This window comes from Lycium barbarum, chromosome 4 (genome assembly GCF_019175385.1).
Source record: "Lycium barbarum isolate Lr01 chromosome 4, ASM1917538v2, whole genome shotgun sequence".
NCBI classification, from domain to species: domain Eukaryota; kingdom Viridiplantae; phylum Streptophyta; class Magnoliopsida; order Solanales; family Solanaceae; genus Lycium; species Lycium barbarum.
The window spans coordinates 51639890-51928247 of record NC_083340.1 but is presented as its reverse complement, the minus strand read 5'-3'; positions in this window follow the sequence as shown (position 1 = coordinate 51928247).

Sequence of the window (288358 nt, the reverse complement as noted above, 5' to 3'; positions counted from 1 at the left end):
GGACGTAGAGCAGGTATGTAAGGCTTACCCTTTCTTTCTTTTGGCATGATCTTTATGAAACGAACAAATGACGCATATGTACGATTTCAAAGAAATTCCTATTCTTAGAGCCACTATGATGGCTAATATCCTTGATTTCCATAAGCTGTTTCATATGATTTGGATGCGTATCTATGATGTCCGAAGATCTGTTTGATATGCTTCTAGATTGGCATTCGAAAGATAAGTGGTATGACTAATGTCTTGATTTTTAAATGATAGCACATCTGATCATTCCGTTAAGTCTTTGATACATTTTGATATGTACATATGATTCCAAAAGCTCTATTTGATCTGATCCATAACGATATCCGAAAGGTACTTGACATGATTATGGCTTTGATTTTCCAAAAATAACTTCTGAAACGCTTGTAGAACGTTCTGTACTTCAAACGCTCATAACGTTCTTATACTAAGTCGGATTGACCCGAAACTTGTTTTTGAGCCTTCAGGGGTCGGTAAGTATACTTATCCATTGAGTCTTGATTTACGTGCATATGATTTCTCACTACTCTGCTCGTGCATACTACTATTATGTCGTTCGCCGAGTCCCGGGCCGGTATATATCGTGCGCATGGTTCGCCGGGTCCCTTGCTTGAGGGTCGGGTGCCATATATGTATTCCGGAGTATGATGTGTTACGGTGTTATGATGTGTTCATGGTTCGTCGAACCATATATGTGTATATGTATATTTTGATCTTATGATGTGATATTATGATGTGTGACGGAGATTACGGAGCAAATCTTCTGGAGTATGATCTGTGTGGCGCCAAAGGCAGGGTGGCGCCACGTTCCCCGGTCCCCGTAAGGGGCCGGATACCGTTCCTGGTATGCATGATTCGTGTTTCCAGTAAGTTATTTTTATTATTCTGCATATCGTGCTTATTGTCTGTACTAACCTTCTGTACGTGCCACAGCAACATAATATGTGTATATGGATCGGGCTGCACGTTCCGCAGTAAATACATTTGTGGATCGGGCCGATCGTTCCTTGGCACTAATATGATATATATATATGGATCGGGCCGTACGTTCCTCGGCACTATTATGTTACATATGAATCAGTTATGTGTGTATGTATATGATGACATACAATGTGGCACGCACGGTCTGTGTTTGGAAAATACGCATTTTGGCACACTGGATGATCTACTTATTTTCTGTACTTCTTCTGACACATGACATCGGTATACACGATTTGCATTCTGAAAAAATAAGTATTTTGGTATTCTGAAAATATACTTACGTTTGTAATGCTTGTTTCGATTATGGTTCTATTTTCTTTATTCCATGTTTTACATACTCAGTACATATTCCGTACTGACCCTCTTTTCTTCGGGGGCTGCGTTTCATGCCACGCAGGTACACCCAGATAAGTAAAGGACATTGCTAGAAGATGCTTCAGCTGGAGTGGCAACTCCATTTGCTCCTGGAGTGTTGCCGAGTCAGAGTATATGCGCTCTGATGTTTTGTTCGAAGTTAGAGACTTTGCAGACAGAGTCGTGGGTATAGGATGTCAGTTTTGTAAGCGACTCCATCAACCGATATGTTATTTTATGCTATGTTACATATTCCGTGTGATTACAGATTTGACTTGTTTCTGAAGTTTGCAAAAGCATTTATTATGTTTGTCATTTTCACTGATTAACAGAATCAAGCGATAAAAGAAAGATTTTGAAAGCCTACTATGTATTTCACTTTTATTTGATTTCAGAGTCCGAAGAGATTATGTATGTAATAAGAGTATGTGGGTTCGCTCGGCTCCGGCTATGGGGTTGGGTGCCCATCACACCCTAGGGAGAGTAGGGTGTGACAAATACAACTCTATCGCACGATCTAAGATCGAAGGAAGGGTAACATCCTAAATGTCCTGTAGCTTCCTGTTTATAGATGTGGTGCACCACACACCGATAAACAAGACTCTACTAGACACGGCCTGTAGACATTCCGAGGACGAACCGCTCTGATACCACTTTTGTCACGACCCAACCCCGTAGGCCATGACTAGTGCCCGAGATGGACACTCGTACATACTTACTAGCCAAAATCTACTTGCGTTTAACATGTTTAGGACTTTCATGCATACTAGACAATTTATCATTTAAATCATTACATATGATATCGCACACAAACCGGTTAGGCTATCGTAGAGTAGGGAAGTGCCAACGTGAACCATATTAACATAACTGAACAAATACGACCCATGACCCACATACATGTCTACAGGCCTCTAAGAGTAACAACAACATCATATGGCGGGACAGGGCCCCGCCGTACCCTGAAATAGTCATATATATATATGTATGTACCGTAGAAGGATCTGTACCAAATGTATGGGCTCCGGAACAAGGGAGCACTCCAAAGTGGCAGTTAGATGTCCTAAGCTGGCGGATCACCACAACGAGCGTCTGTACCTGCTGGCATGAAACGCAGCCCCCGAAGAAAGGGGGTCAGTACGGAATATGTACTGAGTATGTAAGGCATGAAGTACAGTATGGAGGATCATAACTAAAATAGAAACTCACCAGGACAAATATGACTGTTAAAACATCAATACGGTTGCCTTATGAAATGAAAGTCGTGCAATTCCACATCATAAATCATATACATATATAACGTATCCCGGCCCTCTAGTGAGGGACTCGGTGAATAAAATCATGCATGTCAACATCATATATCATCTATATGCATAACGTATCCCGACCCTCTAGTGAGGGACTCGGTGGAAGGAGTCATCATATGCCATCCTGGCCACCATCCCCGTATCATCATATCATCATGTCATCATATCATATGTATATATATATATATATATATATATATATATATATATATATATATATATATATATATATAACGTATCCCGACCCTCTAGTGAGGGACTCGTTGAAAAATGCAGTGGAGTGCGCACGAGAATGTATCCTGGCCCGGGACTCAGTGAACGATACATTGAGGCATGCACGAGCAGAGTAGTGAGAAACTATATACACATAAATCAATTTTTAAGACTCGATGGATAAGTACACAAAACGACACTTAAAGGATCATAAGCACGTTTCGAGGCAATCCGAGTTAATATAAGAAAGTTATGGACATTTTTGCAATGGAACCTTTACGAACGTTTCAAAACAATCCGAGTCCGTCTGCAAAAGTTAGAGACATTAATACTTATAGAACTCTTTTAAAAACAAGAACTCTTTATGCTTTGCTCGTTATTCATTCATATAATAATCTCGAATATACTAAGTATACTCATTTCAAGAAGTGAATAAGAATCGTAAACAAGCTCGGAATCAAGAATAGAGTTATCCGAAGATACGTATCATACCTTATTTAGCTCTAGGACATGCCAAAAGAAAGAAAGGGTAAGCCTTACATACCTTTCCCGCTTCCTAAGGTAATCCGAACTTAAGTCTCGGCTTTCGCAAGATCTACAACAACGTTAGTAGATACCAAACATTAGCTATAGATACTTAGAAGTCCAATCCTAAACTAACTCCTCATTTACAAAAATTTCGGCAGCATTTCCCCTGTAAATACAACTAACCCCGAGAATCCAACTCGGCCAAATCATCAATAACAAATCCGAGAATTCAACTCGGCCAAATTATCAACAACAATACCAACAGTAATTCTAACAATATCAAAAATCAATTCAAAACACATTCTAACGTTAGTAACTTCTTTCTACATTTATGTTCGATTCATAATTGCTCACATATCCAAGTACTAATCCGAAACCATTCTAACATGATTCAAGAACACTTCAAACAATTCACACAATATTCAAAACGGCCCAACCAACATACCACTTCACCCGAAACCTTCCATGTGCAACAAGAGCAATAACAACACATTCCCTTCTTTCAAATTCATGAACTACACCAACAATTCACACGCTAACAACATTATTTTCCATAAATACAAGAAGTGGTATTTTTGTCGCATTAGCTTCTAAAACAACTCTCCAACCATTACAACTTCAACTAGAATTATTAAACTTTCATTTTCATCATAGAATCTATAACAACAACAACCAAAATACTAAGTAAAAATTGGTTCGTTATTCCTACACAACACAACATATATACGGCCAAGCACCCACCTACACGGCTCAACCCCAACACACAAAATTTCATGATTTTCATTCATTTCCACACACTACAACCTGTACAAAACATTCATAACATATGAAAAAGAGGATTAAACCTTACCTTTCATCACTACACTTCTCAACTTGGCTAGGGTGGTAAAGTGCACAAATAAGTGTTTTGCTTGCTCCAACAACTACTGCACGTTACAGAGGACCTTCCAATTGGTTGATTTGCTAGGAGAAAATAATTTTTTTGATCAAGATTTTTGGACCTCAATTTTGGTCACCATGGCCGAATGGCCTTCTCCTTTCTTTTCTCCAAGGTTCTTGAATTTTCTAAGGGATGAAGATGAAAATGTGATCAATAAGTCATCTTTTATGTACATATATTATGCATCCATGTGGGCCAAGGCCCACACCACCTTGGACGGCCCACTTGGGCCTTTTTGCTTCATGACTTATAACTTTCCAAAATTAACTTTCAACCCCAAATTTTCCTTAATATTTCCATGAGCACCTTGTGAATTTCCCTTTTTACCCCTAGCCTTTCTTAATATTTCCACATCAAAAATTTTCATAAACAACTTGTGTGTTACACAAGATCAAAAATATAGCCTTTCCCTTAACTTATCGCAATTATCTTGGAATATCCGAATGTACAAAATACGGGACATAACAACCAGAAAGGAAGGAGATGGTTCGTGAGATTCACCGGCTAGCTAACATTGGAATCCGTTTGGCTGATTCTGGAGATAGTGGAGTTTCTGTTCGAGAAGTCGCTGAATCCTCTATCATAGAGGTGGTAAACTGGCACCAGTACGATGACCCTGTTCTGGCACGGTATAGAGATACAACTCTTCAAAAGGAGAAGACCCCGTTAGAAATTACACCTGACGGCATGCTACGATATGAAGGTAGACTATGTGTACCTGGGGTTGCAGGGCTACGACAACAGGTTATGGAAGAGGCACACTTTGCCCGTTATTCTGTTCCTCCAGGTCAACGAAGATGTATCATGACCTCAGATGTTTATATTTGTGGGATGGCATGAAGAAGGACATAGCAGAGTTTGTTGCTCAGTGCCCGAATTGTCAACAGGTTAAGGTCGAGCATCAGAAGCCTGGTGGATTATTACAGGAGATAGAGATCCCCACCTGGAAATGGGAATTAATTAATATGGACTTCATTACAGGTTTACCTCGCACTCCACGGAAGTATGACTCTATATGGGTTATTGTGGATAGACTGACAAAATCAGCCCATTTTCTTCCAGTCAGGACTACTTATTCAGCTGAGGACTATGCAAGGTTATATATCAGGGAGATAGTGAGGCTCCATGGGGTTCCCACATCTATTATCTCAGACAGAGGAGCTCAGATTACAACTAACTTCTGGAGATCATTCCAAAAGGGATTGGGGACACAGGTGAGTCTTAACACAGCATTTCCCCCTCAGACTGACGGATAGGCCGAGCGTACTATTCAGACGCTAGAAGATATGTTGCGAGCCTGTATTATTGACTTCAGAGGTAGCTGGGATGATAATTTGCCACTTATTGAGTTTTCTTATAACAATAGCTACCATTCTAGTATCCAGATGGCACCGTATGAGGCCTTATATGGGAGAAAGTGCAGGTCACCTATTGGTTAGTTTGATGTTGGTGAGACTAAATTGATAGGCCCAGATATGATTCAGCAAGCTGTCGATAAGGTGAAGCTTATCCAGGAATGACTATTAGCAGCCTAGAGTCGACAGAAGTCATATGCAGATAATCGACGTCGACACTTAGAATTTCAGACTGGTGATTGGGTGTTCTTGAAGGTATCTCCCATGAAGGGTGTGATGAGATTCGGCAAGAAAGGGAAGCTTAGCCCGAGGTACATTGGTCCTTATCAGATTATTCGTAGGGTAGGAAAGGTTGCCTATGAGTTGGACCTACCATCTGATTTGGAAGCAGTACTGTTATATCTCGTATTTTTATACGTCGAGTTATTCGCAAGAGAATCGACTCAAGTTATAGACGGGATCATTTTCGGACACGAAATAGAAACCTTTAATTTTCAATTTTAAATTAGAACATAAATTGTGTATAAATTTTAATTAGTGTAAAAATATTATTCGAGATTAGGGATTATTTAATTGTGATTAGATTATTAAGTAAGAATTAGTGATTAATTAAATTAATTAGCCTAATCACTATGTGTGGGCCCCACCCGAATTATTTTAAAAAAATAGATGCCACCTTAGGAGGGCACGTGTAGGGCCTAGGAAACACATATATAACTCAGCAAATATTACTCATAGTCATCACTTTCAACATTTGCAAGACAAAAAAAAAAAAAAAAGAAGCAAAGTTAGAGAGGGAGAGAGGCATTCGGCCATGGCAAATTCCAGCCGAGAGAGAGCTTGAGGAAGAGAGGAATTAAAGTGTTAATATGTTGTGAACATCCAAGTGATTAGCAAGGTTAAGGATCCAAGTTTATTAAGGTAAGATTTAATCTTTTTTATACACGTTTTGGAGACAATTTAGACTTGTATAAATTGGTAGGTGTGTGATGAATATAAGGAGTTATAAATGTTGATGTGAAGGATAAATTGAGCCGTGTAGGGGGCTGTTCTAATTAAGCATGGAGAATTAATTTTTAAGTTGCATTATGGTTGTTGTTATCGTGGACTATATGGTAAAAGAATGAAAGAATTAGATAGTTAAGATCGAAGTTGTGTTGTTATGAACATGTTGTTATCCTTTTTAAATTGAAAAGATTGAAGATATGACTATGTCTATATGTTGTTGTTGGTATTTCTGTGTTAACAGGAGGGTAATTGGAAATTCGGGTTAGGCGAATATATAGGGGAAATGCTACCCGATTTTCGTTAAGTCTTTAACTAATGGAAAACCCTAAACGAGGATGTTTAAGCTAAAGGATAAGTTCTATAAGAAATGGACTACAGATTTATGAACTAAAAAGTATAGTTACTGACGATAACGTTACTTTTATACTAAATAGGCTAAAAGAGCGACAAAGTGAACGGATTTGCGATTAATCGTTAACAGGTATGTAAATTTATCCCTTCTTTCTTTTGGCATGTCTTAGATTTAAGCGTTGAATGATATGAGCTTTGGGGAAATTCTACTCATAAGTCTTGAGTATAATTCATGAATCTTATTCGCTTCTTGATATTAGAACTCTTAAGTAAATGAGCTATTGCCCCTCAAGTCCTCTATACGTTGGATAATAGTTGAGATGTAAAAGTTCCTATTCTTAAGACTCTATGATGATTAATGTCCTTGACTTTCAATAGCTGTTTCGCATTATCTTGACACATGACATATGATTCCCGAGGCTTTATTTGATATAGTTCATATTGACATTCAAAGAGTACCTAACATGACTATTGCCTTGATATTCGAGTGTTGGTCAGTCTACTTACTCTATTGAGTCTTGGATGATGATTTAGTTGTATATGACTACTTATGATATTCTACTCGTGCTTACTGTTATTGTATCTTTCACCGAGTCCCGGGTCGGGTATGTTGTCGTGCACAGTTTCACTACATTATTCATCGAGTCCCTTACTAGAGGGTCGGGTATGTTATATGATGATATGATGATATGATGATGTGATGATACGATAGTATGATTATTTACCGAGTCCCATGATGGGCCGGGTACGGTATACGTGTACACAACTTTATTCACCGAGTCCCTTACTAGAGGGCCGGGTACGGTATATGTATATGATGATATGATGATATGATTATGGCATCGAGTCTCATAATGGGTCGGGTACGGTATATGATAATGGTATGCCTGATTATGTTTTGTAAGGCACAGGTACAGTGATTTCTTGATTATTATCCTTGTCTCCTGGAATCTCTACTTCAGTTATGATCCTTCTTATTGTATTTCATGCTTTTTATACTCAGTACATATCTCGTACTGACCCCCCTTTCTTTGGGGGGGGGGGGGGAGCTGCGGTTCATGCCCGCAAGTGCAGATACTCGCTTTTGTGATCCGCTAGCTTAGGACTTCTATTCAGCTGTCTTGGAGTGCTCCATTGTCCCGGAGCCTAGACTTTTGGTACAGACCCCTTTTATGTATATATATGTTCATCCAGGGGTACGGCGGGGCCCTGTCCCGTCATATGTTACTGTTGATACTCTTAGAGGTCTGTAGACATATGGGTGGGTTGTGTATATATGTTGTTCAGTTATGGCTATATGACTTATATTTTGGGACGTTCCCATTCGTAGTGGCAGCCTTGTCGGCTTGCGTATATACATATTTTGGGATGTTGTATGTAGTTAGTGGCAGCCTTGTCGGCTTGTGTATGTATAGTTGGGACGTTCCCACACGTTATGACAGTTTTGTCGGCTTGCGTACTATGTTATCTTTTGATGGTTGTGACTCCTCAGGAGACAAGTGTCTTTGATATATATATATATATATATATATATATATATATGTGTGTGTGACAGTTTCGAGACAACATTTCGTCTGTATAAGTTCCATATTAGGTTTAGTTGTGGATTGATTATGGACAATAGATGTGTACACGAGTGTCCAGCTCGGGCACTAGTCACGGCCTACGGGGTTGGGTCGTGACAAGTACATCCAGTCTTTCACGTATCAATGCTTCGTAAATGTATTGGTGACCCTTCTAGAGTATTCCCTGTAGACAATGTCCAGGTAACAGAGGAGTTATCTTATGAGGAGAGCCCTATAGCTATACTTGATTGCCAAGTCAAAAGGTTACGTACTAAGGACGTGGCTTCCGTTAAGGTATTGTGGCGAAACAAGAATAGAGAAGAGATGACCTGGGAAGCTGAAGACGAGATGAAGAATAAGTATCCTTACTTGTTCCCTATGCCTGCAGGTAATATTAATCCCTTACTTGACTACATTGATTAGTAGATGAGACTATATGTTATTGTAGCCCTGTGGGGCATTTGTGGGTTGCTAAATGCAGGTTGGTAGGTGTAGCGATAGGGGAGACTTTCCCGAAACTTTAATAAGACACTATGAGACTAGTTAAACATTCGAAGATGAATGTTCTAAAGGGGGGAAGGATGTTATACCCCGTATTTTTGTACGTCAGATTATTCGTAAGTTAATCGACATAAGTTCAAGGACAAGATTATTTTTGAGATTTGAGACAAGGACTTTTTAATCCTATTTTTAATAGAGTGCACGATTTGGTTGTAAATTTCAATTAGTGTAGAAATATTAGTGGAGACTAGGGATTAATTAACCATGATTAGATTATTAAGTGGGGATTTATAATTAAATTAAGTCAACTAGTGTGCTAAATGGACCCCACTACAACATGGCCAAATCTGATTGGTCCATGCCATAGTGGGACATGTGTCAACATGGCTGAGCTCATATATATTACATGTAGTGACTCATTAATCACAACTTCATCTTCACAAATTCTTGAGAGCAAATTCATAACACAGCCATGGCAGCTCACGGCCATGGCAGTCCACCTTCTTAAAAAAAAAATTAATTAAATCCCAAGGTGCTTTAAACGTTCAAGGGGGCAGCAACATAAGAATATTGAATCGAGGAAGAAGAATCCGTGCAATTGGTACAAGTGATTATAGGATCTGTCCTAGCTAAATTAAGGTAAGATTTCTTCTTCTTGTAATGTAATTGGAGTTAATGATGTTGTAATGGAGAGATTAAAGTGTATTAGACGAAATTGGAAGTAAGAAAATTACATGATTATTGTTGGCGTTGTAAGTGGGCAGAATTGGAGTTGTTCTAATTGGATTAAGTTTGATTAGTGTTGTCATTATTATGGTATTGTATTGACGGTAATTTGTTATGTTGAAGGGATGGAAATATAGTTATATATGTATGGGTGCTGTTGTTCATGGTAATATTATACTCTTTTCCGTGTGTTTGTAATTTTGCGAAGTAAAGATCGAAAATCGTATTTTTGATGTTGTAGTTTTAGTGGACTGTTTCGAACTTGTTGTTAAAATGATGTTGAAGTAGTTTTTTTGTAAATGGATAGTGGTTGATGTTGTTGTTGATATGGCTCGTAAATTTGGAAGAAAACAAGCGTATAAGATATCGTATAAGAAGCGTATGTTGGTCTGTTTGGTGTATAGTTTTAGATGTTAGTGATTTGGATTCAAAAAGGATTAAGAGAGGTTATTGGGTTTCTTAAGTTGTTTATGGGCTGGATTTTAAGGATTTGATATGATTATTTCTATTATCGTTGTTGTTGGTATTGTTGTGATAACCGGAGATTAATTGGAAGTTCGGGTTAGGCGAGTTATATAGAGGAAATGCTGCCTGATTTCCGTTAAGTTCTTAACTAGTCAAAATGCTAATCAAGGAGTATAAACTAAGAAGTGATTCCCATAAGTAATTGGTTGTAAATTTATAAGTTTAGGAAGTCGTAGTTTATTAACAATAGTGTTACTCTCATATTAATAGGCTAAAGGGACGACGAAGCAAGCTTGGTTACGGTTGATCTATAACAGGTATGTATAGCTAACCCTTCTTTCTTTTGGCATGATTTATGTGAGATAAACAAACGACGAATGTATAAACTCCAAAGAAACTCCTATTCTTAGAGACACTAGGATGACTAATGTTCTTGATATCCAGAACCTATTTCACATTGTCTTGATACGTGTCTATGATTCTTGAAGTTCTATTTGATATAATCCATAGTGACATTTGAGGGGTACTTGATAGGATTGTTATCTTTGATGTTCAAGTATTAGTTCATTCTACCTATTCTATTGAGTCTCAGATGATGATTTAGTTTGTATATGGTTGCTCACTACTCTGCTCGTGCATGCTGTTAATATATCTTTCACCGAGTCCTGGGCCGGGTATGTTTTCGTGCACAGTTTTACTGCATTGTTCACCGAGTCCCTCACTAGAGGGCCGGGTACGGTATATTTATATATGTATATGATGATGATGATGTGATTATGGCGCCGAGTATGGTATATGATGACTTTATTCACCGAGTCCCATAATGGGCCGAATATGGTATATGGTATAGACATGCATGATTCTTATCTCGTAAGGCACATGTGCATTAGTATCTTTGATTATCATACTTGCCTTCTGTAATCTTCTATTTAGTTATGATTCTCCTTATTATATTTCATGCTTTATATACTCAGTACATATCTCGTACTGACCCCCTTTCTTTAGGGGGCTGCGTTTCATGCCCGCAGGTACAGATACTCAATTTGGTGATCCTCCAGCTTAGGACTTCTGCTTAGCTGTTTGGAGAGCTCCATTGTTCCAGAGCCTAGACTATTTTGGTGCAGATATTTTGATATAGACTTATGTATATGTCCAGGGATACGGCGGGGCCCTGTCCCGTCATGTTTCACTTTTATACTCTTAGAGGTTTGTAGACATGTGTGGGTTGTATATAAGTTTTTGTCAGCTGTGTCTATATGGTTTGCTTTGGATATCCCTGTGTATAGTGGCAGCCTTGTCGGCTTGCGTATTATGTTATTGTTATGCTGTGGTTAGCTGTGACTCCAGGGGAGACAGGTTTATGATATGTAGCGTTGTGAATCCTTCGTTTGTTTTAATAAGTTTCCATATTGTCCTTAGTTTCAGTTTGACTATATTTAACAGGTCGTATACGAGTGTCCAGTTGTCACGACCCGGCTAGGGGGCCGCGACGAGCACCCGGTGCTACCCTACCCGAGCACCCCCTTATCGTACATAACATAACATCTAGGTGAACCATAAGTCAATTCCTGCTTTTCTTATCGTTAATCATATTGATCCCATTAGACGACCATCATCATTTAACATATCATAGGCATCTACGCCACATCATAAGTACAAGGCCGACGTGGCTAACAAAAGATATACAAACCATGTGCCGACATGGCCAAGCATCTCTACCCACATACACATGACTAGGAGCCTCTAAGAGTATGACATATCGTATGAGCGGGACAGGACCCCGCTATGCCCATAATTATATACACAAAAGAATAAGTACCCAAAAGCTACGGCTCCGAAGAAATGGAGCTCTGCTATGCAATCTCTGAATAAGCAGCTATGGATCAAGTCTGTCTCCCTGTGCACCTGCAGGCATGACGCAGCGTCCACAAACAAAAGGACATCAGTACGAAGAATGTACTGAGTATGTAAAGCATGATCAACATCAATATAGAAGCATAATAGATATCATATGAAAATAGCATAGGAGGGGAGACATTAATATCATCATCATGTCGCTTACTTGCATACATCGTCGTTCGTATCCCATAATAATACTCGTACCATACTTGTTCTCATATTCGTATACATGTCCTTGTTCATATTCTTATACATAGTCTTATCACATTCATATTCATATTATATACATAGTCATTTCATATACATAGCCTTTACATAGCATACCCGACCTCATAGGATCGGTGTTTCATACATACTTGGCCAACCAAGGCTCAAGGTTACTCATACCTGGCCCTACCAAGGCTTCAGGGTTATCCGTACCATCTGCAGAGGTGTGCGCGCGTTTCGTAATCGTATACATATTTTATACATAGTCATATACATATAGTCTTACCCGGCATCATAAGCTCGGGGTCTTAGCATAGCCCTTCATAGGCATACATATACATATATCATAGCTCGTAAGCATCTCTAATCTCATTTTACTCTCATCATCATTACTATCCTCATCATTATCGTTACATCTACATTATAGACTTACTCGTCATACGAGGAACATAGTATAATCATAGTACATATCAAGGGTCATGAGCTTATGAGCTCAGAATGCCAACCATGTGAAGACAACATACTCATATAGAGGAATTAGGAATTTGGCCAAGAACCATGCCTTATGAAAGAAGGGTTAGCCTTACATACCTCTTCCGTCGAACTATTCTACACTTGCACGTTCCCTTCCAATGCTAGCGTTTATACCTTCATTAATATCATAACAATGGCCATTAGTCATTCACATTATCCACATTATCTAGATTCCTCAATTTGCCTCTAATTCACCCACATTCATGGTCATAACACCCATCTTCGTCCATTCGTCTAAAGTGTTTAGTTCATGATCTTAATACCATTTATAAAACATTCATATCACAACACAACAACATTCATAACTCAATTCAAAATATTTCTCAAAATGTCACTATTCATCATTCATGACCTAGTTGACCATATTTTCTACAATCCATGTACTTTAATTCTCCAATACCTTAAACATCATGTAAAAATCATGAATCTTACCTTAGAAGTTGTAGGAACAAGCTTTGGTTGATAATACTCTTCTTTGAGCAAAACCCTAGTTTTTCTCCATTTGGATTTCTTGACTTGGATGATCCTTGATGATTCCCTTATCCTTGATTCACTTGTCTTAATGTTATTGATGGCTTATAATCCTTGAAAACTCATATAATAAATGTAGAGAGAAGTTTTTTGAGAGAAGTGGTGTAATGTTGTAATGAAATAAAATAAGTCTTGATCCTCATATTTAATGAATTGGAAAATCTGTGCTGGGTGAACAGTGGTCGTCCATGGAGGTTTACGGACCGTATTCCACTATACGGCTCGTCCTCCATGGGCGTATTTAGACATTTCCAGAACCAGAAGCTGGGCTGCCTTCATGGTGGTTTACGACCATGGCTTACGGGCCATAAATCATTTTACGGTCCGTCCACCGGGTCGTATTTAACCATTTCCTCGGCTGGCAAAAAGTTGAAGTTTGGCATGCCAGTTTACGACCTGGCAGTTTACGGACCGTATACCAGTTTACGGTCCGTATTTGCACTTTACGACCACTGGCAGAAAGCTGAAGCTTTTGCATGGCAGTTTACGACTGCCAGTTTACGGACCGTATTGCACTTTACGGTCCGTATTTTGCAATATACGACCACTGGGCAGTTTTGCCAACTTTCAATTTTTCTCATTTCTCGACTTTTCATTCTAATCATCCACATCCCTTTTCATACATTTCCCATGAAACATTATACACTCGCACTCCTCGCACACATTATTAATTCATTTACTTGCGTACCAACAGGAAATTTTTCCGAGGTGTAACACCAGTTCGGGCACTAGTCATGGCTCATGGGGTTGGGTCGTGACAGATTCGAGGACGAATCTTCTCCAAGAAGGGGAGGATGATATGAGCCCAACATGCACAAGGACTTTCACTACAAGTCAAATAAGAGAACTTCAAGAGTTGCAAGCCTTGTTCATGAAAAAAGATGCCTTGGAGGAGATTGGAGAGAAGACTTCGTGGATTTACAACGTTTGGGAGTTGGCAGCATTGGAAGAGTCGCAAAGTGGATAGAAGCGCAAAATGGCTAAAAGTGCAACTATGGGGCTAAGATTGCAATTGGAGGTCATACTTGCAAGTTATGGGGTTAGAACGGAAATTGGAGGTCATAATTGCAAGTTATGAGGCTTGGGATGCTATTGAAGACCCATGTGGGTATTTTTTCCAAAAGAGTCACTTTAGGGCCATTTGGTGTAATAGGCATTAGTATAAATAGTTCTTTTCATCCATTTGGAAGACTTAGCTTTGATATTGTGAGAACTGAAATATTGAGAGATTTTAGTTAATAGATAGATTGTTAGGTTACTACACTAAGTGTGATTTCATTGTTGCAAAGTGAATTTGCTTATCCATTGAATTCATCTAGATTGCTCATTTGTGGTTTCCAATTGAGTCTTCTACTTGATTCAAATTACTTTGATTCTTTTGGTTGAATTCACGATAGGAGGGTGTCACGACCCAGTTAGGGGCCGCAACGGGTACCCGGAGCTAGTTACCGAGCACCGCTCACTCTACTACTTGTCTTGCTCATTTAATACTCTTTTATCAATTTACATACCAGTTGTAGGAAAATCATAATTAAGCAAACATAAATACTTTATATACAATTGCCTCTCGGCCATCAAAATAATATACATGCATATGAAAACGTCTTGTGAGACCATCTAACCCACACTGCGTATCTACGAGCCTCTGCTAACATACTGTATATACATGGACGGAACAAGACTCCGTCGTGCCCAAAATATACATATATATATACCAAAAGGATAATCCTAAGCACCTCCGGACAATGGAGTGCTTTCAACCAGCTGACTGCTACTGAGGATCTGGGCCAAGCTCTCCTCTCTGTCTACCTGTGGGCATGAACACAGCGTCCGAAGAAAGGACGTCAGTACGAATGTTGTACTGAGTATGAGAAGCATAAACAATGAAAGAAAACATCAACAATATAGTGATCACATCAACATGAAATATCTGGATCTGTTTAATAATCATAAAGGAAATCATGCGTGCCATCTTACTCATACTCATCCTCATAACATATATGCATCATATGCAAGCTGCCCGTCCATGTCGGAACGGTGTGATAATCAATAATATTAGCCCGCGTCCAGGCCTCCCGCGTCCGGGGTACCATCTCATGCCGCCCACTAGTGGTGTCTGCCCGTGCCCGAAGGTCATGGTGTATCCGTATAGCTGCCCGCCTTGGCGGTGACTGCCCGGCCAACTAGGCACGGTGTGAAATGATCATGTCATGCTTATCATAAAATTCTCATAATAATAATATACTCATCATAAAATACTTATCTCATTGTAATACATGCATAAGGCTCAAGATCAACTTTATTCTATCGGGGTGACGTAAGGTCGTGATCCCCCGATTCCATTATGGAACAACTATTGATACTCTGCCTCACCTTGAAGGAACTAGTACATAAGGTGAGTGTAAGCGATAATTAACATCGTCATTATACTAGCATCATCATATCATATTCCTCATCTTATATAGACATTAAGGAGTTAGACTCTTAGCCTTTCGGACTATAAGAACTCATGAAGAGAATAGCAATTTCGTGCTACAAGATTCATGCCATCAGGAAGAAGGGACTAGCCTCACATACCTTGGTCGTTTAGCTAAGATATCGCTCACTCGTTCTCCTTCAATATCGCGTCGTTACCTTCATAAAGAATTCATATCAACATTAGCATACTAACTACAAGAACGCGTCGCTAATTCTAAGAGAAGTCGGACAGCGCTTCTCTTGTTTATACTATTTTTCCCATGTTTTATATTAACTCCCCACATTCATAGCATTACTCATAATATCGAAATCAACAATCGTCGTTTACGTACATTTAGCAAAATCCACCATTTTCCTCCAATTTCCCTCATAATTAGCCTTATGACTCGTCCTTGCATTTTCATGCGTTTAATGCTTGTTTCATGATATAAACATCATTTATAACGTATTTGTATTCACAACACTTCAACATTCATAATTCAATCCCACTATCATTCATTTATGGCACTATTCACTCAATAATGGTCCATTTCTATGTTCTTCTACATTTCAAGTGTCTAAGCTTTTCAATACTTCAAACAACATAGAATGATCATGAAACTTACCTTGGATAGTGGTTGAACAACCCTTGAGTTGAAATTCTTCACTTAAACAAAACCCTAGTTTCACCTTCTTGGGAATTACTTGACTTAGATGATCCCTTGATGTGTTCTTGCACTTGATTTCATAGGTTTTGTGTTGTTGATCTTTAGCTTTTTCCTTGATTCTCTTGGATTCTTATAGAGGAAGTGTTTGGAGAGTTCTAGAGTGTTCTTGAGTTGTATGAATGAAGAATGAAATAAAATGAGGCCTAAGTTCCTTTTAATAGCTCAAAAGCTGATGTTTAGTGATTTCTCGTCGGGTGAACAGTGGTCGTAAATTGCATTTTACGGACCGTATTGTGGTTTACGGTCCGTCTTCCATGATCGTGTTTAAGCAATTCAAGAACAGAAGGTTTGGCTGAGTGTCATGGCACTTTACGACTGAGGTTTACGGGCCGTCCTCCAAGTCGTTTTTAATCATTTTCACCATTTACAGGAAGTCTTGGCTGAGGGACATGGCAGTTTACGACCTGGTTTACGGTCCGTAAACCAGTTTACGAGCCGTAAACTGGGTCGTCTTTAACCATTTCAACACTTAACAGAATCTTGAGATTTTTGACGTAATGAAAGACGATTGCACTATACGGTCCGTAAATCACTTTACGGGCCGTATAGTGCCATATACGACCACTGGGTGAAAAACAAATTCTGCAACTTTATTATTTCCAAAAATGCAAAATTAGCCATTCTCGACTTAGTAAAACACCATACACTCAAGTCCTTCATTGTTCTACTCATCACACAAGTACGGAAAAATTTCCGAGGTGTAACATTCTTCCCCCCTTTTGGAACATTCGTCCTCGAATGTTCGACACTCGGGGATTCTAGAAATATTTTGCCAGAGTTCCCTTTGTACTTTGGCACTACCAATTTACCACATCGACCCATAATATCATCGCCTCACAGGGCTATATCACAATATCAACACATTTATGGCCACACACGACCAAAAACGTAAAATTAAAACATTCATACCTGATATCGTCGACGTCTCATCTTGAATCTCTTCTGGGGATTGGAACAAATGGGGGTACATAGATTTCATCTTTTCCTCCGATTCCCAAGTCATTTCTTCCCGATTATTGTTCCGCCATAGCACTTTGACTGAAGCAACCTTTTTATTCCAAAGCCTTCGCACTTGTCTATCCAAAATAGCAATGGGCACTTCTTCGTATATCAACTTCTCTGTCACTTGTACATCATCAATCGGAACAATCCTCGTGGGGTCTCCAATACACTTGCGGAGCATCGAAACATAGAATATTGGGTGTACAGATTCGAGCTCTGAAGGCAAGTCCAACTCATAGGCTACTCTTCCCACCTTGCGGATGATTCGATAAGGTCCAATGTATCTTGAACTCAATTTCCCCTTTTTGCCGAACCTCATTACTCCCTTCATTGGTGAAACTTTTAGGAATACCCAATCATTAGCTTGAAATTCTAAATCCCGTCGGCGGTTGTCCGCATAAGACTTTTGGCGACTTTGAGCTGTTAACAGTCGGTTTCGAATCACTTTAACCTTTTCAACTGCTTGTTGGACCAAGTCGGGGCCTATCAATTGTACTTCTCCGGTTTCAGACCATCCAATTGGAGATCTGCATTTTCTTCCATATGAGGCTTCATACGGGGCCATTTGGATACTGGAATGATAGCTGTTATTATAGGCAAATTCAATAAGAGGCAAATGCTCATCCCAACTACCACCGAAGTCTAGCACACATGCTCGTAGCATATCTTCTAAGGTCTGAATAGTGCGCTCGGCTTGCCCGTCGGTCTGTGGGTGGAACGCCGTGCTGAGCTTAACTCGAGTACCTAGACCTTCTTGAAAGGACTTCCAGAACTTGGCTGTGAACTGCGCCCCTCTATCCGTGATAATGGCCAAAGGAATACCATGAAGTCGTACAATCTCCTTGAGATACAATTTAGCATAGTCTTCCGCTGAATACGTAGTCTTGACGGGGAGAAAATGAGCTGCTTTTGTGAGCCTGTCCACGATCGCCCATATAGAATCATACTTCCCTCGCGTACGGGGTAATCCTACCACAAAATCCATATTAATTTCTTCCCATTTCCACATAGGAATTTCCATTGCTTGCAATAAACCTCCTGGCTTTTGATGTTCGGCTTTCACTTGCTGACAATTTGAACATTGGGCTACAAACCCCGCTATGTCTCGCTTCATGCCATCCCACCAATATAGCAACTTAAGGTCATGGTACATCTTGGTTGCACCTGGATGAATAGAATACCGGGAATAATGTGCTTCCTCTAAAATTCGTTGGCGTAAGTTTGCCACATCCGGTACACATAACCTGCCCCGATATCTAAGGACCCCTTCTATGGAAACTTCGAATGGAGACTTTTCTTTTTCGTGAGCTAGATCTCGATAATGGCTTAGCTGGGAATCCTCATATTGCCGTTCCTTCACTTCTAGATTCAATGATGAAACTGTGGGGTCATTGATGCTAATACTTGCATCTCCTGCATCAGTCGCACGTACGCGGAGACTTGCTAGTTGATGGAGCTCACGAACCATTTCCTGCTTTTCCGAAGGAACTCCACATAAACTACCCATCGATCGGCGGCTAAGTGCATCTGCCACTACATTCGCCTTCCCTGGATGATATAGAATGTTCACATCGTAATCCTTTAGTAATTCTAACCATCGCCTTTGCCGCAGGTTCAACTCCTTCTGTTTGAAAATATATTGGAGGCTTTTGTGATCCGTATAGATGTCAACACGTGCACCATACAAGTAGTGCCTCCATATTTTTAAGGCGTGGATAACCGCGGCCAATTCGAGATCATGAGTCGGATAATTCTGTTCATGCCTTCGCAACTGTCTCGAGGCATATGCAATGACTCTCCCATGCTGCATCAATACGCATCCTATTCCCACACCGGAGGCATCACAATATACGACATAGCCATCGGACCCTTCCGGAAGTGTTAGCACTGGCGCTGAGGTCAACCTATTTTTCAACTCTTGGAAACTACGCTCACAGGCATCATTCCACTGGAATTTAGCCAACTTCTGAGTTAACTTCGTCAATGGGGCTGAAATAGATGAGAAGCCCTCTACAAATCTCCTGTAATATCCTGCTAACCCAAGAAAACTACGAACTTCCGTAGGTGTCGTAGGCCTTGGCCAAGTCTTCACAGCTTCTATTTTCTGAGTGTCGACTCGGATACCATCATCTGAAATAACATGACCTAGAAATGCCACGGATTTTAGCCAAAACTTGCACTTCGAAAACTTTGCATACAATTCCCGATCTCGAAGAACGCCAAGAACAATTCTTAGATGATCTGCATGTTCTGACTCTGTGCGAGAATATACCAGGATATCGTCGATAAACACTATCACAAAAATATCCAAGAACGGCCTGAACACATCATTCATTAAATTCATGAACACCGCCGGGGCGTTTGTCAACCCAAACGACATCACTCGGGACTCGTAATGGCCGTACCTCGTTCTGAAGGCTGTCTTGGGAATGTCTTCTTCTCTGATCCTCACTTGATGATAACCCGATCTTAGGTCTATCTTAGAAAACCACTTAGCACCTTGTAATTGATCGAACAAGTCGTCGATCTGGGAAGGGGATATCTGTTCTTCACAGTCACCTTGTTCAACTGTCTATAATCGATACACATTCGTAGCGACCCATCTTTCTTTCGCACGAACAAGACCGGTGCTCCCCACGGTGATGAACTGGGTCTAATAAAACCCTTCTCGAGTAAGTCTTTCAACTGTGCCTTTAGCTCTTTCAACTCTGCTGGAGCCATTCGATAGGGAGGAATATAAATAGGCTCGGTGTTGGGTACTACATCAATAGCAAAATCGATTTCCCTTTCTGGAGGAAGGTCTGGTAACTCGTCGGGAAACACATCTGGGAATTCATTCACTACCGGGACAGACTGGAAAGTTGGAACTTCCGCTTCCGTGTCATGAACCCGAACTAGATGACAAATATAACCCTTGGCTATCATCTTTCTCGCCTTAAGGTAGGAAATAAACCTACCCTTTGGGGAAACTGTATTACCCTTCCACTCGAGTATGGGCTCTCCCGGAAATTTGAATCGAACTACCTTTGTCCGGAAACAAACATTAGCATAGCATGACGCCAACCAGTCCATACCCATAATTACGTCAAAATCTATCATCTCAAGTTCAATCAAATCAGCCTTTGTCTGACGATCACGTATAATGACTACATAGTTCTTATATACTTGCCTCGCTATTATAGGATCACCAACCGGAGTGAATACTTCGAAAGGTTTAATTGGCTCGGGTCTCACCCCAACACAATCAGCGATATACGGAGTAATATATGAGAAGGTAGAACCTGGATCAATCAGAGCATATACGTCACGGGAAAATATAGTCAGGGTACCTGTGACAACATCTGGGGAAGACTCGAGATCCTGTCGCCCAGCTAAAGCATACACACGGGGCTGAACAGCACCTGAAGTAAATGCTCCCCCTCTACCTCTGCCTCTACCTGCTGTAGTCCGAGGAGTCTGTGTTGTCGGGCGTGCTGAAGAAGAACCCGCTACTGAACCTGTAGGCTGAGTCCCAGCTCTATCTCTCGCTGAGGGGAAACCTCTCATCATGTGACCAACTTGCCCGCAAGCATAACAAGCATCCGAACCTTGACGACACCGTCCGGAATGTAATTTGCCACACTGGCTACACCGCGGTATTGGAGGTCTCCTCTGACAAAAATCTCCCTAATACTGAGAACTTGGGGCCCTCGAACTCTGACCCTGCCCTGACTGGAAAGAGCGATCGAACCTTCCGTCTGAGAATCTGGGAGGCGCACTAGTCGCGGACTGACCTGAGTGCCTGGGATGTGTCTGTCTCGATCCCTCTCTATACTCACTGTTCTCTCCCATAGATCTAGCCCTCTTACCTTGTCTTCTGTCACCATCACGATCAATTCTTTGCTGTCGTTGTCGTTCCTCGAGATTCTGAGCATGGGCCTGTATCCGGGAAATATCCATCGCGTCTTGCAAGGAGGCCGTCAAACAATCTCTGTACAAATGTGGCCCCAGACCACTCACAAATCTATAGATCCTGTCTCCCATATCAGCCACCATAGTCGGAGCATATCGAGCCAATGAGTTGAATTGCATGCTATACTCCCGGGCACTCATACCCCTTTGCTTTAAATTCAGGAACTTGTCCGCTCTAGCTCGGCGGACTTCGGGTGGCAAGTAGTGACGAATAAAGGCATCTACAAACTCTTGCCACACGGGAGGTGGAACATTTTCTCCTCTTGTTATCACCCAATTCTTATACCATAACACCGCCACATCGCGGAGTCTATAAGAAGCCAACTCCACGGATTTGGTCTCGGAAGCATGGATAATCTCTAAAGTCCTCAACATCTCATCAACAAAATTTTGCGGATCTTCATCTGGCTTTGACCCAAAGAATTCTGGAGGATTTAAGGCCATAAAGTCACGGGCTCTCGTGCTAGCTGAACGATCCCTTGGACCCGCATCCTGTCATTGTGCCTGAGCGGCAACCAATTGTGTCAATAAATGGATGGCCTCGGACACTTGTTGACCCGAAACACCCGGTGGAGGAATCGGAGCTGAGGCTCCTCCCTGCTCTCCTACATTGGGCGCGGCCTCACTTTGCGATTCGCTTTCCTCTACATTTGCCGGAGGCTCTCTTTCCGCCTGCCTCTTTGTCGTAGCTTTGCCCTTCTGGGCAGCTGTAGCTTTTCCCTTTGGCGGCATTTTCTGAAACCATAACGTACTTTTAGGAACAACATAATCCTAAGCATGGCTCTATCGCACGATTTCATGAGAAGAAGGATGGTCATTTTCCTAAATGCCCTGTAGCCTCTTGTTTATTAGCGTGGCGCGCAACACGCCATAAACAAGACCCTACTAGACACGGCTCGTAGACACTTCCTAGGACGAACTGATCTAATACCAGGAGGGTGTCACGACCCAGTTAGGGGCCGCGACGGGTACCCGGAGCTAGTTACCGAGCACCGCTCACTCTACTACTTATCTTGCTCATTTAATACTCTTTTATCAATTTACATACCAGTTGTAGGAAAATCATAATTAAGCAAACATAAATACTTTATATACAATTGCCTCTCGGCCATCAAAATAATATACATGCATATGAAAACGTCTTGTGAGACCATCTAACCCACACTGCGTATCTACGAGCCTTTACTAACATATTGTATATACATGGACGGAACAAGACTCCGTCGTGCCAAAAATATACATATATATATACCAAAAGGATAATCCTAAGCACCTTCGGACAATGGAGTGCTTTCAACCAGCTTACTGCTACTGAGGATCTGGGCCAAGCTCTCCTCTCTGTCTACCTGTGGGCATGAACTCAGCGTCCGAAGAAAGGACGTCAGTACGAATGTTGAACTAAGTATGAGAAGCATAAACAATGAAAGAAAACATCAACAATATAGTGATCACATCAACATGAAATATATGGATCTGTCTGATAATGATAAAGGAAATCATGTGTGCCATCTTACTCATACTCATCCTCATAACATATATGCATCATATGCAAGCTGCCCGTCCATGTCGGAACGGTGTGATAATCAATAATATTAGCCCGCGTCCAGGCCTCCCGCGTCCGGGGTACCATCTCATGCCGCTTACTAGTGGTGTCTGCCCGTGCCCGAAGGTCATGGTGTATCCGTATAGCTGCCCGCCTTGGCGGTGACTGCCCGGCCAACTAGGCACGGTGTGAAATGATCATGTCATGCTTATCATAAAATGCTCATAATAATAATATACTCATCATAAAATACTTATCTCATTGTAATACATGCATAAGGCTCAAGATCAACTTTATTCTATCGGGGTGACGTAAGGTCGTGATCCCCCGATTCCATTATGGAACAACTATTGATACTATGCCTCACCTTGAAGGAACTAGTACATAAGGTGAGTGTAAGCGATAATTAACATCGTCATTATACTAGCATCATCATACTGTATTCCTCATCTTAGATAGACATTAAGGAGTTAGACTCTTAGCCTTTCGGACTATAAGAACTCATGAAGAGAATAGGAATTTGGTGCTACAAGATTCATGCCATCAGGAAGAAGGGACTAGCCTCACATACCTTGGTCGTTTAGCTAAGATATCGCTCACTCGTTCTCCTTCAATATCGCGTCGTTACTTTCATAAAGAATTCATATCAACATTAGCATACTAACTACAAGAACGCGTCGCTAATTCTAAGAGAAGTCGGACAGCGCTTCTCTTGTTTATACTATTTTTCCCATGTTTTATATTAACTCCCAACATTCATAGCATTACTCATAATATCGAAATCAACAATCGTCGTTTACGTACATTTAGCAAAATCCACCATTTTCCTCCAATTTCCCTCATAATTAGCCTTATGACTCGTCCTTGCATTTTCATGCGTTTAACGCTTGTTTCATGATATAAACATCATTTATAACGTATTTGTATTCACAACACTTCAACATTCATAATTCAATCCCACTATCATTCATTTATGGCACTATTCACTCAATAATGGTCCATTTCTATGTTCTTCTACATTTCAAGTGTCTAAGCTTTTCAATACTTCAAACAACATAGAATGATCATGAAACTTACCTTGGATAGTGGTTGAACAACCCTTGAGTTGAAATTCTTCACTTAAACAAAACCCTAGTTTCACCTTCTTGGGAATTACTTGACTTAGATGATCCCTTGATGTGTTCTTGCACTTGATTTCATAGGTTTTGTGTTGTTGATCTTTAGCTTTTTCCTTGATTCTCTTGGATTCTTATGGAGGAAGTGTTTGGAGAGTTCTAGAGTGTTCTTGAGTTGTATGAATGAAGAATGAAATAAAATGAGGCCTAAGTTCCTTTTAATAGCTCAAAAGCTGATGTTTAATGATTTCTCGTCGGGTGAACAGTGGTCGTAAATTGCATTTTACGGACCGTATTGTGGTTTACGGTCCGTCTTCCATGATCGTGTTTAAGCAATTCAAGAACAGAAGGTTTGGCTGAGTGTCATGGCACTTTACGACTGAGGTTTACGGGCCGTCCTCCAAGTCGTTTTTAATCATTTTCACCATTTACAGGAAGTCTTGGCTGAGGGACATGGCAGTTTACGACCTGGTTTACGGTCCGTAAACCAGTTTACGAGCCGTAAACTGGGTCGTCTTTAACCATTTCAACACTTAACAGAATCTTGAGATTTTTGACGTAATGAAAGACGATTGCACTATACGGTCCGTAAATCACTTTACGGGCCGTATAGTGCCATATACGACCACTGGGTGAAAAAAAAATTCTGCAACTTTATTATTTCCAAAAATGCAAAATTAGTCATTCTCGACTTAGTAAAACACCATACACTCAAGTCCTTCATTGTTCTACTCATCACACAAGTACGGAAAAAATTTCGAGGTGTAACAGAGGGTTTAAGTTTAATATACTTAGATTTGCCTATAGGATTCATTACTAATTGGGTCAAGTATCTATCCTCCTTAATCCCCAATTCTTCACCTATCTTTTGTTTTCCTTTATTTTTGTTTACTTCTTAGAGTTTCCTTAGGTTGAATCTTATCAAGTATATACATCAATAACAAGGTACCATGTAGCAACAACAAGCCACAAACATTTCACGACAAGCGACAAACCCGGATACGATTACCAAACACACTTCTCCAATTTTTTCTTTCCTTCAAAATACATATCAATGACAACAACAACAACAATATACTTAAGTTACTCCAACAATTTCCAGCAACAACACAACCTAAAAATATACCTCAAATTATCCCACACAACAACCACAACAGCTTATCCGATTTCCCGCAATTAATTTTGTAGTTCCCATCTCATAATTTAGCTATGACCGGGATGAATTTAAATATAGCAAGGAGAGAATAGTTCTTACCTTATATGCCAAGAAATAATCTTCTTCCACCTTACTTCACTTCGAAAAAAGCCCGAATTCAACAACGCGATAAAACAAAATAACGAGATTGAAGCGGTGAATAAAACCCGTATGTTTGTTCTTCATATTTAGTTAAGGATCATTGTTGTTGCCTTTGTACCTCCTAAGAAAATTCAAGTAAGAAGAGAGGAAATCTGTACGTATAGCCTCTAAATATATTGGAATGTTGCTGCACATAAATGCTATTCATTTGAAAAGCTATTAAAAAAAGATCCCAAGTTTATTATAACCCTCTTGGTGGAGCGGGGGGTCCACATTACTTAACTAATTAATAGTTTATCATCCATGCTTATCCCCAATACGTGTCCACCATCAGATTCCTTATATGGAAATAGTCATTATAGCTTTGTGCCATGGTCCCACGTGGATGACAAATATAAGACTTATCTCATCATTCCTTTTTAATCAAATCATTTTTTCTCCAACTACAATTGGTAATTGATTCCTTGTTCCCAATTCACTTAAATATTAATCCCTTTTAGCATACTTTAAATACTCATTATTATAATCATGTGGTATAGTATTAGTCTATGGCCTCACTTGCTACACATAAAATATTATTCTCAATCATCATCATCACACTTTTTCATCGTAAATCATCTCATTACTTCATCCTTTTGTACACTGAGCTCTTAGTTTGCATGCTCGAATATGATCAAATTTTCTGCGCTCGGGTAAATTTGCTTATGTTGGATGGTTCAATTTTTCTAGTCCAAAAATACGGAATATTATAGCTCGGACCGTATTTCATTCAAATAAATTTCGAATCTCGACAAAACTTATTTTCTTCGATTGATTTTCATATTAAAGCATGAAAATCAATAACTCGGTGTATACAGGAAATGATGTCCCGAAATGATTTAAGACGAAAATGTATGACGAAGATGATGGCAAATAATATTTCATATGTAAGCAATTTGAGATGACGAATTAACTAAAGTGGAAGACAAGGGATTTAACTATTGGATAACTATAATGGGGGACTGGACTTTAATTATGAAATTAGTGGATAATGCCCATCATGAAGTCTTCCACGTGTAACTCCTATAAGAGACCAGCATAATCAACAACAATAATCTACACTTTAATAACTTCATTTTCATAATATCATAAAATCACATTAAAATGACATAATTTCCTACAACCAATTTCCATGCCAACTTAATCCATTTTACCTTCATTTACATTATAAGGGTCACAACAACACAACTAGCATACTAAACAAGATTAATTCATTTCCATTCCATCACTATGCACCACACGGCCAACACCCCATTTTTCACTTCAACCAATTTCATTCAACTTTCATCTCCAATACAAAATCCACAATAACCACAACTAGAACACTACATAAAATTCAACTCATCTCACCTATCCATTAATACATACATACGGTTACATGCATATATATACACCCAACATGCAAACTTCTATATTTTCATAACTTCTACTCATTTCTACATACTACAACATAGACAAACCTTCATAACATAATAAAAAGGAATTAATTCTTACCTTTTCTCTTCAACTTCTTCACTTGACCAAAGTGCGGAAACGATGAAACGGATGAATTATCTTCCGAAATAATTATACCACGTTGTAGAGGGTCCTTGAATTAGTAGGAATACCACAAGAAAATAATTTTTGGAACAAGATTTCAAGGGGTGAAATTCCTGCCCCCTTGGCCGAATGGCCTTTAATCTTTGCTCTTGTTCTTTTGTTTCTCTCCTTCTCTTATTTCTTGAACTTTCTAAAGATAAGGCTCCTTAATATAATTGGTCACATGGGTTTTTAAGGGGGCATGGGCTTGGGCCATGATGATGGCCGGCCACCCCTCCCTCTTTGGGCCTCAATTTTTCTTATTTTATTTGAGCCCAATTTATTATGGGTCTTATTTGTAATTCCCGAAACTAATTCCCAAAATTCCAAATTTGCCCTTGGCCTTCCTCCGTATTTTCGCATCAATATTTTCCATGAATATCACACGTATATTAATTAGAATAAGAACATAGCCTTCATTTCCTACAAAGGAAGATTATTCCAAATTTTCCAAACGCGCAAAACGCGGGATATAAAATTCTCCCCCCCTTTAGAACATTCGTCCTCGAATGTTAAATTAGCCTTCCCCTAGCTGGGTCGTGACAACTTCCCCTATATCGCTCACTCTCCTCACATCTAAGCTAACTATACAACAACCAACATAGCATCAACGAAGGCACGTCTAAGTTATCGCATCAAGAACTAGTTAAAAGAAGACCCAAGGATACCCCACACAGCCCACACCATTCCAAATCAGCCCACACATTGCAACATTCGATAATCGTCAACATAACGACTACGACATTATCAAATTATTCCTAATAATCTATAGCCACCATACTTCATCGAAATGACCTTATAATAGTCCAACAATTACAACAACGCAATGTATAATTTTACTACAGTTAGCCCTCCAATTCAACGAGAACAACAACACAACTAGAACCCGATCATTTTCGACACAATATAACCATAACTTTAAATACCAAATTTCTTTACTTTCATCATATAATCAATGACAACAATAAAAACAACACTAATTAAAATTAATTCGCCATTGTTAGATTAAAATAGCCCCTATACGGCCCAAACAAAATCTCAACATCAACATTCACAATTCTTGCATCCAATTCCACATCCACCAATTCATGCAAAGACCAAACCATCTCTAAAATATGTAGGAGAGTATTAAACCTCACCTTTGCAAGCTTAGCCTCTTAATGTTGCTAGAATTTATGGATTAAAAATCGCCAATATTCTTGCTGCCCCATGGATCAAATTCACGTTGCCAATCACTTTAGAATATATAGAACACCTTAGAAACAAAATTCTTGCTATCAAAATTTTGGACCTCTTCATGAGCAGCCATGGCCGTGAGCTGCCATGGCCATAAGCTCCTCTCTCTCTCTAATTCAATTTTGTTGAAGTTGAAAAATGAAATGTATGACTAATGAATTAGTCATCAACTAAGGTCTTATATGCTGCCCATAATTGTTACACGTGCCCCACTATAGCATGACCCAATCAGATTTGTCCATGTTGTAGTGGGGTCCATTTATCACTACTTAGTCTTAATTAATCTTAATTAATTACTAATCCCCACTTAATAATCTAATCATGGTTAATTAATCCCTAATCTCCCCTAATATTTCTACACCAATTGAATTTTACAAGAAAATTGTCCACTTATTAAAAATCGAGGATTAAAAGTCCTTGTCTCATATTCCCAAAATAATCTTATCCTTGAATTTATGTCCATTAGCTCACGAATAATCCAATGTACAAACATAAGGGATATAACATCCTTCTCCCCTTTAGAACATTCGTCCTCGAATGTTAAACTGGTCCTATAAGGTTTTATAAAAATTTCGGGGAAGTTTCGTTCATTGCTATAATATGTAATCTCATCTACCAATCAATATAATCAAGTGAGGAATTTAAATTACCTGCAGGCGTAGGGACCAAGTAAGGATACTTATTCTTCATCTCATCTTCGGCTTCCCAGGTCATCTGTTCTCTATTATTATTTCGCCATAATACTTTTACGGAAGCCACATCCTTCGTACGCAATCTTCTAACTTTCCGATCAAGTATAGCTATAGGGTTTTCCTCGTAGGAAATCTCCTCCGTCACCTGGACATCATCCACGGGGAATACTCTAGAAGGGTCACCAATACATTTGCGAAGCATTGACACATGAAAGATTGGATGTACTGCTTCCAAATCAGATTGTAGGTCCAACTCATAGGAAACCTTGCCTACCCTACGAATAATCTGATAAGGCCCAATGTACCTTGGGCTAAGTTTCCCCTTCTTGCTGAATCTCATTACACCCTTCATGGGTGACACCTTCAAGAACACCCAATCACTAACCTGAAAATCTAAGTGTCTACGTCGATTATCTGCATAACACTTCTGTCGACTCTAGGCTGCCAGTAACCTCTCCTGAATAAGCTTTACCTTATCAACAGCTTGCTGAATCATGTCTGGGCCTATTAATGTAGTCTCACCAACATCAAACCAACCAATAGGTGCCCTGCACTTCCTCCCATATAATGCCTCATACGGTGCCATCTGGATACTAGAATGGTAGCTATTGTTATAAGAAAACTCGATAAGTGGCAAATGATCGTTCCAGCTACCTCTGAAATCAGTAATACAGGCCCGCAACATATCTCCTAGCGTCTGAATAGTATGCTCGGCCTGCCCATCAGTCTGAGGGTGAAATGTTGTACTAAGACTCACCTGTGTCCCCAATCCCTCCTGGAATGATCTCTAGAAGTTAGCTATAAAATGAGCTCTTCTATCTGAGATAATAGATATGGGAACCCTATGGAGTCTCACTATATCTCTGATATATAGCTTTGCATATTCCTCAGCTGAATAAGTAGTCTTGACTGGAAGAAAATAGGCTGATTTTGTCAGCCTATCCACAATAACCCATATAGAGTCATACTTCCGTGGAGTGCGAGATAAACCTGTAATGAAGTCCATATTAATTACTTCCCATTTCTAGGTTGGGATCTCTATCTGCTGTAATAGCCCACCAGGCTTCTGATGCTCGACCTTAACCTGTTGACAATTTGGGCACTGAGCAACAAACTCCGCTATGTCCTTCTTCATGCCATCCCACCAATATAAACATCTGAGGTCATGATACATCTTCGTCGACCCTGGATGAATAGAATAACGGGCATAGTGTGCCTCTCCAATAACCTGTTGCCATAACCCTGTAACCTCAGGTACACATAGTCTGCCTTCATATCGTAACACGCCATCAGGTGTAACTTTGAGCGGGGTCTCTTCCTTTTGAAGAGCTGTATCTCTGTACCGTACGAGGACAGGGTCCTCGTACTGGTGCCTCCTTACCTCTTCCATGATAGAGGATTCAACAACTTCTCGAATAGAAACTCCATCATCTCTAGAATCAACCAAAAGAAATCCAAGGCTAGCTAGTCGGTATATTTCACGAACTATCTCCTTCTTTTCTGGTTGCACATCCGTCAAGCTACCCATAGATTTACGGCTAAGGGAATCTGCTACAACATTTGCTTTCCCTGGGTGGTATAAGATATCAACATCATAATCTTTTAATAACTCTAACCACCGTCTTTGTCGCACATTCAACTCTTTCTGCTTAAAGATATATTCGAGACTCTTATGGTCCGTATAAACATCAACATGAACACTATATAAGTAATGCCTTCATATCTTCACAGCATGAATTACCGCATCTAACTCCAGATCGTGAGTAGGAAAATTCTTTTCGTGTTTTCGGAGCTGTCGGGAAGCGTAGGCTATAACCCAGCCATGCTGCATCAATACACAACCTAGTCCAACACCTGAAGCATCACAATAAATAACATAGCCATCTGGTCCCTCTGGAAGAGTTAAGACTGGAGTCGTAGTCAGCTTGTCTTTCAACAACTGAAAGCTTTGCTCACACGCGTCAGTCCACTGGAACTTAGCTGTCTTCTGTGTTAGCCTTGTTAAAGGCACTGAAATTGAGGCAAACGTTTCTACAAATCTCCTGTAATATCCTGCTAGCCCCAGAAAACTGCATACCTCAGTAGGTATCGTAGGTCTAGGCCAAGTCTTTACAGCCTCAATCTTCTGTGTATCTACCCGAATACCATCAGCTCCAACAATATGCCCTAAGAAGGCTACTGAAGTCAACCAGAATTCGCATTTAGAGAACTTAGCATACAACTTCTGGTGTTGGAGCACCCCAAGTACCATCCTCAAATGATCTGCATTCTCCTCTTCTAAACGTGAATAAACCATAATATCATCGATAAATACAATCACGAACATATCTAGGAATGGTTTGAACACTCGGTTCATTAAATCCATAAATACCGCTGGAGCATTGGTCAACCCAAAAGACATCACTCTAAACTCATAATGGCTGTATCCAGTCCTGAATGCAGTCTTCGTAATATCTACCTCCTTCACCCGCACCTGATGATAGCCTGACCGCAAGTCTATCTTCCAAAAGCATTTAGCACCCTGCAACTGGTCAAATAAATCATCAATCCTGGGGAGGGGATATCTATTCTTTATTGTTAGTTTATTCAGCTGCCTATAATCAATACACATCCGCTGTGACCCATCCTTATTTCTCACAAACAGTACTGGTGCTCCCTAAGGCGATGTGCTGGGCCTGATGAAGCCTTTTTCTAATAAGCCCCTCAGTTGCTCTTTTAACTCCTTCAGCTCTGCAGGTGCCATTTTATAAGGAGGAATAGATATGGGTTGAATATCAGGCAATACATCTATAGTGAACTCTCCCGCTCAGGAGGAAGACTTGGAAGCTCATCTGGAAATTCATTAACTATCGGGACTGACTGAAGAGTCGGTACCTCTGCTTTCAAGTCATGCACACGAACCAGATGATAAATATAACCCTTTATAACCATCTTCCTTGCCTCGAGGTATGAAATAAACTTACCCCTCGGTGATGCTGTATTCCCCATCCAGTCTATAACCAGCTCCCCTGGGAACTGAAATCGGACTATCTTTTCTCTACAATCAACGTTAGCATAACAAGAAGCTAACTAATCCATACCCATAATAACATCAAACTCCATCATATCTAACTCTATCAGATCTGCCACGGTATGACGACTATATATAATCACCGAACAATCTCTATATACTTACTTTGCAATAACAGAATCTCCTACCGGTGTAGCTACCTCAAATTGTTCTATCAACTCTGGTTCTATGTTATATCCCGTATTTTTGTACATTGGACTATTCGCGAGCTAATGGACATAAATTCAAGGATAAGATTACTTTTGGGATATGAAACAAGGACTTTTAATCCCCGATTTTTGATAAGTGCACAATTTGCTTGTAAAATTCAATTGGTGTAGAAATATTAGTGGAGATTAGGGATTAATTAACCATGATTATATTATTAAGTAAGGATTAGTAATTAATTAATATTAATTAAGGTTAAGTATTGATACGTGTCTATGATTCCTGAAGTTCTATTTGATATATTCCATAGTGACATTCGAAGGATACTTGGCATGACCATTGTCTTTGATTTTCAGATGATAGTTCATTTTGATTATTCTATTGAGTCTCAGATATAACTTAGTTTGCATATGGTTGCTCACTACTCTGCTCGTGCATGCTGTTAATGTATCTTTCACCGAGTCCCGGGCCGGGTATGTATTCATGCACAGTTTCATTGCATTGTTCTCCGAGTCCCTCACTAGAGGGCCGGGTACAGTATATAGATATATATATGATGATATGATTATGGTACTGAGTCCCATGATGGGCCGGGTATGGTATATGATGACTTTATTCACCGAGTCCCTCACTAGAGGGCCGGGTACGGTATATATTTATATTTCACCGAGTCCCTTACTAAAGGGCCGGGTATGGCATATATTTACATTTTAGTCATTGCCTTCGGGGCTATTCATATTACAGGTGGTTTCTCATACATTAATTATGGCTTATGTCTCATTCTTTATGATTACTGTCCCTTTGCCTGGGGGCGCTGTGTTTATGCCACACAGTCCCAAATTATTTTGCAGGTAAAAGTATTCAGCTAGGATGGTTAGCTATCAGCTGGGATTGGAAAACTCCATTTTCTTCCTAGAGCAGTGCCGAGTCACTATGGTTATCATATGTGTGTATGGGTACGTCGCGGCCCTGTCCTAACTCATATGATTTAGGTGTTTACTCTTAGAGACTTTGCAGACAGTGTCCTGTGGTTAGTATGTTGAAATGTCATGTGTAGAGTAAAGCGATTATGTAGGCCGATATGTCAGTTGACTTACTCAATTTCTTATTAATTGAGTATCGTTCACAAACTTCTATGATTTGATGGAAAGTACTTTATTATATTTTCGGAATTTTTCTATATGTCCAGTTTCATTATGTGAATGCCAGAGGGTTCGCTCAGCTCTAAGTAAGAGCTGGGTGCCCATCATGCCCTATGGAATCGAGGTGTGACAAAGTGGTATTAGAGCAGTTTATCCTAGGGGTTGTCTGCAAAGTCGTGTCTAATAGAGTCTTGTTTATGGTGTGTTGCGCGCCACATTTATAAATAGGAGGCTACAGGGCATTTAGGATGGTTACTCCTTTTTTCATATCTTAGTATCGTGCGATAGAGCCAAGAGATAGGAAATGATATCCCTTATATATTGACCTTTGATTTCAGCAGGAGAGTGGTGTCGACAAGAGAAGGTAAATAATGATACTGGGAGTTACAGAGGCAAGATATTTCATTGAGGTTACGTTATCAAAACTTGTATGTACAGAATGGTGAACCGGTCATCATCAAGGTAAGTTATTGTAAGTATATTAAGAAAATGGATTGAATGTATATATATTGATGATAAGTTCATTTATAAGGTGTGAACAGAAGGAGATGAAGGAAAGGGTAAAAATATAAGTAACGGTAAGCAGGGTATACGTCAGATATGGTATGAATGTTGCAAGTATGATTGAAATCTGCAGTTAAAGATTGAAAGGGAAAGTAAATAGGAAAGTATAACAGGTACAGTTTGAGTTGGACATACGAGGTAAGTTCATCATTTTCATACTGTTGTTGATATTGGGAGCCCTGTGTGGCTATGATATGATATGATAAGATATATATGTATATATGTTGGCCCTGTGAGGCATTGTTGGTATTTCCTGCGTGCAGGTTTTGGGATAGTAAGAAATACAGAGGAAACTCTACCAAAATTTTCCTAGAAATAAAAAGGGAATGAGATATAAGTTCGTAATGTGTCTTGAAAGGTCATGTCAACAGTAATGATAGGATTTGGCGAAGTTGCAAGTCTGACTTCGAGAAATAAAGTTAACTGTTGAATTGATAGTAATAGTAATTATGAGGTCGATATCGATATGGTAAAATGAAATGCTAGGATAATTTGGAAGGGTTTTTGATACAATGAGATAATCTAGAAAAGGCTGGCAAATCTTAATAGAGTGTTACATTGAGGTATCGACTGAAATGATAAGCAGGGATAAATTACGATGAGTTTATAGTTAAAAGAAGTAATAGTATGATTGAGACAAGAGTACAGAGGAGGAAGAATTGTGACGGATATGAATGTATTGATAAGACAGCTTGTGAGGTATTAAGGATAAGATTGATCAGAAAGGGTAAAAGGTTAAGTATGCCGACCTCGCAGAGTGTAATTAAACCATAGTAAGAATCGTGAATAAGGGTAAGAAGTGTTACACTATAGGATTGATTGCGAACAGGATATTATGCGAATATAATAAGGATTGTTATGAAAATGAGTAAAGCCTTGTGAGGAAATGACTAAAAGATATGACGTGATCTATGTAACAAAAGTATAAAGGCAAATGTGAAATGGAAAGGCAAGGTATAGAACGAATAAGAAAGACTTATAAAGTTCTATAGGGAAAGTTCAGAATAAAGATTCTGTGATAACGGAAATGAAAGCAAGCACAAGAAAAGAAGGAGTTAATCGAAAGAAGGAAATAAGAAGAAAGCGAGCGAGATAACAGTGTAGTAATGGGTTATGACATGTATAGCCAAGAACACGAGTAATATAAATGATGGAATTATGAAAACCCAAACTATAGAAAGATGAGAAACGAGGTAGAATGAGTGCCAGAAAATGACTTGTATGATAAGAACAAACAGGGATGAACAGAGTACGTTTTGAAAATAAGAAAGGGGTTATGTAGAGGTAGTGTTTTCCGAAGGATACAGAGGTAGCATAAGATTCCTTGTGCACGGAATAAAAGATGGACATAGACTGGAGAAATGGTAAGGGAATTTTAAAGGAAGCACCCAAGATAGACGTAATTAATTGAGTATGGGTATAGAACGAAAGGGAAATATATGGCTACGAACTTAAAGGTGTAGTATGACGATAAGGTGATAAGATAAGACTGTCATTAAGATGAACTCGATATTATTTTGAGTAAGTAAGAAGTCGGTACTGGGTACACAACAAGGGTAAAAAAGCATAAGGCATAAAAGAGTACTGCGTGTGTATGGCTTTACCTCGAAAACAGTGAAATCCTTAAAGGACAAGGACTGTAGGTTTGAGGAACAAACGATGTATTGTAAATTTATTAGAGGAAACATATGATACAGGTTGGAATAAAGATAATGTTACAAGAGACCTTTGGACACTTATCATCAGAATATAAGTGCTACCTAATTGAGAATTTTGAACGACTACAAGTACTAATTAATTATTGATTGGAGTAAATGGAATGTGGCCTTGGATGAGTTGCTACATTGGTTGCATTACTCGAGTACAAATTATCAGATGAGACTTTGTACTATTTATAGAAAGTTTCTCGTCGCTTCATGATTTTGTTAAGGTTTCGTACGTGGATAATCAAGGTTATAAGTTATAAAGAAAAGACATGCATATGGTACAGTATACTAAGTGAATTGGAAAAAGGATTAGATTAATTTGAGATTGGAAATAGGGACATAGAGCAGAATATAAACAGATAATGGTATAAGTACACCCTGAAGGGGGGAAGCGAGTAAGGAAAATACAAGTGTAGAGATTGAAACGATGAATCCTAAGATGTGACAGATATAGACTCTAAAACAAAAAGTGAGAGTTATGCAGAAATGAGTCTAATAGCTAGTAAATAAATGAGCAAGAATCGAGCGGGTATCTGAGACTGTACTGAAAATCATTCGTGAAGACCTTGAACAACATGAAATAGAGAGTAAACAACTCAAGGAATATTGTAAAGGATAGCGACGCTATATGGAATAGGGGCAAAGGAATTGACAGTGGAGTCAATTGTTAATGATATTGCGGTTTATAAGTGATAAATAAGAAGGGACATAAGGTTTTTTATAGTAGAATATGAGATGTGATAATAAGGGACAAATAAAGGAAAGAAAAGAGTATGACGAGATAAGTTACAACAGATAGACAAAAGAGTTTTGGTATGTATGAGATACGTAAAATAGAATGAACCAAAGGGAGGGAAGTTTACGAATAAGATTAGATGTTCACACACGAATCACACAAGAATGGTTATGTAACCTGCAAGTATTTACATGTCGAGAATAAAATAAACTGGTTACTTAAAAGGTGGAGTAAGAGGTAAGCAAGAATAGTGTGTTTGTGATGCTCCAGGTCAGTTGAAGGAAAATATATGGTAAATTGAGTCGAAATGCAGTTGGAATTATCATTAAGGACAAATAGGACAATTAATCGGAATATGATATAAGTATATGTTATATGTTTCCTACAATAGCCCTGAGGTGTGTTAGATTACTTACGAATTCGATGGGATCATTGGATAAAGGGGGTTTTACAAGAAGAACATTATGCCTTGGAACTTTCATTTTGTATCATCATGATTATAGTGAAATTCCAACAGTTTACCAAGGGGTTATGAAATTCTCGAAAATCATGAAGCCTTTAATGAGGCGACGAGGGCACCTACAACATGACATCTCAGATTGAATTTGTCTAAACTCTACAGATGTGAATCAATACCATTATCATGGTCGTATGGAAGAAAGAAAGTGGGAGAGATTTACAAACCATGTGAGACTTAATACCATTATTGAGCAAGTAAAAGGATCGATGAGTTCGAGTATCAAGGAGGATCATATCAGGAAAGTGACTCACTTATATCTCTTGAAAGGATATTCCTGAGGAATTAAGGGAGTATTGCAACCGAGAGTCATTACTAAGGAGGAAACTCGTTTTTAACTATTCGAAGGGAATGTTATAGATAATGCATGTCAGAGGATTAAAATGATGACTCCGAGGAGGATGTACACTGCAGACTATGCGATATAAGTAAGAGTGGAGGTAGACCTATAAAAAAAAAAATTAAAAAAAAAAACTCAACTTAGGCTTCAAGTGTAGATGGATATAGTCAGTTGCAGTCAATGATGGAGGTAGCTAAATTATGACCACTTTCTTTGGAAATTCAATATTAACTAATGTCAGGTGGAGAATAGTATTAAGTTAAGCAAGGAAAGGCAACATGATAGAAGAGTAATTGATTCGTAATAAGATCACGATAGCCGGTATACTTATACAGGACTAGTTTAACATTCGAGGACGAATGTTCTAAAGGGGGGAAGGATGTTACATCCCGTGTTTTCATGCGTTGGAAAGCGTGCCAGTTAAATGACACTAGTAATGGAAATGAGGTTATCCCTCAAGCTTATAGGTTGTTAGAGTGACTTCGGATGTATCATAAAGATTAGAAGTTAAACAAATCAAAGAAAATAAGTTTTGTCAAGGTTCAAAATTTATTTGAATGAAATACGGTCCAAGCTATAATATCCTGCATTTTGGACAATAAAAATTTGACCGTCCAACATGAGCAAATTTATCCGATCCTTGAGGATTTGGTCATATTCAAGTATGGGAATCAAGAGATCATTGTGTAAAAGGAATGAAGTCCCGAAATGATTTCAGATTAAAATGTGATGGTGATGGTTGGAAATAATATTTTATGTGTGCCAAAAGGGGCTATGGACTACTGCTATATCTCGTGACCATGATAATGAGTATATGAAGTGTGTGAAAAATAATCCATTATTTAAGTGAATTGAGATCTTGAATTAATTAGTGAATTTATATTATTACCTTGTATAATAATTATCCGTTAATAGATAAATTATATTATATGAACAGAAGGACATATTGAATTATATACATGCATTTAAGTAGGTGGTGGCAATTTTAGTGATAAGTGTTGTATAGATATACCAAAGGGTCACGTGTAAGTAGAAAAGGAAAGTAACACTAATACCTTTAATCATTTTTGGATAAGAATTCACAAAAGCAAAAGGAAAAATGGTTTCATCACTTATTTTCACCAAAATAGCAATGTGAATTCCTCTTTTTTTCAACAGCAACGTTTTCCTTTCAATTGTAGGTTCTTGATTTTAGATCTCTACACAAAAACATACCAGAAATCACGTAAAATCCTTGTTACAAACCAGCAGCCACGTTTCTTTTATTCCAATGGGAAAAGTATAATCCTTCTCACGAGGAACATAGCGGGTTTCGGCTCACTACTTCAATATCGTTGTTCCATTTTATCGCGTTGTTGAATTCGGGCTTTCTTCAAAGTGAAGTAAGGTGGAATAAAAGTAGTTATTAGCATATAAGGTAAGAAATCCTCTCTCCTAGACATATTTGAGTTATCCAAATCGTATCTACATTGCTAGATGAAAGGAATACGAAAGTTATATCGGAAATCAAATAAATTGTTGTTATCGTATGGGCTGTTTGGTGGTTGTTATGAATTATTTTGTGGGCTGGAATATCATGGGATTGGCTGTAGTTGTTGTTGTTATGTTTGTTGTTATACTATGTATATACGGAAATAAAGAAGTGTATACAAGCATCGGTACAGGAATGTATATTGGGCTGTTTTGGAAGTGATTTAATTAAGAATGGATTTGATTCTATTTGAATATGTATTTGTTGATATTGATGTTGGTATTAGGGTTGATATTTTGGCTAAATTGGAATCAAGAAGATTATTAAGTTTATAAGGAAGATGCTACCCGAATATCGTTAGATTTCTAAGTAATTAAGGATTGGTTTGGAAGAGTATCCTAATGTGATTATTGGCATATTTGGTATTGTTTGTAGATTGGTGAAGCCCGAGACCTAAGTTATGGTTAACTTGAGAAGCGACAAAGTATGTTAAGGCTATCCCTTCTTTCTTTTTTTGGCATGGTCTATATGAGACAAACAGACGACGGACGTAAAAATTCCAAAGAAGCTCCTATTCTTAGAGATACTAGGATGGCTAATGGTCTTGATTCCCAAAACATACTTCATTATGTCTTGATACGTGTCTATGATTCCTGAAGTTCTATTTGATATATTCAAAAGTGACATTCGAAGGATACTTGGCATGACCATTGTCTTTGATTTTCAAATGATAGTTCATTTTGATAATTCTATTGAGTCTCAGATATAACTTAGTTTGCATATGGTTACTCACTACTCTGCTTGTGCATGCTGTTAATGTATCTTTTACCGAGTCCCGGGCCGGGTATGTATTCGTTTACAGTTTCACTGCATTGTTCACCAAGTCCCTCACTAGAGGGCCGGGTACGGTATATATATATATATATATATATATATATATGATATGATTATGGCACCGAGTCCCATGATGGGCCGGGTATGGTATATGATGACTTTATTCACCAAGTCCCTCACTAGAGGGCTGGGTACGGTATATATTTATATTTCACCGAGTCCCTTACTAAAGGGTCGGGTATGGCAAATATTTACATTTTAGTCATTGCCTTCGGGGCTATTCATATTACAGGTGGTTTCTCATACATTAATTATGGCTTATGTCTCTTTCTTTATGATTACTGTTACCTTACATACTCGGTACATTGTTCGTACTGACGCCCCTTTGCCTGGGGGCGCTGTGTTCATGCCACACAGTCCCAGATTGCTTTGCAGGTAAAAGTATCCAGCTAGGATGGTTGGCTATCAGCTGGGATTGGTAAACTCCATTTTCTTCCTGGAGTAGTGCCGAGTCACTATGGTTATCATATGTGTGTATGGGTACGTCGGGGCCCTGTCCCGACTCATATGATTCAGGTGTTTACTCTTAGAGACTTTGCAGACAGTGTCCTGTGGTTAGTATGTTGAGATGTCATATGTAGAGTAAAGTGACCATGTAGGCCGATATGTCAGTTGACTTACTCGGTTTTTGATTAATTGAGTATCGTTCGCAAACTTCTATGGTTTGATGGAAAGTACTTTATTATATTTTCGGAATTTTTCTATATGTCTAGTTTCATTATGTGAATGCCAGAGGGTTCACTCAGCTCTAAGTAAGAGCTGGGTGCCCATCATGCCCTATCGGAATTGGGGTGTGACAGATGTACTAGGCCTGATGAAGCCCTTTTCTAATAAGTCCCTCAATTGCTCCTTTAACTCCTTCAGCTCTGCAGGTGCCATTCTATAAGGATGAATAGATATGGGCTGAGTATCTGGCAATACATATATAGTAAACTCTATCGCCCGCTCAGGAGGAAGACCTGGAAGTTCGTCTAGAAATATATCTAGAAATTCATTAACTATCGGGACTAACTGAAGAGTCGGTACCTCTGCTTTCAGGTCATGCACACGAACCAGATGATAAATATAACCCTTTCTAACCATCTTCCTTGCCTCGAGGTATGAAATAAACTTACCCCTCGGCGATGCTGTATTCCTCATCCACTCTATAATCGGCTCCCCTGGGAACTGAAATCGGACAATCTTTTCTCTACAATCAACGTTAGCATAACAAGAAGCTAACCAATCCATACCCATAATAACATCAAACTCCGTCATATCTAACTCTATCATATCTGCCACGGTATGACGACTATATATAATCACCGAACAATTTCTATATACTTGCTTTGCTATAATAGAATCTCCTACCGGTGTAGCTACCTCAAATGGTTCTATCAACTCAGGTTATATTCCGATTCTACTGGCAACAAAGGGAGATATATATGATAAGGTGGAGCCTAAATCTATCAATGCATATACATCCCGAGAGAAAATCGATAATATACCTGTAACCACATTCGGTGACGCCTCCTCATCTTGTCTACTAGCCAAGGCATATATGCGGTTCGAACGACCGCTAAAACTAGAAGCTCCGCCACGACCTCTACCACGTCCTGCTTGTGTCTGAATACCCTGTCCCATAGGGCGCATAGCTACAGAAGAAGATGAACCAGCAACCGATCCAGTGGGCTGAGCCACACCACCTGGACCGCCTCCATACGGACACTCTCTCATAATATGGCCTTGACGGCCGTAAGAAAAACAAGCACCTATAGCAAGACGGCATTCCCCAGAATGGAGCCTACCACACCGAGAACACCGAGGCAATGATGGCCTCCACTGACTCGAACCTCTATTTATCTGCGAACCCGAAGCTTTGGAGCTCTGACCGGCTCTTGAATACCATGTGCTGTCAAATCTCCTACTTGTGAACTGTGGGGGTGCACTCTGTGCTGGCTGGAAAGAATATCTAATATACTGCTGAGGCTGCCTGCCTCGAAACTCACCAGGATAACCAGCCAATCTAGCCCTCGTATGCTGGCCTCTGTCATAATCTCTATCTGGTTGACGCCCTCTGTGTCGATCCTCTACCCCCTGTGCATATGCTTGTACCCGAGCAATATCCATACCTGGCTGAAGAGCCACTGCCATACAGCCATCAATCAAATAACGATCCAGCCCCATCACATAACGATATACTCTATCAGCCATATCAGCTACAATAGTACGCGCATACCAATCCAACGAATCAAACTCAAGGCTGTATTCTCGAACACTCCTGCCACTCTGCCTCAAATGTAAGAATCTATCAACTTTGGATCGCCTCATCTCAGGAGGCAAGAAGTGGCCAAGGAAGGCCTCCACAAACTCATCCCACACTGCTGGAGGGGCACCCTCGCCCCTAGATAACTCCCACGACTCATACCAATTAACAGCTACATCACGCAACCGATACGAAGCCAACTCAAGAGACTCAGTCTCAGAAGCCTTGATTATCCTCAATGTACGCTGCATCTGCCGGATAAACTCCTTCGGATCATCCTCGGGCTTTGACCCGAAAAACTCTGGAGGATTAAAACTTAAGAAGTCACGAGCCCTCAAACTATCAGATCTATCCGCATGGTCAACTCCTAGTCCGTGCCTGCAAGCCTGCTCTACTACTAATCTGGTCAGCAGCTGAACTGTATCTCTCATAGCCCTATCCTCCGCCCCTTGCCGAGGAGCTGGAGGCTCAGGTACTGGGGCCTCGGGAGCTGGTGGTGGAGCCGCCCCCTGATCTGGAGCTGCTGCTGCTCTAAGCTCCTCTGGAGGTGGCGGTGTAGCAGAACTCGCCGACTGAAGTACAATCTCAGGCATAGATTGGGCACAGGCCCTAGTAACTCTCCGAGTCTGGCTAGTATCTCCTGCTACCGATTTGCCCTTCTGGGCAGTTGTCGCTTTCTTTGGGGGCATAGCTGTAAACACAATAATTTGTTAGAGAGGGATTATCCTGATAATATAGCTCTATCGCACGATCTAGAGTATGAAGGAAAAGAAACATCCTAAATGTCCTTAGCTTCCTGTTTATAGATGTAGTGCACAACACACTGATAAACAAGACTCTACTAGACACGGTCTGTTGACACTCTGAGGATGAACTGTTCTGATACCACTTTTGTCATAACCCAACCCCGTGGGCCATGACCAGTGCCCGAGCTAGATACTCGTATACAAACCTGTTAAATATAGTCAAACTGAAACTAAGGACAATATGAAAACTTATTAAAACAAACGAAGGATTCACAATGCCACATATCATAAACCTGTCTCCTCTGGAGTCACGGCTAACCGCAGCATAACAATAACATAATACGCAAGCCGACAAGGCTGCCACTATACACAGGGATATCCAAAGCAAACCATATAGACACAGCTGACCAAAACTTATATACAACCTACATATGTCTACAGACCTCTAAGAGTATAAGAGTGAAATATGACGGGTCAAGGCCCCGCCGTACCCCTGGACATATATATAAGTCTATATCAGAAGATCTGTACCAAAATATCTAGGCTCCAGAACAATGGAGCTCGCCAAACAGCTGGGCAGAAGTCCTAAGCTGGAGGATCGCCAAATCGAGTATATGTACCTGCGGGCATGAAACGCAGCCCCCCCCTCCGAAGAAAGGGGGTCAGTACGAGATATGTATCGAGTATATAAAGCATGAAATACAATAAAGAGAATCATAACTAAATAGAAGATTATAGAAGGCAAGTATGATAATCAAAGATACCAATGCACCTGTGCCTTACGAGGTAAGAATCATGCATGTCTATACCATATACCATATCCGGCCCATTATGGGACTCGGTGAATAAAGTCATCATATACCATACTCAGCGCCATAATCACATCATCATATACATATATATATATATACCGTACCCGGCTCTCTAGTGACGGACTCGGTGAACAATGCAGTGAAACTGTGCACGAAAACATACCCGGCCCGGGACTCGGTGAAAGATATATTAACAGCATGCGCGAGCAGAGTAGTGAGCAACCATATACAAACTAAATCATCATCTGAGACTCAATAGAATAGTTAGAATGAACTAATACTTGAGCATCAAAGATAAGAATCATATAAAGTACCCCTCAAATGTCACTATGGATTATATCAAATAGAACTTTAAGAATCATAGACACGTATTAAGATAATGTGAAATAGGTTCTGCATACCAAGAACATTAGCCAACCTAGTGTCTCTAAGAATAGGAGCTTCTTTGGAGTTATATGCTCATCGTCTATTTGTTTCATAAAGATCATGCAAAAAAAAAGAAAGGTTAGCTTTACATACCTTTGGCGCTTAATCCGTGACTTGATATGTATACGTTTTCCAAAGTATCTCAACCTATATTAAGACGTCAAGACTATGGTTAAGCTACGGAAAGGCGTAAGACATACTTCAACGTTAGTAACTTATTTCTAGACAATTGGGTAGCACCTCCCCTATATCGCTCACTCTCCTCACATCTAAATTAACTATACAACAACCAAAATAACATCAACAATGACACGTCTAAATTACCACATCAAGAACTAGTCTAAAACAAGATCCAAGGATACCCCGAAACAGCCCGTACAGCACACACAACACCACAAATCAGTCCACACGTGGCATATTCAACAATAGTCAACATAACAACCACGACATTTCCAAGTTATTCTTAATGATCTACAGCCACAACAAATCATCAAAATGACTTCGCAATAACATGCTCCAAACAGCCCATCACTACAACACAATACATAATCCTAACTACACCTTTAGTCTTTCAACTCAACAGGAACAACCCACAACAACAACAACATTGTATAGAAATATAAGAATGAAAATCTTTCAAAACTCCAAGCAAAAACAGCCTAGAACGTTTTAATCATAACTTCCAATCTATACCTCACAAAATTACAAACACCTGGAAGGAGTATAATAGTGCCATGAACAACATCACCTATACATATTTATAACTACATTTCAAGCCCTTTCAACATAAACATATTATCTTCAAATACAATACCATAGTAATGACAACACTAATCAAAATTAATCCACCATAACGGCCCAAACAGAACCTTAACATTTACATATACAATTCCTTGCATCCAATTCCACCTAATACAAATTAATCTCTCCATTACAACATCATTAACACCAATTTCATGACAAAAAAGAAGAAATCTTACCTTAAATTGATTAGGACAGATCCTATACTCACTTGCACCAATTGCACCACTTCTTCTTCCTCAATCCAATTTAACCTTAAGGTTGCTGCCTCCTTGAACGTGTAGAACACTCTTGGGATTTAAAATAATTTTTTTTTAAGATGATGGACTGCCATGGACGTGAGCTGCCATGGCTGTTCTATGCAATTGTTTTCAAGAAATTGTGAAGATGAAGTGGTGAATAATGAGTCATTACATGCCTTATATATACAACCCACCCTTTAGACAGATGTCCCACTATGGCATGGACCAATCAGATTTGGCCATGTTGTAGTGGGGTCCATTTAGCACACTTAATTAACTTAATTAATTATAAATCCCCACTTAATAATCTAATCATTGTTAATTAATTCCTAATCTTCACTAATATTTCTACATTAATTGTTATTAACTAGCAAACCGTGCAATATTAAAAATCAGGATTAAAAGTCCTTGTCTCATATCCCAAAAATAATCTTGTCCTTGAACTTATGTCGATTAGCTTATGAATAATCCATCGTGCAAAAATACGGGGTATAACAGCTTAGACTTTGGATTCTAAGTGTACGATAGTTAATACTTGATATCAATATTGCAGTTGTAGATTGGGGAGCCCGGGATCTGATTTGTGGATAACTTGGAGCAAATAAGGTATGTTAAGGCTATCCCTTCTTCCTTTTTTCATGAATTACATAAAATGAGGGAACGATGAAAATACATGAGTCCAATGAATTCTAGTTCTCAGCGGTACTTGACATGACAATTGTCATTGATTCTCAACTGTTGGTTCATTCTAGTTATTCTATTGAGTCTCAGATGATGATTTAGTTTGTATATGGTTCCTCCTGATATTCTAATCATGCATAACGTTATTACATTATTTCACCGAGTCCTGGGCCGGGTACGTATTCGTGCACAGTTTCATTGCATTGTTCACCGAGTCCCTCACTAGAGGGCCGGGTACGGTATATATATGATTATTTCACCGAGTCCTTCACTAGGGGGTTGGGTATGGTATATATTTACATTTCTAGTCATTGCCTTTGGGGCTACTTACATGGTTATTCTCTGTCTTTGGGGTGTGACAGAAGTGAATTGTTTATCCATTGAATCCATATAGATTGCTCATTTGTGGTTTCCGACTGAGTATTCTAATTGATTCAAATTGCTTTGGTTCCTTGGTTGAATTCAAAATAGGAGGGTCTAGGTTTCATATACTTAGATTTGTCTATAGGATTCATTACTAAGTGGGTCAAGTATCTATCCTTCTATCTTCTAATCCCCCAATTTCCCATATCCCTTTTATTTCCTTTGTTTTTGTTTAAATTCTTAGAGTTTCTCTGGATTGTTTGGTATCAGAGCATAGACTAAGAGATTGTTCCTACAATTTCTAATCCTAGTCTCAAAATCTGAAAATAACAAAAATAAAAAATCAAAATTACAAAAAAATCAAAAATGGTTTTTGTGGTTTGATTTTGTTATTTTTGAAGTTATATTTGAGTTCATTGAGGTGGAAAACATCTAAATCTGAAGTTTGAAGTTGTTTGGGTGGGTTTTGAAGTTTTCACCATTGGAGCTTCATCAAAGCTTGAAGAACTCAAAGTGGGTTTAGTTTATGTTTGGTAAAATTGAGCTTCGATTGATATTGGGCTTTGTTGTCTAGGTGGAAAGGAGCTTAGATTTGAAATTTGGGACAAAAATGAGTTGATTTGGAGGGTCTATGAAAATTGGGTGTTCTAAGTGTTCTTGAGGACATTCATAGATTCATAGTGAAGAAGAAAGCAAAAAGGAAGGTTTGATCCTAAAAAATCAAGTCAAGGTTGTGAAAAGTTGTTCCAGCCTAAAAGGGTAAATACAAGGTTGAGTGGGTCCCAAGAGGTCAGCAAAATTCAAAAAATCTTGCACAAATCCCAAGGTAAATGAGGTACAAGAATATTCACTGAAGCATCTAACGAGTTCACTGTTTTGGGAAGATAACTTTAAATACGGCCCGTATTTCATTATACGGACCGTAAAGTAGATCGTAAAGTGGAACGTGAAAAGTTGTCTTCAAGTTGAGCTCACTGTCTCGAAAATAGGATCCTTAAATACGGCCCGTATTTCACTTTACGGACCGTGTATCAGCTCGTAAAAAGTGAGGTCCAAAGTTGAGTATTCTCTCTCTAGGACTGATCCTTAAATACGGTTTAGGTATACGAAACGTATTTCACTTTACGGTCTATAAACTTCAAGGGGTAAGTCGCATAACTGTGGGGGGTCCAGTCGTATTTCACAATACGGACTGTATATCAAAACACGGACCGTATTTTGGTGAAGACCAGTCGTATTTCCTAAGGTAAACACAACATCGATTCCTTTCACTTTCATCTCTTTCTCACCCGTCAAATCTTGTTCTTAATTCATTTCAATTCCAAAAAATTTCTTGGAATTGCTTGTTAGTTTGTGTCCCTAATCCTTTGGTAGGCCCATATTTCAAATTGATACCTTAGATCAATTGGGGCTTCACGGCCGTGTTTTCAATTTATCACCTACTCGGGCCCGAAGTTTTATTTATTTTCCGATTTTAGCATTCCAATTTCTTGTGTCTCTCAACTAGTAGCCATTTAGTAGTTGTTCCTACTTGTGTTTACTAGTTCTTGTGTCCGCATTTCTTTCGTGCTAATTTCATTCAAGCGTTTCTTCGTTTTATTTCGTTGAAACTTTATTGGCTCTCGTTCGTTTTTCTTTGAGTCATCCGTCATTCATCTAAACAAGAATCCATTCTACCACAAAGGATAAGCAACGTGTGTATTTGATTAGGCGAGCGATTCATCAACAACTTTGAAAGAGCACGAAGTGTGGTAAGGTTGAGAGTTCGATACAAGTTACGTGAGGCTTTTACTACTAACGTCGTTTGCTAGTTTTCCAGGTTATAATGTCTAATCAAGGAGATCGTACTCATGAGGGGGAAGAACCATCATACTTGGTGAGTTCGATGAACATGATCATTAGTCAATTGTCGACATTAACGGAGAATGTGGGTGGATTGATGGCGAGGATAGATAGTTTGGAGACGAAGGTGGTGCAAGTTGAATCCTCAAGTAGAGTGGGCACTCCCCATTCTCAAGTTGAAGGGGATTTGGGCAAAAACGCGAAAACCACTCCAACCATTACACCCGGGCAAATACAAGCATTGTGCTTCCCACCTACCACTTCCTCGCCTAACCCAAAAGCTCCACGACAACCACCTAATACCCAAAACACCAATCAACAAACCTATCCACAACTATACCGAACATCCCGAAGTGAACCCGCACCCCAAAGAACCCCACAAAATGTTCCACATGTTCCCTAACAACCACGCCAAAACTAATACCAAACCCAATTCCAAAACCCTCCTTATGATGAAGAGGCGGAGGAAGTTGCCCAAGAGAGGTGTGGGATGAACCAAGGCAAGGAGGAAGGCGTGGGGAGATGAACAACCGGGGTAGAGATTAGGCAAGGAGGTTTTGCAAGATTTCAAGGCCATGAAGCGAGATTCCAAGGTCATGAAGACAGTGGGAGATGGCAAGGAAATGAAGCACGTGGGGACAATGATCGAAACTTGAATACCATCAAGGTAACACTTCCTAGATTCAAAGGAAGTAGTGACCCGGAAGAGTTTCTTGAGAGGAAGTTGCAAAGTGAGAGGATATTCCTCACCAACAATGTGTCGGAAGCTTTGAAGGCAAGGTATGCCCTCATCCAATTTGAGGGATATGCATCAACTTGGTGGGAATCCAAGAAGCGGGATAGAGCTCAATGACAAATTTTCGACATTCCTACATAGGATGAGTTGATTGATGATGTGATTCTTTGAGTTAACAAAGAACCAATCAACCAGGATCTTGTTCTTGAAGCGGTTTGATGGGCAGATTCAAGAAACAGATGTATCTCAAGTTGTAGGCGTAGGATTAAAGTGATTCAAAAATATGTGAAAGATGAAGATTTGAACTATAAAAATAACTATTGAATGGTTTAAATCAAGTAAGTATTGAGGGAAAAACGATGGAAAGAAAATTAAGGTTTTGGGTATGAACTAGAACGAATTTTAATCAAGAAATGCGTTCGTGAATGATCAAGAACAAATAAAGTTCCTAAGTCACCACTTGAAATCAATTAACATGATAAAGAAAGACCACACACAACTGAAAACAAGGTAAAGACTATCACCACCTTGCTTGGAACCAAAAACAAGGATAAAGAACAAGAAATAGAGAGAATAACTCTATTGCAAAATTTAGGTTTATGCTAAAAACGTGAATAGTATGTTTACAAGTCATGAGAACCCTTTATATAGGCCTAGGGTATCTTCTTTTATGACTACAAATCCATATTATACTCTAGAAAGGAAATAACTAAAAACAAGGAAAGTAAAATCCCTATTCTACAAGGAAAAGAATAAAGAAAACCAAAATCCTACTAGAACTAGGATAAAAATTCTACTAATGATAGGAAATTTAATCCTGCTATAATATAAATCAAGAAATAAGAAACCTATTTAGAAAAGGATTCAAGAAACAAGAATGAGAAATAATCTTCAAACTTGAGCTTCTTGAACTTTTTTTTTCTTGAATTTCAGTCTTGTGTTTCTTGATTTTCTTAATATTCTTCATCTTTTATCAATTGAGCTCATGGAAGCGAGGTATCTACCTGCTACATACTATCAAGAGGTGCTCAAGAAGGTATACATGTTGAAGCAAGGCTCCAAGAGTGTTGAGGAGTACTTTGATGAATTCAAAAACATGAAGATGAAGTCCAAGATTGAGGAGCACTTGAATTACACTCTCATAAGATTTGTGGCCAACTTAAATCTGGAGATTTCCAAAACCATGAGGCTACAAACTTATAATAGCTTAGAGGAAGCTTTTCATGATTCTTCCAAGGTTGAAATGGATTTGAAAGACGAAAAAGCTTACAAAGCCAAGAGCACTCCATCTTCAACTTGGAACAAAGGGAAAGAGAAGTGGAAGACGTCTACTAGGGAGAAGCCCAAGATCACTACTCCAACTCCTCAAGCCAAGTTTGACTACAAAGCTAGAGGAGACGACCAAGCCAAATGAGATTACAATGCTAAACCTAACTTCCCTCGTCCTTCTACCATTCAATGTTTCAAATGCCAAGGTAGGGGGCCAATAGGAGGACAATTATGATCTTGAGAGATGGGTACCAAACCAATGAGAAAGATGAAGGCGGGGTTGGTAATGATAATGAGGGAGAAAAGAGTGAGAATGAGGGTGAATCCGAGAGTGATATGGAGGAGCGAATGGAGGAGAAGCTAAACTTTTCTATTGTAGCTAGAAGAGCCATGAGGGCATTAGCTAGGGAGGAGAGTGACCAAAGGGAGAACTTATTCCATGCGAGATGTAAGGTAGTGGACAAGGTTTTTTCATTGATAATTGATGGTGGGAGTTGCATAAACGCGGTAAGCCAATTTTTGGTATAAAAATATGAAATTACCCACAAGGAAACATCCTAGACCTTACAAACTCCAATGGTTCAATGAGTGCGGTGAAATGAGGGTGAACAAGCAAGCCGTTATTAAATTTAGCATAGGGAGGTATCAAGATGAACTTTTATGTGATGTGGTACCGATGCAAGTTTGTCACATATTACTTGGTAGGCCTTGGCAATTTGATAGGGATGTGCAACATAGTGGAAGGTCCAACAAGTATTCATTTGTACATGGGGGACAAAAGTTTGTTCTTGCTGCATTGACACCCTATCAAGTGAGTGAAGATTATAGAATCATGAAGGAACTCCGAGAAAGGGTTCAAGTGGAGGAAATGGAGAAGCGTGAGAAGGGAGCCTTAGTGGCTATTAGTGGAGAAGGGTCATCTCAAGATGGACCCAAGAGATGCATGTTGGCTAGGCCAAGCAATTGCTTGAAAGGAGTTGATGAGAGGCACTTCATGGTGTGCCTAGTGAACAAAGATCTACTTTTGCATGCTAACCAAGATACTAGCATTTTGCCTAGTATTGTGACTTCTCTTTTGCAGGAATATGATGAGCTCTTTCTGGAAGAAATGCCAAAAGGGTTGCCTCCATTGAGAGGTATTGAACATCAAATTGACTTCGTGCCGGGATCAAAAATTCCCAACAAACCGGCATATAGAAGCAATCCGGAGGAAACAAAAGAATTGCAAAAACAAGTTGAAGAGCTTCTAGAAAAGGGTCTAGTGAAGGAAAGCCTTAGTCCATGTGCCGTACCGGTAATCCTTGTTCCAAAGAAGGATGGCACTTGGAGGATGTGCATTGATTATCGAGCCGTCAACAAAATCACGATAAAGTATCGCCATCCTATTCCTAGACTTGATGATATGTTGTATGAGCTTTGTGGCTCAATTGTGTTTTCTAAAATTGACCTTAGAAGTGGCTATCACCAAATTCGAATGAATCCCAGTGATGAGTGAAAAACAGCCTTCAAGACCAAGTTTGGTCTATATGAGTGGCTTGTTATGCCATTTGGCCTAACAAATGCACCTAGCACCTTTATGTGCTTAATGAACCATGTGTTGAAACCCTCTATCAATAAATTTGTTGTTGTCTACTTTGATGATATTCTTGTGTATAGCAAATCAATGGAAGAACATGTGAACCATTTGAGGCAAGTATTTGATGTCTTGTTGCGTGAAAGATTGTTTGCTTATCTCAAGAAGTGTGCGTTTGGGGTTGATAAAGTGGTATTCTTGGGTTTTGTTGTGAGTGTGAATGGTGTAGAAGTTGATGAAGAAAAGGTGGAGTCCATTAGAACTTGGCCAACTCCCAAAAATGCAACCGATGTGAGGACTTTTCATGGGTTGGCAAGTTTCTATAGGCGTTTTGTGAAGAGGTTTAGTACCATTACCTCCCCTTTAACCGAATTGATCAAAAAGGATGTGCCTTTTGTGTGAGGGGAAGAACAAGATAAGGCGTTCCAAGAATTGAAGTCTATGTTGATTTCATCACCTTTGTTACAATTACCCAATTTTGAGAAAACCTTTGAGGTTGAGTGTGATGCTTCCGGGGTTGGCATAGGTGGGGTCTTGATGCAAGAAGGAAAACCATTGGCCTATTTTAGTGAGAAGCTTAAAGGGGCGGCATTGAACTACTCTACCTATGACAAGGAATTGTATGCACTTGTGAGGGTGTTGACCCATTGGCAAAATTATTTGTGGCACAAGGAGTTTGTGATTCGTTCGGATCATGAATCTTTGAAACATTTGAAGAGCCAATCCAAGCTTAACAAGAGACATGCCAAGTGGGTAGAACTCATTGAAGCTTTCCCTTATGTAATTCATTACAAAAAGGGTAAAGAAAATGTGGTAGCGGATGCTTTATCTAGAAGGTATGTTTTGCTAAATACCAAGACGTCTAGGATGATGGGGTTTGAAAGCCTAAAGGGGTTCTATTCTCAAGACCCTGATTTCAACGAAATTTTTGAAACGTTGACTCAAGGGAAGAGGGTTGACCGGTTCCAACTTGTTGATGGGTTCTTGTTCAAAGATGGCAAGGTTTGCGTTCCTATGAGCTCTTGGAGAGAGTTGTTTGTGAGGGAAGCCCATAGTGGAGGCATGATGTGACACTTTGGAGTGTCCAAAATACTTGACATTCTCTTTGAACAATTTTATTGGCCCAAGATGAGGCATGATGTGGAGAAGTTTTGTGGGCAATGCTTGGAGTGCAAACAAGACAAATCAAAGACTCGGCCTCAAGGTATGTATACTCCCCTTCCCACTCCTATTGGTCCTTGGATTGATATTTCTATGGATTTCATATAGGGTCTTCCAACAACCAAAGGGGTCATGATAGCATATTTGTGGTGGTTGATAGATTCTCAAAAAATGTCTCATTTTATACCATGTCATAAGTGTGATGATGCATCTCATGTAGCTTCCTTGTTTGTGAATCATGTTCTTAAGTTGCATGGAGTCCCCCGTACTATTGTTAGTGATAGAGATTCCAAATTTCATAGTCATTTTTGGAAGAGTCTTTGGGGTACACTTGGTACCAAGCTCATGTTCTCTACTTCTTGCCACCCTCAAATGGATGGTCAAACCTAAGTAGTGAATGGGACTCTAGCGAGTATGCTTAGATGTATGATTAAGGGAAAGCCCACTTCTTGGGAGGACTATTTACATTTAATTGAGTTTGCTTACAATCGGTCCCTGCATTCTTCTATTGGCATGACTCCATTTGAAGTATGTTATGGCTTTAATCCTTTGATTCCTTTAACCTTAACCCCTTTGTCTAGTGATGTTGTTGTGAGTTTAGATGCAAAACAAAGGGCGACCGAAATGATGAAAATCCATGCCAAGGTTAAGGAGAGCATTGACAAGGTCAATACTAAGGTAGCCAAGAGACAAAATCATGGGAGAAGAAAGGTGGACTTCCAACCCGATGATTGGGTTTGGGTTCATTTCCGAAAAGAAAGGTTCCCTTAAATGAGAAAAGGGAAATTGAGGCCAAGGGGAGATGGACCATTCAAAGTGCTTGAAAAGATCAATGACAATGCCTACAAGATCAACTTGCCAAGTGAGTATAATGTGAATAATATTTTCAATGTGAGTGATCTTTCCTCTTGTGTTGTAGGTATGCCTTTAGATTCGAGGACGAATCTTCTCTAAGAAGGGGAGGATGATATGAACCCAACAAGCACAAGGCCACTCACTAGGAGTCAAGCAAGAGAACTTCAAGAGTTGCAAGCCTTGTTCATGAAGAAGGAAGTCTTGGAGGAGATTGGAGAGAAGACCTCTTGAATTTACAACATTTGGGAGTTGGCATTGGACGAGTTGCAAAGTGGCTAGATGCGCAAAATGGCTAAAAGTGCAACTATGGGGCTAAGATTGCAATTTGAGGTCATACTTGCAAGTTATGAGGCTTGAATGACAATTGGAGGTCATAATTGCAAGTTTGCAAAAGAGCCACTTTAGGGCCTTTTGGTGTAATAGGCATTAGTATAAATAGTTATTTTCATCCATTTGAAACACTTAGCTTGAATATTGTGTGAACTCAAATATTGAGAGATTTTAGTTATTAGATAGTTTGTTTGGTTATTGTTCAAGTGTGATTTCCAAGTTGTGAAGTGAATTGCTTATTCATGGAATCCATATAGATTGCTCATTTGTGGTTTCCAATTGAGTATTCTAATTGATTCAAATTTCTTTGGTTCCTTGGTTGAATTCAAAATAGGAGGGTCAAGGTTTCATATACTTTGATTTGCCTATAGGATTCATTACTAAGTGGGTCAAGTATCTATCCTTCTATCTTCTAATCCCCCAATTTCCCATATCCCTTTTATTTCCTTTTTTTTTTGTTTAAATTCTTAGAGTTTCCCTAGGTTGATTGTTATCACTAACCACTTATAAGCTTGGGGGATAACCTCATTTCCATTACTAATGTCATTTAACTCGCACTCTTTCCACGCATGAAAACACGGGATGTAACATCCTTCCCTCCTTTAGAACATTCGTCCTCGAATATTAAACTAGTCCTGTATAAGTATACTGGTTATGGAGATCTTATAACGAATCAATTCTAACTAGAACTCGTCTATCAGGTTGTGCCTCTCTTTGCTTAACTTAATACCATTCTCCACTTGATATCAGTTGATATTGAATTTCTAAAGAATGTGTTCATAATTTAGCTACTTCCATAATTGACTGCAACTTACTATATCTATCTACCCTTGAAGCTTAAGTCGAGTTTTTCTTGTTTTGGAGTTATCTTTCCAGTAACACTGTAGAATAGGAGCTGTCTTTCTCTTAGGTAGTTTTACCATTGCATGTTGGTTCCTCTTGTTCTCTCTGCTAATTTTTATACGTCTACTTCCACTCTTTATTTAGGTCGCATAGTCTGCAGCGTACAACTTTCTTGGAGTCATCATTTTAATCCTCTGACATGCACTATCATCATTTTAATCCTCTGAAATGCACTATCATCATTTTAATCCTCTGACATGCACTATCTATAGCATTCCTTTTGAATAGTTGAAAACGATTTTCCTTCTTAGTAATGACTCTCGGTTGCAATACTCCCTTGATACCTCAGGAATATACTTTCAGGAGATATAAGTGAGTCACTTTCCCGATATAATCCTCCTTGATACTCGGACTCGTCGATCCTTTTTCTTGCTCAATAATGGTATTAAGTCTCACATGGTTTACAAATCTCTCCCACTTCTTATCTTCCATATGACCATGATAATGGTATTGATTCACATCTGTAGAGTCTAGATAAATTCAATCTGAGATGTCCTGTCGTAGGTGTCCCTCGTCGACTCATTAAAGGCTTCATAATTCTCAAGAATTTCATAACCCTTTGGTAGACTTTTGAAAATTCGCTATAACTACAATGATACAAAAATGAAAGTTCCAAGGCTTAATATTCTTCTGGTAAAATGTCACGACCCAACCCTATAGGCCATGACTAGTGCCCGAACTGGACACTCGTATACGAACCTGTTAAATATAGTCAAACTGAAACTAAGGACAGTATGGAAACTTATAAAAGCAACTAAAGATTCATAACATCACATATCACAAACCTGTCTCCTGAGGAGTCACAGCTAACCAAAGCATAACACAATACGCAAGCTGACAAGGCTGCCACTACATACGGGAGTATCCAAAACAAACCATATCGACACAGCTGGCCAGAACCCATATACAACCCACATATGTCTACAGACCTCTAAGAGTATAAGAGTGAAATATGACGGGACAAGGCCCCGCCGTACCCCTGGACATATATATAAGTCTATATCAGAAGATCTGTACCAAAATATCTAGGCTCCAGAACAATGGAGCTCTCCAAACAGCTGGGCAGAAGTCCTAAGTTGGAGGATTACCAAATCGAGTATCTGTACCTGCGGGCATAAAACGCAGCCCCCCCGAAGAAAGGGGGTCAGTACGAGATATGTACAGAATATATAAAGCATGAAATACAATAAAGAGAATCATAACTAAATAGAAGATTATAGAAGGCAAGTATGATAATCAAAGATACCAATGCACCTGTGCCTTACGAGGTAAGAATCATGCATGTCTATACCATATACCATATCCGGCCCATTATGGGACTCGGTGAATAAAGTCATCATATACCATACTCAGCGCCATAATCACATCATCATATACATATATATATATATACCGTACCCGGCTCTCTAGTGACGGACTCGGTGAACAATGCAGTGAAACTGTGCACGAAAACATACCCGGCCCGGGACTCGGTGAAAGATATATTAACAGCATGCGCGAGCAGAGTAGTGAGCAACCATATACAAACTAAATCATCATCTGAGACTCAATAGAATAGTTAGAATGAACTAATACTTGAGCATCAAAGATAAGAATCATATAAAGTACCCCTCAAATGTCACTATGGATTATATCAAATAGAACTTTAAGAATCATAGACACGTATTAAGATAATGTGAAATAGGTTCTGCATACCAAGAACATTAGCCAACCTAGTGTCTCTAAGAATAGGAGCTTCTTTGGAGTTATATGCTCATCGTCTATTTGTTTCATAAAGATCATGCAAAAAAAAAGAAAGGTTAGCTTTACATACCTTTGGCGCTTAATCCGTGACTTGATATGTATACGTTTTCCAAAGTATCTCAACCTATATTAAGACGTCAAGACTATGGTTAAGCTACGGAAAGGCGTAAGACATACTTCAACGTTAGTAACTTATTTCTAGACAATTGGGTAGCACCTCCCCTATATCGCTCACTCTCCTCACATCTAAATTAACTATACAACAACCAAAATAACATCAACAATGACACGTCTAAATTACCACATCAAGAACTAGTCTAAAACAAGATCCAAGGATACCCCGAAACAGCCCGTACAGCACACACAACACCACAAATCAGTCCACACGTGGCATATTCAACAATAGTCAACATAACAACCACGACATTTCCAAGTTATTCTTAATGATCTACAGCCACAACAAATCATCAAAATGACTTCGCAATAACATGCTCCAAACAGCCCATCACTACAACACAATACATAATCCTAACTACACCTTTAGTCTTTCAACTCAACAGGAACAACCCACAACAACAACAACATTGTATAGAAATATAAGAATGAAAATCTTTCAAAACTCCAAGCAAAAACAGCCTAGAACGTTTTAATCATAACTTCCAATCTATACCTCACAAAATTACAAACACCTGGAAGGAGTATAATAGTGCCATGAACAACATCACCTATACATATTTATAACTACATTTCAAGCCCTTTCAACATAAACATATTATCTTCAAATACAATACCATAGTAATGACAACACTAATCAAAATTAATCCACCATAACGGCCCAAACAGAACCTTAACATTTACATATACAATTCCTTGCATCCAATTCCACCTAATACAAATTAATCTCTCCATTACAACATCATTAACACCAATTTCATGACAAAAAAGAAGAAATCTTACTAAACCGACATACCATACCTACGACTCTGTCTGCAAAGTCTCTAACATTAACCAGATGGAGCCGCTTACTAAACCGACATACCATACCTACGACTCTGTCTGCAAAGTCTCTAACATTAACCAGAAACCATATCACATATACTTCTGATTCGGCAGTCCTCCAGGAGCAAATGGAGTTTGCCATCTTCGCTGGAACATCTTCTATAATGTCTTCAACTCATCTGGGAGTACCTGCGCGGCATGAAACGCTGCCCCCGAAGAAAGGGGGTCAGTACGGAACGTGTACTGAGTATGTAAGGCAGACTACAGTAAGCAAAGTCATAGTCGGAATCAGAAGTACAGAAGTATAACAGACAAAATCACAATCGGAATTTACAGTACAAAGAGAGTGTACACTAGTCAAAATACCGGGGTGCTTATTGCTCAGACTGCCAATCATGTATACTGATGTCATCTGTCAGAAGGAGTACAGAAAGTACAAAGTACCAAACTGGTTACTTTCCAAACACAGATAACGTCATATGTCAAGGGATACAGAACGTACAGATTGTCCAAAGGCTGACTTTCCAACCACAGATCATGCATGTCGAAATCATGTATCACATATGCGTATAACGTGCCCCGGCCCTCCCGTGAGGGACGCGGTGAATCATATATCATAAATGCATATAACGTGCCCCGACCCTTAGTAAGGGACGCGGTAAATCATATGTCATGTATGCATATAACGTGCCCCGGCCCTCAGTGAGGGATGCGGTAAATGGAATCATGTATGCCAATATCATGTGTCATGTATGCCAATGTCATGTATCATGTATGCATGTAACGTGCCCCGGCCCTCTTTTGCGGGACGCGGTGATTGTGCCATCCTGGCCACCACCCCGTCATCATATCATAATGTCATCATATCATACATAACATGCCCCGGCCCGCAAGTGAGAGGGACGCGGTGAATAATGCAGAGAAATACGCACGAGAACATGTCCTGGCCCGGGCTCAGTGAAGTCTAAATCAAAGCTTGCACGAACAGAGTAGTGCGAAACCACATGCACACAATCAAGACCCGAGATACAAACATACTTATATGCAAACACATTATCGGCATCTGGAGGTCCAGAAACAAGCTTTGGATCAATCGGAACTAGCATACGAAAGTTACGAGCGTTCGAAGTACGGAACGCTCCATAAATGTTTCGGAAGTCAATCTTTGCAAAACCGAAGTACTAGTCGTATCAGCTATCTTTCGGATGACGTATAGAGCAACTCAAGTACAACTTAGATTCATACGCACACACCACTACATATCAAGGTATTAATTATATCACTTATTTGCTTTATTAACAACTAAGGAACATATCAAATAGGTCTTTAGGTATCGTGCTAACCTCATATGGATGGAATTAAATAAACTTTCGAAATCATGTGTACGTATCGTAATATATCAAGCTTCGGTGAAACCATCATTCATGTTATCATACTTACAAAATTTTCTGTAAACATGCTTCACGAAAGTTGGGGGCAATATGACTCATAATATTCGTTCCGACACAAATTCTTTATACTTATTTCGTTACTCGATCATGTCGTAAAATGGGTCATGTCAAACATACTTCTACCCATATAAGTCAGAATCATAGGCAGACTCGGAACATATTACATAGCACTTTAGAAGCGAATTCCTTCCGGATATCTTACGGATCAGACCAAATATAACTTATAAGATCGCGTGCACATATCAAAATATAGATTAAGGACTCAATGGGATAATGAAGAAACCAAGAGTTTCCTTTAATTATTGTACGAAATTAAGCCAGATAGAACAATAGGGGAAGATTCGGGAGTAGTGGGTCCACCTCGTATCAAGTCGAGACGACGGACATGAATCATGGACATTAGGGTCTATAGAGTCATCCAAGGAAGTTTCGAGTCGACTTGATTACATTTAAAAAAAGTTTCGGGCGTTTGATTTCCTTTCGACCAAAACATGAGATTTATAGTTCAATCAGATTGAATGAATAGTGCTCAAATTCACTTTCGGATTTCTATGAACAGAATTGCCCCCGAGGCTCAAGTATCGACCTAGTATACCTAGGACATGCCAAAAGAAGGAATAGGGTAGCCTTACATACCTTTCTCGCGGCTTATGCTCGCGCAAAATCAAACCCCGTTTCGCCCAAAATCTGCAATTGGTCATAAGTGCCAAATATGAGTTGTAAACTCTTAAGAATTCAACTTAGATTCATATTTGTCTACCGAAATTCCGGCAGCATTTCCCCTGTAAATACACCATCCTCGAGGGTACAACTCGGCTAATTCAACAACAACAAACCCGAGAATGGAACTCGGCCACATTATCAACAAATAATACCAACAATTATGGCAACAACATCATCAATCATTTCAAGAATATTTCAAACAATTCACATAGTATACCAAACAACCCAAACGACCTACTTCTTTACGCAAGACCTTCCAAATTTCACAAGGACATTAATAATCTATACTTGAACAATATCCTTCATTCTTATAATCGCAAGAAACCATACTAATATCGCATTAAATTCTTTCATAATCCACCAACAAATTACAACTTCATTTCAAGTCATTTATTCTTCATTTAACATCATAGAAACCGCAACATAACAACCAAAATACTTAGATAAAAATTGATTCATTCACTTCTATACCACATAGCAACTCACGGCCATATCACTACATCTATGGTTCCATATATTCCATCCATTTCTTCATCCTACAATATATACAAATCACCCATAACATCAACAACAATCAAAATACTAACTCAAAATTTATTCATCACATTCTATACCACACCACCATTTGCGGCCACCCTTCACCCATACATATTTAATGAATTTCACTTATTTCCACATACTACAACATAGACCAAGCCTTCAGAACACATAAAAGGGTATGAATTCTTACCTTTGCTCTTCAACTTCTTCACTTGACTAGAACGCGGAAACGACGAAACGAATGACTTATCTTCCGAAACAATTGTACCACGTTGTAGAGGACCCTTGAATTAGTGGGAATACCACAAGAAAATAATTTTTGGGACAAGATTTCTATGGCTTGAATTCTTATGGGGTTGGCCGAAATCCCCTTAAGTCTTGCTCTCCATTTTTGGGTTCTTGAAGTTTCTTGATAAATGAAGAATTTTGACTCCCTTTGTCCTTATTTATCACATGGACAAAATTTTAATTCCATGGGCTTGGGCTTATGGCCACTATGGCCGGCCACCCCTATCACTTGGGGCCTTTTTATTTACTTTGATTTTTCTAGCCCAACTAGTTATGGCCATATTTTGTAATTCACGAAACTAATTTCCAAAATTCCAAGTTTTGCCCTTTAACCTTCCTCGATATTTCCGCGTCAATGTTTTTCATGAACACCTTATATATAGAACAAGATCAAAATATGGCCTTGTCTCTAACTTGTCACAATTATTTCAAATTTTCCGAATGTACGGAATACGGGATATAACATCCTCCCCCCCTTTAGAACATTCGTCCTCAAATGTTCAACTGATCTCATGGGGTGTTACAATACTCTAGGAGGGTCCCGCTTTAATCTTTCATTCCAAATACTCACCCAAAACATACGTACACAATGTGTCTTTATCGCTCCTTATCCTTCACGGTCCCGTTACCCTTATGGGAACTCGTGATTCGAGTTTACTCAACTTGTTAGTTCGCAACATCTTTAAGTTCTTACCACAGCTTTTCTTTATTTCCTTTTCCCACATTTCTCGACAAAGTATACTTGTCTTTGATTTCTTGTATTGACGCTCGTTTCGTCCATCGTTATTCCTTGTTGACTTCCCGATGTAGATTAGTTACAAATATGATCGAGCGTCGCTTCACATCGATAATTCATATAATTTCCTAACATATATTCTCATATTCCATACAATTAACGGTGGCCCATGAACTATCTTCTAGTATCCGGTGGCTTCTCTTATTTCATCCACAAACGCAGTTCTTCCTTTCTTTCAAAGATTTCCCGACTACCAGTTGTCGCGCTTCCCTTTTTTTTTAATATAATATGCTCCTCCCCTTTTTAAGGGGTTCCTTATACGTCACGATCTTTGAATACACTTATCTTTAATTGTTCTTCATCCCTTGTCTCTCTTTCTAACTTTATGCATAACGTATCGAAGCTTCTCAGTTCAAGTTTTTCCCTTTTACTTCTTACTTATATCATCATTTTATCCACCTTTTCACTTCCTTTCAGTATTTGACCTTTTTGCTTTCCCTTTACTTGCTCTCTTTCCTTTCCAAGTATCAATGTACTGGAACTTTCCAATATTAACAGATAGAGAAAATAACAACAGCCTACCTTATAATCTTGGCACCATTTACCTTCGTTATTGTTACTTGGAGTTCGGTACCCCTATTCACTTGGTGCCTTCCACATTATAGCACCAGTCGCGGGGACACACGTGTTCGCCAATACAGTCCAGGTAAGGCATCATACGCATTCATGTGCGTATACATAATTATTTCCAGCTAGGCCACACATTACCTCCAAACGTCATTCAAGTTTATTCTAATTCCAGAGCTGTAGCGTTCCTTCTGTCTATTCTCTAATCTAACCGATTGCGTGCTGTGTGGCCTTTTATGGTCTCCAACCATCTCGTATATTCTAATTTCACTCAGGCTACTTTAACTTTCCTTTCGTCTCTTATACCGGAATATATGTAAAATTCTTGCATACTTCCCAGGGGGGTCACCCATCCTGAGATTGCTCCCACCTGAGCACGCTTAACCTCGAAACCTTGGTGCGTTTCGGTGCCTTAACGCTGATATAATCACGTCCACTTCCTCGTATGTCCTTTACTACATAATCTGGAGCAAGTCAAAGTTTTATAGATTCCGAGACATATTTGTAACACGTTCTTTCTCGTGCAATTACTATTTTACCCTTTTTGATCTTCCGTACCACCTTTATAAATTCTTACCATTCGAAATCTGTACGCAGAACATACCAACAGTACCTTACAGAGCATACGGCTATATGTCACATCCTAGCCGCCCAGGACTTTCGGTTTCAGGTAACAGGATGAACATTTCCAGACTTGCCCTTCTGACCTTTCCATATCGTCATTTGCCTCTTACCGTCGTAGGTAAGGCTTACAGATGGAATTTCATTTGCCTATGACTTGGCTCTATCGCACGATCTGAGACAGAAAGAAGGTCAACAATCCCTAAATGCCCCGTAGCCTCCTAATTATAAATGTGGCGCGCTACACACCATAAACAGAACTCTACCGGACACGACTTTGCAGACAACTCCAGGGACAGACCTGCTCTGATACCACTTTGTCACACCCTGATTTCCATAGGGTGTGATGGGCACCCGACCCCATATCCGGAGCCGAGCGAACCCCCATACTCTTATTTCATACATGATCTTTCCGGACTTGTTAAGTTAAATAAGCATGACATACATAGATTTTTTTTCTGTGCTTATCAAATTCCACTAAATCTGTGATTATATAGAATTCACATTATAATACAAACTGACACATCGGCTGATGGAGCCGCTTACTAAACTGACATACCATACCCACGACTCTATCTGCAAAGTCTCTAACATTAACCAGAAACCATATCACATATACTTCTGACTCGGCAGTCCTCCAGGAGCAAATGGAGTTTGCCATCTTCGCTGGAACATCTTCTATAATGTCTTCAACTCATCTGGGAGTACCTGCGCGGCATGAAACACAGCCCCCGAAGAAAGGGGGTCAGTACGGAATGTGTACTGAGTATGTAAGGCAGACTACAGTAAGCAAAGTCATAGTCGGAATCAGAAGTACATAAGTATAACAGACATAATCACAATCGGAATTTACAGTACAAAGAGAGTGTACACTAGTCAAAATACCGGGGTGCTTATTGCTCAGACTGCCAATCATATATACTGATGTCATCTGTCAGAAGGAGTACAGAAAGTACAAAGTACCAAACTGGTTACTTTCCAAACACAGATAACGTCATATGTCAAGGGATACAGAACGTACAGATTGTCCAAATGCTGACTTTCCAACCACAGATCATGCATGTCGAAATCATGTATCACATATGCATATAACGTGCCCCGGCCCTCCCGTGAGGGACGCGGTGAATCATATATCATAAATGCATATAACGTGCCCCGGCCCTCAGTAAGGGACGCGGTAAATCATATGTCATGTATGCATATAACGTGCCCCGACCCTCAGTGAGGGACGCGGTAAATGGAATCATGTATGCCAATATCATGTGTCATGTATGCCAATGTCATGTATCATGTATGCATGTAACGTGCCCCGCCCTCTTTTGCGGGACGCGGTGATTGTGCCATCCTGGCCACCACCCCGTCATCATATCATAATGTCATCATATCATACATAACATGCCCCGGCCCGCAAGTGAGAGGGACGCGGTGAATAATGCAGAGAAATACGCACGAGAACATGTCCTGGACCGGGCTCAGTGAAGTCCCAATCAAAGCTTGCACGAACAGAGTAGTGCGAAACCACATGCACACAATCGAGACCCGAGATACAAACATACTTATATGCAAACACATTATCGGCATCTGGAGGTCCAGAAACAAGCTTTGGATCAATCGGAACTAGCATACGAAAGTTACGAGCGTTCGCAGTACGGAACGCTCCATAAATGTTTCGGAAGTCAATCTTTGCAAAACCGAAGTACTAGTCGTATCAGCTATCTTTCGGATGACGTATCGAGCAACTCAAGTAAAACTTAGATTCATACGCACACACCACTACATATCAAGGTATTAATTATATCACTTATTTGCTTTATTAACAACTAAGGAACATATCAAATAGGTCTTTAGGTATCGTGCTAACCTCATATGGATGGAATTAAATAAACTTTCGAAATCATGTGTACGTATTGTAATATATCAAGCTTCGGTGAAACCATCATTCATGTTATCATACTTACAAAATTTTCTGTAAAACATGCTTCATGAAAGTTGGGGGCAATATGACTCATAATATTCTTTCCGACACAAATTCTTTATACTTATTTCGTTACTCGATCATGTCGTAAAATGGGTCATGTCAAACATACTTCTACCCATATAAGTCAGAATCATAGGCAGACTCGAAACATATTACATAGCACTTTAGAAGCGAATTCCTTCCGGATATCTTACGGATCAGACCAAATATAACTTATAAGATCGCGTGCACATATCAAAATATAGATTAAGGACTCAATGGGATAATGAAGCAACCAAGAGTTTCCTTTAATTATTGTACGAAATTAAGCCAGATAGAACAATAGGGGAAGATTCGGGAGTAGTGGGTCCACCTCGGATCAAGTCGCGGCGACAGACATGAATCATGGACATTAGGGTCTATAGAGTCATCCAAGGAAGTTTCGAGTCGACTTGATTACATTTAAAAAAAGTTTCGGACGTTTGATTTCCTTTCGACCAAAACATGAGATTTATAGTTCAATCAGATTGAATGAATAGTGCTCAAATTCACTTTCGGATTTCTATGAACAGAATTGCCCCCGAGGCTCAAGTATCGACCTAGTATACCTAGGACATGCCAAAAGAAGGAATAGGGTAGCCTTACATACCTTTCTCGCGGCTTATGCTCGCGCAAAATCAAACCCCGTTTCGCCCAAAATCTGCAATTGGTCATAAGTGCCAAATATGAGTTGTAAACTCTTAAGAATTCAACTTAGATTCATATTTGTCTACCGAAATTCCGGCAGCATTTCCCCTGTAAATACACCATCCCCGAGGGTACAACTCGGCTAATTCAACAACAACAAACCCGAGAATGGAACTCGGCCACATTATCAACAAATAATACCAACAATTATGGCAACAACATCATCAATCATTTCAAGAATATTTCAAACAATTCACATAGTATACCAAACAACCCAAACGACCTACTTCTTCACCCAAGACCTTCCAAATTCCACAAGGACATTAATAATCTATACTTCAACAATATCCTTCATGCTTATAATCGCAAGAAACCATACTAATATCGCATTAAATTCTTTCATAATCCACCAACAATTTACAACTTCATTTCAAGTCATTTATTCTTCATTTAACATCATAGAAACCGCCACATAACAACCAAAATACTTAGATAAAAATTGATTCATTCACTTCTATACCACATAGCAACTCACGGCCATATCACTACATCTATGGTTCCATATATTCCATCCATTTCTTCATCCTACAATATATACAAATCACCCATAACATCAACAACAATCAAAATACTAACTCAAAATTTATTCATCACATTCTATACCACACCACCATTTTCGGCCACCCTTCACCCATACATATTTAATGAATTTCACTTATTTCCACATACTACAACATAGACCAAGCCTTCATAACACATAAAAGGGTATGAATTCTTACCTTTGCTCTTCAACTTCTTCACTTGACTAGAACGCGGAAACGACGAAACGGATGACTTATCTTCCGAAACAATTGTACCACGTTGTAGAGGACCCTTGAATTAGTGGGAATACCACAAGAAAATAATTTTTGGGACAAGATTTCTATGGCTTGAATTCTTATGGGGTTGGCCGAAATCCCCTTAAGTCTTGCTCTCCATTTTTGGGTTCTTGAAGTTTCTTGATAAATGAAGAATTTTGACTCCCTTTGTCCTTATTTATCACATGGACAAAATTTTAATTCCATGGGCTTGGGCTTATGGCCACTATGGCCGGCCACCCCTATCACTTGGGCCCTTTTTATTTATTTTGATTTTTCTAGCCCAACTAGTTACGGCCATATTTTGTAATTCACGAAACTAATTTCCAAAATTCCAAGTTTTGCCCTTAACCTTCCTCGATATTTCCGCGTCAATGTTTTTCATGAACACCTTATATATAGAACAAGATCAAAATATGGCCTTGTCTCTAACTTGTCACAATTATTTCAAATTTTCCGAATGTACGGAATACGGGATATAACATATATATATATATATATATATACCGTACCCGACCCTCTAGTGAGGGACTCGGTGAACAAAGCAGTGAAACCGTGCACGAAACTATACCCGGTCCGGGACTCGGTGAAAGATATATTACGGCATGCACGAGCAGAGTAGTGAGCAACCATATTCAAACTATGTCATATCTGAGACTTAATAGAAAAATCAAAATGAACTATCATTTGAAAATCAAAGACAATGGTCATGTCAAGTATCCTTCGAATGTCACTATGGAATATATCAAATTGAACTTCAGGAATCATAGACACATATCAAGACATAATGAAGTAAGTTCTGGGAATCAAGAACATTAGCCATCCTAGTGTCTCTAAGAATAGGAGCTTCTTTGGAGTTATATGCTCGTCATCTGTTTGTTTCATAAGGATCATGCCAAAAAGAAGGAAAGGATAGCTTTACATACCTTAAGTTGCCAATATAAACCGAAAACAAACTCGTCGTAATGCTGATGCTAATCCTATAACAATGAAATACATGTATGACTTTAGATGGCTTTCGTGTATTGTGTATATCAATTGATAACTTGATCCTAAAACGAAACAGGTAGCATCTCCCCAATATCGCCAGTATCTCTGAATTCCATATATCACAATAACAGCCAAAATAACAAAAATAAATCTCTACAACACAACATATATATCCATGATGAATTCATAATACTTTATAATGATCGTCAAGCTCGAAGTAGGATCTGTACAACCCATGTCACCTTTTGTATGCTTCTTTCATAACTTAATAACATTCTCAACATGATAAGGAAGTCATTTACTACAAATTCTATCCTTGTATCATATGATTATAACAAAAAAACAGCCCACAAACTCAACTCTTTCCAAATGACGATTTTATTCTCAAGTTCGTGTTGATCTCATCAATTCCCACAATTTAGCCAAAATATCAATCACAATACCAATAAAAATATCAACAAATACATATCCAAATAGAATCAAATCCATTCTTAAATCATCTCCAAAACAGCCCAATATACATTCCTATATCGATACTTGTATACACTTCTTTATTTTCGTATATACACAGTATAACAACAAGCACAACAACAACAACTATAGCCAATCCCACGATATTCCAGCCCACAAAACAATTCATAACAACCACCAAACAACCCATATGACGACAACAACAATTTATCCGATTTTCGATATAATTTTCGTAATTCGTTCATCTAGCAACGTAGATACGACTCGGATAAATCAAATACATCTAGGAGAGAGGATTTCTTACCTCAATAAAGGGAGAAAACCTTAATTTGCACTCTTGTGTCATCGACGTTCTTGTTGGAATTCTTGAATTATTTCCAATTGAAGAGTTGGCCGAGAGCTCTAAGTTAGTCATCCATGGCCATTTGATTTTACTCCTTCAAGTACATAGTAGTCTAATATATAACTATACATGAATATCTAGACATGAAACATTATTCTTAGGCTACAATTCTATCCTAGTTGCTGCCCCCAAAATTTCCTCTACAACTCCATTTGCTAACTTGTAAAATATATTCACAATTTAATGAACAAAAGAGGATATATCCGTTTTTCCCATTAGTGAACAGTGGGGGCCACCTCCTTTGCATTATCCAACTTAATTGTTTAGTTCTAAAGGTGCCACCTACAGATTTGTTTAGGAATAGTCACATATATATCTTTTTACACGTGTGCTTCCCAAAGTCCACCCTTATTGCCTTAATTTAATCTCTTGCCACCTAACCACCTAATGATAGGTGTCATATTGTTGTACCTTGTCATGAAAATCTGGATCTATGTAAATGTTAACACTTATCCAATTATCCCTAATTAATACCATAATTAATTCCTTTACTCTCCAATTTTGTCCAAGCATTTAACCAATTACCCGAATAACTAAGTTCTTGATCTCAGTTCACTTAATATTGATTGCTTCTAAAACACTTCACATACTCCTTATCATAATCATGTGGTAGAACTCTAGTCCATAGCCTCTTTATACATACACAAAGTATTATTCACAATCACCGTCGTCACTCTTGTTAAGTTCTAAATAATTTTGGGACTTCATTCCTTGTAGATACCGAGTTCTTGATTTTCATCCTTGGATATACTCGAATTCTCTGGGCTCGGGTAAATTTGCTCATGTTGGACGATTAAATTTTCTAGTCCAAAAATACGGGATATTATAGCTTGGACCGTATTTCATTCCAATATATTTCGAACCCCGACGAAACTTATTTCTTCGATTTGTTTAACTTCTAATCACTATGATACATATATACCATCACTCTAACCACCTACAAGCTTGGGGGATATCCTCGTTTCCATACAAATATCGTTTAACTCAGATGCTTTCCAATGCATGAAAACACGGGATGGAACATCCTTCACCCTTTGAAACATTCATCCTCGAATTTTAAACTATGAACGGCCATGGGCCTTGCAACAATAGCTCCCTAATAATCGTAATTATCCTTCTAACAACCATTACATAGTACTATAAAATTTGTCTTGGCAAGTAATCACATAATAGTAATCCTTCACCACTTCCCTTCTCATTTTTCTTTCACGCATACTCCTATGGTTTCCTCGGCTCACACCTTGCTTACGTCAAGGAATAATCGAGAATGAGTCCCTTCCTTACTAATGACGCCCTGTCGCTAGCTTTGCTTCTTTATCTTGCTTACTTCTTTGTCTGTCCTGTGTACTTTCCATCTTCTGCTGAGTTATTTATTCAACACTCACCTCTTCTTTTTTCTTATTAGTTGTGTCGCTATATCTCCTGGTACGTTTTCGTCAAGCTTGTCTAGTGCTATACATTTCTTGTGAGTCATTATTGAAATCCATCCTCATTCTAAATTTGTTGAGGTCTATAATATGTCAGCTATCTTCATTAACCACTCCCTTGGCACCTCACGACTATCCTTTGAAAAGATACACGTAAGTCGCTCTTCTGGTATGGCCCTTCGTGATACCTGAACTCGTCAATCCTTGTTCATACTTAATTATTCGAGATACCTTTTTGTCCTTATTATTTACTTCTCCCCCTAATCTTAATCTTATAATCATTGCTTGTATATTCTTCATTACGAAATTTTTCCTATGAATCCTTTGCTGTATAGGGATACCGTCTAATTCTCGTTTATCCTACGCCTGAACAGAAGCCATAATACTCACATGATTTATAATCTTAAGGGGTTTTAAATTCTATGTTAATCATGCCCCGTAATAGGCCTTGTAAGAGTACCTTTTTTGGTAGCCACTTGTATCCGCACCGATATAGGTAACTTCCTTTGTACCGCAGTTAATACCGCTTTTCTATCATATGCTCGTACTTTAATTCTATCTCATAATCTACCTTATCATTTTAAAACTGCCATGTTGGGTTTTCCGCCCCTCTTCCATTCTACGGCCCATAACTTGTACAACTTGTATAAAGTATATCCAATTTTAGTCACAGTCTTTCCTTCTCCTGGTTCATTCTGCTTTACATATCTCATTCGTACTAAAACTCGCTCGTCGCCTATCTTGTCATACTCCTTTCCCTTCCTTTATTTCCCCTTTTGATTTTCTCATATCCCACTATAGGATATTTTCTATCCCTTCTCCTTTGCTACTGGTAAGTCACAATATCATTAGAAAACAAATCTATTGCTAACATCTTAGCTTCTAATCCAGTATAGCATTGCTATCCTTTATAATATCTCTTAAGTTACTCGTTTCCATTTTCTTGTCGTATTCTTTCTTTTTATAAGCACCCACTTTCTAATGTCATATCATTCAAGTTCTTTACAAATGATTCTCAGCACCGTCTAATACCATCCTGACTTTTATCCATTTATTGCTGGCTTTCAGATCTTACAAACTTGTTTCAGCGAGGGACCTCACTTGAGGTTTAAGCATCTATACCAAATATATTTCAGTGTCAATTGTTTCCATGTTACACCTATATTTCTCTCACCCGCTTCCCCCCTTAAGGGTGTACTTATACCATTATCTATTTATATTCTGCTCTATGTCCCCATTTCCAATTTCAAATTCATATGGTCCTTTTTCCAATTCACTTGGTATACTATACCATATCCATGTCTTTTCTTTATCATCTATAACTTTGATTACCCACGTACGAAACCTTAACAAAATCACGAAGCGACGAGAACCTTTCTATATATAGTGCAAAATCTCATCAGATAATTCATACTCGAGTAATGCAACCAATGTAGCAACTCATCCAAAGCCACATTCCACTTACTCCAATCAATAATTAATTAGTACTGGTAGTCATTCCAAATTCTCAATTAGGTAGCACTTATATTCTGATGATAAGTGTCCAAAGTTCTCTTGTAATTTTATCTTTATCCCAACCTATATCATCTGTTTCCTTTAATAAATTTACAATCCATTATTTGTTCCTCCGGCCTACAGTCCTTGTCCTTTAAGGATTTCGCTATTTCCTAGGTGAAGTCATATACACGCAGTACTCCTTTGTGCCTTATGCTCTTTCACCCTTGTTGTGTACCCAACACTGACTTCTAACTTACTCAAAATCATATCAAGTTCGTCTTAATAATGGTCTTATCTTATCACCTTGTCATCGTACTACACCTTTAAGTTCGTAGCTATATATTTCCCTTTTATTTTACACTCGTACTCAATTAATTACGTCTATCTTAGGTGCTTTCTTTAGTATTCCTTTCCATTTCTCCAGTCTATGTCCAGCGAGGAATCTCATGCTACCTCTGTATCCTTCGAAAAACACTACTTCTGCATAATCCCTTTCTCTTTTTCAAAGCGTATTCTGTTCATCCCTATCTATTCTTACCATCCCAGTCATTTTCTAGCACTCATTCTACCTCGTGGCTCATTTTTCTATGCTTTGGTCTTTCACAGTTCCGTCACTTATATTACTCGTTTTCTTGGCTATACATGTCATAACCTATTACTACACTGTTATCCCGCTCGCTTTCTTCTTATTTCCTTCTTTCAATTAACTCCTTCTTTTCTTGTGCTCGTTTTCATTTTCGTTATCACATAATCTCTATTCTGAACTTTCCCTATAGGACTTTGTAAGTCTTTCTTATTCGTTCTATACCTTGCCTTCTCATTTCACATTTGCCTTTATACTTTAGTCACATAGATCACGTCATATCTTTTCATCACTTCCTCACTAGGCTTTACACATTTTCATAACAATCCTTATTATATTCAAATAATATCCTGTTCGTAATCAATCCTATGGTGTAACACTTCTTAACCTTATTCACGATTCTTACTATGGTTTAATTACACTCTGTGGAGTAGGCGTACTTAACCTTTTACCCTTTCTGATCAATCTTATCCTTAATATCTCACAAGCTGTCTTATCAATACATTCATATCCGTCACAATTCTTCTTCCTCTGTACTCTTGTCTCAATCATACTATTACTTCTTTTAACTATAAACTCATCGTATTTTATCCCTGCTTATCAATTCAATCGGTACCTTAATATAACATTCTATTTAAGATTTGCCAGCCTTTTCTAAATCATCTCTTAGTATCACAAGCCCTTTCCAAATTCTTTTTACCATATCGATATCGACCTCATAATTACCGTTACTATCAATCCAGCAGCTAACTTATTTCTCAAGGTCAGCCGTACTCGCAACTTAGTCAAACCCTATCATTACTATTGACATGACCTTTCAAGACATATTACGAACCTATATCTCATTCTGTTTTTATTCCTAGGAAAAATTTTGGCTGAGTTTCCACTGTATTTCTTACTATCCCAAAACCTGCACGCAGGAAATACCAACAATGCCGCACAAGGCCAACATATATATATATATATATATATATATATATATATATATATATATATATATATATATATATAGAGCATATCATAGCCACACAGGGCTCCCAATACCAAAAACAGTATGAAAATGATGAACTTGCCTCGTATGTCCAACTCAAACCATACCTGTTATACTTTTCTGTTCACTTTCCCTTTTAAATCTTTAGCTGCAATTCAATCATACCTGCAACATTCATACCATATCTAACATATACCCTGCTTACCGTTACTTATCTTTTTACTAATTTCTTCAGCTCCTCCTGTTCACACTTTATAACTGAACTTATCGTCAATATATACATCCAATCCACTTTCTTACTATACTTACAATAACTTACCTTGATGATGATCGGTTCGCCATTTTGTATATACAAATTTTGATAAACTAACCTCGATGAAATATCTTGCCTCCAAGTAGCATTATTTACCTTCTCTTGTCGACCCCACTCTCCTGCTGAAATCAAAGGTCAGTACATAAGGGATATCATTTCCAATCTCTTGGCTCTATTGCACGATCTAGAGTAAGAAGGAAAGTAACATCCTAAATGTCCTGTAGCTTCCTGTTTATAGATGTGGTGCACAACACACCGATAAAGTGGACTCTACTAGAAACGGTCTGCAGACACTCCGAGGATGAACTGCTCTGATACCACTTTTGTCACGACCCAACCCCATGGGCCATGACTAGTGCCCGAACTGGACACTCGTATACGAACCTGTTAAATATAGTCAAACTGAAACTAAGGACAGTATGGAAACTTATAAAAGCAACTAAAGATTCATAATATCACATATCACAAACCTGTCTCCTGAGGAGTCATAGCTAACCAAAGCATAACACAATACGCAAGCTGACAAGGCTGCCACTACATACGGGAGTATCCAAAACAAACCATATCGACACAGCTGGCCAAAACCCATATACAACCCACATATGTCTACAAACCTCTAAGAGTATAAGAGTGAAATATGACGGGACAGGGCCCCGCCGTACCCCTGGACATATATATAAGTCTCTATCAGAAGATCTGTACCAAAATATCTAGGATCCAGAACAATGGAGCTCTCCAAACAGCTGGGCAGAAGTCCTAAGCTGGAGGATCACCAAATCGAGTATCTGTACCTGCGGGCATGAAACGCAGCCCCCCGAAGAAAGGGGGTCAGCACGAGATATGTACTGAGTATATAAAACATGAAATACAATAAAGAAAATCATAACTGAATAAACAATTACATGGGAAGAGTATGACAATCAAAGATACCAATACACTTGCCTTGTGAAATAAAAATCATGCATATCAATATCATAAATATCATACCCAACCCATTATGGGACTTGGTGAATAAAGTCATCATATACCATACTCGGCGCCATAATCACATCATCATCATCATATATATATACATATACCGTACCCGACCCTCTAGTGAGGGACTCGGTGAACAATGCAGTGAAACTGTGCACGAAAACATACCCGGCCTGGGAACGGTGAAAGATATATTACGGCATGCACGAGCAGAGCAGTGAGCAACCATATGCAAACTAAGTCATATCTGAGACTCAATAGAATAATCAAAATGAACTATCATTTGAAAATCAAAGACAATGGTCATGTCAAGTATCCTTCGAATGTCACTATGGAATATATCAAATAGAACTTCAGGAATCATAGACACGTATCAAGACATAATGAAGTAAGTTCTGGGAATCAAGAACATTAGTCATCCTAGTGTCTCTAAGAATAGGAGCTTCTTTGGAGTTATAAGCTCGTCGTCTGTTTTATTCATAAGGATCATGAAAAAAATAAGGAAGGGATAGCTTTACATACCTTAAGTTGCCAATATAAACCCAAAACGAACTCGTCGTAATGCTGAAGCTAATTCTATAACAAGGAAATACATGTATGACTTTAGATGGCTTTCGTACATCGTGTATATCAATTGATAACTTGATCCTAAAACGAAACAGGTAGCATCTCCCCAATATCGCCAGTATCTCCGAATTCCATATATCACAATAACAGCCAAAATAACAAAAATAAATCTCTACAACACAAATATATATCCTTGATGACTTCATAATACTTTATAATGATTGTCAAGCTCGAAGTAGGATCTGTACAACCCATGTCACCTTTTGTATGCTTCTTTCTTAACTTAATAACATTCTCAACATGATAAGGAAGTCATTTACTACAAATTCTATCCTTATATCATATGCTTATAACAAAAAAAACAGCCCACAAAGTCAACTCTTTCCAAATGACGATTTTATTCTCAAGTTCATGTTTATCTCATAAATTCCCACAATTTAGCCAAAATATCAATCACAATACCAATAAAAATATCAACAAATACATATCCAAATAGAATCAAATCCATTCTTAAATCATCTCCAAAACAGCCCAATATACATTCCTATACCGATACTTGTATACACTTCTTTATTTTCGTATATACACAGTATAACAACAAGCACAACAACAACAACTACAGCCAATCCCACGATATTCCAGCCCACAAAACAATTCATAACAACCACCAAACAACCCATATGATGACAACAACAATTTATCCGATTTCCGATATAATTTTCGTAATTCTTTCATCTAGCAACGTAGATACGACTCGGATAAATCAAATACATCTAGGAGAGAGCATTTCTTACCTCAATAAATGGAGAAAACCTTAATTTGCACTCTTGTGTCATCGAAGTTCTTGTTGGAATTCTTGAATTATTTCCAATTGAAGAGTTGGCCGAGAGCTCTAAGTTAGTCATCCGTGGCCATTTGATTTTACTCCTTCAAGTACATAGTAGTCTAATATATATCTATACATGAATATCTAGACATGAAACGTTATTTCATAGACTACAATTCTATCCTAGTTGCTGCCTCCAAAATTTCCTCTACAACGCCATATGCTAACTTGTAAAATATATTCACAATTTAATGAACAAAAGAGGATATATCCGTTTTTCCCATTAGTGAACAGTGGGGGCCACCTCCTTTGCATTATCCAACTTAATTGATTAGTTCTAAAGGTGCCACCTAAGGATTTGTTTAGGAATAGTCACATATATATCTTTTTACACGTATGCTTCCCAAAGTCCACCCTTATTGCCTTAATTTAATCTCTTGCCACCTAACCACCTAATGATAGGTGTCATATTGTTGTACCTTGTCATGAAAATCTGGATCTATGTAAATGTTAACACTTATCCATTTATCCCTAATTAATACCATAATTAATTCCTTTACTCTCCAATTTTGTCCAAGCATTTAACCAATTACCCGAATAATTAAGTTCTTGATCTCAGTTCACTTAATATTGATTGCTTCTAACACACTTCACATACTCCTTATCATAATCATGTGGTAGAACTCTAGTCCATAGCCTCTTTATACATACACAAAGTATTATTCACAATCACCGTCGTCACTCTTGTTAAGTTCTAAATAATTTTGGGACTTCATTCCTTGTAGATACCGAGTTCTTGATTTTCATCCTTGGATATACTCGAATTCTCCGGGCTCGGGTAAATTTGCTCATGTTGGACGATTAAATTTTTCTAGTCCAAAAATACGGGATATTATAGCTTGGACCGTATTTCATTCCAATATATTTCGAACCCTGAAGAAACTTATTTCTTCGATTTGTACGAAACTTATTTCTTCGATTTGTTTAACTTCTAATCACTATGATACATATGTACCATCACTCTAACCATCTACAAGCTTGGGGGATAACCTTGTTTCCATTACAAATATCGTTTAACTCAGACGCTTTCCAATGCATGAAAACACTGGATGTAACATAAAACCCCCTTTATTCAACGATCCTATCGAATTCGTAAGTAATCTAACACACCCTAGGGCTATCATAGGAAACATATAACATATACTTATATCATATTCAGAGTAATTGTCCTATTTGTCCTTAATGACAATTCCAACTCAACATTTCGACTCAATTTACCATATATTTTCCCTCAACTGACCCGGAGTATCACAAACATACTATTTTTGCTTACCTCTTACTTCTCTTTATAAGTACCCAATCGGTTTCATTCTCGACATGTAAATACTTGCTGGTTACATAACCGTTCTTGTGTGATTCGTGTATGGACATCTAATCTTATTCGTAAACTTCCCTTCCTTCGGTTCGTTCTATTTTATGTATCTCATACATACCAAAACTCTTTTGTCTATCTACAGTAACTTATCTCGTCATACTCTTTTCTTTCCTTTATTTGTCCCTTGATTATCACATCTTATATTCTACTATAGAAAACTTTATGTCCCTTCTTATTTGTCACTTATAAATCGCAATATCATTAACAAACGACTTTACTGTCAATTCCTTTGCCTCTATTCCAGTATAGCATTACTATCCTTTACAATATTCCTTGAGTTATTTGCTCCCAATGTTATGTTGTTCAAGGTCTTCACGAATGATTTTCAGTACAACATCAGATACCCGCTCGATTCTTGTTCATTTATTTACTCTCTATTAGACTCATTTCTGCATAACTCTCACTTTTTGTTTTAGAGTCTATATCTGTCACATCTTAGGATTCATCGTTTCAATCCCTACACTTGTATTTTGCTTACTCGCTTCCCCCCTTAAGGGTCTTACTTATCTCCATTACCTCACTTCCAATCTCGAATTCATATATCCCTTTCGTCAATTCCCTTATTATACTACATCATATTCATGCCATTTCCAAAAATTTATAGCTACAGTAATTCATGTGTGAAGTCTTAACATACTCATCTTGCAGTTTTGTGATCAAGTAATACAACCAACATAGCAATGCAAACAAGGATGTATTTTACTTAGCTTAATCGCTAGTTATGAGTCAATGTCTACATCCACTCTAATTAACAACTTCTGTCCCATAAGGATACTCGAAATAGTAGTATGTCTAGCTATCCGTACCATCCATGTAATGTCACTTATCCCATTCTTCGATGCTCAGAGTTCACTTATAGCGTCATCTTTCCTTTTTCTTCCCGTCTCAAGTCATTCCTCTCTTTCCCGTATTCGACTTATAGTAACCATAAATGCATTTTTCCTTAAACCTGCCATTTTTGTTTTCAAGGATCTATGTCTCATGCGCAACTAATACCCCTTATGCCTCATACTCTGTTACTCTTGTGTTGCACTCAACGTTGACTTCAAAACCAATCATAATCATATTGTATTTGTCGTTGATGATAGCCTTGCTTTATCGCTTTATCTTCATACGGTAAAATCATAACTCATGGACACATTTTTCTTTCCAACTTATTCCTTTATATGCTTTACTCGTTCTGTCTTGGTATAGGATATTCGTAGGAGATGTGCATCTTCTCTTTTCTCATAATACGACTATTTCTTAAGCGCGCGTACTTCGCATATTTCCTTTTCTTTCTATACCCATACTTATTCCTTTACATTCTTTCCTCGTCAATTTATCTTATTACCTCCCGTTTTATAATCAATCCTTTATTCCTCGCACAAGGAACCATATTCTTAACTTAGTACCGCTTTGTCCTTTAGAATATATTACTTCTATACAATCCATTTTTTTGCTTCCAAAACTTATTCTGATCATCCCCTCTCATCCTTATTGTGCTGATCCTTTTCCTAACAATCGTTCTATTTTGTTATTCATCTCTCCGTAATCTTGGTCTTTTACATCCAACCAACGATATCACTCGTGATCTCGATTATACAAATCACAAACTGTTACTACTTTGCCATATCACTTTTCTCTAATTTCTTTTTCAAGTTGACTTCCTTTTTCCTTTTGCTTGCTATCATTTATGTCATTGCGAAACCTCTATGTTGGACTTTCCCCTAACAAGGTCTTATAAGCTTTCTTATCTACTGCCCCATGGCTAGCTTATTGGTTTCACACTTGCATTCACTCTTTATTCATATAGAACATGCCACCTCTTTAGTCGTTTCCTCGCTATACTTACTTTGTATTACAGTTCTTGCTACGTTCTCATTATATCCTGATCATAATCAACTCTATAGAGTGCCACTTCTTTATCTCTTTCGCAAGCCTGCTAATAAAATAGAATGAACCTCGTGAAGTAAGCATACTTAATATGTTACTCTGTTTGATCAGCCCTATTACACTTACCACATAAGTTGTCTTACCAATGTATTCACATTCGTTATAACCTTTTGTATTTCGCACCCTTGTCTCAGTCATGTTGTTACTTTATTATGCTAATAGACTTGTCGTATTTTACTTGCGCTTACCCATCCAATCAATACTTCAGTATCACACTCTATTGGAGTTACTCTTTCTTTTCTATGTCATGTATTAGTCCTACTAGTCTCCCTAATTTACTCTAGTATTTCTCTTTACCATATCAATGTCGATCTTATAATTACCGTTACTATCAATTCAACAACATTTAACTCATCTCTTGTAGTTTTCAATGATACTCCTAGCTTAATCCCGTCCGGCTATTACTTTTTACACAACATGCTTTCCCGTTAGGACATATTACAAGCTTATATCTTATCTCCTTTAAATTCTAGGAAAATTTTGGCAGAGTTTCCTCTATATTTCTTACTATCCAAAACCTGCACGCAGCAAATACCAACCAACAATGCCTCACAAGGCTAATATATATGTACGACATATCTTAGCCACACAGGGCTCCAAATTTCAAGTAAATGTCCAAAGATGTCGAAACTGACCTCATATATCACACCTCGAGATGTACCTGATCCTTTAGCGATCTGCCTTGTTATACCTTCCTATTTACTTTCCCTTTCATTCTTCAGCTTTACATTTCAATCGTACCTGTTATATCCCGTGTTTTCACACGTTTGGAAAGACTTGTTATATATTGGAATTTTGAGATATAAGGTCAATTTTGATATTTTGTTGAACATAGGAGTTATGCATGAAAGAATAGAGTCATGAAAGTGTGGGACAAGGCTAAGGGCAATTTTGAAATTTTGGAAATTAGTTTCGGGAATTTCAAAATGTGATTTACAAGTTATTGGGCTCAACAAAAATTGAAATAAAATGAGGCCCAAAGAGTATAAGGGTGGCCGACCAAGCCTTTGGTTTTGGCCCAAATCCATCTAGTTGATCATGTGCTAGTCATGTGATCAACTAGTATATGTTAGGATAAATATCAAGACAAGTCAACAAAGATGATAATCAAGAACAAAAAAATAGAAGAAGAGCAAGAAGCTCTCGGGTTTGGTGGGGAAATTTGACCCCCAAAAATCTTGTTCTAAAAAATTATTTCTTGTTGATTTCCTACTAAGTCAAGGTTCCTTTGTAATTTGGTATAGTTGTTTTGGAGTGGGGAGCATTAGAATCACCAAAGTGATCATATCTCCAAGTGAAGAAGACTTGAAGAAAAGGTAAGAATTTCTACCTTTTTATTGTGTTATGAAGTTTTGATTGTGTTGTAGTATATAGAAATGTGTTGATTGTATGGAAAAATGGAAGTTTGCAAAGTGGGTTTGGAATAAGGCTTGTAGCCGTGGGTGTGTGTGGTGTTGTGTGGTTACATTCTAGTTGTGATTGTGATGAAATGCATATGGGAATTGAAAGTTGGATGAATTTAGTTGATATGGAAAAATAAGCATATGGCCGTAGGGTGTGCTTGATTTGGGATAGAAATGAATTAAGTTGTTTAGTGTGTTAGAGTGTTGTTGTGATGTTTGTAATGTAAATGAAGTTAGAATGATATAAGTTTGTATTGAATTGGAATGTAGAAACTTATGTCGTTTCAGTATGATTTTCCGACATTAAGGAAATAAAGTTGTTTGGTTGTTAATTGTGATGATCATTTATGAATTTCGAAGTTGGAAACATGTTATGAAGTTGTATGCCAAAGATTTGATGTTTTGCATAAGTTATGACTTTGGCGGAAAGTTGTATATTATGTATATCGAATGTATAACTTGAGGAAAATGATATGAAATGTTTCTAGAACTATATGGTGATGATCTTGATTGTTGATGAATGTGAAATTATTGATATTAGTTGAAAGTTGGGTTGAAATGAAGATTATGTCAACTTGTTAGAAAGATGACTAGTTGAAGGATATTTATGTTTTTAATGTTCGTTGTTGATATTGATGTTATCGTTTGGGTTGTTGTTGATGATTTCTAGCCGAGTTGAATTCTCGGGGTGCCATATGTATAGGGGAAGTGCTGCCGAAACTTCGGTAGCCAAATATGCATTAAGTTGAAACTTTGGCATTCATAGCTTACAATTGGTAAACTTGACCAATTGCAGTTTTTCGACGAAACGGGAAGTGAGTTTGGAAAGGCGTAAGGAGCGTGAAAGGTATGTAAAGCAACCCCAATTCTTCCCTTGGCATGCCCTTAATGTGTTAGGGTCGGATCCGGGCCTCGAAGGACCTCTTGGCCCTCGGAATCCGCAAGAGAAAATCTCAGTTTTTCCTTCAGTGGAATTGAACCACTTTAGTATGCTTTTCCGGAAAATTATGCAACTTTGCTCCAAATTACTTGGAAAGTCATAGAATGTTTGTAGAACCTTTTTAAGTGATACTATAGGCTTAGAGGGCACAGTTTGAGCCCGCCGCCTTATTTGTCCCGAGGCGGGCCCACTATTCCCGGTTTTGCCCTTAATGTACTAAAGCTTCCTTTTTAGGCGATTTTTGAAAGAAATGTTTTGACTATCATACTAATCGCCTAATAAACATTGTTTTAAATATTCTATTAAATCTTATAAATTATTTTGACACCCGGAATGACTTCAGGAAAGTTATACTTCTGTAATTTATTATGATATCCGAAATGCATTTATTATGATCCCGTCCGACTCCATTGGATCTGTTTGGCTTTGATACGCTTCATCGAGCCTTTGAAAACATTTATGATATTTTTAAATTTCATTAGTTTCTCACTACTCCATTCGTGGATGTCCCAATGTTTCCCACACTGAGCCCGGGCCAGGATATGTGTCACGACCCGACTAGGGGGCCACGACGAGCACCCGGTGCTACCCCACCCGGGCACCCCGTTATCATGCATATCATAACATCTAGGTGAACCATAATTCATTTCATGCATTTTAAATCATTAATCAAGCTAGTCCCATTGGACGATCATCATCAATTAACATATCATTGGCATCTATGCCATGTCAAATATACAAGGCCGACGAGGCCAATAAAAGATATACAAAACATAGGCCGACATGGCCAAACATCTCTACCCACATACACATGACTACGAGCCTCTAAGAGTATGACATATCATGAGCGGGACAGGACCCCGCTATGCCCATAGTTATATACACAAAAGAATGAGTACCCAAAAGATATGGCTTCGAAGGAAATGGAGCTCTCTATGAAATCTTCAAATAGGCAGCTATGGGTCAAGTCTGTCTCCCTGTGCACCTGCGGGCATGACGCAGCGTCCACAAACAAAAGGACGTCAGTACGAAGAATGTACTGAGTATGTAAAGCATGATTACCATTGATATACAACATAATGAACAATATATGGAATAGCATAGGAGGGGAGACAATAATATCATCATCATCATGTCGCTTACTTACTCACATCGTCATTCGTATTATTATACATAGTCTCATCACATTCTTTTACATAATATATATACATACATAATCATTTCGTATACATGGCATTTACATAGCGTACCCGACCTCATTGGATCAGTATTTCATATACATACTTGGCCAACCAAGGCTCAATGTTACTCATACCTGGCCCTACCAAGGCTTCAGGGTTATCCGTACCATCTGCAGATGTGTGCGCGCGTTTCGAAATCGTATACATATTCTATACATATTCATACCCATATATTCTACCCGGCGTTATAAGCTCGGGGTTTCATTATAGCCCTTCAGGGGCACGTATGAGCATAACAGCCCGTAGGCACTCTTAGCATCATTATTATCACCATCATCATTACTATCATTATCGTTATTGTTACTTCTATATCGTAGTCCTACTCGTCACCTGAGGTGCGTAGCGCATTCGTAGTACCAATCAAGGATAGTGAGCTTATGAGCTCGGAATGTGAAACATTTGTAGTCAACATGCTCATATAGAGGGATTAGGAGTTTGGCCAAAGAACCATGCCTTATGAAAGAAGGGTTAGCCTTACATACCTCTTTGTCGAATTATTCTACACTTGCACGTACTCCTTCGATGCTCACGTTTTTACCTTCATTAAGGCCATACTATCATTAGTATCGATAACTAGTGCACATGGCTAGAACTAGAGAAAATTGGACCGCATCTCCTTTATCTACACAACATTTGTCCATATCATAATTCAACCCCAAACGTCAACAACACATTTATAATATCATTTCCATGGCCATTAATCATCTACATTATCCACATTCTCAATTCACTTCCATTTGTCCCTATTTAGGGTCACAACACCCAACTTCGTTCATCCATATACAATGTTTATTTCATGATCTTAACGTCATTTATAACACACTCATATCACAATACAACAACAATCATGATTCAATTCAAACTATGTCTCAAAAACGTCACTATTCATCATTCATGTCCTAGTGGACCATGTTTTCTACAATCCATGCATTTTAATTCTCCCATACCGTAAACATCATATAAAAATCATGAATCTTACCTTAGAAGTTGTAGGGACAAGCTTTTGTTGATAATACTCCACTTTGAGTAAAACCCTAGTCTTTCTCCATTTGGGTTTCTTGACTTTAGATGATCCTTGATGGGTTTCTACCTTGGATTTACTTGTTTAATGTGGTTGATGGATTAATACCCTTGAAAACTTGTACAAAAGTTGTAGAGAGATGTTTTAGAGAGAGAGAGGAAATGTGGAAATGATTTTCATGAACTTGGTCTTTATTTATTAAATCATCACCGAATTGCCGGGTTCCATTATACGGTCCATTATACGGTCCGTAAAACAGTTTTACGGTCCGTATAACTGACCGTAAAACGTTACTAGTGAGCAACCTTTCACTGTGACCATTTGACGGTTCGTTATACGGTCCGTATAAATTTTATACGGTCCGTATAACTGACCGTAAAATTCCACCAGCAACCAACCTTCTCTGTGATGGTTTTACGGTCCACTATACGGTCCGTATAACATTATACGGTCCGTATAATGAGCCGTAGAACTCATCAGTCACTGAACTTAGTTTCGCCACTTCGTTTGATCTCCGATCCTCATGGAACCTTCTTAACACTTGTTTAACACTTCAATACTAATCTAAGGGACGTTATAACTCTTTCCCAAAATGCCCTTAAGTCATCATTAACCCGATACTCGTATTTCGCTAGTTCATTCACTTGCGTACCAACGGAAGATTTTTCCGAGGTGTAACATTCTCCCCCCCTTAAGAACATTCGTCCTCGAATGTCGAGAACACCCGGGACTTTATAAAAATTTCGCCAGAGTTTCCCCTATAACATGGCACTAACAACCTGTCACAACAACCCATAATACCGATGCCACACAGGGCCACATCATAACAACATGAAAATTTTTGGCCACACACGACCCATAAGCATAAAAGGAAAACATCCATACCTTATGATTTTGACGTCTCATCTTGGACTTCTCCCAAGGGCTGAAATAAATGCGGGTACTTGGATTGCATATTTTCTTCCGCTTCCCATGTCATTTCCTCTCGATTATTATTTTTCCACAAAACTTTAACTGAGGCCACTTCTTTGTTTCTAAGCCTCCGTACTTGCCTATCTAATATGGAAATGGGTATTTCATCATAAGTTAACTTTTCTGTCACTTGAATATCATTCACTGGGACGACCCTCGTAGGATCTCCAACACACTTCCGAAGCATCGAGACATGGAAAACCGGGTGAACTGACTCCAAGTCTGGAGGTAAGTCTAATTCATAGGCCACTTTGCCTATCTTTCGCACAATTTCATAAGGCCCTATATACCGGGGACTAAGCTTCCCCTTTTTGCCAAATCTCATAACGCCCTTCATCGGCGACACTTTCAAAAACACCCAATCCTTAACTTGAAACTCTAAGTCCCTTCGACGATTATCTGCATAAGACTTTTGGCGACTTTGAGCCGCCAACAACCGATCTCATATGAGCTTGACTTTCTCTATGGCTTGTTGGACCAAATCGGGCCCCATTAACTTGGCCTCTCCCGTTTCAAACCACCCAATCGGGGATCTACACTTTCGCCCATATAAAGCTTCATATGGTGCCATTAGGATGCTGGAGTGATAACTATTATTGTAAGCAAACTCAATGAGTGGCAAATGGTCATCCCAATTTCCCCCAAAATCTATCATGCATGCCCGTAACATATCTTCAAGAGTCTGGATGGTGCGTTCAGCTTGCCCATCGGTCTGTGGGTGAAATGCCGTGCTAAGGTGCACTTGGGTCCCTAGACCCCCTTGAAAGGACTCCCAAAATTTGGCCGTAAACTGAGTTCCTCTATCGGAGATAATAGACACTGGGACACCATGGAGTCTCACTATTTCTTTAACATAAAGACTTGTATAATCTTCTGCCACATAGGTCGTCCTGACCGGTAAGAAATGAGCTGATTTAGTGAGTCTATCCACAATCACCCATATGGAATCATACTTGCGTCGAGAACGAGGTAGCCCTGTAATGAAATCCATATTAATCACTTCCCACTTCCAAGTTGGGATTTCTATAGCTTGCAATAAGCCACCCGGCTTTTGGTGTTCTATTTTTACTTGTTGGCAATTGGAACATTGGGCTACAAACTCCGCTACATCTTCCTTCATCCCATTCCACCAATATATAGACTTAAGATCATGATACATCTTCGTCGTTCCAGGGTGAACGGAGTAACGGGAACAATGAGCCTCTCTCAAAATCTGGTGGCGTAAGTCTGCCACATCGGGGACACATAGCTTGCCTCGGCATCGGAGGGCTCCGTCTCCCAAAATATCAAATGGTGACCCCTCTTTCTGAGCGAGCGTATCTCTGTACTGCATTAGCCTGGAATCCTCACCTTGCCGCTCTTTTACTTCCGCTACTAGCGACGAAACTGCCGAATTCTGAATGGTAGCTCTGCTGCTACCTAAGTCCACTACTCGGACCCCTAGGCTGGCTAGCTGCTGAAGCTCACGGGTCATTTCTCTCTTTTCTTGTCGCACATCGCATAAGCTTCCCATAGACCTGCGGCTAAGAGCATCGGCCACAACATTTGCCTTTCCGGGGTGGTACAGGATTTCGACGTCATAGTCTTTTAGCAACTCTAGCCATCGTCGTTGCCGCAAATTTAACTCTTTCTGCTTGAAGATGTACTGGAGACTCTTATGATCTGTATAAATATCCACGTGGACACCATATAAGTAATGTCTCCATATCTTTAAAGCATGGACCACCGCGGCCAATTCTAAGTCATGGGTAGGATAATTCTGTTCATGTTTCCGTAATTGTCTAGAAGCATACGCGATCACCTTACCATTTTGCATCAATACATAGCCTAGCCCGACGCCTGAAGCATCACAATAAACAACATATCCTTCCACTCCCTCTGGAAGTGTCAAGACTGGGGCAGAAGTCAATCTGTCTTTCAACTTTTGGAAACTACGTTCACAAGCATCTGTCCATTGAAACTTAGCTGACTTCCGAGTCAACTTTGTGAGCGGTGCAGAAATAGAAGAGAAACCCTCAACAAATCTTCTGTAATACCCAGCTAAGCCCAAAAAGCTACGAACCTCTGTAGGGGTTGTGGGCCTTGGCCAAGTTTTCACTGCCTCGATCTTTTGACTATCCACTCGAATACCATCAGCTGCAACAATATGGCCCAGGAATGATACCGAGTTCAACCAAAACTCACATTTGGAGAATTTTGCAAACAACTCTCGAGCTCGAAGAACTCCAAGGACGGTTCGCAAATGCTCCGCATGCTCAGCCTCGGATCTAGAGTACACTAGGATATCGTCGATGAATACAATCACGAATAGGTCCAGAAAAGGCCTGAATACATTGTTCATTAAGTCCATAAACACTGCCGGTGCATTAGTTAGCCCAAACGACATTACTCGGAACTCGAAATGGCCATATCTTGTTCTGAAAGCTGTCTTAGGGATATCTTTCTCCCTAACTCTTACTTGGTGATACCCGGACCTCAAATCAATCTTTGAAAACCATTTGGCACCATGCAATTGATCAAATAAATCATCAATCCTCGGGAGGGGATACTTGTTCTTAATTGTCACTTTATTCAATTGCCGATAATCAATGCACATTCTCAAGGAGCCATCCTTCTTCCGGACGAACAATACGGGTGCTCCCCACGGGGATGAACTAGGCCGAATGAAGCCTTTTTCAAGCAAGTCTTTCAATTGCTCCTTCAACTCTTTCAACTCTGCGGGTGCCATCCTATAGGGAGGAATAGATATGGGATTTGTGTCTGGCAACACATCAATCGTAAAATCTATCTCTCGCTCGGGAGGAAGGCCTGGAAGCTCTTCCGGCAACACATCCGGAAATTCGTTCACTACCGGAACTGATTGAAGAGTCGGCGACTCAACTTCTACATCTCGAACTCGGACTAGGTGATAAATACACCCTTTAGTGATCATCTTCCTCGCTTTTAGATAGGAAATAAACCTACCCTTTGGTGACACCGTATTCCCTTTCCATTCTAAGACTGGTTCGCCCGGGAACTGGAAACGAACCATCTTCGTTCTACAATCAACATTGGCGTAGCAAGAAGCCAACCAATCCATGCCCATAATAACATCAAAATCTACCATTTTTAGTTCATGCAAATCAGCTACTGTACGGCGGTCACATATCACCACTACGCAATCTCTATACACTCAGCTAGCTATCACCGATTCGCCAACGGGCGTAGACACCTCAAAAGGCTTAATAGACTCCGGCTCAATTATAAATCGACCCGCAATATATGGAGTAACATAAGACAATGTGGAGCCCGGATCAATCAAAGCATATACATCATGAGAGAATACCGATAATATACCTGTGACCACATCAGGAGAAGACTCAAGATCTTGGCGTCCAGCCAAAGCATAAATACGGTGCTGAGGACCGCTGGAACTGGGAGCTCTGCCTCTACCTCTACCATGGCCAACCGGCGCATGTGAACCTGGCCCCATAGGGCGTGCAGATGCTGAAGACCCGCCTATTGACCCTGATGGCTGGGCCCTACCTCTACCCTGTACTGAGGGGCAATCACGCATAATGTGGCCTGGTCGACCACAAGAATAGCAAGCATCTGAACCTGATCGGCACTGACCCCAATGCAACTTCCCACACTGGGAACATCGTGGCACGGGTGGTCTAGACTGGCCTGAATCATCTCTATACTGAGGCCCTGAATAACTCGGGCTCGGCCCTGAATGAGCAGATCTATCCAATCTCTGGCCTGAAAACCGTGGGAGCGCACTGGTCATAGAGTAGCCTGCATGCCTAGAGGGCTGCGGCCGGTGCCCACCTCTGGACTCACTCATCGGCCCCGAAGATCTAGCCCTCTTGCTATGTCCCCTATCCTGTTCACGTTCATTCCTCCGCTGCTGTAGGTGTTCCTCCAATTCCTGAGCATGCGCCTGAATACGTGCAATATCCATGCCATCCTGAAGAGATGCAGTCAAGCATTTATCCATCAAATGTGGCCCTAGGCCCTTCACAAACCGGTGCACCCGATCGCCCATATCCGCTACCATGGCCGAAGCATACCTAGCCAAGGAATTGAAGCGGAGACTATACTCTGTAGCACTCATGCTACCTTGCCTCAGATTCAAGAATTTATCGGCCCTAGCTCGCCGAACTTCTGGAGGCATGTAGTGACGGAGAAAAGCATCGACAAACTCTTGCCATACCGGCGGAGGTGCATTGGCTCCCCGCGAAGCCATCCAAACCGTGTACCACTGGATTGAGACATCCCTCAATCTGTATGACGCTAGCTCCACCGATTCGGTGTCTGAAGCATGTATCAATCGGAGCGTCCTTAGCATACCATCAACAAAGTCCTGGGGATCCTCCTCCAGTTTCGACCCAAAGAATTCCGGGGGTTTTAAAGCAATGAAGTCACGGGCCCTTGCGCTAACAGTCCTGTCACCTTGCCCCGCGCTTGGCCTCTGAGTCTGGGCCGCAACCAACTGAGTCAACAAATTAATGGCCTCTCTTACGTCTTGGCCTGAAGCATTCGGCGGAGGAGCTGGAGCTGGGGCTGAGGCTCCCACGTGCTCCTCAGTAATAGGCACTGTCTGGGAGGACTGAGATTGAGCCGCACTCTGGGACTCATCTTCCTCTACTACTGGTGGCGGTGCTCTTTCAGCCCGCTTTTCTGCCACCGTCTTGCCCCTTTGGGCTGCTGTAGCCTTTTTCGTTTTAGGCATCTCTGAAATACACAACACACGATTTAAGAACAAGAATTTCTTACATCATAGCTTTATCGCACGATTCTTATGAAGAAAGAAGGTCATATATTCCTAAGATGTCCGCAGCTTCTCGTTTATAAGTGTGGCGCGCAACACACCCATAACCAAGACTCTACTAGACACGGCTCGTAGACACATCCTAGGACTCAACTGCTCTGATACCACTTTTGTCACAACCCGACTAGGGGGCCACGACGAGCACCCGGTGCTACCCCACCCGGGCACCCCGTTATCATGCATATCATAACATCTAGGTGAACCATAATTCATTTCATGCATTTTAAATCATTAATCAAGCTAGTCCCATTGGACGATCATCATCAATTAACATATCATGGGCATCTATGCCATGTCAAATATACAAGGCCGACGAGGCCAACAAAAGATATACAAAACATAGGCCGACATGGCCAAACATCTCTACCCACATACACATGACTACGAGCCTCTAAGAGTATGACATATCATGAGCGGGACAGGACCCCGCTATGCCCATAGTTATATACACAAAAGAATGAGTACCCAAAAGATATGGCTCCGAAGGAAATGGAGCTCTCTATGAAATCTTCAAATAGGCAGCTATGGGTCAAGTCTGTCTCCCTGTGCACCTGCGGGCATGACGCAGCGTCCACAAACAAAAGGACGTCAGTACGAAGAATGTACTGAGTATGTAAAGCATGATTAACATTGATATACAACATAATGAACAATATATGGAATAGCATAGGAGGGGAGACAATAATATCATCATCATCATGTCGCTTACTTACTCACATCGTCATTCGTATTCTTATACATAGTCTCATCACATTCTTTTACATAATATATATACATACATAATCATTTCGTATACATGGCATTTACATAGCGTACCCGACCTCATTGGATCAGTATTTCATATACATACTTGGCCAACCAAGGCTCAATGTTACTCATACCTGGCCCTACCAAGGCTTCAGGGTTATCCGTACCATCTGCAGATGTGTGCGCGCGTTTCGAAATCGTATACATATTCTATACATATTCATACCCATATATTCTACCCGGCGTTATAAGCTCGGGGTTTCGTTATAGCCCTTTAGGGGCACGTATGAGCATAACAGCCCGTAGGCACTCTTAGCATCATTATTATCACCATCATCATTACTATCATTATCGTTATTGTTACTTCTATATCGTAGTCCTACTCGTCACCTGAGGTGCGTAGCGCATTCGTAGTACCAATCAAGGATAGTGAGCTTATGAGCTCGGAATGTGAAACATTTGTAGTCAACATGCTCATATAGAGGGATTAGGAGTTTGGCCAAAGAACCATGCCTTATGAAAGAAGGGTTAGCCTTACATACCTCTTTGTCGAATTATTCTACACTTGCACGTACTCCTTCGATGCTCACGTTTTTACCTTCATTAAGGCCATACTATCATTAGTATCGATAACTAGTGCACATGGCTAGAACTAGAGAAAATTGGACCGCATCTCCTTTATCTACACAACATTTGTCCATATCATAATTCAACCCCAAACGTCAACAACACATTTATAATATCATTTCCATGGCCATTAATCATCTACATTATCCACATTCTCAATTCACTTCCATTTGTCCCTATTTAGGGTCACAACACCCAACTTCGTTCATCCATATACAATGTTTATTTCATGATCTTAACGTCATTTATAACACACTCATATCACAATACAACAACAATCATGATTCAATTCAAACTATGTCTCAAAAACGTCACTATTCATCATTCATGTCCTAGTGGACCATGTTTTCTACAATCCATGCATTTTAATTCTCCCATACCGTAAACATCATATAAAAATCATGAATCTTACCTTAGAAGTTGTAGGGACAAGCTTTTGTTGATAATACTCCACTTTGAGTAAAACCCTAGTCTTTCTCCATTTGGGTTTCTTGACTTTAGATGATCCTTGATGGGTTTCTACCTTGGATTTACTTGTTTAATGTGGTTGATGGATTAATACCCTTGAAAACTTGTACAAAAGTTGTAGAGAGATGTTTTAGAGAGAGAGAGGAAATGTGGAAATGATTTTCATGAACTTGGTCTTTATTTATTAAATCATCACCGAATTGCCGGGTTCCATTATACGGTCCATTATACGGTCCGTAAAACAGTTTTACGGTCCGTATAACTGACCGTAAAACGTTACTAGTGAGCAACCTTTCACTGTGACCATTTGACGGTTCGTTATACGGTCCGTATAAATTTTATACGGTCCGTATAACTGACCGTAAAATTCCACCAGCAACCAACCTTCTCTGTGATGGTTTTACGGTCCACTATACGGTCCGTATAACATTATACGGTCCGTATAATGAGCCGTAGAACTCATCAGTCACTGAACTTAGTTTCGCCACTTCGTTTGATCTCCGATCCTCATGGAACCTTCTTAACACTTGTTTAACACTTCAATACTAATCTAAGGGACGTTATAACTCTTTCCCAAAATGCCCTTAAGTCATCATTAACCCGATACTCGTATTTCGCTAGTTCATTCACTTGCGTACCAACGGAAGATTTTTCCGAGGTGTAACAATATGTTGTCAAGCGTGATTCTCTGCATTGTTCGCCGCGTCCCGATGTGAGGGGGCAGGTATACGCGTACATGGGTCTGTGGAGTATGATGTGCCATGTTCGCCTATTCTGATCTGATCTGTTATGGCCATTTTGATATGAAATTTAATGATACGGGGCCACGCCCCTTTTTCTGATTCCTCTGTATAGTGGCACCAGCGTCGGGATGGTGGCCACGTTCTGTCTGCTGAGTCCCATGGCAGGGACCGGATATGATATGACATATGTTTCTGTACACATTCTGTCTGTTTTGGAAATATGCATTTGACACTCTGGATTTTGTACTCATTTTCTGTAACCATTATGATTTGACTTCTGTGATTCCGCTTTACATATTCAGTACATATTTCGTACTGACCCCCTTTCTTCGGGGGCTGCGTTTTCATGCCGCGCAGGTACAGACGACAAGTTCGCTGATCCATCTGTTTAGGATCCCACTTCTGCTATTTTGGGGCGCTCTCTTCTTCAGAGCCCACTTTTTGGTACAGTCTGTCACTGCTATCTGGATATGTACATTGTTCTGGGTATGACGGGGCCCTGTCCCGTCTTATGATTATGATATGTTCTGTAGAGGTCTGTGGATATATCTGTGTGGGTTCTGTACATATGCTTGGGATACTTTGTTCTATGATAGCCTTATCGGCCTATGTGTGCCAAGTCTGCTTTTTATGCTAAATTCTGTAGCGTCCACTAATATTATTATTATATTATTTTGTTAATATGCTAATTTGGGTATCGGGTACGTATAGGTGCCCAGCTAGGGCACTGGTCGCGGCCCACGGGGTTGGGTCGTGACAGTACCTCAGCATTCTTACTTTACCCGACATACACCTTTCGTACCGTTGCTTACCTTTGTACTGATTCATTCAATTTTTTTAGTTCACAAACTTATAATTGAACTTATCATCAAGAGATACATTTAATCAATTCCTCTGTTGTACTTACACTGACTTACCTCTATGACAACCAATCCATTATCATATAAATACTTATTAAGATAACATAGCTTCAACGAAGTGACTTACCTCTGTAACTTCCAATATCATCACTCACTTGCTTCTGCCGATACTGTTCTTCTGCTGAAATCAAGGGTTAGTATCAGGAATCTCATTTTCTGTGGCTTGGCTCTATGACATTATCTTAGATATGAAAGAAGAGTAACCATCCTAAATGCCCTGTAGCCTCCTGTTTATAAATGTGGCGCGCAACACACCATAAACAAAACTCTACTAGACACGACTTTGCAGACAACCCCTAGGACGAACTGCTTTGATACCACTTTATCACACCCCAATCTTGATAGGGCATGATGGGCACCCGACCCTTACTTAGAGCCGAGCGAACCCGCCGGTTCTCGTTATACTCATAATCTCAATAGACTGTTAAATCATGAAATGAAATGCATAATGAAAGCTTTTCAAAAACATTCATTTCGTCTTTCTCAAATCAAGTAAAATCTATAATCATATAAAATCTATAAAGTAATGCATAATGACACATCAGCTTACATAGCCGCTTACAAGATTGACATACTGTATACATGACTCTGTCTGTAAAAGTCACTAACGTAAGATATGATATCAAAACCTAAGTTGGGACAGGGCCCCAACTTACCCATAATGCATATGACTCAACTCGTAAGGAAATACTCTGACGCGGCATCACTCTGAACAGAATGGAGTTTACCAATCCAGCTGATAGCCTGGGACATCCTATAGCCAAACTCCTGTATAACTTTCCTGCAAAGTAATATGGGACTATGTGGCATGAAACAAAGCGCCCCCAGGAAAAGGGACGTCAGTACGAACAATGAACCGAGTATGTAAGGCAGCAGTAATCATAAAGAGTGAGAAATAAGTCATAATAAAAGTATGAGAAATAACCTGTAATATGGATAGCCCCGAAGGCAGAGAATAACAATGTAAGTAGCCCCGAAGGCAATGACTAGAAATGTAAATATATACCGTATCTGGCCCTTTAGTAAGGGACTCGGTGAAATGTAAATATATACCGTATCGGGCCCTTTAGTAAGGGACTCGGTGAAATGTAAATATATATACCGTACCCGGCCCTTTAGTAAGGGATTCAGTGAAATGTAAATATATACCGTACCCGACCCTTTAGTAAGGGGCTCGGTGAAATGTAAATATATACCGTACCCGGCCCTTTAGAAAGGGACTCGCTGAAATGTGAATACATATCGTATCTGGCCCTTTAGTAAGGGACTCGGTGAAATGTAAATATATACTGTACCCGGCCCTTTAATAAGGGACTCGGTGAAATGTAAATATATACCATACTCGTCCCTTTAGTAAGGGACTCGATGAAATGAAATAGTGTACACATATATATAGAAGCAAATGAAAGCAAGTGAGACTCATAAGATTATTTCTGAAACTCTTTGAATAACCTGGAAGCACCCTCGAATGTCACTATGGATTATATAACAATAAGACTTCAGGAATCATAGACACGTATTAGGACATAATGAAATAGCTTCTGGAAATCAAGAACATTAGCCATTCTAGTATTTCTAAGAATAGGACCTTCTTTGGAGTTTATACGTTCGTCGTCCGTTTGTTTCATATAGACCATGCCAAAAGAAGAAAAGGGAATAGCCTTAACATACTTGGTCTTAGGTCAACGGTTCAAGAACTCAACTCGTATCTGCTCCACGATCTATATCTAACAACAATGATACTATCATTAATTATATAAACTATTCTCTTAATCGTATAATGAAACTTTAACTTATCCTAAAATGAAATAGGCAACACCTCCCCCGTTCTTCTCATTTTCCCAAACTGCATATATCAACAACAACAACTAGAACAATCCAGCACGTATATACATCAATAACGAGGTACCATGTAGCAACAACAAGCCACAAACATTTCACGACGAGCGACAAGCCCGGATACGATTACCAAACACACTTCTCCAATTTTTTCTTTCCTTCAAAATACATATCAATGACAACAACAACAATATAATTAAGTTACTCCAACAATTTCGAGCAACAACACAACCTAAAAATATACCTCAAATTAGCCCACACAACAACCACAACAACTTATCCGATTTCCCGTAATTAATTTTGTAGTTCCCATCTCATAATTTAGCTATGACCGGGATGAATTTAAATATATCAAGGAGAGAATAGTTCTTACCTTATATTCCAAGAAATAATCTTCTTCCACCTTACTTCACTTCGAAGAAAGCCCAGATTTAACAACGCCATAAAATAAAACAACGAGATTGAAGCGGTGAGTAAAACCCGTATGTTTGTTCTTCATATTTCATTAAGGATCATTGTTGCTGCCTCTGTACCTCCTAAGAAAATTCAAGTAAGAAGAGAGGAAATCTGTACGTATAGCCTCTAAATATATTGGAATGTTGCTGCACATAAATGCTATTCATTTGAAAAGCTATTAAGAAAAGATCCCAAGTTTATTATAACCCTCTTGGTGGAGCAGGGGGGTCCACATTACTTAACTAATTAATAGTTAAATCAATGCTTATCCCCAATACGTGTCCACCATCAGATTCCTTATATGAAAATAGTCATATATAGCTTTGTGCCATGGTCCCACGTGGATGACAAATATAAGACTTATCTCATCATTCCTTTTTAATCAAATCATTTTGTCTCCAACTACAATTGGTAATTGATTTCTTGTTCCCAATTCACTTAAATACTAATCACTTTTAGCATACTTTAAATACTAATTATTATAATCATGTGGTATAGCATTAGTCCATGGCTTCACTTGCTACACATAAAATATTATTCCCAATCATCATCGTCACACTTTTCCATCGTAAATCATCTCAGTGCTTTATCCTTTTGTACACTGAGCTCTTAGTTTGCATGCTCGAATATGACCAAATTTTCTGCGCTCGGATAAATTTGCTCATGTTGGATGGTTCAATTTTTCTAGTCCAAAATACGGGATATTATAGCTTGGACCATATTTCATTCAAATAAATTTCGAATCTCGACAAAACTTATTTTCTTCGATTGTTTAACTTCTAATCCCTATGACACATCTGTACCATCACTCTAACCAACTATAAGCTTGGGGGATAACCTTATTTCCGTTACTAATGTCATTTAACTTGCACGCTTTCCACGCATGAAAACACGGGATGTAACAGAAATAAATGGAAAAACTTAAGAAGAATTGGCACGAAATGAATTCAGACTCAAGAACTAATTAGCAACTAACAAGGTCAATTACTAGTTGTTAATTAGTTGTAAGAATCAAAGAAAAGAGATTAGGAAAGATTCAAACCGTTTAGGACACTTAGATTTTTTTTTATTAGGTGTTGATCCCGCGTTGCAGGCCCAGAGCGAAGAAATCGATATCTGAAGTTGGAATGCATGTGCGTTGAAGGCGTGTCATGGGTGTGACGTGAGATGGGCCATGCACGTTTCTCACGCGACGCATGTGCGACACACGGATCCCTGGGACATTTTTCTCGAACTTTGTGAGGATTATTCTGATTTTTTTGATGCTGTGGGACCCTTCCAAACTTAGTATTTTCCCTTTTTGGACCTCTTTAACACCTTTTGAAACTTTGACCAAAAATTTGAAGATCAAACACCTTTCTTAGGTCACCTTCTTCCTTTGAAGATTCAACAAGCTCAAGAAAACAAGAGCAATTCAAAATATCATCTACCTTCAATTCAACTCCGAATTCGCTCAAATTTTGGATCTAGGTTCTCTTTGATATGGAGAACAAAGCCCACTAGAATTTATCCTTCAATTTGAACCAAATCAAAAGACGCACTTTTTAAGTTCTTGAGTTCTTTAAAGCTTCAAAGTTCAACAATGGTGATTCACTTCAAACTTCTCCAAATCACTTGTAACTTCGGATTTAGAGGTTGTTGATAGTAACAAATTCAATTCTAATCTCAAATCCAACAACAAACAAAAAAAATTGATTTTCAATTTTTTTTTAAACCAAGGATTGAAGAATGTAAGAACACTCTTCTAAACTAGCTCTTGATACCAAATGATACGATTCTACCTAGGAAACTCTGGAAAAATAAAAGAAGAAGAAAGTCAAAATAATAGGTGGATGAAGAATAGAAATGGAAGAGGGTAGATGGATAGATACTTGACCCAAGAGCAAGAAATCTATGGACAAGAAAGGGTATATCAAACCCTAACACTTCCAATCAGATTTACAAACCCTAGAACCTAACCAATTCAAATCAACAAATGACTCAAATTAATCCACAAATGAGCAACATTGAATTCGATAGAAATAAGCAATTCACTTCACAACTAGGAAACGACACTTGGTTAACCAACCAAACAATCTATATTAATCTAAAGCTATCAACTATAATCTCTAATAATAATTTCTTCATTAGACATAATCTAAGGATGAAAATAACTAAGTCTAGTATTTATTGATACAAGTAAAGCTGCCTCAAGGACATTTAGAGAACCGTCCCGGGGATTCCAAGTGTGGATGATAGCGTGGGAGGAAGGATTAAGATAGATGTCATAAAAGTGGAAGTGCTAAGACAAACTTTGTTGCCATCCTGAGGGACCCATGCATTGATGATTGCATGGGAGAACAAAAGGGTGAAAGAAGGGGAAGATGGCAAAACATGTATCCAGCATAGTACGCACTGTGTCTAGCAAAGTGTGCCACATGTTGAACATGCGAACCAGCAACTCCAACACAAAATGTGTCAGCAATTTTGGGGATTTTGAGGAACACAAGATGCGACGGAATAGTAGGGACGCATGTTGAACATGCGTCTCGCATATGGAGCCACAAAACATGACATCCAGATCTTTTTTGTCATTTTTGCAAACTTGAGAGCCACTTTTGGGCCTCTTGTGTAATAATTTGGCCTAAGACTATAAATAGCTTAATTTAGTTCATTTCAAGGGGCTTTTGATGAATTGATGAATATTTGAGTGTTTTAGGGTTATCTCTAGAGAGAGAAACTTGTGAGAGGCCTTTGGTAGGCTCTTGTTGATTATTGATTGTGAGAGGATTGGTTGCTTGGGAATTCAATTCCCTTGAGGTCATCCTAATAGGTTTGTGCTATCTAGAGTGTAATTAGGAGGTCTTGGTTATTGAAGAACCTTGGTTTCCTAATTGTGCCTATTTTTGTGTCAATCTATCTATCTTTTCTTTTCCTTTTGTTTATCTTCTTAATTTCTCGTTTTCGCATTAGAATAAAGCCCAATGGTTATCAACCTCCAATTTCACCAAAATTTCAAAACCCACCAAATGTTCTTCAATTTTTCTTCAAAGCTCAAACTTCAACAATAGTGGAACACAAACCCCAACTCCAAATTGACTCAAATTTCAGATCTGAAACCCTAAAACTCTAAGGAATTCGAATCCAACATTAGAATCAATAACAAAGCAAGGATTTGACACATATTTTGGAATTCTCAAAAAATTTGGATAATTGTTTTTTGTTGAATCAAAACCCAAGACTAGATTTGCTAGGGCAATCTAGTCTCTGATACCAATTGATACAATAACGGATTGATTAAGGGAAATCAAATCCGAAATTTGGGGGAATTTTGAGTAGATTTGGAGGTAGATAGAAATTTGAATGTTCATGTGTTCTTGAGCCACCTTCATAAATTCTTGGTGAAGAAGAAGACCCAAAGGAGGGTTTGATCCAAAAATATTCCCACAAGTTGTTGGAAAGGTGTTTTCTACCCCCAAAACAAAGTAAATACAAGGTTAGGTGGGCCCAAGGGGATTCAAGAATTCAGAAAATTCAGAAAAAAAACCTACTTAAACGGATCCCAAGAAGAATTGACGTCATCAATTGAGAGCTGAAAATAGCACAACTTGTGACACCATATGTGGAGCCGCATGTTCAACATGATAACACGCAACTCCACAGCAAAGTGTGTCAGAAAACTTAGCAAGTCATGTGCGTAATCTGGTAGACACAAAGCGTGTTGCAGACACTATTTGCGAAGCTACAGTACCATCTCAAGTTGCGCACTTCAGGTTTTTGACTCAAATTTCATTCCATTCCATTTCTTTTCACTTTCTTTGATCATCTAAGCTAAATTAAACTTTAGTAATTGATCCTACTTGAGTTTAATTAGTTCTTGAGTCCTATTTCATTCGTACCAATTCTTTTCATTCTTTTCTCTTGTCACAACTTCGTCGTTAATTCTTGATTCAAGTCTGCTTGATTTAATTGAGTCGTTCGTTCTTCTTGAGTCTACAAGAATCCATTTTGATCTCGAGTAGAAATTGTTCACCTTGCAAGCAACCCAATCCAATCGAGAATCAACATCGGCCAATCCATTTGAGTGGTGCTAGCCGAGCACAAACTAGTGTAAACACGAGTGTGGTGTGGTTTTTTTTACTACTAACGTGTTTGCTAAGTATTCTTTGCAGGTACTTCTCCATGGATTTCGATTCATGTCGTAGCCATTATGATTATTACGAAGATGATGGTTGTTGTTACGAAGGGGAGGACTATGGGAGCTATCAAGGGTGTGATGTTGTTACGAAGGGGAGGACTATGTGGAGCCGCATGTTCAACATGATAACACGCAGCTCCACAGCAAAGTGTGTCAGAAAACTTAGCAAGTCATGTGCGTAATCTGGTAGACACAAAGCGTGTTGCAGACACTATTTGCGAAGCTACAGTACCATCTCAAGTTGCGCACTTCAGGTTTTTGACTCAAATTTCATTCCATTCCATTTCTTTTCACTTTCTTTGATCATCTAAGCTAAATTAAACTTTAGTAATTGATCCTACTTGAGTTTAATTAGTTCTTGAGTCCTATTTCATTCGTACCAATTCTTTTCATTCTTTTCTCTTGTCACAACTTCGTCGTTAATTCTTGATTCAAGTCTGCTTGATTTAATTGAGTCGTTCGTTCTTCTTGAGTCTACAAGAATCCATTTTGATCTCGAGTAGAAATTGTTCACCTTGCAAGCAACCCAATCCAATCGAGAATCAACATCGGCCAATCCATTTGAGTGGTGCTAGCCGAGCACAAACTAGTGTAAACACGAGTGTGGTGTGGTTTTTTTTACTACTAACGTGTTTGCTAAGTATTCTTTGCAGGTACTTCTCCATGGATTTCGATTCATGTCGTAGCCATTATGATTATTACGAAGATGATGGTTGTTGTTACGAAGGGGAGGACTATGGGAGCTATCAAGGGTGTGATGAAAGGGGTTACGAGGGCTATGTGGAAAATGAAGATCATGAGAAATTTAGATGTGATAACTACTATTCCGAAGGTGAATATGAAGAGAGTGGTGCTCATGGATCTTGTGATGAAAATGGTGAGGTAGGAGAACCTTGTGACGATTCGTATGGTGAAGATGGTGAAAATGAAGTTTTTCACACTGCGCACCTTGATTATGAAGATTACTCAAGGTATGACTCTTCTTCACACGTATCTTATGGGTCTTATAGGGGAAATCCTTATACAAGTGGGAATTCTGAAGAGTATGTCTATGGAGGTAGTGGAAGTGCTAATATTGATTATGGAAGGACTTCAAGTGGGCCTGCATATGCTTCTGCTTGTAGTACTTCCTATCCGAAGCGATGTGGCATGAGTCGGAATGTGAGTACGAGTTGGGCTCATCCTATACAAAAGAAGGTGGTCCCAAAGAGGCGATTCACGGAGACCAAGGTGAACATTGGTAGTAGTGAGGGATTTCTTATGCTTGATGACGATTGTTACATAAATTTCATCACCCCTCGTGCGGTTGAAGAGTTAAGGTTACCTTGTGTGATCCGGCGAAATCCTTATTATGACGAGGGAGGATATTGGGTTGATAGGAGAGATGGTATCTATTTCACTTGGCGAGTACCAAGAGGAGGTTTGGTGTAATGTGCTTCCAATGGATAATTGTCATGTATGTTTAGGAGTCCCTTGGTTCCAAAAGCATGGAATTCCACATTAAAAAGATTGGCATCGATATGTAGTGGACAAGAAAGGAAAATTTCTCTTTGCATGCATACTTCCTAGGAGGAGTCCAAGTGCAAAAGTGCGAGATACCTATATGAAGTGGCCTGCCTTGGCCAGGGAATCTAGTGGAGAAGAATATGAGAAATGGGAGTTCATAATAGATGAAATCTTCGCTAGCTACAACTATTCACAAGAAACGAAGATGAACTTAGCCGTTCGAACTTTTTCCTCAAGACTTGTAAAATATAGGGAGTACATGGAATATTGTGGGAGACAAGCAAGGAGTCCAATCAAGACTTGGGAGGACATGAAAAGGATATTGAGAGGCAATTATCCCAAGCCACATGTGAGAAGAAATGAATCTTTGAGGGGTACCTCTTTGAAGAGAACCCCATGCTTGAAGGCAAGGACGACGGCCACAACCCTTCCTTCCACTGGTCAAAGGAGCTTACATGAACACCAAGGTAAGATCACTTATCCTTATACTCCTACATCTTTGTGTGATTTTAATGTCAAGTCGAGTATGAAAGTTAGTTTACCTTACATTAAGCCTAATACTTCTTTGCCATGTATTGGTAATGTCATTGTTGAAAGTGTCCCCACACTAGTTCATTCTATTGATGACCGAATTGATCCTTCTTGTAAGGTCGATTTGTGCCCACCTATTGTTGACACTTGTGCTTTGAATGATAGTGCATTATCGAATGAATGTGCTCAAACACTAGTTGATCCTTTAGATGACCAAATTGATTCCTCTTGCAAGATCGATATGTGCCCACCTAGTGTTGACACTTGTGAATTGGATGGTAATACAATGTCATGTGGTCATCATGTTAGTAATTCTTGCGAGTTTGACATACTACCAACTATTGTTGAAACTCGTGTTGATCAACTTGCTTATAAGGATAATTCACTACTTGAGGATCCTTGTGATGTGTTTAATGTACGAGTTAGTAATGATGTTGATATAGTTGGTCAATTGAAAGAATGTGACATATCACCCTTATTTGTTTCATGTCAAAATGAGTATCTTGATCGTACTTTAGTGTCATATGATAAGCCTCCAATTTGTGGTGGTGATGTGTGTCATGTAGACAGTCATGTGAGCGAAAATGCATTGAAAGATGACATTGGTTCTTTTGAGAGTGAAATGACATGCTTTGACTCTTCATTGTTCATGGATTACTCTCCTGTAAAGGATAATGTTTTATTTGAGGATGATATGTCTATTGAGAGTGAAGTACCTAGTGAGATGTTTTATAATGTCGAAAGTGTGGCCACTTTTGGTGACTACATGATATTTGAAAATCCACTATGGGATGATAACACTCTTCCCTGTGATGGAGATCCTCCCTTGAGGAATTGTGATCCACTTATGGGGAGGGGAAGTGTTCAAAAGGAAGGTGAAACTGTCACGACCCTACCCCATAGGCCATGACTAGTGCCCAAGCTGGACACTCATACACATACCTATTAGATATAGTCAAATTGAACTATGAACAATATGGAAACTTGCAAGAGAACTCCGAAAGTTCATAACGTCATCATATTCATATGTCAAGATAAACTGTCTCCTGAGCAGTCACAATTGATCAAATCATAAAATGATACGCAAGCCGACAAAGCTGCCACTACATATGAACATATCCATAGCACATCGTATAGACACAGCTGAACAAACTTATACACAACCCACACATATGTCTACAGACCTCTAAGAGTATCGATAGCAAAATATGACGGGACAGGACCCCGCCGTACCCCTGGATAAACATATATATATATATATATATATATATATATATATATATATATATATATATATATATATCATAAGATCTGTACCAAAAGTCTAGGCTCCGGAACAATGGTGCTCTCCAAGATAGCTGAATAGAAGTCCTAAGCTGGAGGGTCACCAAACCGACTATCTATACCTACGGGCATGAAACGCAGCCCCCCGGAGAAAAGGGGGTCAGTACGAAATATGTACAGAGTATATAAAGCATGAAATATAGTAAAAAGGATCTTAACTGAAATAGGGAGTACAGGAGACAAGTATAACATTCAGAATACCAAAACACTTGCCTTTTGAAACATAAATCATGCATGTCAATATCATATATCATACCCGGCCCATTATGGGACTCGGTGAATAAAGACATCATATACCATCCTGGCCGCCATAAACATATCATCATATCACCATATCATCATATCATCATATATATATATATATATACCGTACCCGACCCTCTAGTGAAGGACTCGATGAACAATGCAGTGAAACTGTACACGAAAACATACCCGGCCCGAGACTCGGTGAAAGATATATTGAGGCATGCACGAGCAGAGTAGTGAGCAACTATATGTAAATTAAGTCATATCTGAGACTCGATAGAATAATCAAAGACATGTATCAAGATATAATGAAGAAAGTTCGTGGAATCAAGAACATTAGCCATCCTAGTGGCTCTAAGAATACGAGCTTCTTTGGAGTCATATATACGTCGTCTGTTTGTTTCATAAAGATCATGCCAAAAAGAAAAAAGGGTTAGCTTTACATACCTTTAACGCTTATTTAAATGTCCAACGTCTACTTCTCGAGCTCGTAGGTCTAAAATTATGATAACATAAGCCACAGTTAGATCATCCACATCACTTACTAACCAATCCAAGTATGAATGAAACTTAACGAAATTCGGGCAGCATTTCCCCTGAAAACTTAACAATCCTCGAGATTCCAATTTAGCCAAACATCAATCAAAATACCAACAACAACAACACCAAAAATTTCATATCAAACTAGAATTAAATCCATTCTTAAATCACTTCCAAAACAGCCCAATATACATTCGTATACCAATGCTTGTATACACTTCTTTATTTTCGTATATCTATAGTATAACAACAAACACAACAACAACAACAACAACAACAGCCAATCCCACGATATTCCACCCCACAAAAAAATTCATAACAACCACCAAACAGCCCCAAAATTGTGTCACAAAATAGCCACAAAAATCATATAAAAACAGCCCGGTATACGCTTTGTATATGATATCTTCATACACTTTATTCTCCGAAATTCAAGAACAGCAACTTGTAAACAACATCAACAATTATTATAAATCATAACTCAGCTTATTCCATCCATTTAATCCAACTAAAACAGCCCCCAATCCATAAATCTCAACAAAACAACAAACGAGTTTATAACGCTATTTTCTCCATTCTAATCAGTTAAAACTCTAAATAAACACTTTAATAACATAAAATGAATCTTATACATACCTTAGCAGCAGCTCAACCACTAAAATATCCTCCCACAAGATCAATATTTAGCTTAAAATGACAATGATAACTCGTACTACACTTTATCCTTCACGAGCCTCGGGATTCAGGGCCTCGAACTTGATCGATTCTCCACTTTCTCTCTCTAACTCTCCTCTCTCTCTCTCTCAAATATTCTGGATTTTTCTGGTGTAAAAATGAGGCTAAAGGCTGAAAATTTCCCTTAAATAGCAAGGGAAATGGGCCTGACCCGACTTGGAATCGGGTTGGGCCCATTTCACTGCCCAGCTTGACCTTTCTGCCTTAAAACGTCCATAACTCTTTATCCCAATGTCACATATAGGCCCACGACCTATGGTTGGAAAGCTAATTCAATTATCTACAACTTTAATTTTAAGAGTTTTCCCAAATTCCCAAATAATGATGGGGTTATGGTCTCCTGAAATCAGATCACCCGAAAACGTAACATAAAAACATCTTTTTGGAGGGCTTACACTTGGATTTTGCTCAAGGGTCCTTCTTGAGTTGTGTTTAACTTCACATATATTGTCCATATAACTTGCTCTTGCCTCTCGAGGTGATAATTCCACGCCGTTGTCTTTACTCTCCTTTTCATTTCGCAGTTGGTTGACGATTGTATTACCAGCTCTTCTGCTGGAATGTTACTCTCTCTCTTGTTTGCATACTGTTCAGTTGTACTCTCACTGATTGATTCGGACTTGTATTCATGGTGCTCTTAGTCATAACTCGACTATTTCTTTTTCTATAGTTACTCCCTTAAGATGATGTATCGTTTACTTCACTTTACCTTCTGATTTTTAAACAAGATCTTGTAACGCGCAGATATACCTCATCGGTTTGTTAGACTTTGCAATCCTTGGAGTACTTATACCTCTGGTAACTTGTAGACCCTTCGTAACTTTACGAATAAAATGAAATTTTCCAAGGTGCAATTTTACTTCAATAACCTTATATTGCCATGCTGTTCCAATCTATATTCTGGAATCTTCAGCCTCAGGTATCACTTCTCGACTTTCTTTTTAACTGTAATTTTGCTTTTAGCTCTTAATCTCGATCCTTAGAGTTGGCTACCAAGTAGCGCTGGAGTTCCCTCATATTACAACTTTAAATAGTTGCTCTGTGACCTGTCTATTATTAACTGGTATAATTCTGAAAGAATTTCTCTTAATTTGACATATAAATTCACAGTCACTCAGTAACCAGTGACCCGCTTGTTCTGATCGTCTAGGTTAAACCATTTCACAACTTTCCTTAATCCAACTTGTAACATTTTAGGCATATTATCTCGTGTCGTTTCTTTATTTACCCTTTGATTTCCTCATATCCTACTACATAAATTTTCTATCTCTCCCCTTTGCCACTTATAAGTCGCAACATCATTAGCGCACAACTTCTTGCTAAATCTTAGCCTCAATTCTAGTATAGCATTGCTATCCTTCGTAATATCTCTTAAATTAGTCGTTGCCATTCTCTTATCGTACTCTTTCTTTTCATAAGCACCTACCTTTTAATGTCATATCATTCAAGATCTTTTAAATAATTCTCAGCACTGTCTCAAATACCGTCTTGACTACTATCCGTTTATCGCTAGCTTTCAGATCTTACCAACTTGTTTCAGCACGGAATCTCACTTGAAGTTTGAGTATTCATATCAAATATGTTGTAGTGTCAATTGTTTCCATCTATACTTACTTTTCTCTCATCCGCTTCCCCCCTTTGAGGTTGTACTTATCATTATCTATTTATATTTCGCTCTATGTCCCTATTTCCAATCTCAAATTCACCTGATCCCCCTTTTTTTTAACTCACTTGGTATACTGTACAATATCTATGTCTTTTCTTTATAATCTATAACTTTGATTATCCACATACGAAACCTTGACAAATCATGAAGCAATGAGAACCTTTCCATATGTAGTATAAAATCTTGTCTGATAATTCGTACTCGAGTAATGCAATTAATGTAGCAACTCATCCAAGGTCATTTTCCACTAAATCCAATCGATAATTAATGAGTGCTTGTAGTCATTCCAAATTCTCAATTAAGTAGCTCTCATATTCTGATGATAAGTGTTCAAAGCTCTCTTGTAACATTATCTTTATACCAACCTGTATCATATGTTTCCTTTAATAGAATTGCGATATATTATTTGTTCCTCAGGCCCACAACCCTTGTCCTTTAAGGATTTCACTGTTTCCGAGGTGAAGTCATATACACGCAGTACTATTTTATGCCTTATGCTCTTTTACCCTTGTAGTGTACCCGGTATCGACTTCCAACTTTCTCAAAATCATATCAAGGTCATCTTAATAATGGTCTTATCTTATCACCTTGTCGTCATACTACACCTTTAAGTTCATAGCTATATATTTTCCTTTTATTTTATACTCGTACTCAATTAATTACGTCTATCTTGGGTGCTTCCCTTGGTATTCCCTTACCATTTCTCCAGTTTATGTCCATATTTTATTCTGTGCATGAGGAATCTCATGCTACCTCTGTATCCTTTGGAAAACACTACTTTTTCATAATCCCTTTCTCATTTTCAAAACGTATTCTGTTCATCCCTATTTGTCCTTATCATCCCAGTCATTTTCTAGAACTCATTCTACCTCGTTGCTCATCTTTCTATAGTTTGGTCTTTCACAGTTCCGTCACTTATATTACTTGTGTTCTCGGCTATTCATGTCATAATCTATTAATGCACTGTTATCTCGCTTTCTTTTTATTTCCTTCTTCCAATTAACTCCTTCTTTTCTTGTGCTCGCTATCATTTTCGTTGTCGCATTATCTTTATTCTGAACTTTCCCTATAAAACTTTATAAGTCTTTCTCATTCGTTCTATACCCTGCCTTTCCATTTCACATTTGCCTTTATACTTTAGTCACATAGATCACGTCATATCTTTTAGTCACATCCTCACCGGGCTTTACCCATTCTCATAACAATCCTCATTATATTCACATTATATCCTATTCGTAATCAATCCTATAATGTAACACTCTCTCCTTTTTTTTTAACCCTATTCACGATTCTGACTATGGTTTAATCACGCTCTGTGGAGTAGGCGTACTTAATCTTTCACCCTTTCTGATCAATCTTACCCTTAATATCTCACAAGCTGTCTTATCAATACCTTCATATTTATCATAATCCTTCCTCCTCCATACTTTTATCTCAATCGTACTATTACTCCTTTTAACTGTAAACTCGTCGTAATTTATCCCTACTTATCAGTTCATTCGATACCTCAATAAAACGTTTTGTTAAGATTTGCCACCTTTTTCTAAACCATCTTAGTGTCACAAGCCCTTCAAAATTCCTAGCATTTCATCAACAACACGTGAAACACATGATCTAAGACAGCCCATAGGTTTGAGTATTCCCTCTACAAATTCCATCTCCAATTAGTTGATTAAGGACTAATAAATTCAAGGACATAAAGATACGATGAAATGATACCTCAAGAACACAAGAACGCTCCACTTGGTTCACATAGTTTGCCTTCAAATTTGTTCTTGGGTCATGAACGAACTATTTAGTTCATAAACTACTTGATGTATGCTTTGTTCTCTTCAAATAAAAGTAAAACTTAATTTTGGACGTTTTTGCTCTTCAACATGAGCCTCTTCTAAGGTAAAATGTTGCTGGAAAGTATTCTGGTCCGTTCAAATGAATTCCAAACTTTGTTGTTCATATATGCTTCTTCGAAGTAAATTTCCCAAATAAGAATGATGCCTCTTACGGATGACATGGAGGGTATCTCTTAAAGCTTTAATCCAACATGATAAATTTACCCTATCGATATTGACCTCATACTTACTATTACTATCAATTCAATAGTTAACTTTATTTCTCGAAGTCAGACTTGCAACTTAGTCAAATCCTATTATTACTGTTGACATAGCTTTCAGGACATATTAGAAACTTATATCTCATCCTCTTTTTATTTCTAGGAAAATTTTGGCAGAGTTTCCTCTGTATTTCTTACTATCCCAGAATCTGCACGCAGGAAATACCAACAATGCCTCACAGGGCCAACATATATACGTATGTATCATATCATATCATAGCCACACAGGGGTCCCAATTTCAAGTAAAAGTATAAAGATATCGAAACTTACCTCACATATCACACCTCGAGACGTACCTGATCCTTTAATGATGTATACTGTTATACCTTCCTATCTACCTTCCTTTACATTCTTCAACTTTACATTTCAATCATACTTCAATGTTCTTACCGTATCTGACATGCATCTTTCTCACCGTTTTTTACCTGTGTACTTTGTAACTTCCAATATCATCAGCCACTTTCTTCTGTCGATGCCGTTCTTCAGCTGAAATCAAGGGTTAGTAAAAGAAATTCCATTTCCTATGGCTGAGCTCTATCGCACGATCTTAGATATGAAAGAAAAAAAACATCCTAAATGTCCTGTAGCTTCCCGTTTATAGATGTGGTGCACAACACACTGATAAACAAGACTCTACTAGACACGATCTGTAGACACTCCGAGGATGAACTGCTCTGATACCACTTTTGTCACGACCCTACCCCATGGGCCATGACTAGTGCCCAAGCCGGACACTCATACACATACCTATTAGATATAGTCAAATTGAACTATGAACAATATGGAAACTTGCAAGAGAACTCCGAAAGTTCATAACATCATCATATTCATATGTCAAGATAAACTGTCTCCTGAGGAGTCACAACTGATCAAATCATAAAATGATACGCAAGCCGACAAGGCTGCCACTACATATGAACATATCCATAGCACATCGTATAGACACAGCTGAACAAACTTATACACAACCCACACATATGTCTACAGACCTCTAAGAGTATCGATAGCGAAATATGATGGGACAGGGCCCCGCCGTACCCCTGGATAAACATATATATATATATATATATATATATATATATATCATAAGATCTGTACCAAAGGTCTAGGCTCCGGAACAATGGAGCTCTCCAAGACAGCTGAATAGAAGTCCTAAGCTGGAGGGTCACCAAACCGACTATCTGTACCTGCGGGCATGAAACGCAGCCCCCCGGAGAAAGGGGGGTCAGTACGAAATATATACCGAGTATATAAAGCATGAAATACAGTAAAGAGGATCTTAACTGAAATAGGGAGTACAGGAGACAAGTATAACATCCAGAATACCAAAACACTTGCCTTTTGAAACATAAATCATGCATGTCAATATCATATATCATACCCGGTCCATTATGGGACTCGGTGAATAAAGTTATCATATACCATCCTGGCCGCCATAAACATATCACCATATCATCATATCATATATATATATATATATATACCGCACCCGGCCCTCTAATGAGGGACTCGATGAACAATGCAGTGAAACTGTGCACGAAAACATACCCGGCCCGAGACTCGGTGAAAGATATATTGAGGCATGCACGAGCAGAGTAGTGAGCAACTATATGTAAATTAAGTCATATCTGAGACTCGATAGAATAATCAAAATGAACTATCATTTGAAAATCAAGACAATAATCATATCAAGTATCCTTCGGATGTCCCAATGGATTATATCAAAATAGAACTTCAGGAATCATAGACACGTATCAAGATATAATGATGAAATTTCAGGGAATCAAGAACATTAGCCATCCTAGTGGCTCTAAGAATAGGAGCTTCTTTGGAGTCATATATACGTCGTCTGTTTGTTTCATAAAGATCATGCCAAAAAGAAAGAAGGGTTAGCTTTACATACCTTTAACGCTTATTTAAATGTCCAACGTCTACTTCTCGAGCTCGTAGGTATAAAATTAAGATAACATAAGCCACTGTTAGATCATCCACATCACTTACTAACCAATCCAAGTACGAATGAAACCTAACGAAATTCGGGCAGCATTTCCCCTGAAAACTTAACAATCCTCGAGATTCCAATTTATCCAAACATCAGTCAAAATACCAACAACAACAACACCAACAATTTCATGTCAAACTAGAATTAAATCCATTCTTAAATCACTTCCAAAACAGCCCAATATACATTCGTATACCAATGCTTGTATACACTTCTTTATTTTTGTATGTCTATAGTATAACAACAAACACAACAACAACAAAAACAACTACAGCCAATCCCACGATATTCCAGCCCACAAAACAATTCATAAAAACCACCAAACAGCCCCAAAATATTGTCACAAAACAGCCACGAAAATCATATTAAAACAGCCCGGTATACGCTTTGTATATGATATCTTCATACACTTTATTCTCCCAAATTCAAGAACAACAACTTGTCAACAACATCAAGAATTATTATACATCATAACTCAGCTAATTACATCCATTTAATCCAACTAAAACAGCCCTGTCACGACCCAACCCCGTAGGCCGTGACTTGTGCCCGAATTGGACACTCATATTTATCTGTTAACTCTAATAATTTATAATTAGCATGTCATGATCTCATTTGTATGTAAGAAGATAGTGAGTTATTTAGATTTGTCAAGTTCTGTATGCCTTAGTCATCCATCTCCCGAGAAGTTGCACTTATCAAACAACAACATTTATATATATTCCTAAGCAAGCCGACAAGGCTGCCACGATATACAAAATACCAAACATACACACATATGCAAGCCGACAAGGCTGCCATTACGACTGGGTACGCCCCAAACTTAAGTCAAAACATAAAACACATCAACAACTGTAAACAGACCCACACCGATGTCCACAGACTTCTAAGAGTAACGACCGTATTATGTGGCGGGACAGGGCCCCGCCGTACCCAAATAAACACATACGGACACAACATAAGGAGGTTATACCACAAGCTAGCTCCGGAACAAAGGAGCAGTCCAAAATAGCTGAAAGATGATCTAAGCTGGCGGATCTCCAAAGCGAGCGTCTGTACCTGCGGGCATGAACGCAGCCCCCCGAAGGAAGGGGGTCAGTACGGAATATGTACTGAATATGTAAAGCTTGAAACATAGTATAGACTTATATTGAGACACGGTACATAGGATGCATTGCAACAACAGAATTTCATAAAACTTGCCTTTGAACATATTTCATCTGTATCATTCTCATATCATTGCTATTATAGAGTTTTGTAGTCAACGCTGCATAATCATTCTGTATAAAACATACATGACGTGTTCCGGCCCTTTTTATGAGGGACTCGGTAATTTAAAATCATAGCATCATAACATAAACATAGACGTGTCCCGGCCCTTTCCTGAGGGACTCGGTAATAAGGAATATGCCCTCTTGGCCACCATCATCTCCATATCATCATATCATCATATCATCATCATATATATATACATAACGTGTCCCGGCCCTCTAGTGAGGGGCTCGGTGATTAATATAATAAATGTGCGCACGAAAACGTACCCTGGCCCGGGACTCAGTGAAGGATATAGCGGTAAGCACGAGCAGAATAATAAGCAACCACATATATGCAAATCATCTTTTTAGACTCAAGGGATAAGCAACTAACCCGCTCTAAGTGTCAAAATAATGTTCACCTTCAGTTCATTTCAAGTCTCATAACAAACTATTACAAGAAACGTTTTAGACTTCATGTACATATGTCACTTTAATATGGTATAGCTTTTGGAAGTCAAGTATGTCTTTAGTTGTGCAATTCTTTAAGTATAGGAACTTTAGTGCATCGTTCATTAGTCACTCATACTGTAGGTACATGACAATAACATTAGTGAAATATAGATTCATAAGCCATACATGAAACTAGAGAATAGAATTTACCCCAAAATTCATATCGTTTCATTCTTACGTCTAGGACATGCCAAAAGAAAGAAGGAATAGGCTTTACATACCTTTTGCGTTTAGTTGTATTCTAACTTGTACTTGCTGCCCAACAATACTTATCCTATATCAAGATGTGAAGAACTACAATTAGTCTACAAGGGCATTCAACACGTATTGTGACATTCACAACTCCTTTCTAACAATTAAACGACGTTTCGTTCGCATTTAACCCAACTAGCGTTACAAGCTAACATGGCTAGTCGTTCTTTCATATATTGATCAAAACTTGTTTAAGCATGACTTAGGGAACTTGGGCAGTCCCTACACCACCCAAAACAGTCTCATACACACGGCAACCCAACACACACATCATTTCCATTCTTACTTAGCAATTTTCCAGTTTTAACTTGCAACAACACAACACTTTTCATGACTTTAGTTTCATGAAATTTTGGAACTGTTTTAGCATCATCTTCACTCTTACAACAGCCCACAATCAGTTCAGTTTTAACTTGAATCATGGCATTTTACATTCACTACACGTTTGCAACAAAAACCAACATTCAACACACACAATTTCACTTCTAATCCCTAATACTGTCCACGGTTTTTGGACTGCCCTTACCCCTCAACATAATTCGTTTCTTGAACACCTTAATTTACATATTCAACATGCATACAATACACTACAATGTCCATAACAACAACAATCAAATTAGAGCCCAAAACAGTCCATGAATTCGTCCAAAACAGCCCCCTACCCGGTTTCATCACAACTACTCCAACTTCATGATTTTCATTCGTTTATCCAACTACAATGCATTCAATTCATTTCCAATACATGTTCAACAAGATTAAGCATGACTTCATCAGAATCTTCAACACATGATTCATTTTAAATTCGAGCAAAAACAGTCCAATAGCCAACATGCAACATCACAACCAAATTCCCACAATCTTTGTTCATTTACATATGTTGATACATATTCAATTCACTAACAATACATGCACAATGAAATCAGTCATAAACTCACCTCACACACGGCTCACTCTCTACTTCAACTACAACCACAATCCAACAACAACATGCATGAACTATACATTCAAATCATCATGCAACATAAGAAACAACAAACATTCTTACCTTTCAATCTTGTGCTTCACTTGGCCGAATTTTCAACTCTACTGAGTGCTTCACTTTCTTGTTTCTCTTCAACAACTAATACACTTTCTTACACACTAGATGAGGGATAGTTTTGATGGAGAAAAACTGGAATTTCTGGGCACAATATCACCCCACCCTCTCGGCTAGCTCTTAGCCGAGAGCACCTCTCTCTACTCTTTCTATCTCTAAATGTTTCTTGACTTGTGGTGATGAAAATTATGTTGTGAAGGTGTGGAGTGATCAGAATTTGTGTCAATATGTTCCCCTCATTGAGTTGGCCATGTGGATTACACTAAATTGGGTCAAGATTCTTCGACCAAAGCCTTACATGGCACGGCCAAACAAGGCATAAAGTGGACTGATTTTTGTTTTGTCTTTCCAATCCCACTTTTTAATCCAATTATGGTTAGTTTCACCCCAATTTTCCATTACTAGTTTAATGCCACACGAAAGTTGTGGATAAATTGTGACTCGACACGAAACCGGAAGTTAAAATCTCTACTTCATATCTTAAGATAGTCTTGCCTTTAACTCGTCGCGCTTATTTTAAAGCGTCCCGACGTATGAAAATACGAGACATAACATCCTCCCCCCCTTTAGAACATTCGTCCTCGAATGTTGATTTTTATCCCGTTAGGTTCTATAAGGGTTTTGGGAAGGGTTTCCTCTATTGCTAACATATAAATTGAGCAGACAATTTAACACAATCAAGTAAAGGAGTTTAAATTACCTGCAAATGTGGAAAACAAGTGAGGATATTTCTTTTTCATCTCCTCTTCAGCCTCCCAAGTCACCTCCTCCCTATTATTGTTCCGCCACAATACTTTAACCGACGCCACATCTTTTGTTCGTAACCTCCTGATTTGTCGATCAAGTATGGCAATAGGTTGCTCTTCGTATGATAGCTCCTCTGTTACCTGAATATCGTCTGTAGGGAACACCCTGGAAGGATCGCCTATATACTTCCGAAGCATGGACACATGGAAGACCGGATGTACTGCTGCCAAATCCGCTGTCAGGTCTAACTCGTAAGCAACTTGGCCTACCTTACGAATGACCTGATAAGGTCCAATGTACCTTGGGCTCAACTTCCCTTTCTTGCCGAACCTCATAACACCCTTCATGGGTGACACTTTCAAGAACACCCAATTGCCAACCTGAAATTCCAAGTGTCGACATCGATTATCCGCATACGCCTTCTGCCGACTCTGAGCTGCCAGTAATCTTTCCTGAATAAGTTTCACCTTATCGACAGCCTGCTGAACCATATGTGGGCCTATCAGCTTAGCCTCGCCAACATCAAACCAGCCTATAGGGGATCTGCATTTCCTGCCATACAGGGCTTCGTACGGCGCCATCTGAATGCTAGAGTGGTAACTGTTATTGTAAGCAAACTCGATAAGCGGCAAGTGATCCTCCCAGCTGCCTTTGAAATCAATAACACAAGCTCTCAACATATCTTGTAGCGTCTGGATGGTACGCTCAGCCTGCCCATCAGTCTGAGGATGAAATGCGGTGCTGAGACTCACCTGTGTCCCCAATCCCTCCTGGAAGGATCTCCAGAAGTTAGCTGTAAACTGGGCCCCTCTATCTGAGATAATAGCTGTGGGAACTCCATGAAGTCTCACTATCTCCTTAAGATACAATCGGGCATAATCCTCAGCTGAGTACGTAGTCCTGACTGGAAGGAAGTGGGCTGATTTTGTCAGTCTATCAACAATAACCCAGACAGAGTCATTCTTCCGTGGAGTGCGAGGGAAACCTGTGACGAAGTCCATATTAATTACTTCCCATTTCCAGGTTGGAATTTCCATCTCCTGCAATAGCCCTCCGGGCTTCTGGTGCTCTATCTTGACCTGCTGACAATTTGGACACTGGGCCACAAATTCTGCTATGTCCTTTTTCATGCCGTTCCACCAGTACAAACACCTAAGATCATGATACAGTTTTGTCGATCCTGGGTGAATAGAATAACGAGCATAGTGTGCTTCCCCCATTACCTGCTGCCGCAACCCTGCAACCTCAGGTACACATAATCTGTCTCTGTATCGTAGTACTCCATCGGCTGACATCTTAAATGGGGTCTCATCCTTCTGAAGTGCTGTATCTCTATAATGTACCAGAACAGGATCCTCATATTGCCGTCTCTTTACCTCTTCTACAATAGAGGACTCAGCAACACCTCGTACAATAATGCTACCATTATCAGCATCAGCCAAACGAACTCCAAGACTAGCTAGCTGATGGATCTCACGAACTATCTCCTTCTTTTCTGGTTGTACGCAGGCCAAACAAGCCATAGATTTACGGTTGAGTGCATCTGCTACCACATTAGCCTTTCCTGGGTGATATAGAATATCAACATCATAATCCTTCAGCAACTCTAACCATCTCCTCTGTCGTAAATTCAGTTCCTTCTGCTTAAAAATATACTGGAGACTCTTATGATCTGTATAAATATCAACATGCACGCCATACAGATAATGTCTCCATATCTTCAAAGCATGTATCACTGCTGCCAACTCCAGGTCATGTGTAGGATAATTTCTCCCATGTTTCCTGAGTTGTCGGGAGGCATAGGCTATAACCCTGCCGTGCTGCATCAACACGCAACCCAACCCAACACCGGAAGCATCACAATAAACAACATAGCCATCTGGCCCCTCAGGAAGAGTTTGAACAGGAGTTGTAGTCAACTTATCTTTCAATAATTGAAAACTCCGTTCACAAGCATCGGTCCACTGGAATTTGGCTGCCTTCTGTGTTAGCCTTGTTAAAGGCGCTGAAATAGAGGCAAACTTTTCTACAAATCTCCTGTAATACCCTGCCAGCCCCAGAAAACTACGTACCTCAGTAGGCGTCGTAGGTCTAGGCCAAGTTTTGACGGCCTCAATTTTCTGCGAATCTACCCGAATACCATCTGCTCCAACAATATGCCCCAGAAATGCTACAGAAGTCAACCAGAATTCACATTTAGAGAACTTAGCATATAACTTCTGGAGCTGGAGTACCCTGAGTACTGTCCTCAAATGCTCTGCATGCTCTTCTTCCGATCGTGAATAGATCAGAATATCATCAATGAATACAATCACGAACAAGTCAAGGAATGGCTTAAACACCCTGTTCATCAAGTCCATGAACACTGCTGGAGCATTGGTCAGCCCAAAAGACATCACTCTAAACTCGTAATGTCCATATCGAGTCCTGAATGCAGTCTTCGGAATATCTGTCTCCCTTACCCGCACCTGGTGATAACCTGACCGCAAGTCTATCTTTGAGAAGAATTTAGCACCCTGCAACTGATCAAATAAATCATCAATCCTGGGGAGGGGATATCTGTTCTTTATCGTGATTTTGTTCAGCTGCCTATAATCAATGCACATTCGCAGCGACCCATCTTTCTTCCGTACAAATAATACTGGTGCTCCCCAAGGTGATGTACTGGGCCTGATGAAACCCTTTTCCAGCAAATCTCTCAGTTGCTCCTTCAATTCTTTCAACTCTGCAGGTGCCATTCTGTAAGGAGGAATAGATATAGGTTGAGTGTCTGGCAATACATCTATAGTGAACTCTATCTCACGTTCAGGAGGAAGGCCTGGAAGTTCATCTGGAAATACACCTGGAAATTCATTAACCACCGGGACAGATTGTAGAGTCGGTGATTTTGCTTTCAAGTCATGCACACGAACCAGGTGATAAATATAGCCTTTTCTAACCATCTTCCTTGCCTTGAGGTATGAAATATACTTACCCCTCGGCGATGTTGTGTTCCCCCTCCACTCTATAATTGGTTCCCCTGGAAACTGAAACCGAACTAATTTGCCTCGGCAATCAACGTTAGCATAGCAGGAAGCTAACCAATCCATCCCCATAATGACATCGAACTCAGTCATAGCTAACTCTATCAAATCTGCCCTGGTACAGCGATTACATATGACTACCAAACAATCTTTATATACTAGATCTGTCAAGACAAAATCCCCTACTGGTGTAGCTACCTCAAATGGTTCTATAGGTTCAGATTTTATCCCAATTTTACTAGCAACAAAAGGGGAAATATATGATAATGTGGAACCGGGGTCTATCAATGCATATACATCTCGGGAGAAAATCGATAATGTACCTGTGACCACATTTGGCGACGCTTCCTGATCCTGTCTGCTGGCTAAAGCATATAAGCGGTTGGAAGGACCGCCAGAACTAGAAGCCCCTCCACGGCCTCTGCCACGGCCTGCTGGTGTCGGAATACCTTGCCCCATAGGGCGCATAGCAACTGAAGAAGAAGAAGAACCCGCAACTGATCCCGTAGGCTGAGCTGGCCCACCTGCCCCACCCCCAAATCGACATTCCCTCATAGTATGGCCCTGACGGCCGCAAGAAAAGCAAGCACCAGTAATAAGACGGCATTCCCCTGGATGGCGTCTGCCACATCGAGGACATGGGGGTACAGGTGGTCTCATCTGGCCCGAATTCCTGTGCGTCTGGAACCCTGAAGTCATGGAGCTTTGACCAGCTCCCGAATACCCCGTGCTATCAAACCTTCTACCAGTAAATCGTGAAGGTGCACTCCGTGCCGGCTGGGAAGGATATCGACTATACTGCTGTTGGGGCTGCCCGCCCCGAAAGTCACCAGAATGATACCCAGCTGATCTAGCTCTCTTATGTTGACCCCTGTCCTGCTCCCTATCAAATCGACGCCCTCTCTGTCGACCCTCAACTCCCTAGGCATATGCCTGCACTCGAGCGATATTTATACCGGGCTGAGATGCCATTGCCATGCAGCTATCAATCAAATAATTATCCAAGCCCATTACATAACGATGCACCCTATCTGTCATGTCAGCTACCATAGCGGGCGCGTACCTAGCCAGCGAATCAAACTCGATGCTATAGTCCCGAACACTTCTACCATTCTGCCTCAGGTGTATAAATCTGTCAACTCTGGCTCACCTCATCTCTGGAGGCAGAAAATGACCCAGAAAAGCCTCTACGAACTCGTCCCATACTGCTGGTGGAGCATCCTCACCCCTGGACAACTCCCATGACTCATACCAATTAACTGCCACATCCCGCAACTGATAGGAAGCCAATTCGACCGACTCAGTCTCGGAAGATTTAGTCACCCGCAACGTACGCAGCATCTGTCGAATAAACTCCTGTGGATCCTCTGCGGGCTTTGACCCATAGAACTCTGGGGTTTACAAGTCAGAAAATCGCGAACCCTCAAACTGTCGCGTCTATCCGCATCATCACCTCCTAACCCACGTCTGCGAGCCTGTCCCGATACCAACCTAGTCAATAACTGTACTGCTTCACGCATAGCCCTATCCTCTGCCCCTGGCTGGGGAGCTGGAGGCTCGGTTGCTGGAGCCGCAGGAGCTGGTGGTAAGTCTGTCTCCTGACCTGCAGCTGCTGCTGCCCTAGGCTCCTCTGATAGTGATGGTGTAGCGGAGCTCGCTGACTGAATTCTAATCCCAGGCACATATTGGGAATAAGCTCTAGTGACTCTCCGGGTCCCACTGGTCTCCCCAACTACCGCTTTGCCGTTCTGGGCGGCTGTCGCCTTCTTTGGAGGCATCGCTGAAAACATAGCAATCTGTTAGGGAAAAATTTATCCTGATAATACAGCTCTATCGCACGATCTAGAATGAGAAGAAAAGATGACATCCTAAATGTCCTGTAGCTTCCTGTTTATAAACGTGGTGCACAACACATCGATAAACAAGACTCTACTAGACACAGTCTGTGGACACTCCGAGGATTTAACCGCTCTGATACCACTTTTGTCACGACCCAACCCCGTAGGCCGTGACTTGTGCCCGAATTGGACACTCATATTTATCTGTTAACTCTAATAATTTATAATTAGCATGTCATGATATGTAAGAAGATAGTGAGTTATTTAGATTTGTCAAGTTCTGTATGCCTTAGTCATCCATCTCCCGAGAAGTTGCACTTATCAAACAACAACATTTATATATATATTCCTAAGCAAGCCGACAAGGCTGCCACGATATACAAAATACCAAACATACACACATATGCAAGCCGACAAGGCTGCCATTACGACTGGGTACGCCCCAAACTTAAGTCAAAACATAAAACACATCAACAACTGTAAACAGACCCACACCGATGTCCACAGACTTCTAAGAGTAACAACCGTATTATGTGGCGGGACAGGGCCCCGCCGTACCCAAATAAACACATACGGACACAACATAAGGAGGTTATACCACAAGCTAGCTCCGGAACAAAGGAGCAGTCCAAAATAGCTGAAAGATGATCTAAGCTGGCGGATCTCCAAAGCGAGCGTCTGTACCTGCGGGCATGAACGCAGCCCCCCGAAGGAAGGGGGTCAGTACGGAATATGTACTGAATATGTAAAGCTTGAAACATAGTATAGACTTATATTGAGACACGGTACATAGGATGCATTGCAACAACAGAATTTCATAAAACTTGCCTTTGAACATATTTCATCTGTATCATTCTCATATCATTGCTATTATAGAGTTTTGTAGTCAAAGCTGCATAATCATTCTGTATAAAACATACATGACGTGTCCCGGGCCTTTTTATGAGGGACTCGGTAATTTAAAATCATAGCATCATAACATAAACATAGACGTGTCCCGGCCCTTTCCTGAGGGACTCGGTAATAAGGAATATGCCCTCCTGGCCACCATCATCTCCATATCATCATATCATCATATCATCATCATATATATATACATAACGTGTCCCGGCCCTCTAGTGAGGGGCTCGGTGATTAATATAATAAATGTGCGCACGAAAACGTACCCTGGCCCGGGACTCAGTGAAGGATATAGCGGTAAGCACGAGCAGAATAATAAGCAACCACATATATGCAAATCATCTTTTTAGACTCAAGGGATAAGCAACTAACCCGCTCTAAGTGTCAAAATAATGTTCACCTTCAGTTCATTTCAAGTCTCATAACAAACTATTACAAGAAACGTTTTAGACTTCATGTACATATGTCACTTTAATATGGTATAGCTTTTGGAAGTCAAGTATGTCTTTAGTTGTGCAATTCTTTTAGTATAGGAACTTTCATGCATCGTTCATTAGTCACTCATACTGTAGGTACATGACAATAACATTAGTGAAATATAGATTCATAAGCCATACATGAAACTAGAGAATAGAATTTACCCCAAAATTCATATCGTTTCATTCTTTCGTCTAGGACATGCCAAAAGAAAGAAGGAATAGGCTTTACATACCTTTTGCGTTTAGTTGTATTCTAACTTGTACTTGCTTCCCAACAATACTTATCCTATATCAAGATGTGAAGAACTACAATTAGTCTACAAGGGCATTCAACACGTATTGTGACATTCACAACTCCTTTCTAACAATTAAACGACGTTTCGTTCGCATTTAACCCAACTAGCGTTACAAGCTAACATGGCTAGTCGTTCTTTCATATATTGATCAAAACTTGTTTAAGCATGACTTAGGGAACTTGGGCAGTCCCTACACCACCCAAAACAGTCTCATACACACGGCAACCCAACACACACATCATTTCCATTCTTACTTAGCAATTTTCCAGTTTTAACTTGCAACAACACAACACTTTTCATGACTTTACTTTCGTGAAATCTTGGAACTGTTTTAGCATCATCTTCACTCTTACAACAGCCCACAATCAGTTCAGTTTTAACTTGAATCATGGCATTTTACATTCACTACACGTTTGCAACAAAAACCAACATTCAACACACACAATTTCACTTCTAATCCCTAAAACTGTCCACGGTTTTTGGACTGCCCTTACCCCTCAACATAATTCGTTTCTTGAACACCTTAATTTACATATTCAACATGCATACAATACACTACAATGTCCACAACAACAACAATCAAATTATAGCCCAAAACAGTCCATGAATTCGTCCAAAACAGCCCCCTACCCGGTTTCATCACAACTACTCCAACTTCATGATTTTCATTCGTTTATCAAACTACAATGCATTCAATTCATTTCCAATACATGTTCAACAAGATTAATCATGACTTCATCAGAATCTTCAACACATGATTCATTTTAAATTCGAGCAAAAACAGTCCAATAGCCAACATGCAACATCACAACCAAACTCCCACAATCTTTGTTCATTTACATATGTTGATACATATTCAATTCACTAACAATACATGCACAATGAAATCAGTCATAAACTCACCTCACACACGGCTCACTCTCTACTTCAACTACAACCATAATCCAACAACAACATGCATGAACTATACATTCAAATCATCATGCAACACAAGAAACAACAAACATTCTTACCATTCAATCTTGTGCTTCACTTGGCCGAATTTTCAACTCTATTGAGTGCTTCACTTTCTTGTTTCTCTTCAACAAATAATACACTTTCTTACACACTAGATGAGGGATAGTTTTGATGGAGAAAAACTGGAATTTCTGGGCACAATATCACCCCACCCTCTCGGCTAGCTCTTAGCCGAGAGCACCTCTCTCTACTCTTTCTATCTCTAAATGTTTCTTGACTTGTGGTGATGAAAATTATGTTGTGAAGGTGTGGAGTGATCAGACTTTGTGTCAATATGTTCCCCTCATTGAGTTGGCCATGTGGATTACACTAAATTGGGTCAAGATTCTTTGACCAAAGCCTTACATGGCACGGCCAAACAAGGCATAAAGTGGACTGATTTTTTTTTTTGTCTTTCCAATCCCACTTTTTAATCCAATTATGGTTAGTTTCATCCCAATTTTCCATTACTAGTTTAATGCCACACGAAAGTTGTGGATAAATTGTGACTCGACACGAAACCGGAAGTTAAAATCTCTACTTCATATCTTAAGATAGTCTTGCCTTTAACTCGTCGCGCTTATTTTAAAGCGTCCCGACGTATGAAAATACGGGACATAACAAGCCCCCGATCCATAAATCTCAACAAAACAACAAACGAGTTTATAACGCTATTTTCTCTGTTCTAATCCGTTAAAACTCTAAATAAACACTTTAATAACATAAAAGGAATCTTGTACATACCTTAGCAGCAGCTCAACCACGAAAATATCGTCCCCCAGGATCAATATTTAGCTTAAACAACGATGATAACTCGTACTACACTTTATCCTTCACGAGCCTCGGGATTCAGGGTCTCGAACTTGATCGATTGTCCACTTTCTCTCTCTAACTCTCCTCTCTCTCTCTCTCTCTCTCTCTCAAATATTCTGGATTTTTCTGGTGTAAAAATGAAGCTAAATGCTGAAAATTTCCCTTAAATAGAAAGGGAAATGGGCCTGACCCGACTTGGAATCGGGTTGTGCCCATTTCACTGCCCAGCTTGGCCTTTCTTCTTACAACGTCCACAACTCTTTATCCCGATGTCACATACAGGCCCATGACTTATGGTTGGAAAGCTAATTCAATTATATACAACTTTAATTTTAGGAGTTTTCCCAAATTTCCAAATAATGATGGGGTTATGGTCTCCCGAAGTCAGATCACCCGAAAACGTAACATAAAAACATATTTTTGGAGGGCTTACACTTGGATTTTGCTCAAGGGTCCTTCTTGAGTTGTGTTTAACTTCACATATATTTTCCATATAATTTATCATATGTCCTTTATAAAAATCCCATCACATGGGCCCCACCTCAGCTTACGGTTACGAGGGCTATATATCTTTTAACATATTGTACGAATTCCAAATATCATACTCATGCTACTACAGTAGTGTCACACCCTAGCAATGGTAGGGCATGACGGGCACCCGACTCTCATCAGAGTCGAGCGAACCCTTAGACATTCGCTCTATTAAAACCTGTCATTTCAAAAACTTTCAAGAACATAAAATTTTTTCCAAATGGAGATCATTATCTCTATAACGATTATGAAAACTTTCAATCAATAAGTACTTTAGACCAATCTAAATCATCTGAAATACATATTCTTTTAAAATCCATAAATGACTCAACTGACATCACTTTGTCGACATCTCGACAAACATACCACGGGACACTGTCTGCAGAAGTCTCTAAGAAGTGAACACACTATGAGTCAGGACAGGGCCGTGACATACCCATAATCATACATATCTATACGTGACTCAGCACAGCTCCAGAATGAGGTGGAACTTGCCAATCCCAGCAGACGTCAGAGCATCCTAGCTGTATACTTAACCTGTCAAACAATCTGGGGCTGCGGGCATGAACGCAGCGTCCCCAGGAAAAAGGACGTCAGTACGGACAATGTACTGAGTATGTAAGGTGGTAACAAATCATAGCCATAACTTGATTTAGGAGAGAAGAAATCACATTCTAACTCAATACCTGCAGCCTTCGCTGGAAGAAACATAAATGTATACACGAGGTCTCAAAACAATCTTTAAGTAAATAATGCAATCCAACAAACATTCGTTAAGTAAATAATGCGATCTAACACACATTCTTTAAGTAAATAATGCAATCTAACACACGTGCCGCTTCCGACATGTTAACAAAATGGTCCCTTCAGACAGCCGCTTCCGGCATAGTAATGATGGCACCTTCGGGCAGCCGCTTCCGGCTCAATAATAATGATAGCCCCTTCGGGCAGCCGCTTCCGGCTTAATATCACAATCATGTCAACACAAACGTAATCCATAAATATCAATACAAAGAGACAATGCTATTGAATGTAAACATAAGTCGTAAATGAAATGAAATAGTAAAACCTCGCACCCCCTTCGGAGTGGTTTTGAAAATCTAAATAGTAAAATCTCGCACCCCCTTCGGAGTGGTTTTGAAAGTCTAACTTTATGTTTCCTTTAGTATAAAATTAATTTCCTCGAAATCATTAGTAAAACCATATACACAACTCAACTGGCACCTTATGGGTGTTCCCTTCGGAACAGAATAGGAGTACAATATCAATAAACCATCACAAGGAACATTTAGACCTTACTCGTCTAAGAATGGAATCATATGGAGTACATATAGAATGAATAGCACAAGAATCATGAATCACATTCGGAACCTATGAATAGAGTTACCCCAATGTTCATAGCATTCATCACTTACATCTAAGACATGCCAAAAGAAAGAAGGGTTAGCCTTACATACCTGTTAGCAACTATTCGCAAACCCATTCGCCTTGTCGGTCTTTTAGCCTATTTAATATAAGAGTAACGTTATCGTCAGTAACTATATTTTCTAGTTCGTAAATCCGTAGCCCATTTCTTTATAGAACTTATCCTTTAGCTTATACATTCTTGTTTAAGGTTTTCTCGAAAATCGGGCAGCACTTCCCCTATATATTCGCCTAACCCGAATTTCTAATTGTCCTCCTGTCAACACAGAAATACCAATAACAACAATATATATAATAAATTCTCCCAATTCAGCCCATAACAATTCTAACAACCCAACAACTTTTCTTAATACATTTCAACCCACAATTTCCTATAACATCAATTTCATGCATTTTCTAAATTCCAATTTCGTCCAATCCAATCTTAATCCTTCCATTACAACACCATTAACATAATTACACCATAAGACAAGAAAATATTACCTTAATTTTCTCGGAGGAATTTCTACTCTTAATTGCCCCAATTTCGCAATTTCTTCTTTCCGATTCAATATCCAACGTTGCTTTCACCACCGCGAACATGGAAATCACTTGAAAATTAAACCAAAGCAAAACGGAAATATAATTTCCTTGGCCATGGCTGGCCGTGAGCAGCAGCCATGGCCATGCTCTCTCCTTTCCTCTTTTTTTTCTTTTAATTCTTAAAAATGAAACAAAATGCATAGTTGAATTTTTCCATCAACATACATATATATGCCCCTCTTTAATATTGACACGTTTGGGACACTAACCTTGACCAATTGCTGTCATGTGGCAGCCTACTTGGTTGCCACGTGGCAGCCCATTATATATATAATTTGTTTTTGGGTGGGGCCCACTAGTGCCTTAATTAAATTAATTAATCACTAATCTCTACTTAATAATTTAATCATAATTAATTATTTCCTAATCTCCAATAATATTTTTACACTAAATAAAATTTATAAACAATTTATGTTCTAATAAAAATTGAAAATTAAGATTTCTATTTCGTGTCCGGAATGATTCTGCTTTTAACCTGGGTCGATTTTCTTGCGAATAATTCGACGTATAAATATACGGGGTATAACAAGTAGAATTTAATTCTTTATACTTGTGATATTTTCCCCCCTCGAGCTCACATTAAGTCGTCTGTAGCCTCAGTAACACGAAATTTTCTGGGGTGTAACAGAAACTTGTCTGCAAATTGCTAATTCTTCCTTGGGTGTTCCGAATAGAAGTAGTATGATTGACCATGCTCTTGAGTTTAATAGTGAAACTACATTTGAGGACACCCTAGATGAAGTTGTTTTGCATGACACCTTTCTTTATTATCTTTTTGCATATGATGACATTCGTGATCTTTTTGGGAGTACATATTATGTGGGGTGGGGTCTTATTGGGATACTTAGTTGTTGCCTTGACTGTGACATGTGGGTATCTTTACCTTTTAACCCCGATGAGGTTTTTAATTTGGGTGATTGGTTTAGTTTGGAATTAGAAGATCATTCGTACTTCATATTTCCTAGAACCAATGTGACCTTGTCTACTTGGTATTTTGAAACCATTGGTATCTTTAGTATAACCTCATGGTGAAACATGAAGAAGATCACGAAATCCAAGAAAATCAAGAAACACAAGACTGAAATTCAAGAAAAAGAAAAGTCTAAGAAGCTCAAGTTTGAAGATTATTTCCCATTCTTGTTTCTTGAATCCTTTTCTAAATAGGTTTCTTGTTTCTTGATTTATATTATAGTAGAATTTTCCTATCATTAGTAGGATCTTTATCCTAGTTCTAGTAGGATTCTAGTTTTCTTTATTCTTTTCCTTATAGAATAGGGATTTTACTTTCTTTGTTTTCAGCTATTTCCGTTCTAGAATAGAATAGGGATTTGTAGTCATAAAATAAGAGACCTAGGCCTATATAAAGGGTTCTCATGACTTGTAAATAGAGAATTCACGTTTTTGAGCATAAACCCTAGTTTGCAATAGAGTTATTTTCTCTATTTGGTCTTCTTTATCCTTGTTTTTGGTTCCAAGCAATGTGGTGATATTCTTTATCTTGTTTTCAATAGCGTGTGGTGTTTCTTTATCACGTAAGTTGATTTCAAGTGGTGACTTGGGAACTTTGTTGGTTCTTGATCATTTAAGAACACGTTTCTTGAAAACAATTTTGTTCTATTTCATACCCAGAACCCTAATTGTCTTTTCATCATTGTACCCTCAATACTTACTTGATTTAAACGATTCAATAGTTATTTTTATAGTTCAAATCGTCATCTTTCTCTCGTCTTGAAATCACATAATTCCGAGAAGTATATCCCGATTTACGTCCGTTTCTTGAATTCTGCCCATTAATTGCTTCAAGAACAAGATCCTGGTCGATTGGTTCTTTGTTAACTCGAAGAATCACATCAATTTGGTATCAGCACAGTTGATGTGATTCTTCGAGTTAACAAAGAACCAATCGACCAGGATCTTGTTCTTGAAGCGATTGATGGGCAGAATTCAAGAAACGGACGTAAATCGTGATATACTTCTCGGAATTATGTGATTTCAAGATGAGAGAAAGATGACGATTTGAACTATAAAAATAACTATTGAATCATTTAAATCAAGTAAGTATTGAGGGTACAACGATGAAAAAAAAATTAGGGTTCTGGGTATGAAATAGAATGAAATTGTTTTCAAGAAACGTGTTCTTGAATGATCAAGAACCAACAAAGTTCCCGAGTCACCATTTGAAATCAACTTACGTAATAAAGAAACACCACACGCTATTGAAAACAAGATAAAGACTATCACCACCTTGCTTGGAACCAAAAAACAAGGATAAAGAAGACCAAAAAGAGAAAATAACTCTATTGCAACTAGGGTTTATGCTCAAAAACATGAATTATCTATTTACAAGTCATGAGAACCTTTATATAGGCCTAGGGTCTCTTATTTTATGACTACAAATCCCTATTCTATTCTAGAATGAAAATAACTAAAAACAAAGAAAGTAAAATCCCTATTATATAAGGAAAAGAATAAAGAAAACTAGAATCCTACTAGAACTAGGATAAAGTCCTACTAATGATAGGAAATTAAATCCTACTATAATATAAATCAAGAAACAAGAAACTTATTTAGAAAAGGATTCAAGAAACAAGAATGGGAAATAATCTTCAAACTTGAGCTTCTTGGACTTTTCTTTTTCTTGAATTTCAGTCTTGTGTTTCTTGATTTTCTTGGATTTCTTGATCTTCTTCATGTTTCATCACCTCATCTCATGATCTTTGGGATAGCCAATTGGTTAGTGCTCTATGTGAGAGCTTGTTCTTCATAAAAGTTGATACAAGACCAACTCCATCGAACTTCATGAAGATGGAGTCTTTGAAGATCATGGGAGGTCCACATAGGATGGCCTTCAAGATATGGGAGATAGCTTGGGAGGCTATTTGGAGAAGGAGGATATGCATGCAAAAGGGGCTAGTACTTAAATGTAAGCCTTTTCAAGTTTCACTTCCATGGAAGACATCCAAACAAGGCCCTTACTTCATTAAGGGTATAAATGTAATAATGTAGTTTCTTCTTTATTTCATTTGTATAAATAGCTAGTATTTTTATTTCATGGGGGAGCTTTTGATGAATGAATGAATATTTTGAGTGTTTTAGGGTTATCTCTAGAGAGAGAAACTTGTGAAAGGCCTTTGGTAGGCTCTTGTTGAATCTTGTATTGTTGAGAGGTTGGTTGCTTGGGAATTCAATTCCCTTGAGGTCAACTTAAGAATTTGGTGTTTCTGTTGATGATAATTTAGAGGTCTTAGTTTTATAGAACCTTGGTTGCTAAATTGAATCTTAAGTTGTGTGAAATTATCTATCTTTTCTTTTCTTTTTGTTTGTCTTCTTAATTTCTCTTTTTCGCGTATCCGTTATTATATCAATTGGTATCAGAGCCTAAATAAGGTTTGTTTCAGCAAATCTAGCTTGGGATTTGATTCTACAAAAAAAAATCCCCAAAATTCGAAAATAAAAAAAACATTATTTCAAATCCTTGTTTGTTGTTGATTCTAGTGTTATATTTGAGTTCCTTAGAGTTTTAGGGTTTCAAATCCAAAGTTTCGAGTCATTCCAAATTGTTTTGAGATTTTCACCATTGTTGAGTTGAAGAACTTGAAGTGGGTCGTGTTGATTTGGGTGAAATTGGAACTTGAAACCTATTGGGCTTTGTTGTACAAGTGAAAAGGAGCCTATATCTGAAAATTGGAGTGAAAACAAGTTGATTTGAAGGTAGTTGAAATTTGGGTGCTCATAGTGTTCTTGAGCAACCTTCAAATCTTCATAGGGAAGAAGATGACTAAAAGTTGCATTTGATCCAAGTATGTTTCCCAAAGTTGTGAAAAGTTGTTTTTCTACCCCAAAAAAGAAATTACTAGGTTGTGTGGGGCCATAAGAGTCAGCAAATATGAGGAATTGGCCCAAAATTTGAAGAAGGACACGTACGCGAAGAATTCCCTAAAGCAAAATATGTCCACTAAATTCGGACCGTATTGTAAAATACGGACCGTATAGTTGTGTCCGTATAAATTCTTAAGCAAAAAGGAAGCTACTGTTTTTGGGAGATATCATTAAATACAGCCCGTATTTCACTTTACGGTCCGTATAGTAGCTCGTAAATTGAAACGTGTCCAAGTGGTCTTCAAGCTGAGCTCACTGTCTAGGGAAAAAGGTCCTTAAATATGGCCCGTATTTCACTTTACGGACCGTATAGCAGCTCGTATAAAGTGACATCCAAAGTTGAGTATTATGCCTCTGGACTGATCCGTAAATACGGATTAAGTATACGAGCCGTATTTCACAATACGGTCCGTAAACTTCAAGGGAGCTCAGTCATATTTCACAAATACGGACTGTATATCCAAAGACGGACCATATTTGGTAAAGCTTCAGTCGTATTTCAATTCCAAAAAATTTCTTGGGATTGCGTGATGGTTTTATGTCCCTAATTCTTTGGTAGGGAGCTTAATCCTTTGATCAATTGGGGCTTCCTGGTCGTGTTTTCAAGTTATCACCTACCCGGGCCTGAAATTTTAATTATTTTTCCCGATTTTTGCATTTCATTTTTTTTCTTGTGTCTCCCAACTAGTAGCCATTTAGTAGTTATTCCTACTTTGTGTTTACTAGTTTTTGTGTCCGCATTTTCATTCGTGCTAATTTTTTTCGTGCTTTTCTTCATTTTTACCTTGTTAATTTCTTGGCTCAAGTGAGTTTATTTTGAATTGAGTCATCCTCGTTCTTCGAGTCTAACAAGAATCCATTCTGACCTCAAGTAGCAATTGTGCACCTTGCAAGCAACCGAATCCAATTGAGAATCAACACCGGCCATTCAATTTGAGTGGTAAAAGGCAAAGAGTGTGTGAGTTCATTTGAGTGGTCCTAGACGAGCACAAACGAGTGTAAACACGAGTGTGGTGAGGTTTCTTTATTACTAACGTGTTTGCTAAGTGTTCTTTGCAGGTACTTCTCCATGGATTCCGATTCATGTGGTGGCGACTATAAGTGTTATGACGATGATGATTGTAGTTATGAAGGGGAGGACCGTGGGAGCTATCAAGAGTGTGACGATGGGGAATATGAGGGCTATATGGGGAATGGTGATAATGAGGAAGTTCGAGGAGAGAATTACCATTTTGAAGGAGAATATGAAGAGAGTGGTACTCATGTGTCTCATGAGGAAGATGGGGATGAAGAAGAAACTTGTTATGCTTCACATGATGAAGGTGAAGGTTCTTGTGCTATACATCATGATGATGAAGACGACGCGAAATATGACACTACTTCACACGTATCTTATAGGTCTTATGGGGGAAGTCCTTATACAAATAGGAATTGTGAAGGGTATGGCTATTGTTACACCTCGGAAATTTCTCCGTGAACGTACAATGAATAGACCAACGAAGAGTATGAGTGTATGATGTTTTACTAAGAAGGGGATGACTACTTATGAGTTTTGAAAATGCGAAAGTTGCAGATTTGCACTTCGGCCCAGTTGGTCGTAAAATAGAATACGGCCCGTAAAGTGGTTTACGGACCGTAAACTTCTATCGTTTTTCAACATTCCAAAACTTCAACTTTCTGCCAAATGTCTAAATGGTTAAATACGACACAGAATACGGACCATAAATCGAAATACGGCCCCTAATGTTACACCTCGGAAATTTCTTCGTGAACGTACAATGAATAGACCAACGAAGAGTATGAGTGTACGATGTTTTACTAAGAAGGGGATGACTACTTATGAGTTTTGAAAATGCGAAAGTTGCAGATTTGCACTTCGGCCCAGTTGGTCGTAAAATAGAATACGGCCCGTAAAGTAGTTTACGGACCGTAAACTGCTATCGTCTTTCAACCTACAAAAACATCAAATTTCTGCCAAATGTTCAAATGGTTAAATACGGCCCGTAAACTGTGACCGTAAACCACCATGACTCTAGCAAACCTTTCTGGTTCTGTTATGCTTAAATACGGTCATGAAAGACGGACCGTAAACCAGAATACGGCCCGTAAACTGGGTTTATGACCACGGTGCACTTCAGTCACTGTTCATTCCGGATTAGATTTTAAGTCATTAAAAGGAGACCTAACCTCATCCAATTCATTTCAATTCCACGATATTTCTCTCAAGAAGCCTCTAGAATACTCTCTACTCTTCATCACAAGAAAACCAAAGGAAATTAGTGATCCACTACATGAAACCCACGAAATCAAGTGTAAGAATCACACTAAAGTTCATCTTTCTCAAGAAAACCCAAAGGAAGTAAAGTAGGGTTTTGGTACTAAAGGAGTAATTCCATTCAAGTCTTGTTCAACCATCATCTAAGGTAAGTTTCATGACTAAAACATGTTGTTTAAGGTATTGGAAGGTCAAGATACTTGAATTGTAGAAAGACATAAGAAAGGGTCATTAATGAGTGAATAGTGTCATGTTTGGGTGGTAGTTGGGTGGAATCATAAATGTTGGGGTGTTGTGACTATGAATACGTCATAAATGATATTTATACCATGAAATAAGTATTAGATATCAGGAGACGCGATAGTAAGCTCTAACCATAAATGTGGAGAAATTGAAGAAAAAATGGTGGATTATGGTCAATGTATATAAATGATGATTGTTGATTGCGATATTGTGAATGATGTTGTGAGCATGTGGGAGTTGATATAGAATGTGGGAAAATTAGTATAACCAAAGGAAGTGTAGCCCAATTTTCCATAGAAATAGTAGCGCGTTCTTACAGTCGATTAACTAACGTAAATGCGAATTCTCTTTTGAAGGTAGAAACGTGATATCGACGGAGAAAAAGCGAAAGATAGCTTAGTTAAATGTCAAAGGTATGTGAGGATATCCCCTTCTTTATAATGGCATGAATCTCATAGCATGATATTCCTTCCTCTTCATGAGTTCCTATATTCCGGAAAGCTAAAAGCCTATATCTACGAATGGTAATGTAAAATAAAAGATATGTCATGATGTTATTTATTGCTCACACTCACCTCATATGTTGGTTCAATCAAGGTGAGGCAGGATGTCGATAATTGCTCCATAATGAAATCGGGGGATCACGACCTTACGTCACCCCGATAAAGTAAAGTTGTTCTCAAGCCTTTTGCATGTATTATGATAAGTATATTATGATGAGCATGCATGATGATGATATAACACCGCGCCTATTTGGCCGGGCAGTCACCACCAAGGCGGGAAACTATATGATACACTATGGCCAAATGGCATGGGCAGGACCACTAGTTGGCAGCATGAGATGATACCCCGGACGCGAGAGGCCTGGACGCAGGCTAATGTTATGATTATCACAACGATCCGATATGGACGGGCAGCTTATACATTATTACACTGTACCTATATGGGAGGGTAGCTTATATATATATATATTTATGCACACATACCCTGATGATGACTATGAGTAAGACACCATGCATTATTTCTTTTACACTTGATAGTCAGATACAGTTATTCCATATTGATACTTCTTGTACATCATTGCCTTATTTCCTTGTTTATGCCTCTCATACTCAGTACAATATTCGTATTGACATCCGTTTTCTTTAGACGCTGTGATCATGCCCACAGGTAGATAGGGAGGAGAACTCGATCCAGACCAGCAGTAGCTGTCAGCTGATTGAAAGCACTCCTTTGTTCGGAGGTGCTTATGATGATTCTTTTGTGTATATTCATGTATATGTATTTTTTTGGGCATCACGGGGTCTTTTCCCGTCCTTATGTATAGCACTCTAGTAGAGGCTCGTAGATGCGCAGTGTGGGTTAGAAGGTCTCACGAGATGCTGTTATATGTATATATTATTTTGATGGCCGAGAGGCAAATGTATATAAAGTATTTATGTTTCCATACAAAATATGATTTTCCTGAAATTTGAGTATAAAGTGATAAAAGAGCATTAAATAAGCATGAAGGGAGATAGAACGAGCGGTGCTCGGTGGTTAGCCTCGGGTACCCGTCGCGGCCCTAGTTGGGTCGTGACACGTAAACTGTGACCGTAAACCACCATGACTCTAGCAAACCTTTCTGGTTCTGTGATGCTTAAATACGGTCGTGAAAGACGGATTGTAAACCAGAATACGGCCCATAAACTGGATTTACGGCCACTGTGCACTTCGACTACTGTTCATAAAAATCAGATTTTAAGTTAAGTATAAGGGACCCTTTTTCATTCCATTCATTTCATTTTCACTCCACACTCCAAGAAACATCTAGAATACTCTCTAATATTCATCCACAAGAGAAGCAAAGGAAAATCAAGATCAACAACACTAAATCCATGAAATCAAGAGTGTGAAACTCATCAAAGTTCATCTACACCAATAAATTGCAAAGGAAGTGAAGTAGGGTTTTTGGTATAGAAGAGTACTGCTACTCAAGGCTCATTCCTACCATATATAAGGTAAGTTTTATGACTTTCTCATGATGATTGAAGTATTTATACGTTGAAACACTTGGATTATAGAAGAGTGTAGTAAATGGGTCATAAAATGTAAATAGTGCCATAGTTGAATGATAGTTGGATTGAATTATGAATGTTGATGAGTTGGGAGTATAAATATGCTATAAATGACGTGTAGACCATGGAATAGGTGTGATGTATGAGAAAATGTGATGATGAGCTAAAACCCATAAATGTGGTGAAATTGGAGAAAAATGGTGGAGCGTGGTAAATGTAGAAAAATGACGATTGTTGATACGATATTTGAAGTGTTGTTGTGAATGTTTGGTAGTTGAAATGAAACACGGGAAAAGTAGTAGAAACAAAGGAAATGTTGCCCAATTTTCCCTAGAAATAGTAGCACGTTCTTCTTGTCGATTGACTAACGATGGTACGAATTCTCTCTTGAAGGTAGAGACGTGACATCAAAGGGAATCAAGCAAACGATAGCATAGTTAAACGACAAAGGTATGTGAGGCTTATCTTTTTTCACACCCCAGTCCTGATAGGGCATGATGGGCACCCGACCCTTTACTTAGAACCGAGCGAACCCGCTGGTTCTCGTTATGTTCATAATCTTACTGGACTCTTAAATCACGAAATAAAATGCATAATGAAAGCTTTTCAAAATCATTATTCTTATCTTTCTCAAATTAAGTAAAATCTGTAACCATATGAAATTTGTAACATAATACATAATGATACATCGGCTTGAAGAGCCGCTTGCAAGACTGACATGCTATATACGTGACTCTGTCTGCAAAGTCTCTAACATAAATCAATATACCACAACACAGATACTCTGACTCGGCAACACTCCGGAAGGAAATGGAGCTCGCCAATCCCGCTGGAACATCTTCTAGCAATATCCTCTACTCACTGTATACACCTGCGTGGCATGAAACGCAGCGTCCACAAGAAGGGACGTCAGTACGAGCAATGTACTGAGTATGTAAGGCATGAACAGTGACATAGTAAGGAATACCTAACATGGAAAAATAATATAATGGACGCATGGGGATAAAGTAATATAAAAGAGATCAACCTGTGCCTCTGAATGCCCTTTTAAGGCAAATGTCATGCATGCTTAGCTTTTTAAGAACTTTTCCATACATATCCATAGATAACATACATATATATGCATTCACATACATTTACACTTACTATACATACAACTGTCATATCCGTACCCGGCCCTTTCGGGACTCGGTGTTATCCGTACCCGGCCCTTTCGGGACTCGGTGTTATGCCCAACTGATCAGTGGGATGCAATGTGTACATACATACATACATACATACATACATGCATACATACATAAAAATACATAAATGAAACCAACATCATCATTAGCATTACCATTGTCACTATATCATTCCTTAAAAGATCAACCATCGCGAGATGAAATCGACGATGTCACGGGAGTCTTGAGAATCATGAACTTAGGTAGCACTGGAAATAAAATAGTCATCATCGCTATATCTCACCTCGAAGGAACGAGTAACATGAGGTGAGACCATCAACAATAAGTACGGTTGAGGGATTCATGGAATGGCTCAATAATCTCATAATGTGCTCAAAACTAGCTTCGGAGTTTCAAAAGAAAAGAATCATCATCATCGTCACAATCATCATAGAACATATTCCATTTAACGTCATAAGAGGTTTTAAGAGTCATGAACTTCGAGCTTTGAAAACAAGGCTATTATGGAAACATTTATGGAATCATAACGTAGGAATCATGCCTTTGAAAGAAAGGGACAAGCCTTAACATACATGTTCCACCTCCTATTAGCTACACTTATTTGTCCAAGCTCGCAAGTCTACATTTAAGAGGATTTACACAATCATTAGACTCATCGTTATACGCTTGTCTTAGTCCTTCAAATATATTCATTTATAATCTGCCGAAATTTCGGCAGCATCTCCCCTGTTTATATGCCTAGCCCCGAATTACAATTCAGCAACCAATCATCAACAACAACAATACCAACATCAACAACACTATTATCCATACCAATATATTCCATAAACATCCCACACGATGTTTTTCAACATACAACAACAACATACACTTTCTTCCATCCCAATCAAGGAGTATAATCATCAACACACCAACAATGTTAGATGCCATTATTATACGCATAAATCATCCCATCCACACGGCCACAACATGCTCAAAACAGCCCATAAACACAACAACTACAACATAACACTTTATGATCTTTCCTCCATAACTATTTTCATTTTTAAGGCTTGCTAGACCTTCAAATAAACTCAACATAAGAGATGGGATGAACAACATACCTTATACTTGAAGAAACTCAGCCACAACAACTTTCTCCAACGCCAAACTTAAGTAGAAGCAAGAACAATCGCCTTTGACGGACTAGTTTGGCGTAATCTTGTTAAATTCTTGATTTATGGGACTACAATGTTTGGGAGATGTTTTGAGAGACTTCTAGGACCTTTTGGAATGTTATTATGCTGAAAAGAACGGGTTGATGGGGGTATTTATACCCCCCCTAGGTCGGTTCCACCGACTTACTCATTTGGGGCCCGCGGGGCCATTTGGCAGCTTAGAGTCCTGATCTTAAAATGGCCATAACTCTTGATCCCGATATGGTGTGAGGGCTCACGACCTACGGTTGGAAAGTTTTTTCAATTATATACAACTTTCATTCTTGTTTTTTTCCAAATTCCAAACTTATAATAGCGTTTTGGCCCCTCCAAGTTAGGTCATCCGAAAACGTATCTTTAAATCATCCTTTTGGAGGGCTTATGCCCATATTTTGCTTAAGGGTCCTTCTTAGGACTTGCTCAAATTCACATGTACTACTCATATATCACTTTTCATATGTCCTTTACAAAATCCCGACATGTGGGCCCCACCTTAACTTATGGTTACGAGGGCTATCATCGAATAATCGTGTTAACTGATTTACTCCATACTCTCTCCAAATGTCATATATATATATATATATATATATATATATATATATATATATATATATATATATATTCTTATGCTCAGATATTATAATATTCATCCCTAATCCTTGTATAACTCTTCTCTCCCCTGAGCTCATACTAAGCCATCCACAGTCTTGATAACGTGAAATTTTCTAAGGTGTAACATCCTTCCCCCCTTAGAAACATTCGTCCTCGAATGTTAAGTTCTTAGGGATTTCTATGAAAATTTTGCCATAGTTTCCTCTGTAATTGTACCACTATCATCCTGTCACAACAACCTAAAACATATAATCGCCCCACCGGGCTACAACATAAACATCCATACTGGCCACACATGACCAAGAAATCACTTTAGAAAAGCATTACATACCTGAGGGTACTGAGGGCTCTGTTTGCATATCCTTTGGGGGCTGAAATAGATGCGGGTACCTAGACTTCATTTCTTAACTCTTTTATTGTCTTCAGTCATCTTCTTTCACTTCTGTGTCTTCGTGCACATGGTCAAAAATTAACTAGCATCTCGCTCTCATTTTGTTTCCATTATTGTAGTCTTGCTTATCGTGCCATAACTATTCATCGGCCTGTAAGTATTCTCTTTTTCTCGCTCCTTGGTTCCCTGCTAGTGGGCTATTACCTTGCTCATATACGACCCACTCTTTGCGTTTATCTCTTCGGTACCATCTCAGGCTATCCTTTTTATACCTGTTGATCTTAGACATACACTGCATCGACTCCCTGCAGTTCATTAGTTCGGCTCCCTGTTCTTTTACATCCTGTCACTATCCCTCTTAATCTTACATTCTAAATATTCGTCCAATCATGACTTTGTCGCTAATGAGTATAATGGTTATGTTCCTTTCCAAGGCCAGTTATATCAATATCCAAAATACATATATACATAATGTTTCTTCGCCATTTATTATCCTTCACAGTCCAGTTACACTTATGGCAAACTTGTAATCCGAGCTCAACTTAAATCCCTGGGGCTCCTGCTACAACTTTTTCTTTAGCTTCCTGCTTCCAAATCTCGCTATTCAACCCAGAAGCATAGGATTACAGTAATTCTTACTCCATTACGGCTCTCTTACAACATATATATACATCTAGCTTCAATTTATTTGTACCGGCGATTACTTTATCTGTCGTTATTTCTTATTGACTTTATGATGTGGCTTTTTACAATTATAATTGGGCATAGCTTCACGTTGATGGCTCATATAATTCCATAGAATATGCTCTCATATTCCGTATAATTAGTGGTCCATGAACTATTTTCTAATATCCAGTGAACTCTTTTATTTCCATTCATAGGAGCAGCGTTCTTTCTTTCCTTCAAAAAATTTCCAAACTACCAATCGTTGGTACTTTCGTTATAATAGTCGTTGTCATCCGAAGTGTCCTTTGTATTTGTCATCCTCTCCATTATTCTTTGTGAACTTAGCTTGTAGACCTTTCTTGTTCTCTTTATTACCCTTTCGGACACGTCGCTGTATACTTAGGTACGGCGCAATTTTGCTCGATACGGGGGATTCAACCCATGGTCTAGAAATATTGTAGCTCATGTCGGCATGAAGCATTCTCTTAAGGTGTCTTCCATACTTTCTCCTTATGTCTGCCTCATGGTACACTTATTGTCAATTCGCTTCTACTTCTTTCAGGTATCCTCCTGATATGCCGATATGTTTTGAACTCTGGCCCCGAACTAATAAATTTTCCTCCTCGAGCACCTTTCTCCTCTTGTTATTTGTAGTATCGGCTCTGAAGTTCATGAAATATTCCTTTAAACGCGCAAATCCATTCTATTCTTAAGTCATCTTTTTGGAAAGCTTCTCCATGTTCGAGGCAACCGTGTTAATTTGACCACACACTTATCCCTTTACATATGAATATGATGGTGATGATAATGAGCTAGAGTATAGCGATTCAAGAAATTGTGGCATGATGTTCCTATAAGGCTAATGATGTTATCTTTGTTAACACTCGCCTTATGCTCTATTTCCTTCAAGGCGGGGCACAATACTCGTAAACGTTCATAATATAATCGGGGGTTCACGACCTTACGTCACCCCGACATAGTGTGGTTGTCCTTAAAGCTTAACGTATGCTCTTAATGCTAATATATGATATGTCTATAAGATGATTAACAATGCTAGTTGTAATACGATGATGATATGTATAAGATACCAAGAAATGATAAGATTATGCTATGTTATGAGATTTGTAATAGTGATGTGTTATGATTGATTTTGTGATGATAGGATTCCACCGTGCCTATTTGGCCGGGCATGTCATCGCTAACGCGGGCTGCGTATGATTCCACCGCGCCTATATTTCCAGGCATGTCACCGCTAATGTAGGCTGCTATGTTTACATTGAGCCTAGAGGGCCGGACATGATCACCACTAGTGGGCGGCATATGAGGATTACCCGGACGCGGGTAATGATGCGGAGTACGATGTGACGATGTACGTGATGAAGTATGTGATGATGTATGTGATGATGAATGTGATGATATATTGTCACGTCCTGACTCGGGGCCGCGACGAGCACCCGGTGCTAGCCCATCCGGGCACCCTCTTAGCTTACTCTTATGCATACATCTAGGTGAGCCACATAATTATACATGCATTTCCATTCATTCGTCAACTAGTCCCATTTAGACAACAACGCATTTATATCATCATAGGTATCTATGCCACATCAACGTACATGGGCCAACGTGGCCGACAAAATGATATACAAAGCATAGGCCGACAAGGCCAAACACATCTACCCACACACACACATGCCTACGAGCCTCTAAGAATATAACATATCACATTAGCGGGACAGGACCCTGCTATGCCCCTAATTATATACACAAAAGAATGAGTACCCAAAAGATATGGCTCCGAAGGAAATGGAGATCTCTAGGTAATCTCCGAATAGGCAGCTATGGATCAAGTCTGTCTCCCTGTGCACCTGCGGGCATGACAGGGCGTCCACAAACAAAAGGACGTCAGTACGAAGAATGTACTGAGCATGTAAGGCATGAGCAACATCAATAAATAAGCATCATGAACAACATACGGAATGGCATAGGAGGGGGAGACAATAATATCATCGTCATAGCACTTACCTACCTTTCGTAGGACTTTCCATTTTTCATACGTATTTGTACACCTACGCCATCATCCGTATTCCATAATAGTACTCGTACCATACTTGTGCTCATATTCGTATACATGTCCTTATTCGTATTCTTATACATAGTCTTATCACATTCATATTCATATTCATATTTTATACATAGTCATTTCATATACATATAGCATTTACATAACATACCCGACCTCATAGGATCGGTGTTTCATACATACTTGGCCAACCATGGCTCAAGGTTACTCATACCTGGCCCTACCAAGGCTTCAGGGTTATCCGTACCATCTGCAGAGGTGTGCGCGTGTTTCGTAATCGTATACATACATACATATATATATATATATATATATATATATATATATATATATATATATATATATATATATATATATATATATATATATATATATATATATATATATTCATATACTCTACCCGGCACCATAGGCTCGGGGTTTAATTATAGCCCTTCATAGGCACATATAAGCATGCTAGCCCGTAGGCACCTTTTAACATCATTATTATTATCGTCGTCATCACTATTATCATCACTTTCGCTACATCTATATCTTATGCTTACTCGTCATATGGGGTGAGTAGTACAATCGTAGTACATATCGAGGATCGTGAGCATATGAGCTCGGAGTGTCAATCATTTGAATACAACATACTCATATAGAGGATTTAAGAGTTTGGCCAAGAAACCATGCCTTATGAAAGAAGGGTTAGCCTTACATACCTTTTCGTCGGACTATTCTACACTTGTACGCTTCCTTCCAATGCTAGCGTCTATACCTTCATTGATATCATAACAATGGCCATTAGTCATTCGCATTATCCACATTATCTAGATTCCTTAATTTGCCTCTAATTCACCCATATTTATGGTCATAACATCCAACTTCGTCCATTCGTCTAAAGTGTCAAGTTCATGATCTTAGTACCATTTATAATACATTCATATCACAACACAACAACATTCATGATTCAATTCAAACTATTCCTCAAAATGTCACTATTCATCATTCATGACCTACTTGACCATATTTTCTACAATCCATGTATTTCAACTCTTCAATACCTTAAACATTATGTAAAAATCATGAATCTTACCTTAGAAGTTGTAGGAACAAGCTTTGGTTAATAATACTCCACTTTGAGCAAAACCCTAGTTTTCCTCCATTTGGATTTCTTGACCTAGATGATCTTTGATGATGTTCTTACTGTTGATTCACCTTGTTTTATGTTGTTGATCCTCAAATATCCTTGAAAACTTGTATAATAAATATAGAGAGAGGTTTTAGAGAGAAGTGGTGTAATGTTGTAATGAATTAAAACAAGTGTTGGTCCCTTTATTTAATGACTTGCAAAAATCTGAGCTGGGTGAACAGTGGTCGTCCATGGAGGTTTACGGTTCGTATTCCACTTTACAGACCGTCCCTTGTGGTCGTCTTTAACCATTTCCAGAACCGGAACTTTGGATGCATGCATGGTGATTTACGAAAATGGTTTACGGGCAGTAAATCACTTTACGGTCCGTCCTCCTGGTCGTATTTTACCATTTCTCAACTGGGCAGAAAGTTGAAGTCTTGCATGGTAATTTACGGCTACCAGTTTACGGACCGTATACCAATTTACGGTCCGTATTTGCAATTTATGACCACTGGGCAGATTTCAAATCTGCAACTTTTCATATTTCTTAGACTTCTCATTTTAATCATCCACATCCATGCACATGCATTGCTCACCTCACCTTGCCTTATCTTAGCCAACTTTCTCATCTTACGTCGGATTCCTTTGAAACCTCGCCTAAGGTCATCAAACGTCATTTCTTGCTCATGGACATCATGCACCCATACCTATCACTAGTTCATTCACTTGCGTACCAACGACGAATTGTTCCTAGGTGTAACATTCTTCCCCCCTTAAGAACATTCGTCCCCGAATGTTAAAGTTCTCAGGAATTCTATAAAAATTTCGCTAGAGTTTCCCTTATAATATGGCGCTACCATCCTGCCACAACAACCTATAATATCGATGCCACACAGGGCCACAACATAACAACATAAATTTTTTGCCACACATGACCTAAAAGCATAAAAGGAAGATATACATACCTTATGATCTCGACGTTTCATCTTGGGCTTCTTCCAAGGGCTGAAATAAATGTGGGTATTTGGATCGCATACTTTCTTCTGCTTCCCATGTCATCTCCTCTCGTTCACTGCTTCTCCATAGAACCTTAACCGAGGCCACCTCTTTGTTTCTAAGCCTCCGTACTTGCCTGTCTAAAATGGCAATGGGTACGTCTTCATAAGTCAATTTCTCTGTCACTTGCACATCATTTACTGGGACGATCCTAGTGGGATCTCCAACACATTTTCGAAGCATCAAGACATGAAATATTGGATGGACTGACTCCAATTCCGGAGGTAGATCTTACTCATAGGCCACTTTGCTTATTTTGCGCACAATCTCATATGGTCCAATATACCGGGGACTAAGCTTCCCCTTTTTGCCAAATCTCATAACGACTTTCATTGGCGACATTTTCAAGAATACCCAATCCTTCACTTTGAACTCCAAGTCTCTTCGACGATTATCCGTATAGGACTTCTAACGACTTTGGGCTGCTAATAACCGATCTTGTATAAGCTTGACTTTCTCTATAGCTTGCTGGACCAAGTCTGGCCCTATCAATTTAGTTTCTCCGGTTTCAAACCACCCAATTGGGGATCTACACTTTAACCCGTATAAAGCTTCATATGGTGCCATTTGAATGCTGGAATGATAACTGTTATTGTAAGCAAATTCAATGAGTGGCAAATGATCATCCCAATTTCCTCCAAAATCTATCATACATGCTCGTAACATATCCTCAAGAGTATGAATAGTACGTTCAGCTTGTCCATCGGTCTGGGGATGAAATGCCGTGCTAAGGCTAACTCGGGTCCCTAAACCCTCTTGGAAGGACCTCCAAAACATAGCTGTAAACTGAGTCCCTCTGTCGGAGATAATAGATACCGGGATGCCATGGAGTTTTACTATCTCTTTAAGATAAATCTTCGCATAATCATCTGCCTCGTAGGTCGTCCTGACCGGTAAGAAATGAGCTGACTTGGTGAGTCTATCCACAATCACCCATATGGAATCATACTTACGTCGAGAACGGGGTAAGCCTGAAATGAAGTCCATGTTAATCACTTCCCACTTCCAAGTTGGGATTTCTATAGCTTGCAATAATCCCCCCGGCTTTTGGTGCTCGATCTTCACTTGTTGGCAATTAGGACACTGAGCTACGAATTACGCTATATCTTTCTTCATCCCATTCCACCAATATATAGACTTAAGATCATGATGCATCTTCGTCGCTCCGGGGTGAACAGAATAATGGGAACTATGAGCTTCTCTCAAAATCTGGTAGCGTAAACTTGCCACATCGGGAACACATAATCTTCCTCTACATCGGAGAACTCCGTCTCCTGAAATGTCAAATGATGACTCCTTTTTCTGATGGAGTGTATTTCTGTACTGCATTAGCATGAGATCCTCATATTTTCGCTCTTTCACTTCTGCTACTAGCGACGAGACTGCTGTATTCTGGATAGTAGCTCCGCTGCTACCTGAGTCCACTACTCAGACTCCTAGGCTAGCTAACTGTTGAAGCTCACGGGCCATCTCTTTCTTTTCTGGTCGTACATCACTTAGACTTCCCATCGACCTACGGCTAAGAGCATCAGCCACCACATTTGCCTTTCCGGGGTGGTACAGGATCTCAACATCATAGTCTTTTAGCAACTCTAGCCATCGTCGTTGCCGCAAATTCAACTCTTTCTGCTTGAAAATGTATGGAAGACTCTTATGATCTGTGTAAATATCCACGTGGACACCATATAAGTAATGTCTCTATATCTTTAATGCATGGACCACCGCGGCCAATTCTAAGTCATGGGTAGGATAATTCTGCTCATGTTTCCGCAATTGCCTTGAAGCATACGCAATCACCTTGCCATGTTGCATCAACACACAGCCTAGCCCAACACCTGAAGTGTCGCAATACACAACGTATCCTTCCAATACCTCCGGAAGTGTCAGAACTGGGGCAGAAGTCAACCGACCCTTTAACTCTTGGAAACTACGTTCACAAGCATCTGTCCATTGAAACTTGGCTGATTTCTGGGTCAACTTTGTGAGTGGTGCAAAAATAGAGGAAAAACCTTCAACGAATCTCCTGTAATAACCTGCTAAGCCCAGAAAGCTACGAACCTCTGTAGGAGTTGTGGGTCTTGGCCAAGTCTTCACGGCCTCAATCTTTTGACTATCCACTCGAATACCATCGGCTGCCACAATATGCCCTAAAAATGCCACTGAGTTCAACCAGAACTCACATTTGGAAAACTTTGCAAACAATTCTCGAGTTCGAAGAACTCCAAGGACAATACACAAATGTTCTGCATGTTCTGCTTCGGATCTAAAATACACCAAAATATCATCAATGAATACGATTACAAATAAGTCCAGAAAGGACCTGAACACATTATTCATCAAATCCATAAATACCGCTGGCGCATTAGTTTGCCCAAATGACATCACTCGGAATTCAAAATGACCATATCTCGTTCTGAAGGCTGTCTTAGGGATATATTTCTCCCTAACTCTTACTTGGTGATACCCTGACCTCAAATCAATCTTTGAAAACCATTTGGCACCTTGCAATTGATCAAATAAATCATCAATCCTCGGGAGAGGATATTTATTCTTAATTGTCACCTTATTCAATTGTCGGTAATCAATGCACATTCTCAAAGAGCCATCTTTCTTTCGGACAAACAATACGGGCGCTCCCCACGGGGATGAACTAGGCCTAATGAAGCCTTTGTCAAGCAAATCTTTCAATTGCTCCTTCAACTCCTTCAGTTCTGCGGGTACCATCCTATATGGAGTAATAGATATAGGTGTGGTGCCTGGCAACGCATCAATGGAAAAATCAATCTCCCGTTCGGGAGGAAGGCGTGGAACCTCTTCCGGGAATACATTCAGAAATTCATTCACTACGGGAACTGACTGACGAGTTGGCGACTCAGCTTCTACATCTTGAACTCGTACTAGATGATAAATGCACCCTTTTGTGATCATTTTCCTTGCCTTTAGATAGAAAATAAACCTACCTTTTGGTGATGCCGTATTTCCTTTCCATTCTAACACTAGTTCTCCCGGAAATTGGAAACGTACTATTTTCATTCTACAATCAACATTGGCGTAACAAGAAGCCAATCAATCCATGCCCATAATAACATCAAAGTCTACCATTTCTAGCTTATGTAAATCAATCATGATATGACGGTCACAAATCATAACTACACAATCTCTATATACTCGGCTAGCTATCACCGATTCACCCATGGGTGTAGACACCTCAAAAGGTTTGATCGACTCCGGCTCAACTATAAATTGACTCGTAATATAAGGAGTAACATATGATAACGTGGAGCCCAGATCAATCAAAGCATATACATCATGAGAGAATACCGATAATATAACTGTGACCACGTCAGGAAAAAACTCTAGATCTTGGCGTCCAGCCAAAGCATAGATACGGTGCTGAGGACCGCTAGTACTGGGAGCTTTGCCTCTACCTCTACCATGGCCGGCTGGCGCATGTGAACCTGGCCCTGTAGGGCGAACAGATGCCGAAGATCCGGCTATCGACCCTGATGGTTGGGTCCTACCTCTACCATGTACTGAGGGGCAATCATGCATAATATGGCTTAGTTGACCACATGAATAGATAACATCTGAACCCAATCAGCATTAACCCCAATGCGACTTCCCACACTGGGAACATTGTGGTATAGGTGGCCTTGACTGGCCTGAATCACCTCTAAACTGGGACCCCGAATAACTCTGACTCGGCCCGGGATGAGGAGATCTATCAAGGATCTGGCCTAAAAACCGTGGAGGTGCACTGGTCATAGAATAGCCCGAATGTCTAGGGAACTGTTGCCTGTGTCCGCCTCTGGACTCACTTATTGGGCCCGAAGATCTGTCCCTCTTGCTATGTCCCCTATCTTGTTCACGTTCACTTCTCCGCTGATGTATGCTTTCCTCTAAGTTCTGAGCATGTTCCCGAATGCGTGCAATGTCCATACCGTCCTGAAGGGACGCAGTCAAGCATTTATCCATCAGATGGGGCCCTAGGCCCTTTACAAATTGGTGTACCCTGTCGCCCATATCTGCTACCATGGCTGAAGCATACCTAGCCAAGGAGTTAAAACGGAGGCTATACTCTAGGGCACTCATGCTTCCTTGCCTCAAGTTCAAAATTTATCGGCCCTAGCCCGCCGAAGTTCTGGAGGCATATAATGACGGAGAAAATCATCAACAAACTCTTGCCATACCGGGGGAGGTGCGTTGGCTCCCCGTGAAGCCATCCATACTGTATACCACTGGATCGAGACATCTCTCAATCTATATGATGCTAGTTCCACCGTCTCGGTGTCTGAAGCATGCATCAATCGTAGCGTCCTTAGCATACCATCAATAAAATCCTGAGGATCCTCCTCCGGTTTTGACCCAAAGAATTTCGGAGGGTTCAAAGTAATGAAATCACGGGCCCTTGCACTAACAGCCCTATCACTATACCCTGAACTGTGCCTCTGAGCCTGGGCCGCAACCAATTGAGTCAATAACGTAATGGCCTCTTTTACTGTTATATCCCGCATTTTTGTGCAATCAGATAACTCAAGATAATCGCGGGAAGATGACAAACAAGGCTTCATTTTTATTTTTGTTTGGCATATGAGTTGTTTATAAAGAATTTTGAAGTGGGAATGTTGAGAAAGGTCAAGGGTATAAAGGGAAATTCGCAACATGACTCGTGGAAAAATGGAGGAAGACGAAGGGTAAATTTGGAATTCGGAAAAATTTATTTTTCATGAAGAGCAAAATAGAACAAAAAAAAAAAAGTGGGCTTGAGTCATTTGGGCCATGTTGGCCGTCCAAATGATAGTGGGCTTAAGCCCACATGAAAGTTTAATGGACAAGGTTTAAAGATGACTAAGTCATCTTATTTCTCACATTATCTCTTAGAAATTTCAAGAACATTGAAGAACAAAAGAGAGGGAGAAACCTAAGGGCCATTTTCGGCCAAGCTCAAGACCAAGAAAAAAAATTCCTTCAAAAATCATTTTCTACCAATTGAAGGGTCCTTAGTAAAGTGAAGAGGTTCTTGGAGCAAGAACAATTCATATTCTTGCAAGCTACAAGGCATAGCTAAGTGGGAAGTCAAGGAGAAAAGGTAAGAACTTATACTCTTTTATATGTCATGGATGTTTATGTATGTTGTAGTGTACAAAAATGGACGAAATTCATATGGAATATGAACATGGGGGTGTGGCCGTGCATGTATGTGTGTGTGTGGAAATCAAGTTTTAATTATTTTATCTAGTGGATAGTTGTGGTTCTAATGAATGCTATGTTAATAATGGAAGTCGGATGATGTTAGTGAAGTTGTAGCCATGTGTGTATGATGTTGGTCGTGAGTTGTATATCGCATGTATAGTCGTGTATATTTGGTGAATCATGAAAGAATGGTGAGTAAGTTTTATTTGGTATGTTGGTTGTTTTGTTGTGAACTCTATATTGCTAATAAAAGCTTAATAATCTTAGTGAAATGGTAGAAGTTGGAGACTTGTGGTTGAAGTTTATGTAAATTAAATATGATGGTTATGCATGTATGGAAATATAAGGTTGGTAGTGTGAAGTTGTTAGTGCGTAAATTATTAAGTTGTTATTGTTTTATTGGAGTTGGAAGGCTTTGAAGGAAGTAGTATATTGATTGAGTTGTGATAATGTATCTTGGATTGAATATGGAAATTGTTAGTATGGTTGTTGACATTATGATTGATAGTTTGGCCGGGTTGAATTCCCGGATTGTTGTTGATTAAAAATTGACTAAGTTGAATTTTGGGGATGGTGTATTGACAGAGGAAGTGCTGCCGAAATTTCGGTAGACAAGTGTTATCTTAAGATTCAACTTCTAAATGCACTAATCAATGTTTGGTGAATGTGACCAAATTGTAGATTTTGGCGGATTTGCAACTTGAATTTGGAGTAACATAAGGAGCGGAAAAAGGTATGTAAGGTTTTACTCTTTCTTCCTTGGCATGTCTTAGGCATACTAGGTTGGATACGAGCCTCGGGGACAACTCTATTCTCCGGAATCCGCACCTAAAGTTACCCCTTTTTCATTCAGTAGAATTGAATTACATATTCATGAATAGTTGGGAGAATTGCCTAGATATCTAGAACTTGTGCAAATGAGACCCGACTACCTTAAAACTCTCACAAGTGACGTCATGAAATGTAATGTACGTAAATTGTGTACGCCGCCTCACTCGGCCCGAGGTGGGCCCATTGTTCCCGGATTTTCCTTATTGTTCCGTATGACTTATTTTGAAGTAGAATCCAAAGGAAACTTTTGATCCTTGTTCCGTTTATCAAACGTTAAGTACTGTAACTATTCTAATGGAAATATGTCTATGATGACAATGATAACGATGATGCTAAGAAAGAAAATATGTCTATGATAAGTATGACAAGAATGATTCCATGACTAAGAGTCTTAAGCCAAGGATTCAATATGAGTATGAAAGTGTTAAACTAGTTCTTGATCTTTAATTCTATTCCTTAGTTATGACATTATTTTTCTAAAGATTACAAAGCATATGAATTGACATCTATGATGCCCATGATTCCATTCTATGTTTCTTTTAATGCTATTCTCCGTTGATAGTCTCGCCTTAAAATACTCGTTCCTTCGAGGTGAGACAAAGCGATCACGGTTATTCCATAATGTAATCGGAGGTCACCGACCTTACGTCACTCTGATGGATACATGATTTTCTTTGGGTTCTCATGCATGCTTATATGACATATGTATACGAGATATGTATATGTATATGGGGAAGGGGAAGGGACACATGTTTCATTGCCACATGGTCAGCTGGCGTTATCATCCCGGACGCGGGATATATGGGCGAGCCGACGTATTTTGGCGCTATGTGGGCTAGCCGACATTGTTCGGTGCTATGATATAACATGCTATGCTATGACATGATATGATATGACTTGATATAATATGATATGAATTGATATGACATGATATGATACGACATGATACGATACGGCATGATATGATATGATACGATATGAAAAAGAAGAGACATGATATGGTATAAACTCTATTTTCTATGACTATGAAAAAGAAATATTTTTTTTATATATAAGGGAAAGACAAGCATGCATGGTATCCGGCCTGAAAGGGCATTCCTATGTACAGGTTACTTTCTTATCTCATTACATGTCCTATGATTCCATGATATTGTTAATCATACCTTATGTTTCCGTTTGTATTATCTTCCACGCCTTACATACTCGGTACACTATTCGTACTGACGTCCCTTCTTGTGGACGCTGCGTTTCATACCGCGCAGGTCAGCAGGTAGACAGATTTGACTCCTAGGAGCTTCGTCAGCAGTATCGTAGCAGCGCTCCAGTTGTTCCGGAGCCTCAGTTCCTTGGTACTATTTTTGTGTATATATTCGGGCACGGCAGAACCCGACCCTTCCTATGTATATGTGTGCTATGTTTAGAGGCTCGTAGACAGATATGTACAGTCAGATGGTTTGTACTTTTGTTCATTTTGGGGTTGTATAACATGCTAGCAGATTTTATTAACACCTGATTATGGTTATGTTATTAATGATAGGAATAAGTAAAGAAACAACGGTATTACCAATCTGGCCCACTTAGTAATAAGAATGAGATACGAGTTAGGGGGTGCTCGGTACAAGTATCGGGTATCCGTCGCGGCCCCTAGTTGGGTCGTGACATTTACATCTTGGCCCGAAGCATTTGGTGGAGGAGCTGGGGGTGCTGGAGCTAGGGCTGAGGCTCCCTCATGCTCCACAGTAACAGGCACTGTCTGGGAGGACTGAGATCGAGCCGCACTCTGGGACTCACTTTCCTCTACTACCGGTGGTGGTGCTCTTTCAGCCCGCTTTTCTGCCACCGTCTTGCCCTTATGGGCTGCCGTAGCCTTTTTCTTATTAGGCATCTCTGAAATACACAACACACGATTAAGGAACAAGAATTTCTTACATCATAGCTCTATCGCACGATTCTTATGAAGAAAGAAGGTCATTCATTCCTAAAATGTCCGCAGCTTCTTATTTATAAGTGTGGCGCGCAACACACCCATAAACAAGACACATACCCTAGGACTGAATTGCTCTGATACCGCTTTTGTCACGACCCGACTCGGGGCCGCGACGAGCACCCGGTGCTAGCCCACCCGGGCACCCTCTTAGCTTACTCTTATGCTTACACCTAGGTGAGCCACATAATTATATATGCATTTCCATTCATTCGTCAACTAGTCCCATTTAGACAACAACACATTTATATCATCATAGGTATCTATGCCACATCAATGTACATGGGCCAACGTGGCCGACAAAATGATATACAAAACATAGGCCGACAAGGCCAAACATATCTACCCACACACACACATGCCTACGAGCCTCTAAGAGTATAACATATCACATTAGCGGGACAGGACCCCACTATGCCCATAATTACATACACAAAAGAATGAGTACCCAAAATATATGGCTCCGAAGGAAATGGAGCACTCTATGTAATCTCCGAATAGGCAGCTATGGATCAAGTTTGTCTCCCTGTGCACCTGCGGGCATGACGCAGCGTCCACAAACAAAAGGACGTCAGTACGAAGAATGTACTGAGCATGTAAGGCATGAGCAACATCAATAAATAAGCATCATGAACAACATATGGAATAGCATAGGAGGGGGAGACAATAATATCATCATCATAGCACTTACCTGCCTTTCGTAGGCCTTTCCATTTTTCGTACGTATTTGTACACCTACGTCATCATCCGTATTCCATAATAGTACTCGTACCATGCTTGTGCTCATATTCGTATACATGTACTTATTCGTATTCTTATACATAGTCTTATCACATTCATATTCATATTTTATACATAGTCATTTCATATACATATAGCATTTACATAACATACCCGACCTCATAGGATCGGTGTTTCATACATACTTGGCCAACCATGGCTCAAGGTTACTCATACCTGGCCCTACCAAGGCTTCAGGGTTATCCGTACCATCTGCAGAGGTGTGCACGCGTTTCGTAATCGTATACATACATACACATATATATATATATTCATATACTCTACCCGGCACCATAGGCTCGGGGTTTAATTATAGCCCTTCATAGGCACATATAAGCATGCTAGCCCGTAGGCACCTTTTAACATCATTATTATTATCGTTGTCATCACTATTATCATCACTTTTGCTACATCTATATCTTATGATTACTCGTCATATGGGGTGAGTGGTACAATCGTAGTACATATCGAGGATCGTGAGCTTATGAGCTCGGAGTGTCAATCATTTGAATACAACATACTCATATAGAGGATTTAAGAGTTTGGTCAAGGAACCATGCCTTATGAAAGAAGGGTTAGCCTTACATACCTTTTCGTCGGACTATTCTACACTTGTACGCTTCCTTCCAATGCTAGCGTCTATACCTTCATTGATATCATAACAATGGCCATTAGTTATTCACATTATCCACATTATCTAGATTCCTTAATTTTCCTCTAATTCACCCATATTTATGGTCATAACATCCAACTTCGTCCATTCGTCTAAAGTGTCTAGTTAATGATCTTAGTACCATTTATAATACATTCATATCACAACACAACAGCATTCATGATTCAATTCAAACTATGCCTCAAAATGTCACTATTTATCATTCATGACCTACTTGACCATATTTTCTACAATCCATGTATTTCAACTCTTCAATACCTTAAACATCATGTAAAAATCATGAATCATACCTTAGAAGTTGTAGGAACAAGCTTTGGTTAATAATACTCCACTTTGAGCAAAACCCTAGTTTTCCTCCATTTGGATTTCTTGTCCTAGATGATCTTTGATGATGTTCTTACTCTTGATTCACCTTGTTTTATGTTGTTGATCCTCAAATATCCTTGAAAACATGTATAATAAATGTAGAGAGAGGTTTTAGATAGAAGTGGTGTAATGTTGTAATGAATTAAAACAAGTGTTGGTCCCTTTATTTAATGACTTGCAAAAATCTGAGCTGGGTGAAGAGTGGTCGTCCATGGAGGTTTACGATCCGTATTCCACTTTACGAACCGTCCCTCGTGGTCGTCTTTAACCATTTCCAGAACCAGAAACTTTGGATGCATGCATGGTGATTTACGACCATGGTTTACGGGCTGTAAATCACTTTACGGTCCGTCCTCCTGGTCATATTTTACCATTTCTCAACTGGGCAGAAAGTTGAAGTCTTGCATGGTAATTTATGGCCGCCAGTTTACGGACCGTATACCAATTTACGGTCCGTATTTTGCAATTTACGACCATTGGGCAGATTTCAAATCTGCAACTTTTCATATTTCTTAGACTTCTCATTTTAATCATCCACATCCATGCACATGCATTGCTCACCTCACCTTGCCTTATCTTAGCCAACTTTCTCGTCTTACGTCGGATTCCTTTGAAACCTCACCTAAGGTCATCAAACGTCGTTTCTTGCTCATGGACATCATGCACCCATACCTATCAGTAGTTCATTCACTTGCGTACCAACGGATAATTTTTTCGAGGTGTAACATATATGGGATATGACAAAACATATACTATGATGTTGTAAAATATGATATAAGTAAAAAGTATGTTGCTTATAACACTCAAGCAGGTTATATCTTTTCTTATGATTCATGATGCTTCTATGACGTTGTTCATTTCATTCATGCCTTACATACTCAGTACAATGTTCGTACTGACGTCCGTTTTCTTTAGACGTTGTGTTCATGCCCACAGGTAGACAGGGAGGAGACCTTGCTCCGAACTCTTAGAAGCTGTTAGCTGACTGAAAGCACTCCCTTGTTCCGGAGGTGCTCATGATGAATCTTTTGTGTACAGTTGTATGTGTAATCCAATAGAGGCTCGTAGATACTCAATATGGGTTATGTGGTTTCACGACGTGGATATTATGTAAATATATTGATATATGTTATTGTATAAAAGCATTATGTTTTGTAATGAAAAGCAGCTTCTTTTGTAAAATGAGCATGAAATCGATAAATGATTGTTAAATGAATCTAAGAAGTAATAGTAGGAGCGGTGCTTGGTGGTTAGCCCCGGGCACCCGTCGCGGCCCCTAGCTGGGTGGTGACAGAAGTGGTATCAGAGCAGTTCATCCTAGGAAATGTCTACGAGCCGTGTCTAGTAGAGTCTTGTTTATGGTGTGTTGCGCGCCACATCAATAAACAAGAGGCTATGGGGCATTTAGGAAAAATGACCATCTTTCTTCTCCTGAGATCGTGCGATAGAGCCGTGTATAATATTTTATCCTCCCTAATAGTGTGTTGCGATTTTAGAATGCCGCCCAAGGGAAAAGCTATAGCCGCCCAAAAGGGCAAGACTACGACGAAGAGGCGGGTAGAAAGAGAGCCTCCGCCGAATATTGGAGAAGGCGAGTCACAAAATGAGACTCCATCTAGCACTTCCTCTACCCCGCCTAATGTGGAAGAGTAAGGAGGAGCTCCAGCTCCAATTCCTCCGCCGGTTGCTTCGGGTCAACAAATGACCGAGGCCATTCAGTTATTGACACAGTTGGTTGTCGCCCCAAGCACAACGGTAAAATGCAGGCCCGAGTGATTGATCAGCCAGGACTAGAGCCCGTGACTTCATGAATTTAAACCCTCCGGAGTTCTTTGGGTCAAAGCCGGATGAGGATCTGCAAGGCTTTATCGATGTGATGTTGAGGACTTTAAAGATTATTCATGCCTCCGAGACAGAATCCGTGGAGTTGGCCTCTTATAGACTCTGGGATGTGGCAGTCTTATGGTATAATAATTGGATATTATCAAGAGGAGAGAATGCGCCACCACCCGTATGGCAGGAATTTGTGGATGCTTTTATTCGTCACTATTTACCACCCGAGATTCACCGAGCTAGGGTGGATAGATTTCTAAATTTGAAGCAAGGAAGTATGATTGCCCGGGAGTATAGTATGTAATTTAATTCTTTCGCCAGGTATGCCCCGGCTATGGTGGCTGACATGGAAGATCGTGTTCACAGATTTGTGAGTGGTTTGGGACCACATTTATTCAAATATTGTTTGACGGCTTCATTGCAAGATGGGATGGACATTTCCCGTATACAGGCCCATGCCCAGAACTTAGAGGGGCGACAACAACCATCGAGGAGTGATCGTGATATGGACAGGAGGCAAAGCAAGAGGGCTAGATCTATGGGAGAGAGCATCGAGTACAGAGGGGGATCGAGGCAGAATTATTCTAGGCAGTCATGCCAGACGGCGACTAGTGCACCTCCCAGATTTCCAGTTAGAAGATTTGACCGCTCCTTTCGCTCGGGACAGGGTCAGAGCTCGAGGGCTTCAGGTTCCCAGTTTGAGGGTGATTATAGTCAAGGGACACCCCCCAGTTCCACGATGTAGTCGGTGCCGCAAATTACACTCAGGGCCATGTCGCCAGGACACCGATTCCTGGTATGTTTGTCGGCAGACTGGGCATATGATGCGAGATTGTCCCTCACGGTATGGTAGAGGTGGAGTTCAGCCCATAGGCTCAGCAGCCAGATGTTAGCAGGCCGAGGTAGAGGCAGAGAGGCAGCATCTACTTCAGGTGCCACCCAGCCCCGTGTATATGCTTTAGCCGGACGACAGGATCTCGAGTCCTCCCCGGATGTGGTTACAGGTATATTGTCTATATTCTCCCGTGATGTGTATGAATTGATGGATCCCGGTTCTACATTCTCTTATATTACTCCATATGTTGCTGGTTGTATTGGGGTGAAACCCAAGTCAATTAAACCTTTTGAGGTACTCACTCCGGTTGGTGATCCCGTGATAGCAAGACAAGTGTACAAAAATTGACTAGTTGTGATATGTGATCGCCAGACCACGGCTGATTTGATTGAGCTGAAAATGATAGATTTTGATGTAATCATGGGTATGGATTGGTTGGCCTCGTGTTATGCAAATGTTGATTGCCGCACAAAAATTATTCGATTTCAATTCCTGGGAGAGCCCGTACTTGAATGGAAGGGTAACACGGCATCCCTAAAAGGTCGATTTATTTCCTACCTTAAGGCGAGGAAGATGATAGCGAAAGGCTATATTTATCATCTAGTTCGGGTGCATGACACAGAAGCAAAGTCGCCAACATTTCAATCTGTTCCGGTGGTGAATGAATTTTCGGATGTATTTCCAGATGAACTCCCAGGTCTTCCCCCAGAAAGAGAAATTGATTTCGCCATTGATGTGTTGCCGGACACCGAGCCCATTTCTATTCCTCTTTATCGAATGGCTCCGACAGAATTGAAAGAGCTAAAGGCACAGTTGAAAGACTTGCTTGACAAGGGGTTTATCAGACCCAGTTCCTTACCGTGGGGAGCACCAGTCTTGTTCGTGAGAAAGAAAGATGGATCCCTACGAATGTGCATCGATTATATGCAACTGAATAAGGTGACGATAAAGAACAAATATCCTCTTCCAAGGATTGATGACTTATTCGATCAATTGCAAGGTGCTAATTGTTTTTATAAAATAGAATTGAGGTCGGGTTACCATCAGGTGAGAGTTAGAGAAGCGGATATTCCCAAGACTTCTTTGAGGACCAGATATGGCCACTATGAATTCCGAGTGATGTCATTTGGATTGACTAATGCTCCGGCCGTGTTTATGAATTTGATGAACAATGTATTCAGGCCTCTCTTGGACTTATTCGTGATAGTATTTATTGATGATATTCTGGTGTATTCTCGCTCGGAATCAGAACATGCAGATCATTTGCGAATTGTTCTTGGTATTCTTCGAGCCCGAGAATTGTATGCAAAATTTTCCAAGTGCGAGTTTTGGCTAAATTCTGTGACATTTCTGGGCCATGTTATTTCAGATGATGGAATTTGAGTTGACACTCAGAAAATTGAGGGTGTGAAGACTTGGCCAAGGCCTACGACACCTATAGAAGTCCGTAGTTTTCTGGGGTTGAAGGTTCTTACAGAAGGTTCGTAGAGGGTTTCTCATCTATTTCAGCCCCATTGACGAAGCTAACCCAGAAGTCAGCAAAATGTCAGTGGAACGATGCTTGTGAGCGTGGTATCAAAGAGTTGAAAGACCGATTGACCTCAGCTCCAGTTTTAACACTTCCAGAAGGGCCGGATGGCTATGTTGTGTATTGTGATGCTTCCGGAGTGGGATTAGGATGCATATTGATGTAACATGGGAGAGTTATCGCATATGCTTCGAGACAATTACGGAAACATGAAACGAATTATCCGACTCATGATCTTGAATTGGCTGCAGTGATTCATGTGTTGAAGATGTGGAGACATTATTTGTATGGTGTGCAGGTCGATATCTATACAGAACACAAGAGTCTCCAACATATTTTCAAGCAGAAGGAGTTGAACCTGCGGCAGAGGCGGTGGTTGGAATTGTTGAAAGATTATGATGTGAACATTTTGGACCACCCCGGAAAAGTGAATGTAGTAGCCGACGCGCTTAGCCGCCGATCCATGGGCAGTCTATGTGAAGTTCCTTCAGAATGGAAAGACATGATTCGTGAGCTCTATCAATTAGCCAATCTTGGTGTGATTCAGGTAGTGCGAGGGTCAGCATTAACGATCCTGCAGTTTCATCTTAGAATGTAGAAGTGAAGGAGCGACAATATGAAGACTCCCAATTGTGCCATTACAGAGACCTATCTCATGAAAAGGATAAGTCTCCATTTGAAGTTTCTATTGATGGAATTCTTAGTTACCGAGGAAGACTATGTTTGCCGAATGTGGCAGAATTGCGCCGGCGAATTCTAGAGGAAGCACATTATTCTCGGTATTCCATTCATCCAGGTGTGACCAAAATGTATCTGGATCTCAAATTGATGTATTGGTGGGATGGAATGAAGAGGGACATAGCAGAATTTGTAGCACAGTGTCCAAATTGACAAAAAGTAAAAGCCGAACATCAGAAGCCAGGGGGCTTATTACAAGCGATGGAAATTCCTATATGGAAATGGGAAGTGATTAATATGGATTTTATTGTGGGATTACCCCGTTCACGAGGGAAATATGATTCTATATGGGTGATCGTGGACAGACTCACAAAAGCAGCTCATTTTCTTCCAGTCAGAATTACATATTCAGCGGAAGCTTATGCTAGGTTGTATTTAAAAGAAATTATGCGACTTCATGGAATTCCATTAGCTGTTATTACAGCCAGAGGTCCACAGTTTACAGCTAAGTTCTGGAAGTCCTTTCAAGAAGGTCTTGGTACTCAAGTCAAGCTTAGCACGGTGTTTCATCCGCAGACCGATGGACAAGGCGAGCGCACTATTCATACCTTGGAAGATATGCTACGAGCATATGTGTTGGATTTCGGTGGTAGTTAGGATGATCATTTACCGCTAATCGAATTCACATACAACAATAGCTATCACTCTAGTATTCAAATGGCTCCTTATGAAGCTTTATACTGAAGAAAGTGTAGATCTCCAATTGGATGGTTTGAAACAGGAGAAACACAATTAACAGGCTCTGAATTGATTCAACAATCAGTCGAAAAAGTCAAGGTGATCCGAGACCGATTGTTAACAGCCCAAAGTCGCCAAAAGTCTTATGCGGACAACCGCCGCCGACACTTGAAATTCCAGGTTAATGATTGGGTATTTCTGAAGGTATCGCCAATGAAAGGGGTGATGAGATTTGGCAAGAAAGGGAAGTTAAGTCCAAGGTACGTTGGACCCTATAAAATTATATGTAAGGTGGGTCGTGTAGCTTATGAATTGGACTTGCCTTCGGAACTTGAATCAGTTTATCCAGTCTTCCATGTTTCGATGCTCCGCAAGTGTGTTGGAGATCGTACGAAGATTGTTCTAATTGATGAAGTTCAAGTGATAGAAAAGCTAACCTACCAAGAAGTGCCTATGGCTATTCTAGACAGGCAAGTGCGAAAACTTCGAAATAAAGAAGTAGCTTCAGTCAAAGTGATGTGGCGAAATAACAACAGGGAAGAAATGACTTGGGAAGCGGAAGAAAAGATAAAATTCAAATACCCGTATTTATTCCAACACCCGGGAGAAATTCAAAGTGAAATGCCAACAACATAAGGTATGCATGCATTAAATGAAGTGTAATAATTAAAGTATCTGAACACACCTACTCCCATCATTTCTCATAATTTTATTGTGTTATGGCCCTGTGAGGCAGTGATGTGATATTATGGGTTGTTGTGACAGGATAGTAGTGCCATATTATAAAGGAAACTCTGGCAAATTTTTTCTAGAATCCTCGCTGACTTAACATTTGAGGACGAATGTTCCAAAAGGGGGGAAGAATGTTACACCTCGGAAATTTCTCCGTGAATGTAAAATGAATAGACCAACAAAGAGTATGAGTGTACGATGTTTTACTAAGAAGGGGATGACTACTTATGAGTTTTGAGAATGCGAAAGTTGCAGATTTGCACTTCGGCCCAGTTGGTCATAAAATAGAATACGACCGGTAAAGTGATTTACGGACCGTAAACTACTATCGTCTTTCAACATTCCAAAACTTCAACTTTCGGCCAAATGTCTAAATGGTTAAATACGACTCAGAATACAGACCGTAAATCGAAATACGACCCGTAAACTGTGACCGTAAACCACCATGACTCCAGCAAACCTTTCTGGTTCTGTTATGCTTAAATACGGTCGTGAAAGACGGACCATAAACAAAAATACGGCCCATAAACTGGGTTTACGGCCACTCTGCACTTCGACTACTGTTCATAAAAATCAGATTTTAAGTTAAGTATAAGGGACCCTTTTTCATTCCATTCATTTCATTTTCACTCCACACTTCAAGAAACATCTAGAATACTCTCTAATATTCATCCACAAGAGAATGAATGGAAAAACAAGATCAACAACACTAAATCCATGAAATCAAGAGTGTGAAACTCATCAAAGTTCATCTACACCAAGAAATTGCAAAGGAAGTGAAGTAGGGTTTTTGGTATAGAAGAGTATTGCTACTCAAGGATCATTCCTACCATATATAAGGTACGTTTTATGACTTTCTCATGATGATTGAAGTATTTATAAGTTGAAACACTTGGATTAAAGAAGAGTGTAGTAAATGGGTCATAAAATGTGAATAGTGCCATAGTTGAATGATAGTTGGATTGAATTATGAATGTTGATGAGTTGGGAGTATAAATATGCTATAAATGACGTATAGACCATGGAATAGGTGTGATGTATGAGAAACTGTGATGATGAGCTAAAACCCATAAATGTGGTGAAATTGGAGAAAAATGGTGGAACGTGGTAAATGTAGAAAAATGATGATTGTTGATACGATATTGTGAGTGTAGTTGTGAATGTTTGGTAGTTGAAATGAAACATGGGAAAAGTAGTAGAAACAAAGGAAATGTTGCCCAATTTTCCCTAGAAATAGTAGCGCGTTCTTCTTGTCGATTGACTAACGATGGTTCGAATTCTCTCTTGAAGGTAGAGACGTGACATCAAAGGAAATCAAGCAAACGATAGCATAGTTAAACGACAAATGTATGTGAGGCTTATCTTTTCTTTCAAAAGGCATGAATCCTTCAAGTCTTATATAATCCTTCTACAAAACGAAGCCTATGAGTTCTTCAATATATTGAATTACATATGAATATGATGGTGATGATAATGAGCTAGAGTATATCCATTCAAGAAATTGTGGCATGATGTTCGGGTAAGGCTAATGATGTTATCTTTGTTAACACTCGCCTTATGCTCTATTTCCTTCAAGGCGGGGCACGATACTCGTAAACGTTCATAATATAATCGGGGGTTCACGACCTTACGTCACCCCGACATAGTGTGGTTGTCCTTAAAGCTTAATTTATGCTCTTAATGCTAATATATGATATGTCTATAAGATGATTAATAATTCTAGTTGTAATACGATGATGATATGTATAAGATACCAAGAAATGATAAGATGATGCTATGTTATGAGATGTGTAATAGTGATGTGTTATGATTGATTTTGTGATGATAAGATTCCACCGTGCCTATTTGGCCGGGCATCTCACCGCGAACGCGGGCTGCGTATGATTCCATCATGCCTATATGGCCGGGCATGTCATCGCTAATATGGGCTGCTATGTTTACACCGAGCCTAGAGGGCCGGGCATGATCACCACTAGTGGGCGGCATATGAGGATTACCCGGACGCGGGTAATGATGCGGAGTACGATGTGACGATGTACATGATGAAGTATGTGATGAAATATGTGATGATGAATGTGATGATATATGGGATATGACAAAACATATACTATGATGTTGTAAAATATGATATATGTAAAACGTATGTTGCTAATAACACTCAAGCACGTTATATATTTTCTTATGATTCATGATGCTTCTATGACGTTGTTCATTTCATTCCCGCCTTACATACTCAGTACAATGTTCGTACTGACGTCCGTTTTCTTTGGATGTTGTGTTCATGCCCACAGGTAGACAGGGAAGAGACCTTGCTCCGGACTCTTAGAAGCTGTTAGCTAACTGAAAGCACTCCCTTGTTCCGGAGGTGCTCATGATGAGTCTTTTGTGTACAGTTGTATGTGTAATCCAATAGAGGCTCGTAGATACTCAATGTGGGTTTTGTGGTTTCACGACGTGGATATTGTGTAATTATATTAATATATGTTATTGTATAAAAGTATTATGTTTTGTAATGAAAAGCAGTTTCTTTTGTAAAATGAGCATGAAATCGATAAATGATTGTTAAATGAATCTAAGAAGTAATTGTACGAGCGGTGCTCGGTGGTTAGCCCCGGGCACCCGTCGGGGCCCCTAGCTGGGTCGTGATAGCTATGAAGGTAGTAGGGGTGCTAATGTTGACTATGGAATGTATTCTAGTAGACATGTCTATGCTACGTCTTGTAGTACCTCCTATCCGAAGCAAAGTGGCATGAGTGGGATTGTGAGTACGAGTTGGGGTCATCCTATACAGTAGAAGGCGGTCCCAAAGAGGTGATTCATGGAGACCAAGGTGAACATTGGTAGTAGTGTGGTATTTATCATGCTTGATGATGATTGTTTTACAAATTTCATCACCTCTCGTGCGGTAGAAGTGCTAAGCTTACCTTGTGTGACCGGGCGAAATCCTTATCATGATGAGGGAGGATGTTGGGTTGATAGGAGGGTGATGGTATCCATTTCACTTCGCGAGTACCAAGAGGAGGTTTGGTGCGATGTGCTTCCAATGGATAATTGCCATGTATGTTTAGGAGTCCCTTGGTTCCAAAAGTTTGGAATCCCACATGAACAAGATTGGCATCGATTTGTAGTGGACAAGAAAGGAAAATTTCTCTTTCCGTGGATACTTACTAGGAAGAGTCCAAGTGCAAAAGTGCGAGATACCCATGTGAAATGGCCTACCTTGGCTAGGGAAGCTAGTGGAGAAGAATATGAGAAATGGGAGTCCATAATAGATGAAATCTTCGCTAGCTACAACTATTCACAAGACATGAAGATGGACTTAGCCGTTCAAACTTTTGACTCAAAGCTTGTCAAATATTGGGAGTATGTGAAATGTTGTGGGAGACAAGTGAGGAGTCCCATTAAGACTTGGGAGGACATGAAAAGGATATTGAGAAGCCAATATCCCAAGCCATATGTGAGAAGAAATGAATCTTAGAGGGGTACCTCTTTTGAGAGAACCCCATGCTTGAAGGCAAGGACGGTGACCACAACCATTCCTTCCATTGGTCAAAGGAGCTTGCATGAACACCAAGGTAAGATCACTTATCCTTATACTCCTACATCTTTGTGTGATTGTAATGTCAAGTCAAGTATGAAAGTTAGTTTACCTTGCGTTAAGCCTAATGGTTCTTTGCCATGTATTGGTAATGCCATTGTTGAAAGTGTCCCCACACTAGTTGATCCTATTGATGATCGAATTGATCCTTCTTGTAAGGTTGATTTGTGTCCACCTAGTGTTGACACTTGTGCTTTGAATGATAGTGCATTATTGAATGAAGGTGCTCAAACACTAGTTGATCCTTTAGATGACCAAATTGATTCTTCTTGTAAGATCGATTTGTGTCCACCTAGTGTTGACACTTGTGAATTGATTGGTAGTACAATGTCATGTGGTCATCATGTTAATAATTCTTGCGAGTTTGACATACTACCAACTCGCGTTGAAACTTGTATTGATCAACTTGCTTGTAATGATAATTCACTACTTGAGGATCTTTGTGATGTGTTTAATGTACCTCTAGTTAGTGATGATGTTGATATAGTTAGTTAATTGAAAGAATGTGACATCTCACCCTTGTTTGTTTCATGTCAAAATGAGTCTCTTGATCGTACTTTAGTGTCATGTGATAAGACTCCAATTTGTAGTGGTGATGTGTGTCATGTAGATAGTCATGTGAGCGAAAATGCATTGAAAGACGAAATTGGTTCTTTTGAGAGTGAAATGACATGCTTTGACTCCTCATTGTTCATGGATTACTCTCTTGTAAAGGATAATGTTTTATTTGAGGATGTCATGACTATTGAGAGTGAAGTACCTAGTGGGATGTTTTGTAATGTTGAAAGTGTGGCCACTTTTGGTGACTACATGGTATTTGAAAATCCACTATGGGATGATAAATCTCTCCCCTATGATGGAGATCCTCCCTTAAGGAATTGTGATCCACTTATTGGGAGGGGAAGTGTTCAAAAGGAAGGTGAAAATTATCTGCAAATTGCTAATTCTTCCTTGGGTGTTCCGAATAGTAGTAGTATGATTGACCATGCTTTTGAGTTTAATAGTGAAACTACATTTGAGAACACCCTAGATGAAGTTATTTTGCATGACACCTTTCTTTATTACCTTTTTATAGATGATGACATTCATGATCTTTTTGGGAGTGCATCTTATGGAGGGCGGGGTCCTATCGGGGTACTCAGTTCTTATCTTGCCCGTGATATGTGGGTATCGTTTCCCTTTGACCCGGTGAAGTCTTAACTTGGTGTGAATGGTGTCATTTTGCAATTGAGGATCATTTGTATGTCCTGCCAACTTGGTGTCTTGAAACCCTTGGCTCTTTTAGAATATCCTCATTTCTTAATCTTTGGGCTAGCCAAGTTCTTAGTGCTCTACTTGAGAGCTTATGCTGCTTGAAAATAGTTAATACTTGGATATATCACAAAAATGCGCTTACTTGGCATGGTGGTAAGTTAGTCCACCCTAACACTAACGCTCATCCTTTGAGGACTTGGTTTTTGTTTGTCTCCTTTTTGGTTTTGCATGGTTTAGATTCGAGGACGAATCCTTTTCAAGAAAGGGAGAATGATACAAGACCAACTCCATCGAACTTCATGAAGATGGAGTCTTTGATGATCAAGGGATGTCCACATAGGATGGCCTTCAAGATATGGGAGATAGCTTGGGAGGCTATTTGGAGAAGGAGGCTATGCATGCAAAAGGGGCTAGTACTTAAATGAAAGCCTTTTCAAGTTTTACTTCCATGGAAGACATCCAAACAAGACCCTTACTTCATTAAGGGTATAAATGTAATAATGTAGTGTCTTCTTTATTTCATTTGTATAAATAGCTAGTATTTTTGTCATGACCCAACCCCGTGGGCCATGACTAGTGCCCGACCTGGACACCCGTATACGTACCTGTTTGATATAACCAAACTGAAACTACGAAGAATATGGTAGGTAACTTACGAAAGAACTCTAACGGTTCATAACATCATCATATATGTATATTCAGATAAACTGTCTCCTGAGGAGTCACAACTGTTCAAATCATAAAATGATACGCAAGACGACAAGGCTGCCACTACACATCAATATCATGTCATATGCAAGCCGACAAGGCTGCCATTACAGACGAACATATACATGGCGAAACGTTTAGACACAGCTGAACAGAACTTATACATAACCCACACATATGTCTACAGACCTCTAAGAGTACTAACAGTGAAATATGACGGGACAGGGCCCCGTCGTACCCCTGGACAAACATATATATATATATATATATATATACATCGGAAGGTCTGTACCAAAATCTAGGCTCCGGAACAACGGAGCTCTCCAAGACAGCTGGATGGAAATCCTAAGCTGGGGGATTACCGAATCGAGCGTCTGTACCTGCGGGCATGAAACGCAGCCCCCCGAAGAAAGGGGGTCAGTACGGAATATGTACTGAGTATATAAATAATGAAATACAGTAAGAAGGATCATAACTGAAATAAGGAGTACAGAAAACAAGTACAATGTCCAGAATACCAAAACACTTGCCCTTTTGAAACATAAATCATGCATGTCAATATCATATATCATACCCGACCCATTATGGGACTCGGTGAACATGGTCGCCACCCCGTCTTTGGCTCCATAACACAGTATAACTCCATAAACACATCATAACGCCATAACACAGCATAACTCCATAAACACATCATAACGCCATAACACAACATAACTCCATAAACACATCATAACGCCATAACACAGCATAACACCATCTTATATATATATATATATATATATCATATTCCGGCCCTCTAGTGAGGGACTCGGTGAACAATGCAGTGAGACTGTGCACGATAACATACCCAGCCCAGGACTCGGTGAAGGACATATTGAGGCATGCACGAGTAGAGTAGTGAGCAACCATATGCAGTTTAAAACATTATCAAGACTCAAACAAAATAAGAAGAAGGGATTAACACCTGAGTATCAATAGCGACAATCATATCAAATATCCCCCGATGTCATCATAAATAATATCAAAAGAGCCTTAGGAGTCATAGACATATGTCAATATAGTATGAAACAACTTATAGAAGTCAAGACATGAGTTATCACAAAGTTTCTAAGAATAGGAGCTTATATATATCGACTACTATCCAACGTATAGAAAACTGAAGAGGGAAACTCAATCAATTTAAGAGTTCTAACATCAAGAAGTGAATAAGAATCATGAATCACACTCGAAACTTATGAATAGAGTTACCTCAAAGCTCATATCATTCGTCACTTAAATCTAAGACATGCCAAAAGAAAGAAGGGACAGCTTTACATACCTGTTAACGATTAATCGCAAACCCGTTCGCTTCGTCGCCCCTTTAGTCTATTTAATATAAAAGTAACGCTATCGTTAGTAACTATACTTTTCTAGTTCATAATTCCGCAGCCCATCGCTTATAGAACTCATTCTTTAACTTATACTTTCTCGATTAGGGTTTTTCATTAGTTAAGGACTTAACGGAAATCGGGCAGCATTTCCCCTATATATTCGCCTAACCCGAATTTCCAATTATTCTCCTGTTATCACAGAAATACCAACAATAGAGATACACATACAAAATTCTTACAATTCAGCCCATAAACAATTCTAACAATCCAACAACCCTTCTGAACCCTTTTCAACCCACAATTTCATATAACAACGATTTCATGCATTTTCTTACTTCCAATTTTAATAATTCCATTACAAAACTATTAACATAATTACACCACAAAATAAGAAAATCTCACGTAAATTTTCTCGGAAGAATTTCTACACTCAATTGCTCCAATTCCACAATTTCCTCTTCTTCAACTTAATATCCAATGTTGCTATCTCCTCCTTGAACTTCTAATGCACTTGAAACTTGATCAAAATATTCAAGAATGCAATTTCTCCTTCAACACCATGGCTGGCCGAGAGTAGCCATGGAGATTTTGTGATTTTCTTAAGTTAATTTTTCTTGAAAATGAATTCAAAGTGTAAATTTGCTCACTATTATACATATATATATATATATATATATATATATATATATATATATATAGTAGTTTATAGGAGGACACGTGCCCCCTCCCTTGTGACTCACTAATCCACTTCTTGATTTTTTTTAATTTAATTTGGGTGGGGCCCACTAAAGTAATTAGGCTTAATTAATTTTAATTAATCCCTAATTCATACTTAATAATATAATCACAATTAATTAGTCCCTAATCTCTAATAATATTTCCACACTAAATAAAATTTCTAAACAATTTATGTTTTAATTAAAATTGAAAATTAAAGGTTCCTATTTCATGTACGAAAATAATCTCGTCTTTAAATTGAGTCGATTTGCTTGCGAATAATTCGACGTATAAAAAATACGGGGTATAGCAATTTTTATTTCATGGGGGAGCTTTTGATGAATGAATGAATATTTTGAGTGTTTTAGGGTTATCTCTAGAGAGAGAAACTTGTGAGAGGCCTTTGGTAGGCTCTTGTTGAATCTTGTATTGTTGAGAGGTTGGTTGCTTGGGAATTCAATTCCATTGAGGTCAACTTAAGAATTTGGTGTTTCTTTTGATGATAATTTAGAGGTCTTAGTTTTATATAACTTTGGTTGCTAAATTGAATCTTAAGTTGTGTCAAATTATCTATCTTTTCTTTTCTTTTTGTTTGTCTTCGTAATTTCTCGCTTCTGCGTATCCGTTATTGTATCACTTGTGTTTTGTAAGCATCAACCTGGTGTCGATGAAATAAGTTGTGGATATAATTTTAGTAGTATGCATGCTCATACCCCTAATTGTACACCATTTGTGAGTCAAGACTTCCAGGTCTTTGGTCATCTGTTGTTTGACCCGGGCAGTGAAAGTATGAATTCATCTTTGAGTTTTCCTAATGTTGAGTCCGAGCATGATAATAAAATTAACTTTCGTGATGAACTTGATCATGTGAAACTCAGGGATGATGTGAACTTAAGTAACACTTTTCTCTATTACTTGTTTGCATATGATGAGGATTATGATTGTGTTGATACCCTATGTAGAGTTGAGGGTATAATTTGTGATCTTGAGTGTGCTAGAGATGTACAACATGTCCTGGGTGAGGATTTAAGAGCTAGTGAGCAGCACTTTGATAGTAAAGCAGAATTTGGGGATGATTTCTCATCACTAGGGGCAGAATTTGAGTGGGAATCTCTATGTGTGAGTAGGCTAAGAGTGGAAAAGGAAGGTAGAATGGTGGATACTAGTCCTAGTGTCTATTACTTCACTTACTCTGACCCTTACATGGAGCACACACTCGAGATAGATTATACATTTGAGTTAGGCTATAATACCCAATTCCATAGCTTAAAAGGTGGAAAAGATGCATTTGAACTTTGGGGTAGTAGTCTTTGGCTTAGAGGTAAATTCCTTCCTTTTGATGAGTTTGATTGCATATTTGACTACGATTTGCATTCTTGTCAAGCGAAAGGATGTGAGGGAATAGAAAATTCTGGTTATGGCACATGGTTTGATCCTTTTTCTCTTCCTAGGATCAAGGATGGTGCGTGCGTGTATCTTATGATTCATGCTTCTCTAGAGTACTCTTTTAGTAATTGGTTACATCGTCTTCACTCTAATTTGGTGTTGCTAGTTGAGTTACTTGTTTATATGCTTGAGATGTGTGTTAAGATTGATGTGTTGACCATTCTTGTTTTTGACCCCGAAATTGATCAAGTGGGTAACTTGTTTGAATTAATGACTTTGGGGTGGGCTAGTACATTACTTCGGTATTGGGGCTTGAGCTATTCTATTTGTTTTGTACTTACTCTTCAAAAGAATTTGGTGTGTTTTAAAGTGAAGCAGATGGAGAGCAATTGGACAGATCCTCCTTGGACATTATTGTGGTATGAGAAGACGACATGCAAACTCCATGAGGATGGTATGTTTTCTTGGCTTATGCTTATTCTTGGACTTTCTAAAGCCATGACGGTAATCTCTACTACCTTTGGGCAGTTTCGTAGTACTCTGGCACTATATAATGGTTGTGTTCTTGTGAGGCTACTTAGCTATTGCCTCGGTGAGATTTGGAAGTTATATATACTCATTCTCGTCCATGTGTTGCAGGAATCGAATTTGGGGATGAATTCTTTCCAAGAGAGGGAGGATGATGTAGTCCACATGGCTAGCCGTGATGATGATGTTCCATCGAGCCATGTTGGTGATGATCCGTGTGTGCCATGATGCGGTCAAGGATGATGATACATTGATTTCGAGGACGAAATCCTTCTAAGAAGGGGAGGATGATGCAAGCCAAACTGGCCATCATACATTCCAGCAGTCCAGCCAGGATTTTACATGACATCCATCTATGCTTTGGAGATGGAGTCTTCATTTCAGGAGCCGTGGACACTTTCGAACCCAGGAGAGGAGCCCACGATCAGTATATGATAGCCATGGACCCACTTTGGAGTCCCATGCATGTGGCTAATAATTTGGAACCCTGTGAGGCCATATTTTAAAGTTCAACTTGTGGCTATTATTTTAAAGTCCAGGTGTAGACTTTATGATACAAGACCAACTCCATCGAGCTTCATGAACATGGAGTCTTTGAAGATCACGGGAGGCCCACATAGAATGGCCTTCAAGATATGGGAGATAGCTTGGATGGAAGACTTCAAGAACGTCACATTCAAGATATGGAAGATAGCTTGGGAGGCTATTTGGAGAAGGAGGTTATTTATGCAAAATGGGCTAGTACTTAAATGCAAGCCTTTTCAAGTTTCACTTTCATGGAAGACATTCAAACAAGGCCCTTACTTCATTAAGGGTGTAATTGTAATAATGTAGTGTCTTCTTTATTTCAGTAGTATAAATAGTAGACTAAACATTTCAATACTTAAGCTTTTGATGAATTATGAATATTTTGAGTGTTTTTAGGGTTATCTCTAGAGAGTGAAACTTGTGAGAGGCCTTTGGTAGGCTCTTATTGAATCTGGTACTGTTGAGAGGTTGGTTGCTTGGGAATTCAATTCCCTTGAGGTCAACTTAAGAATTTGGTGTTTCTTTTGATGATAATTTAGAGGTCTTAGTTTTATAAAACTTTGGTTGCTAAATTGAATCTTAAGTTGTGTCAAATTATCTATCTTTTTTTTTCATTTTTTTTGTCTTCTTAATTTCTCGTTTCCGCGTATCCGTTCTTGTATCAATTGGTATCAGAGCTTAAATTAGGTTTGTTTCAACAAATCTAGCTTGGGATTTGATTCTATAAAAAAAATCTGGAAATTTTCCACCAAAAACACCACAAAAAAATTGTGTTTGTTTTGTTATTTTGTTATTAGATTCTTGTTCCATAGTACATTAGGGTTTCAAATCTTCTAATTTCGTGTCATTCGGGTCAATATTGAAGAATCTACCATTGTTGGATTGAAGCTTCATCAAAGCTTGAAGAACTCAATTGGGTTTGGTTGTTTTTGGTAAAACTGAGCCTTGATTGGTTTTGGGCTTTGTTGTTTAGGTGAAAAGGAGTTTAGATCCAAATTTGAGTTAATTTGAAGGATCTACCATTTTTGGGTTTTGAAGGTTTGAAGAACTTAAAGAACTTGAAAGTAGGTCTTCAATTTGTGGTGTTCAATTGGTCTCAATTTGGAGTGGGCTTTGTTCTCTAGGTTAAGGGGAGGCTAGATCCGAAATTTGGGGTCAATTGGAGTTGGGATTGAAGTAGTTGAAAATTTGAATGTTCTTGGTGTTCTTGAAGATCTTCATAAGGAAGAAGATGACCAAAGGGTGCGTTTGATCCAAAATGTTTTCCCAAAGTTGTCAAAAGGTGTTTTTCTATCCCAAAAGGGAAAATATTAGGTTGTGTGGGTCCAACAAGTCAAGAAAAGGTCATGAAAAAACCCAGCCAAAGTTCGTATACGACGAACAAGACGTCATTCCAAAAGTCCATATAGGGTCAAATTTCACGGACCGTATAAAATTAACGGACCGTATATTGAGTGCATAAAATTGCATCCAACCACATAGTACACTGTTAAGGATCTACGGTGCAATTTAACTGGCCGTATTTCATCTACGGTCCGTAAAATCTCGAGAGGGTCAACCGTAGAATTGTACACCAAATCGTGAGCTACTGGTCTGGAAATACGATCATAATTCATGGTCCGTAGATCATTAACAGGCCGTATAAAGTCCACCGTAGATTGAGGACAATTTCACGAGCTCACTGTTCTTGATATACGTAGAGTATACACGGACCGTATAAAATATACGGCCCGTACAATTCCAACCGTATAAAAGGTATTTCAACAATAATTCTTGGTTTGATTCCTTTCACTTTCATCTCATTCTCAAGCCTCAAATCTTGTTCTTAATTCATTTCAATTTCAAAATTTTCTTGGGATTGCTTGATGGTTTTATGTCCCTAATCCTTTGGTAGGGAGGAAAAAAATTTATAGAATTTTACATTTTTAGTTATTTCAAATTGATACCTTAGATCAATTGGGGCTTCACGGCCGCGTTTTCAAGTTATAACCTACCCGGGCCGAAATTTTAGTTATTTTCCCAATTTTTGCATTCCATTTTCTTGTGTCTCTCAACTAGTAGCCATTTAGTAGTTATTCCTACTTTGTGTTTACTAGTTCTTGTGTCCGTATTTTCATTCGTGCTAATTCTTTTCGTGTTTTTCTCTTTTTTACCTCATTGTTAATTTCTTGGCTCAAGTGCGTTTATTTTGAATTGAGTTGTCCTCTTCTTCGAGTCTAACAAGAATCCATTCCGACCTCAAGTAGCAATTGTGCACCTTGCAAGCAACTGAATCCAATCGAGAATCAACATCGGCCAATCCATTTGAGTTGTAAAAGGCAAGAGTGTGTGAGTTTATTCGAGTGGTGCTAGCCTAGCACAAATGAGTGTGGTGAGGTTTCTTTACTACTTACGTGTTTGCTAAGTGTTCTTTGCAGGTACTTCTCCATAGATTCCGACTCATGGTTGCGATTATGATTGTTATGAAGATGATGGTTGTAGTTACGAAGGGGAGGACTATGGGATCTATCAACGGTGTGACGATGGGGAATATGAGGGCTATATGGGGAATGGTGATCATGAGAAAGCTCGGGGAGAGAATTACCATTTTGAAGGAGAATATGAAGAAAGTGGTGCTCATGTGTCTCATGATGAAGATGGGGATGAAGAAGAGCCTTGTTATTATTCCTATGGTGAAGATAATGAAGCTGAAGATTCTTGTGCTATACATCATGAAGATGAAGACGACTCGAGATATGACTCTCCTTCACACGTATCATATAGGTCTTATGGGGGAAGTCCTTATACAAATAGGACTTGTGAAGGGTATGGCTATGAAGGTAGTGGGGGTGCTAATGTTGACTATAGAAAGTCTTCTAGTAGACATGCCTATGCTACGTCTTGTAGTACCTCCTATCCGAAGCAAAAAGGCATGAGTGGGGATGTGAGTACTAGTTGGAGTCATCCTACGCTAAAGAAGGTGGTTCCAAAGAGGCGATTCATGGAGACCAAAGTAAACCTTTGTGGTAGAGAGGGAATTCTTGTGCTTGATGATGATTGTTACACCAACTTCATCACCCCTCGTGCGTTTGAAGAGTTAAGGTTACCTTTTGTGATTAGGCGAAATCCTTATTATGACGAGGGAGGGTATTGGGTTGATAGGAGAGTGATGGTATTCATTTCACGTGGTGAGTACCAAGAGGATGTTTGGTGTGGTGTGCTTTCGATGGATACTTATTGTTATGTCCCGTGTTTTCGCAAATTGGAAATCTTGAAAAATAATTAAGACTTGTATGTTATAAGGCAATATTTTGATTTTTATTAATATGCTTGTGTTGTTTATGAAAGTATTGGTGTCAAGACATCGGGGGAGGCCAAGGGCGAAATTGGAATTTCAGAAATTTGTTTCGGGAAATACAAAACGAGAATTTTAACAAATTGGGCCAAGAAAAATTTGAACAAAAATTTGAAGCCCAAGTTGAGGGGTGGCCGGCCATAGGCCTTGGCCCAAACCCATTTTAAATGGTCATGTGAATTACATCTGACCATTGATTAAGATATATATCATTGTGTGCCTTAGAATCTTCAAGAAACAAAAAATCAAACAAACCTTGGGAGCAAAAACCCCCTTCGGCCGAACCCCATTTTCCAACAACAAAAAAAAAATTCCTAGCCTTGTTTTGATTCTAAAAATCTTGTTCTTCTCATATTTGTAGTAAGTTCAAGGCGCTCTCCGACGTGATACAATTTGTTTGGCGAGGTAATCACGTTTGCGGCAAGTCGAAATTTCAAGAAAAGGTAAGAATTTTGCCACTTTTATGTTATGAAATTTGTATGAATATTATAAGGATTGAGAATAGACGAGAATATCGTAGTTTTGGTGTGTGTGTGTGTGGTGAAGTGGCCGTGAGCCATGTTATGGTGAAGGAGACGAATTTGATTGTTGTTTAGTTTGCTAGTTGCGTCGTTGTGGCATTTATGACATAAATGAATGTTTAACGGGTTGAATTGGCATTGGAAATGGTTGCGGGTTTTTATGGGAAATTATATGATTTTTGTATATTCTTAGATAATTGTGGAAGCAAGACTTAAAATGCGGATTATGGTTGTTGTTAATAAATTTGGAAAGAAATAATGCGAGTTAGTATGTTCGTCGTAGTTGTTGACGTTTCGGATAGAATATGGAAAGTGGCGGATTATTTGAATTCATGCATATTGCATGGAATATTATTGGAATACCTTTGAATAACCTCGAATGAGTGAATGAATATGATAATGTTGATATTAGTTTGATATTGTGGAGTTTGAATGGAAGTTGTCACCTTATGTAAAAATGAAGGATATTGATGTTAGAACTTATTTTGTTGTGATTCTTGATTCATTTGGTATTGTTGGGCTGTTGTTGTTGAGATATTGAGCCGAGCTAAGCCTCGGGGATGCTATATGTATAGGGGAAGTGCTACCGAAATTTCGGTAGACAACTATGACCTTAAGTTGACTTCTTAGAATCTATAACTTACAATTGGTAACTTTGGCCCTTTGTAGATTCTGAGCGAAACGGGATTTGAGTTTTGACGGGCGTGAGACGCTTATAAGGTATGTAAGGCTACCCGTTCCTTCTTTTGGCATGTCTTAGGTATACTAGGTCGATATTGGAGCCCCGAGGGCAATCCTATTCATGGAAATCCGAATTGGAAATCAAGCACTATTCATTTAATTGAATTGAACTATAAAAGTCATATTTTGTCGAAAAGTGATCAAATGTACGAACCTTTTGTAATTGTAATCTGATCGCTTCGAAACCTCGATGTGTGATTCCATAGACCCCGAATGTCCGTAATTCATGTCCGCCACCTCGACTTGACCCGAGGTGGGCCCGCTAAGCCCGAGATTTCTTTGTTTTCCCTACTATGCCCATTTTTGTATAAAGTCGGTAAAAGACTTTTGGTTATGAATTTGGCTATCATAAATAATGTTTGACCGCCACGATATTCTAAATTATATTTTGAACCACAAATACTACTTTGGAAATATTTTGTGAAACGAACCCTGTATTAACTAATTGTTCGACTACTTTGACTAATGAGTTGACTTATAATTTTATCAAGTTTTAAGAATGTTTTGATATACAAGTTGCATTGTTTGCTCACGACTCCGCTCGTGCCCTTACTATGACTTCGTTCACAGGTTCCCGGGCCGGTTATGATTCGTGCGCGCTATGATAAATTCGGTTGTATGCTGTGTTACGGTTCCCGAGACCTCGCCATAGGGCCGGGTTCCGTTTGGTGTTATGCTGTGATATGGCTGGTGACACGTATGATGATATCTGTGTTCGGGGATGTACGGAGATTTGAACCTTCTGGTGTTATGCTATGTGTGGCACCAGCGTCGGAGTGGTGACCACATTCCTGAGCTTTGCATGATTTTATTTGCATTATATATATATATATATATATACGTTTGATACAAATTTTGATATATCATTCAGTACTTCCCTTTGTATCTTGTTTGCTTTCAGTTGTGGCCTATATATTTCTATACTCTACGGTTTACATACTCAGTACATCTTTCGTACTGACCCCCTTTCTTCGGGGGCTGCGTTTCATGCCCGCAGGTACAGACACTGGTGATCCACCACCGTAGGTTCCACTTTCTGCTATCTTGGAGTGTTCCCTTTGGTCCGGAGTCCACTTTTGGTACATACATCTTTTGCTATGTATATATTTCTGTATATCTGACTATTTGGGTACGGCGGGGCCCTGTCCCGTCATATGTCTTTTCTTTGATATATAGAGGACTGTAGTCATATATATGGGTCGAGGGTCCTATATGTGTCTGTTTTGGCTATGATCTGTGTCTTAATGCGGTCCGTTTGTTATGGTGGCCAAAATGGCCCTTATGTTTATATTTGTACATATGACCGGCGATGTGCATTCCGCCGCTCCCTTCTGTTTGGATATGATATTTTGATACGCGTGACCGCTTAAGACGAGTTTTGATTTAAATTATGTTTAAAATGGCTATTATGAAATTTGAGCTAGGTTTGGGTTTGATAACTGGATATGTGAATTGGTCTGGGTGCCCAAGTAGGGTGCTAGTCGCGGCCCACGGGGCTGGGTCGTGACAAAAGTGGTATCAGAGCAGTCTGTCCTCGGAATGTCTACAGGCCGTGTCTCGTAGAGCCTTGTTTATCGGTGTGTTGTGCACCACATCTATAAACAGGAGGCTACAGGGCATTTAGGGTGTTACCTTTCTTTGGAATCTTAGATCGTGCGTTAGAGGGGTGCTATTAGGATGATTTTGATCTGATTCATTATTGTGTTTGCAGTGATGCCTCTGAAGAAGGCAAAGGCGGCCCAGAAGGGCAAGGCAGGGATGGCAGGCACTAGTCAGGCACAACGAGTTACCCGGGCTCGTGTTTATGATTTGCCCGAGGTTGTGCCCCATTCAGAGGGATCCGCTACACCACCACCGGCGGAGCCTGGAGCAGGTCCATCAGCAGCTCCAGGGGCCCGAGTACCCGCACCCGAGCCTCCAGCTCCTCAGCCAGGGGCGGAGGACAGGACACTGAGAGAGGCTGTGCAGTTATTGACCACTCTGGTAGCGGGACAGGCTCGCAGTCGCGGGCGGAGAGATGATGATGATGACGACGACAGGCGTGACAGCTTGAGGGTTCGAGAGTTTCTATTATGTGGCCCTCCAGAGTTTTTTGGGTCTAAGCCCGACGAGGACCCCCATGACTTTATTCGGGGGATGCGGCGCTCACTAGATTTGGTCAGGGCTTCAGAGACTGAGTCTGTTGAGTTGGCTTCGCATAGGCTACGGGATGTTGCTGCTCACTGGTATGAGTCCTGGGAGCTATCCAGGGGTGGGGGTGCTCCCCCAGCTACTTGGGACGAGTTCGTGACTGCTTTCACTCGCCACTTTTTGCCCCATAGTTACGGAGGGCGCGGGTTGACCGATTTTTGCATCTGCAGCAGAGGGGTCGGAGTGTCCGTGAGTATAATATGGAGTTTGATTCTTTGGCCCGGTATGCACCTGCCATAGTAGCAGATATGGCCGATCGGATGCACATATACGTGATGGGGTTAGACCGCTATTTGATTGATTGCTGTATGGCGGTGGCATTGCAGACAGACATGGATATTGCCCGACTACAGGCTTATGCCCTGGGTATGGAGGACCGACACAAGGCCGAGTATTCCAGCAGAGATCGGGACAGGAGGCCGCCCAAGAGGGCCAGATCCGCAGGTTATTCTGGAGATTCTCGAGGCGGACAGCCTCAGCAGCAGCAGTCAGGCAGACATCCTCCTCCGTCAGGCCGGGGTACACAGCCAACCTGTAGGAGATTTGACAGTGCAGGACAGTCTGGGGCCGGTCAGAGCTCCAGAGCACCAGGGTCACAGATAGCCAGAGGTCCCAGCCAGCCCAGACCACCCAGGCCCCGTTGTTCCCATTGCAAGAAATCGCACCCGGGAGAGTGTTATCGACTTACTGGAGCCTGTTTTTCATGCGGCGGTGAGGGCCATATTATGCGAGATTGTCCGCTGGCGAGCGGTTCTGGTAGTGTAGCTCAGCCGACGAGATCAGCCGCTGGTTCATCATCTGCTCCATCAGTTGCACGCCCTGCGGGGCGAGGTATGCCTGCACCGGCGGGACGCGGTCGAGGTCGTGGCAGTGCTTCAGGTTCTAGCAGTCCCTCGAACCGCATATATGCATTAGCCAGTCTCCAGGACCAGGAGGCTTCGCCGAATGTAGTCACAGGTACATTACTGGTTTTCTCCAGATCTGTATATGCACTGATTGATCCTGGTTCTACTTTATCATATATTTCCCCGCTCGTTGCTAGTAAAATTGGGATAGTGTCTGAGCCTATAGAGCCATTTGAGGTAGCTACACCGGTTGGGGATTGTATTATAGCGAGGCAGGTATATAGGGATTGTTCTGTGACTATATGTGATCACTGCACTAAAGCTGATTTGATAGAATTAGATATGCTGGAATTCGATGTCATTATGGGAATGGACTGGTTGGCTTCCTGTTATGCTAATGTTGACTGCCAGAAAAAGGTAGTCCGTTTTCAGTTTCCAGGGGAACCAGTTATAGAGTGGTTCGGGTCTACAGCATCGCCGAGGGGTAAGTTTATTTCGTACCTCAAGGCTAAGAAGATGATTCAGAAAGGTTATATCTATCATTTGGTTCGTGTGCACGATACTACAGCCGAGACCCCTACTCTTCAGTCTGTTCCGGTTGTTAGTGAGTTCCCAGATGTGTTTCCAGATGAGCTTCCGGGTCTTCCGCCTGAACGGGAGATAGATTTCACTATAGACTTGTTGCCGGATACGCAGCCTATATCTATTCCTCCGTACAGAATGGCACCGGCTCAATTGAAGGAATTGAAAGAGCAGCTGAAAGATCTGTTGGATAAAGGCTTTATCAGACCCAGTACATCACCCTGGGGAGCGCCGGTATTATTTGTAAGAAAGAAAGATGGGTCACTGCGAATGTGTATTGAATATCGGCAACTAAATAAGGTGACTATAAAGAATAAATATCCCCTCCCCCGGATTGATGATTTGTTAGATCAGTTGCAAGGTTCTAAATATTTTTCAAAGATAGATTTGCGCTCGGGTTATCATCAGGTGCGAGTGCGAGAATCAAATATCCCGAAGACTGCTTTCAAGACCCGGTACGGGCATTATGAATTCAGAGTGATGTCTTTCGGGCTGACTAATGCTCCAGCGGTATTCATGGATCTGATGAATCGAGTATTTCGGCCTTTCCTGGATATGTTCGTGATTGTGTTTATCGATGATATTTTGATTTATTCACGATCAGCGGAGGAGCATTCAGATCATTTGAGAACAGTACTTGGTATTCTTTGGCAACAAAAATTATATGCTAAATTCTCCAAATGTGAATTCTGGTTAACTTCTGTGGCATTCTTGGGGCATATTGTCGGAGCAGATGGTATTCGGGTCGATGCGCAGAAAATTGAAGTTGTACAGAATTGGCCCAGGCCTACTACACCGACAGAGGTACGCAGTTTTCTGGGGTTAGCCGGATATTATCGCTGGTTCGTGGAGAATTTTTCTTCTATAGCAGCACCACTGACGAAGCTTACTCAGAAGGCAGCGAAGTTTCAGTGGACTGATGCCTGCGAGTGCAGCTTCCAGACGTTGAAAGAAAAATTAATTACAACACCAGTATTAGCTCTTCCAGAAGGATCAGACGGGTATGTTGTCTATTGTGACGCCTCTGGTATTGGGATAGGTTGCGTATTGATGCAGCACGGTCGAGTCATAGCCTATGCTTCTCAGCAGCTCAGACCGCACGAGAAGAATTATCCCACTCATGATCTTGAGTTGGCCGCGGTGATTCATGCTTTGAAGATGTGGCGGCATTACTTATATGGGGTCCACGTCGATATTTATACGGACCATAAGAGTCTCCAGTATATTTTTAAACAGAAAGAACTAAATTTGCGGCAGAGAAGATGGCTTGAATTATTGAAAGACTATGACGTTGATATTCTATACCATCCTGGGAAAGCCAATGTGGTAGCGGATGCACTTAGCCGCAAGTCTATGGGCAGTTTGGCTGATGTACAATCTGGTAAGAAAGACTTGGTTCGTGAGATTCATCAATTAGCCAGCCTTGGAGTTCGTTTGGCAGATTCTGGAGATATTGGGGTTTCTGTTCGAGGAATGGCTGAATCCTCGATTATGGAAGATGTAAAGCAGCATCAGTTTGAAGATCCTGTTCTGGTCCAGTACAGAGAGGTGGCCCTTAATAAAGAAAAGACTCCGTTTGAAATTTCGCCTGAAGGGGTATTATTATATGAAGGCAGATTTTGTGTACCGGATGTTGCAAGCCTACGGCGACAGATCATGGGCAAGGCGCATAATGCACGGTATTCTGTTCATCCTGGTTCCACTAAAATGTATCATGATCTGAGGTGTTTGTATTGGTGGGACGGTATGAAGAAAGATATTGCTGAGTTCGTTGGTCAATGCCTAAATTGTCAACAAGTTAAAATTGAACATCAGAAGCCCGGTGGATTATTACAGGAGATGGAAATTCCAGCCTGGAAATGGGAGATGATTAATATGGACTTCGTTGTTGGGTTACCGCGCACTCCATGCAGGTATGATTCTATTTGGGTTATTGTTGATAGATTGACCAAATCAGCCCATTTTCTCCCAGTCCGGACTACTTATTCGGCTGAGGACTATGCTAGATTATACATCAGAGAGATAGTCAGACTTCACGGAGTCCGTGTATCTATTATTACTGACCGAGGTGCCCAGTTTACGACAAATTTCTGGAGGTCATTTCAGGAGGGATTAGGGACTCGGGTGAGCCTCAGAACAGCTTTTCACCCTCAGTCCGACGGGCAGGCCGAGCGCACTATTCAGACGCCGGAAGACATGTTGTGGGCCTGCGTTATTGATTTCAGAGGCAGCTGGGATGATCATTTGCCGCTTATTGAATTCGCTTATAATAATAGTTATCACTCCAGCATTCAGATGGCACCATATGAAGCCCTTTATGGCAGAAAATGCAGATCTCCTATTGGTTGGTTCGACGTGGGCGAAACTAAATTAATTGGGCCAGATGTGATCCAGGAAGCAGTGGATAAAGTAAAACTTATTCGGGAGCGATTATTGGCTGCACAGAGTCGCCAGAAAGCATATGCAGACAGACGACGTCGACAATTAGAATTCCAGATTGGTGATTGGGTATTTCTGAAGGTATCGCCTATGAAGGGTGTTATGAGATTCAGTAGAAAGGGTAAGCTTAGCCCGCGGTATATTGGGCCATATCAGATTGTTCGGAAGATAGGCGAGGTCGCCTATGAGCTAGACTTACCATCCGATTTGGAGGCAGTACACTCGGTATTCCATGTGTCCATGCTTCGGAAATGTATTGGTGATCCTTCCAGAATATTCCCAGTGAATGATATTCAGGTAACGGAGCATCTGTCTTATGAAGAGCAGCCTATAACTATTCTGGATCGACAGGTAAGGAGACTACGCACTAAGGAGGTGCCTTCTGTTAAAGTCCTGTGGCGCAACAACAACCGAGAAGAAATGACCTGGGAGGCAGAGGATGAGATGAAGAAGAAATACCCCCACTTATTTTCTGCGCCCACAGGTAATTTAAACTTTTAAGTTTGTGGCATTGATTAACGAATGAATTATGTGTGCTAATTATAAAGAGGGACTCCCCCGTTATGCTTATAAGACTAATTTAACATTCGGGGATGAATGTTCTAAAGGGGGGGAGAATGTTATGTCCCGTGTTTTCGCAAATTGGAAATCTTGAAAAATAATTAAGACTTGTATGTTATAAGGCAATATTTTGATTTTTGTTAATATGCTTGTGTTGTTTATGAAAGTATTGGTGTCAAGACATCGGGGGAGGCCAAGGGCGAAATTGGAATTTCGGAAATTTGTTTCGGGAATTACAAAACGAGAATTTTAACGAATTGGGCCAAGAAAAATTTGAACAAAAATTTGAAGCCCAAGTTGAGGGGTGGCCGGCCATAGGACTTGGCCCAAACCCATTTTAAATGGTCATGTGAATTACATGTGACCATTGATTAAGATATATATCATTGTGTGCCTTAGAATCTTCAAGAAACAAAAAATCAAACAAACCTTGGGAGCAAAAACCCCCTTCGGCCGAACCCCATTTTCCAACAACAAAAAAATTTTGCTAGCGTTGTTTTGATTCTAAAAATCTTGTTCTTCTCATATTTGTAGTAAGTTGAAGGCGCTCTCCGACGTGATACAATTTATTTGGCGAGGGAATCACGTTTGCGGTAAGTCGGAATTTCAAGAAAAGGTAAGAATTTTGCCACTTTTGTGTTATGGAATTTGTATGAATATTATAAGGATTCAGAATAGACGAGAATTTCGTAGTTTTGGTGTGTGTGTGTGAAATCGTGGGTGTGTGTGTGTGTGTGGTGAAGTGGCCGTGAGCCATGTTATGGTGAAAGAGACGAATTTGATCGTTGTTTAGTTTGCTAGTTGCGTCGTTGTGGCATTTATGACATAAATGAATGTTTAACGGGTTGAATTGGCATTGGAAATGGTTGCGGGTTTTTATGGGAAATTATATGATTTTTGTATATTCTTAGATTATTGTGGAAGCAAGACTTAAAATGCGGATTATGGTTGTTGTTAATAAATTTGGAAGGAAATAATGCGAGTTAGTATGTTCGTCGTAGTTGTTGACGTTTCGGATAGAATATGGAAAGTGGCGGATTATTTGAATTCATGCATATTGCATGGAATATTATTGGAATACCTTTGAATAACCTCGAATGAGTGAATGAATATGATAATGTTGATATTAGTTTGATATTGTGGAGTTTGAATGGAAGTTGTCACCTTATGTAAAAATGAAGGACATTGATGTTAGAACTTATTTTGTTGTGATTCTTGATTCATTTGGTATTGTTGGGCTGTTGTTGTTTAGATATTGAGCCGAGCTAAGCCTCGGGGATGCTATATGTATAGGGGAAGTGCTGCCGAAATTTCGGTAGACAACTATGACCTTAAGTTGACTTCTTAGAATCTATAACTTACAATTGGTAACTTTGGCCCTTTGTAGATTCTGAGCGAAACGGGATTTGAGTTTTGACGGGCGTGAGACGCTTATAAGGTATGTAAGGCTACCCGTTCCTTCTTTTGGCATGTCTTAGGTATACTAGGTCGATATTGGAGCCCCGAGGGCAATCCTATTCATGGAAATCCGAATTGGAAATCAAGCACTATTCATTTAATTGAATTGAACTATAAAAGTCATATTTTGTCGAAAAGTGATCAAATGTACGAACCTTTTGTAATTGTAATCTGATCGCTTCGAAACCTCGATGTGTGATTCCATAGACCCCGAATGTCCGTAATTCATGTCCGCCACCTCGACTTGACCCGAGGTGGGCCCGCTAAGCCCGAGATTTCTTTGTTTTCCCTACTATGCCCATTTTTGTATAAAGTCGGTAAAAGACTTTTGGTTATGAATTTGGCTATCATAAATAATGTTTGACCGCCACGATATTCTAAATTATATTTTGAACCACAAATACTACTTTGGAAATATTTTGTGAAACGAACCCTGTATTAACTAATTGTTCGACTACTTTGACTAATGAGTTGACTTATAATTTTATCAAGTTTTAAGAATGTTTTGATATACAAGTTGCATTGTTTGCTCACGACTCCGCTCGTGCCCTTACTATGACTTCGTTCACCGGTTCCCGGGCCGGTTATGATTCGTGTGTGCTATGATAAATTCGGCTGTATGCTGTGTTACGGTTCCCGAGACCTCGCCATAGGGTCGGGTTCCGTTTGGTGTTATGCTGTGATATGGCTGGTGACACGTATGATGATATCTGTGTTCGGGGATGTACGGAGATTTGAACCTTCTGGTGTTATGCTGTGTGTGGCACCAGCGTCGGAGTGGTGACCACGTTCCTGAGCTTTGCATGTTTTTATTTGCATTATATATATATATGTTTGATACAAATTTTGATATATCATTCAGTACTTCCCTTTGTATCTTGTTTGCTTTCAGTTGTGGCCTATATATTTCTGTACTCTACGCTTTACATACTCAGTACATCTTTCGTACTGACCCCCTTTCTTCGAGGGCTGCGTTTCATGCCCGCAGGTACAGACACTGGTGATCCACCACTGTAGGTTCCACTTTCTGCTATCTTGGAGTGCTCCCTTTGGTCCGGAGTCCACTTTTGGTACATACATCTTTTGCTATGTATATATTTCTGTATATCTGACTATTTGGGTACGGCGGGGCCCTGTCCCGTCATATGTCTTTGCTTTGATATATAGAGGCCTGTAGTCATATATGTGGGTCGAGGGTCCTATATGTGTCTGTTTTGGCTATGATCTGTGTCTTAATGCGGTCCGTCTGTTATGGTGGCCAAAATGGCCCTTATGTTTATATTTGTACATATGACCGGCGATGTGCATTCCGCTGCTCCCTTCTGTTTGGATATGATATTTTGATACGCGTGACCGCTTAAGACGAGTTTTGATTTAAATTATGTTTAAAATGGCTATTATGAAATTTGAGCTAGGTTTGGGTTTGATAACTGGATATGTGAATTGGTCTGGGTGCCCAAGTAGGGTGCCAGTCGCGGCCCACGGGGCTGGGTCGTGACACTTATCATGTATGTTTAGGTGGCCCTTGTTTTCGAAGGCATGAGATCCTATATGAGCAAGAGTGGCATAAGTATTTCGTGCATGAAAGGAGGAAACCTCTATTTCCATACGTACTTCGTAGAATGAATCCAAGTATAAAAGTGCAAGAGCCCAATGTGAAATGGCCTATCTTGATTATGGAAGCTAGTGGAGAAGAGTATGTGAAATGGGAGTTCATGATGGAAGAAATCTTTGCTAGTTACCCTTATTCCCGAGAAAAGAAGATGAAATTGGCTATTTGGACTTTTGAGAAGAAGCTTGCACACTATTGGGCGTACAAGAGGGGAGATCCAATCACTACTTGGGATGCAATGAAAGAGAGATTGAGAGGCCATTATCTCGAACCACATGAAAAGGGGTATAGGAGCAAAACCATTTCCCAAAAGAAGAAGCCAAAAGGGAAGAAACAAAGTCCCTCTTGTGAGATGACACAAATTCAACATATTCCTTCACCTATAGAAACCCCAAGTGAGATTTTAGTGGCATTGAAAAGGAAGTGGTTGAAAGGAGGAACGGCGGACAAGACCATTACTTCACTTGGTCAAATGAGCTTCCCTTTGGTGTCTCAAGGCAAGGAAGATCGCTTACATGAGAATCAAGGTCAAATAACTTCTCCTAATACTCTTACTTTGTTGAGTGATCTTAATGCCAATTTGAGTATAAAAGTTAGTTTACCTTGCATTGAGCCTAGTGAATCCATGCCATGTCTTGATAATGTCATTGTTGAAAGTGTCCCTACACTAGTTGATCCTATTGATGACCGAATTAATCCTTCCTGCAAGGTCGATTTGTGTCCACCTAGTATTGACACTTGTGCTTTGAATGATAGTGCATTATCGAATGCGAGTGCTCAAATACTAGTTGATCCTTTAGATGACCAAAATGATTCTTCTTGCAAGATCGATTTGTGTCCACCTAGTGTTGACACTTGTGAATTAAATGGTAGCACAAAGTCATGTGATCATCATGTTAGTAAGTCTTGCGAGTTTGACATACTGCCAACTAGTGTTGAAGCTTGTGTTGATCAACTTGCTTGTAATGATAATTCACTACTTGAGGATCCTTGTGATGTGTTTAATGTACCTCTAGTTAGTGATAATGTTGAAATAGCTCTCTCCTTTCTTTTCCGCCTCCTTCAAGCTCTCTCTCTCTCTTCTTTCTTTGTGTCATGTCAACATGGGTCTCTTGATCATACTTTAGTGTCATGTGATGAGACTCCAACTTGTAGTGGTGATGTGTGTCATGTAGATAGTCATGTGAGCGAAAATGCATTGAAAGATGACATTGGTTCTTTTGAGAGTGAAATGACATGCTTTGACTCCTCAATGTTCATGGATTACTCTCTTGTAAAGGATAATGTTTTATTTGAGGATGACATGACGATTAAGAGTGAAGTACCTAGTGGGATGTTTTATAACGTTGAAAGTGTGGCCACTTTTGGTGACTACATGGTATTTGAAAATCCACTATGGGATAATAACATTCTTCCCTATGACGGAGATCCTCCCATGAGGAATTGTGATCCACTTATTGGGAGGGGAAGTTTTCAAAAGAAAGGTGAAACTTGTCTACAAAGTGCTAATTCTTCCATGGGTGTTCCGAATAGTAGTAGTATGATTGACCATGCTCTTGAGTTTAATAGTGAAACTACATTTGAGGACACCCTAGATGAAGTTATTTTACGTGACACCTTTCTTTACTATCTATTTGCATATGATGACATCCAGATCTTTTTGGGAGTGCATCTTATAGAGGGCAGGGTCCAATTGGGGTACTTAGTTGTTGCCTTGCCCGTGATATGTGGGTATCTTTTCCCTTTGACCCCGGTTGTTACACCCGTATCTTCGAAGAAGCATTTATCAAATTTGAAACATAAGTACGTTGAGTTATGGATAAGTAAAACCACTTTGGAATATAAGGAGCAAGAATTATTAAGTATATTTAATAAGGAAGGATGTATATAAGGTATACCAGAAGGTTTTATAAGAAAATGAGTGGAAGAAATGGAGTAGTACGACTTTGGAAAAAGGATGGGTAATATTTTGTGTGAATATTTTGGTCCAAATTGGTGGACGAATATCTCTTATCATATGAAGGGTTTTAAGGTGAAACAAAAGCCTAAAATTAATTTTGTCGAGTCTAGTTTCCAACTCAACAAACCGTTCGTCAATTGGACTTCGGAGTAGAGAATTATGGACGTTACAAGTTCGGCTGACAAAGTAGAAACGGGTGCTACAGAAAAGAGGAAAAACCCCATTTTTTCACAAAACAAAATCAGATTGGGAGCTCAGCACATATAGGGGTATTTTGGTCATAAAAAGTTGAGAGAATCAAGTGATTTTAGCTAATCAAGGCTCGGATAGTGCGTAGTTGTGATCACGGTATTAACTTGCGTTAAATTTACCTTTTATTCAAGGTGGAATCTTGAAGATATTATCGTTTTGACAAGAAAAAGGCATGAGTCTTTTTCTTTTGGTATTACTTAAGACTTATTTACGGAGATAAAGTCGTTAAATAATTGTATAGTAAGTGGGTTAGTTACGGAAGTTGAAAAACAACATGTGGGCTGTTTATGGTATATATTAGTGTTGGAAATGATATTATTGATGTTGGTATGGTTGTTGTTGTTATTGGTTGCTGAATTGAGATTTTGGGCTAGGCATATAAACAGGGGAGGTGCTACCGAAATTTTGGCAGATCCTAGAAAGAGTTAATTTAAAGGCTTAGGCTAAGCATTTGGTAACGAGCCAAACGATAGTATGAATTCCCTTGATTGTAGATTTACGAGTTCGAGAAGTAGAAATTGAGCGAATAAATAAGTTTCAAGGTATGTAAAGTTATCCCTTCCTTCTTTTTGGCATGAATTACATAAAGTGAGCGAACGACGTACATACATGACTCCAATGAACTCTAGTTCTCAGTGGTACATGACATGACAATTGTCTTTGATTCTCAAGTGTTGGTTCATTCTAATTATTCTATCAAGTCTCAAACGATGATTTAGTTTGTACATGATTGCTCCTAAAACTCTATTCATACACATTATTATGGCGTCATTTCACCGAGTCCCTCACTAGAGGGCCAAGTACGGTATATATATGATGATTTCACTGAGTCCCTCACTAGAGGGTCGGGTACGGTATATATATGATGATTTCACCGAGTCCCTCACTAGAGGGCCGGGTACGGTATATATATATATATATATGATGACTTCACCGAGTCCCTCACTAGAGGGCCGGGTACGGTATGTATATAGTGATTTCACTGAGTCCCTCACTAGAGGGCCGGGTACGATATATATATAATTATTTCACCGAGTCCCTCACTAGAGGGCCGGGTACGGTATATTATATATGTATGCATGACTCATTTTATAAGGCACAGATGCATTGGTTTTTTTTATTATCATACTCGTCTCCTGTCAACTTTTTGCTCAGTCATGATCTTCTTTATTGTACTTCATGCTTTACATGCTCAGTACATTTTCCGTACTGACCCTCGTTCTTCAAGGGCTGCGTTTCATGCCCGCAGGTACAGACACACAGTTTGGTGATCCTCCAGCTTAGGACTTTCGCCCAGCTGCTTGGAGAGCTCCATTGTTCCGGAGCTTGAGTTATTTTGGTACAGACCTTTTTGTCAAAGACTTTGTTACACTCTTAGAGGTCTATAGACATATATGGGTTGTGTATATACGGTTTGGTCAGCTATATCGACGTAGTTCGTCTTGGACGTCCCCGTGTATATCGGCAGCCTTGTCGGCTTGCATATTTGTTATGTTTTGGTTAAATGTGACTGCTCATGAGACAGTTTCAATGCTATATATGGCAATATGAGTCCACGGCATGTTTTTACAAATTTTCACGTTGTCCTTAGTATCAGTCTGATTATATCTAGTGAGTCGTATGCTCAGCTCAGGCACTAGTCATGGTCCATCGGTTTGGGTCGTGACAACAGTGGTATCAGAGCAGTTCATCCTTGGAGTGTCTACAAACCGTGTCTAGTAGAGTCTAGTTTATTGGTGTGTTGTGCACCACATCTATAAACAGGAAGCTACTGGACATTTAGGATGTTATCTTTCTTTCTCACTCTAGATCGTGCGATAGAGCTATGTTATCAGGATAATCCCCTCTAACGAATTACGGTGTTTTCAGCTATGCCTCCAAAGAGAGCGACGGCTGCCGAGAAGGGCAAATCAGTAGCTGGAGACACTAGTCAGACCTGGAGAGTTACTAGGGCTCGTGTCTAGTTGATGCCTGAGATGGTACTTCAGTCAGCGAGCTCTGCTACATCGCCACCTTCAGAGGATATTGGAGCCGGAGCAGCTCCGGTTCAGGGGGCAGCACCACTAGCTCCCAAGGCCCTAGCACCTGAGCCTCCAGCTCCCTAGCCAAGGGCAGAGGATAGGGCCATGAGAGATGCAGTTCAGTTGCTGACCAGAATAGTGGCAGGGCAGGCTCGCAGGCATGGACTAGGAGTTGACCGTGCAGATAGATCTGATAGTTTGAGGGTTCGTGACTTCTTAAATTGTAATCCTCCAGAGTTTTTTAGGTCAAAGCCCGAGGATGATCCACAGGAGTTCATTCAGCAGATGCAGCATACATTAAGGATAGTGAAGGCTTCTAAGACTGAGTCTGTTTAGTTGGCCTCGTATCGATTACAAGATGAAGCTATTAATTGGTATGAGTCTTGGGAGTTATCTAGGGGTGAGGTTGCTCCTCCATCAGTATGGGATGAGTTTGTGGAGGCCTTCATGGGCCACTTCCTGCCGCCAGAGATGAGGCGAGCTAGAGTTGATAGATTCTTGCATTTGAGGCAGAATGGCAGGAGCGTCCGAGAGTACAGTCTTGAGTATATCATTATGTCATGGGACTAGATCATTATTTGATTGATGGCTGTATGGTAGTGGCTCTTCAGCCATGTATGGATATTGCTCGGGTACAGGCGTACGCGCAAGGGGTAGAGGATCAAAACAGAAGACGTCAGCTAGATAGAGACCATGACAGAGGCCAACATAAGAGGGCTAGGTCGGCGGGTTATTCGGGTGAGTTTTGAGGCGGGCAGCCCTAGCAGCATGCTAGATATTCTTCCCAACCAGTGCAGAGTGTACCCCTACGATTTCTGAGCAGGGGATTCAACCGCACAGGGTATTTAGGAGCCGGTCAGAACTCCAGGGCTTCAGGTTCACAGATGAACAGGGGTTCGAGTCAGTCGGTGTTCTCAGTGTGGTAGGCCTTATTTTGGGGAATGTCGTTTTACTATAGGTGCTTGTTTTTCTTGTGGCCGCCAAGTCCATGTGATGAGGGAGTGTTCTTATAGAGGTGGTACAGGTGGTATGGCTCAGCCTACTGGGTCGGTTGCTGGCTCATTCTCTTCTGTAGCTATGCACCCCACGGGGCAGGGTATTCAGACTCCAGCAAGCCATGGTAGAGGTCGTGGCGGAAGCCCTTCCAGTTCTAGCGGTCCTTCGAACTGCATATGTTTTTTGGCTAGTAGGAAGGATCAGGAGGCGTCACCGAAGGTGGTTACAGGTATATTATCGATTTTTTCCCGGGACGTATATTCATTAATAGATCCAGGTTCCACCTTATCATATATATCCCCCTTTGTTGCTAGTAGAATCGGAATAGAACCTGAGTTGATAGAACCATTCAAGGTAGCTACACCGGTAGGAGATTCGGTCATAGCTAGGCAAGTATATAGAAATTGCTCGGTGGGTATATATAATCGTCATACCATAGTAGACCTGATAGAGTTAGACATGACTGAGTTTGATGTTATCATGGGTATGGATTGGCTGGCTTCTTGCTATGCTAATGTTGATTGTAGAGAAAAGATAGTTCGGTTTCATTTTCCAGGGGAGCCAATTATAAAGTGGAGAGGAAATACAACATCACCTAGGGGTAAGTTTGTTTCATACCTCAAGGCAAGGAAGATGGTTAGAAAAGGCTATATTTATCATCTGGTTCGAGTACATGACACGAAAGCAGAGGTACCGGCTCTTTAGTCAGTCCAGTAGTTAGTGAATTCCCAGATGTATTCCCCGATGAGCTCCCAGGTCTCCCTCCAGAATGGGAGATAGAGTTCACTATAGATATATTGCCAAGTAATTAGCCTATATCTATTCCTCCTTATAGGATGGCACCTGCAGAGCTGAAGAAATTGAAGGAGCAACTGAGAGACTTGATAGAAAAAGGCTTCATCGGGCCTAGTACATCACCTTGGGGAGCACCGGTACTATTTGTGAGGAAGAAAGATGGATTGCTGCGGATGTGTATTATAGGCAGCTGAATAAAGTAATGATAAAGAATAGGTATCCCCTCCCCAAAATTGATGACCTATTTGACCAGTTGCAGGGCGCTAGGTATTTTTCGAAGATAGGCTTGCGGTAAGGTTATCATCAGGAGCAGGTAAAGGAGACAGACATCCCAAAGACGACATTCAGGACCCGATACGGGAATTATGAGTTTAGAGTGATGTCTTTTGGGCTGACCAATACCCCAGCAGTGTTTATGGATTTGATGAACCGAGAATTAAACCATTCCTAGATAAGTTTGTTATCGTATTCATTGATGATATTATGGTTTATTCACGCTCAGAAGAGGAGTATGCAGACCATTTGAGGACGGTACTTAGGGTACTTCAGCATCAAAGGTTGTATGCTAAGTTCTCTAAATGCGAATTCTGGTTGACTTCAGTAGCATTCTTGGGGCATATTATTGGAGCTGACGGTATTCGGGTAGACACACAGAAGATTGAGGCAGTAAAGACTTGGCCCAAACCTACGACTCCTACTGAGGTACGTAGTTTTTTGGGGCTCGCAGGGTATTACAGGAGATTCATAGAGAAGTTTGCCTCGATTTCAGCGCCTTTAACAAGGCTAAATTCCAGTGGACGAATGCTTGTGAGCAAAGCTTTCAGTTGCTGAAAGACAAGTTGACGACGGCTCTAGTTCTAGCTCTTCCTGAGGGACCAGATGGCTATTTTATCTATTGTGATGTTTCAGGTGTTGGACTTGGTTGTGTACTGATCCAGCATGGCAGGGTTATAGCCTACGCCTCCAGACAGCTCAGAAAGCACGAGAAAAATTATCCTACTCATGATCTGGAGTTGGCAGCAGTGATACATGCCTTGAAGATATGGAGGCATTATTTATATGGCATTCATGTTGATATCTATACGGATCACAAGAGTCTCCAATATATCTTTAAGAAGAAAGAGCTGAATGTACGACAGAGACGGTGGCTAGAATTATTAAAGGATTACGATGTTGATATTCTATACCATCCGGGGAAAGCAAATGTTGTAGCAGATGCACTTAGCCGTAAATCTATGGGCAGCTTTACGGATGTGCAGCCAGAAAGGAAGGAGATGGTTCGTGATATTTATCAGCTAGCTAGCCTTGGGGTCCGTTTGGCTAATTCTGGAGATATTGGAGTTTCTGTTCGAAAAGTTGTTGAGTCTTCCATCATAGAGGAGGCGAAGAGACATCAGTACGAGGACCCTGTTCTGGCACAGTATAGGGATACAACCTTTCAAAAGGAGAAGACCCCATTCGAGGTTGCACCTGACGGCGTGCTACGGTATAGGGGCAGGTTGTGCGTACCTGATGTTGCCGGGCTATGACAACAGGTTATGGGAGAGGCACATAATTCCCGTTACTCTGTTCATCCTGGGTCTACGAAGATGTATCATGACCTCAAATGCTTATATTGGTGGGATGGTATGAAAAGGGATATAGCAGAATTTGTTGCTCAGTGCCCGAATTGTCAACAAGTTAAGGTCGAGCATCAGAATCCTGGTTTATTATTGAAGGAGATGGAGATCCCAACTTGGAAATGGGAAGTGATTAATATGGACTTCTTTACAGGCTTACCTCGCACTCAGCGGAAGTATGACTCTATATGGGTTATTGTAGATAGGCTGATAAAATCAGCCCACTTTCTTCCAGTCAGGACTACTTTTTCAGCTGAAGACTATGCGAGGTTATATATCAAGGAGATAGTAAGACTTCATGGGGTTCCCATAGCCATCATTTCAGACAGAGGAGCCCAATTTACAGCTAACTTTTGGAGATCGCTCCAGAAGGGATTAGGGACACAGGTGAGTCTCAGCACAACATTCCACCCTAAGACTGATGGGCAGGCGGAGCGTACTATTCAGACGTTAGAAGATATGTTGCGAGCTTGTATTATTGACTTCAAAGGTAGCTGGGATAATCACCTGCCACTAATTGAGTTTTCCTATAACAATAGCTACCATTCTAGTATTCGGATGGCACTGTACGAGGCCCCATATGGGAGGATGTGCAGGTCACCTATTGGTTAGTTCGATGTTGGTAAGACGAAGCTGATAGGCCCAGACATGATTCAGCAAGCTGTTGATAAGGTGAAGCTTATTCAGGAAAGATTATTGGCAGCCCAGAGTCGACAAATGAAATACGCAGATAATCGACGTCGAGACTTAGAATTTCAGGTTGGTGACTGGGTATTCCTGAAGATATCACCTATGAAGGGTGTGATGAGATTTGGCAAGAAAGGTAAGCTCAGCCCGAGGTACATTGGGCCTTATCAGATTATTCGTAAGGTAGGAAGGGTTGCCTGTTAGTTGGACTTACCATTCGATTTGGAAGCGGTACATCCTATATTTCACATAGCAATGCTTCGTAAATGCATTGGTGACCCTTCTAGAGTATTTCCTGTAGATGATGTCCAGGTGACGGAGGAGTTGTCTTATGAGGAGAGCCCCATAGCTATACTTGATCGCCTGGTTAGAAGATTACGTACTAAGCATATAGCTTCTGTCAAAGTATTGTGGTGAAACAACAATAGGGAAGAGGTGACTTGGGAAGCCGAAGATGAAATGAAGAATAAGTATCCCCATTTATTCCCGATGCCTGCAGGTAATTCATTTCCTTACTTGACTATATTGATGGGTAAATGAAACTATATGATATATTGTGGCCATGTGAGCCACCGGTGGGTTTGCTGAATGAAGGTTGGTAAGTATAGTTACAGAGAAGACTCTGCCAAAATTTTTATAGTATGAGACCTATTATAAACATTCGAGGACGAATGTTTTTAAGGGGGGAAGGATGTTACACCCGTATCTTCGAAGAAACATTTATCAAATTTGAAACATAAGTACGTTGCGTTATGGATAAGTAAAACCACTTTTGAATATAAGGAGCAAGCATTATTAAGTATATTTAATGAGGAAGGATGTATATAAGGTATACCAGAAGGTTTTATAAGGAAATGAGTGGAAGAAATGGAGTAGTACGACTTTGGAAAAAGGATGTGTAATGTTTTGTGTGAACATTTTGGTCCAAATTGGTTGACGAATATCTCTTAGCATATGAAGTGTTTTAAGGTGAAACAAAATCCTAAAATGAAGTTTGTCGAGTCTAGTTTCCAACGCAACAAACCTCTCGTCGATCGGACTTCAGAGTAGAGAATTATGGACGTTACAAGTTCGGCTGACAAAGCCGAAACGCGTGCTACAGTACTGCTACACTAACCAACTTGCTACAGTAAAATGCTACAGTGACCCGACCCGAATTTGAACTTTATAAAAGAGGAAAACCCCCATTTTTTCACAAAAAAATCAGATTGGGAGCTCAGCACATATAGGGGTATTTTGGTCATAAAAAGTTTAGAGAATCGAGTGATTTTAGCTAATCAAGGCTCGGATAGTGCGTAGTTGTGATCATGGTATTAACTTGTGTTGGATTTAGCTTGTATTCAAGGTGGAATCTTGAAGATATTATCGTTTTGACAAGAAAAAGGCATGAGTCTTTCTCTTTTGGTATTACTTAAGACTTATTTACGGAGATAAAGTCGTTAAATAATTGTATAGTAAGTGGGTTAGTTACGGAAGTTGAAAAACAGCATGTGGTTTATGGTATATATTAGTGTTGGAAATGATATTATTGATGTTGGTATGGTTGTTGTTGTTATTGGTTGCTGAATTGAGATTTTGGGCTAAGCATATAAACAGGGGAGGTGCTGCCGAAATTTCGGCAGATCCTAGAAAGAGTTAATTTAAAGGCTTAGGCTAATCATTTGGTAACGAGCCAAACGATAGTATGAATTCCCTTGATTGTAGATTTGCGAGTTCGAGAAGTAGAAATTGAGCGAATAAATAAGCTTCAAGGTATGTAAAGTTATCCCTTCCTTCCTTTTGGCATGAATTACATAAAGTGAGCGAACGACGTACATACATAACTCCAATGAACTCTAGTTCTCAATGGTACTTGACATGACAATTGTCTTTGATTCTCAAGTGTTGGTTCATTCTAATTATTCTATCAAGTCTCAAACGATGATTCAGTTTGTACATGATTGCTCCTAATACTCTATTCATACACATTGTTATGGCCTCATTTCACCGAGTCCCTTACTAGACGGCCGGGTACGGTATATATATGATGATTTCACCGAGTCCCTCACTAGAGGGCCGGGTACGGTATATATATGATGATTTCGCCGAGTTCCTCACTAGAGGGCCGGGTACGGTATACATATATATATATATATATATATATATATATATATATATATATATATGATGACTTCACCGAGTCCCTCACTAGAGGGCCGGGTACGGTATGTATATGGTGTTTTCATCGAGCCCCTCACTAGAGGGCCGGATACAGTATGTATATGGTGATTTCACCGAGTCCCTCACTAGAGGGCCGGGTACGGTATATATATAATTACTTCACCGAGTCCCTCACTAGAGGGCCAGGTACGGTATATTATATATGTATGCATGACTCATTTTATAAGGCACAGATGCATTGGTATCTTTGATTGTCATACTGTTCTCCTGTCAACTTTTTGCTCAGTCATGATCTTCTTTATTGTATTTCATGCTTTACATGCTCAGTACATTTTCCGTACTGACCACCTTTCTTCGGCGGTTGCGTTTCATGCCCGCAGGTACAAACACATAGTTTGGTGATCCTCCAGCTTAGGACTTTCGCCCAGCTGCTTGGAGAGCTCCATTGTTCCGGAGCTTGAGTTATTTTGGTACAGACCTTTTTTACGTAGACTTTGTTACACTTTTAGAGGTCTGTAGACATATGTGGGTTGTGTATATACGGTTTGGTCAGCTATATCGATGTAGTTCGTCTTGGACGTCCCCGTGTATAGCGGCAGCCTTGTCAGCTTGCTTATTTGTTATGTTTTGTTTAAATGTGACTGCTCATGAGACAGGTTCAATGTTATATATGGAAATATGAGTCCACAACATATTTTACAGATTTTCACGTTGTCCTTAGTATTAGTCTGATTATATCTGTTACACCTCGAAAAATTTCCCATTGATGCACTGTGAATGGGCTAACGAAGAGCACGAAGTGTATGGTGTTTCAAGAGGTAAATAATGACATTTGATGACCCTAAGTAAGATTTCAAAGACATCCGATGTTAGACGAGAAAAGTTTCCAGGAGAAGGCAAGGAATACGATAGGTATCGAATGAGAATTATGAGTAACATGTTGATGACGGCTTAATGATGTTTGGGGAAGAGTTATAACGTCCCTTAGATTGTTAATGAAGTGTTGAACAAGTGTTAAGAAGATCCCATGAGGATTCGAGATCAAACGAAGTAGCGAGAACAAGTTCAGTGGACTGATGGGTTATACGGCTCATTATACGGACCGTATAATGTTATACGGAATGTATAATGGACCGCAGAACCATCACAGTAAAGATGACTCACTGGTGGGAGTATACGGTCAATTATACGGACCGTATAAATTTATACGACCCGTATAATTGACCGTATAATGGTCATAGAAACGAGTTGAGGAAAGGTCCATTACGCGGTCCATTTCACGTTCCCTTATACGGACCGTATAAATTTATACGGCCCGTATAATGGACCGTATAATGTCCCCGACAGATCAGATTTTGGGTTATTAAAAAGGGGACCAAGTTCATTATTTCATTTCCACATTTCACTCCTTCTCTCTAAAACATCTCTCTACATTTATTCCACACAAATTCAAGAGATATTAGTGATCATCTACATCAAACTAAGTGAATCATGTGTGAGAAACCCACTAAAGTTCATCCAAAGTAAGAAATCCAAGTGAAGGTGAAACTAGGGTTTTGCTCAAGTTAAGCATTTTCAACCAAGGCTTGTTCCTACAACATCTAAGGTAAGATTTATGGTATTTCTATGTTGTTTATGATATTTGAAAGTTGAAATACTTGGATTATATGAGGAAATAGGAAATGGGTCATGAATGTGGGAATAGTGTCACTTTTGAGTAAATGTTTGGAGTGAGTTATGATTGTTGCTACATTATGATTATAATCATGTTATAAATGATATGGAGAACGTGGAATAGACTTTGTATATGAATGGACAAAATTGTGTGATACGATCATGAATATGGATGAATTGCGGTGACATGAGAAGTAAGGATAATGTAGGTGAATAAAGGTTATTGTTAGGATGTTGTGAATGTATTATTGATGTTTGGGAATTGATATACGCTATGGGGGAATGTCGTATAAATAAAGGAGACGCTGTCCGATTTTCTCTAGTTTTAGTCATGTATGCTAGCTATCGATTTCTAATGATAGTATGACTTTAATGAAGGTAGAAACGCGAACGTTGAAGGAGAACGTGCAAGTGGTAAATAGTTGAACGAAAAGGTATGTAAGGCTAACCCTTCTTTCATAAGGCATGGTTCTTTGGCCAAACATCTGAATCTTCTATAAGTCTATGATGTCTTTCAAATGATTCGATCTCCCGAGCTATTAAGCCCACGATTCTTGATATGCTACGATTGTACTAAGTTCCTCATAGGACGAGTAAGCCTATAAAGATAGATGTAATGAATGACGACAATTGTGATAATGATATTGATGACGACTATAATGGTAATACCGATGACAATAATGATGACGACGATAATAGTAATGATAATAGTAAAGAGGCTTATGAGCTATTATGTATGTGTATCTATGTATCGTTATTATGGAACCCCGAGCTTACAAGGCCGGGTAGAATATGTATATGATTATGTAACGCGCGCACACCTTTGCAGATGGTACGGATAACCCTGAAGCCTTGGTAGGGCCAGGTAGATGTAACCCTGAAGCCTTGGTAGGGCCAGGTATGTGTGACATTGAGCCTTGGTTGGCCAAGTATGTATGAAACACCGATCCTTCATGGTCGGGTATGTTATGCAAATTCTATGTATATGATATGATTATGTATATTATATAGATATGAGTATGAATACGAATGTGATACGAATATGAATAAGATTATGTATATGAATACGGCGATGAACGCAATGTAAATGAGTACGGATATGAGTATGGGTACGGATATGGATGTATGCACACAAATACGCATTAGAAATGGAAAGTTCCTATGAAAGGTAAGTAAGTGCTTATGACGATGATATATGATCTCCCATCCTATGCTATTCCTTATGTTGTATATTACGCTTCTATATTGATATTGATCATGTTTTACATACTCAGTACATTCTTCGTACTGACGTCCTTTTGTTTGTGGACGCTGCGTCATACCCGCAGGTGCATAGGGAGACAGACTTGATCTATAGCTACATTCTCAGGGATTACATAGCGGAGCTCCATTTCATTCGGAGCTATAGCTTTTGGGTACTTATTCTTTTGTGCACATAATTATGGGCACAGTGGGGCCTGTCCCGCTTATGTGATATGTCATACTCTCCTTAGAGGCTCGTAGACATGTGTAATATAGTTAGATATGTTTGGCCTTGTCGGCCTATATTTTGTATATCATTTTGTAGCCTTGTCGGCTTATGTACATGGGTATGGCATAGATGCCAATGTTGATATAAAGGTGTTATCGTCCAATGGGACTAGCATAATGGATGAATAGAAATATATGTTTTATCATGTAGCTCACCTAGATGTAAGAGTAAGTGTATGATAAGGGGTGCCCGGGTGGGATAGCACCGGGTGCCCGTTGCGGCCCCTAGTCGGGTCATGACAAAAGTGGTATCAGAGCAGTTCTGACCTAGGGTGTGTCTACGAACCGTGTCTAGTAGAGTCTTGGTTATGGGTGTGTTGCGCGCCACACTTATAAACAAGAAGCTGCGGGCATTTTAGGAATACATGGCCTTCTTTCTTCATAAGAATCATGCGATAGAGCTATGATATAAGAACTTCTTGTTCCTTAACCGTGTGTTGTGCATTTCAGAACTGCTTGTAACGAGAAAGGCTACAGCAGCCCGAAAGGGCAAGACGGTGACAGAAAAGCGGATTGAAATAGAACCGCCACCGGTAGTAGAGGAAAGTGAGTCCCAGAGTGCGGCTCAATCTCAGTCCTCCCGTTCAGTACCTATATTAGAGGAGCGTGAGGGAGCCTCAGCCCTAGCTCCAGCACCTCCGGCTCCTCCACCAGATGCTTCAGGCTAAGATGTAAAAGAGGCTATACATTTGCTTACTCAGTTGGTTGCTGCTCAAACTCAGTGGCAAAGTACAGGGCAGGGTGATTGGGTTGTTAGTGCGAGGGCCCGTGACTTCATTACCTTGAACACTCTGAAATTCTTTAGATCAAATCCGGATAAGGACCCCCAGGATTTTATTGATGGTATGTTGAGGACGCTTCGATTGATTCATGCTTCAGACACCGAATCGGTGGAGTTAGCGTCATATAGATTGAGAGATGTCTCGATCCATTGGTACACGGTTTGGATGGCTTCACGGGGGGCATATGCACCTCCCCGGGCATGGCAAGAGTTTGTTGATGCTTTCCTCTGACATTATATGCCTCCAAAATTCGGCGAGCGAGGGCCGATAAATTCTTGAACTTGAAGCAAGGTAGCATGAGTGCTTTAGAGTATAGTCTCCGCTTCAATTCTTTGGCGAGGTATGCTTCGGCCATGGTAGCGGATATGGGTGACCGAGTGCACCGGTTTGTGAAAGGCCTAGGGCCACATTTGATAGATAGGTGTTTGACTGCGTCCCTTCAGGACAATATGGATATTTCACGCATTCAGGACCATGCTCAGAACTTAGAAGAAAGTCTGCAACAGCAAAGAAGTGAACGTGAGCATGATAGGGGACATAGCAAGAGGGCTTGCTACATCCCGTATTCTCATGCGTTGGAAAGTGTGTGAGTTAAATGATATTAGTAATGGACACGAGGTTATCCCCTAATATTATAGGTCGTTAATGTGATGGTACATGTGTATCGTAAGGATTTTAAGTTAAACCAATCGAAGAAAATAAGTTTTGTCGAGTTTTAACATTTATTTGAGTGAAATACGATTTAATCTATAATACCCCGTATTTTTGGACTAGAACATTTAATCATCCAACATGAGCAAATTTACCCGAGCCCGGATAATTTGGTTATATTCAAGCATAAAAATCAAGAACTCGGTATATACAAGGAAAGGAGTCCCGAAATGATTGTGTTATATCCCGTATGTTGGCATACTCGAAAAATTCGAAATAAATTTGATTTGTAAGCAATAAGGATATATTTGATTTTTATTTAATATATATGTCTTGTGTATGAAAAATATTGACGCGGAAATATCGAGGGAGGCTAAGGGCAAAAATTGAAATTTCGGAAATTAGTTTCGTGAATTATAAAATGTGGCTCATAAGCAATTGGGCTCAAAAAAAAAAATTAGAAGGAGAGGCCCAAGAGCATAGGGTGGCCGGCCATAAGATGAATGGCCCAAGCCCATTTAAAATTAATTCATTTGACCAATTTATAAAAGATGACTAAGTCTTCAACCCATAGAAAATTCAAGAAACTTGAAGAACAAAAAGACCACCCCAATTTCGGCCAAAGAAGGAGAAAAAGGAAGATCATAAATCTTGTCCAAAAAAATTATTTCTTCATGTATTTCCACTAATTTGAAGGCCCTCTTCAACATGGTATGATTGTTGGAAGGAGAGAATCACTCTTTGGAATAAAATCCCAACCTTAGTTAAGGGGAGAAGTTGTGAAGAAAGGTAAGATTTCATCTCCTTTTATATGTTATGAAGGTTTGTTTATGTTGTAATATGTGGAAATGAGTAGAAATCATAGAAATATGGAAGTTTGCAAAGTGGGTATGCATATGAACATGTGGCCGTGTGTGTGTGTTAATGTATAGACAATGTGAGTTGAATTTCATGTTGTAATCTAGTTGTGGTTATGGTGGAATTTGTATTGGAAATGAAAGTTGAATGAAATTGGTTGAAGTTGGAAATATAGGGTATGGCTGTGTGGTATGTGGAAGTTGAAATGGAAATGAATTAATTTTGTTTAATATGTTAGTTGTGTTGTTGTGATCATTATAATGCAAATGATGGTTAAATGGTTTAAGTTGGTATAGAAATGGAATGTAGAAGGATAGGTCATCTTAGTATAATTTTATGATATTATGGAAATGAAGTTGTTAAGGTGCAAGTTTGGATGGTTGTTGATGAAAATTAGAAGATGGAAACATGTTATGAATAAGTATGTTAAGATTAGAAGTTTTGAATGAATTATGGCTTTGGTGGAAAGTTGTATATTTTGTATATCTTGTGAATATATTGTGGAAATGATATGAAATGTTTCCGAATTATATTGTAATGATCTTGATTAGTAATGAATATGATCATATTGGTATTGATTTGAAAATGCGAAGTTGGAATGAAAGCTATTGCATTATGTTGGAAAGAAGTTTAGTTGTGACATATTGTAATTTATTGTGATTGTTGTTGTTGTTGGGTTGTTGTTGAATTATTTTGGCCAAGTTGAATTCTCGGGGTGTCGTATTTATAGGGGAGGTGCTGCCGAAATTTCGGTAGACAAGTACTAATTCAAGATTGGATGCCAAAAGCCTTATAGTAACATTTGGTAAATGTGACCATTTGTAGGTTTCGGACGAAACGATGTTTGAGGTTTGGCGAGCGTAAAAAGGCAAGAAAGGTATGTAAAGCTCCACCTTTCCTTCTCTTGGCATGTCCTAGATGTATTAGGTTTGAATTTGGACCTCGGGGACTACTCTACTCTTCGGAATCCACGACTAAATTTGCCCCTTTTTCCATTCAGTGGAATTGAACTAATTATGTTGCAATTGGCTAGGAAAATTTTCGAAATACCTAGACTTGTGTAAACAAAATCCGATTACCTTAAAACCCTCATAAGCGACTCCATAAAGTTTCTTACACATAATTTGTGTTGGCCACCTCGGTTGGCCCGAGGTGGGCCCACTATTTCCGATTCCACCCTTATTGCAATTTGTAACTTCACTTCAAGCGATTTTAAAAGGAAACATTTTAACTACTAATGATACTTATTCTAAATACTTTATTGAGTCTCTGTAAAAGTATGCAATTTTGTGTTGCAGTCAGTTTCCCACTATTCCCGCATTGCCTCTTGTTGTACTGTTGCCTTAATTTCGAACAATATAAAATGGAACGTTTCAACTATCTTTCTAACTACTAAAGGAAAATTGTTTTAATGATTCCCTTGAGCCTTGTAAACTATTTTGGAATATGAAAACGACCCAAGAAGGATTATTTTCCCGTAACTCATTATGATATCCGACATACGCTTACCATGATCCTGTCCGACTACATCATTACGATTTGACACGCGATATGCCCTTTTTGATATAAGTACTTCGATATAAGCATTCCGACATAAGTATGCGGATACGAGTATTTTGTTTGAGTAATTTGTTACGAATGTTCTGATAGTACGTCTGATTATTAGGATGAGTCTTATAATATATTTTGATATGCAAAAATAATTCCAGAGGTTTTGTTTCGACACAATCTATCATGCTATCCAAAAGGTATACGTACATTATAACTACCGTTCGATTCCTTCGAATTGATCTGTCGTATGGATTTGCTTTGAAATGTCCGTAACTTTCACATACTAACTCTGATACGAGTAATTTGACATAAGTATTCTGATATGAGTATTTCGACACAAGTATTTTGACATAAATGTTCTGATATAAGCATTCTGTTTAAATAACCTGCTATGAACATTCTGATGGCACGTTCGATCATTCTATCGAGTCTCGATTTATGTGCATTTAGTTACTCACTATTCTGCTCGTGCATGTGCTATGTTCCCTTTCACCGGATCCCGGGCCGGTATGTCTCGTGCGGATGGGACGCCGAGTCCCTTGTCAGGGGCCGGGTTCCATACATGAATTCCGAAGTATGATGTGTCCGGTTCCGGGGTACTGTGGTATATGTCCGTCCCCGGTTACTGTGTATATGATACGAAGTATGATGTGTCCGGTTCCCCGGCGTGTGATATGTCCCCGGGGTTACCGTGGTTATGATATGATGTGTTATGTGACGGAGATGTTCGGAGATATGAAATCTTCTGAGATATGATATGTGGTGACGCCAAAGGCAGGAGTGGCGACCACGTTCCTGTGCCCTATGTATGACTCTGATATGTTGGTAAGCTAATCACTTCCTATATCTCCTCTGACCTATGATGCCGGTATACAAGATCCGTGTCTGAAAAATAAACATTTTAACATTCTGGGTCTGTACTTCTTCTGACACGTGACTCCAGCTTATATGACCCGATATTTCAGGCCCGCATTATCTGACATCCGAAATCTGTATACACGATTTGTGATCTGGAAATAGCGCCTTGGAAATTTTGGATTATATATTTATTTCTGTACTATTGCCCCAGTTATGGTTTTATTTTCTGTACTCCATGCTTTACATACTCGGTACACATTCCGTACTGACCCCCTTTCTTCGGGGGCTGTGTTTTCACGCCGCGCAGGTACAGACAACAGGTTTGCTGATCCGCCCGCTTAGGATCTTATTCTGCTATTTTGGAGCGCTCTTTTATCCAGAGCCTATATTTTGGTACAGTCTTCTGCTATTGTATATATGTATATTATTCAGGGGTACGACGGGGCCCTGTCCCGTCTTATGATTCTGTTATGTTCTGTAGAGGTCTGTAGACATACATGTGGGTTCTGTATATGTTTTGAATTGTTACGATCTGTGATGGCCTTATCGGCTTCCACGTACCATATCTGTTCATCTACGATATCTAGCAGCGCCAATTGATTTTTATATTTAAATATTCTGCTTGTATGCTGGGTTGGGTTATTGGGTACGTTTGGGTGTCCAGCACGGGCACTAGTCACGGCCTACGGGGTTGGGTCGTGACAGAAGTGGTATCAGAGCGGTCCGTCCTCGGAATGTCTACAGACCGTGTCTAGTAGAGTCTTGTTTATCGGTGTGTTGTGCACCATACCTATAAACAGGAGGCTACAGGGAATTTAGGATACTACCCTTCTTTCTGTCTTAGATCGTGCGATAGAGCTGTGTTATCAGGATGACTCCTCCCTAACGAAATGTTATAATTGTAGTTATGCCTCCAAAAAAGGCGACAGCGGCCCAAAAGGCCAAGTCAGCAGCTGTGGGAGAGACTAGTCGGGCCCAGAGGACTACCAGGGCCCATGCATATATTGCTCCTGAGATTTTGCCCCAGACAGAGGGCTCTTCTACACCGCCACACTTAGAGGAGATTGGAGCAGCAGCAGCTGCAGATCGGGGGGCGGCTTCACCGCCATCTCCCGAGATTCCAGTACCTGAGCCTCCAGCCCCACGGCCAGGGACTGAGGATCAGGCTATGAGAGAGGCGGTCCAGTTGCTGACCAGACTTGTGGCGGGACAGGTTCAGGGCCACGGATTGAGAGGGGATCGGGCAGACAGACGTGATAGTTCGAGAGCTCGTGAGTTCCTGACCCGTGGTCCTCCAGAGTTCTTCGGGACAAAGCCCGAGGAGGATCCCGAGGAGTTTATCAGGAAGATGCGGCGCACGTTATACTTGATTAAGGCTTCTGCGACAGAGTCAGTCGAGTTGGCTTCGTACCGGTTGTATGATGTAGCAGCTAATTGGTACGAGTCTTGGGAGTTGGCCAGAGGCGACGGTGCTCCGCCAGCAGTCTGGGATGAGTTTTCTGAGGCTTTTCTTAGCCATTTTCTGCCTCCGGAGCTACGGCGGGCTAGGGCCGACAGATTTTTGCTATTGAGACAGAATGGTAGGAGTGTCCGGGAGTATAGCCTGGAGTTTGACTCATTGGCTAGGTATGCACCTGCTATGGTAGCTACTATGACTGATAGGATGCACCGGTATATCGTGGGACTGGACGATTATTTGGTCGACAGTTGTTTGGTGTTGGCCGCTCAGTCCGGTATGGATATTTCCCGTATACAGGCACACGCCCAGGGTATGAAGGACCGGCATAGGGGACAGCAGCCCGATAGGAGCCAGGATCGGAGACGGCCCAAGAGGGCCAGATCAGCTGGGTATTCTGGTGACTTTCGGGGCAGGCAGCCCCAGCAGCAACAGCAGCAGCAGGCTAGCAGACAGTCTTCCCAGCCGGCACAGAGCGCACCTCCACAGTTTACAGGCCGGAGATTTGATAGCCCAGGGTACTCAGGAGCAGGCCAGAACTCCATGGCTTCGAGTTCGCGAGTAAATGGGAGTTTCAGTCAGATGGGGCCACCCATACCTCGGTGCCCTCATTGTAGGAGGCGTCACCCTGGTGAGTGACATCGTGCCACTGGCGCCTGTTTTACTTGTGGCCGTCAAGGCCATACGATGAGGGAGTGTCCGTATAGGGGCGGTCCAGGTGGTTCAGCCCAGCTCACTGGTTCAGCTGCTGGCTCATCTTCCCCTTCTGCAGCCATACGCCCTACGGGGCAGGGTATGTCGACACTAGCGGGCCGCGGCAGAGGTCGTGGCGGAGCTCCCAGTTTCAGCGGTCCTTCGAACCGCGTATATGCTTTGGCTCACCGACAGGACCCAGAGGCGTCACCAGACATGGTTACAGGTATACTGTCAATCTTTTTCTGAAATATATATATGTATTGGTTGATCCAGATTCTGCTTTATCATATATTTTTTCCCCGATTGCTAGTAAAACGGAGATAAGGCCCAAATCGATAGAACTGTCTAAAGTAATTGTATACGCAGATAAAAAGTGAATATTGAAAATCAAAAAGGCTAACGTAGTAGTTACATCATCAGGAAAATAAAGGGCCCTCTCTGTATCGGAGTGGGACCCGCTGCGAGAACCTTTCAAAAATTGTTAGGACCCCGACCTGCCTCAAATTAGGTGACAAAGCTCGTGCGGGGTAGTGAACGCGATTATATCAGCACTACTGTAGCAAAATTCACTAAAGTTCCGGGGTTAAGCGTGCTAGAGCCAGAGAAATTCTGGGATGGGTGACCCTCTGGGAAGTGTACTGAAATTTTCATAAATGTAGATATAAGAGCCAAATAGGGAGTTAGGATGATCCAAAGGAAATTAGAATATGCGGAGCGACTAGAAACCCTAGAGAGGTAGAGGAAAGTGAGTCCCAGAGTGAGGCTCAATCCCAGTCCTCCCGTTCAGTGCCTCCAGCTCCTCCACCGGATGCTTCGGGCCAAGATGTGAAAGAGGCCATTAATTTGCTGACTCAATTGGTTGCGGCCCAGACTCAGAGGCAAAGGTCAGGGCAAGGTGGTAGGGCTGTTAGTGCAAGGGCCCGTGAATTCATTACTTTAAACCCTCCGAAATTCTTTGGGTCAAATCCGGAAGAGGACCCTCACGATTTCATTGATGGTATGTTAAGGACGCTTCAGTTGATACATGCTTCAGACACTGAGTCGGTGGAGTTAGCGTCGTATAGATTGAGAAATGTCTTGATCCAGTGGTATACGGTTTGGATGGCTTCACGGGGAGCCAATGCACCTCCCCCGGTATGGCAAGAGTTTGTTGATGCCTTTCACCGACACTATATGCCTCCAGAAGTTCAGCGAGCTAGAGCCGATAAGTTCTTAAATTTGAGGCAGGGTAGTATGAGTGCTCTAGAGTATAGTCTCCGCTTTAATTCCTTGGATAGGTATGCTTCAGCCATGATAGCGGATATGGGTGACCGGGTACACCGATTTGTGAAGGGCCTAGGGCCACATTTGATGGATAGATGCTTGACTGCGTCCCTTCAGGACGGTATGGATATTGCACACATTCAGGTTCATGCTCAGAACTTAGAAGAACGTTTGCAATAACGAAGAAGTGAACGCGAGCAGGATAGGGGTCATAGCAAGAGGGCCAGATCTTCAGGTCCGGTGAGTGAGTTCAGAGATGGGCACAGGCAGCAGTTTCCCAGGCATTCAGGCTATTCCATGACTAGTGCGCCTCCGCAGTTTACAGGCTAGAGATTCGATAGGTCTTCCCGTTCCGGGCCGAGTCAGAGTTATTCGGGGTCTCAGTTTAGAGTTGATTCGGGTCAGGCAAGGCCACCCATGCCACGATGTTCCAAGTATAGAAAGTTGCATTGGGGTCAATGCTCAGGTTCAGACGGTTGCTATTCATGTGGTCTGCCAGGCCATATTATGCGTGATTGCCCCTCGGTTCATGGTAGAGGTAGGACCCAGCCTTCAAGGTCAGTAGCCTGAGCTTCATCTTCTATGCGCCCTACAGGGCCTGGTTTACATGCACCAATCGGCCATGGTAGAGGCAGAGGGAGAGCTCCCACTTCTAGCGGTCCTCAGCACCGTATTTATGCTTTGGCTGGACGCCAAGATCTAGAGTCTTCTCCTAACCTGGTCACAGGTATATTATCGGTATTCTCTCATGATGTATATGCTTTGATTGATCCGAGCTCCACATTCTCCTATGTTACTCCATATATTGCGGGTCGATTTAAAGTCGAGCCGGAGTCGATCAAACCTTTTGAGGTGTCTACACCCGTGGGTGAATCGGTAATAGCTAGCCGAGTATATAGATATTGTGTAGTTGTGATATATGACCGCCGTACTATAGTTGACTTGCATGAACTAAAGATGGTAGATTTTGATGTCATTATGGGCATGGATTGGTTGGCTTCTTGGTATGCCAATGTTGATTGTAGGATGAAGATGGTTCGTTTCCAGTTTCCGGGAGAACCAGTTTTAGAATGGAAAGGGAATACGGCTTCACCAAAGGGTAGGTTTATTTCCTATCTAAGGGCAAGGAAGATGATCACAAAAGGATGTATTTATCACCTAGTGCGAGTTCAAGATATGGAAGCTGAATCGCCAACCCTTCAGTCAGTTCCCGTGGTAAATGAATTTCCGGATGTGTTCTTGGGAGAGCTTCCAGGCCTTCCTCCTTAGCGGGAGATTGACTTTGCTATTGATGTGTTGCCAGACACTAAGCCTATATCTATTCCTCCTTATAGAATGGAACCTACAGAATTGAAGGAGTTGAAGGAGCAATTGAAAGATTTGCTTGATAAAGGCTTTATTAGGCCTAGTTCATCCCCGTGGGGAGTGCCCGTATTGTTCATTCGAAAGAAAGACGGCTCCTTGAGAATGTGCATTGATTATCGGCAATTGAATAAGGTGACGATTAAGAATAAATATCCTCTTCCGAGGATTGATGATTTATTTGATCAATTGCAAGGCGCCAAGTGGTTTTCAAAGATAGATTTGAGGTCCGGGTATCACCAAGTGAGGGTTAGGGAGAAATATATCCCTAAGACGGCCTTCAGGACAAGATATGGTCATTTTGAGTTCCGGGTAATGTCGTTTGGACTAACTAATGCACCGACGGTGTTTATGGATTTGATGAACAATGTGTTCAGGCCCTTCCTGGATCTGTTTGTGATTGTATTTATCGATGATATCTTGGTGTATTCTAGATCCGAGGCAGAACATGCGGATCATTTGCGTATTGTCCTTGGAGTTCTTCGAACTCGTGAGTTGTTCGCGAAATTCTCCAAATGTGAGTTTTGGTTGAACTTAGTGACATTTCTGAAGCATATTGTTGCAGCTGATGGGATTCGAGTGGATAGTCAAAAGATTGAGGCCGTGAAAACTTGGCCAAGGCCCATAACTCCTACAGAGGTTCGTAGCTTTCTGGGCTTAGCAGGTTATTATAGGAGATTTGTTGAAGGTTTCTCTTCGATTTCAGCACCACTCACAAAGTTGACCCAGAAATCAGAAAAGTTTCAATAGACAGATGCTTGTGAACGTAGCTTCCAAGAGTTAAAAGATAGATTGACTTCTGCGCCAGTCTTGACACTTCCAGAGGGATCGGAAGGATATGTTGTTTATTGTGATGCTTCAGGTGTTGGGCTAGGCTGTGTATTGATGCAGCACGGTAAAGTGGTTGCATATGCTTCAAGGCAACTGCAGAAACATGAGCAGAATTATCCGACCCACGATCTAGAATTGGTCGCAGTGGTTCATGCTTTAAAGATATGGAGACATTATTTATATGGTGTCCATGTGGATATTTATACCGATCATAAGAGCCTTCAGTATATGTTCAAGCAGAAAGAGTTGAATTTGCGGCAACGATGATGGTTAGAATTGCTAAAAGATTATGATGTTGATATCTTGTATCACCCCGGAAAGGCGAACGTTGTAGCTGATGCTCTTAGCCGCAGATCTATGGGAAGTTTATGTGATGTACGACCGGAGAAGAGAGAAATGGCTCGTGAGCTCCAGCAGTTAGCTATCCTAGGAGTTCGAGTGGTAGACTCAGGTAGCAGGGGAACTACAATTCAGAATTCAGTAGTCTCGTCGCTAGTGTTAGAAGTGAAAGAGCGAAAATATGAGGATTCCATGCTAATGCATTACAGAGATACGCTTCCTCAGAAAGATGAGTCATCATTTGACATTTCAGGAGACGGAGTTCTTCGATGTCGAGGCAGATTATGTGTTCCTGATGTGGCAAGTCTACGCCACCAGATTTTGAGAGATGCTCATTGTTCCCGTTATTCTGTTCACCCCGGAGCGACGAAAATGGATCATGATCTCAAGTCTATATATTGGTGGAATGGGATGAAGAAAGATATAGCAGAATTTGTGGCTCAATGTCCCAACTGTCAACAAGTAAAAATCGAGCACCAAAAGCCGGGTGGATTGTTGCAAGCCATTGAAATCCCCACTTGGAAATGGGAAGTGATTAACATGGATTTCATCATAGGCTTACCCCGTTCTCGACGTAAGTATGATTCTATATGGGTGATTGTGGATAGACTCGCAAAGTCATCTCATTTCTTACCCGTTAGAACAACGTATGTAGCAGAAGATTATGCAAATCTATATGTGAAAGAGATAGTGAGACTCCATGGTGTTCCAGTATCTATTATCTCCGATAGAGGGACTCAATTTACAGCTAATTTCTTCATTCCAAAAGGGTTTAGGGACCCAAGTGGGCCTTAGCATGGCATTTCATCCACAGACCGATGGACAAGCTGAACGTACTATTTAGACTCTTGAAGATATGTTACGAGCATGTATGATAGATTTTGGAGGAAATTAGGATGATCATTTGCCACTCATCGAATTTTCTTACAATAACAGTTATCATTCTAGCATTCAAATGGCACCGTATGAAGCTTTATATGGACGAAAGTGTAGATCCCCAATCGGGTGGTTTGAAACAGGAGAGGCTAAATTGATAGGGCCAGATTTGGTCCAGCAAGCCATTGAGAAAGTTAGTCTCATACAAGATCGGTTGTGTTACACCTCGCAAAAATTCTCCGTTGATACGCAAGTGAATGAACTAGTGATAGGTATGGGTGCATGATGTCCATGAGCAAGAAACGACGTTTGATGACCTTAGGCGAGATTTTAAAGGAATCCGACGTAAGACGAGAAAGTTGGCTAAGATAAGGCAAGATGAGGTGAGCAATGCATGTGCATGGATGTGGATGATTAAAATGAGAAGTCTAAGAAATATGAAAAGTTGCAGATTTGAAATCTGCCCAGTGGTCGTAAAGTGCAAAATACGGACCGTAAATTGGTATACGGTCCATAAACTGGCAGTCGTAAATTACCATGCAAGACTTCAACTTTCTGCCCAGTCGAGAAATGGTAAAATACGACCAGGAGGACGGACCGTAAAGTGATTTACGGCCCGTAAACCATGGTCATAAATCACCATGCAAGCAGCCACAATTTCTGGTTCTGGAAATGGTTAAAGACGACCACGAGGGACGGTCTGTAAAGTGGAATACGGACCGTAAACCTCCATGGACGACCACTGTTCACCCAGCATAGATTTTTGCAATTCATTAAATAAGGGAACCAACACTCATTTTATTTCATTACAACATTACACTACTTCTCTCAAAAACCTCTCTCTATATTTATTATACAAGTTTTCAAGGATATTTAAGGATCAACAACATAAAACAAGGTGAATCAAGAGTAAGAACATCATCAAAGATCATGTAGGTCAAGAAATCCAAATGGAGGAAAACTAGGGTTTTGCTCAAAGTGGAGTATTATTAACCAAAGCATGTTCCTACAACTTCTAAGGTAAGATTCATGATTTTTACATGATGTTTAAGGTATTGAAGAGTTGAAATACATGGATTGTAGAAAATATGGTCAAGTAGGTCATGAATGATGAATAGTGACATTTTGAGGAATAGTTTGAATTGAATCATGAATGTTGTTGTGTTGTGATATGAATGTATTATAAATGGTACTAAGATCATGAACTAGACACTTTATACGAATGGACGAAGTTGGATGTTATGACCATAAATATGGGTGAATTAGAGGCAAATTAAGGAATCTAGATAATGTGGATAATGTGAATGACTAATGGCCATTGTTATGATATTAATGAAGGTATAGACGCTAGCATTGGAAGGAAACGTGCAAGTGTAGAATAGTCCGACGAAAAGGTATGTAAGGCTAACCCTTCTTTCATAAGGCATGGTTCCTTGGCCAAACTCTTAAATCCTCTCTATGAGTATGTTGTATTCAAATGATTGACATTCCGAGTTCATAAGCTCACGATCCCGGATATGTACTACGATTGTACTACTCACCCCATATGACGAGTAAGCATAAGATATAGATGTAGCGAAGATGATAATAATAATGATGTTAAAAGGTGCCTACGGGCTAGCATGCTTATATGTGCCTATGAAGGGCTATAATTAAACCCCGAGCCTATGGTGTCGGGTAGCGTATATGATTATATACATGTATGTATGTATACGATTACGAAACGCGCGCACACCTCTGCAGATGGTACGGATAACCCTAAAGCCTTGGTAGGGCTAGGTATGAGTAACCTTGAGCCTTGGTTAGCCAAGTATGTATGAAACACCGATCCTATGAGGTCGGGTACGCTATGTAAATGCTATGTAAATGACTATGTATATAATATGAATATGAATGTGATAAGACTATGTATAGGAATACGAATAAGGACATGTATACGAATATGAGCACAAGTATGGTACGAGTACTATTATGGAATACGGATGATGACGTAGGTGTACAAATACGTATGAAAAATGGAAAGTCCTACGAAAGGCAGGTAAGTGCTATGACGATGATATTATTGTGTCCCCCCTCCTATGCTAATTCATATGTTGTTCATGATGCTTATTTATTGATGTTGCTCATGCTTTATATACTCAGTACATTCTTCGTACTGACGTCCTTTTGTTTATGGACGCTGCGTCATGCCCGCAGGTGCACAGGGAGACAGACTTGATCCATAGCTGCCTATTCGGAGATTACATAGAGGGGTCCTGTCCCGCTAATGTGATATGTTATACTCTTAGAGGCTCGTAGACATGTGTGTGTGTGTGGGTAGATGTGTTTGGCCTTGTCGGCCTATGTTTTGTATATCATTTTGTCGGCCACGTTGGCCCATGTACATTGATGTGGCATAGATGCCTATGATGATATAAATGTGTTGTTGTCCAAGTGGGACTAGTTGACGAATGAATGGAAATGCATGTATAATTATGTGGCTCACCTAGATGTAAGCATAAGGGTAAGCTAAGAGGGAGCACGGGTGGGCTAGCACCGGGTGCTCGTTGCAGCCTGAGTCGGGTCGTGACAAAAGTGGTATGAGAGCAGTTCAGTCTAAGGGTGTGTCTACGAGCCGTGTCTAGTAGAGTCTTGGTTATGGGTGTGTTGCGCGCCACACTTATAAACAAGAAGTTGCGGACATTTTAGGAATGAATGACCTTCTTTCTTCATAAGAATCGTGCGATAGAGCTATGACGTAAGAAATTCTTGTTCCTTAATCGTGTGTTGTGTATTTCAGAGATGCCTAAAAAGAAAAAGGTTACGGCAGCCCAAAAGGGAAAGACGGTGGCAGAAAAACGGGCTGAAAGAGAACCGCCACCGATAGTAGAGGAAAGTGAGTCACAGAGTGCGGCTCGATCTCAGTCCTCCCAGACAGTGCCTATTACTGAGGAGCATGAGGGATCCTCAGCCCCAGCTCCAGCACCTCCAGCTCCTCCACCGAATGCTTCTGGCTAAGATGTGAAAGAGGCCATTAATTTGTTGACTCAGTTAGTTGCGGCCCAGGCTCAGAGGCAAAGTTCAGGGCATGGTGATATGGCTGTTAGTGCAAGGGCCCGTGATTTCATTACTTTGAACCCTCCGGAATTCTTTGGGTCAAAACCGGAGGAGGATCCTCAGGATTTTATTGATGGTATGCTAAGGACGCTACGATTGATACATGCTTCGGACACCGAGTCAGTGGAGTTAGCGTCATATAGATTGAGAGATGTCTCGATTCAGTGGTATACGGTATGGATGGCTTCACGGGGAGCAAATGCACCTCCCCTGGTATGGTAAGAATTTGTTGATGCTTTTCTCCGTCATTATATTCCCCAGAAGTTCGGCGAGCTAGGGCCGATAAATTCTTAAATTTGAGGCAAGGCAGTATGAGTGCCCTAGAGTATAGCCTCCGTTTTAACTCCTTGGCCAGGTATGCTTCGGCCATGGTAGCAGATTTGGGCGACAGGGTACACCGATTTGTAAAGGGCCTAGGGCCCCATCTGATGGACAAATGCTTGACTGCGTCCCTTCAGGACGGTATGGATATTACACGCATTCAGGCACATGCTCAGAATTTAGAGGAAAGCCTACAGCAGCGGAGAAGTGAACGTGAACAAGATAGGGGACATAGCAAGAGGGCCAGATCTTCGGGCCCAATAAGTGAGTCCAGAGGCGGACACAGGCAACAGTTCCCTAGACATTCGGGCTATTCTACGCCCAGTGCACCTCCATGGTTTTCAGGCCAGATCCTTGATAGATCTACTCATCCCGGGCCGAGTCAGAGTTATTCGGGGTCCCATATTAGAGGTGATTCAGGCCAGTCAAGGCCACCTATACCACGATGTTCCCAGTGTGGGAAGTCGCATTGGGGTCAATGCCGATTGGGTTCAGATGGTTGCTATTCATGTGGTCGCCTAGGCCATATTATGCGTGATTGCCCCTCAGTACATGGTAGAGGTAGGACCCAACCATCAGGGTCGGTAGCCGGATCTTCGGCATCTGTACGCCCCATGGGGCCAGGTTCACATGCGCCAGTCGGCCATGGTAGAGGCAGAGGGAGAGTCCCCAGTACTGCGGTCCTCAGCACCGTATTTATGCTTTGGCTGGACGCCAAGATCTAGAGTCTTCTCCTGACGTGGTCACAGGTATATTATCGGTATTCTCTCATGATGTATATGCTTTGATTGATCCGGGCTCCACGTTATCATATGTTACTCCTTATATTGCGGGTCAATTTATAGTTGAGCCGGAGTCGATCGAACCTTTTGAGGTGTCCACACCCGTGGGTGAATCGGTAATAGTGAGCCGAGTATATGGGGATTGTATGGTCACGATTTGTGACCGTCGTACCATGATTGATTTGCATGAGCTAGAAATGGTAGATTTTGATGTTATTATGGGCATGGATTGCTTGGCTTCTTGTTATGCCAATGTTGATTGCGGAATGAAAATGGTTCGTTTCCAGTTTCTGGGAGAACCAGTCTTAGAATGGAAAGGGAATGCGGCATCACCAAAAGGTAGATTTATTTCCTATCTAAAGGCAAGGAAGATGATCACGAAAGGATGCATTTATCATCTAGTGCGAGTTCAAGATGTAGAAGCTGAATCGCCAACTCTTCAGTCAGTTCCCGTAGTGAACGAATTTCCGGATGTGTTCCCGGAAGAGCTTCCAGGCCTCCCTCCCGAACGGGAGATTGATTTTGCCATTGATGTGTTGCCAGGCACTAAACCTATATCTATTCCTCATTATAGAATGACACCTGCAGAATTGAAAGATTTGAAGGAGCAATTGAAGGACTTGCTTGATAAAGGCTTCATTAGGCCTAGTTCATCCTCGTGGGGAGCACCCGTATTGTTCGTCCGAAAGAAAGATGGCTCCCTGAGAATGTGCATTGATTATAGGCAATTGAATAAAGTAACGATTAAGAATAAATATCCTCTCCCAAGGATTAATGACTTGTTTGATCAATTGCAAGACGCCAAATGGTTTTCAAAGATTGATTTGAGGTCCGGGTATCATCAAGTGAGAGTTAGGGAGAAAAATATCCCTAAGACAGTTTTCAGAACGAGATATGGTCATTTTGAATTCCGGGTGATGTCATTTGGGCTAACTAATGCGCCAGCGGTATTTATGGATTTGATGAATAATGTGTTCAGGTCCTTTCTAGACTTATTTGTAATCGTATTCATTGATGATATTTTGGTGTATTATACATCCGAAGCAGAACATGCGGATCATTTGCGTATTGTCCTTAGAGTTCTTCGAACTCGAGAATTGTTTGCAAAGTTTTCCAAATGTGAGTTCTGGTTGAACTCAGTGGCATTTTTAGGGCATATTGTGGCAGCCGATGGTATTTGAGTGGATAGTCAAAAGATTGAGGCCGTGAAGACTTGGCCAAGACCCACAACTCCTACAGAGGTTCGTAGATTTCTGGGCTTAGCAGGTTATTACAGGAGATTCGTTGAATTTTTTTCCTCTATTTCTGCACCACTCACAAAGTTGACACAGAAATCAGCCAAGTTTCAATGGACAGATGTTTGTGAACGTAGTTTCCAAGAGTTAAAGGGGCGGTTGACTTCTGCCCAGTTCTGAAACTTCCAGAGGGATTGGAAGGATACATTCTGTATTGCGACGCTTCAGGTGTTGGGCTAGGATGTGTGTTGATGCAACATGGCAACGTGATTGTGTATGCTTCAAGGCAATTGCGGAAACATGAGCAGAATTATCCTACCCATGACTTAGAATTGGCAGCGGTGGTCCATGCATTAAAGATATGGAGACATTACTTATATGGTGTCCACGTGGATTTTTACACAGATCATAAGAGTCTTCAATACATCTTCAAGTAGAAAGAGTTGAATTTACGGCAACGACGATGGCTAGAGTTGCTAAAAGACTATGATGTTGAGATCCTGTACCACCCCGGAAAGGCAAATGTGGTGGCTGATGCTCTTAGCCGTAGGTCGATGGGAAGTCTAAGTGATGTACGACCAGAAAGAAGGAGTTGGCCCGTGAGCTTCAACAGTTAGCTAGCCTAGGAGTCCCAGTAGTGGACTCAAGTAGCAGCGGAGCTACTATTCAGAATTCAGCAGTTTCATCGCTAGTAGTGGAAGTAAAAGAGCGACAATATGAGGATCCCATGCTAATGCAGTACAGAGATACACTCCCTCAGAAAGAGGAGTCATTGTTTGATATTTCAGGAGATGGAGTTCTCCGATGCCGAGGCAGATTATGTGTCCCTGATGTGGCAGGTCTACGCCACCGGATTTTGAGAGAAGCTCATAGTTCCCGTTATTCTGTTCACCCCGGAGCGACGAAGATGTATCATGATCTTAAGTCTATATATTGGTGGAGTGGGATGAAGAAATATATAGAGGAATTCGTAGCTCAGTGTCCTAATTGCCAACAAGTGAAGATTGAACACCAAAAGCCGGGTGGATTGTTGCAAGCTATAGAAGTCCCAACTTGGAAGTGGGAAGTGATTAACATGGACTTCATTTCAGGCTTACCCCGTTCTCGACGTAAGTATGATTCCATATGGGTGATTGTGGATAGACTCACCAAGTCAACTCATTTCTTACCGGTCAGGACGACCAATGAGGCAGAAGATTATGCGAAGCTTTATCTTAAAGAGATAGTAAAACTCCATGGCGTCCCGGTATCTATTATCTCCGACAGTGGGACTCAGTTTACAACTAAGTTTTAGAGGTCTTTCCAAGAGGGTTTAGGGACCCGACTTAGCCTTAGCACGACATTTCATCCCCAGACCGTTGGACAAGCTGAACGTACTATTCAGACTCTTGAGGATATGTTACGAGCATGTATGATAGATTTTGGAGGGAATTGGGATGATCATTTGACACTCATTGAATTTGCTTACAAAAATAGTTGTCATTCCAGCATTCAAATGGCACCATATGAAGCTTTATATGGGCGAAAGTGTAGATCCCCAATTGGGTGGTTTGAAACTGGTGAAACTAAATTGATAGGACCAGACTTAGTCCAGCAAGCTATAGAGAAAGTCAAGCTTATACAAGATCGGTTGTTAGCAGCCCAAAGTCGTCAGAAATCCTATGCGGATAATCATCGAAGAGACTTGGAGTTCAAAGTGAAGGATTGGGTATTCTTGAAAGTGTCGCCAATGAAAGGCGTGATGAGATTTGGCAAAAAGGGGAAGCTTAGTCCCCGGTATATTGGACCATATGAGATTGTGCGCAAAATAGGAAAAGTGGCCTATGAGTTAGATCTACCTCTGGAATTGGAGTCAGTCCATCCAGTATTTCATGTCTCGATGCTTGGAAAATGTGTTGGAGATCCCACTAGGATCGTCCCAGTAAATGATGTGCAACTGACAGAGAAATTGACTTATGAAGAGGTACCCATTGCCATATTAGACAGGCAAGTACGGAGGCTTAGAAACAAAGAGGTGGCATCGGTTAAGGTTTTATGGAGAAGCAGTAAACGAGAGGAGATGAAATGGGAAGCAGAAGAAAGTATGCGATCCAAATACCCACATATATTTCAGCCCTTGGAAGAAGCCTAAGATGAGACGTCAAGATCATATGGTATGTATATTTTCCTTCTATGCTTTTGGGGTCATGTGTGGCCAAAACATTTTATGTTGTTATGTTGTGGCCCTGTGTGGCATCGAGATTATAGGTTGTTGTGGCAGGATGGTAGCGCCATATTATAAGGGAAACTCTGGCGAAATTTTTGTAGAATTCCCGTGCACTTTAACATTCGGGGATGAATGTTCTTAAGGGGGGAAGAATGTTACACCTCGGAAAAATTCTCCGTTGGTACGCAAGTGAATGAACTAGTGATAGGTATGGGTGCATGATGTCCATGAGCAAGAAACGACGTTTGATGACCTTAGGCGAGATTTCAAAGGAATCCGACGTAAGACGAGAAAGTTGGCTAAGATAAGGCAAGGTGAGGTGAGCAATGCATGTGCATAGATGTGGATGATTAAAATTAGAAGTCTAAGAAATATGAAAAGTTGCAGATTTGAAATCTGCCCAGTGGTCGTAAAGTGAAAAATACGGACCGTAAATTGGTATATGGTCCGTAAACTGGCAGTCATAAATTACCATGCAAGACTTCAACTTTCTGCCCAGTCGAGAAATGGTAAAATACGACTAGGAGGACGGACCGTAAAGTGATTTACGGCCCGTAAACCATGGTCGTAAATCACCATGCAAGCAGCCAAAGTTTCTGGTTCTAGAAATGGTTAAAGACAACCACGAGGGACGGTTTATAAAGTGGAATACGGATCGTAAACCTCCATGGACGACCACTGTTCACCCAGCACAGATTTTTGCAATTCATTAAATAAGGGAACCAACACTCATTTTATTTCATTACAACATTACACCACTTCTCTCTAAAACCTCTCTCTACATTTATTATACAAGTTTTCAAGGATATTTAAGGATCAACAACATAAAACAAGGTGAATCAAGAGTAAGAACATCATCAAAGATCATGTAGGTCAAGAAATCCAAATGGAGGAAAACTAGGGTTCTGCTCAAAGTGGAGTATTATTAACCAAAGCTTGTTCCTACAACTTCTAAGGTAAGATTCATGATTTTTACATGATGTTTAAGGTATTGAAGAGTTGAAATACATGGATTGTAGAAAATATGGTCAAGTAGGTCATGAATGATGAATAGAAACATTTTGAGGAATAGTTTGAATTGAATCATGAATGTTGTTGTGTTGTGATATGAATGTATTATAAATGGTACTAAGATCATGAACTAGACACTTTAGACGAATGGACGAAGTTGGATGTTATGACCATAAATATGGGTGAATTAGAGGCAAATTAAGGAATCTAGATAATGTGGATAATGTGAATGACTAATGGCCATTGTTATGATATTAATGAAGGTATAGACGCTAGCATTGGAAAGAAACGTGCAAGTGTAGAATAGTCCGACGAAAAGGTATGTAAGGCTAACCCTTCTTTCATAAGGCATGGTTCCTTGGCCAAACTCTTAAATCCTCTATATGAGTATGTTGTATTCAAATGATTGACATTCCGAGCTCATAAGCTCACGATCCCTGATATGTACTACGATTGTACTACTCACCCCATATGACGAGTAAGCATAAGATATAGATCTAGCGAAGATGATAATAATAATGATGTTAAAAGGTGCCAACGGGCTAGCATGCTTATATGTGCCTATGACGGGCTATAATTAAACCCCGAGCCTATGGTGCCGGGTAGAGTATATGATTATATATATGTATGTATGTATACGATTACGAAACGCGCGCACACCTCTGCAGATGGTACGGATAACCCTGAAGCCTTGGTAGGGCTAGGTATGAGTAACCTTGAGCCTTGGTTGGCCAAGTATGTATGAAACACCGATCCTATGAGGTCGGGTACACTATGTAAATGCTATGTAAATGACTATGTATATAATATGAATATGAATGTGATAAGACTATGTATAGGAATACGAATAAGGACATGTATACGAATAGGAGCACAAGAATGGTATGAGTACTATTATGGAATACGGATGATGACGTAGGTGTACAAATACGTATGAAAAATGGAAAGTCCTACGAAAGGCAGGTAAGTGCTATGACGATGATATTATTGTCTCCCCCCTCCTATGCTAATTCATATGTTGTTCATGATGCTTATTTACTGATGTTGCTCATGCTTTACATACTCAGTACATTCTTCATACTGACGTCCTTTTGTTTGTGGACGCTGCGTCATGCCCGCAGGTGCACATGGAGACAGAATTGATCCATAGCTGCCTATTCGGAGATTACATAGAGAGCTCTATTTCCTTCGGAGCCATATCTTTTGGGTACTCATTATTTTGTGTATATAATTATGGGCATAGCGGGGTCCTGTCCTGCTAATCTGATATGTTATACTCGTAGAGGCTCGTAGACATGTGTGTGTGTGTGGGTAGATGTGTTTGGCCTTGTTGGCCTATGTTTTGTATATCATTTTGTCGGCCACGTTGGCCCATGTACATTGATGTGGCATAGATGCCTATGATGATATAAATGTGCTATTGTCCAAATGGGACTAGTTGACGAATGAATGAAAATGCATGTATAATTATGTGGCTCACCTAGATGTAAGCATAAGGGTAAGCTAAGAGGGTGCCCGGGTGGGCTAGCACCGGGTGCTCGTTGCGGCCCGAGTCGGGTCGTGACAGGTTGTTGGCAGCTCAAAGTCATCAAAAGTCCTATACGGATAATCTTCGAAGAGACTTAGAGTTCCAAGTGAAGGATTGGGTATTTCTAAAAGTGTCGCCAATGAAAGGCGTGATGAGATTTGGCAAGAAGGGGAAGCTTAGTCCCCGATACATTGGGCCATATGAGATTGTGCGAAAAATAGGCAAAGTGGCCTAAGCTAGATTTACCTCAGGAGTTAAAGTCTGTTCATCCAGTGTTCCATGTCTCGATGCTTCGAAAATGCGTTGGAGATCCTACGAGGATCGTCCCAGTAAATGATGTACAAGTGACAGAGAAATTGACTTATGAAGAAATACCCATTGCCATACTAGATAGGCGAGTACGGAGGCTTAGAAACAAAGAAGTGGCCTCAGTTAAGGTTTTATCGAGAAGCAGTAAACGAGAAGAAATGACATGAGAAACGGAAGAGAGTATGCAATCCAAATACCCTCATTTATTTCAGCCCTTAGAAGAAGCCCAAGATGAGACGTCAAGATTTTAAGGTATGCATGTTTTCCTTTTATGCTTTTTGGGTCGTGCGTAGCCAAATTTTTATGCTATTGTGTTGTGGCCATGTGAGGCATCGATATTATGGGTTGTTGTGACAGGATGGTAGTGCAATATTATAGGGGAAACTCTGGCGAAATTTTTATAGAATCCCCGAAGACTTTAACATTCGAGGACGAATGTGCTTAAGGGGGGAAGAATGTTACACCTCGGAAAATTTTCCGTTGGTACGCAAGTGAATGAACTAGTGATGGTTACGAGTGTACGATGTTTTCACGAGTAAGAAATAACATTTGACGACCCTAAGTGAGATTCCGAAGGCAATCGCAATAAGAGAGAGGTTATGCTCCATAATGAATAATTATAGGTTTTGGAAATGTGAAAAGTTGCAAGTTTGCATTCTGGCCAGTTGGTCGTAAAATGAAATACGGACCGTAAGGTGGTATACGGTCCGTAAACTACCATGTCGTATTTTGGCTTCCAAAACTTCAACTTTCTGCCAAATGAGCAAATGGTTAAAAACGACCCAAAATACGGACCGTAAAGTGGTTTACGGCCCGTAAACTGCATCCGTAAATCACCCCATCTCAGTTTGAGTTTTTGGTTCTGATATGATTAAATACGACCACGAAGGACGGTCCGTAAACTGGATTACAGACCGTAAACCAAGTTTACAACCACTGTGCACTTCAAACCAGATTTTTAAGTCATTAAATAAGGTGACCAAGGCTTATTTCATTTCACTTCTACATCACACCCCTTCTCTCTAGAACATCTCTCTACATGTGTTCCACAAGTTTTCAAGGACTATTAAGGATCAACAACACAAATCAAGTGAATCAAGTGTGAGCAAACCCATTAAGATCATTCAAAGTCAAGAGATCCAAATGGCGATAAACTAGGGTTTTGCTCAAAGTGGAGTATTATCAACTAAAGCTTGTTCCTACAATATTTAAGGTAAAATTCATGACATTTATATATTTTTTAAGGTATTTGAGAGTTAAAATGCTTGGACATTGGGTGAGTATAGGAAAAATGGGTCACGAATGATGAATAGTAACGTTTTGAGAAATAGTTTGAATTGAATCGTGATTGTTGTTATGTTGTGATATGAATGTGTTATAAATGATGTTAAGATCATGAAAATGGGCATTTTACATGAATGAACTAAGTCGGGTAACATGACCAGGAATATGGGTGAATTAGGTGTGAATTGAGAAATCTAGATAATGTGGGCAATGCGAATGATTAATGGCCATTGTTATGATATTGTGAATGTATTATTGACGTTTGGGAGTTGAATTGCGATATGGACGAATGTCATGTAAATAAAGGAAATGTTGTCCGATTTTCCCTAGCATTAGCCATGTGCGCTAGTTATCGATTCTAAAGATAGTATGACCTTAATGAAGGTAGAGACGTGAGCATCGAAGGAGTACGTGCAAGTGTAGAATAGTTCAACGAAAAGGTATGTAAGGTTAACCCTTCTTTCATACGGCATGGTTCTTTGGCCAAACATCTTGATACGCCACGATTATACAAGTTCCTCGTATGACGAACAAGCCTATAAAGATATGTGTGACGAATGAGGATAATAGTAATGATGACGACTATAATGGTAATAGCGATGATGATAACGATGACGACGATGATAGTAATGATAATAGTAAAGATGCTTATGAGCTATATGTGTGTATGCCCTTCTATGGCTACTATGAAACACCGAGCTTATATGGTCGGGTAGTATGTGTATAGAGGTATATGTATGTATGTTTACGTAACGCGCGCACACCACTGCAGTTGGGTATGGATAACACTGAGTCTTGGTAGGGCCAGGTACGTGTAACACTGAGCCTTGTTTGGCCAGGTATGTGTGATCACCGAGCCTATATATGGTCGGGTACGTGAACCACCGAACCTACATGGTCGGGTATGTTATATAAGGATATGTATGAAATACCGATCCTGCATGGTCGGGTATGCTATATAAATGATATGTATATGACATCAACACGAGTACGAATACGCTAAGTATATGTAAATGCTATGTACAGATTGTGTATATGATATGAATACGAACATGATATGACTATGTATACGAATGTGAATAAAGGTAAGTAAGTGCATATGACGATGATCCTGCCATCTCCCATTCGATGCTAATTCTTATGTTGCTATTTATGCTTCTACATTGACATTGCTAATGCTTTACATACTCAGTACATTCTTCGTACTGACGTCCTTTTGCTTGTGGACGCTGCGTGTAGCCCGCAGGTGCACAACGAGACAGGCTTGATCCATAGCTGCTTTCTCAGAGATTTCATAGCAGAGCTCCATTTCATTCGGAGCCGTAGCTTTTCGGTACTTATTCTTTTGTGTATATAATTATGGGCATAGCGGGGTCCTGTCCCACTCATGTGTTATGTCATACTCTTCTTTGAGGCTCGTAGTCATGTGCATATGGTTAGACATGTCCGGCCTTGTCGGCCTATATTTTGCATATCTTTTAGTAGCCTTGTCGGCTTATGTACATTTGATGTGGCCTAGATGCCAATTATGATATAAAGGCATTGTCGTCCAATGGAACTAGCATGGTGAATGAGTAGAATTATACGTTTAACTATGTGGCTCACCTAGAAGTAAGCATAAGTGTGAGGTAAGGGGCGCCCAGGTGGGCTAGCACCGGGTGCTCGTCGTGGCCCTCTAGACGGGTCGTGACAGTTATGTTAAGGCATCGACTGAATTGTCAAGCAGGGGTAAATTACGACGGGTTTATAGTTAGAAGAAGTAATAGTATGATTGAGGCAAGAGTTCGGAGGAAGAAGAATTGTGACGAATATGAATGTGTTGATAAGACAGCTTGTGAGGTATTAAGGATAAGACTGGCCAGAAAGGGTAAAAGGTTAAGAAATGTTACACTATAGGATTGATTACGAACAAGATGTAATGTGAATATAATAAGGATTGTTATGAAAATGAGTAAAGCCTAATGAGGAAGTGACTAAAAGATATAACGTGATCTATGTGACGAAAGTATAAAGGCGAGCTATAGAACGAATAAGAAAGACTTATAAAGTTCTATAGGGAAAGTTCAGAATAAAGATTACGTGATAATGGAAATGATAGCGAGTACAAGAGAAGAAGGAGTTAATTGAAAGAAGGAAATAAGAAGAAAGCGAGATAACGGTGCAGTAATAGGTTATGACATGTATAGCCGAGAAAATGAGTAATATAAGTGATGGAACTGGAAAAGACCAAACTATAGAAAGATGAGCAACGAGGTAGAATGAGTGCCAGAAAATGACTGGGATGATAAGAACAAATAGGGATGAGCAGAATACCTTTTGAAAATGAGAAAGGGATTATGCAGAAGTAGTGTTTTCCGAAGGATACAGAGGTAGCATGAGATTCCTCGTGCACAGAATAAAAGATGAACATAGACTAAAGAAATGGTAAGGGAATACTAAAGGAAACACCCAAGATAGATGTAATAATTGAGTACGAGTATAAGATAAAAAGGAAATATATAGCTACGAACTTAAAGATGTAGTACGACGACAAGGTGATAAGATAAGACTATTATTAAGAAGAACTTGATATGATTTTGAGTAAGTTAGAAGTCAGTGTTGGGTACACAATAAGGGTAAGAGAGCATAAGGCGTAAAGGAGTACTGCGTGTATATGACTTCACCTCGAAAATAGTGAAATCCTTAAAGGACAAGGACTGTAGGCCTGAGGAACAAATAATGTATTGTGAATTTATTAAAAGAAACAGACGATATAGGTTGGGATAAAAATAATATTACATAAGAACTTTGGCCACTTATCATTGGACTATAAGTGCTACCTAATTGAGAATTTGGGACGACTACAAGTACTAAATAATTATTGATTGGAGTGAATGGAATGTGGCCTTGGGTGAGTTGCTACATTGGTTGGATTACTCGATTACGGATTATCAGATGAGATTTTATACTATATATAGAAAGGTTCTCGTTGCTTTATGATTTTGTTAAGGTTTCGTACATGGATAATAAAAGTTATAAATTATGAAGAAAAAATATGGATATGGTACAGTATACCAAGTGAGTTGGGACAAAAAAAGGGACCAGATGAATTTGAGATTGGAAATAGGGACATAGAGCAGAATATAAACAGATAATGGTATAAGTACACCCTAAAGGGGGGAAGCGGGTGTGAGAAAAGCAAGTGTAAAATGGAAACAATTGACACTGAAATATATTTGATATAGGTGGTTAAATTTCAATTAAGATCCCTTGCTGAAACAAGTTAGTAAGATCTGAAAGCCAGCAATAAATGGGTAGAAGTCAGGATGGTATTTGAGACAGGGCTAAGATTCATTAGTAAAGGTCTTGAATGATATGACATTAGAAAGTGGGTGCTTATAAAAAGAAAGAATACGACAAGAGAATGGGAATGGGTAACTTAAGAGATATTATAAAGGATAACAATGTTATACTGGATTAGAGGCTAAGATGTTGGCAATGGAGTTGTTTGCTAATGATATTGTGAATTACAGGTAGAAAAGGAGAAGGGACAGAAAAATCTCCGACAGTAGGATATGAGAAAGTCAAAGGGTGAATAAAGGAAGGGAAAGGAGTATGATAAGAAACGACATGACATAATGTGCCTAAAGTGTTATAAGTTAGATTAAGCAAAACGATCCGAATGAGATGGTTACTAGAAGACAGTGAATTTAAAGAGAATGAACAAAAGAACGGGCACCTTAAGTGTCACGACCCAACTCCGTAGGCCGCGACTAGTGTCCGTGCTGGACACCCAAACGTACCCAATAACCCAAATTAGCAAACGACAGAATATTTTCAAATATAAAAGTCACTTAGCGTTGGTAATGATCATAAACGAACCGACGCAGTACATGGAAGCCGGTGAGGCTGTCACAGATCATATCATACCCAAACATATACAGAACCCACACAAGTATGTCTACAGACCTCTACAGAACATGACAGACTCATGAGACAGGACAGGGCCCCGTCATACCCCTGAATAGTGTACATATATATAATAGCGGCAGACTGTACCAATATACCGGCTCTGAACAAAAGAGCGCTCCCAATATAGCAGAATAGATGTCCTAGGTAGGCGGTCAGCAAATCTGTCTTCTGTACCTGCGTGGCATGAAAACGCAGCCCCCGAAGAAAGGGGGTCAGTACGAAATATGTACTGAGTATGTAAAACATAGAACGTAGTAAACAAAGTCATCATCAAAGCAGAAGGTACAGAAAATGGACAGAATATCCAGATTAGCAAAATACTGATCATAAAGCATAAATAGTATTTGTTGAAAACATATGTCGTACCTGGTCCCATTGCGGAGCAAGACTTTAACCGAAACAGAACTCACAGAGCAGTGAATGTGACATCCGAAGTATCAAATACATATTTTCAAGACATGAGGAGTGTGTACAAAAACATATATCACATCATATCCGGCCCCTGCCAAGGGGCTCAGCAAACAGAACGTGGCCACCCCCCGACGCTGGTGCCACCATACATAAGGAACAGAGTAGGGGATAACCCCGTCACATAACATATCATATCAGATGGCCATATCAGATCATATCATATCAGAATGTGTGTACATGGCACAGCATACTCCAAAACCCATGTACAGGTATACCTGCCCCCTCACATCGAGGCACGACGAACAATGCAGTGGAATACGCTTGACAACATATCCTGGCCCGGGCTCAGTGTGGGAAGCATTGAGGCATCCACGAATGGAGTAGTGAGAGACTAAATGCAATAAAAATATCATAGATTTCCAGAGACTCAATGAGGCATATCGAATGACAAATCAAATCAACGAAGTCGGACGGAATCATAACAAGTGTATGTCATATGTCATAATGAGTTACGGAAGAATAATCCTCCTGAAATCTTTTTCATTTTCCAAAATAGCTTACCAAACTCGAGGGAGTCAGCAAACGATTTTCCTTAGTAGTTGAAGAATAGTTACAACATTTTATTTTATATTATTCGAAAATAAGGCAATAGTACAATAAAAGAGCAAAGGGGGAATAGTGGAGCTAAACGTAATACAAAATATCGTACCTTTATAGAGACTCAATATAGTATCCACAATAAGTATCATTAGTAGTTGGAAAAGTAGTTAAGACGTTTCCTTAAAAATTGCTTGAAATCAAGTTACAAAGGACCATAAGGGTAAAATCGGAAATAGTGGGCCCACCTCGGGACAAACAAGGCGGTGGGCTCAAATTACGCATATTAGGCTTATGGGGTCACCTTCAAAGGTTCTGGGGACATTCCATAGCTTTCTAATCAGTTGGGGAAGTTTGCCTAAATTTTTCATCAAAGCAGACTTAAAGGGTTCAATTCTATTGAATGAAAATGTAACAATTTCAGACGCGAATTCCGATGAGCAGAATATCCTCCGAGGCGTGAATCCGATCCTAGTACATCTAGGACATGCCAAAAGAAGAATCGGGATAGCTTTACATACCTTTTACGCACTTTACGCCTTTCCAAGTTCACTTCTCGTTTCGTCCAAAATCTGCAAATGGTCACATTTACCAAATGTTAACCATAAGGCTTTAGGCTTAAATCTAAAGTCAACACTTTTCTACAGAAATTTGGGCAGCATTTCCCCTATACATATAGCATCCCCGAGAATTCAACTCGGCCAAAATAATCAACAACAACCCAACAACAACACTAACAACAATAACCATAACTACAAAACACACAATATGGCACAACTAGCCTTCTTTCCAACACAATGTCATAACCTTCACTTCAACCTTAAATTCCAAACTACTCTCAATGGTTTCACATTCATCATCAATCTAAAGCATCACAACATAATTTAGAAGCATTTCATATCGTTTCCTCAAATTATACACACGATATACATAATATACAAACTTTCCGCCAAAGTCATAATTTATCCAAAACTCCTAATCTTTGGCATACGTATTCATAACATGTTTCCATCTTCCAAATCTATCAATGATCATCATAATTTGCACCCTAACAACTTCATTTTTTATAATGTCGTAAGATCATACCTAATCGACATAAGCTTCTACATTCCATTTCAATACAAACTCACATCATTTATCTTTATTTACATAGCAAGCATCACAACAACACAGCTAACATGTTAAACAAAGTTGATTCATTCCCATTCCTCTAAGAAGTACCACACGGCCAATGCTTCTTTTTACAACTTCCACCCAATTTATTCCACTTCCATTCTCAATGTGAATTCCATCATACACACATCTAGACTACAACATAAATTCAATTCACCATAAACATACAATGTATATACACACACGGCCATACACTATATTCCATACCCACTTTGAAATCTTTCATTTTTCCATACAATCAACTCATTTCTACATACTACAACACAAACAAGACTTCATAACACAATAAAAAGAAATGAATTCTTACCTTTCTCTCCAATCTTCTTCACTTGAAAATATGATCAACTTGAGGTATCAAGTGTTCCTTCTTCCAAAACAACTACACCAAGTTGTAGAGGGCACTTAATTTAGTAGGAAAATCACAAGACAACAATTTTTAGAACAAGATTTTTGAGGGGTGAAAAATCATGGACATGGCCGAACCCTCTACTCTTTTCTCTATCTTTTGCTTGTTTGATTTTTCTTGAATTTTCTTGATGAAATGAAGACTTATCCCCTTTTATCTTGTTTGTCACATGACCAAGCACATGACTACTTAAATGGGTTTGGACCAAGGCCATGTTGGCCGGCCACCCCCCCTTGATTTGGGCCTTATTTGTTTCTTATTTTACAAGCCCAATTGGCTACAAATTTTATTTTTGTAATTCCCGAAACTAATTTCCAAAATTCCACGTTTTGCCCTTAGCCTTCCTCGACACTTCCACATTAATATTCTTTCATAAACAACTCATGTGTTAGATGGAATCAATTATGACTTTATTTCTTACAAGACAAGATTATTTCTAATTTTCCAAATGTGCGAAAACACGGGATATAACATTAAGTTTGAGTTGTAACAGAAGGATTAGTTATGAGCTATATTACTAAAAAGGGCTAATGCGTAAGATTGCCTATGGGTCTCAATGAATTTGTGGCAAGGAACACTATGACAAAGGCACCTATCCTATGATGAGATAGTTATAGACATTGGACAACGAAGGGATGTTGACCTTCGACATTATGAGGTGATACGACAAGCATAGACGTAAGAATGAAGGTAAGAGGTATGGACCGAAGGACAAAAGTGGGACGCGAAGTTTAAGATAGCACTTCGTATAGTGATGCAAAATGTGAAATAAATTTGAAAAATGGGCACATGACAGAAGAGAGGTATTACCTCAATGTGGTGATAGGGGTGTTATAGGGAGAACTACTTATATAAGTGTTCACTCACGATGTGATATGAGTAATGGCCTAAAAAGAGTGCTCTCGAGAGATTCATTATGGGACATGATTAACATGGGATTTAGAACCCCTTACGATCATCATGTACTTTAACCTTTGTTTAGATGTAAGTTAAGAGAGGAGAGACACCCGAAGAAGATTCCAGAGATAAGAGGAAGTTTCCTGATTATTATGTAATCGCGAAAGGTCAAGAGATGACATGGTATCAGTATGCAACAAGTGATTCACATTGTTGATTTAATTATGTGGGTATAAAGGTAATGACTATACGATTAAGATTATGAGAAGGAGTAACGATAAAGACGAAAGGTTTCTAGACTAGTTGAGCCAAAAAAAGGGGGGGGGGATCGACGAGTTCAAGTACCAAGGCGAATCATATCCGGAGAGTGCCTCACTAATATCTCTTGAAAGGATATTCCTAAGGTGTCAAGGAAGTATTGTAACAGAGATTCATTACTAAGAAGGAAACCCATTTTCAACTACTCCAAGGGGATGTTAAGATAATGAATGTCAAAGGATTAGAAGGATAACTCCAAACCAGAAAACTCGACGTAAGCTTCAAGTATAGATGGATATAGTAAGTTGCAGTCAATTACGAAAGTAGCTGAATTATGACCACCTTCCTTGAAAATTCAATACTAACAGATGTTACGTGGAGAATGACATTAGGCTAAGTAAAGAGAGGCACAGCCTGATAGATGAGTTTGAGTTACAATTGATTCATTATAAGATCACCATAACCAGTCTACTTATACAGGACTAGTGTAACATTTGAGGACGAATGTTCTAAAGGGGGGAAGGATGTTACATCCCGTATTCTCATGCGTTGGAAAGTGTGCGAGTTAAATAATATTAGTAATGGACACGAGGTTATCCCCCAAGCTTATAGGTGGTTAAAGTGATGGTACATGTGTATCGTAAGGATTTGAAGTCAAACCAATCGAAGAAAATAAATTTTGTCGAGTTTTAACATTTATTTGAGTGAAATATGGTTTAAGCTATAATACCCCGTATTTTTGGACTAGAACATTTAATCGTCCAACATGAGAAAATTTACCCGAGCCCGGAGAATTTGGTTATATTCAAGCATAAAAATCAAGAACTCGATATATACAAGGAAAGGAGTCCCGAAATGATTTAGGACTTAAAAGTGTGATGACGGTGATTGAAAATAATATTTTTATGTGTGGCAAATGAGACTATGGACTAGTGCTATATCACATGGTCATGATAATGAATAAATGGAGTATGTTAAAAATGATTATTTAAGTAAATTGAGAGCATGGAATTAATTATGTGAATAATTAGTGAAATGTTGGACATTAGTGGGAGATTAATCGGGTAATTAATCTATTATTGATGACTATTGTAGTGGGCTGTCCACGTGGAAGAAATGCAAGAGTGACTAAGTTTATATAAGTATAGGTGGCATCATGGGGATATTTTTAATTGTTCCATAAGATATAATCATTTCACTTTGGTAAACTTGCTAGGAATAGAAAAAGAAACGTTTCAACAACTATATTTTTCATTTTGGAGAGTTCGTTCTCTCACTTTGGAAATTCTTATACCAATTTGGGAATTATCTTGAAGACTAAAATTCCAGCAACTTATTTCATGAGAAATAGAGGCAACAACATGATTTTCCCTTTATAGCAAATATCGTTATTCAATTTGGTAACGGGTTTTGCTCACCGCTTCGATCTCGTTATTTCGCATTGTCGTGTTGTTGACTCCGAGCTTTCTTCGATGTAAGGTGGAAGGAAGATTAGTTCCTGGAATACAAGGTAATAATTCTCCTCTCCTAGAAATATTTAAATTCGTCCAAGTCATAGTTAAATTGTGAGATGAGAACTACAGTATTAATTGCGGGAAATCAGATAAATTGTTATTGTTATCATATGGACTGTTTGGTGATTGTTATAAATCGTTTGATGTGCTGGAATATCGTGGAATTGGCTGTGGTTGTTGTGGTTGTAATTGTTGTTATACTATGCATATACGAAAATAAAGAAGTGTATACAAGTATCGGTATAGGAATGTATATTGGGCTATTTTGGAGGTGATTTAAGAATGAATTTGATTCTATTGGGATATGTATTAGTTGATATCTTTATGGGTATTGTGATTGATGTTTTAGATAAATTGGAATCATGAGGATTATTAAGCTTTTAAGGAAGATACTACCCGAATATCTTTAGATTTCTAAGTAATTAAGGATTTGTTTGAAAGAGTATCCTAATTTGATTATTGGCACATTTGGTATTGTTTGTAGATTGGTGAAGCCTGAGACCTAAGTTATGGTTAACTTGAGAAGCGACAAGGTATGTAAAGCTAACCCTTCTTTCTTTTGGCATGATCTATGTGAGATAAACAGACGACGAATGTATAAACTCCAAAGAAACTCCTATTCTTAGAGACACTAGGATGGCTAATGTTCATGATTTCCAGAACCTATTTCATTATGTCTTGATACGTGTGCATGATTCTTGAAGTTCTATTTGATATAATCCATAGTGACATTCGAGGGATACTTGACACGACTGTTGTCTTTGATACTCAAGTGTTATTTCATTCTACTTATTCTATTGAGTCTCAGATGATGATTTAGTTTGCATATGGTTTCTCACTACTCTGCTCGTGCATGCTGTTAATATATCTTTCACCGAGTCCCGGGCCGGGTATGTTTTTGTGCACAGTTTCACTGCATTATTCACCGAGTCCCTCACTAGAGGGACGGGTACGGTATATATATATATATATATATGATGATGATGTGATTATGGCGCCGAGTACGGTATATAATGACTTTATTCGCCGAGTCCCATAATGGGCCGGGTATGGTATACAATATAAACATGCATGATTCTCATCTCGTAAGGCACAGGTGTATTGGTATCTTTGATTATCATATTTGCCTCCTGTAATCTTTTATTCAGTTATGATTTTCCTTATTGTATTTCATGCTTTATATACTCAGTACATATCTCGTATTGACCTCCTATCTTTAGGGGGCTGCGTTTCATGCCCACAGGTACAGACACTCGGTTTGGTGATCCTCCAGCTTAGGACTTCTACTCAGTTGTTTGGAGAGCTCAACTGTTCCGGAGCCTAGACTATTATGGTACAGATCTTTTGATATAGACTTATGTATATGTCCATGGGTACGGCGGGGCCCTGTCCCGTCATATTTCACTCTTATACTCTTAGAGGTCTGTAGACATATGTGGGTTGTATATAGATTTTGGTCAGCTATGTCGATATGGTTTGTTTTAGATATTCCTGTATATAGTGGCAGCCTTGTAGGCTTGAGTATTGTGTTATGCTTGATCAGCTGTGACTCCTCAGGAGACAGGTTTATGATGATGTAAGGCATTGTGAACCTATAGTTTCTTTTATATGTTTCCATTCCGTCCTTAGTTTCAGTTGACTATATTTAACAGGTCCGTATGCGAGTGTCAAACTCGGGCACTAGTCATGACCCATGGGGTTGGGTCGTGACGATAGTGGTATTGGAACAGTTCATCCTCAGAGTGTCTACAGACCGTGTCTAGTAGAGTCTTGTTTATCGGTGTGTTGTGCACTACATCTATAAACAGGAAGCTACAGGACATTTAGGATGTTACCTTTCCTTCTTACTCTAGATCGTGCGATAGAGCCAAGAGTTAGGAAATGATATCCCTTATATACTAACCTTTGATTTCAGCGGCATAGTGGTGTCGACAAGAGAAGGTAAATAATGCTACTTGGAGTTACAGAGGCTAATATTTCATTGAGGTTATGTTATCAGAAATTGTATATACAGAAGGGTGACTGGTCATCATCAAGGTTAGTAATTGTAAATATAGTAAGAAGATGGATTGAATGTATATATATTGATGAAAAGTTCAGTTATAAAGTGGAACAGAAGAAGCTGAACGAATCAGTAAAAAGATAGGTAAGCAGGGTATATGTTAGATACGGTATGAATGTTGCAGGTATGGTTGAAACCTGCAGTTAAAGATTGAAAGGGAAAGTATAACGGTATAGTTTGAGTTGGATATACGAGGTAAGTTCATCAATTTCATACGATTGTTGATACTGGGAGCCCTGTGTGGCTATCATATGATGTGTATATATATATATATATATATAAATATGTTGGCCCTGTGAGGCAATGTTGGTATTTCCTGCGTGTAGGTTTTGGGATAGTGAGAAATACAGAGTAAAATCTGTCAAAAGTTTCCTAGAAATAAAAAAGAGAACGAGATATAAGTTTGTAATATGTCTTGAAAGGTCGTGTCAACAGTAATGATAAGATTTGACTAAGTTGCGAGTATGGCTGACTTCGAGAAATAAGTTAACCGTTGAATTGATAGTAATAGTAATTATGAGGTCGATATCAATATGGTAAAAAGGAAATGCTAGGAAGATTTGGAAGGGCTTGTGATAATAAGTGATGATTTAGAAAGGGCTGGCAAATTTTAATAGAGTGTTATTGTTACACCTTGGAAAATATTCCGTTGGTACGCAAGTGAATGAACTAGTGATGAGTACAAGTGTACGATGTTTCCGCGAGTAAGAAATAACATTTGACGACCCTAAGTGAGATTCCGAAGGCAATCGCAATAAGAGAGAGGTTATGCTCCATAATGAATAATTATAGGTTTTGGAAATGTGAAAAGTTGCAAGTTTGCATTCTGGCCAGTTGGTCGTAAAATGAAATACGGACCGCAAAGTGGTATACGGTCCATAAACTGCCATGTCGTATTTTGGCTTCCGAAACTTCAACTTTCTGCCAAATGAGCAAATGGTTAAAAACAACCCAAAATACGGACCGTAAAGTGGTTTATGGCTCGTAAACTGCGTCCGTAAATCGCCATATTTCAGTTTGAGTTTCTGGTTCTGATATGATTAAATATGACCATGAAGGACGGTCCGTAAACTGGAATACGGACCGTAAACCAAGTTTACGACCACTGTGCACTTCAAACCAGATTTTTAAGTCATTAAATATGGGGACCAAGGCTTATTTCATTTCACTTCTACATCACACCCCTTCTCTCTAGAACATCTCTCTAAATGTATTGCACAAGTTTTCAAGGATTATTAAGAACACAAATCAAGTGAATCAAGTGTGAGCAAACCCATTAAGATCATTCAAAGTCAAGAGATCCAAATGGAGATAAACTAGGGTTTTGCTCAAAGTGGAGTATTATCAACTAAAGCTTGTTCCTACAACATTTAAGGTAAGATTCATGACATTTATATGTTGTTTAAGGTATTTGAGAGTTAAAATGCTTGGACATTGGGTGAGTATAGGAAAAATGGGTCACGAATGATGAATAGTAACGTTTTGAGAAATAGTTTGAATTGAATCGTGATTGTTGTTATGTTGTGATATGAATGTGTTATAAATGATGTTAAGATCATGAAAATGGGCATTTTACATGAATGAACGAAGTCGGGTAACATGACCAGGAATATGGGCGAATTAGGTGCGAATTGAGAAATCTAGATAATGTGGGCAATGTGACTGATAAATGGCCATTGTTATGATATTGTGAATGTATTATTGACGTTTGGGAGTTGGATTGCGATATGGACGAATGTCGTGTAAATAAAAGAAATGCTGTCCGATTTTCTCTAGCTTTAGCCATGTGCGCTAGTTATCGATTCTAAAGATAGTATGACCTTAATGAAGGTAGAGACGTGAGCATCGAAGGAGTACGTGCAAGTGTAGAATAGTTCAACGAAAAGGTATGTAAGGCTAACCCTTCTTTCATATGGCATGGTTTTTTGGCCAAACATCTAAATCCTCTATACGATTATGTTGCCTTTCAAATGATTTGATCTTCCGAGCTAGTAAGCTCACGATTCTTGATACGCCACGATTATACAAGTTCCACGTATGACGAACATGCCTATAAAGATATGTGTGACGAATGAGGATAATAGTAATGATGATATTGATGACGACTATAATGGTAATAGCGATGATGATAACGATGACGACAATGATAGTAATGATAATAGTAAAGATGCTTATGAGCTATATGTGTGTATGCCCTTGTATGGCTACTATGAAACACCGAGCTTATATGGTCGGGTAGTATATGTATAGAGGTATATGTATGTATGTTTACGTAACGCGCGCACACCACTGCAGTTGGGTATGGATAACACTGAGCCTTGGTAGGGCCAGGTACGTGTAACACTGAGCCTTGGTTGGCCAGGTATGTGTGATCACCGAGCCTATATATGGTCGGGTACGTGAACCACCGAACCTACATGGTCGGGTATGTTATATAAGGATATGTATGAAATACCGATCCTGCATGGTCGGGTACGTGAACCACCGAACCTACATGGTCGGGTATGTTATATAAGGATATGTATGAAATACCGATCCTGCATGGTCGGGTACGCTATATAAATGATATGTTTATGACATCAACATGAGTATGAATACGCTAAGTATATGTAAATGCTATGTACAAATTATGTATATGATATGAATACGAACATGATATGACTATGTATACGAATGTGAATAAAGGCAAGTAAGTGCATATGACGATGATACTGCCATCTCCTATTCGATGCTAATTCTTATGTTGCTATTTATGCTTCTATATTGACATTGCTCATGCTTTACATACTCAGTACATTCTTCGTACTGACGTCCTTTTGCTTGTGGACGCTGCGTCATGCCCGCAGGTGCACAGGGAGACAGGCTTGATCCATAGCTGCTTTCTCAGAGATTTCATAGCATAGCTTTTGGGTGCTTATTCTTTTGTGTATATAATTATGGGCATAGCGGGGTCCTGTCCCGCTCATGTGTTATGTCATACTCTTCTTTGAGGCTCGTAGTCACGTGTATATGGTTAGACATGTCCGGCCTTGTCGGCCTATATTTTGTATATCTTTTGGTAGCCTTGTCGGCTTATGTACATTTGATGTGTCCTAGATGCCAATTATGATATAAAGGCATTGTCGTCCCATGGGACTAGCATGGTGAATGAGTAGAATTATACATTTAACTATGTGGCTCACCTAGATATAAGCATAAGTGTGAGGTAAGGGGCGCTCGGGTGGGCTAGCACCGGGTGCTCGTCGCGGCCCTCTAGACAGGTCGTGACAAAAGTGGTATCTGAGCAGTTCAGTCCTATGGCGTGTCTATGAGCCGTGTCTAGTAGAGTCTTGGTTATGGGTGTGTTGCACGCCACACTTATAAACAAGAAGCTACGGACATTTTAGGAATAAATGACCTTCTTTTCTTGATAAGAATCGTGCGATAGAGCTATGATGTGAGAAATTCTTGTTCCTTAATCGTGTGTTGTGTATTTCAGAAATGCCTAGAAAGAGAAAAGCTACATCTGCCCAAAAGGGCAAGACGGTGGCAGAAAAGCGGGCTGAAAAAGCACCGCCACCGGTAGTAGAGGAAAGTGAGTCCCATAGTGCGGCTCATTCCCAGTCCTCCCGTTCAGTGCCTATATTAGTGGAGCGTGAGAGAGCCTCAGCCCCAGCTCCAGCACCTCCAGCTCCTCCACCGGATGCTTCGTGCCAAGATGTGAAAGAGGCCATTAATTTGCTGACTCAATTGGTTGCGACCCAGACTCAGAGGCAAAGTTCAGGGCAAGGTGATAGGGCTGTTAGTGCAAGGACCTGTGACTTCATTACTTTAAACCCACCGAAATTCTTTGGGTCAAAGCCGGAAGAGGACCCTCAGGATTTCATTGATGGTATGTTAAGGACGCTTCAATTGATACATGCTTCAGACACCGAGTCGGTGGAGTTAGCGTCGTATAGATTGAGAAATGTCTCGATCCAGTGGTATACGGTTTGGATGGCTTCACGGGGAGCCAATGCACCTCCCCCGGTATGGCAAGAGTTTGTTGATGCCTTTCTCCGACACTATATGCCTCCAGAAGTTCGGCGAGCTAGAGCCGATAAGTTCTTAAATTTGAGGCAAGGTAGTATGAGTGCTCTAGAGTATAGTCTCCGCTTTAATTCCTTGGCTAGGTATGCTTCAGCCATGGTAGCTTATATGGGTGACCGGGTACACCGATTTGTGAAGGGCCTAGGGCCACATTTGATTGATAGATGCTTGACTGCGTCCCTTCAGGACGGTATGGATATTGCACACATTCAGGCTCATGCTCAGAACTTAGAAGAAAGTTTGCAACAACGAAGAAGTGAACGTGAGCAGGATAGGGGTCATAGCAAGAGGGCCAAATCTTCAGGTCCGGTGAGTGAGTTCTGAGGTGGGCACAGGCAACAGTTTCCCAGGCATTCAGGCTATTCCATGACTAGTGCGCCTCCGCGGTTTACAGGCCAGAGATTCGATAGGTCTACTCGTTCCGGGCCGAGTTAGAGTTATTCGGGGTCTCAGTTTAGAGATGATTCGAGTCAGGCAAGGCCACCCGCGCCACTATGTTCCCAGTATGGGAAGGTGCATTGGGGTCAATGCCGATCAGGTTCAGACGGTTGCTATTCATGTGGTCAGCCAGGACATATTATGTGTTAGACCTCGTATTTTATACGTCGAGTTATTCGCGAAGGAATTGACGTGAGATAGAAACCTTGGATTTTTAATTTCTAAATTAGAACTAATCGGTTATAAATTTTACTTAGTATAAGAATGTTGTTGGAAATTAGGAACTACTTAATTGTGGTGTTAAGTAAAAATTTGTGGCAACAATGAGCCAATATGAACATTAACATGCCATGTCCAAAAGATGACTCAAATTCATCTAAAATAAGGCTATTATGGAAGACATACAAATATGCATTTAAATGTAGATTCATCCACAACATTTTCATCATATTGTGGACAACTAAATTGGAAGAAAAATACATGTGAATTTCGGCCAAGGTGGATAAAAAAAAGACATCCATGTGAGGCATGCATTTGAATATGGAAGGCATCTATTACTTTATAAAAGCATGCATTATTTTATGAAGACACACATGTTAGGAAGAATCCTTGCACACTTAAATATTGACATTCATCTTTGTATGATTGAAATGGACAAAGGTTAGTGTATGAATCATCCACTACACATGCAATTGTCTTGTAAACAATTAAATGGAAAGAAGAAGAAAGGGAACAAAGGGGGAAGTTCAGCCGCAAGTTAGAGAAAAATATTGAATTTTGGTGTAAAGTTAATGGAGTGACTCATTGTCATGAGTGGAGCATGTTTCCACCTTGTAGGCATTATAATTTAACCAAATAATTACTAAGGAATCAGCCATTACAATTCATTTCAACTTCACAACACAAAGAAAGAAAACTAGAAAACCCTAGAGAGAGAGAGAGAGAGAGAGAGAAAGCTCACGGCCAAAGGGCTGATTTTGGAGCTCCTTGTGTGTTGATCAAAAAAATATTTCTTCAAGCATTTCAACCCTTTAGAAGGTCCCTAGAAACGTGAAGATAGTCTTTGGAGCAACAAGAACCATTATTATTGCAATTCACAAACTCTAGCCAAGTTGAGAAGTCGGATTGTCAAGGTAAGATCTAACTTTCTTTTACATGCGTTAAGGGTGATGTAGATGTGTGAATATAAGTTTCATGCATGAAATGATGTGTGTTGATGTTGGAACATGATAGTAGACATGAACTTATATATGTTGATGTTGAAGTATGGTTGTAACTTGATGAACATGAATTGCATGCATAAGATGATGAATGTTGGTGTTGGAATGTTAATGTGGCCGTAGGGACTGTTTTACTGGCCATGGTGGACTGATTCTCTTTAGTTATTATGGATGATGCTATCATAGATTGCATGGTAAAAAGAATGAAAGGAATTGGAAGGTTAAAGGTGAAGTTGTGTTAGTATGAAAATAATTGAATCCATGATTTTATGTGTGTGATGTTGAAGCATGGTTAAGCCATGTAGTGGACTGTTTTGTGTAGAAGTTAGTGAACTGTTTTACTTGATATTTTGATTGTTATTGTCATGAATTTTATGATGGAAATAAAGGTGTTTAATGGTTGGAGTTGGAACTAAAGTCGTTTGTGAGTTGTTGTAAGGATTATAGAGATGACGATGTAGCTTAATTGCGTATGATTTGATGATGTAGTTGTCATGTGATTGCTGGTCATAACTTACTGAAATTATATGAAAATAATACATGAAATAATGTGTAAGAATCATATGTTGTTTTCTTAGTATGTTCGTAAACGTTTGCAAGAATTCCGAACATTGTTATGTTGTCGGTTAGGGACTGTTTTGGACGTGTTTTTTTGGCTAAGTTGGAAAAACTAATTATAGTTAATAATATACATCATGTTGTCATAGTGGTTGGGATTTTATAGAATCGTTTCGACGAAATGTTATGACTATAGACTAACAAGAATAAATTGGACGTGTCATAATCGCATGTAGACTATTATTGGGTGTTGTAATGTACGGACTGTTTTGACACATTATTGTGGTTCTTATTGAGCTTGGAAGATTAATGATAATTAAGGTTATGCATTATGTTGTATGTTGGATGGGCTGTTATAAAGTTGTTACATGCAAACGTTAAGGCTACAAACTATTACGAATAACTTGAGAATGTAATAGCCGTATGTGAATCGCGATTGAATGTTGTGAATGCGGACTGTTTGGAATGTTATGTGGGCTGTCCGGATTGGTATTGAACGTATAATTATCGATGTGGGATTGGTTGTATGTAGTTGGTTTGACTACAAGAGAAAACGTCGTCTAAACATCTAGAAAGGAGTTACTAACGTTAGAATACGTTTTAAATCTTCCCGTAGCTTAACCGTAGTTGTTGGCGTCTTAATATATGTTGAAGTATTATTGGGCAGCGTATACATATTGTGTGACAAATAAGCGCTAAAGGTATGTGAAGCTAACCCTTCTTTCTTTTTGGCATGATCGTTGTGAAATGAATATACGACATATATACGATTCCAAAGGAAATTCCTATTCCTAGAGCCACTAGGATGGCTATTGACCTTGATTCACATAATTGATGTTTTGCTTTATATATATTGATATGTACACATGATTTTAAAGTTCCATTTTGATATAGTCCACAGGGACATCCGAAAGGTAAATGATATGACTATTATTGAAATTGCGAACGATGATTCGCATTGACTATTCTATTGAGTCCTTAAAAACATTTTTAATTGCATATGGTTCTCACTACTCTACTCGTGCATACCTCGATGTATCTTTCACCAAGTCCCGGGCCGGGTATGTTATCGTGCATAACTTCAATGCATTGTTCACCGAGTCCCTCACTAAAGGGCCGGGTACGGTATATATGTATATGATGATATAATGATATGATGATATGATAATATGATGATATGACGATATGACAATATGATGATATAATGATATGATGATATGTTATGGCGGCCAGGAGGGCATATGACGATCTTATTCATCGAGCCCCTCATTAAAGGGTCGGGTACGTTATATATAAACATGCATACGGTATATGATATTGACAAGTATGATTATGTTACAAAGGCAAGTGTTTTGACATTCTGGATATTGTACACATTTACTGTACTCCATGTTTCAGTTATGATCCTTTTACTGTATTACATGCTTTACATGCTCAGTACATATTCCGTACTAACCCCCTTTCTTCGGGGGGCTGCATTTCATGCCCGCAGGTGCAGATACTCGCTTTGGTAAGCCGCCAGCTTAAGATTTCCCTTCTGCTATCTTGGAGAGTTCCGTTGTTCCGCAGCCCAGACTTTGGTATAGATCATTTTTTATCGAAATATATGCATATATTGACTAAGGGTATGACGGGGCCCTGTCCCGTCATATTTTATTGTTGAAACTCTTAGAGGTCTGTGGACATGTGTGTGGGTCGTGTTCAGACGTGATCCGTTGTGTGTGTAGTATCAGTATGGGTGTTCTATCGTTGTAGCAGCCTTGCCGTCTTGTAGATATTATCATGTTGTGGTAGCAGCCTTGTCGGCTTGCCATTTTATGAATAATTATGCAACAGTCCTGAGACCAAGGTTTGGTCGTTATAAGTTTCCATATGGTGTTTATTGTGAACGGAACATGTAGCTAAAGAATATGTATACGGGTGCCCAGTTCGGGTACTTAGTCGTGGCCTACGGGGTTGGGTCGTGACATTATGCGTGATTGCCCCTCGGTTCATGGTAGAGGTAGGACCCAGCCTTCAGGATCAGTAGCCTGATCTTCATCTTCTATGCGCCCTACGGGGCTAGGGTCACATGCGCCAGTCGGCCATGGTAGAAGCAGAGGGATAGCTCCCACTTCTAGCGGTCCTCAGCACCGTATTTATGCTTTGGCTGGACGCCAAGATCTTGAGTCTTCTCCTGACGTGGTCACAGGTATATTATCGGTATTCTCTCATGATGTATATGCTTTGATTGATCCGGGCTCCACGTTGTCCTATGTTACTCCATATATTGCGGGTTGATTTAAAGTCGAGCCGGAGTCGATCAAACCTTTTGAGGTGTCTACACCCGTGGGTGAATTGGTAATAGCTAGCCGAGTATATAGAGATTGTGTATTTGCGATATGTGACCGCCGTATTATAGTTGACTTGCATGAACTAAAGATGGTATATTTTTATATCATTATGGGCATGGATTGGTTGGGTTCTTGTTATGCCAATGTTTATTGTAGGATGAAGATGGTTCGTTTCCAGTTTCCGGGAGAACCAGTTTTAGAATGGAAAGGGAATACGGCTTCGCCAAAGGGTAGGTTTATTTCCTGTCTAAGGTCAAGGAAGATGATCACAAAAGGATGTATTTATCACCTAGTGCGAGTTCAAGATATGGAAGCTGAATCGCCAACCCTTTAGTCAGTTCCCGTAGTAAATGAATTTCTGGATGTGTTCCCGGGAGAGCTTCCAGGACTTCCTCCCGAGCGGGAGATTGACTTTGCTATTGATGTGTTGCCAGACACTAAGCCTATATCTATTCCTCCTTATAGAATGGCACCTGCAGAATTGAAGGAGTTGAAGGAGCAATTGAAAGATTTGTTTGATAAAGGCTTTATTAGGCCTAGTTCATCCCCGTGGGGAGCGCCCGTATTGTTCGTTCGAAAGAAAGACGGCTCCTTGAGAATGTGCATTGATTATCGGAAATTGAATAAGGTGACGATTAAGAATAAATATCCTCTTCCGAGGATTGATGATTTATTTGATCAATTTCAAGGCGCCAAGTGGTTTTCAAAGATAGATTTGAGGTTCGGGTATCACCAAGTGAGGGTTAGGGAGAAAGATATCCCTAAGACGGCCTTCAGGACAAGATATGGTCATTTTGAGTTCCGGGTAATGTCATTTGGACTAACTAATGCACCGGCGGTGTTTATGGATTTGATGAACAATGTGTTCAGGCCCTTCCTGGATCTGTTTGTGATTGTATTTATCGACGATATCTTGGTGTATTCTAGATCCGAGGCAGAACATGCAGATCATTTGCGTATTGTCCTTGGAGTTCTTCGAACTCGAGAGTTGTTAGCGAAATTCTCCAAATGTGAGTTTCTGTCACACCCTGATTCCCCTAGGGTGTGATGGGCACCCGACCCCATATTCGGAGCCGAGCGAACCCACAGACTTTCATTCGTACAAAATCTTTCCGGACTCTTAAACTTCATAAAACACAATACATAGCAAATCTTACAAAAAATACACATATATTTTTTTTTTCTTAGCTTTCAAATCAAAAGGGGTCTGTAATTCCCACAGACGTCATAGCATAACACAGAACGACACATTGGCTGCTGGAGCCACTTACTAAACTAACATACCACACCCACGACTCTGTCTGCAAAGTCTCTAACATCATACAGAATCCATAGCGTATACGCTATGTCATACTCTGACTCGGCAGTCCTCCAGGAGCAATTGGAGTTCACCAACACTGAAATAGCTTTTATAATGTCTTCATCTCGTCTGGGAGTACCTGCGCGGCATGAAACGCAGCCCCCGAAAGAACAGGGGGTCAGTACGGATATGTACTGAGTATGTAAGGCATAAGTACAGAAAACGAAACCATGACTGATATAGACAGAACAATATACAAAAACTTATTCAGAAATATCAAACACTTATCATTTTTCTTTTCCAGACACGAATCATACTTACTCATCTCGTATACCAGACAGATTACAGAACGTACAAATTGCTTGAATGACATCACATAGCAGACGGAATATAGAATGTACGGAAGGTCAGAATACTTACTTTCCCACATAAGTCATGCATACCAGAATCGGATATCGTATCACATACGCGGCAACCCCGGGGACAAATAACACGCCGGGACAAGTACCATATCATACAGACGATAACCTCGGGGACAAATAACACTCCGAGGAACGGTCACATCATATCATATGCATGGTGGCCTCGGGGACAGATAACACGCCGAGGAACTGATGGACAGTGCCAATGAATGCGCACGATAACATAGGCACGTGGCTGCCACTCCTGCCTTTGGCGCCACAACACATCTAACTTCCAGAAGTTTTTTCTCCGATCTCCGTCACACATCACAACATAACCACGGTACCCGGGGGTGGACAGATAACACAGCACCCCGAGCCCGGACACATCATACTTCGTAACATAACCTCGGTAACCGGGGACGGACATATACCACAGTACCCCGGAACCGGACACATCATACTTCGGAATTCATATATGGAACCCGGCCCCCAACAGAGGACCCGGCGAACCATCCGCACGATACATACCGGCCCGGGACTCGGTGAAGGAAATCATAACATATGCACGAGCAGAGTCGTGAAGAATCAAATGCGCATAACTCAAGCTCAAAGTTAATCAAACATATTCTCAGAATGTCCATACAGATTACTTATTACCGATTACTTATAGATTATTCAAACATATTCTCAGAATATGCATAACAGATTCCTTATTACAGAATACTTTACGTCAAATTACTCTTAACAGAATATTTCTATCAAGGTACTTATCGCTTTTACTTAATCAGAATACATGTTCCAAATTGCTTGGATATTTAATTCAACCTACTTATGTCGGAATATTCAGGTCAGAGTCCATACTTGTATCTGAATTTCTCATATCGGAACACTTATGCCAAATACTTACGTCAGAACATTTGTGTCGGCACGATTAGTCCAGAACGTTTATATCAAAAATACTTAAATCACGATTCACCTATCAGACTCACTTGACACTTAATTTAGGGAAAACATACAGATCACAAACAGACTTCGAATTACAGAATGGAATAACCTCAAGATACATATCATATCATATCCTTCATGGCTCTAGGGCATGCCAAGGAAAGAAAGGTAAGCCTCACATACCTGGGCGACGACCAACTGGTTGTGATTACGCATCAAACTTGTTTTCTTACACGCAAGAGGGTTCATCCATCTTGTCAATCTACATCCAAAAGGATTCATTCAGTCGTTAGACTCGTTGTCACATATTTGCCTTAACCTTTCAAACACGTTTTCTTATGTTCTGCCGGAATTTCGGCAGCATCTCCTCTGTAAATGTACCAATCCCGAGAATAAGGCTCGGCCCCAAATCAACAACAACCATCCGGGAATTTAACCCGGCCAAACCAACAAAGATACTAACACACCAACAAGAGGTTCAAAACACATTTTTCACATTAGCGACTCCTACACAATTCAACATCATAATCTTATACTTAATTCGACTACTTACACTCAAACCAACATCATCGTTCATACATTCCATTTCTAATCCGAACCCAATCGAAACAATATTCCAGACCCTTTAAACAATTCACACGATATTACAAACAACTCAACCAACACCCCGACCTACCCGAATTCATCCCCAAACCCTAGAACAACGCTAAACACATTCTTTCCTCCCAAATTCACACATTATGTTACAATACATTCATTTATAACTTCATTTCATAAATTCAAGAAACCGCATCACGACTATATTACAATCATATTAGCTTCCAAATCAGCCCGCATAATTAAAATCTTAACTTGGATTATCAAAACTTCATTTTCCATCATAGAACTCACAACGACGACAACCAAAATACTAACAACAATTTATTCATTCCCAACTACACAAAAGGGGACCATACGGCCAACCCCCAACAATTCCATATTTCATGAATTTCTTCCAATTCCATATACTACAATATGCCTGAATCCTTCATAACAACAATTTTAATACGAAGTAAAATTTGCTTATTCTTTCTATTCCAAAACATCCCATACACAAGGCTACACACACCAATACACACATGTTTCACAAATTTCACTCATTTCTACATACTACAATACTTCAACAATATTCATAACACATAAAAGAGGATTGGTTCTTTACCTTCATTCTTCAACCTCTCCACTTGGTTAAGGCTCATAAACCATCCATATAAGTGTTCTACTTGTTCCAACAATTCCACCATGTTAACAAGCATCCTCCAATTAGTATATAAGCATGAAAAAAATAATCCCTCATGAACAAAATTGAGGGGCTAGTTTCGGCCAGCCCCTAATCCGAACCCTCTCTCTCTCATTTTTTGTTGTGTTTTGTGCTTTTGTTCTTGTCTTGAATTAATAAGGGCTCATATATATATAGACACATAATTAAGGCATGTGAGGGGCACATGCCCCTCTCTAGAATGATCTTCTATTTTCATGAAATTTTTCCATAATTAAAAGATGATCCAAATTCTTGTCTTGTACACTTTGGCCCCTAGGTTTTCCATCACATAGCCAATGTGCCCCTTTTGAACCTTCATAAATTTTTTTGTGAAATTCCCGTTCCGTCCCTCGACTTTTCTCAATATGACCATTTTACCCCTAGCCTTCCACATTGTTTCCATTGGTCTTTTTGCAAATTTCTCCTCTTGCCCTTAGGCTCTCACATTATTTTCATACTAATAATGGTCATAAATAGTATTCTTAACGACTTGTGCATTAATGAAATATTTGAAATTGGTTTGGTCCTTAACTTTCCGCGACGACTTTAAAATATTCAAACGTCCAAAATACGGGCTATAACATCCTCCCCCCCTTTAGAACATTCGTCCTCGAATGTTCAACTGACCTTATGGGGCTTTATAATATTTCGGGAAGGTCCGTCCTATAGACGTTCTTTTCTCCATGCCCGCTCTTTATCCCTTATATTATCCTCCTTGACCCTTTCACGCATCCTCGTTTCACGTCGTAGGTTTCTCTTTTTTTTTTTTCTTCTTCAGTGGATGACATCATTCTCGTCGGCATTCCTACATCTTTCCGTTCGCCATTGATCCTTTCGCACATTTAGTTTGCTGTCTTACTTGTAAATTTTCCTTAACCGTGCTCTTGCGTCACGTTCCTTAGCGTGGTCGTTATTCCTTTGGCTCTACTTATTCAGATCGGTCTTCAACCCTTACACACTTTTCCTTTGTTCATGTTGCCACACTTGTTCTTTTTACGTACCTATACTTGCAATTTCACCTCAGATAATTCCGTGTGCTTCCAGTTATTCCCCTTTTTGGAAGTCTTGCCCATTCATGTTTCTTATCTTTCGCTCCTTTCGGAGATTTAATCTCTTTATTTCCCACCTGCATACTCACTTTCTTCTTCAAACATCATAGTGCTCAGACTGTTCCGTCCTTAACCTGTAGCGAAGGTAGCAACTCATCTCATAGTACTTGCACCATTTGTTCCCTTACTACTGGTCAGGTTTCTGATGCCTTCTTTCTGCCATAGCATAGATCGTTAGGGCACACGTGTCCACTGACACCTTCACACATGAGATATTACACATGTTCACACACACATACACACATAATCAATACCACTAATCCACAATACACTTCTAGACGCTATTCAAGCCTATCCGAATTCCCGAGCTATGCGGTACTCTCGTCCCTTCAACGGGCTAATCTGTCCCGTCCTACGCATCTTATTAAGGTTTCCAGTCATCCTATATACTATAGTTTTCACTCAGAATATTCTGGGTTTCCATTTGCCTTTTATATCAAAATATGTAGAATTTCTTGAAGACTTCCCAGGGGGTCACCCATCCCAGGATTGCTCCCACCTGAGCAAGCTTAACTTTGAAACTTGGCTGGAATCCAATGCCTTAATGCCGATATTTTTGCGTCAACTTCCGCGCATGACCTTTACTACATAATTTGAGGCTAATCGAGGTCTTACAGATCCCGGGACACCCTCGTAACATGTCTTTTCCTGCACAATTACCATTTTACCCTTTTTGGGCCTCAGAGCTCATCTTTCGCTTCCGCGTATAATTACTTTTCATCCTAGGTTCCCAAATTCCTGATAGTAACAGATGCTTCTTCGTTTCCCTTACTTCATAATTGTCCGGATATCCGTCCGTTCGAATTTCTTACTCACCGCTTTTACATAATAATCTGTAGCGAAATTAGTTGTCAACTTTCTGAATCCTTCATCCGACCTTGTTTTCCTTGTACAGAACAAATATCAGTAACGACTTACAGAACATACGGCTACATCACATTCTGGCCATCCGGAACTGCCAATTCCAGGTAACAGGGCAAATACGTCAATACTGCCCCCGGTGACCTTCCATATCACCACTTACCTTTTGTGTCGTATGTGAGGCCCATATAAGAGATCTCATTTCCTATAGTTTGGCTCTATCGCACGATCTGAGACAGAAAGATGGTCAACAATTCCTAAATGCCCTGTAGTCTCCTGTTTATACATGTGGCCGGCAACACACCATAAACAGGACTCTACTAGACACGACTTTGCAGACAACCCACGGACAGACCTCGCTCTGATACCACTCTGTCACACCCAGATTCCCCTAGGGTGTGATGGGCACCCGACCCCATATCCGGAGCCGAGCGAACCCACAGAGTTTCATTCGTACAAAATCTTTCCGGACTCTTAAACGTCATAAAACACAATACATAGCAAATCTTACAGAAAATACACATATATTTTTTTTTCTTAGCTTTCAAATCAAAAGGGGTCTGTAATTCCCACAGACGTCATAGCATAACACAGAACGACACATTGGCTGCTGGAGCCACTTACTAAACTAACATACCACACCCACGACTCTGTCTGCAAAGTCTCTAACATCATACAGAATCCATAGCGTATACGCTATGTCATACTCTGACTCGGCAGTCCTCCAGGAGCAATTGGAGTTCACCAACACTGAAATAGCTTTTATAATGTCTTCATCTCGTCTGGGAGTACCTGCGCGGCATGAAACGCAGCCCCCGAAAGAACAGGGGGTCAGTACGGATATGTACTGAGTATGTAAGGCATAAGTACAGAAAACGAAACCATGACTGATATAGACAGAACAACATACAAAAACTTATTCAGAAATATCAAACACTTATCATTTTTCTTTTCCAGACACGAATCATACTTACTCATCTCGTATACCAGACAGATTACAGAATGTACAAATTGCTTGAATGACATCACATAGCAGACGGAATATAGAATGTACGGAAGGTCAGAATACTTACTTTCCCACATAAGTCATGCATACCAGAATCGGATATCGTATCACATACGCGGCAACCCCGGGGACAAATAACACGCCGGGACAAGTACCATATCATACAGACGATAACCTCGGGGACAAATAACACTCCGAGGAACGGTCACATCATATCATATGCATGGTGGCCTCGGGGACAGATAACACGCCGAGGAACTGATGGATAGTGCCAATGAATGCGCACGATAACATAGGCACGTGGCTGCCACTCCTGCCTTTGGCGCCACAACACATCTAACTTCCAGAAGTTTTTTCTCCGATCTCCGTCACACATCACAACATAACCACGGTACCCGGGGGTGGACAGATAACACAGCACCCCGAGCCCGGACACATCATACTTCGTAACATAACCTCGGTAACCGGGGACGGACATATACCACAGTACCCCGGAACCGGACACATCATACTTCGGAATTCATATATGGAACCCGGCCCCCAACAGAGGACCCGGCGAACCATCCGCACGATACATACCGGCCTGGGACTCGGTTAAGGAAATCATAACATATGCACGAGCAGAGTCGTGAAGAATCAAATGCGCATAACTCAAGCTCAAAGTTAATCAAACATATTCTCAGAATGTCCATACAGATTACTTATTACCGATTACTTATGGATTATTCAAACATATTCTCAGAATATGCATAACAGATTCCTTATTACAGAATACTTTACGTCAAATTACTCTTAACAGAATATTTCTATCAAGGTACTTATCGCTTTTACTCAATCAGAATACATGTTCCAAATTGCTTGCATCGGATTTCCTCTAACCGACTACTTAGGTCCGAATACATATATCAAGAGGATTATGACAGAATGCCTATCGACATGGGAAGGTCCAGAACAAGTTTCGGGTCAATCGGAGTTAGTATACAAAAGTTACGAGCGTTCGAAGTACAAAACGCTCTCCAATCATTTCAGAAGCTTTTCTTGGAAAACCAAACCGTAATCAGGTTAACTACCCTTTTAGACATGATTATGGATCAAACCAAATAGAACCTTTGGAATCATACGTACGTCGGAATACTTAAGTCAGAATAAATATATCAAAAGGGTTATGCCAGGATATTTAATTCAACCTACTTATGTCAGAATATTCAGGTCAGAGTCCATACTTGTATCTGAATTTCTCATATCGGAACACTTATGCCAAATACTTACGTCAGAACATTTGTGTCGGCACGATTAGTCCAGAACGTTTATATCAAAAATACTTAAATCACGATTCACCTATCAGACTCACTTGACACTTAATTTAGGGAAAACATACAGATCACAAACAGACTTCGAATTACAGAATGGAATAACCTCAAGATACATATCATATCATATCCTACATGGCTCTAGGGCATGCCAAGGAAAGAAAGGTAAGCCTCACATACCTGGGCGACGACCAACTGGTTGTGCTTACGCATCAAACTTGTTTTCTTACACGCAAGAGGGTTCATCCATCTTGTCAATCTACATCCAAAAGGATTCATTCAGTCGTTAGACTCGTTGTCACATACTTGCCTTAACCCTTCAAACACGTTTTCTTATGTTCTGCCGGAATTTCGGCAGCATCTCCTCTGTAAATGTACCAATCCCGAGAATAAGGCTCGGCCCCAAATCAACAACAACCATCCGGGAATTTAACCCGGCCAAACAAACAAAGATACTAACACACCAACAAGAGGTTCAAAACACATTTTTCACATTAGCGACTCCTACACAATTCAACATCATAATCTTATACTTAATTCGACTACTTACACTCAAACCAACATCATTGTTCATACATTCCATTTCTAATCCGAACCCAATCGAAACAATATTCCAGACCGTTTAAACAATTCACACGATATTACAAACAACTCAACCAACACCCCGACCTACCCGAATTCATCCCCAAACCCGAGAACAACGCTAAACACATTCTTTCCTCCCAAATTCACACATTATGTTACAATACATTCATTTACAACATCATTTCATAAATTCAAGAAACCGCATCACGACTATATTACAATCATATTAGCTTCCAAATCAGCCCGCATAATTAAAATCTTAACTTGGATTATGAAAACTTCATTTTCCATCATAGAACTCACAACGACGACAACCAAAATACTAACAACAATTTATTCATTCCCAACTACACAAAAGGGGACCATACGGCCAACCCCCAACAATTCCATATTTCATGAATTTCTTCCAATTCCATATACTACAATACGCATGAATCCTTCATAACAACAATTTTAATACGAAGTAAAATTTGCTTATTCTTTCTATTCCAAAACATCCCATACACACGGCTACACACACCAATACACACATGTTTCACAAATTTCACTCATTTCTACATACTACAATACTTCAACAATATTCATAACACATAAAAGAGGATTGGTTCTTTACCTTCATTCTTCAACCTCTCCACTTGGTTAAGGCTCATAAACCATCCATATAAGTGTTCTACTTGTTCCAACAATTCCACCATGTTAACAAGCATCCTCCAATTAGTATATAAGCATGAAAAAAATAATCCCTCATGAACAAAATTGAGGGGCTGGTTTCGGCCAGCCCCTAATCCGAACCCTCTCTCTCTCATTTTTTGTTGTGTTTTGTGCTTTTGTTCTTGTCTTGAATTAATAAGGGCTCATATATATATAGACACATAATTAAGGCATGTGAGGGGCACATGCCCCTCTCTAGAATGATCTTCTATTTTCATGAAATTTTTCCATAATTAAAAGATGATCCAAATTCTTGTCTTGTACACTTTGGCCCCTAGGTTTTCCATCAGATAGCCAATGTGCCCCTTTTGAACCTTCATAAATTTTTTTGTGAAATTCCCGTTCCGTCCCTCGACTTTTCTCAATATGACCATTTTACCCCTAGCCTTCCACATTGTTTCCATTGGTCTTTTTGCAAATTTCTCCTCTTGCCCTTAGGCTCTCACATTATTTTCATACTAATAATGGTCATAAATAGTATTCTTAACGACTTGTGCATTAATGAAATATTTGAAATTGGTTTGGTCCTTAACTTTCCGCGACGACTTTAAAATATTCAAACGTCCAAAATACGGGCTATAACAGTTTTGGTTGAACTCAGTGACATTTCTGGGGCATATTGTTGCTGCCGATGGGATTCGAGTGGATAGTCAAAAGATTGAGGCCGTGAAAACTTGGCCAAGGCCCACAACTCCTACAGAGGTTCGTAGCTTTCTGGGCTTAGCAGGTTATTACAGGAGATTTGTTGAAGGTTTCTCTTCGATTTCAGCACCACTCACAAAGTTGACCCAGAAATCAGCAAAGTTTCAATGGACAGATGCTTGTGAACGTAGCTTCCAAGAGTTGAAAGATAGATTGACTTCTGCGCCAGTCTTGACACTTCCAAAGAGATCGGAAGGATATGTTGTTTATTGTGATGCTTCAGGTGTTGGGCTAGGCTGTGTATTGGTGCAGCACGGTAAAGTGGTTGCATATGCTTCAAGGCAACTGCGGAAACATGAGAAGAATTATCCGACCCACGATCTAGAATTGGCCGCAGTGGTTCATGCTTTAAAGATATGGAGACATTATTTATATGGTGTCCATATGGATATTTATACCGATCATAAGAGCCTTCAGTATATCTTCAAACAGAAAGAGTTGAATTTGCGGCAACGACGATGGTTAGAATTGCTAAAAGATTATGATGTTGATATCTTGTATCACCCCGGAAAGGCGAACGTTGTAGCTGATGCTCTTAGCCGCATATCTATGGGAATTTTATGTGATGTACGATTGGAGAAGAAAGAAATGGCTCGTGAGCTCCAGCAGTTAGCTAGCCTAGGAGTTCGAGTGGTAGACTCAAGTAGCAGGGGAACTACAATTCAGAATTCAGCATTCTCGTCGCTAGTGGCAGAAGTGAAAGAGCGCCAATATGAGGATTCCATGCTAATGCATTACAGAGATACGCTCCCTCAGAAAGAGGAGTCATCATTTGACATTTCAGGAGACGGAGTTCTTCGATGTCGAGGCAGATTATGTGTCCCCGATGTGGCAGGTCTACGCCACCAGATTTTGAGAGATGCTCATTGTTCCCGTTATTCTGTTCACCCCGGAGCGACGAAAATGTATCATGATCTCAAGTCTATATATTGGTGGAATGGGATGAAGAAATATATAGCAGAATTTGTGGCTCAATGTCCCAACTGTCAACAAGTAAAAATCGAGCACCAAAAGCCGGGTGGATTGTTGCAAGCCATAGAAATCCCCACTTGGAAATGGGAAGTGATTAACATGGATTTCATCACAGGCTTACCCCGTTCTCGACGTAAGTATGATTCTATATAGGTGATTGTGGATAGACTCACAAAGTCAGCTCATTTCTTACCCGTTAGAACGACGTATGTAGCAGAAGATTATGCAAAGCTATATGTTAAAGAGATAGTGAGACTCCATGGTGTTCCAGTATCTATTATCTCCGATAGAGGGACTCAATTTACAGCTAATTTTTGGATGTCGTTCCAAGAGGGTTTAGGGACCCAGGTGAGCCTTAGCACGACATTTCATCCACAGATCGATGGACAAGCTGAACGTACTATTCAGACTCTTGAAGATATGTTACGAGCATGTATGATAGATTTTGGAGGAAATTAGGATGATCATTTGCCACTCATTGAATTTGCTTACAATAACAGTTATCATTCCAGCATTCAAATGGCACCGTATGAAGCTTTATATGGGCGAAAGTGTAGATCCCCAATCGTGTGGTTTGAAACAGGAGAGGCTAAATTGATAGGGCTTGATTTGGTCCAGCAAGCCATAGAGAAAGTTAAGCTCATACAAGATCGGTTGTTGGCAGCTCAAAGTCGTCAAAAGTCCTATGCGGATAATCGTCGAAGAGACTTAGATTTCCAAGTGAAGGATTGGGTATTTCTGAAAGTGTCGCCAATGAAAGGCATGATGAGATTTGGCAAGAAGGGGAAGCTTAGTCCCCGATACATTGTGCCATATGAGATTGTGCGAAAAATAGGCAAAGTGGCCTATGAGCTAGATTTACCTAAGGTGTTAGAGTCCGTTCATCTAGTGTTCTATGTCTCGATGCCTCGAAAATGCATTGGAGATCCTACGAGGATCGTCCCAGTAAATGATGTACAAGTGACAGAGAAATTGACTTATGAAGAAATACCCATTGACATACTAGATAGGCCAGTACGGAGGCTTAGAAACAAAGAAGTGGCCTCAGTTAAGGTTTTATGGAGAAGCTGTAAACGAGAAGATATGACATGGGAAGCGGAAGAGAGTATACGATCCAAATACCCTCATTTATTTCAGCCCTTGGAAGAAGCCCAAGATGAGACGTCATGATTTTAAGGTATGTGTGTTTTCCTTTTATGCTTTTTGGGTCGTGCGTGACCAAATTTGTATGCTATTGTGTTGTGGCCCTGTGAGGCATCGATATTATGGGTTGTTGTGACAGGATGGTAGTGCAATATTATAGTGGAAACTCTGGCGAAATTTTTATAGAATCCCCGAAGACTTTAACATTCGAGGATGAATGTTCTTAAGGGGGAAAGAATGTTACACCTCGGAAAAGCTTCCGTTGGTACACAAGTGAATGAACTATTGATGGGTGCAAGTGTACCATGTTTCCGCGAGTAAGAAATAACATTTGACGACCCTAAGTGAGATTCCGAAGGCAAACGCAATAAGAGAGAGGTTATGCTACATACTGAATAATTATAGATTTTTGGAAATGTGACAAGTTGCAAGTTTGCATTCTGGCCCATTGGTCGTAAAATGAAATACGGACCGTAAAGTGGTATACGGTCCGTAAACTGCCATGTCGTATTTTGGCTTCCAAAACTTCAACTTTCTGCCAAATGAGCAAATTGTTAAAAACGACCCAAAATACGGACCGTAAAGTGGTTTACGGCCCGTAAACTGCATCCGTAAATCAACACATCTCAGTTTGAGTTTCTGGTTCTGATATGATTAAGTACGACCACGAAGGACGGTCCGTAAACTGGAATACGGACCGTAAAACAAGTTTACGACCACTGTGCACCTCAAACCAGAGTTTTAAGTCATTAAATAAGGGGACCAAGGCTTATTTCATTTCACTTCTACATCACACCCCTTCTCTCTAGAACATCTCTCTACATGTATTGCACAAGTTTTCAAGGATTATTAAGGATCAACAACACAAATCAAGTGAATCAAGTGTGAGCAAACCCATTAAGATCATTCAAAGTCAAGAGATCCAAATGGAGATAAACTAGGGTTTTGCTCAAAGTGGAGTATTAACAACTAAAGCTAGTTACTACAACATTTAAGGTAAGATTCATGACATTTATATATTCTTTAAGGTATTTGAGAGTTAAAATGCTTGGACATTGGGTGAGTATAGGAAAAATGGGTCATGAATGATGAATAGTGACGTTTTGAGAAATGGTTTGAATTGAATCGTGATTGTTGTTATGTTGTGATATGAATGTGTTATAAATGATGTTAAGATCATGAAAATGGGCATTTTACATGAATGAATGATGTCGGGTAACATGACCATGAATATGGGCGAATTAGGAGCGAATTGAGAAATCCAGATAATGTGGGTAATGTGAATGATTAATGGCCATTGTTATGATATTGTGAATGTATTATTCACGTTTGGGAGTCGAATTGCGATATGGACGAATGTCGTGTAAATAAAGGAAATGTTGTCCGATTTTCTCTAAATTTAGCCATGTGCGCTAGTTAACGATGCTAATGATAATATGACCTTAATGAAGGTAGAGACGTGAGCATCGAAGGAGTACGTGCAAGTGTAGAATAGTTCAACGAAAAGGTATGTAAGGCTAACCCTTCTTTCATACGGCATGGTTCTTTGGCCAAACATCTAAATCCTCTATACGAGTATGTTGCCTTTCAAATGATTTGATCTTCCGAGCTAGTAAGCTCACGATTCTTGATACTCCACGATTATACAAGTTCCTCGTATGACGAACAAGCCTATAAAGATCTGTGTGACGAATGAGGATAATAGTAATGATGATATTGATGACGACTATAATGGTAATAGCGATGATGATAACGATGACGAAGATGATAGTAATGATAATAGTAAAGATGCTTATGAGATATATGTATGTATGCCCTTGTATGGCTACTATGAAACACCGAGCTTATATGGCCGGGTAGTATATGTATACAGGTATATGTATGTATGTTTACATAATGCGCGCACACCACTGCAGTTGGGTATGGATAACGCTGAGCCTTGGTAGGGCCAGGTACGTGTAACACTGAGCCTTGGTAGGGCCAGGTACGTGTAACACTAAGCCTTGGTTGGCCAGAAATGTGTGATCACCGAGCCTATATATGGTCGGGTACGTGAACCACCGAACCTACATGGTCGGGTATGTTATATAAGGATATGTATGAAATACTGATCCTGCATGGTCGGATACGCTATATAAATGATATGTATATGACATCAACATGAGTACGAATACGCTAAGTATATGTAAATACTATGTACAGATTATGTATATGATATGAATACGAACATGATATGACTATGTATACGAATGTGAATAAAGGAAAGTAAGTGCATATGACGATGATACTGCCATCTCCCATTCGATGCTATTTCTTATGTTTCTATTTATGCTCCTATATTGACATTGCTCATGCTTTACATACTCAGTACATTCTTCGTACTGACGTCCTTTTGCTTGTGGACGCAGCGTCATGCCCGCAGGTGCACAGGGAGACAGGCTTGATGCATAGCTTCTTTCTCAGAGATTTCATAGCAGAGCTCCATTTCATTCGGAGCCGTAGCTTTTGGGTACTTATTCTTTTATGTATATAATTATGGGCATAGCGGGGTCCTGTCCCGCTCATGTGTTATGTCATACTCTTCTTAGAGGCTCGTAGTCACGTGTATATGGTTAGACATGTCCGGCCTTGTCGGCCTATATTTTGTATATCTTTTGGTAGCCTTGTCGGCTTATGTACATTTGATGTGGCCTAGATGCTAATTATGATATAAAGGCATTGTCGTCCAATGGGACTAGCATGGTGAATGAGTAGAATTATACGTTTAACTATGTGGCTCACCTAGATATAAGCATAAGTGTGAGGTAAGGGGCGCCCGGGTGGGCTAGCACCGGGTGCTCGTCGCGGCCCTCTAGACGGGTCGTGACAGTTATGTTGAGGCATCGACTGAATTGTCAAGCAGGGGTAAATTACGACGAGTTTATAGTTAGAAGAAGTAATAGTATGATTGAGGCAAGAGTTCGGAGGAAGAAGAATTGTGACGAATATGAATGTGTTGATAAGACAGCTTGTAAGGTATTAAGGATAAGACTGGCCAGAAAGGGTAAAAGGTTAAGAAATGTTACACTATAGGATTGATTACGAACAGGATGTAATGTGAATATAATAAGGATTGTTATGAAAATGAGTAAAGCCTAATGAGGAAGTGACTAAAAGATATAACGTGATCTATGTGACGAAAGTATAAAGGCGAGCTATAGAACGAATGAGAAAGACTTATAAAGTTCTATAGGGAAAGTTCAGAATAAAGATTACGTGATAATGGAAATGATAGCGAGCACAAGAGAAGAAGAAGTTAATTGAGATAAACTAGGGTTTTGCTCAAAGTGGAGTATTAACAACTAAAGCTTGTTACTACAACATTTAAGGTAAGATTCATGACATTTATATATTCTTTAAGGTATTTGAGAGTTAAAATGCTTGGACATTGGGTGAGTATAGGAAAAATGGGTCATGAATGATGAATAGTGACGTTTTGAGAAATGGTTTGAATTGAATCGTGATTGTTGTTATGTTGTGATATGAATGTGTTATAAATGATGTTAAGATCATGAAAATGGGCATTTTACATGAATGAATGATGTCGGGTAACATGACCATGAATATGGGCGAATTAGGAGCGAATTGAGAAATCCAGATAATGTGGGTAATGTGAATGATTAATGGCCATTGTTATGATATTGTGAATGTATTATTCACGTTTGGGAGTCGAATTGCGATATGGACGAATGTCGTGTAAATAAAGGAAATGTTGTCCGATTTTCTCTAAATTTAGCCATGTGCGCTAGTTAACGATGCTAATGATAATATGACCTTAATGAAGGTAGAGACGTGAGCATCGAAGGAGTACGTGCAAGTGTAGAATAGTTCAACGAAAAGGTATGTAAGGCTAACCCTTCTTTCATACGGCATGGTTCTTTGGCCAAACATCTAAATCCTCTATACGAGTATGTTGCCTTTCAAATGATTTGATCTTCCGAGCTAGTAAGCTCACGATTCTTGATACTCCACGATTATACAAGTTCCTCGTATGACGAACAAGCCTATAAAGATCTGTGTGACGAATGAGGATAATAGTAATGATGATATTGATGACGACTATAATGGTAATAGCGATGATGATAACGATGACGAAGATGATAGTAATGATAATAGTAAAGATGCTTATGAGATATATGTATGTATGCCCTTGTATGGCTACTATGAAACACCGAGCTTATATGGCCGGGTAGTATATGTATACAGGTATATGTATGTATGTTTACATAATGCGCGCACACCACTGCAGTTGGGTATGGATAACGCTGAGCCTTGGTAGGGCCAGGTACGTGTAACACTGAGCCTTGGTAGGGCCAGGTACGTGTAACACTAAGCCTTGGTTGGCCAGAAATGTGTGATCACCGAGCCTATATATGGTCGGGTACGTGAACCACCGAACCTACATGGTCGGGTATGTTATATAAGGATATGTATGAAATACTGATCCTGCATGGTCGGATACGCTATATAAATGATATGTATATGACATCAACATGAGTACGAATACGCTAAGTATATGTAAATACTATGTACAGATTATGTATATGATATGAATACGAACATGATATGACTATGTATACGAATGTGAATAAAGGAAAGTAAGTGCATATGACGATGATACTGCCATCTCCCATTCGATGCTATTTCTTATGTTTCTATTTATGCTCCTATATTGACATTGCTCATGCTTTACATACTCAGTACATTCTTCGTACTGACGTCCTTTTGCTTGTGGACGCAGCGTCATGCCCGCAGGTGCACAGGGAGACAGGCTTGATGCATAGCTGCTTTCTCAGAGATTTCATAGCAGAGCTCCATTTCATTCGGAGCCGTAGCTTTTGGGTACTTATTCTTTTATGTATATAATTATGGGCATAGCGGGGTCCTGTCCCGCTCATGTGTTATGTCATACTCTTCTTAGAGGCTCGTAGTCACGTGTATATGGTTAGACATGTCCGGCCTTGTCGGCCTATATTTTGTATATCTTTTGGTAGCCTTGTCGGCTTATGTACATTTGATGTGGCCTAGATGCTAATTATGATATAAAGGCATTGTCGTCCAATGGGACTAGCATGGTGAATGAGTAGAATTATACGTTTAACTATGTGGCTCACCTAGATGTAAGCATAAGTGTGAGGTAAGGGGCGCCCGGGTGGGCTAGCACCGGGTGCTCGTCGCGGCCCTCTAGACGGGTCGTGACAGTTATGTTGAGGCATCAACTGAATTGTCAAGCAGGGGTAAATTACGACGAGTTTATAGTTAGAAGAAGTAATAGTATGATTGAGGCAAGAGTTCGGAGGAAGAAGAATTGTGACGAATATGAATGTGTTGATAAGACAGCTTGTGAGGTATTAAGGATAAGACTGGCCAGAAAGGGTAAAAGGTTAAGAAATGTTACACTATAGGATTGATTACGAACAGGATGTAATGTGAATATAATAAGGATTGTTATGAAAATGAGTAAAGCCTAATGAGGAAGTGACTAAAAGATATAACGTGATCTATGTGACGAAAGTATAAAGGCGAGCTATAGAACGAATGAGAAAGACTTATAATGTTCTATAGGGAAAGTTCAGAATAAAGATTACGTGATAATGGAAATGATAGCGAGCACAAGAGAAGAAGAAGTTAATTGAAAGAAGGAAATAAGAAGAAAGCGAGATAACAGTGCAGTAATAGGTTATGACATGTATAGCCGAGAAAACGAGTAATATCAGTGATAGAACTGGAAAAGACCAAACTATAGAAAGATAAGCAACGAGGTAGAATAAGTGCTAGAAAATGACTGGGATGATAAGAACAAATAGGGATGAGCAGAATACGTTTTGAAAATGAGAAAGGGATTATGCAGAAGTAGTGTTTTCCGAAGGATATAGAGGTAGCATGAGATTCCTCGTGCAACGAATAAAAGATGGACAATGACTAAAGAAACGGTAAGGGAATACTAAAGGAAACACCCAAGATAGACGTAATAATTGAGTACGAGTATAAGATAAAAGGGAAATATATAGCTACGAACTTAAAGATGTAGTACGACGACAAGGTGATAAGATAAGACTATTATTAAGACGAACTTGATATGATTTTGAGTAAGTTAGAAGTCAGTGTTGGGTACACAACAACGGTAAGAGAGCATAAGGCGTAAAGGAGTACTGCGTGTATATGACTTCACCTCGGAAATAGTGAAATCCTTAAAGGACAAGGACTGTAGGCCTGAGGAACAAATAATGTATTGTGAATTTATTAAAAGAAACAGATGATATAGGTTGGGATAAAGATAATATTACAAGAGAACTTTGGACACTTATCATTGGACTATAAGTGCTACCTAATTGAGAATTTGGGACGACTACAAGTACTAAATAATTATTGATTGGAGTGAATGGAATGTGGCCTTGGGTGAGTTGCTACATTGGTTGGATTACTCGATTACTGATTATCATATGAGATTTTATACTATATATAGAAAGGTTCTCGTCGCTTCCTAATTTTGTTAAGGTTTCGTACATGGATAATCAAAGTTATAAATTATAAAGAAAATATATGGATATGGTACAGTATACCAAGTGAGTTGGAAAAAAAAAGGGACCAGATGAATTTGAGATTGGAAATAGGGACGTAGAGCAGAATATAAACAGATAATGGTATAAGTACACCCTAAAGGGGGGAAGCGGGTGTGAGAAAAGCAAGTGTAAAATGGAAACAATTGACACTGAAATATATTTGATATAGGTTCTTAAATTTCAATTGAGATCCCTTGCTGAAACAAGTTAGTAAGATCTGAAAGCCAGCAATAAATGGGTAGAAGTCAGGATGGTATTTGAGACAGGGCTAAGATTCATTAGTAAAGGTCTTGAATGATATGACATTAGAAAGTGGGTGCTTATAAAAAGAAATAATACGACAAGAGAATGGGAATGGGTAACTTAAGAGATCATGTAAATGATAACAATGCTATACTAGATTAAAGGCTAAGACGTTGGCAATAGAGTTGTTTGCTAATGATATTGTGAATTACAAGTAGCAAAGGAGAAGGGACAGAAAAATCTCCTACAGTAGGATATGAGAAAGTCAAAGGGTGAATAAAGGAAGGGAAAGAAGTATGATAAGAAACGACATGAAATAATGTGCCTAAAGTGTTATAAGTTGGATTAAGCAAAACGATTCGAATGAGCTGGTTACTAGAAGACAGTGAATTTAAAGAGAACGAACAAAAGAACGGGCACCTTAAGTTTGGGTTGTAACAGAAGGATTAGTTATGAGCTATATTACTAAAAAGGGCTAATGCGTAAGATTGCCTATGGGTCGCAATGAATTTGTGGCAAGGAACACTATGACAAAGGCACCTATCCTATGATGAGATAGTTATAGACATTGGACAACGAAGGGAAGTTGACCTTCGACATTATGAGGTGATACGACAAGCATAGACGTAAGAATGAAGGTAAGAGGTATGGACCGAAGGACAAAAGAGGGACGCGAAGTTCACGATAGCACTTCGTATAGTGATGCAAAATGTGAAATAAATTTGAAAAATGGGCACATGACAGAAGAGAGGTATTACCTCAATGTGGTGATAGGGGTGCTATAGGGAGAACTACTTATATAAGTGTTCACTCACGATGTGATACCAGTAATGGCCTCAAAAGAGTGCTCTCGAGAGATTCATTATGGGACATGATTAACATGGGATTTAGAACCCCTTAAGATTATCATGTACTTTAACCTTTGTTTAGATGTAAGTTAAGCAAGGAGAGACACCCGAAGAAGATTCCAAAGATAAGCGGAAGTTTCCTGATTATTATCTAATCGTGAAAGGTCAAGAGATGACATGGCATCAGTATGCAACAAGTGATTCACATAGTTGATTTAATAATGTGGGTATAAAGGTAATGACTATACGATTAAGATTATGAGAAGGAGTAACGATAAGGACGAAAGTGTCACGACCCAACCCCGTGGGCCGTGACTAGTGCACGGGCTGGACACCCGTACACACTCACTTACCAGAATCAGCATACAAATGGCTTATGCAGATACGAAGGTCAGACGTCGTCTCAAGAGGTCGCATATAAACAAATGTATCACACCGAAGCCGGCAAGGCGGTCGTAAAACACATCGCCCCAAAAATATATATATGGATATACATACAAGCCGATAAGGCTGTCACAGCAAATGGAACCGCTTAAGACATAAACCATATTAACATAACTGGACATCAACGACCCATGACCCACATACATGTCTATAGGCCTCTAAGAGTAACAAAAGTATCATATGGCGGGACAGGGCCCTGCCGTACCTCGGAATATGCATACATATATACAACGGAAAAGTCTATACCAGAATGTTGTCTCCAGAACAAGGGAGCACTCCAAAACAACAGAATAGATGTACTAAGCTGGCGGGTCACCAGAACGAGCGTCTGTACCTGCGGGCATGAAACGCAGCCCCCGAAGAAAGGGGGTCAGTACGAAATAGGTACTGAGTATATAAAGCGTGAAATACAATAATCAGAATCATAACTGAAATAAGAAGTATGGAAAACGAGTACAAGAATCAATATACCAAAATGCTTGTTTTTGAAACACAAATAATGCATATCAAAATCATGTATAGTGCTCGGGAACGTGGTCGCCACCCCGTCACTGGCGCCACAGCACATCATACTCCAGAAGATTTCATATCCTCGTAACACATCATAGCAACATAACACATCATAACACCATAACATACATAAACGGTATCCGGCCCGCTAGTGGGGGACTTAGGCAACCGTAACACATCATACTGCCGAATATAACATAGTGCGCATGATGACAAAACCGGCCCGGGACTCGGCGAAAGATATAACAACAGTATGCACGAGCAGAGTAGTGAGAAACCATATGCACATAAATCAATTTTTAAGACTCGATAGACAAGTACACTTACCGACACCTGAAGGATCATAAACAAGTTTCGAGTCAATCCGAGTTAGTATAAGAATGTTATGGGCATTTTACTATAGGAACCTTTACGAACGATTCAAAGCAATCCGAGACCGCCTACGAAAGTTACAGACATTATTCTCTTTAGAACTCTCTAAGAACGTATCGGAGCGATCCGAACTCGTCTATGAAAGTTAGAGACATTATTCGACATAAGACCTTTAAGAACAAAAATTCTGTATACGCGTTCATTATCCAATTATGCAAAAAAAACCTAAGGACCATAGTTCGACTATATTAGGAGTGTAACATCAAGAAGTGAATAAGAATCGTCGACATGCTCGGATCTTATGAAAGGAGTTACCCCGAGGTTTGTATCACATCTTATTTACATCTAAGGCATGCCAAAAGAAAGAAAGGGTAAGCTTTACATACCTTGCCCGCTTCCTAAACTAATCCCAACTCAAGTCTCGGGCTCCCCAAAGATCTACAATAACGTCATTAAGTTCCAAACGTTAGCTACAAGTACTTAGGAATTCTATCCTAAGCTAGCACTTGTCTACAAAAATTTGGGCAGCATTTCCCCTGTAAATTCAACAACCCCGAGAATTTAACACGGCCAAATTATCAACAACAATACCAACAACCATATTAACAACACCAACAATTAGTCCAAAATACATTCTAACATTAGCAACTCCCTTTTACATAATCCGACGGCATTCCATTTACATTCACTTCAACTACATACAATCAAGCTAACACCAATGCTCGCACACTCAAATACTAATCCGAAACCATTCAAACAAAACTCAAGAACACTTCAAACAATCCGCACAATATTCAAAATAATCTAACGAATATGCCACTCCACCCGAAACCTCCAAAATGCAACAATAGCAATAACAACACATTTCCTTCTTTCAAATTCATGAACTACACCAATAATTCACACACTAAAAACATTATTTTCCATAAATACAAGAAGTGATATTAATGTCGCATTAGCTTCTAAAACAACTCTCCGAAAATTACAACTTCAACTAGAATTATTGAACTTTCATTTTCACCATAGAATCCACAACAACAACAACCAAAATACTAGATAAAATTAGTTCAGTCCTTGCCATACAAAATAGCCCATATTCGGCCACCACCCCAACACACAAATTTTATGGTTTTCATCCATTTCCACACACTAGAACACGTACAAAACATTCATAACATATGAAAAAGAGGATTAAACCTTACCTTTCTTCACTACACTTCTCAACTTGGCTAGGGTGGTAAAGTGCACAAATAAGTGTTTTGCTTGCTCCAACAACTACTTCACGTTAAAGAGGACCTTCCAATTGGTTGATTTGCTAGGAGAAAATAGTTTTTTGATCAAGATTTTTGGACCTCAATGTTTGGTCACCTTGGCCGAATATGGCTTCTTTTTTTTTATTCTCCAAGTTTCTTCAAACTTCTTAAGTGATGAAGATGATAAATGTGATGAATTGGTCATCTTTTATCTAATTATATAATGCATCCATGTGGTCCAAGGCCCACACTCTATTACACGGCCACTTGTCCCTTTTTGTTCAAGATTTATTAACTTTCCAAAATCAACTTTTAACCCCAAATTTTCCTTAATATTTCCATGAGCCACCTTGTGAATTTCCCTTTTTACCCCTAGCATTTCTTAATATTTCCACATCAATAATTTTCATAAATGTCACGACCCGACTAGGGGCCGCGACAGGTACCTGGAGCTAGTTACCGAGCACCGCTCACTCTATTACTTATCTTACTCACTCAATAGACTATTACCAACTTAGTATACAAATAGCATGAGAAATCATATTCTAAATAAAATATAAATACTTATATACATTGCCTTTTGGCCATCAAAATAAAATATACAATAATAGCATTTTTGTGAGACCATCTAACCCACACTGCCTATCTACGAGCCTCTACTGACATACTGTATAAACAGACGGAACAAGACTCCGTCGTACCCAAAATATGCATATGTATATGTACATCAAAAGAATAGCCATAAGCACCTCCGAACAATGGAGTGCTCTCTATCCGCTGACAGCTACTGAGGATCTGGGCCAAGCTCTCCTCTCTGTCTACCTGTGGGCATGAACACAGCGTTCGAAGAAAGGACGTCAGTACGAATATTGTACTGAGTATGAGAGGCATAAACAATGAAAGAAGGCATCAATAATGTAGTTATAACATCAACAGGAAGCATCTGGATCTGACTGATAATCATAAAGAAGTAACGCATGCTATCTTACTCATACGCATCATCATGACATATATATGCATCATATGCAAGCTGCCCGTCCATGTCGGAACGGTGTGATAATCAATAATATTAGCCCGCGTCTAGGCCTCCCGCATCCGGGGTACCATCTCATGCCGCCCACTAGTGGTGTCTGCCCACGCCCGAAGGTCGTGGTGTATCAGTATCGCCGCCCGCCGAAGCGGTGTCTGCCCGGCCAACTAGGCCCAGTATGCAATGCTCATAAAATAGTCATAATAATGTGCTTATTGTAAAAATGTTTAACTTATCATAACACATGCATGAGGTTTGAGAACGACTTTACTCTATCGGGGTGACGTAAGGTCGTGACCCCCCGATTACTTTATGGGGCAATTACGGACATTCTGCCTCACCTCGAAAGGACTAGTACATAAGGTGAGTGTAGACAAGGGCTAACATCATCATATCGTATAACTTATCTCATATGGACATTTAACTTTTTGGAACGTAGAAGCTCATGGAAAGGTGGTAATTCGGACTATAAGATTCATGCCGTTACCTTCATAAGAGAATTCGGATCAACATTAGTAAACTAACTACAAGAACCCATCGCTAATTCTAGGAAAAGTTTGGCAGCGTCTCCTTTGCTCATACTACTTTTCTCACGTTCTATATCAACTCCTAATATTCATAATATTATTCGCAATATCATAATCGACAATCGTCATTTACGTGTGTTTAGCAAAATCCACCATTTTCCCCCATATTTAACCTTATGACTTGTCTTTGCGTTTTCATGCATTTAATGCCTGTTTCATGATACAAACATCATTTATAACGTATTTGTACTCACAACACTTCAATATTCATAGTTCAATTCCACTATCATTCATTTATGTCACTATTCACTCAATAATGACCCATTTCTATGTTCTTCTACATTTCAAGTGTCTAAGCTTTCCAATACTTCAAACAAAATGGAATAATCATGAAACTTACCTTGGATGATGGTTGAACAACCCTTAAGTTGAAATACTTCAATTAGCCAAAACCCTAGTTCCACCTTCTTTGAAATTTCTTCACTTAGATGATCCTTTTTTGTGTTCTTACACTTGATTCCATGAATTTGGTGGTGTTTACCTTGATGTTCCCTTTGATTCTCTTTGATTCTTATGGAAGAGATATTTGGAATGCTCTAGAGGTCTCCTGAGTTGTCTTGATGAAAAATGGAGTGAAATGAGTTTAAGTCCCTTTTTAATAATCACAAAACTGACCTTTAATGAAAAATTGTCGGGATGAACAATGGTCGTAAACCACCATATACGGACCGTATTTTGATTTACGGTCCGTCCTCCATGGCCGTATTTAATCAATTAAAAAACAGAAAGTTTTGGCTGAGGAACATGGCATTTTACGACCTGGTTTACGGTCCGTAAACCAGTTTACGGGCCGTAAAATGGGTCGTATTTAACCATATCAACACTGGGCAGAACTTGAGATTTTTGGCAAGCTAAAAGACGATTGCACTATACGGTCCGTAAATCACTTTACGGGATGTATAGTGCCATATACGACCACTGGACTGAAACTTTTCCGCGACTTTCTTATTTCCAAAAATTCTTAATTAGCCATTCCCGACTTAATAAAACATCATTCACTCAAGCCCTTCATAGTTCTACTCATCACACAAGTACGAAAAAATTTCAGAGGTGTAACATTCTTCCCCCCTTTTGGAACATTCGTCCTCGAATGTTCGACACTTGGGAATTCTAGAAAATATTTGCCAGAGTTTCCTTTGTAATTTGGACACTACCTTTCCATTACAACAACCCACAATATCTTCGCCTCACAGGGCTATATCACAATATCAACACATTTATGGCCACACACGACCAAAAACATAAAATTAAAACATACATACCTTACATCATCGACGTCTCATCTTGAATCTCTTCTGGGGATTGGAACAAATGGGGGTACATAGATTTCATCTTCTCCTCCGCTTCCCAAGTCATTTCTTCCCGATTATTGTTCTGCCATAGAACTTTGACTGAAGCAACCTCTTTATTCCGAAGCCATCGTACTTGTCTATCCAAAATGGAAATGGGCATTTCCTCGTATGTTAGCTTCTCTGTTACTTGTACATCACAACCGGAACTATTCTTGTAGGATCTCCAATACACTTGCAGAGCATCGAAACAAGGAATACTGGATGCACGGATTCGAGCTCTGAAGGCAAGTCCAATCCATAGGCTACTCGACTCACCTTACGAATGATTTGGTAGGGTCCGATATATCTGGGACCTAGCTTTCCCTTCTTGCCAAATCTCATTACTCCCTTCATCGGCAATACCTTTAGGAACACCCAATCGCCCACTTGAAATTCCAAGTCTCGTCGGCGATTATCTGCATATGACTTTTGGCAACTTTGAGCTGTTAACAGTCAGTCTCGAATCACTTTAACCTTTTCAACTGCTTGTTGTTTCAAGTCGGGGCCTATCAATTGTACTTCTCCGATTTCAAACCATCCAATTGGAGATCTGCATTTTCTTCCATATAAGGCCTCGTATGGAGCCATTTGAATACTGGAATGATAGCTGTTATTATAGGCAAATTAAATAAGAGGCAAATGCTCATCCCAACTACCACCAAAGTCCAGCACACACGCTCGTAGCATATCTTCCAAGGTCTGAATAGTACGCTCGGCTTGCCCGTCGGTCTGCGGATGGAACACCGTGCTGAGCTTAACTTGAGTACCTAGACCTTCTTGAAAGGACTTCCAGAACTTGGCTGTGAACTGTGCCCCTCTGTCTCTGATAATGGCCAAAGGAATACCGTGAAGTCGTACAATCTCCTTGAGATACAATTTAGCATAATCTTCCGCTGAATATGTGGTTCTAACGGGAAGAAAATGAGTTGCTTTCGTGAGTCTATCCACGATCACCCAAATAGAATCATACTTCCCTCGCGTACGGGGTAAACCTACCATAAAATCCATATTAGTTTCTTCCCATTTCCACGTAGGAATCTCAATTGCTTGCAATAAGCCTCCTGGTTTTTGATGCTCGACCTTCACTTGCTGGAAATTTGGGCACTGTGCTACATATTCTGCTATGTCTCGCTTGATGCCATCCCACCAATACATCAATTTAAGGTCATGATACATCTTAGTTGCTCCTGGATGAATGGAATACCGAGAATGGTGCGCTTCCTCTAAAATTCGCTGGCGTAGTCTCGCCACATCCGGTACACACAATCTGTCTCGGTATCTAAGAACTCCATCTACGGAAACTTCAAAAGGAGACTTCTCTTTTCCACGGGATACATCCCTGTGACGACACATTCGTGGATCCTCATACTGGCGTTCTTTTATCTGCGCATTCAGGGGCGAGACCGCAAGATCATTAACACTAATTCCTGCCTTACCCGAATCAATTACACGTACCCCAATATTTGCTAGTTGATAGAGCTCAAGGACCATCTCTCTCTTTTCTGAAGGGACTTCACTTAAACTGCCCATTGATCGGCGGCTAAGCGTGTCTACTACCACATTCGCTTTCCCGGGGTGGTATAAAATATTCACGTCATAATCCTTCAACAATTCCAACCACCGCCTCTGCCGTAGGTTCAACTCCTTCTGCTTAAAAATATGTTGAAGACCCTTGTGATCTGTATAGATATCGACGTGCACACCGTACAGATAATGCCTCCATATCTTTAAGGCATGAATAACCGCAGCCAATTCGAGATCATGAGTCGGATAATTCTGTTCATGTTTCCGCAACTGTCTCGAAGCATATGCAATAACCTTGCCATACTGCATCAGCACACATCCTTGTCCCACACCGGAAGCGTCACAATACACGACATAACCATCCTGCCCTTCTAGAAGTGTTAGCATTGGCGCTGAGGTCAACCTGTTTTTCAAATCTTGGAAGCTACGCTCACAGGCATCACTCCACTGAAATTTAGCTGACTTCTGGGTTAACTTTGTCAATGGGGCCGGAATAGATGAAAAGCCCTCTACGAATCTTCGATAATAACCTGCCAAACCCAGAAAACTACGAACTTCTGTAGGCGTCGTAGGTCTTGGCCATGTCTTCACAGCTTCTATTTTCTCAGTGTCGACTCGGATACCATCGTCTGAAATAACATGACCTAGAAATGCTACCGAATTAAGCCAAAACTCGCACTTTGAAAACTTTGCATACAATTCTCATTCTCGAAGAACGCCAAGAACAATCCTTAGATGATCTGCATGTTCTGACTCTGTGCGAGAGTACACCAAAATATCGTCGATGAACACTATCACAAAAAGTTCCAAGAACGGCCTGAACACATTATTCATTAAATTCATGAACACTGCCGGGGCATTCGTCAACCCGAACGACATTACTCGAAACTCGTAGTGACCATATCTTGTCCTGAAGGCAGTCTTGGGAATATCTGCTTCCCTAATTCTCACCTGATGATAACCCGATCTCAGATCTATCTTGGAGAACCATTTAGCGCCCTGTAATTGATCAAACAAATTATCGATTCTGGGAAGGGGGTATGTATTCTTTATTGTCACCCTGTTCAACTGCCTGTAGTCGATGCACATTCGTAGAGATCCGTCTTTCTTCTTTACGAACAGGACTGGTGCTCCCCACGGCGAAGAACTAGGCCTTATAAACCCCTTCTCAAGTAAATCCTTTAGCTGTGCTTTTAGCTCTTTCAGTTCTGCTGGAGCCATTCGATACGGAGGAATAGAAATAGGCTCGGTGTCTGGTAATACATCAATAGAAAAGTCGATTTCCCTTGCTGGAGGAAGACCTGGAAGTTCATCTGGGAATATGTCTGGAAATTCGTTCACCACCGGAACAGATTGGAAAGTTGGCGGCTTTGCCTCTGTATTATGAACCCGAACTAGATGATAGATGTAACCTTTTGCTATCATCTTCCTCGCCTTGAGGTAGGAAATAAACCTACCCTTTGGGGATGCCGTATTACCCTTCCACTTAAGTACGGGCTCTCCCGGAAATTGGAATCGAACTACCTTGGTCTGGCAGCAAACATTAGCATAACACGATGCCAACCAATCCATACCCATAATTACATCGAAATCTATCATCTCAAGTTCAATCAAATCCGCTGTCGTCTGGCGATCACATATAATGACTACACAGTTCTTATATACTTGTCTCGCTATTACGGGATCACCAACCAGAGTGAATACCTCGAAAGGTTAATCGGCTCGGGTCTCACCCCAACACAATCAGCGATATACGGAGTAATATATGAGAAGGTAGAACCTGGATCAATCAGAGCATATACGTCACGGGAAAATATAGTGAAGGTACCTGTGACAACATCTGGGGAAGACTCAAGATCCTGTCGCCCAGCTAAAGCATACACACGGGGCTGAACAGCACGTGGAGTAGATGCTCCCCCTCTGCCTCTGCCTCTACCTGCTGTGGTCTGAGAAGTCTGCCCTGCCGGGCGAACTGCTGACCCCGTAGGCTGAGTCCCAACTCTACCTCTCGCTGAAGGACAATCTCTCATCATATGACCAACCTGCCCGCAGGCGTAGCAAGCATCCGAACCTAGACGACATTGTCCGGAATGCAATTTACCGCACTGGCTACACCGCGGTACTGGATGTCTCCTCTGGCTAAAGTCTCCCCTAGACTGCGAATCTGAGGCCCTCGAACTCTGCCCCTGGCCTGACTGAAAAGAACGTTCAAATATCCTATCCGAGAATCTGGGAGGTGCACTGGTCACTGTCTGACCTGAGTGCCTAGAATGCGTCTGTTTCGGTCCCCATCGGTACTCACTGCTCTCCCCCATAGATCTAACCCTCTTACCTTGTCTTCTGTCACCATCACGATCACTTCTCTGTTGTCGTTGTCGTTCCTCGAGGTTCTAAGCATGGGCCTGTATCCGGGAAATATCCATCCCGTCTTGTAAAGAGGCTGTCAGACAATATCTGAACAAGTGTGGTCCTAAACCACTCACAAATCTATAGACTCGGTCTCCCATCTCAGCCACCATAGTCTGAGCATACCGGGCCAATGAGTTGAATTGCATACTATACTCTCGGGCACTCATGCTTCCCTATTTCAAATTCAAGAACTTGTCCGCTCTACCTCGGCGGACTTCAGGTGGCAAGTAATGATGAATAAAGGCATCCACAAATTCTTGCCAACTCCACGGATTCGGTCTCAGAAGCATGCATAAGTTTCAGCGTCCGCAACATCTCATCGATAAAACCTTGTGGATCCTTATCCGGCTTCGACCCGAAAATTTCTGGAGGGTTTTGCGTAAGGAAATCACGGGCTCTTGTACTAGCCGAACGATCACTTGGGCCCGCATTCTGTCATTGTGCCTGAGCGGCAACCAACTGTGTCAATAAATGTATGGCCTCGGACACTTGTTGACCCGAAGCACCCGGTGGAGGAATCGGAGCTGAGGCTCGTCCCTGCTCTTCTACATTAGGCGCGGCCTCACTTTGCGATTCACTTTCCTCTACATTTGCCGGAGGCTCTCTTTCCGCCTGCCTCTTTGTCGTAGCTTTGCCCTTCTGGGCGGCGGTAGCTTTTCCCTTTGGCGGCATCTTCTGAAATCATAACACACTTTTAGGGAAGGATAAAATCCTATGCATGGCTCTATCGCACGATCTAGTGAAAAGAAAGATGGTCATTTTCCTAAATGCCCTATAGCCTCTTGCTTTTTGATGTGGCGCGCAACACACCATAAATAAGACCCTACTATACACGGCTCGTAGACACTTCCTAGGATGAACTGCTCTGATACCACTTCTGTCACGACCCGACTAGGGGCAGCGACGGGTACCCAGAGCTAGTTATCGAGCACCGCTCACTCTACTACTTATCTTACTCACTCAATAGTCTATTACCAACTTAGTATACAAATAGCATGAGAAATCATATTCTAAATAAAATATAAATACTTATATACATTGCCTCTTTCCCATCAAAATAAAATATACAATAATAGCATTTTTGTGAGACCATCTAACCCACACTACGTATCTATGAGCCTCTACTGACATACTGTATAAACAGACGGAACAAGATTCCGTCGTGCCCAAAATATGCATATGTATATGTACATCAAAAGAATAGCCATAAGCACCTCCGAACAATGGAGTGCTCTCTATCCACTGACAACTACTGATGATCTGGGCCAAGCTCTCCTCCCTGTCTACCTGTGGGCATGAACACAATGTTCGAAGAAAGAACGTCAGTACGAACCCTTTGGATTACATGTCAGGAAGTCACGGACCCTCAGACTGTCACGTCTATCATCATCATCACCTCTCAGCCCGCGTCTGCGAGCCTGTCCTGCCACCAACGTCATCAGCAACTGTACGGCGTCCCTCATCGCCCTATCCTCCGCCCTTGGTTGAGGAGCTGGAGGCTCGGGTGCTGGAGTCTCTGGAACTAATGATGGACCTACTCCAGGCTCCTCCGGTGGTGGTGTAGCTGAACCCTCTGACTGAGGCACAACATCGGGCATAATCTGAGCACGAGCTCGAGTAACTCTCTACACCTGACTGGTCTCTCCTCCCACTGCCTTGCCCTTCTGGGCAGCCTTCTCCTTTTTCGGAGGCATCACTGAAAAACACAACAACCGATCAGAAAAGGGTCATCCTAATAGCACAGCTCTATCGCACGATCTAAGATTCAAAGAAAGGTAACACCCTAAATGTCATGTAGCCTCCTGTTTATAGATGTGGTGCACAACACACCGATAAACAAGACTCTACGAGACACGGCCTGTAGACATTCCGAGGACAAACTGCTCTGATACCACTTTTGTCATGACCCAGCTCTGTGGGCCGCGACTGGTGCCCTATTTGGACACCCCAAACAGACTTACATACTAACTCGTCATATTATAATTTAACTCAGATTTCATATTCATCATCTTAAACAGATTGGAAGCCACTATTATCTTAAGCGGTCGCACGTGCAAAAATATCATATCAAAGTCAGAAGGGGCGGCGGAATACACATCGCTGAATATATGCACATATACAAACACGTGGGCCACCATGGCCGCTATAACAGACAGTACCGCATTAAGACGCAAATCATAAACAGAACGAACACACACACGACCCATTACCCACATATATGACTACAGGCCTCTACAAACCAAAACGGAAAAACATATGATGGGACAGGACCCCGCCGTACCCCAAATAGCCAAATATACAGAAACATATACATGACAAAGATATATACCAAAATATGGGCTCCGAATCAAAAGGAGCACACTGTACTGGCAGAAGGTGTGGCCTACTCTGGCGGATCACGAGTCTCTGTACCTGCGGGCATGAAACGCAGCCCCCGAAGAAAGGGGGTCAGTACGAAAGATGTACTGAGTATGTAAAGCATAGAGTACAGAAATCCAAACCATAGCTGACATAAAAGGGTACAGGAAGTAAATACCGAACCAGTACATCAAAGTCCGTGCTGAAAAAATATGTATATATAATGCAAATAAAAATCATGCTTAAGGCTCAGGAACGTGGTCACCACTCTGACGCTGGTGCCACAACACAGCATACTCCAGAAGGTTTCAAATATCCGTACAAACCCCGAACATAACATATCATCACAACATATCATCTCATTAAAACATATCATAAGCCATATCATAGCATAACTCCATAAACGGTACCCGGCCCTATGGCGAGGTCTCGGGAACCGTAACCCATCATACTGCCGAATATGTCATAATACGCACGATCACAAAACCGGCCCGGGACCCGGCGAACGATATCATAATAACGTGCACGAGCGGAGTAGTGAGAAACTAATGCAATTTACATATAAAAACATTTGTGAAGACTTGATATAATCATATGACAACAAATTAGGCAAACTAGTTTGAACGACTGATCAATAGGGGGTCTGTCTCACAAAAGTACTTCGGAAATCGTGTTTATAGTTCAAGATGTAAATCAGAATATAATGGATCAATCAAGACATTATTCTTTAGTAGCTAAAATCATAAGCAAAAGTCTCTTTCTGATATCATACAAAGATAAGTCGAATAGAACAAACGAAGGAGTCTCGGGGTTAGTGGGCCCACCTCGGGTCAAGTCGAGGTGGCGTACGAAATATACAAACATTAGACCCTATGGAGTCATCCATGAAAGTTTCAGGGCGATTCGATTACGTTTGTGAAAGTTACGAATGTTTGGACATTTCTTCCAACAAAATGTAAGGTTCTAATTCAATTTCACTGAATGAAATAGTACTAAAAGTAAACTCAGATTTCAATGAACAGAATATTCCCTGAGGCTCTAATCCAAACCTAGTACACCTAGGACATGCCAAAAGAAGAAAAGGTAGGGCTTTACATACCTTATTCGCGTCTTACGCTCGTCCGAGCTCAACTCTCGTTTCCACCAAAATCTACAATTGGTCATAATTACCAAATGTGCATTACAAGCTTTTAAGAATTCAAACTTAAATCCATATTTGTCTACCGAAATTTCGGCAACATTTCCCCTATAAATTCAACATCCCCGAGAGTTAACTCGACTATAATATCAACAACAACCCCCACAACAATACCAAAAACATCAACAATCACAACAAAACACATTCTTACATAATTATTCTTACTTTCTACATAATGCAACACTTCCATTCCAAATTCACATTATCAAACTAATATCAACATTTTCCATATTAATTAACTAATTCAAGATTATTCAAACATAATTGAATAGCATTCCAAACAATATTCAATGATTCAAGCAATCCCGCCAACTCCATATTCCATCCGAAACTTCTACAACTACAACGAAACTACCAAATTGCATTGTCTTCTTCCAAGCTCATTAATGGTAACAATAATTCACACTTTAGAATTCTATTTCCATAATTACCTAAAAAATTTATTAAAAACACATAATTCCCCATAACAAGCTACAACCAATTTCAATGCCGACTCGATTCATTAAACCCTTATTTACATCACAAACGCCACAACGACACAACTAACAAACTAAATGAAATTCAACTCATCTCTCTTCGTCACCACCATGGCTCACGGCCATGCACACACTTCACACACACACACGCCATGCACCCACACACCTCAATTCCATAATTTTCATGCAACTTTAATCACTATAACATATACACTTCTTCCATAACATAAAAGAATAGAATTCTTACCTTTTTCTTCAAACTTCCACTTTCCGCAAACGGAGTTTTCTCGCTTAACTAATTATACCACGTCGGAGAGCGTCTTGAACTTAATAAGAATCCAAGAAGAAGGAGATTTTTGGATGAAAGTTGAAAGACTTGGAATTTTGTTTTTCTCTTAGGGGTTCGGCTGAATGGCCCCTTAAGCTCTCACTCTCTCTTTTGTTTTTGATCCTTGTATCTTGAATGTTCTAGTGATATAAATATATAATAAAGCCTCTTAATTAATTAGTCACATGGAATTAATTTTCCATGGGCTTGGGCTTGGCCATGGCCGGCCACCCCTATTGATTTGGGCCTCAATTTCTCTTTTATTTCTTTTTAGCCCAATTCATTAAGATCTTATTTTTGTAATTCACGGAACTAATTTCTAAAATTCCAATTTTTCCCTTTGCCTTCCTCCGTATTTCCGCAACAATATTTTCCATGAATAACACACATATATGAAATAAAATAAAATATAACCCTCATTTCCTACAAAGCAAGATTATTCCAATTTTTTCAAATACGCAAAATTGCGGGATATAACAGCTGGAATGGTAGCTATTATTATAAGCAAACTCAATAAGTGGTAAATGGTCGTCCCAGCTACCCTTGAAGTCAATAACACAGGCCCGTAGCATATATCTTCTAGTGTCTGAATAGTACGCTCGGCCTGTTCGTCAGACTGCGGGTGAAATGCGGTACTAAGACTTACCTGGGTCCCCAATCCGTCTTGAAATGATCTCGAGAAGTTAGCTGTAAACTGAGCACCTCTGTCGGATATAATAGACGTGGGAACTCCATGAAGTCTTACTATCTCCTTAATATATAACCGGGCATAATCCTCAGCCGAATAGGTGGTCCTGACTGGGAGAAAATGGGCTGATTTTGTCAGCCTATCAACAATAACCCATGTAGAATCATACCTCCGTGAAGTGCGTGGTAAACCTGTAATGAAATCCATATTAATTACTTCCCACTTCCAAGTCGGAATCTCCATTTCCTGTAATAGCCCACCAGGCTTCTGATGCTCGATCTTAACCTGTTGGCAATTTGGGCACTGAGCAACGAACTCTGCGATGTTCTTTTTCATACCGTCCCACCAATATAAGCATCTGAGGTCATGGTACATCTTTGTTGATCTCGGATGAACAGAATACCGAGCATAATGTGCCTCTCCTATAATCTGCCGCCGCAGCCCTGCAACGTCAGGTACACATAACCTACCTCTATATAATAATACTCCGTCAGGTGTAATCTCGAACGGAGTCTTCTCTCTTTCAAGGGTTGTTTGTCTGTACTGTACCAGAACAGGATCCTCGTATTGGTGTTTCTTTATCTCTTCCATAATAGATGATTCGGCAACCCCTCAGACAGAAATCGTACCTCCAGAATTGGCCAGACGAACTCCAAGATTAGCTAGTTGGTGGATATCACATAGCATTTTTCTCTTTTCTGGTTGCACATCTGTCAAGCTGCCCATAGACTTGTGGCTGAGTGTATCTGCTACAACATTGGCTTTCCCAGGATGATATAAAATGTCAACGTCGTAATCTTTTAACAACTCGAGCCATCTCCTTTGTCGCAAATTCAGCTCCTTCTGCTTAAAGATGTACTGAAGGCTTTTGTGGTCTATATAAATATCAACATGAATGCCATATAGATAATGTCTCAATATTTTCAAAGCATGAATTACCGCTGCTAATTCCAGGTCATGAGTAGGATAATTTCTTTCGTGCGGTCTGAGCTGCCGGGAGGCATAGGCTATAACTCGACCATGCTGCATTAATACACAACCTATCCCAACACCGGAAGCATCACAATAAATGACATACCCGTCTAGCCTCTCGGGGAGAGTCAGAACTAGAGCTGTAATCAACTTTTCCTTCAGCAACTGGAAGCTTCGTTCACAAGCATCGGTCCACTGGAACTTTCCTGCCTTCTAAGTCAGCTTCGTTAACGATGCTGCAATCGAAGCAAAATTCTCCACAAATCTCCTGTAATATCCTGCTAATCCCAGAAAACTACGTACCTCAGTAGGCGTCGTAGGCCTAGTCCAATTCTTTACGGCCTCGATCTTCTATGTATCGACCCGAATATCATCTGCTCCGACGATATGCCCCAAAAATGCCACTGAAGTCAACCAGAATTCACATTTGGAGACCTTAGCATATAATTTCTGTTGCCGGAGTGTTCCGAGTACTGTCCTCAGATGATCTGAATGCTCTTCTTCTGATTGTGAATAAACCAGAATATCATCAATAAATACAATTACGAACATGTCTAGGAACGGCCTGAATACCCGATTCATCAAGTCCATAAACACTGCTGGGGCGTTGGTCAGCCCAAAAGACATCACTCTAAACTTATAGTGCCCATATCGGGTCCTGAACGCAGTCTTCGGAATATCTTCCTCTCTTACCCGCACCTAGTGATAGCCCGAGCGTAAATCTATCTTCGAGAAATACTTAGCACCCTACAACTGGTCAAATCATTAATTCGGGGGAGGGGATATTTATTCTTTATGGTCACTTTGTTCAGCTGCCTATAATCAATGCACATCCGTAGCGACCCATCTTTCTTCCTCACGAACAATACCGGTGCTCCCCAAGCTGATGTACTGGGTCTGATGAAGCCTTTCCCTAATAAATCCTTCAGCTGCTCCTTCAATTCCTTCAGTTCTGCAGGTGTCATTCTGTAAGTTGGAATAGATATAGGCTGGGTGTCTGGAAGCACATCTATCGTAAACTCTATTTTCCGTTCAGGAGGAAGGCTTGGAAGCTCATCTTGAAATACATCTGGAAGTTCATTAACTACTGGAACTGACTGAAGAGTAGGTGCTTCCGCTTTAATATCATACACGCGAACCAGATGATAAATATACCCCTTCTGAATCATCTTCCTGGCCTTGAGGTATGAAATAAACTTACCCCTCGGCGATGCTGTATTTCCTGTCCATTCTATAACTGGTTCCCCTGGAAATTGGAAGCGGACTACCTTCTTCTGACAGTCAACATTGGCATAACAAGAGGCTAACCAATCTCCTGCTACTGCTTTGCCCTTCTGGGCAGCTGTCGCTTTCTTCGGAGGCATCACTGTAAACATAGCAATCTGTTAGAAAGGAACCATCCTAATAATACAGCTCTATCGCACGATCTAAGATCGAAGGAAAGGTGACATCCTAAATGTCCTGTAGCTTCCTGTTTATAGATGTGGTGCACAACACATCAACAAACAAGACTCTACTAGACACGACCTGTAGACATTCCGAGGATGAACCTCTCTGATACCACTTTTGTCACGACCCAACCCCGTGGGCCGTAACTAGTGCCCGGGCTGGACACCCGTACACACACACTTACCAGAATCGGCATACAAATGGCTTATCCAGATACGAAGGTCAGACGTCGTCTCAAGCGGTCGCATATAAACAAATGTATCACACAGAAGCCGGCAAGGCGGTCGTAAAACACATCGCCCCAAAAATATATATATAGATATACATACAAGCCGATAAGGCTGTCACAGCAAATAGAACCGCTTAAGACATAAACCATATTAACATAACTGGACATCAACGACCCATGACCCACATACATGTCTACAGGCCTCTTAGAGTAACAAAAGTATCATATAGCGGGACAGGGCCCCGCCGTACCCCGGAATATGCATACATATTTACAACGGAAAAGTCTGTACCAGAATGTTTGCTCCAGAACAAGGGAGCACTCCAAAACAGCAGAATAGATATACTAAGCTGGCGGGTCACCAGAACGAGCGTCTGTACCTGCGGGCATTAAACGCAGCCCCCGAAGAAAGGGGGTCAGTACGAAATAGGTACTGAGTATATAAAGCGTGAAATACAATAATCAGAATCATAACTGAAATAAGATGTATGGAAAACGAGTGCAAGAATCAATATACCAAAATGCTTGTTTTTGAAACACAAATAACGCATATCAAAATCATGTATAGGGCTCGGGAACGTGGTCGCCGCCCCGTCACTGGCGCCACAGCACATCATACTCCAGAAGATTTCATATCCCCGTAACATCTCCGTAACACATCATAGCAACATAACACATCATAACACCATAACATACATAAACGGTATCCGGCCCGCTAGTGGGGGACTCGGGGAACCGTAACACATCATACTGCCGAATATAACATAGTGCGCATGATGACAAAACCGGCCCGGGACTCGCCGAAAGATATAATAACAGTATGCACGAGCAGAGTAGTGAGAAACCACATGCACATAAATCAATTTTTAAGACTCGATAGACAAGTACACTTACCGACACTTGAAGGATCATAAACACGTTTCGAGTCAATCCGAGTTAGTATAAGAAAGTTATGAGCATTTTACTATAGGAACCTTTACGAACGATTCAAAGCAATCCGACACCGCCTACGAAAGCTACAGACATTATTCGCTTTAGAACTCTGTAAGAACGTATCGGAGCGATCCGAGCTCGTCTATGAAAGTTAGAGACATTATTCGACATAAGACCTTTAAGAACAAAAATTATATATACGCGTTCATTATCCAATTATGCAAAAAAAAAACCTAAGGACCATAGTTCGACTATATTAGGAGTGTAACATCAAGAAGTGAATAAGAATCGTCGACATGCTCAGATCTTATGAAAGGAGTTACCCCCAGGTTTGTATCACATCTTATTTACATCTAAGGCATGCCAAAAGAAAGAAAAGGTAAGCTTTATATACCTTGCCCGCTTCCTAAGCTAATCCCAACTCAAGTCTCGGGATCCCCAAGATATACAATAACGTCATTAAGTTCCATACGTTAGCTACAAGTACTTAGGAATTCAATCCTAAGCTAGCACTTGTCTACAAAAATTTGGGCAGCATTTCCCCTGTAAATTCAACAACCCCGAGAATTCAACTCGACCAAATTATCAACAACAATACTAACAACCATATTAACAACATCAACAATTAGTCCAAAACATATTCTAACATTAGCAACTCCCTTTTACATAATCCGACGGCATTCCATTTACATTCACTTCAACTACATACAATCAAGCTAACACCAATGCTCGCACAGTCAAATACTAATCCGAAACCATTCAAACAAAACTCAAGAACACTTCAAACAATCCGCACAATATTCAAAATAATCTAACCAATATGCCACTCCACCCGAAACCTCCAAAATGCAACAATAGCAATAACAACACATTTCCTTCTTTCTAATTCATGAACTACACCAATAATTCACACACTAACAACATTATTTTCCATAAATACAAGAAGTGATATTAATGTCGCATTAGCTTCTAAAACAACTCTCCGACAATTACAACTTCAACTAGAATTATTGAACTTTCATTTTCACCATAGAATCCATAACAACAACAACCAAAATACTAGATAAAATTAGTCCAGTCCCTGCCATACAAAATAGCCCATATTAGGCCACCACCCCAACACACAAATTTTATGGTTTTCATCCATTTCCACACACTACAACATGTACAAAACATTCGTAACATATGAAAAAGAGGATTAAACCTTACCTTTCTTCACTACACTTCTCAACTTGGCTAGGGTGGTAAAGTGCACAAATAAGTGTTTTGCTTGCTCCAACAACTACTTCACGTTAAAGAGGACCTTCCAATTGGTTGATTTGCTAGGAGAAAATAATTTTTTGATCAATATTTTTGGACCTCAATTTTTGGTCACCTTGGCCGAATATGGCTTCTTTTATTTTCTTCTCCAAGTTTCTTCAAACTTCTTAAGTGATGAAGATGATAAATGTGATGAATTAGTCACCTTTTATCTAATTATATAATGCATCCATGTGGGCCAAGGCCCACACTCTATTACACGGCCACTTGGCCCTTTTTGTTCAAGATTTATTAACTTTCCAAAATCAACTTTTAACCCCAAATTTTCCTTAATATTTCCATGAGCCACCTTGTGAATTTCCCTTTTTACCCCTAGCCTTTCTTAATATTTCCACATCAATAATTTTCATAAACAATTTGTGTGTCAAACAAGACAAAAAATATAGCCTTGCCCTTAACTTATTGCAATTATCTTGAAATATCCGGATGTACAAAATACGGGATATAACAGAAAGGTTTCAAGACTAGTTGAGCCAAAAAGGGGGGGGGGGGGGGGGATCGACGAGTTCAAGTACCAAGGCGAATCATATCCGGAGAGTGATTCACTTATATCTCTTGAAAGGATATTCCTGAGGTGTTAAGGAAGTATTGTAACAGAGATTCATTACTAAGAAGGAAACTCATTTTCAACTACTGCAAGGGGATGTTATGATAATGCATGTCAAAGGATTAGAAGGATAACTCCAAACTAGAAAACTCGACGTAAGCTTCAAGTATAGATGGATATAGTAAGTTGCAGTCAATTATGAAAGTAGCTGAATTATGACCACCTTCCTTGGAAATTCAATACTAACAGATGTTACGTGGAGAATGACATTAGGCTAAGTAAAGAGAGGCACAGCCTGATAGATGAGTTTGAGTTACAATTGATTCATTATAAGATCACCATAACCAGTCTACTTATACAGGACTAGTGTAACATTCGAGGACGAATGTTCTAAAGGGGGGAACGATGTTACACCCCGTATTCTCATGCGTTGGAAAGTGTGCGAGTTAAATGATATTAGTAATGGACACGAGGTTATCCCCCAAGCTTATAGGTGGTTAAAGTGATGGTACATGTGTATCGTAAGGATTTGAAGTTAAACCAATCGACGAAAATAAATTTTGTCGAGTTTTAACATTTATTTGAGTGAAATACGGTTTAAGCTATAATACCCCGTATTTTTGGACTAGAACATTTAATCGTCCAACATGAGCAAATTTACCCGAGCCCGGAGATTTTGGTTATATTCAAGCATAAAAATCAAGAACTCGATATATACAAGGAAAGGAGTCCCGAAATGATTTAGGACTTAAAAGTGTGATGACGGTGATTGAAAATAATATTTTTATGTGTGGCAAATGAGACTATGGACTAGTGCTATATCACATGGTCATGATAATGAATAAATGGAGTATGTTAAAAATGATTATTTAAGTAAATTGAGAGCACGGAATTAATTATGTGAATAATTAGTGAAATGTTCGACATTAGTGGGAGATTAATCGGGTAATTAATCTATTATGGATGACTATTGTAGTGAGTTGTCCACGTGGAAGAAATGCAAGAGTGACTAAGTTTATATAAGTATAGGTGGCATCATGGGGATATTTTTAATTCATCCATAAGATATAATCATTTCACTTTGGTAAACTTGCTAGGAATAGAAAAAAAGAAACGTTTCAACAACTATATTTTTCATTTTGGAGAATTCGTTCTCTCACTTTGGAAATTCTTATACCACTTTGGGAATTATCTTGAAGACTAAAATTCCAGCAACTTATTTCATGAGAAATAGAGGCAACAGTATGATTTTCCCTTTATAGCAAATATCGTTATTCAATTTGGTAACGGGTTTTGCTCACCGCTTCGATCTCGTTATTTCGCATTGTCGTGTTGTTGACTCCGAGCTTTCTTCGAAGTAAGGTGGAAGGAAGATTAGTTCCTGGCATACAAGGTAATAATTCTCCTCTCCTAGAAATATTTAAATTCGTCCAAGTCATAGTTAAATTGTGAGATGAGAACTACGAAATTAATTGCGGGAAATCGGATAAATTGTTATTGTTATCATATGGACTATTTGGTGGTTGTTATAAATCGTTTGATGTGATGGAATATCGTGGAATTGGCTGTGGTTGTTGTGGTTGTGCTTGTTGTTATACTATGTACATACGAAAATAAAGAAGTGTATACAAGTATCGGTATAGGAATATATATTGGGCTGTTTTGGAGGTGATTTAAGAATGGATTTGATTCTATTGGGATATGTATTTGTTGATATCGTTATGGGTATTGTGATTGATGTTTTAGATGAATTGGAATCATGAGGATTATTATGTTTTTAAGGAAGATACTACCCGAATATCTTTAGATTTCTAAGTAATTAAGGATTTGTTTGAAAGAGTATCCTAATTTGATTATTGGCACATTTGGTATTGTTTGTAGGTTGGTCAAGCCCGAGACCTAAGTTAAGGTTAACTTGAGAAGCGACAAGGTATTTAAAGCTAACCTTTCTTTCTTTTGGCATGATCTATGTGAGATAAACAGAAGACGAATGTATAAACTCCAAAGAAACTCCTATTCTTAGAGACACTAGGATGGCTAATGTTCTTGATTTCCAGAACCTATTTCATTATGTCATGATACGTGTCCATGATTCTTGAAGTTCTATTTGATATAATCCATAGTGACATTCGAGGGATACTTGACATGACTGTTGTCTTTGATACTCAAGTGTTAGTTCATTCTACTTATTCTATTGAGTCTCAGATGATGATTTAGTTTGCATATGGTTGCTCACTACTTGGCTCGTGCATGCTGTTAATATATCTTTCACCGAGTCCCGGGCCGGGTATGTTTTCGTGCACAGTTTCACTGCATTATATAATGACTTTATTCGCCGAGTCCCATAATGGGCCGGGTATGGTATATGATATAAACATGCATGATTCTCATCTCGTAAAACACAGGTGTATTGGTATCTTTGATTATCATATTTTCCTCCTGTAATCTTTTATTCAGTTATGAGTTTCGTTATTGTATTTCATGCTTTATATACTCAGTACATATCTCGTACTGACCTCCTATCTTCGGGGGGCTGCGTTTCATGCCCGCAGGTACAGACACTCGGTTTGGTGATCCTCCAGCTTAGGACTTCTACTCAGCTGTTTGGAGAGCTCCACTGTTCCGGAGCCTAGACTATTTTGGTACAGATCTTTTGATATAGACTTATGTATATGTCCAGGGGTACGGCGGGGCCCTGTCCCGTCATATTTCACTCTTATACTCTTAGAGGTATGTAGACATATGTGGGTTGTATATAGATTTTGGTCAGCTGTGTCGATATGGTTTGGTTTAGATATTCCCGTATATAGTGGCAGCCTTGTCGGCTTGCGTATTTTGTTATGCTTGATCAGCTGTGACTCCTCAGGAGACAGGTTTATGATGATGTAAGGCATTGTGAACCTATAGTTTCTTTTATATGTTTCCATTCCGTCCTTAGTTTCAGTTGACTATATTTAACAGGTCCGTATACGAGTGTCAAACTCGGGCACTAGTCATGACCCATGGGGTTGGGTCATGATAAAAGTGGTATTGGAGCAGTTCATCCTCGGAGTGTCTACAGACCGTGTCTAGTAGAGTCTTGTTTATCGGTGTGTTGTGCACCACATCTATAAACAGGAAGCTACAGGACATTTAGGATGTTACCTTTCCATCTTACTCTAGATCGTGCGATAGAGCCAAGAGTTAGGAAATGATATCCCTTATATACTAACCTTTGATTTCAGCGGGATAGTGGTGTCGACAAGAGAAGGTAAATAATGCTACTTGGAGTTACAGAGGCTAATATTTCATTGAGGTTACGTTATCAGAAATTGTATATACAGAAGGGTGACTGGTCATCATCAAGGTTAGTAATTGTAAATATAGTAAGAAGATGGATTGAATGTATATATATTGATGATAAGTTCAGTTATAAAGTGGAACAGAAGAAGCTGAAAGAATCAGTAAAAAGATAGGTAAGCAGGGTATATGTTAGATAGGGTATGAATGCTGCAGGTATGATTGAAACCTACAGTTAAAGATTGAAAGGGAAAGTAAATAGGAAAGTATAACAGGTATAGTTTGAGTTGGATAAAGGAGGTAAGTTCATCAATTTCATATGGTTGTTGATACTGGGAGCCCTGTGTGGCTATCGTATGATATATATATATACATATATATTTTGGCCCTGTGAGGCATTGTTGGTATTTCCTGCGTGCAGGTTTTGGGATAGTGAGAAATACAGAGTAAACTCTGTCAAAATTTTCCTAGAAATAAAAAAAAGAATGAGATATAAGTTTGTAATATGTCTTGAAAGGTCGTGTCAACAGTAATGATAAGATTTGACAAAGTTGCGAGTACGGCTGACTTCGAGAAATAAGTTAACCGTTGAATTGATAGTAATAGTAATTATGAGGTCGATATCAATATGGTAAAAAGGAAATGCTACGACAATTTGGAAGGGCTTGTGATAATAAGAGATGATTTAGAAAGGGCTGGCAAATTTTAATAGAGTGTTATTGTTACACCTCGGAAAATCTTCCGTTGGTACGCAAGTGAATGAACTAGTGATGAGTATGAGTGTACGATGTTTCCGCGAGTAAGAAATAACATTTGACGACCCTAAGTGAGATTCCGAAGGCAATCGCAATAAGAGAGAGGTTATGCTCCATAATGAATAATTATAGGTTTTGGAAATGTGAAAAGTTGCAAGTTTGCATTCTGGCCAGTTGGTCGTAAAATGAAATACGAACCGTAAAGTGGTATACGGTCCGCAAATTGCAATGTCGTATTTTGGCTTCCAAAACTTCAACTTTCTGCCAAATGAGCAAATGGTTAAAAACGACCCAAAATACGGAGCGTAAAGTGGTTTATGGCCCGTAAACTATGTTCGTAAATCATCACATCTCAGTTTGAGTTTCTGGTTCTGATATGATTAAATACGACCACGAAGGACGGTCCGTAAACTGGAATACGGACCGTAAACCATGTTTACGACCACTGTGCACTTCAAACCAGATTGTTAATTCATTAAATAAGGGGACCAAGGCTTATTTCATTTCACTTCTACATCACACCCCTTCTCTCTAGAACATCTCTCTACATGTATTCCACAAGTTTTCAAGGATTATTAAGGATCAACAACACAAATCAAGTGAATCAAGTGTGAGCAAACCCATTAAGATCATTCAAAGTCAAGAAATCCAAATGGAGATAAACTAGGGTTTTGCTCAAAGTGGAGTATTATCAACTAAAACTTGTTCCTACAACATTTACGGTAAGATTCATGAAATTTATATGTTGTTTAAGGTATTTGAGAGTTAAAATGCTTGGACATTGGGTGAGTATAGGAAAAATGGGTCATAAATGATGAATAGTGACGTTTTGAGAAATAGTTTGAATTGAATCGTGATTGTTGTTATGTTGTGATATGAATGTGTTATAAATGATGTTAAGATCATGAAAATGGGCATTTTACATGAATGAACGAAGTCGGGTAACATGACCATGAATATGGGCGAATTAGGAGCGAATTGAGAAATCTAGATAATGTGGGTAATGTGAATGATTAATGGCCATTGTTATGATATTGTGAATGTATTATTGACATTTGGGAGTTGAATTGCGATATGGACGAATGTCGTGTAAATAAAGAAAATGATGTCCGATTTTCTCTAGCTTTAGCCATGTGCGCTAGTTATCGATTCTAATGATAGTATGACCTTAATGAAGGTAGAGACGTGAGCATCGAAGGAGTACGTGCAAGTGTAGAATAGTTCAAAGAAAAGGTATGTAAGGCTAACCCTTCTTTCATACGGCATGGTTCTTTGGCCAAACATCTAAATCCTCTATACGAGTATGTTGCCTTTCAAATGATTTGATCTTCCGAGCTAGTAAGCGCACGATTCTTGATACGCCACGATTATACAAGTTCCTCGTATGACGAACAAGCCTATAAAGATATGTGTGACGAATGAGGATAATAGTAAAGATGATATTGATGACGACTATAATGGTAATAACGTTGATGATAACGATGACGACGATGATAGTAATGATAATAGTAAAGATGCTTATGAGTTATATGTATGTATGCCCTTGTATGGCTACTATGAAACACCGAGCTTATATGGCCGAGTAGTATATGTATAGAGGTATATGTATGTATGTTTACGTAACGCGCGCACACCACTGCAGTTGGGTATGGATAATACTGAGCCTTGGTAGGGCCAGGTCCGTGTAACACTGAGCCTTGGTTGGCCAGGTATATGTGATCATCGAGCCTATAAATGGTCGGGTACGTGAACCCCCGAACCTACATGGTCGGGTATGTTATATAAGGATATGTATGAAATACTGATCCTGCATGGTCGGGTACGCTATATAAATGATATGTATATGACATCAACATGAGTACGAATACGCTAAGTATATGTAAATGCTATGTACAGATTATGTATATGATATGAATACGAACATGATATGACTATGTATACGAATGTGAATAAAGGCAAGTAAGTGCATATGACGATGATACTGCCATCTCCCATTCGATGCTAATACTTATGTTGCTATTTATGCTTCTAAATTGACATTGCTCATGCTTTACATACTCAGTACATTCTTCGTACTGACGTCCTTTTGCTTGTGGACGCTGCATCATGCCCGTAGGTGCATAGGGAGACAGGCTTGATCCATAGCTGCTTTCTCAGAGATTTCATAGTAGATCTCCATTTCATTCGGAGTCGTAGCTTTTGGGTACTTATTCTTTTGTGTATATAATTATGGGCATAGCGGGGTCCTGTCCCACTCATGTGTTATGTCATACTCTTCTTAGAGGCTCGTAGTCACGTGTATATGGTTAGACATGTCTGGCCTTGTCGGCCTATATTTTGTATATCTTTTGGAAGCCTTGTCAGCTTATGTACATTTGATGTGGCCTAGATGCCAATTATGATATAAAGGCATTGTCGTCCAATGGGACTAGCATTGTGAATGAGTATAATTATACGTTTAACTATGTGGCTCACCTAGATGTAAGCATAAGTGTGAGGTAAGGGGCGCCCGGGTGGGCTAGCACCGGGTGCTCGTCGCGGCCCTCTAGATAGATCATGAAAAAAGTGGTATCAGAGCAGTTCAGTCCTAGGGTGTGTCTACGAGTTGTGTCTAGTAGAGTCTTGGTTATGGGTATGTTGCGCGCCACATTTATAAACAAGAAGCTGTGGACATTTTAGGAATAAATGACCTTCTTTTCTTGATAAGAATCGTGCGATAGAGCTATGATGTGAGAAATTCTTGTTCCTTAATCGTGTGTTGTGTATTTCAGAAATGCCTAGAAAGAGAAAAGCTACAGCTGCCCAAAAGGGCAAGACGGTGGCAGAAAAGCGAGCTGAAAAAGCACCGCCACCGGTAGTAGAGGAAAGTGAGTCCCAGAGTGTGGCTCAATCCCAGTCCTCCCGTTCAGTGCCTATATTAGTGGAGTGTGAGAGAGCCTCAGCCCCAGCTCCAGCACCTCCATCTCCTCCACCAGATGCTTCGGGCCAAGATGTGAAAGAGGCCATTAATTTGCTGACTCAATTGGTTGCGGCCCAGACTCAGAGGAAAAGTTCAGGGCAAGGTGATAGGGCTGTTAGTGCAAGGGCCCGTGACTTCATTACTTTCAACCCTCCAGAATTCTTTGGGTCAAAGCCGAAAGAGGACCCTCAGGATTTCATTGATGGTATGTTAAGGACGCTTCAATTGATACATGCTTCAGACACCGAGTCGGTGGAGTTAGCATCGTATAGATTGAGAGATGTCTCGATCCAGTGGTATACGGTTTGGATGGCTTCACGGGGAGCCAATGCACCTCCCCTGGTATGGCAAGAGTTTGTTGATGCCTTTCTCCGACACTATATGCCTCCAGAAGTTCGGCGAGCTAGAGCCGATAAGTTCTTAAATTTGAGGCAAGGTAGTATGAGTGCTCTAGAGTATAGTGTCCGCTTTAATTCCTTGGCTAGGTATGCTTCAGCCATGATAGCGGATATGGGTGACCGGGTACACAGATTTGTGAAGGGCCCAGGGCCACATTTGATGGATAGATGCTTGACTGCGTCCCTTCAGGACGGTATGGATATTGCACATATTCAGGCTCATGCTCAGAACTTAGAAGAAAGTTTGCAACAACGAAGAAGTGAACGCGAGCAGGATAGGGGTCATAGCAAGAGGGCCAGATCTTCAGGTCCGGTGAGTGAGTTCTGAAGTGGGCACAGACAACAGTTTCCCAAGCATTCAGGCTATTCCATGACTAGTAAGCCTCCGCGCTTTACAAGCCAGAGATTCGATAGGTCTACTCGTTTCGAGCCGAGTCAGAGTTATTCGGGGTCTCAGTTTAGAGATGATTCGGTTCAGGCAAGGCCACCCGTGCCACAATGTTCCCAATATGGGAAGTTGCATTGGGGTCAATGCCGGTCAGGTTCAGACGGTTGCTATTCATGTGGTCGGCCAGGCCATATTATGCGTGATTGCCCCTCGGTTCATAGTAGAGGGAGGACCCATCCTTCAGGGTCAGTAGCCTGATCTTCATCTTCTATGCGCCCTACGGGGCCAGGTTCACATGCGCCAGTCGGCCATGGTAGAAGCAGAGGGAGAGCTCCCACTTCTAGCGGTCCTTAGCACCGTATTTATTGCCACACCCTAATTTCCCTAGGGTGTGATGGGCACCCGACCCTTATCTAGGGCCGAGTGAACCCTCTGGCTTTTAATACACACTCAACTTCTTTGGGCTTTTAGATTAAATAAGCATGAAATAATGCTTTCAGAAATTTTCTACATTTGTTTATCAAATCCAACAAAATCTGTAATTATATAAAATTCATATCATAATACAAACTGACACATCGGCTGATGGAGCCGTCTACAGAACTGACATACTGTACCCACGACTCTGTCTGCAAAGTCTCTAACATTAATCCAGAAACCGGAACATACATATACTCTGACTCGGCAACGCTCCAGAAGCAAATGGAGCTCGCCAATCCTGCTAACACATCTTCTGACAAATCTTCTACTCATCTGTAGGTACCTGCGCGGCATGAAACGCAGCCCCCGAAGGAAAGGTGTCAGAACGGAATATGACCTGAGTATGTAAGGCATAAGATACAAAAACAAAAAAAAAACGGAACCATAATCAAAACAAACAGTACTGAAGGTACGTACATTACCCAGAATACCAAATACTTACTTTCCAGACGCGAATCATGTATCAGAAGAAGTACAGACCCAGAATACCAAAACACCAGAATATCAAGATGCTTGTTTTTCCAGACACAAATCATGAATGTCAATGTCATACGTAGTATAATAATGCCGCGGAACGTACGGCCCGATCCACACACACACACATATATATATATACATATATCGCTGCGGAACATGCAGCCCGATCCATATAACATATCACATGTACAAATAACGTGTCCCGGCCCTCAAGTGAGGGACTCGGTGAATAGAATCATGTATGTCAACTGTCTATATCACATATGCATAACGTGTCCCGGCCCTCGAACGAGGGACTCGGTAGATAAAATCATGCATGTCACATCAAATATCATGCATACATGTAACGTGTCCCGGCCCGCCAGTGAGGGACTCAGTGGATAACGTGTCCCGACCCTTCAATAAGGGACTCGGTAGAGGGGATCCGGTCCGGATCTGGCGCCATCATCATATAACGTGTCCCGGCCCTCTACTGGTGGGTCTCGGTGAACAATGCAGTGGAATACGTACGAGAACATGTCCTGGCCCGGGACTCAGTGAACAGACATACAAAGACTTGCACGAACAGAATAGTGCGAAACCACATACATATATATCAAGACTCGATATATACATACACATACCGACCTTTGAAGGATCATAAACATATTTCAAGTTAATCGGAGTTAGTATGTGAAAGTTACAGACATTTTTACCATAGAGCTTTTACGAACGTTTCAAGCAAATCCAATATCCTTTACAAACGTTGGGGACATTAAAAACTTACAGAACTCTTTCAGAACAAACTCTTTACTCTCATCTCATTATTCGATCATATAATAAGCTTGATCATATCAGACATACTTATATCAGAAGTGAATTAGAATCATAGGCAACCTCGGGAACATATCGAACAGAGTTTCGGAATCACGGATACATACCAATCCATATGAAGTAACTTATTCATTTAGTGATCATACAATAGACTCAACCATACGAAACATACTCATGACAAAAGAGAATAGGCATCATAACCAAACTCGGAATCAAACAATAGAATTACCCCGAGGTGCGTGTCATATCATACCTTACTTAGCTCTAGGACATGCCAAAAGAAAGAAAGGGTAAGCCTTACATACCTGTGCCACTCCTTATTAGCTACGCTTATTTATCCAAACTTGTTAGTCTACATTCACGAAAGTTGACATAATCATTACATTCATCAGCATATACTAGTCTTATTCTTTCAAATGAATTCATTTATATTATGCCGAAATTTCGGCAGCATTTCCCCTGTAAATACACCATCCCCGAGATTCCAACTCGGCCAATTTCATCAA